The following is a 288358-nucleotide window of genomic DNA, read 5'->3' on the forward strand; positions in this document are numbered from 1 at the left end:
GCTGACATGGCTGGTTGTATGGCTTTAAAGAACTTGTTCTATTCAACATTTTGTCTCATTGATAGAAAATGTTTCCCATGAAACTTTTCATCCCCACAGTAGTTTTTTTTAGCTCAGTTACTCATCTTCGGTGAGTCAGAAACAGGCAACTACAGTCTGCGTAGGTGATAACATGCGGATGTTTTTCAAGGCGTCAAAGCGTTACAGCAGAGCATCAGGATCAGGCAACCAAATGTGATCGGCTCTGTTTTAGTTTTATTTGTGTCACTCCAGTAGAGGGGATCCTCCTTAGCATGTTCATGAGTCTAAAGCTTACAAACAAACACTACTAAATTACGTAATCACTGCAGACACGTTGTGTCCAAAGATCGATTGACCTCAAAATTTGTTGGCTGGAGTTCTTTGTTTCTAATTCCTTCAGAAAACGCGAGTCCACATCTGAGTGCGTTTCTTGCAGCCAAATCTAATTGTTCACAGGATTTTCTGCCTTTGTTTCTTCATAATGCTTCCAGACGTGAGCTTACGCGTTCTCATCGAGGGTGGTATCGACAGGCGGACGACATTCTGCAGGAAGGAAAGTGCACGGATTTTGTCACCATTCAAACGATTGACATATACAGTACATATTATATCATACTGATTATTATTTAATATATATATATTAATGTTTGACTGTGAAGTAGTAATGTGTTTTTGATACCTCAATCCTCCTTTTGCATCAAATCCACCTGGGATGTTTGCTTAAATTGATTCAATTGCCCGACCTCGAACCAGCCGCTGCTGAAGGTTTAGGGTTTATTGAAAGGCTCAAGTCAAAAACAGCTGCCACTCCACCTCCTCGGTTTGTGAAGGAATATGAGTATTAGACATTTTATATATTGACATATTCTACATTCGACAGCCACGTTTTAGTAAGACAAAATTTATCAATATGATTACCTGATCTTATTGATATTAATTAATTTACTAAAACAACTTTAGATGACAGAAATCTAATGTTTAAGAGTCCACGTTTAATTATCTAGCTTTAAGTTATTTTGTTGAACTGCTCGACTGTCACCTTGGATTTAAATAACTTTAAAATGTTTTGGGTGGGCCTGCAGAGAAGTGTGTAAAACTGTGACCCTGCTTCCTGATCCGATCTCTGGGTGGCCATGGATACGCTCCACAAAGAAACTGCATCAGATCCTTTGAAGTGCGATGGATGCCGTCCTAATCAGACCAAAACATCTTCCAGTGATCAACGAAGCCCACATTATTTACTGGGCACCACCTCGACAACCAGCGGCGGAAGGACGACATGCCTGTCGCCATTGTTTTAGCGTGTGTACACACCGACTCCATGTTAACTTTACAGTCACGCCTTTCCCACGGAGAAGTGGCAGTGACTGATAAGGACCATGAGGGCAGCTCAGTTGCATGGTGGTGTGTTACCATAGACCGTCTCAACTTCCCCCAGGGGATCTGCCTAGCGGTAACCGGTTAGGTGGTCTTAAGTTACTGAGAAGATCATGTGAACTGGGACCAGTCCGACTTCTCTGTAAATACGACACCAGTGGTCACAACTTGTGCGTCAACAGGCGGGTCGACGTGGCGCAGAGGTAGAGAGGGTGCGCTGGGAACCACAAGGTTGGCGGTTAGAGACCCGGCGGCTCCATGTCCCATATCGAAGTGTCCCTGAGCAAGACACCTAACCCCTTATTGCTCCCCGGGCAAACATGCAAAAAGCCCCGGATTATAAACGCAATGTAAGGCGCTTTGGATGAAAGCGTCAGCTAAATGACCTGTAATGTCATTTAGCTGACGCATGTTGCCTTCAAGTCAGTGAACGTACTACGAGAAAGAAAACGTTTCAAGTTCATATTGCAATCGGCTCTAAATTCTTTCCCCAGTCGGTGCGAGGACACTGAAAAGAGTTTTCATGAGATTGTGTGTGATTTGTTCCAGGACACGACCCAGTTTAAGAGTTGCTTTTGTTTTAAACAACAACAAGAACACACGTGAGTCCAGCAGGCCTATGCAGCATATCTTCTCCTTTTACTGTATCAAATCTCTTATTTATTTATACTTTTGTTGTTTCAGAAAATCGGAACAATGTATCAAAAAGGTGAGCAGTTGGTAAAGTGAGCTACTAAAGGTAACAAAACCCATGGGTAAAAATCCCATTATAGATCAAAATAATTAGAAATATCAATTATACAATTGAGGAATGATTCGCATCGATGGCCATTGATGTAAATTCACTGAATCAGGGTTATGTATAATGTTTATGTGATACTAGAGAGACCATAGCTGAAACAAGTCATGAGCTATTTACCCAAACAACAATATGTCATATGATGTTTCATCTGATTTCAGCTGACATGAGAAACTTATGAACATGAAATCAAAACGCTGCTCCCGGAAGGTTTATCCCGTTTTCAGGCCCGAACCAGGATTAACCCTAAAATCACGAGGCTTGCCTTTGTGCATGCTTCAACTTGGTGTGAAATATAATGGACACGCCGAGGCTGAGTGGTTTTCGCTGATATTTATCAAAAAATACTGTATATGTCACAAGATACTAATTCCAATGTGCTTTGATGGGCCCTCAAGTGTTCTAGTTATGTAGTTTGTCCTCCTAAGCTAAAATAGTAGTAAAAATACAAAAATACATATTGATCTCTGTAATATAAAAAGCAAATACATGGCAAGAAGATCAATTTGATTTTATGCCAATTCTGCATTGCTAAAAGCTAAAACAGTGTGTTTGATATATCAGTAGCAGCTAATTAGAACTGAACTGCAGCTTAAAAGTATGTATGGCACAAATTAAAACATTTGACCTGATGAAGTTGACCTCATGGTGGTCATTTATGAGATTGTCTGTGTTTGTATAACCGTCCCTCGAGCATGGCTTTAATACAAACAATGCCTTATTTTATAATTCATACCATTATGTTAAAATATGTTGTTTCAGCATGAATAATATGCTTTTTTTAAACATTGAAAACAAACTTCCTCCATCCATTGTCCATTTTCTTTATACCAACAGTATTTTATTATAAGCAAATGATCAAAATAACTGCAGCAGCCCGGAGCTGTTTTCTCCGATAACAAAGAATACTTGAGGCAATTTTTTAAAAGAAAATTGTACTTTGGATTTTTGCTAAATTCAGCAGTCACACAGGGAACAGCTGGGTGCTGCATTTAGTCAGCGTAGGAAAGAGCTGAAAGGAGAGTGAATATTTGACAGAAACATGGCTGGTCACAAATAACACCAATGTTGCCTCTTTGTCGGCTGGATGTGTATATCGGCAACTGTTGGCATTATAGAAATAATGAGCTAGCCCCCTAAAAGGGTTTTTGATTGCCAAAATAGTGGTGTGTGTCCATCTCCAACAAGGACAACGTGTTGGTATAACAGTGGTGATATAAACTGAAACTGAAACTGAACAACATTGAGGAACATTTTATTCAAAAGAGGTAGAAACATGAGACTCAGACTCAGAGATTTGTGATGAATCGCTGCCTGAATGACCAACACAGCAATAATGAGTAAAACTGCCTTCTCAAACTCCACTCTCACATTTTATAGGCTGCCACTCCACTAATCAATTTTCACATTGTGCAGATTATTCTTACTGTGTGACTGGTTTGGAGTGTGACAGCAAGACAGTGGGTGTATTTTCTGCCATTACGTCAGAAGGAAAATAAAGTCCATTTATAGATAGTTCAATAAGTTGAGCTCCCAAATGTGTATATTTGAAAATATATGAAAACAATCATATTTGTTTCAGGGATGAGTTTTATAGAGGCTGCCACAGGTTTTCTAGTTATTTGGATAATGAAACAGATTTCGTGGTCTCCCTGGGGAGGTACAAGGCTGGACCCTCACATCAGTACAGGACTTAACTTCTTCAACTCCGTCCTGCACACGTCCATGTGCATTCCTTTCTCGCTGCATCGCATCCCCCCCGCCTCACAAGTTCCTCTTTACAGCTGTGTATTTACACTCTGCCCGCTAGAACACAATTCTGTTACTACATGTACTAAATGCTACATTTTCCCCTTAAGTCTCTTTGATGCTTGTTATTGTTACTTTTAGTATAAATTGGTTTATACTTCCAAGTATATTGGTTGTTGTTTATGGAACCCTTTTTTACAAATCCAGTAGAAACGTAGCTACATGTATTAGAATTATTTCCGTTACTACAAGCAACACCTTTCCGATTAGACAGAGTTAATTCCTCCACTGTCAATGGATGCTTTAGATAAGTCAGAGAAAGGGAGAACGTTTGTTTTCTGCTGTACTTAGAGCGGGATGTTGGTGTTCTGGAGCTGCATTGTCTCAGCACTATAGCTGTTAACAGGAGCATTCTTGTCCTGGATGCTGATAAAGTCATGTAAAAAATAATATAAATAACCTGGTTGCTCATGTTACGTACAAACATTAAATGTCTAAAAGGATGTTGTAGTCGTAGATAAAATTTCACATCTGTAAGACTTGATTTGAAACCAGATCGCCCTCTGCTGGTTTAAAAGATGTACTGCATAGGACTCGCTTCATATAGTGTATGATTATTGTTACTGCACAAACTTCTGAGGTTAAATTATTATTATTACACAAACCTGTGAGCGCCAAGCAACCGGCATTATAGCTTTGGCATTATTTTATGTCGTTGAATGAAACCGACAATTGTTAAAACAGTTAAAACGTGTGTGTCAAAGTATGTCCCCGGTGGTGAAGGTCGCTTGCAGCACCAGGGCCACGCTGAGAAGAAGCAGGGGAAATTGACTTCGCGCTAGGCAGCTTGGGAAATGAATTTCTTGCACCTCCCCGCTGCGTTTCACGTGATGACAATTGAGAACTACATTTCCCATGACCCTCTGCGCAGTCAGTGTTACATGCTGCTCTCCACGCAGTGTGCTGTAGCCATAAATGTGGTCTTTGAATGACACACAATCAGGGGACGTTCGCATGGCCCTCAGCATAAAGTGGCACGGATTTGAATTAAATCCTACACGCAACATTCAACGTAAGTGTGGACGGCTTTCTATCATTTGCTTGAGTATGTTAGACTTATATAATGACTTTGTGTTCCTTCTTAGCAGCGCTGCTAGCTACAGCTAAGAGCTAGCGTTAACTAGCTAGAGTCGGGCGTCAGAAGCCAAAGTTGGCAGCAGTTGGAATCTGGCCTTAACAAGGCCACCTGCTACTCTGTCGAAAGAGGAAGTCTGCTTCACGACAAATAAGCCGCTTTTCTTCTCCCTCTGGAAAGTTCTTAGCAAACTAAGAACCAAGAGCTTACATGCCCTCCAAAAAATACCAAATGTCTAATGTCAGCTATAGCCTAAAATAGATACACATGTAAAGCTAGCATCAGTTTAACTGTAGACTTCCGGTCAAAACTTTAACAATAAGCCATAATAAATCCCCTTCGTCTTTTTATCTTTGATTGCTTTTATTGTGAAGTCAACATCACAACTTCCGGTCGTGTTGTGTCGCTTTCGCACTGCTCCAGCAGTATTTTTGCTAACGTTAGCCGCTACGAGGTTCGAGTTTTCGTAACGGGAAAGGAAACGTCGTCTTCTCGATTCGTAACGTCACCTTTTACAACGTAGTCTTGGTTAATGTTACAATTCTGAGACCGACATGCTTGTACTATGTTTATGAAACCGCACGTGAAGTCAGATAGAGGGGGTCACTGTGTATTCACGATAACTAACGTTAGGTGGGTTCACCTGTAGTCTGTTCCATAACCTGTGTTATCAATTAATGTAACGCAGATGACGTAACTAAAGCATGACGGAACGTAACTTGGGCAATGGGCTCACACTCTCTTTATCAGCGTAGCATTGCTGCTTCACGGTGACATTGATGGAGTTCACTCTTTCTAGAACAATATTCCTTTAATCTAAAGTATCAAAGGCGTTCATTTATTATAGTGGAAAAGGAAAGAACTGTTGGTCTTGAAAGTATTTAGTCTGCAGAAATGGTCATGGCTCCTAAATAGTCAGGTTTGAATAAAGGAACACGGTTGAACTGTCTTAAGATGTCACTGTCTGCAGAATGAATAGAAAACACACCTTTCGAATGCTGTTCACACAAAGTTGTCTACATGTTAATGGATTACAATGCTCCTGTAGATGTGGTGATTCAGACAACCGTATGCAGGCATTTCTAATATATTTTAAAGGCGGATCTTGATGTTTATGTACATTTTCTAGCAGGAATGTAAACTGCAATTTTTGTTTTCAATGTTATGCAGGTAATGTCACAGTAGGCGTTAAGCGGCACATTTCAGTACTATATTTGGATTCTCATTTTTGGCAAAAAATATCCTGCTTCTCAAATCAATATTTTCTGGTTTTCTTAGTCTTTCATGTTAACCTATAATATTTTACTGTGGAGCCTAGAGCTTGTTGTAATGAACGTGGGTCCTTACTAATTAATAATGGTATGAGTCATTTCTCAATGCACTATTGGACGATTAGTTGATCATTCAAATTGTTGAATGTCCAACTAATTTGGAGGGAGGAACGTTGTTCGCGGCGGCACCAAACGTAAGAATGATCGAGTTAATGGAACGTCGTACTTTGCCTCGTCCCACAGCCTGTGGTTGAAGGTCCCAGCAGCAGAGAAGAGGAGGGGGACAATGCAGCGCATCCTAAACCTCGGGACACTGCGGCGTTTGGCAGCAGCGCGGCCGTCACTGGTGGCCCTCGCCGTCCCAGAACCACCAGCCGCCTTCTGTTGCTGTGTCCTCCGCCTGTCACCGCCAGCCCCCACAGGGCGGAGCCGGCTGTCAACCACAGCCTCCAGCAATGTGGCCCAGCAGCCAAAACACCAGGAACCGCAGTCCGGCGCCGCACCTCCAACCCAGGAGGTCCAGAAAGAGGATGCAGGGTTTGATGCCTTGGAGGTGGACCCCCTGCAGGACAAGTCCATCGGTTTGGTCCAGCGGTTTAAGAGGACCTTCAAACAGTATGGGAAGGTGATGATCCCTGTACATCTCCTGACGTCCTCGGTCTGGTTTGGAACCTTCTATTATGCTGCTATGAAGTGAGTGGTTTTGAGTTGATTGCTTTCCTTTATAGATTAGACTTATTGTTGCTTTGGCTAAAAGCGTCAGCAAAATGCTGACTGCAAATGTTAGATCACTTATCATACTAAAATAGATTTATTGTTTTATAGGACTAACCATATTTTATCCTCTGTGCAATTATAACCCCAACTACCTTGATGTTTGTGTTCTTCTTCCAGAGGCGTGAACGTAGTACCCTTCCTGGAGTTTATAGGTGTGCCAGAGTCATTCGTCAGCCTTTTGAGAAACTCTTCGAGTGGCTACGCTCTGACTGCGTACGCCATGTACAAGGTAATTTAATCCACAATCAACTGGATTCACAGGGTTTTTTTCCAGCATCAAAGTATCGTTTCAATAAAACATTCATACTGGAAATTGTTCTGACCCTTATCTAACTTAGATTAGCATGAGTCTCTCATCCTGCTAAAAGCAGATCAATTGTACCCAACAAGTTATTTGTGAGTGATGGATTCAGGCGCTTTGCTCTGCTGACCAGCAGGTGTTTTTTTTCCATTTTGTTTCTTTACAGATTGCAACCCCTGCTAGATATACAGCGACCCTGGGCGGCACGTCACTATCTGTCCAGTATCTGCGCAAGCACGGCTACTTGTCCACACCGCCGCCGGTCAAAGAATACATCCAGGACAGGATGGAGGAGACAAAGGAGAGGTTTTCAGAGAGAATGGAGGAAACTAAAGAACTCTTCTCCGAGAAAATGGAAGAGACGAAGGACAAGCTCTCTGAGAAACTGCAGGGAACCAAAGACCGAGTCACAGAGGGGAAAGCGTATTTTAGGAAGAAAAAGGAGTAGAGAAATGTGGGGCCTCTGACTAAATTACCTTATTTTGATCTCAACAAGTAATCAGTGTGTTTGAGGCAAGTAAAAGACAGCACTTGTAAGGCTTTTCTGAAAGAAGAGCCGCTTTGTACTACCCTGGTCCTAAAATGTCTCCTTGCACTTCTCAATTGTCCACTGTTGTCAATTTTGTGTTTCAAATTCAGTTGGTAATCGTGCACGTTGGTGGGACAATTACTGAGTGTAGACTAGGCGGCAGCTCGGCAGACTCCTGGCATGGGTTCAAAGAAGATGTATTCTTATTCCTCTTCACGTAAACACGCCAGCTTCAAAGAGTTAAAAAGAATAATGGCAAACTACATGGGGGAGAGCAGCACTAATTCTGCTGCTTGTTGGGAAAATAAAGCTTAAAGCTCATAATCACCTGTGTGAGCCTTTGTGAAATGCTCAATATCATTGCTTCTCTTTTCTAATATAATGACCAGGAAATACCTGTTTTATAATGTATTTTTATCCTAAAGCTCGAGCGAATATATTTCATTATCTGTGTGTACATGTAAGCGCACAGCACCAGTAGGCCACTGCGGACACCAACGTGTCTGGTGCCGGTGTTCTAAATGCACCAAATGCTTGTCACTATTCAAGCAGCTGGCTGGTGAAATCACAACTGAATAAAGTGAAATACTAACCCTCCCTGTTTGTCCTGGCATGCAAAGGTTTGAGTGTTGCAACTCGTGACACAGACCCGTTGTCCCATTTGACAATGAATATAGTCGAGTCTTGTTGAGCTATCGAGGTGTACGTGCTGATATCACAGCCACTGAATATCTTGACAGAGAAGCAGATATGGAGCAGCCCATAACGCAGAAAGACAAATGGGGTTTTGTTAAGTTCTGCCCCCATGTGGCTGAAGAAGTCACTGCAGCCAAGTCAAAGTATTCTCTGAAATGCTGCCTTTAAATACTCAACATCAATTTGGATTATTATTTTAGAGCTCTTTAACGTAAGGTTAGTTATAACTGCATCATACCTAAACTAATTAACCCCCGCTTGACCTTTCCATTCTACCAACACCATAACTGTTAAATAAGTGAAGTTGTGATCATGACATAACGCCCCTGGGCAAAGATGCCACTAAAGCCCCAATAGAAAGGGGCCGTGCCAGGTGACCTCACTTGTGTTGCCTTCTATAATGACTTTCTACATATGCTACATAAAATCTAGAGGGATATCCTTCTTTCCTGTGACGGCCTCAAAGTAAACGTGTGGGTGGTTAGAATGACATCACAATTACTGCACTGGTCTGCACAGAAATCTGATGTGATTCTCCCTTCTACTTTCATGTCATGTGCATGAGGGTCCCCAAATGTTTTACATTAATGTATATTTAGTACAAGACAACAAAAATACCCCAAATGCTGTGCATACTTTTCACTGTGCTAGAGGGTCGAGGTCACGTGCGCCCCGGGGTGCTTCTTAGCTGTCCGGATATGCTAAACGGATCTGAACCTCCTGCTGCCAAACGCACATTATGAATCTTATCTAAATGTAAAAATGCGAGTATTGCTTGGCGGAACATCATGTGTGTGAGTTACAATGTCCTCTGCTGTCCAAACTAATGAACAACTGTTTATGCAGTCAACAGCCCCTTCACACAAACACCTGTCCGTCCTCCCACTGGGAGTAAGACACGGAGGACAGCGTGGAGTCTAAAGACAATCTGTGTTCCTCAGGTGTGAGTCATTGGCTGAACACAACTCAAGTGTCAAGAAGCTTCTGGAAATCCAGAGGTGAAACACATGTCCAGAGGAAAAAAATCGTTGAAAGTCAGAGAGTTTCTCTTCTTGACACTTACAAAAGGCCACTGGAATCATCTTTGGGGCAGCCAGCAGCCAGCGTGCACATTAGAAAGTTGTCACGGTCACATTTGTTGAACTCCTTGAGTTGGACACGTTGGAAACCTGCAGTCTCACTTAGTCCCGATGGACCTCAGCCTCCTGCCAGATGGAAGGGGCACAAACAGGTTTTGTCGGGGGTGGGAGGGGTCGGCCCCGATCTTTTTACCACGCTTCAGAGACCTGGAAGCGAACAAGTCCTGCAGGGACGGCAGATTGCAGCCGATCAGCCTCTCTGCAGAGCGGATGACACGCTGCAGCCTGCCCTTGTCCTTGGCTGTGGCTGCAGCGTACCAGACGGTGATGGAGGAGCAGAGGATGGACTCGATGATGGCCGTGTAGAAGAGCACCGTCATCGTCTTTGGCAGGTTGAAGTTCTTCAGCTGCCTCAGGAAGAACAACCTCTGCTGAGCCTTCTTGGTGGTGGAGCTGATGTTCAGCTCCCACTTGAGGTCCTGGGTGATGATGGAGCCCAGAAAACGGAAGGAACACAGGGTGATGGGGGAGGATGGGGCTCTGTTCTTGGTGAAATCCACAACCATCTCCACAGAGGTCAGGGCGACGGGCCTGTAGTCATTGAGTCCTGTGACCAGCAGGTTCAGGAACAGCTTCTCCCCAGTCCCCCCCCGCAGCTCTACAATGACCCATGACCTTCCAGCCACTGAACATTCTGCACTTCAATTATGCCGTATTTGCACAACTATGCTACATTTGCACTACCTTGTCATTCATATTTACAACCCTGCTGCGTAATGTATATACTGCTCCATGTATATTTCACACTGTACATGTATTTATATATACTCTGCACTTTATCTGCTCTCCTGCCCTTTATGGTTGCATGTTAAACTGCGTTTCGTTGTCTCAGTACCCGTCCTTGGGTCAGCAGCATTACACGGGCCCAGTGCTCGGTCCACCTCTGGAGGTGTACCAAATTCATGTTTTTTAAATTCCTTTTAAACCCTGCTTGAGTTGCTCTAGTTATGAGAAGTACCCTTGCATACGAAAAGTATGTGTATAACATTGCTTAGCCTGGCACTATTTTACTCCTTATAGCGTTTTGAAGAGGTTCACGAGAAGGCGAGCTCCCTCTCGCTCGCTCAGGATGGGAGGTCAGAGGTTAGGGTTACTCTAACCTCTGACCTCCCATCCTTTAGTGAGTTAGTTTTCACCCATATTCACTTATCACATTGGATTCATTCTATCCTTCTGTGCCCACCTGGGGAAAAGTTTTCCCTTGAGAACGGCAGTAGAAATAGTTTTGGATCATAAAACAGTGTCGGCAACACGCTGATGCGGCGACATGTGGCAGCTACATCACCTGGACTCATTGTGTTTAGGATGGAGTTTGTTTCAGTGGTAAAGCCCGTTGGGAGCACTTCTACTTCCCTGTCAACTGCATCAGAGCCGAAACCTCATTACCCAGAGAAGACGGGGGGGGAAAAAAACACCTGAGTCATCACTTTTAAAGTTTTATTCATTACACTGCAGTTTGACTACAGCATAAGTACAAGCATAAAATCTTTGACTACAACAGCACTTAGAGCAACAATTTTTGATTTTTTTTTCTAGTCTTTTCTGTAAAAGTATTGCAATAACAGACCTTAGGCCTAAAACCTATTACATCACAATTGCTTAAATAAAAAGAGGCAAAAGATACACAACAATTTTACCTCTGTGTTTTGGACACACATATCTACATATATTTATATATAGATATGTATTTCAGCACAGAGGGGAGAGGAGTTTTGGATGATACAAAACCCATGATGGAAGCAGTCCTATGGTAACCGTGGAGACGGAGACAATACCAAACTGTTGAGTTGTTATTATTCTCATTACTATCAAAATATGCAACGATAAAAACAGCTACTTGTGGTCAGCAGTTGAGTACAGACTTCTGAGAAGTGGAGAGAGCGCGGCGGGCGGCGGGAGGAGGGGGGGGGGGTCCGAAAAATGAGTCCGAGCCCCAGTTAGTTTCTTCAAGCTAGTGCAGGAAACTAAGACAAAAAATAAAAAGGTCTTTAAGGAGGGCCGAGCGGCGCTGCAGCCAGAGTTACGATATAAGAGACTATTTTCCAAATCAAAACTGCACGACTGCAACATATTTGGTGCTTGAAGAGGAAAACGTACACAGTCTACAGAGAAGAACGAACATGCTCTGTGGTTATCGTAGTTATTCTCCGTACATACTGTAAATAAACGACTGCAGGTTAAACGTGACGTTCGTTTCAATATATTGAGCCACACATAACATTTGTAATGTAGAAAATAAAAATAACAATAATAGTAATAATAAGAGGAAAGTAATATGACAGATTGAACAGATTTTTTTTCTTCTCACACGTCAGCGGTGCTCTTCAACTTTGGCAGATATACAAAATTACTGCTGAATAGTAACTTAAAAAAAAAGGTTGTTAGATCTAAGAGTGCGGACACAAGCTCCTTCCGTATCGGGAAGCTCCGACGGGCCCTCGTGTGCAGTGGTCATGTGATACGCACCCCCCCCCCCCTAGTAGAAAATCAAAGCGGGCCGGCTGAAGTCGTGGCATTGAACAGCAACTGACCAGTGCTTGCTTTTCCCCGCTTTCCTTTAAAAGATTGTGGCGTAGAACTTTACATTTGTTAGTCGGTTGGGCTGAAAAAGAAAAACCACCAGCCGGTATCCAAATGACAGCGAGCGCTGCGAAAAGCTTGTTGTCTGAGGAGGAATTCCCATAAACAAGTGAATAATATCCTTTCACGACCCCTCGCTTAATACAGAGGTTATTTCATTCTTATCACGGACTATTATTGATAGCAAAATATCATAAGTAGTAATTTGTATTTGCGTTGCAACCATATTTTAAGCATACTTTGCAAACCAGGTTCTCATAAAAAAGGAAAAAGACAAAGCAAGTTATTTTTTTTCAACTGTAGGCATTTACAAATTTGATTCTGCCTTCTTAAAATTCTTATATTGTCTATACATTATATTACAATATTCACAACATCTTTTTTGTGTGTGGTTTCTACCCATTGGGCAGGATATGTGCATAATATATTCAAGTTATATACAGCACCTTACAAACAAACAAAGAAAGACAGACTACTGAAAAAAGCACCGTTGGAAGTGAGGCACAACGAAGGTGGGAGCTTTTTTGAGTGCAAGTGTGGGTTCCTATGTCTGCTCCACACCCGGGCAAACTGCTGGTGGAAATGGCTTCCGCCGCCGCCAGCGCCTCCGTCCAGCCCGCCGGAGGCCGCAGTCTCGCTTCAGGCTTTTGCTGACGTGGAAACAGGCACCAACATGTACAGCTGCGCGTGCCGCTGGGATTAAATGGGTGTTTTCCGGACATCTTCAATCTCCGGATCGAATTGGGCCTGTAAACTCAAGGGCGGGAGCGAGAAGCCCCGACGGGCCGCGACCTCCGTCCACCAACTCAGCGGAGAAGCGTTGCCTCGCCGCAGAGGGCCTGCGAGGGATCCCCAGCAGCAGTTTGACTGAGGTGTGGTCTGCTCAAACATGAACATTAGGCACCTTATTTACTCACATAATAGTAACATGCAAAACCTCATTGTAGAAAACATAAAATTCATCTTTATATCCTCAATTTACAAGCTATGACTGCACAGACAGAACGAGGCGACAGGGGGCAGGGAGACCAGAGGAGGAGGAGGAAACGTGGCCTTCGAAAGCAGGTCTGTGCAGTCAAAGGCCAAAGTGTTGGGACAAATGTTTCTGCGTGTGTTTAGTGTGTCGCACAAAGGGAAAACACTAGTTGTCTCAGTACTTGTGCTTCTGACTGCAGAGAGTCGGGTTCTAGCTTCCTAGTTCTGGATGAGTTGGTGGGACGGGATGGGCGGAGGGAGGCGGGGTCATGAGAAGCAGCAGTAGCAACAATATAAGCAGTAGCAGCAACAGCAATAGCAGCAGCGATGTAGTAACACACAGACACACACACACACACACCAACCACCAAAGAGTCGATTCATTTGTCCCTCCTCCATCTCCACAGGTGTAAAGTCCCGTCTGAGCTCTCGAGTGCACGAGGTCTGCTCTTCTACAGGAGCATTTCCAGGCTCACAGTCAAATGAATTCCCCTTAAGGCCTCGTTGATGATGCCTTCGAATGCTCATTAATGTTGCATTAAGGAACTTCACACCGGCTGCAACTGGTGCCAGCAGAGAAGAAGTGGGAATGTCTCTAAAGATCAGGGCCGATCATGAAGAAAGGATTTACAAATAACGGATCAACTCTGGAATGCCATGGCAGATTAGAATAGATGAGTGGGTTATTCGATTTGCTTTCTAGGGCCATCAATCCCCCCAAAAGACTCAAACCAGCTGTGACTGATCCTACTAACAGCTGCAGGTCTGCGTTAGAATGTTGGTTCTCTTAAACTACACATTTCAAATTTTGCCCAATTTGACACAGTCATCTTTTTAATGACTTTTCCTTTTAAGTCTCAAATCAATGTTAACGTGTTTTATGTTTGGATGTTTTTAATGGTTTTATGTAAAGCACTTTGAATTGCCTCGCTGTAGGAATGTGCTGTACAAATAAAATTGCCTTGCCTCACTAACAAGTAGGGTGTCTATCGAAGACGCAAAACAAACAAGTGGACGATGAGTCATGACTTTGTTTGTGTGACTCTGCAGGTTTTTGGTCTTCTTGTGGGGTTTGTTGACAGTCAGAAACGCATGGAAGAGGCAGATCTTCTCACCTCGGCAAACACAAAGCAGACTGCCAAAGATTTAGAACGGGACATTTGATTTTCTCTCTCTTCCATAAGCTGCAAATTTTTGCAGCAATTAACAGTGTCTTTATTTCCTTTGTTTGAGGGACAGATAGCACTAAGACCACTGGACTCTGCACTGCAACAAGAACCATCATGCATCTCTGGACCGGACGAAAGCAGAAGTAATGATGTGAAAATATGGGCGGTGCCAAATAACAAATATGTCCTTCAAAATCTAAGCTCAGAACAAGCAGTTGATTAATGAAACACACACACACACACACACACACACACACACACACACACACACACACACACACTGCTCCAACATTAAGTGCTTTTAACCAGCTCTAACCAACACACACACACACACACACACACACACACACACACACACACACACACACACACACACACACACACACACACACACACACACACACACACACACACACACACACACACACACACACACACACACACACACACACACACACACACACGGGCTCCACTCCAGTCTCCACTTTAAAGGGCTTGGCGGACTCTGCATCACTTCAACGTAACAGAAGAGGTGGAGGTGTGTGTGGGGGGGGTGGGGGGGGGGGCTAATGTCAACAAGCTTGAGATAGGGGTGGGAGGTCGGAAGGGGGCTCTGGTGTTGAATGCAAACCAGATAAGGGAGGACAGAGAAAAGCGCAAGAGCAGAGGAGAAGGCAACAATGAGCAGAGAAAAAGGCTCAATTTTTAAAAATGTTTTTTTTCTTCTACAAAAAAAAGGACCCATCATCCCATAGCCCTTTGACCACAGACACGTTCTCCTTTAGAGCCTGATTGCTGTGCTGGCGGACGCAGACCGGAGTCTTCACTTTGTGTCGTCCCGTTTCATTTTTTGTGTCTGCGCGCGTGTGTGTGTGTGTGTGTGTGTGTGTGTGTTTGTTAGAAACATGGAGACGGAGCGCCGAGCCGCCTTTTTTCTGTTTTGTGTTGGGTTGTCATGGCAGCGGGGGGGGGGGGTTATGTTCAGTGTGGTTGTTGGCAGAATGCACTGTGCATGTCGAGAAGAGCGGTGAGAGGAGAGTGAGGGGGGGGGGGGGGGGGGGGGGGGGGGGGCGTCAAGGTGCTCAGATGTCGGGGAACCGAGTAGAAGAAGTGAAAGGCCGGCTGCGACCGCGCTGCTGGGTGGACACTCGGATATGTTGTTTCGCTTTTATTATTGTAACAGAATTATGTTTTTCTTGGTTAAAAGCAGCTCTCTTTCTTTGTAAGACCTTAGGAACTGCGGTGGCCAGGGAAAAGCCATCTCCAAATCTTAAGATAAGAAAGAAAGAAAGGAAGTGGGAGATATTCTGTCCACCCAGCGGGCGGTCAGCAGGCCGAGTCCTTCCTGGAACGTGAGCAGTACAAGGCCGTCCTCTTACTAAGTCTCACTATGCCTGTGGTGCAAGCAGACAGACGTTTTGTAGGCTGGGTACAAGTATTTCTTGCGGTTTTCAAAAAACGGAAGGACATAAGCTTATAATACTTTTTTTTGTTGTTGTTTTTTTTTGCTCCCAACTGCTTAAAAGACTTTGGAGGCAAAGTTCAGTCAGTCAATCCATTCATGAAAAGGACAAAAGAAAAAAACAGAAAAAAGGACACATCATTATCATCACATCATTTCCCTCTTCTCTTTTACAACAAAAAGATAGTGCAACTTTTAGATAACTTTTCTTTTCTGTGTGTTTTGAATGTTAGAACGAGTCTTCCCCCCCCCCCCCCCCCCACACACACACACTCTGCTTCCTTGTGAACCTTGGCACTAAGATTTGGGTTTGTGAGTCTCTTGTTTTGTCATGTTCTCTGTAAGTCCTTGATTCTCAGTTCTCGCTTTGTGCACAGATCCCGGTCCCAAAAAAAAAAAAAAAAAAAAAAGATTAAAAACTCATGCTTAGTTCCACGGGTACAGAGCCGTCCCCCGATAGGACAAAGGAAAAAGAAGCTCAAACTGTTACATTTGTGCCAGTCGTTTCTTTCTCTCCGTGCAGTGGACACATCCGGCCCCGCTGTTTGAATGCCTCACATCAGGAAGGACACTGAAAGGAAACCAACTCCTAGTTCCTTTTTCCTTGTTTTGTTGGTATTGAATTGTGCATGGGAGTGTGGACAGATGACGTGAGAGAGACAGAGACAGAGACAGAGACCACTGCTTACAGGTGATCTGGGGGGAAGAGGAGAGGCAGCTTTCTGCCCCGACTCTTGTCTTCACACCAGGTCCTCCGGTCGGCCGTCCTTGGCAGGTACTATTGTGCTTTCTGATTGGCTCTGCTGCTGGATCGTCCTGCTCCCCGGCCCCCCCGCCCTCTGGTTATTGCTGTGCTGGTGTAGGTAGAACGCCGAGCCGGGGTAGTGGCCCATCACCTCGCTGTAGGCTGGCGGGGGCCCCTCCATGCGCCCGTGGCTGCTGGAGTTGGTCGCGCTGATGCCCGAGTTACTGCTCGGCGGCCTCGGGCCGCCTCCCACCATCCCCCCCCCTCCTAACCCCACCCCTGACAGGCCGCCGCCTCCCCCCATGTCGATCAAGTCACTGTCGTAGATTGTCCGGTTGGGCGGCGCCCTCACTGACTCGCGGTTGAGCTCCATCTGCTGCTCGGGGTCGCGGAGCTGCAGGGTGCAGGGCCCCTGATAGGGCGGGGGCTCCTCGCCGTCCGACAGCGAGATTGTGGGCGGCAGGTCGATCTGGTGCTGCAGGTAGGGGTAGGTGGGCTGGAAGCGACTGAAGCGGTCGCGCTGCATGAAGGAGGGAGCAGTGAAGCGATCCCTGGCCTGGGGGGCGTACAACACCTGAGGGGAGGGGAGACAGAGAGACACCACGATGTATTCATATAAAACTTGTGTTCAATAGACATCATAACATATTACATTACAAAAACTGTTCAATCTGTACAACTAAAAAATTGTAAATGCACTGTACTTGTTTAGCGCTTTTCTAGTCTTACTCAAAGCGCTTTAACACTACATGACATCATTCACCCATTCACACCCATTCATACACGGATGACAGGAGAACCACACACAGTGACACCTGCCCATCAGTCACTACCATCCACACTGTAGTCGCAGCCACAGGAGCCATGTTGGGGTTAAGTGTCTTGCCCAAGGACACATCGACACCCCACTCACCCACAACAACATTTCTAAACGTCATATAATCAGATATGTAAACCCATACATTTATACACACACACACACACATTTATATGCCTGAAACGAGTGGCTGTTTCAGTGGCTGTTGCCTTTCTATCATCTCGACACGCTGTGCCCTTTCTCTTCTGACCTCCCACAACAACGAGGCCTTTTCGTCTACACAACTGCCGCTCTTTTTCGGCCCATTCTGTGTTGACCCTGAAGATGGTTGTGCGTTGTAGGCGTTGAGTTTGATCACCAATTTGTTTTAACAAGCAATTGAAAAGGTGTACCTACTAAAGTGTCCAATGCGCGCACACGCACTTCAATATAAGGACTTAATTCCAAGGACTGATGATCCTGTTGCAGCTACATCTCTCACCTATGAATCCCCAAATCATTATTAAAGACATGACCATGTAATTACAGTGGGAAGGGAAAAAAGGACCAGACCACATCCAACTTATGGGTTCATCCTCCGGCCTGTCAGATGTTCACCTCAATTAGCTCCACAGACTGATTCATCACAGCTCTACTGTGGCACAAGTCATTATCAGAGCGAGCTCATTTCAATTAGTAACTGTGCCTCTAATACTCAACCCCCACTGACAAGGCAGCGTGGATGAAGAGACTAGACTGGAGGGGAAAAAATGTGTGTGGAGGGGGGGGGGGGGGTAAAGGATCAGGGCAATTGAAATACAGTCAGAGAGAGAGAGAGAAAAGGGCTGTGGAAGATAAAGAGGGGGAAAGATAAAGACAGAAATAAAAAGTATGAAGCCAGACTGACACACGGACAGGCGGAGGGAGGGGGGGGGGAGAAAGGTGCATCGCTGATAGAGGGAGCAGAGGCAGTGGAGCAGGGCAGCTCTCAGACGGCTGTCTAGACAGTGTCAAGGGAGGTGTTGCTGATTAATGACGCACCAAAAACAACCCCTCCCCACCTCTGGCCCCCACCCACCTTCTATCAGCCACCCACACTCATTGGCTGTGTGTCCCTCTGTGTGTGTCGGGGACAGCGTCTCCTCCCCCCTCGCCTCCCCCCTATCCTGGGCTTACAGAAAAGGCTTTTAGCTGGCAGCGTGCTGAACCAAAGGGAATTTGGTGGTTGTTTTGGTGCAAACTGGCCCTTCATGCCCACCCAGACTTCCCACGGACTGGGCCGGAGAACGTCTCATGCGCCGTTATCAATGATACGGTCCATCGTGTTCTTCGAGCGTTTCTGGTTGTCCCAGTGCACTTCCTCCCGCCGGAGGAAGTAAGCTCCCCCATCTGGCGTGCACGCCGCCAAACAAACAGATCCCCGCCATTTGTTTGCGGTTCTGTGCTCGCGGGTCTTTGAGGACACGCCAAATGGGATTCCGTTTGGAGCGCAGCGCCACCTGTACCCGGTGCGACTTACGAGCTCCAATTCCTGGATGATCAAATATTTACAAGCAAGCAAAATGCAAATGTCAGAATCTTTGTCCCAGGATGGGATTCCTGGAACCACGTAACAATTAGACGTGGGCTCAGCCGACTGGGAAACAAAGAGGAGCTGGGAAGAGACCAGTAGAGATCCCTCTCTCTTTTTTATTCATCTGCGTTAGTCTGTACAAAGTAATATAGAAATATGTTTATGGTAACATCAGCATGTAAATCACAGCAGGCTTCAATGACTTTTTGGCCCTGAAATAATTACCTTGATTATTTACGCAGACCGGTCCGTCAGTCTGAATCTGAATATCTTGCCAACTTTACCGAACTATGGAGGAGCCTGCGCATATCTTGTATATCACATTCACTACAACCGCATTATTTTTTTTTTTCAAAAAGTTGATCCGTATTGAAAGTTGGCAAGATATTCACAGATTCTGACCTTTTTCCCAGTATTTTACAAATAGGGACCGGTCTGCGAGCTGGACGCATTGCTCTTAATGTGCCGGTAATGATGGTCCACTACGATTACCAAAGGGGGGCGTTTGTTTTTTGGCGTTTTATCTCATAATTTCGACTTTCTATCCCCTTTCTTTAGTGTGAAAATGGGCTTCTATAGTTGTGCGCGCATCAACCTGATTTGCGCTCTCGAATTTTGACGGTGATTTGCCGCCATATTATGCTGCTGCGACAATCTCACGTTATCTAGATATATTGTGTAAGTGTGGATGTAGCGCTGCTCAGAGTGAACGAGGCTGTGCTGGTGGGGCTTAGATGGGGGAAGAGGAGGAAGGATGGCAGCGGTCTTACCTCGGAGGCACCTTGTCGAGAGCTGCTGTCTGAAGGCCACAGACACCCGTCCTACACACCGAGACAGACGAGACAAAGAAAAGAAAGCGTAAGGATTTAAAGTCTAACATGAGTCATTACTAGCGTTTGAAGACGTGTTACACTCGTGTTGGATTCATTTCACTGATTGAGCTTTACAAAACAAACGTCATCAGCGCTTTCTTTATTTTATGTCTGAGACGTTTCTTTTTTTACGTGTCATCTTTAAACTGAAGACAGAAACTTTCTTCTTTAAAATAAAAAAGAACAACCTAAAGAGTAACAATTTGAGGAGGATACAAAATGCTGAAAAAGGCCGGATCCCCCTGGCTGGGAGCTGGTGCAACAAAAGGCAGCGGACAGCTCTCGTCTTTGGGGGGGAAAAAATTTCGGGATGAAAGACACTATCAAATAATTGCGGTTTCCCTTCGTCTGCATTTGAATGTTTTCTAAAAAAGGGGCACAATGAAGAGAAAAGGAAAAAAGGGGGAGGAGCGGGGGTAACATGCATGGGTCTTAGCCACTTTCTTGTGTTGCATTGGGGGCTTTTCTTTGCCACAAGTGTGCCTCTGTTTGCATAATCCTTGTTTTCATCGGAGCACTGACTGAGACGAGGGTTTGTTAGCACAGTAACGGGAGACTAAGCGATCATCCGCTTTTTCAGATACCGGTTAAATGACTTTGCATCACAGATCGCATTCTGTATCTTTGTGCGATTTGGCAACCTGCGTTTGTACGTGTTTGCGTATGTTTGTTTGAGTGTCAGCACGTCAGTGGGGTGGAGGGGGGGGGGGTTGCAGAGTCGCTGCGGTCTAGACAGCAGTGTTAGTGAATTAAACATCAAGGCCCGACAGAGTCTGGCTCTGAAGAAGTCAATTCAGCAAGTTCACCTGAACGGAAACTGGAACTGGAACAAAGAGTGTGAGGCGGTGGTGGGGTGTTGGGGGGGGGGGCATTCATCCAGTGGCAAAAACAACAAGATACAAGCCAAACCAAACAGTATTTCTATTCAGGTCGTTATCATTAGTCTGCCAGGGACTGACCTGCTGCAGGGCATGCTCGTGCCTGCGGGCCTGGCTCTGACGCGTGATGAAGGACCAGGAGGAGAGCTTGTAGTGGTTGAGCAGGCAGATGATCACCACCACCATCACAGTCATCACCACGATGATGATGACAATCTGAACGAACTCCAGTTCAGCTGCACAAACACACAAAACAAGGGAGCGGGGGTTAGCACCGGACACTGAGAAGAGGAGATGTGGGCACAAGAAAACGGACATGTCAAGAGATCATTGTGAAATTGTTTTGCGAAGCTATTACACGTCCATAATTAGACATTTGATTGGTATTAAAAGGAACTACACTCGCTGGTTTAAATCCAATTTATTGGATCGATCCCAGTTTGTGCTTTTACATGGTGAATCCTCGATGACCACCAATGTTGGTCACGGAGTCCCACAAGGTTCTGTGCTTGGACCGATTTTATTTACCCTCTATATGCTTCCTTTGGGCGACGTTTTCAGCAAAAAACACAGCATAAACTTCCATTGTTATGCAGACGATACTCAACTGTATGTCGATCAAGCCAGAAGAGACCGACCAGCTAGTTAGACTTCAAGAATGTCTTTGAGATATCAAAACTTGGATGACCTGCAACTTCCTGATGAAACTTGATAGGCCCAGAGCGCCTTCGAAGTCAGCTGTCAAGTGATGGAATTGCTCTGGTGTCAAGCAGCATTGTAAAGAATCTTCGAGTTCTCTTCAACCAGTATATGTTTTCATCTACGTATTATATATCGAAAAACAAGAGAACGCAGAAAGATTTGTTCATGCGCTTCTTACTTCTAGACTGGACTACTGTAATTCTTTGTTATCAGGCTGCTCTTGTAAATCTCTTAAGCCTCTCCATTTGATTCAGAATGCTGCAGCACGTGTATTAACAAGAACTAAGAAAAGGGATCATATTACTCCTGTATTAACTTCTCTGCACTGGCTCCCTGTTAAATCAAGAATAGATTTTAAGGTACTTCTCCTCACCTACAAGGCACTTGCTGGTGAGGCACCATCTTATCTTAAAGAGCTTGTAACGCCAGAGCCTTCAGTTATCAAGCTCCTCTTTTGTGGAACTACATTCCACTTTCAGTCCTGGGGGGCAGATTCGGTCAGCTCTTTTAAGATAAAGCTTAAAACTTTCCTCTTTGATAATTCTAATAGTTAGGGCTGGCTCAGGTTAGCCTGGACCAGCCCTTAGTTATGCTTCTATTAGGCCTAGACTGCCGGGGTCTGTCTTTTGTGCTTTCTCGCCTCGCTGGTCTTTGTAGATCGTAGATCCGTCCGGACCCTGGTCCGGACTCCTGCCTGGCCTCACAGACACCTACCACTTCTAAGACCATTGATTTTCCCATTTCTATTGCTGTAAACATTAATGCCCATCACTAACTTGGTTTCTTCACAGAGTATTTGTGCTTTCTCTCCTCACAGGTTTTCATGATTCTATCTGGATCCTGTTCCTTTCTCCTACCGTGGCCCCGCTGACACCTTCTGCTATCATCATCATCATCGTCATCATTATTATTATTATTTTAAATATTAATCATTTTTACGGTCATCGTAAACCAACATGACCTTTTCCTAAAGCCATTGTGCTTTCCCTCCCCACAGGCTTCTGTGGATGGTGGTTCTATGTGATGGTGGTTGTTCCTGCAGTGGTCCTGCCGTACACCTGGCTTACTACTCACAATTATTTGAATAATTTCTGTTATGGGAATTGAATGTGAGAATCTGACGTTCTCACTAAGGTTTCGTCCCTTTTTTCCCCATGGAATGGTTTTCATTTTTTGGGGAGTTTTTCCTGTGTCGATGTGTTTCAGGACAGAGGATGTCGCATGTGTACAGAGTGGAAAGCCCTCTGAGGCAAATTTGTAATTTGCAATTTTGGGTTATACAAAATAAAATGAAAATGAAGTAAAACCAGAGAGGTCGTTTTTTTAACTTGGGAGACAATACCTTTAAATGATTCCAAAAATAAAAGTCAAGATAAGATATTCTTACACGCTTGTCACTCGTCACAGTGGGCATGCACGCAAAGAATATACATGATACGTACACTCGTGCATCTAATTCTCACGCTGAGAGTGACGCTCATTCAAAAATTAAAAAAGGTTTGAAATAATAATAACACATGAGGTCAAACCAGAAATAAACCATTGAGTCACAACATATTGGTCCACAATAACTTCATATAATTTATACAGCTACTTGATGAAATGTAGCCATATAAATGAAATGATTCAGCGTCCAGAATCTTGGCAGATATTAAGACTGAAGATGGCGAAGTTACTGAAGAAGAAGACTTTCCCATACATTGACTGACTGCGCATTAGTGACTGGCTGTGTGAGCGCGTGTCCGCCAGCAGAGGGCGTCACAGGTCAAACTTCCTGTTGCGTGAGCCTGTGGAGTTCTCCAGAGAAGAAGCTTCAGATCACAGAAGAAAAAGATGAGTGCCGAGACTCTGGTGTCTGTTCCAGCATACAGTGGTGTCTTTGTAGACATGCTGAATAACTGAAGTCTTTTTGTTGGACACACACACACACACACACACACACACACACACACAAAAGTGCACCAGCGTCAGCGCTGATGACCTCCCAGATCTGGGCCCTGCTGAGAGGCCACGATCGCTCCCTCAGCCTCACGGGCACGTTGGCCTCTAGTCTTTTGTTTCCTCCGCTTTGTCTTTTGCTCTTTTTTTGCCTTTATTGCCACTTACCCCTCCATCTTTTCCTCCAAGCAAAACCCTCCACCCTCGTCTTTCTCTCCCACATGTACTCTCCAAACTCTTCCAGCTTTTATTAAATCTTGCATTCCTCTCTCGCCCACCATATTTCTGTCTGTGTTTCTTCTATTTCACCATTGTTTCCCACTTCCTCCCCCCCTTCAGTCTGAGACTCTTGTCCAGGTTGTTTCTGAGCAGAACTCTTGAACTTGTCTGGTCTTGGCACCCAGTCTGACCTCTGACTCACATCTTACTCACTGCTGGGACACTCATTTATCGTGTTGATAGAGTCTGTCCTTATGTGTTCAAGCAAGCTCTGTGAGACCAGCGACAGACACAATGCAAACCTCTGCATATTTTGTAATGCAACTCTAAAGACAAGAGGAGCGGCAGGTACCTACAAGAAAAGGATATGTAGGAAAACCCCACCGCAAAGGAAAGAAAAAATAACAAGGAAAAGAGAAAAAGGAAATAAGCAGGACGCACATGTTTTCCCAGCCTGTGTAGTCGTGCCCAGTTTATTCATCAGCAGCAGGGTGGGTAAGGCGGAAACATAAACCCACCCAAACCTGCCTCTGCCCACACCACAGCAGCCACAGGGGGGGTGGGGGGGGTTCGGGTAGGACAGAGAGGAAGACAGCCAGCTCGCACATACCACATGAGAGGGGGGGGATCATACGCCACTGGATGCTGTGAAGCCAGCAAAACCAACCGACCTTAACCACCGAGGAGGGGCTGAGTGCCAAACAACGACTCACGAGCTCCACCACCGTTCCTCTGGAGATGATGAGACGATGAGTGAGGTGGTGGTGCGTTAGGTAAACAACAAATGACTGGAACCCGTCTGATTAATAAAACACCACCAAAAGAAAGAAAAAGTGTCCAGACATTTAAAACAAAGTTTCTTTTACAAGCTGTTCATCACAAGATGACCTACCTAATGTGAAACAGGCAGGAGATCTGCACCAAGCTCGTAGAGCCAAATTCACCTAACAAGCCCGCGAAAGGATGAAGTACACATTTATTTTAGAGGCGAGCGCTCTGAATACCCGACATGACCCTTTACCCACTGGCTTACTTCAGGGCAGGTGAAAAAAACTCATCCCGCTGGTTTCCAATCATTATGTCCATGGAACCATTAAAGCCAAGCAATGCAGTCTCGTGACTCCTTCTCAGTGGTCTTGTGAAGGTAGAACTCAAGTATTGAGTATTAAAAGTTCTGACCCATTTGAGAATCTGGTCGAGAACCTTCACAAATGTTCTTCTCTGTTCTGTAGACCGAGGATCTAAAGTAAATTCCTGAGGAAAATACAGCTACACAATGCTACGGCAATCCAACCGAGCGTTGTCGATATACAAGTATTATCCTCTGGGGACCATAAATGTCTGTACACGTTCCCACTGCAATAGTTGTTGCTATTTCACTCTGGCCAAAGAGACGGATAGAGTTACATGCTGCGAGTGCCGCTAAAGGCAATTAGTGAAAGTCAGAGAGAACAAACCCAATTGTAATTATTTTCTATCTAATGTGGCCTCTCAGCCCGATGATGCTGTTGGCTGTTTGAGCTCCCTGCACTCAGCCCAAAGTGCACTGAGGGAAGCTCTCGTTCAGAGAACAATCTTCTGGGAAAGCTGGTCAACCCGGCCCTTCTGGAAGGCTATCGGATAGATATCACACACGTCGCATTCAAATCAGGCTCCACGCTGACGTTTTTTACTCCTCAAGGAAAATAAAAGCAATCGTGGCTAACGGACAATCCCCAGAACATCGAGGAGGAAGGAAGCCCGGGGAGGAGGAGTTGAGAAGGGAGGAAGGATGTGTGGGAAGGAGGAGAGGCCTATCCTGCCAGTATGCACCTGGTTCCGCCTCTGCACAGGCCAGAGATCCGAGTGTGTGCGTGCGTGCGTGCTGGCAGTCTGCATGACCAGCACTGGTCTGATGTTATTACAACACTAATCCACTTGTCAAAACAATATCAGCCCGGCGTCTGCAGCGCCCCTATTCCGTCGGCAGGCTGAATAATTTTGTGTTGCAAGCCGCCCGCCCCACGGCTTAATTTTTCTGCTGTGGTGAAGAGAGACAGAGAGCGATAGAGAGAGAGAGGAGAGGCCATTGAGTTTGTTTGAACCATGCAAACGTAAGCGGTCAGACCACACTGCTACCCTTTCAAACATCTGTAGACATTTACTGAAGCATCACTTATCTTTTCAGGTTGTCAGAGTTTGCAGCAGCTGCAGCACTTTTTCAAGAAGAAAAAAGGTTTAAATAGATTCGGAGGACCAACTACCTGAGGTCAGTTGTTGTATATCACAAGCTACTGAAAGCTATTTCATCCAGTTTTCTTTCAGGCTAAATAATAAAGTGCACATGTACACACGACGCAGAGTACATGTCTATACGTCTGGTCTGCGCTGCCTTTGTTGGGTTTGAGAGGAGTAGTGTAGGTTGGTCATGGTTGGGACTACGAGGCCTCCGGGTTCTTGTACACTGTGAGCTTTGACTACACAATGGCGCAGACTTTGAATCGGTCCGTGAAGCACAGTATGCATCGGTCGCCTTTATTTACACACAGAAGCTCAGAAGTCTCTTTTGACATATTTTTTTCTTCATTATGTAACCTAACCTCAAAAAATATATTGAAATCCAAATGCATTTCAGAAGAATGGTAAAATAATTGTTGTTGGGACACAAACTGCGTACAATATTAGTATAATAATACACTCAACTTAAACAAGTAAAATAAAGGATTATTGGTATGAATTTGTTAGTAGTGAGACAGACAGACACGGAGTTATGGGAGCCGTGTTCTCTGACCTGCACAGGCAAAAGCCAAACACTGAAAGCAGCATGAAGAGCGTGTGTGCACATAGTGGCACAATGATCCTTGCCATTAATAACGGCAATAACAACAACAACAAACGGTTTCTAGTCATTTGGGTGATTTGTGGTCATATTTCCTCAGAATTCTAGATATGTACCCGCTAACATTAATGCTGGAGAGAAACCTTCTGTGACTAACGAGGGCGTAGATGCTTACCCGGTTTGGCCCTGAAATTAAATTAAGGCTAATGACTATCTATAGAGACTGCTCACACTCAGCTGGGGCCTCCAACATTGTTATCGCTCGATAAACTCAGCGTCGGAGCTCGGATGACCTTGGACACTTCCGTGAGAAAAAACCAGGGCCTGGCTGGTTTTGGATTGCACAAAAGGAGCAGCCAGGAGAATGTGCTCCACGGTTTGGAAGTGGATGCGTGCTGACAGCGGGGCCGGGGGAACGGCTCGCTAGCTGCTTGCTAATTCAGCTTCTCCCTCTCAGAGCAGAGAGGGAAGGAGCTCCGACTATCTCGCAGCCCAGCGGCACGCAGCAGCTGCTTGTGGAAACGCTGACACTGGCCCTGCTCCGGGAGGGGGGGAGGGACCAACCCCCCAAATGACTTTTCTCCCCCTCTGCAGTCATTTCCTGTTTCCCGCAGTCGTAAAAATGAAGAAATAAATGACTGTTCCCGCACCTGTCAATCAAAACTGCACTTTACTGTGAGATGCAGTACTTCCTGTTGAGGAACAGAGGAAGTGTTACAAAAGCGCTGCGTAATAGTCCTGAACTCTCGACCCGCGGGTTTGCTTCTTACGTCTGTATTGGTTGTAAGATAATACAAGTCAAATAAGAGAGACACGGACAGATTCCAAAAAGAGGACGCTTGCTTCACTCTCCCACTCCTGCAGCCCAGAGAGCTCCAGCACTCGCGCACACACACACGCGCGCGCACGCACACCCCTGTCTGCTATTACTGCCGTTGCTATGGTAACCCCTGGGCACAGCGCTGCGATCAGCAGGGCCCGGTAGCAGCCGAGGGCGCCTTTGCAGCGACCTGGCTGGCACACACACACACACACACACACACACACACACACAAAAAAAGTGTGCACGGCAGCGAGAATGCGAGAGCACTCTTAAAAAAAAAAAAAAGACTGGCACACTTTGAGGGAAGCAGAGTGTGTTTGTTAATGAAGGGAAGGAAAGAGTGAGGAGAGATGGAGCAGAGAGAGAAAATGACACTCACACACAGACAGACACACACTCCACCTCCCCCAGGAGACATGCACTGTAACGTCTAGACGGGTGGTATCAGCCTGGCAGCAACAGTCTCTCTCGACTACAGCGAGTGTGTGTGTGTGTGTGTGTGAGACACAGCATGTAGTAGATATCAGCCTAGTTACAGCAGCCCTCCTCTACTAGTCATTCAGTCTATACATGGAAAGAAATGGTGTGTGTGTTGCAGTGAGTAGGATACTAGCACATTAGACAGGTATCTCGAGGTCAGGGGCGACATGGAGACAGTGAGGAGGGAGATACTCAGAGAGAGAGAGAAAGGTGCCAGACATGCTATGGGGGGCTCGTGGGCAACAAGAGAACAAACAATTAAAGCTCTGTCTCTTTTCTCCACTCCTGCTTCCTGTCTCTCATCCATCCATCCATCCCTTCTTCTCTCGCTCACACAGCACAGGGAGGAATGAGGCAGCTCGTCTCTGCTTCACCCCAGAGACTAAATGGGAGGGAAAAAGCAGAACTACTTCTAGCTTGTGCATAGGGACGGGAGACATTCCGCCACGTTTCCATTTCACCACTTGAAACAGGAAAAAGCAGCCAAATGTTGCACGCCAGCGCTTTTTATAGTAGAGCTTCGAAGGATAATCACGGTATATGGCAACTTACTTTTTTTGGCGTGGCAGTTGGCAGCTTTGTTAGCACACTATAGCTCAAAGTTGAACCAAGCAAATGAAAAATGAATATGGATTGACTGGTCTGATCACCTGACCGCTCACATGCCTTGCTACATTGGACTCACATTCACAGAATTTTGCAATGAATTCACTCTTAAGAAAAAAAATGCCTGATATTCCTCTTCTTTCAGATAATTGAAAGGATTACATTCATCTACAATGCAGCAGATTCACAAGCATGTTGGAGAACTACGGACGCCTACAACTAACGTGAAAAACACGTTGGGTTTGTTCCTTCTGGGCCACTGTAGAGAGACGCTGCTCCCGGTGTGGATGTGAAAACACAATTATACTAAGATTTGGGGTTATTAAACCATGATGGAAACATAGTTTTGTGCTCATTCTAAAGCAGTTCTGCTTGTTGCTGATGCGCTTTATCTCGTCCGACTCCCTGCTGCGTCCAGCACGTGCTCACTCGACATGCATCTGCAGTTATGGCCAAATGAATGCTGATTATTGCTGAGGTAGCCCCCCCGTGTTGAGAACTCCTTGATGAGCCCAGCAGATGAATCCCACTTTGGCTAAAAGAAACCCAACTGCTGGCCATATCGTCTCCACCCACACCCCTGCTCTGTGATAACATATCATAAATATCACAATGTAGTCAAATAGCATCAATATTCCACGGATGTAATATTCATGAAGAGCAGTGAAGCACTGAGAGGGGGTAGCGGTGTTTAAAGGGTTCATCGCTCAGATGGCTGCTTCAACATTTCACACACAGTAGTCTCTCAGGTGTGTGTGTGTACATTATCAGAGCCAGACAGACAGGAGAGCGTCTAGACACCTCTAACCCCCCTCCCCCGCAGAGCCCAGACTGAATACACTCTCCCCGAGTAATTGAACCAGACCCAAGGGTCAGCGGGGTCAGGGTTGAAGTGAGTGTGTGTGTTGTTGAACAGGGTCGACCATGGTTAGTGTGAATGAGTGTGGGACTGTGGGGGTTATTGTGCATTCTGTATGGATGTATGAGCCATCCTCAGTCATGAGGGATTCTGTTTGTGTAGCTGCTCTTTGCGGATCAGATTTTTATTTTAAAAGGACATCAGACAGCCTGAGCCACTGTTTCTACACACGCTTGTGGCAAATGAACGCGGGCGAAAGGCGATCAGTCCGAACATAAAACGACAACGACCTGGATCCACAGCCCTGCGATTACCTCTACAAGCAACAAGCAAAGGGCCATAAACGCTGATGGAAACAGCGCCATGACAGCGAAGGTTATAGCTGGTAGTAAATGGGGGTAGTAGGCATCCGACAGCGCTTTGCTACAGACCATAATAACCCCGAGTGGGTTACGAGGGGTGTGCGAGGATGGGCTTTAACCTGGGGGAGCTCTGATAGCGACTGGGAAAGCGTCTCTTACATACGCATCATCATCATCATCATCATCTAGCAGGCACAGGGCAGTGGGCTGTTGTGAGAGGGTTAGTGGTAGGGTGCACACATAAAAACGCCAACAAGCAGATCCACACGGCTTCTCCTTCACAAACCGACGATAGAGTAGATTACCTTTTAGTTTGAGTCAAAAGAGGGAGATCCATTTGTGGGACAGAGCGACGGACTCTTCTTTTACTTCTGGGCAGTTTTCCTACATGAGAATTCTGACCGTTCAACGCTGCGGTTTCTGTAGGCCACAAAGTCCCCAAGTCAGAACCAGTGCTACAGGGAAACCGATGATGTTCTTATTGTCAGCTTACGAAGAAACTAACAAGAAATCAACTCTACCGACAACGACCGCGGAAGTTATTGACGATCCGAACAGCAAAATGAAAACAAGAAAAGAGGCTATGAAAATAATTCTGCACTGCATTTTTCTGCAGGTCAACATCAAAAGCAGGACAGGAAAAGGTAAAAGAAATCATGCTGGAGGGGGCGGGGGGGATAGAAGTAGCACGTAGCGGACCGCAAGAGATTTTGGACACTGAGAGGAGACGGGATGCAAGGATTGGAGCTAGGGGAGGAGGGAAGGAGGGGAGAAGTCGGCGGGGAGACAGAGGTGAAAACAGACAGATGTTAAAAGGCAGACGAACAACAAAGCGTCTCATCTCAGAGAGGAAACAACAAAAACAGCAGTGGACGAAAAAAGAAGATCAAGAGGAGGAATGGAAGGAGGCGGAATCGAGTGGTGTTTCTCTCCCTCCGCCTGTCTGTCTACTTCCTTGCGCATTTAATAAGAACCCCCACCCCCCTCCCCTCCACCCCCACACAAAACCACACACCTCACCCCCACAGGAGAGGTGATGTCACTGGGTGTCTCTATTGTGGGTTTAGGTTTTTAGGCCGCGAACACCTCCCAGACAGAACGTACGCCGAGTAATGCAGCGAAGCTCTATGTGGCCGCAAGACAGCGGGGGGCGGGTGGGGGGACGTGGGACGTGGGTGGGAGAGCTCAGGAAGACATGATGGGATTACAAAAACAGACTGGATAATGACGATGATAATAATAGTTGGCCGCAGAGTCCCAGCGAGGGACTTACTGGTGGTCCCTGTGGACAGAAGCAGCAGCAGAGTCAGACGTTTAATACCGCACGGGTCTTTCTTGGTTCTGGTTCTCCTGGTCCTCCCTTTCCTCCATCATGCCCAGGAATGCGAGGTGGTTTGCCAGGCGGGGCGGGGCGAGGGGTTACGCCCTTGGGCTTTAGGCGTGGAATTGGTCCGGGTAGCGCCGTGGCCAAGCATTCGTAATAACTCATGGAAACAGCCGATCTTCTCTCAGATTGTTTTCCTATGGAGGTCACGTAGAGGATCACGATTAAACTACCACCGGTTCAGAACGAGATACAAATTACAGAATGCCAGAAACGCTCAGAGCGTTTTACAACTCATGGACATTTCAAAAATATATTGAAATAGTCAATGGCAAAAGGTAATTGAAGCCCCTTTTTACACCTCACCAAGAAACAAAGAAAATAATTGGCCTCCCCCTCTGGTGTGTAATTACACCCAGTCTGTTTGTAACAACTAAAATTGAATCTGCTCAGCTGCTTTTTGTTTTTTTCAATCTCTGGTTTCCATTTTGAGAAAAAGGTGCCACCTCAAAGGCAACATATGCTTGCGTAGCATTTTATTCGGCAATGACTCACTATCGAACATCCTCTCTCCCCCTTCTCCTCCTTCCTCTCTCCGTATGTCCATCACTTGAACTCTCCTCTCACTCTGCTCCACAATCCATCCATTGCTTTTTCTTTTATCATTTCTTCATCCTCTCTGCTGTCTCCCACCTTCCCTCCCACTTCCTCCAATTTCTCACATGGAGCCGTGTAAACGCGTCTTCCACATGCGGTCTCAACGCGCCGAGCCAACAGAGCACCCCCGCCCCCAGGATTAGTGACAAGGCCCAGCCCCAATATATAGGCCTAACCAGCCCTAATGTGTGTATATTATATATTATAATTAGGGCTGGGCCTATACACCGGTTAACTGCTCACCGCCGAGGGCGTAGCTACTTGTCTTAAGCGACTTACAAGATGGTCATAACCACAATAAACCACAACTAGCGCTCTTTAACAGGATAAAACACCACGACACAACAGTTTGACACATCAACAATTTGTAACACTGATAATGTATAGTGCTATAGAGAAAAATGAAAGATAAAACGGAAGTTCGGGTGAGAAAATAATAAACTCCCCCCCCCCCCCTTGCTGGAACACTCGCTGTGACCGCGGGCCGAACTTTGGTGCGGTGCTGAGCAACAGCTGCCGACTAAACAGGGGAAACCACAGAATAAGAAAAAAGAGGACGACGGCGAGGGGGGGAGGGGGGTGAAGCAATGCTGGTGGTGTTTGGAAGATGACCAGGATGTTTAAGCTTGCTTCAGGAAGGACAGAGGTATAAATAGACCTGGGGCGGGGGGGTGGAGAGGGTTTAAACTGAGCGGAGGATAGTTAGATATGGAGAGCAGCGAGTGTCTTATGAGAAAATAAAAATAGTCCTCTGGGTTAAAGAGCATCCGGGATGCTGCGGCGGCACAGTACCTCTTTTCCTTTCCCCGCTTCCCTTTCATTGAAGCAGTGAGGTGAAGGACTTCAAATGTTTAGTGCCGGGGTCAGACATTAGGGTCAACGCTTTATTTCAGCATTGTCCGAAAGGGGTCCAACACAGTTGTGTGGAGTGACCTCTCCCATCTTAACTGGGGAAAAATGATGACAATAGATTTTCTGCAAAAAAAAAAAAAAGAGCAGCTTAACAGCTGAAATCTGTCTCCGATGAAAGCATCCAATCCTCACATGAGAAGCAATGTTTGTCGTGACTAAAATGATCGTTCAATATGTAGATAAACGCTCTGGGCATTAACTAATTGATTAATGCTTAGAGCTCTAACTCACTCACACAAGTGTACGAGACATGAAATGCAAAGGATGAGTTATCGACACTGAACAAACAGGCCCATTTATGGATGAATGGAATTACTGTCGTTATTGTCGCCTTAGAGAAAGGCTTCATCAGCACGCCATGTCTAGACTGCTACCCGATTGTGCTGGAGACACAAATCATTGATTGCATTCGCAGTGTATTGTTACAAGGTCATGTGCCGGTTTCCTGTGTTGTCGACAATGCTCGATTTGTGAGAAACTACGAGAAGTGTAACTTCCACTGAATATGTTTTGTTGGGGGGTTTGGACACATTCTCTCATTCAATGAGAAAGTGTGTCCAAACTTCTGACTAAGTAGATCCAAGTAAAATCATTAGGTGTGTGTATATCCTGCACCTCCATGGAAGCTTAACGATCATGGCTAAAAGTTCTAAAAAGGTTACTCAAAGATGTCCTCTTTGCAGAACAACACAGAAATATAAAACTTGTTAAAATTCTTTCATTTATTTACAATAAAATGGCAAACAATGTAATCTATAAATCCAAGAGTTTTTTTGTGACTATATGGTTTTGTAATGCAGACATAATGAGTAAGGGAGTAAATGACTCTACGGTAAAGCAGCCTTTAAAACCAGGTAACCACAGAACGTATGCAGAGGATAACTGGTCTCATACAACAATGTTTATTGACATAAATTCAATACATTGCCTAATTTAGTAGTACTTTTTTGTAGCCTTTCTTCTGTAAAACCTCTCATGTGTCGGACGTTGTGTTAATGTTTAGCTTTGCAGAGGACTTCTCTCGTAGGAACTTGGAAGTTTGCTTTCTAGAGTTGGCACCAAGTCTCGTCTCCCCCGTCGTCAAGTCTTTGTTGCCTTCTCTCCTGCACTCCTCCCCTCCACCTACGCAACCTTCTTACTTCTATTCTCCGTAGAGCGCTCCACTCGGGGAGTTCAGCTCACGGCGAATAGTCACACACACAATATCTGTAGCGCGTCCTTCTCTGGCAGTGGCTTTACCTTTAGGCCAAGAGTCGGGTCCAGATTATTGGGGTTGTACATCTGAGCCCCAATAACTGGACCACCTCGAGAAACGTCTGTCAGTGAGATGTTTTTAAAACACGACACAATTACTCTTGACAGGAGGAAAATCTGGTTGAGGCTCTCGTTAAACAGGAGACGTTTGGTTGAGGCTGATATTCACAGCCATTCAATGCTGTATGGAGCTGCAGTCACACACACACACACACACACACAACGCCAGTTTCTTATGAGGGAGTATAAACTCTTCCCATTAAGAATCCTGTCTCATGAAAATATAATTGCAGTAAATGAGGAGCCCAGAGTGCAGCACAAGTGTTTATGGGAGGAATCCTTATTACAATCGCACACAGAATCAAAAAGCAGCTTCTCTCTTTTTGAAGGATTTGGAATTCACAGGTAAAAGGCATCGCTCACAGGACAATGTCTTGGCGGGCCGGGGGCCCTTTTCACCCTGGCGCAGACCCTTGCAAAGGGAGCTTCGCTCAGGCTAATCCGACTGACAGATGGGGAAGCTCCTAGGTGAGCGATGGCGGGGGCGGAAGTGTTGCGATGGCGGCCTGGATGGCACACGGGTGCCGCGACTGTGACCTATATTAATAATTCACCAGCAGCCGCGGCTGCTTCAGGAGGAAAGATCAGGGACGGGAGGCCGGCAGAGTCTTCCGCTCCATTCCACATTCTACATCGTCGATATAAATATATCTCCATGGTTGGTGAGGAAAGGCTGCATGTGTGGTCATTGTGTGAACTTCAAAAACTGGCCACTTGAAGTCAAGTCAAGTCAAATATTTCCAGTAAGCCAACATAATAGTCTCTTCAGCTTTTATCGTACATTATCTAGCTATTTTTTCCATGACAACCAGACTCAAGCTGCCACAAATGCTTTAAAGTTGTATTATTAGGAGCAAGCTAACATTCTGTAGAGTAATGCATGCGGTTCAAAGTATCGTGTCAGTAAAAAGAAAAGGCTACCAATGGTGTGGCTCTGCTAAATTGACTGTAACCTTGTTGCTCACTGATAGAGCGCAATGGTACATAGACAATAAATCAGCATATTCAGCATTTTTACTATTATTTGGATTGTCATATTTGTTTTACCAATTACTAAAATAACAATCTAATAAAAAATGCACTACTCCATTGAAAGCATAAAAGAATTAGATGCTACCATGGTGACGTCGCCCATTGGTTTGTGGAGTGCAGTTTTCAAGCTTTTTGCAACCTGTAAACGGAAGTTACCATATTTGGAGTGCCAAGGAGTAATGTAGAGACGGCGTATGCCACTGTGGTAACTGCAGCGACCTGTCAATCACAGTAGCCCCGCCCTAAAGCTGCAGCTTCATGGTCTATTTGACTAAATGATGATGATACTCGAAGATCATTAAAACTCTTGTTTACTGAGGGAACAAATCAAGAGACAAGTAGAGACATTTTCTCATTGACTTCTATACAATCTGACTCCTTTTTGCAAACAGAGTCGTCGCCCCCTGCTGGTCACTAGAGACTATATACGTTTTAGGACAATTCCACGTTGGCATCACTTTAAAAAAAAATCCAGCTCGAAGATGCTTTTTCTTGGCTTTTTGTCTGCAATGTTGAGCAGACCGACAAGAACGCCAGCTCATTTAAATTAGGATGCTTGATAGCAGAGATAGCAAGACAATGCCACTCAAACACTTTTCATAACAAGCATTAGATACATCTTGGTTCTCCCAATTAGGCTGAAGGGGGGGGGAGGGAGGAGGAGGAGGAGAGGAAACTGATGAAGAGGAGGAGAGGAGAGCTGCTGTGTTATGGTTGGGGGGTTGGGAGTCAAAGAGATAGACCAGACAGCCTCGATCTCCCTCTGACCCCCTGTCTGAGTCTATGAGGGTGTGTGTGTGTGTGGGCGTGTGTGTCTGTGTGTCCCCCCCAGCCAGACAATACAGCAGGGCCCTGTGCCTGATTGGGGTCAGCTGGTGGCTGCTTAGGGGAGAGGAGATGAGGAGGGGGTAGTAGGTATCAGACACCGCTGTCTGACTTGTGCTGTCTGGGTGGAGAGAGAGCGGAAGGGGGGGGGACATTCTCCTCGTTCTGATTTGCCACATGGCTCCCGACTGAACTGAAATGTAAAAACTTTAGTAGTGAGTCAGCGTTTTTGGCATTTTCAAGTTCCATCTCAATGAAAGTGAATTGTTTTCAATTGGTTTTCGGTTAGATGCCATTAAAACACAGTATGAAAACTCCACCAGTTTTTTCATCTTAAAAAGGGCGTTTGCTAATCACAAGTCGGCCACCACCGGTTCTGAAAAGATAAAATGACTATTACATCCGGCCTATTTTTTACTCTTCTTTGATACAGCATGATGCGTTTAGTAAATAATGGTCCAGTAAAATGGAGCACAAAGAAAAGTATACTTTAGGGCGGGCTTACTTTGATTGACAGGTCATTACCAGAGCCTTTTTTTCTGGGGTCTCGGTGTCACTCCTCGTTAGTCCAGATATTGTCAATTCTGTTCACTGGTTAAAAAAAGAAAATGCAGAACTCCAGTCTTCAACACGTCAGTCCACAAACTGAGGGGTCACAATGACGGCGTCCACTTCTTTTCTACATTCCATGGTCAACACGCTGCCTAGTCCATCATCAGCTTGCTGGCGGTCTTGTATTAGTTCGTAGTAGGGGTGTAACGATTCATCCACTGAATCGATTAATCGATTTATATCGCAAATCGGCATTCCGGAGGACGTATATCGATTACAAATTGATTGAAATGGTACATAATCGATTATATCGATACTTGGAAAGTGCACATTGGATTTGTTTGTTTGTTAGCACTTTAGACACGTTAAACGTTACTCGATTCAGTCTGCCTGTCTGTGACGTCATCAGTACGCAGCGGCAGCCGCGCGAAACTCGGAACAACAACAACAAAACACAGCGTGGAGGAGACGACTGCAAGCGAGACATTTACAAACCAACTTATTGATCCAGCGCGTTGAAACATTTTGGCTTTTGCAAACACGGAGGTGTTCTAATAAGTCGGTCACTGTTTGTAGAATATGTAGAAGCCAAATAAAAAACCACGGAAACGAGACGAATCTTTCCGGCCGTCTACTAAGGCGCCGTGGGATTAAACAACGGCGACAGTCAGGACCTCTAGCAGCGTCACCGCTGCAGCAGCAGCAGGTAACTGCAGCTCTGCAGACACCTCGGGCCTCGCCAGCACCAAACTCAACATCACAGTAACAATTGCCAAGTTTATCTGTAAAGACATGCGACCCTACAATGTGGTACATCAGGGGTTCTGTAAATTGATCCAAACATTGTGTAATTATTGTGTAATGTTTACATTGAAAATGGCAATTGATTCAAATAAAAGGTTAATACATTTGCCATTAATTGTTGTTTGCTTGTTTATAATATCCATAATTAATTTAAACCTGATTTCCTTACAAGAAACAACAGGGATCTTGGAAACTGCCTGCACTGTCCAGTAAAGTTACTGAATCGAATCGTTCTAAATTAACCCAGATCGTCAATGAATTTAATCGGCAACCATGAATCGCGATTCGAAGTTAAAATGAATCGTTACACCCCTAGTTCGTAGCCTTCTGCCAATTTAGGCTTTAGAGATCATAAAAGTGGAGTTGATTTGTGAAAATGATTTGGTTGAACCAAACATACAAGTATCATAAATTTGGGTTTGCTACAGTGCGTAATCTCTGCAATAATAAAAAAAAGTCAATTGAATAATCCCATCATGTCTTTGTAGGAGGGTATCAGCTAACAAAAAACCCGCCATCGCTGGAGCCGCAGCTAATGCAAACGCATATGATGCAAACCCAGAGCAGTTTGGTTGTTCCTGATTTGTTTTTCAAAAATGTAAAACACCAAAGCTTTCTCTGTATCCTTCTCTCCCTCTGGTGTAATCCTTTCCTGCGCTGAGGGTCAAACCCAAAGCGAGGCTTTGTTAGTGCGCAGCCAGCAGCCCGGCTGCCCCCCTTTGAAAGGACAGCGCCATGATGACATGGTGCAGGACACGAGGGACAGCGGCGTGTGCAAAAACAAACTAAATATGAAGAAAACTAGTTAACACGAGTTTAGATTGGCTCTTCATGACACAGGAGGAGTTTTCTATGCTGGAGTAGCCATTTCAAAAAAGGTCTGTACACCTGATCTGCTTCTTTAAAGCACAAAAAAGCATGATTATATCTTTCATTACTGCATTAGGTTTGTTTTTTGGGGCTAGAAAAGGAAAATGGTGAAAAATGACAATCAGTGTTTCTTGCAGCCCAGAAGATGACGTCCTCAAATGTCTTGTTTTGTACTCCGCTCATATTCTGTTTAATGTCACATATGAAAAATATTCACACTTAAGTAGTAAGGATTAGAGAATTTGCTTTTTGTTTTGTTCTTTAAAATAATTACACACTTTTTAACCAATTAAAAGTTGCTGGTCAATTTAAAAGTTCTATTCAAAGCTCTTTTTCCAATCGCACATTGCAAAAAAAAAAAATTGTAATCCTTTTGGGTGCATTTAATCGTATTATCAGGTCAGAAAGGGATCAGAAATCCGGAGCACATCTTTAAAAGAGCGCTCCACTGATTTGTGGTTTTATTGATCAGAAGAGACTTTTCCATTCCACACATTCGTTGTCCTACCCACAATGCAAGTCTCGATGGGAGATATGGGTGTGTTAAGTTAGTGGCGGCTAATGTGGCCTCGAGCTCGTTGCTACAGGTGGAGTTCTAGTAAGCTCACTACTTCCTAACTCCACACTCCCATTTTCTTTTCTTCAAGCCGCCTTCGGCGCGACCGCCGCTGATTCAGTAATCGCTGGAGCCAATTTATCAGGCTTCAAACGGCTCCCTCAAGAGCCACAACAGCTTTTATGCACCTTTCTTTCACTGTGGTACTCCCAGAGTTCCCCTTGTAAATAAAGGCACGTGCCTATGCATGATTTGTAAAAAATCAGAACTGAAATTTACATGGATGCCCAAACAACGTAAACTATTTCCATTTATTTTTAAAGTTGCAGTTAATACATTCGAGCCCTTTGTGATGTATTCTGTATCTGCTGGTTTCTACATCATTTAAGTCAAGGGCATGGATTAAATAATGCACTTGGAATTTACCCTTGCTCGCTAGCTACTCAGCAATAAGGTTACATCTATACTCTTGCAAATTCCAAAATGAAACTTCTGCTTGTGCAAGAGATCATTTCAAAGCCATGCAAACATTTCCTTAGTGCAGTGTATGAAAACGGCAAAAACACCCCCACCACAAACACATGCCACCACCCCTTTGGAAACTTCTCCACGTAATCCTCTTCAAAATCCAAAGAAAATCCAGCAAACCACTTGAAGAGACATGTCATTATTCCACAGTCTGGGTGTTCCTGCGCACATAAACAAACGGATTACCCAAAAATTTGACAAACAGGGGGCGGCACAGCATTTCTGCTTGATTCTTCGCTCTTTTTTTCCCCCCCTTGTTTTGTCTAATACGATGTAAAAACAGCATTTGTACTTCCAAAGCGATAATCGCTGCTTTGTTTCATTTGAGAGGGGTGGGAGAGAGAGAGAGAGAGAGACAGAACGAGAGAGAGAGAGAGACGTGCAGTGAGAGACTTGGGCTCACAAAGGGTAATAAACACGCCAAGCAGTTTGATTTGTCTCAATGCTCGGGAAAGCAAATCTGCAACATGGCACAAAAAAAAGAAGTGCTTGTGTACCGTCTGGAGCCTTGATTGACTGTAATATGTCCCTGTGCATGTCCCCAGACCCGGAGTCATGAGACGCCGCGCAGACAGCGGGGGTTGATTCATTCATTGGGACTCTAAAACGTCTCCTGCAGTCAGACTGGGTGTAAATAGATGTTGACTGCGACAGACCCCTAACAGCTCCCCCCACCCCCGCCATCATACACACACATTGACGGATGGCCTATCTCCAAACACACCAGGACTACAAATCTGCCCTGGTCCCAAGGGCATTTCGGGAACTGAGGGAGGGTGTCTGTGTGTGCACGGGGTTGGGGGTGCAGAATCTAGACACAAAGGGAGCCCCAGCAGCCAGTGACGAGGTTGTGAATGCTGCTGGGGAAGGGAAGGTGAAGATTGACCTTTTTTCCCCCCACTCATTGCTTAGGAATTGGGAAGTGGCCGCTTGAACTTGACCCGGGTCGGCTGGAGCGTGCCGACCCGCTCGGCGGCTACGATTCCCCTCTGAGGTCGCCGGTCCGTCTCCAAAAAACACCCACAGGACGAGAATGTGAACGGTGGTCGAGCTGATTTAAGGCAAACAGTAAATGACCAAATAAAAGACAAAGATACAAAAAAACAAAGCCCATCCCTGCTGTGCTAACATGACAGGGGTGGGAGGTCGACCCCCCCCCTGGACAAGTGTGTGAGGGATCAGTGACACAGAGACAAAGGGTCTAAACCAACACACAGCAAGCGCACACAAATATTCATTGAAATACGAATAGATCACCTCGGGCTGCTTCAAGCAAACAAACTGATGTTATGTTTACATTCAGTGTTGCGCTTACAAAAAGGGGCATTGGGAGTGAAAACTGCAAAAACACGAACGCTACAAACACACACAAAGCCAGGACCGGACTCGCTGTGGTCCAAACCTCCCGAAGGCATCGTGAAACCGGTCTGAAGTCAATAAAATCAGTCACTAAAAGGAGTCTGACGCTTTTTGCCCTTCTTAACAATTTCGGGGAATTACTCAACCAGAATGAGGACCGAACGAGATTCAAAAGTCTGGCAAAAAATGTTAATTAATTAAAACTCCTATATATAATAAATACAACTTTTTCCAAATGAAAGATAACGTTTTCAACGTCATTGACCAAACTTTGACAAAACCCAGAGCACGAGTGGAGATGCTGAGGGTCACAAAAAGTACAATTATATATATACCGTATATATATATATCTTTTTCTATCACTCCGTTTATGCTCATTGTCGTCACATGGCTTAAAAAAGATCTGCATTAAGCAGATTTGCCAAATAGAGCAAGTGGGGTTCTGCCCTTAAATTTGAGATAAGATACAAGGAGGGTATTGGTACAACTTATGGACTAAAAAGCAGTCCTTAATAGTCTGCTGCATTTATTTAATTACTTGGGAAAAAGCAACACCCTCCCCGGGTGACTTTACGACATGGATAGGTTTGCAGTGTTCTCTGTATGTGTGCTGCAGTCACCTGAGCCAGCAGAGTGCGTCTGCAGGTCAACCCCCCCCCCCCCGTGGTGTACAAAAACAGCCTGTGCCCTCTGACTTACATAAAACAAGGAGCTCTTTCTTAACCCCACGCGAGGTTCAGCCCCACTTGCCGTAACCCCCTTGCCTTAGGAGAGGTGGCCGACTAAATAAGGCTCCACCGAAAGACACTAACCAAGTGTGGAAATTCCCTGTGAAACTAATTACACCAGCAGTGATCGCAAAAGAAAAAGAAAATCTGTCTGGAGGGGTGGAAAGATTTCTCTCCCTTTATATAGTGTTTGGTCGTCTTAGCCCCTGCCACAGGGATTTTTATGAGACACTTTTTTTCTAAAACAGGGTTCGTTATTAATATTCATTCATAAAAATAAAAATCCAAACTGAACAACACCTCCACAAACAAGAGTCCCCCCCCAAACAAACAACAAAGAGCTTAGTGAGAGATTGGATTGGCTGTCTGGCGAGAGACTGCAGGGTAAATATTGGCTGAGCCGGCGAGTGGCTGTCTGCATGCGTCTGTGTGCATAGAACTGTGCTGGAGCGCATGCGTGCATGTTTGAGGCGCGTGCGTTTTCCGGGGGAGAGCAGACAAGTAGCCGGCGTCCGCGTTTGGCCTGAGGGAGGTTGACAGATGACCCCCCGCCGCCACCTACACACTAACCGCACTCACACAGGATTACAGATCAGGCCGTTTACATCCGTCTGGCTGGCCGGCCGACTGTTACATACACAGAGACGCAGACAGACGCCCGAGTCTCTGACACGTGCACCCATGCCCGTCCCGAGAGGCGAGCGCACGGCTCCGCGTCAACCCGGGAGCATCAGAAAAACACATCGGAAGACTTTTCCACACAACTGGCTTTAATGTCCTTTCTGGGCAGATCTGACACGAAAGGTGTTGATATTTGTGCCAGTATTACATCTGACCTCTGGTACAGGTTTAGACGGTTACTATGAAAATAAAAGTTTTGATACTTGATAGGGAGGTGACAAGAACTTCTTCAAGGCTTCAACTTAGTTACTTCTGGACCGAGTTGAGGCCAACATTGGGAAAACCACCTTACTGGGAACAGGGACTTGGTGCGATGAACCACAAGGTTAAAAAGAGAGCTAGTTAGCGTTAGCAGGCGCTGTGCCGCACAGTTCTTCTCAGCTACAAGGACGGGGGGAGTAGCTAACGGAGGCTGGTTGCATTGAGGTGCATTACGATGCGTTCCAGATCTGTTCAGTAAAAACGAGTATTAGGCGAAGGCCATTAGAACGTTGTGGTGGTTTCAAATGCAATCCTGTATAATGAAGTTTTTAAGGATACTACGGTTGTACATTCATGGGAGATCGCTAGTACTCAGTGGCATTGTCATTGACAACTATACTTCTGATATCACAGCACCCCCTGAACAATAGAGAACCCAAATCCCCAAAACTGTTACATTTCTAAACACGAGCAACCATGAAAAAACTTTACTTCAGTGCTACAAAGATAACATCTCTTGATTGCAAAAAGAGAAAGCAGAAGGGGCGTTTGCATTAGGAACAAGGGAAATGACCTCACACAGTCCGCTTAGTGTCCCCATTTGTTTAAGAGAAGACGGGGCCGTAAAGAGGAAGAGCCATTACAAGATGAGGACCTGCGTACAGTGTGACCCTCCAGGGAATGAGGCCTTCACACAGAAACGCAACTTCCTCTAACAGCAGACGCTCGATCGAACATCGCTGTGGTTTGAAAGTGCCGACAGAGGACTGGATTGTCAGTGTCGGCTAACTGTAGGTTTCAGCAGAACAATGTGACCAAAATGCAGCAGCCGTGCCGTTTGACCTCGGGACTTTAGAACAGCACACCTACAATAGCAGATAACCAAACGGAATGTGACAGCAAGCCGCAGCCACAGACCAACACTTGTTAGAAGTCTCTCCTCCTTTTAAATTCTACACATGAATCCAAGCCGGTGCAGGGGCTCCATTCGTGGCTGTGACACGCTGTCTGCACCGTGATTCCCGGTGTTATCATGGTCCATTTCGATCCCCCTGCTTGTGTGAATAAAGAGAGCTCACTGCCCGCTCGGTTTAAAAAAAAAAAAAAAAAAGGAAGAGAAAAAAGGAAAGAAAAAAAAGGCAGACTGTAGCTCCTTTCTTCAGCCACAGAAATCATCAAAGCATGAGCTACATTATTCAGCCTTTGCCGAGTCTGCATGACAACACGGCCGACAAACATGAGCTCTTTTCAGAACCAGACGGGCGCTAGAGTAGGACACAGCTATTTCAAACCACTTCTGAATTGAGCTCCCTCCAACGGGTGAGGCGTTCAGATGACAAGGAATACATTGAAAATAGCAGGCCAGCATTATATTTAGCTCCAAACTGACGCATGCATGTTCTTGAATACGGTCCATTATGTACTTTAATACACAAATATTTGACCTGGTTCTCTTTTTCCTGCAGCTCTGCTTGTATGGGGTCTCATGCAGGTCTTTGCAGGATTATCTCATTAGGCTCCCTCTGCTGTATCAGAGTGTCTGTGGATGCACTCGTTCAAGCCTGACTAGGTGTTTTTTTTTTTCCCTGGCTGGCAATACGATGACGCCACAGAAAAAACAAATGGTAGAACACCAGTTCTGCCAGACACACACACACACACACACACACACACACACACACACACACACTTCTTGGTTACAATGTGGCATCAGCAGAAACTGCACTCTGCTGCCAAATCTCCATCTAATATCCCGCGTTCACCTCACACCGCCCAGGCCCGGCCTCGATGGAAATTACACATCACTGTAACCCTGTCTGTGTGTGTGTGTGTGTGTGTGTGTGTGTGTGTGTCTGTGTGTCTGTGTGTCTGTGTGTCCGCAGCTCGTCCATCCATCCGTCAATACGTCTGGCTGCGGCTGACTTCTCTTGATTTCTACAGTTTAACAGAATAGAACTACTGATTGCAACATAATGTGTCACCATAAGGATCCAAGTGTGCAGTGACACACATGTACACGACAACACTGTAGAGCCGTACCAGGAGGCACTGAAGGCAGCCACAGAGCAGGGATGGGGCAGGGTTTATACCCATGTGTGTGTGTGTGTGTGTGTGTGTGTGTGTGTGTGTGTGTGTGTGTGTGTGTGTGTGTGTGTGTGTGTGTGTGTGTGTGTGTGTGTGTGTGCGTGTCTGGGTCGGAGGTTTACATCCCCGTCCCTGCTCATCTGGCTTTTTTCCTAGTTGTGAATCTATGACGGCCCGGGCCGGTCCTTCGCTTATTTGTATTCTGTCTGTCTGCAGATCTGTCCGTCTGTCTCTCACACACACTCCTCTGCATTTCTACCTGTCTGTCTGCTGCTCCCCCTGTGTGTGTGTGTGTCTGTCTCGGTGTCCTCAGCCATAAAGAGAACCATCTGCAGTGGATGTGGTGAGGCAGCAGTGCTCGGGGAGGGGGGATAGGGGTGGAGGGGGGGCTGTTAATGATAGTTTCTCTCTGGGCTCGCTCAGGAGGCAGACAGACATAACATACCATTCAAGCGTTTCCTGTCTGTGCTGACAGGCAAACTATTTAACCCTGTGTGGTGATCCCTCGCAGCATATGCAGGCAGGCCTCAGAGCAGCAACCCCCCCCCCTCCCTCCCCCCCCGACGGGGAGGAAAAGTGAGGCCAGAGCAAACACAGGAGGGGAAGCTCGCAGGCGAAAGAGCTCGCGATTAAAAACTGTATTGCGCTCGGTTACAGACGCTAATGCTACGCGAACATGAGAGTTGTTTTACTGCAACATGACGTTAACTGTTAAGTGCTAATAAGAGCATGGCCGCGTGACGTAATGGCTGCTACAGCGAGACATAAAGTTTGATAACCAGTATAAACTTAAAGTTTGTCCTTGACACATCACATTAAGTCATATCATATTATGAAGACCAGAAAAGACAATGAAAAAACACAAGTAACTCGTGTGAAATCCCCGTTAAGTTCGCATCGGACTGTCGGTCCTCGCAGAGGACAGCTCGGCGTCTGCAGCGAGGTAACGGAACCCGGTCGGGTTCGTCCCTTCTGCCGCCGAACCGCAGCGTGCGCATCGCACGGACTAACGGTCAGACGCACGCGACGCGCTCGCATTTGACTCACATATCTCCATTCCCTGTGGCTGGGAAGCGGTGCAGTTGCAGGAGCAGGTGACATTGGAGTTGCCGGGACCGCCAGGGGCCGTTAGGTTTTGCATGGGGCTGGGCGGACCGGGACACCACTCCGGGATGAGAGCCACCGCCGCCGCCACCGGGGCCCCGGGACCGGGAAAACAACAGAAAACTTCCAGGCAGCGGCAGCGCAGTCCGCCGCGACGAGTAACTCCCCACAGTTTTGCACTTATTGTCCCCACGGTTTTAATCACGCCATGTCTGTCTCGCAGCAGCTCGCGGAGTGAACTAGAAGGAGGTTTTGGGGACCAGCCATTGCCCGCGGCTAACGCATTGTAGAGTTTTTTTTTTTCCTTCCTCCGCCGCTGAGAGCAGCTGTCCTTCCTCTACTGTAGCAGAGCGCGCGCGCGCACACACACTAACACGCTCACAGCGGGGTGACGCCGCGCCCACAAAGTGACAGACTGTCGCTTTGGCCAATCGGAGGGCTTCAGGGGTGGGCTAGACATGGAGGGGGGAGGGAGGGGGCGAAAATATGTGCTGCCTTCAGGAGCGACAGAAATACCACGATTCTCAACTTGAACCTACCAAAATATGATAGATGCGACTCAGAATCGCCTGTACATTACAAATAGAGAGCCTGGACTTACACGCAAACTTGTGTAAGGTCGTGTTTAAGCAAATTATCTGACTAGACTACATTTTCAGTCGATAAAAGGATACGTTTGTATTATGAAAAAAGCAACACAGCCAACATTTCAAACCTTTTTTGTTGTACACCGAAAACAGATCACAAAACCAGACAATAATTTCCATCTATCCTTGAATGAATTTCCTTTTCAGATCTCAGGTAGGGTCTGTCTTTAAATTAGAAAAGGTCCCAGTTTCAATCCTGCTCGGTGGTCGCTGTCTGGTGTCAGCGGGAATGTGAAAATATTCATGGAGGCCCTTGCATGTTTTATTTGCAAAATGCATTTATTGGCTATTGTGCTTCTTGATTATTCATAAATGTTACCAATTATACTGTTGAAAGTGCTGCATCGGTTTAGCAGACTCATAGTTTAGTCTGAAGAATTTGCTTTAAGCACCAACAACGCTGTAGAGCGGTACCAGGAGGAACTGAAGGCAGCCACAGAGTAGGGATGGGGTTTATATCCATGTGTGTGTGTGTGTGTGTGTGTGTGTGTGTGTGTGTGTGTCTGGGATGGAGGGGGGAGATTCCTCACCGGCTGACCTGACTCAGAGAGCTAGCAGACGGCCGGGTCATGGTTGACAATGGCTGTGGGAGAGCAGAGCAGAGGGAGGGAGACGAGGGAGGGGGTGGGGGGGGGGGGGGGGTCGGTCTGGTGTGTTATCCGGGGGAGGGTTGTGGAGAGCGTTTTGAGTTTCACTCCCTTGTTACGGCAGCCGCAGCCAATGGAGACGGGTCTTTGAAGGGGGCTAACCTTGAGGTGACCCCCTGCGCGAGTCTTGTGGTTCGGGGGCACATGTGCAGCAAAGAAGCCCCCTGCGCCCCCACCTTCAGCCAACACATCCACTCTGAGGCTAACCAGCAGAGCCCAATGCACACACACACACACACACACACACACACACACACAGACACACACAGACACGGACACGCTTCAAAGCGCAGGACTGTCGGTAGTCTATAAATAAACTAGACTGTTCCAATCAGAGAGAGAGGCCCTGAAGCATTGACGGGGGCATTCAGGTGGCCCCCTCCATAAGTGCAGGTATTCTTACTTCATCCGTGCACGGGGCAAGGAGACAGTAACGCAGGGGCAAATCTTCAGATCATAAAAGTAAGAGATGTGTTCCCGATCCACAGCAGACCATCTCGTGGTGTCGTGGTGGGGTGGGGGTGGGGGCGGGGGTACCATTTGTGTGCTGAAAACACCAGTAACCAAAGGCAATAAAAAGCGCCTCTGGGAAGGAAAACAAGTCGACGAGAAGAGCACAGACTTCCACCAGATGTTGCGCGTTAGGAGCCGCATCACCAGTTCTACAGTTCTACATTCTACAGTTCTACATTCAATCATGAAAAGGCTTTTTTTGGCCTTGATAGCTTCCACGCTCTCCTCCACGAGCGACACCTTCCGAAAGGTGGAGGAGAGAACGAATAAAAATAGGCGCATGACCCTGACGCAATTTACAAAACGCCTGGCAGCTGTCATCGTTTTTATTGAAGCAACAAATTGAAGGGCCGCCAAAGCGGCAATATCTGTGCGGGAGGGGGGGGGTGTTCTGCCGCCTCGACGTGAGGACATTCTCATGTCCTCTTTCACACACATGCAGCTACACGTCGATTCTCTCCTGCAGCCCACCTCAATCCACTCACAACCCCCCCCCCCCACCAACACAGCACTTGCACACCGACAAACACACACACACACACACACACACACGCAAGCTGTCTGGAGCGTCCATTTAGTTCCCCGGGGAGCACGCAGGGTGACACGGCTAACAGGCCAGACCAGACTAGACAGCCAGCAGACAGATAAATACTAGGCACGGCTGAATACCAAATGCACTCTAGTCTAGCAGCCCCCCCCCTGCTTCTGACTGCAGTCTGCACACTCACACACATACGGGCGCACACACACACACACACACACACACACACACACACACACACACACACGGGCTCACTGCATCCCTCTCGGGAAACGTCTGTCTCATCTTGCATTTGAGGAATACTCAGAATACCTTTAATCACAACCGGTGCGTGTGCCCGTGTCAGGAACTTTGGGATTTCACTGCACCGATATCATCTTCATGTTATGCCCCAAAATAAAAAAATTGATTAAAAATATATATATAAAACAGGTTTCTCTTTTTATTTTGAATGCAGGCAAGAAAGGGAATACCTTCACCATTGTTGCTCGTGACATCCCAACTCCACATGAGATGTTGAGATGTTTCAGATATTTGAAGATATCATTTTGAAGAACATGTTTCCTTCCCAATTTTGCCCCATTTTTTAACACAGTAGACAAATGATTGACAAGGAGATCATTGAAAGTTTACTCATTTACTCACAGCGCCATCTCGTGGCTCAGGGCGGAAGTGCTCAATTCGGTTGATTGTCCCCCCCCCCCCCCCCCCCCAAAACATGGGCAGGAAAGAAGTGTTCCACTTCTCTAGTGTCTCAGTCGATATAATGCTCCTGGAACCAAAGCTGTCTCCCCAGACACACGCTGAAGCTCCGAATCAATTACGACTTGTCTTCGTCAGAAAAGCACAAGGGAACGCGGCATAAGAGAACACCTCCATCAAATGTTGTGGTCTTCCTTTGGTCGGGAAATCTTAATGCAACAGCATACTCACATTTCAATCCAGTTATTCCCAAACACTGGTTCGAGGTCCACGTAGGGTTGCGAGCAATTGTATTTGGCTCGTCAAATGAAGCAGTGGAATTTCTTTCTTAGCACTTTATCTAACATGTAAATCTGCAGTACACCTTTTGGCCACACAAAGGAGTCTGAACATTCATGTTGTTTGGATTGAGCAGCCGAACGTTTGACATTGAATCTAACATGAAAGACTTGGGTACATTGTGTTTGGCGAGTGGGAAAAAGAATATGTTTTTCTATCGTACATTCTAAATGGCTCATTTACATTGTCATGGTAGTACGATGTGTAATGTAGAAATGGAAGTAAAAATGGTCGGGAACGTTGATCTAGGCGAGAATTTGAAGGCCTCAGATACAGCCTGAAGTACTGGAACGCTATGTGCATGTTCTAATGTTCTAGCTAAGGCACACCTGTGGCTAATGCTAACATGGACGTAGTTAAATCTTTACTCGGTATCTGCTCTCGGTATTGACAGATGAGTTCAGCAAGGAAACATCGTAACATCTCTTCATGGGGCTGTATGTTGTTGATGATGATGATGAGAATGATAAGGATGAGGATGACGTCGCAACAAACTGTCCAATGATAGTCATCACAAAATGATTTATTTATGACAATGTTTGATCAGTTCCCTCGTCGTTTGAATCTATATTCCGGTTTGTCTGCTTAGTATCTGCATTTTTTTCATTTAACCACAACTTCTGAAAGATAGTCGTGTTCACAGTAGGAAAGATGACGCATATGTGTTCCTTTTCCTTTATTTATCATTCACTTGTGCTCTACAACTATGCATCACGGCTCATGGTGAACTCCCAGAGCTCACAACAGCAATTGGGTCATTCCATTAAACTTGAGCAAATCCAGATGCACAAATGTTTCATGAAGCAGGACAAGAACCAACCCGCACCACTTTAAGATCCACACTTGGAGTCTAAACTTCAGTAAAATAATTAGTATCCTGCATCTTCATCCAAAAAGACAAATAAAAATAAGGCTCCTGCGGGCTGCAGCCTCCATCGCGGTACTTCTGTGATGAAAGTACGCGGGCATGACGGTGACCCATTTCAACATAACATTTTCAATCAGACAAAAAAACACCTTGTATTTCTGTGTACGTTCGGTATTACTGAATGCCATTCCAAATGGCAGAACAAAAGATGGATATGACTCAGCCTTAATACCAAGGCTGAATGGGATTCATGAACTAACCGCAATGCATCTCGCCAGCTGACAGAGGGGAAGAGGGGGATGGTTGGGGGAGAGAGGTGTGGGGGAGAGAGGTGGGGGGGGGTCCTAGGCATAAACTGTAGCCCGGGCATCTTTAGCTGAGCTTTAAGTAACAAAAAGGCCACTCCGGACTGTCAGATTTCCCAGTAGAGAGTCGCCTTCAATAAAAAAAAGACAAAAAAACGTCTGGCACGCCACATCATATTTGCTGCTTCCTGCCCTTGTCTGGCCGCAGCGCCGTGTCATATCCTGTCCGCACAGGTGCACCAGCTGTCTGGTTCCCCAGCACTGTCATTTCTAGTCACACACAAGCCCCTCGCTTCCACCCTCTGTCATTTAAAACACAACAGAAAACCCTCTCTCACTGCCGCAGGCACCGCTGTAATGACACCGAGAGGCTTGCGGGAAAAGTTGTGAGAGAAAAGGGGGAAAGACAAAGAGAAAGAAAGACGACAGACAGACAGTGCGTGCGTGTGTGTGTTTGTTTCCAAGTCTGGGTTTGAACGAGAGGGAGACGGATGGAATGAGACAGATGAAGAAAGAGATGGACGCAGTCTGAGGTGGAGGATACCTGAATTAATTAATACCAGAATGAATTAATTAATGGAGATACGAGGAGAAGAAAGAGAGAGTGTGAGCAGACAACCGTGAGTCGGGGACGGAGGGACCCAGAGACGCAGGCAGGGAGGAAGAGTAATCAGCAGGTATTGAGCTCTTTTCGCCCCTGCGGTAGGGCCCTGCTGAGCATTGTAATGGGCTGTCTGCCCAGCCGGGCCGATGAGCTCATGTCTGGCTTTAATGACAATCTCCCAGAAGTGGCACGCGGTTTGCGGGGCCGAGCGCAGACGCCACGCTGCCGCTGCGCCGCCACGCAGCAAAAGAGAGAGAGAGAGACAGAGGAGGAGGAGGAGGAGGGTGAAGGTGTGTCGGGCTCCTGTGTGTGTCTGTGTGTGTCATCCACCTCCGTCACAAAAGTGATAAGAGCTCCGGACCAGATGGCAATAATCACACAGCCAGTCAGACACGCAGCGGCCACAACCTATATATGTGTGTATGTCTGTGTGCGTGCATGTGGGTAAAAGTGAGCAAAAAATAGATTAAATAAGGGAGAGCAAGAGTGTGTGTGTGTGTGTGTGTGTGTGTGTGTGTTGTTTTATGTAGCCATAAACAGCAGTGATTACAGAGGGTGGATGTTGCAGGTTTAAGCTTCCCCCTGTTAGGAGTCCACAAACACACACACACACACACACACACACACACACACTCCTACACACTGAAAATCAGAAGATCCATTTGTGGCAGAATACATATGCATACATGCATGCATTCGAGCTCGGTTTGTGTCGTATGCTAATGAGGTATCAACATCTATAAACATGTTAATATGTAAACGCACAGACGGTCAGAATACTCAGCAATGCTTTGCCTGCTTTAAAAAGTAAGCTTATCATTATTATTATTATTACAGTACATGTGTTTGCGTTTACTCAACGCGTGGCTCACTGCAGGCATTTCCCAGCAGCCCTGGCGCTGCGCCCCCCCCCCCCCCCCCCGTCCCCGGTGCAGCTGCCCAGACAGTGATCTCGACACGTTGTGTAAACCGCGGCCGCGCTACACAACTGTGTAGAATCCAATCTGCACATGAAACGAAGACCCGAGGACAACGCGGAGGAAGGAAAGGGAAACAATAAGGGCCTGCAGCGTAGTCACATTAGTGCGTTTTCATTTAGCCGACACTTTTATCCACCGCAACGTACAATAAGTGCGTTCAACCAAGAGGGTACGGAACAACAAGAATCAAGAAAGTACACACATTTCAAAAAAAAAAGCCAAACTACAAAGTAATTGCCAGCGTGATGGAATATGTAAATAAAATAAGGTTTATTAGATAATACTTAATAATACACACAGTGAAAGCGGCTCTGCTCCAGGTCCAACACTTTGATCCGTACTGAACCGTTATTTCTTTTTTATGTGACATTTATGATGCCTGAGTGATGAAGCCTTCTAATCCCCAGACTTGGATGTTTGCACCTTCATACTTATCCTTTGGATTGCCACCACGTTCAGGTCAGACCCTGGAGAATAAAAAACTGACCACTTTAAACTTTAAATTTAGCATCATTACTTTAAAGTTTACATTTGTTGTCCAATACTTATTGTATTGTATTTGAAATACTTTAAAACACTCCCATCAGCCGAAAGAATATTGGTTCTTCAGTCTTCCCCTTTACCCAGTGGAATCTTCCATCTAAACACGCACAGTGTGGAGCAGCGTTACTTATCACCTTCCACTATTGGAAGGAATAATAACTCCCAGCTCTTTTATTTCAACACAATCACTTCGTGGGCGATATGTAGGCGTTTGTTTTTCCAGCGAACTGAAAGCTGAAAACCCCCAAAACAAAATAATTAGCTGTGTTCTGTTATTAGATTTCATACCATTACATCTGTCAAAACACGGCCAAGTTGTATAATGACTAATTTAACAGTGATTGTAGGAAGTAATATGGATTGTTCTGCTTTTACTTTGGTTTGGTGGAATGGGCTGCAGCCTAATGTAGTTTTAGTTTAGTTTATAATAGTCAAATAATGACTATATTAACTGGAGGCTCTGGAAACAACTCGAGCGGCCGTCACTGCTGAGGCGATGTCAGTCTCACATACCCTCTCTTACATACATTCGAGAATGTCGCAGTATAAGTCAGCGACGATAAGGGCAGCAGGTTCACAACAGATGGACCCTCATATGAACGTAGCAGCAATCCAAACACACCTCCTCTCTGCCCGACTGGCCACGTCACACAAAATGCTATTGCTCCCATATTGAGGGGGATATAATGAAAACATTACATTAGGTGAGAGATGCTGTGCTTCGGAGCAAGCAGCAACAGATGGACGGCGGCGGGAACATGTTGCAGCGCCCCAGACCTGCTACCACCCTGGCAGAACTCAGCAACGCGCAGGTTAGCGCGACAGGGCGAGCTGACGCCGCCTACACTAACACAGCTGCTTTCGCTGGACCCCTGCCTGCACCCGTTTGATTTTTGCATGCATATATGTTGTGTTATTGTACCACCTCATAGCTTTGTTAGCCCCCGAGGTTGACTCAGTCCCGCCGTGCCTCTCGTAATCACGGCCGCCCCATAAACAGCTTGCACCGGCGCAGCCAGTGGTCCGTGCAGTCTGCCTCGCTGCCGTCCTACAGCTCAGAAGATGGATCAGGGAGCTAACAGCTTGCAGAAGGCCAGCGAGGGTCTCCGCTCACAGCTCGCACTGCCAGCGGATCCTCCTCCCAGCTTCTCCCAGTCCGACTTCCCTATACAGCAGTAGCAGACTGCAGGGAGTCAACAGATCGCCCCACATGAGCTTGTAACCGCAGAGTTCACCGCTGAGGTGCTAAAGCCGGAGGAAAGGCTGCACGACCGTATGAACGCAGAGTCCCGTCAGCGGCTTATTCACGGTGGATAAAACTGATGGGGGGGAAATATCAGCAGAAGTATTTTCATCCATTTCTGCACATGTGACAGATGCTGCCATCCGATGGGACATAACCTGAGGACTAACAAGAGCAACATCTGATTCCCAGCAGAAATATGTCCTAATGCAGTGGTCCCCAACCTTTTTTACCTCATGGACCGTTTGCATGTCAGACAATATTGCGGTCGAGATGGTCCGGCGGAATAACGGGAGGGGTAGTAGTCGTTGCGGGCGGAACGGCAGACGGGGGGGGGGTGTAGTAGTCGCGCGCTCTGTGTTCGCTGGTGGGCGAAACTGCCGTGCACGCACGGTAAGAGGACAATTGTAAACGTGAAGAAAAACGCCTGGTGACACGTGGGGAATCTGTCAGAAAAATATATATCTATTCTTTCTGTGGTGCGGCCCGGTACGAAATGGCCCACGGACCGGTAGCGGTCCGCGGCCCGGTGGTTGGGGACCACTGTCCTAATGCACATATGCCGGATGATGGTTGGGTTTCCCATATTGAATTTCCATGAATAAACCCTTTGGTGGTGACCAAAGTAGTAAGTAAAGAGGGCAACACCTGAATATTTGAGTTTGGAGAGGGAAGAGAACTCTGTTGTGGTCCTTCGTCCAGATATGTGCTAACTAGTTTGAAGGAAGCCAGAAAACCTTTACCAGTAACACCAGTTACACCTCAAAACACAAACTTCATATTTCCATCTAACTGTGACTGTAACTACGGTTAGATAATTCAACATTTGGAACAACTTGTACTAAGCTTATGAGTTTACAAATGTTAGCGTGAAGGACTGGCTTTAAACTTTAGCATTTTATTGGTCCTGCTCTTGTGCTAACTACATTAGCATAGCTCACTAACGTTAACTGGCACCCTGTGACACCCTGTGACACCCAGGCAGGAGCTACTTCCTCCCAGAGCCATTGGTTTGCTGTCGCGGTGGCGAAGGACTGCCCACGTCATCATTTCATTTTTTCTATCTGCTTTTGCTCCAATCTCTGTCACTTCTTATCTCCTAAGGATCAAATCAGGTGCTCCTCTATTTCACTTGCATGTTTCGTGTGTTCCGTGTTACATGTTCCACTGATATTTCCACAGGCCTTTTTTTGCATCTTTTTCAGGTGTGTGAAAAAAATCAAATACAAATGTACACCCAAAGTGTAAAAAGACCAAACGTAGCTCACAAAAGCAGTAATGTAAACTCTGTCAGGACATTTTCTGAAGCTGTTCCAGATCAGATGCCACCGTGTTCCAGTCAGACAGTCAAAGCATGAAGAGCTGCAGTTGTGACACGCTTTTTGTTGGCCAACCAAGAAAGGGAGCATTGTACTGGTTCCAATTGGATCATTGCAGAAAATACATGAATTTGAGGTACTAAATAATAAAAGTCAGTGTTCAGTTGTACTTAGCTACATCCTCACATGTCCCTTTGGGTTGATGCTTCAAAATGTCCAGTCCACTATGTGACAGCACCAAAGAGCTAATCAGTCAAACTAAGGACGACTTCAGTGAAATCCGTCCTCCCGGATGGTGCAAACTAAAGCTTTTTTATTGTGTTCAAGTTTTTGTTTCTGCTTTACATTTGGAAAAACCTGCAACCTGTTTCAGAGTTTTAAGTACCGGTTTGTACTCCAGGAATGAACCATTAACAAAAAGGGGTTTCAGTTTGGTTTTGTTATCTTGATCACTGACTTTATTTCTCTCTACGGTTTACCACTTGTCAGATTCATAGGCGGTTTGAAAAAAAAGAAAAGAAGCAGCTGTAAAAACAGCAGCAGTGCAAAGTGCACAAAGCACATCTCAAATTCTACATAACATCACATCCAACACATCCAGCTTCTACAGAAACAAATCAAAGGTGTACCAGTTTGTCAGCGTTGTACTGCAGTATATTGTCTCCACATTCACAATGACTGTTTAGAACAAAATATTGTATGATATATCTTATTTAAGTCTATTGGCCCTTTTTTATTAAATAGAGATGGATACTAAGGAGGCAGAAGAACTAGACCAGGACCACAAGTCCTCATTATGTATTCATCCCTGCATCTGACCTGAAGAGCTTTATTTATTTATCCCATTTCATTTAAATAGTCTGGAACTTGCTGAAACCTGTTTTTAATGTCAACCAACTTGACTACACAGCAGAAGAAGTAACCTTAGAAGAAACGTCCAACCCTCATCCTGATGATTTGTAAATGGAGTTTTGTGTTTGACCACTGCGTCATGCACCCGAATACAAAAATTCATTCAAATGAATTAATTAGATAAGAGAGAACTTCTCCTTAACGCAGAACCCTTTTTGGGGAGCAGGAATCACGGCAGAGGGGGTGAATTCAGACTCTCATTCCTCACAGTGAAGATCCAAAACGTTCCCAGGTTCCCAGAGAGGTTCCTCCTGTGAAATCCTTCTTTAGGTTTCCCAAGTTCTCTTGAAGTTGTTGACCAGTTTGTTTTGTTTCACCTTTGATTTAATGCCACACATGCAAAGCAAGTTCAGCAATCAATCACGAAGGGATTGTTTTTGCCGTATTCCTCCTCGCTCTCCTTCAACATCTTCACTGCCCATTTATCTCTCTCTCTCCTTGTCTCTCTCAGCAGGACGGCTCCCCCCCGTCCATAGACCGCTCCTTGTCCCTCCACAGCACATCGAAAACAACCAACCACACACACACTCATTAACCAACAGCCCCATGCTGGTAAAGTAAAAAGCATACCAGCTTACACACAGACCCACACACACACACCTACACACACATACCAGTTTTCACACACACAGAGGCTCCACACATGAGCATTGAGTGGCCACATTAATTAAATGAGCAGTAGGGGTTTCCCTCCCTGCCATATCCACTGTGAGCCATGAGATATTTAATAAACCTGTCAGCGCCAGGACTCCCTGCCTTCACCTAGAGCTAATGAGACACACACAAACACACACACACACACACACACACACACACACACACACACGGAAATCAAGTGAAAGTCAGGTCAATGGGAGCTGGTGTCATGCAACAATCTGAGTCCATCAGCGTGGTTACATGGATTCGAATAACTGACTTAGTCGGACTGAAATCGAATGATCCGTTTCATGTAAACGCAAAGACAGTAGAGGGATGTAGCTTCGCCTCGCTCTCCGTTCGCCATCTTTCTCGTAATGTTGATTTTGTTGTTGTTGGTAGTGGCGGAAATGGCTGTATCACACTTAATGAAAACAGCGCCACCTATCGTATCGGATATGACGTGCTTTCGGCCAATTTTTCGATTTATTCACTGCCATGTATATTGGGATAATAGCACCTCCCCCCGAAACATAGCATAGTCCGACTAAGCAAAGATTCTAATTACACCATCATGTAAACACACTGCATGCTAACAGTCTTAATCCTGAAGCCAATCCAGGTGTCTGCAGTTCCACATGGCCACACAGAGGACTGTGGACGGCCCTCGATAACATGGGAAATTGAAAACCGAAAAAAGGCCTTGGCTTCTTCGCCCAGGTACTAGTGTTTTGTTCATTATTATCCAGTCACTCCAGGTGAAGAGACTCGCTGAGCACTTGGCTTTACCAAAGAAGGAGCTTCGCACAGACAGCAGAGTTGCGTTTCACATTCGGAGCAGAAACCTCATGATTCCACCTTGAAAACACAATTTAAAACACGACTGAAAACACAACACACGACTTTAAGGAGTTCTTAAATGTTGAACTAAATACATTTGAAAAATGAAAGGAAATACAGAGAACTGCTAAATAATGTAACTGGGGGGGTTTGTAAGATGGAAAAATGGTTTGACAACTACGCTATTCTGGCGACAGTTTAGTTGTCAACAACAAGGCGGGACGACAAGCCGACCATCACAGAAAGAAGATGCAGAGAAGGGATGCTTGCTGCACAAATGTACTCATGGGCTGATGGACAATGTGTCACTTTTTTATGTTAAGATGTAGCCCATTTTATGTGAGAAAAATGCACTATAGGAATTTTTTGTTTTGTTTTGTTTTCTCGGGATGTTTTTTACTGCACAAACATCTATTGTACAATAATATGTGAGTCGTCTGCTCCAGTCTTTTATATCATTTACAAATAATGTTTTGTGAACGGCCTTTTTCTACCTTAAACCTTCACACGGACCAGCAGGGGAGACTCCTCTGGTCGTATAGAAGTCTATGAGAAAATGACACTACTTCTCGCATAATTTAATTGTTATTGACAGGCTTCCTCTGTGCTGTTTGGTCTGGCATGTTTTGGTTGAACATTTTGGTAGAAAAATAATATCTTTTCAGTTGTAAGTCAGGACGGCGGCGGCAAAACTGCCAAACGGACGTCACATTAGTTCATTCCACTTCTTACAAACAGTCCATGCTAAAAACTAAATACAAAATAATGCCATATCGGGCAGTAAATATTGATGTAGTGTTGGGCTCAGTCCGGATTTGAACAAAAAGAAGGAATCAAACACGAAGCCTTTCATGCTCGCTTATATGCGCTCCAACTCGGGGGGGATTTGACACAAACATGTGGCCTGAGCCACGCTCTATATTAGAATACAATATTCAAGAGTCTTGAGATGAGTGGAAAGTTAGAAGGGCATATCTGGTAATCCACCAGGAATGCTCTTCCATTGGTCATAGCGGGGCCACGCTGGATGATGTCATGCTGCAGCAGAGGTTCAACTGTTTAGCCGGAGCCCTCTTTGTTCTCAACCCTGCACTGCCGCTGGACTGGCCTCATTTAAATGAACAAGAGGCTGTGTTTGCTCCAGCAGGGCTTATGCACGCACCCTTCGTTATTTTATTTTATTAGGTTGATCTTGGTTTTATTATGCTGGGCCTCACAGTGGGTTTCTGACGTTTCATTGTTGGTGTTCTCTGTCCAGGTCGACCTCATTTTAGACAATTCTTTTTTGCTCCTGTCTGTCCTAAGGTTGCTTTAGGTTTGGTCTTTTAATAATAATTCCAAATGGGAGCCAACGACGCTGGATGCTTTGACTAGGGGTCTGCAATGTGCCTCAGCCACTAAGTGTTAGGATTAGACTATTACTACACATGGGTATGGTTAGGGTAAGTCTCCAGGAAACGAATGTAAGCCAAAGTAACGTCCTCTTAAGTGATGGCAACATCGTGCGTGTTGCGTGTGTGTGTGTGCGTGCATGTGTCTTTTACGCGAGACAAGGTTTTAGTGATGATAGGATTAGATTAGGCTGACAGTAGCAACAAGGCCAGCGTATGTCTGAACCCTCAGCTCTGGGGATTAAGGTACAGAGATTCACACACACACACACACACACACACACACACACACACACACACACACACACACACACACACACACACACACACACACACACACACACACACACACACACACACAAACACACACGCACTCTCACTTGTTTTTGGGATTTATGGATATGCTCCCCACCCACACACCGTCCTTCTAAAGGAACACACACATGAATGCTCTTTGATGCACACACAGCTACAGCAAAACACAATGTGTGACCTGATGTATTCTGTTCATCTGTTTTCCTGCCATCCAGCTAAATCCCATGTCCCCTAACTACCATGTCTCACACAGCTACACACACACACACACACACACACACACACACACACACTCACAAACAAATCAACCGGGCACCTACACGCACACACACACACACACTCCGATTATGGGTCCTGAGGCCCACCCAGAGGTGGCAGGCACCGAACCACACAGTCAGTCTGTCTCCTAAAATTGTTTTCTCTTCAATCAACATAGCGAGGCCAGTTTGTCATGCAAATGCGGCCCTGGCTTACTTCCCTTTGTTGCCTTGACAGATTAGTAAGTGTGTGCGCGGGCGTGTGTGTGTGTGTGTGTGTTTGTGTAGGTGAGTGTGGCGTCTACACAGCACCATTTTTCCGCCTTTGTTTTTCCCTCCTCCAGTAGTGTGGAGAAACATCTTGTACATCTCTTTCTTTATCTGTTGCCATGTATCTATGACACTACCTGTCGCTCCCCCTAAATTTCACGTATGACAAACTGTAGTTCATTGCGGCCATTTTGACCGGCACATGCGACCTTAGCACTTAGCGAGGTCTTTTGGAGAGATTTGGGAAATGCCCAGAAAAACAACGTATAGCCTTAGAAAGCTTGTGCTGCTTGCCTCAATATACTGGATGTTGTTTACTTCAAACTCCACGCTAACCGTACCTCTGCAAACGAGTGAGCAAGTGCAAATTCAGCTACAGTTACATTGGACTGTGATGATTCAATCTGGGTTGAACAATACTACAACATGACTTTTATTAGAAACTTTTATAGGTTCACACTAAATTGGAGTTAGCTAGATTGTGACAATGACCTATAGGATTTTGTGGCTGCAGATTGCAACCAACTGAACACTTCTACGCTCGCCCCTCCTCATCCTCGCCGTAACACGCCGATAGGAGCAGCCCAAGTAAGGGATCAGTTTTGCACTCTGCGGCTCAGGTTATCACAGGTTCACAAGCGTGTTGAAGGAATTTGGTGGTCTTCAGGTGGCATAAATCTTGATATGTGTACGGTTTGTTCATTCCGGGCTACTGAAGAAACAGGGCGGTGAGACATGGCGGGCTCCGTTAAGATGACCCGCTCTAACCCTGAGCACAAACACAGTCATACTTGGTTTCAGGCAATAAAACACTTATAAAAACAAAGTTTTCTATTATATTTCCATTCCTCTATATATTGGATTGGATGGATGGATGGATGGACTTTGGTGAGCATTTTTATGACAAGTCTAAGTATGACAATGTGTAGATGCAGTCAAAAGATACCATGTGAATCAGTGATTAGCTAACATGGTGTTGAACTTAGTTAGTTAGTTAGTTAAGCTGTATTTGAATGCCAATACCCCAAAGCGAAAGTCCACATCCTATTCTACAACATAATAGGATTTGCTTTTAATTAAAGGTTCCTACATCCACATGGAAGTGAAAAAGTATATAATAAACACACTTAAAATAAGGACTTCATGGATGAAGGCCTTAGTGAAGGGTTGTGGCCTCAATGAGAAGTCCAAAACAAATTCAAATTCTATGCTTGTGTTACGATGCCACAGGTCTGATTCTTTATATTGACGGCAAGCTTTTATCTGTTTTCAAAGGCACACTTAAACCGCGAGCGCCGTATCACAACTTTCTTTTTTCTGGGCTTTTTGTAATTCAAGGTCACATTTCAGTCCGCCTCATCCAAGTCTTCCTCTGACCCGTCTAAATGGTGGAAGGTCGTTTCATTTGGGTAAGGATCAAATGTGGTTGAGTTCAAAGCGGAATTTAATCATTTTTATTTTAAGTTTAAATTTAATTAGGTATGAAATGCCACGGCTTTAACATACTGTCCTCCTTTTTTATTTTCCATAGCTGAAAAAAACTGTTAAAATAGATCAAAAGCGACATGATGGCTGTTGAAATCAATGCTGAAATGTTGGTTGAAAATTCAACATTGTCATTTGGTTCTAAAGCTAATGTGTGTGTTTGTGTGTTGTAGCCAAGAAAGGAATGAATGAATGAATTCCTTCATTCCTTCATTGCTCAGCTACAAAGTTGAGTCAGCATTGAAAAGATGACTGCTTAGTCTAGTTTGTAAAATCTTTTTTGTAAATTTTATTATTTTTGCCTCATTTTATTATATTACAGAGCTCAGTGCAGAGAAGGCATAGTGAGTACACCACGGCATCAATTGACAGTAATCGTGTCTCCATTCAATTGTCAAACGTATTTCAGCACATTTCTTTGAATGTGGCCAAAAACAGAAAATGCATCAATTAATTGATGTGTTAGTTCACTTTCATATGAAAACTAAATATAAATCCACAGTTTTACTGTCAGTCTGCCTGAGTATGAATTTGTGAAGTGGGGCCACGTTGATGCCGGTGATCCTGTTGCAGTGAGACGGAGCTGGACGCCTCCGCTCCCTCTTGCCACCAGCTGGTTGGGACGGTGGAGGAAGCTGCTGGCAGGCATCTGGAATGAAACTGTTTTACGGAGGTTGACTCAACCTTTTCAGCTCGGGCTGTTAGCCAGCAGATCAACAGCCCGAGCTGAACTCTGCATGTGACGAGGGCTGAGTCACCCAGCTTCGTCTCCTTGTCCCCTCATTCCTTCCTCTCCTCTACCACTTGATATCCTCTTGTCATCACTTCTTCCTTCTACCCTCCCTCCCATCGCTGGCCCATTTTTCAATGATTACTCATCCTGGGTAGAGTAGCCTCGCCGTTGCTCTGCCCGCAGTGTGTGAGTGTGTGTGTGTGTGTGTTTGTGTTGGCGACGTGTGTGCATATGCACCGCTCACAGATTGGTACGAGGGGGCAGCACGTCACATCGCTGGCATGAATTGAGTGACAAATAAAAGAGTGTATGATTCAATCGGAGCCCAGTCTACGGCGTCGGCGTCGGTGCGCAGCGGTTAGCAGAGGAGGCCCCTCCTGCTGGACATGTTATACATACCTCAGGAGCCATCTGTGTGTGTGTCCGTGCGTGTCATTTCAGTCTGCATGTTCAGGGAGTTTGTGTATGGCTACATTTTAAAAAGTACATGACTTTTAACAATCTCACTTCTCTGCTTCCCTCCCCACCCGAAAAAAACAAGACCAGAGAGGTGTTTGGCTGAATAAAAAGAAGCTATAACATTTTTTTTTTTAAAAGACGGGCCGTGTGCCGGATCAGACAGGCTGAGTGGGAGGAACAATGACCTAGTTTCCAAAAAACACTCTGTGATCTCCACCGGCACCAAAAGCGCATGGAGAACAGATCACGCAATGTACTACTGGTATCAAATCAGGGTGAGCGTGTGTCTCTTTCTGTTTATCTGCATTTTCTGTTTCCTCTACTTAAAAAAAATAATAATCCCATGCTTTCATCTGCTATCTCGTGCTTTCCCCTCCCTGTTATTCACTTTCCACTCTTTCTTGCTCTCTTTCTCTTTTATCCGTCGCAGTCGGCGCTGGGCTGCATGAGGACAAGTCTGTGTGCGTGTGTGTGTGTGTGTGTGTGTGTGTGTGTGTGTGTGTGCAGGGAGTTAGTAGCTGTGGGAGGCCACAGGGTCCCCGACTGGCGTCTGAATCTGAACAGGACACGTCACAACATGCCGCCACCCTCTCTCTTTTTCTTTCTCTCGCTCTGTTCAGGACTGGCATTGACATGGCGTCTTTGTGTGGATAAGCCTAAATGAATATTTTCTTGTTGTTACAAAGCCTATTAGAACAGAATATAATGTAGAATATGTATATTTATTTAATGTATATTTATAAATAATACAACATTTTGTAAATACAAAATATGTGTTGTATTTTGTTACGTTTTCTGGAATATTTTATATTTTATTTATTTTATTTGAGAGGCATTTTGGTGATCCAGATGGATGGTGCATCCACTCTACTCCGTTGATCTCTGTCCACACGGACGTTCCATCATTGTTTTTCGAGATGATCAGCGTCCACATGGCAACCTTTACAAATGTTTATCACATAAACGCATATTCGGCATGTGCGTGACGTAAACAGGAAGAAGATGACATACACGGTCATATGACAGGACTGTGACAAATCAGGGAAGGACACGTCACAAATATTAGGCACTAATTAAGTAGCGGACGGGGGTGTCACTCCCAACTCGCCAGGTGTATGTGCAACATAAACCTACTCCCTTCATAATTAGACCCTCATTTCTAAGAGACAACATTAGAAACTTGATCCGTCCCTGAGGCGTCCATCAGCCAACAGTAGAGGACGAAATGTGTCCGACCCGTCTGCCGTCAATGTTGTTTGGAGAATTTTCCAGTGGACATTACTCTAATGCAGGGGTGGGCTGGTCATGGAGGACGCCGGGGGACAACCCCGTTGGGCCAACGGGGTTAGGTTGCTCCGATCCCGGCCCATCTCATAACCAACCGCCCCCCCTCTCGTATCGCCAGGCTATATTCTGTGCTCACTTAACTCTCACTGACTGAGATTTGACATCCCTACACACACACACACACACACACACACACACACACACACACACACACACACATGACACTAGCCCAGAGTGAAGCATATTCATCTAGCAAACTATTTATATCTTGGAGTGTTACAATAGCCAGTGTCATTTTATTCCATGTGTCCATCGGTAAATTGGTGGATCCAAATTTGATGAAAAGCACATGATAAAATGTCTTTGTGATCATCCAAAATAAAGTGTGTGGGTATTTTTCCAAGCAGGCCACTGACTGGTTGAGACGTGCGATGCAATGAGTGGGTAATGCGCCGTGTATTAAGTGCGCTGGTTTGACAGTAACTCCTTTTTGCCCCCAGTTGGTTGCTGCTTTAATGTTGCACCAGCTCTCATTTCTCAGGGCGGCTTCTGTGCCATGTGACATCAGGGACAGACAGTAATGTACATAATGAAGTATAATACAACTCCTTATATGCTCTTCATCCAATTCAATCTACTGGATTATTGATTTTATTGTCATTTTTTGCCCATACATGTCTATTCAGTACACTGCCATGGTAGACAACACTGTTGTGAGTAACTGGTAATTAATGAACACTGTACTGTATCAATATGATGACTGATGATCTGTCTTATGTCCTGAATGTGCTCAGGAAAATTACTGCCCATGTTGGTTCATATGGCAGTCAATGGTTACCATTATGTTGGGACAGTTTTCCCATTATAAGAACAACTTGAGTCTTAAATTGTATTGGCTTGGCCATCATTCTTATCATTGAATAATAACTCTAGTTCGAGTACATCCCACTCACGGAGCAGCTGTGAGAATTGGTCATTAACAAATGACACTGAATTTTCGGCGTTGGACTTCACCGACCTTCACCAATCTCCTCTTCTTTTCAGATACACATTCTTATAGGTGTCTTTGTGTATAAGACATTTCTTCTTTATCACCAACCCGTCACCAACCCAGCAACTCGCTCCCTGCGAATCCATCAGACATCGCAGTGGGTTGGATGACCGGTACCTGTGATCGGGACCTTTGCGTTCTCAGACACAGACCCTCCCAGTAGTGTCTGGATAAGGTCACACTTATCGTCCATGTGGTCTCGCCATAGGAATCCACTCTCATACAAGCAGTGGTGTTGTAGTATGCATTTAGGCTGGGAGGATTTTTACAGCGGATCCCAATGGAGCCTGAGTGCGACAATGTCACTAAGTAGTGGAGTGCGCTGACCCTCTAACTCTCTAGTCGTTGACCTGCAGCTACAGCCGCGGCTTCTGCCATCTGTCCTTAAAATGTCAAAGCAATCATCCCCTTAGTGTGGACATGTGCTGCAGGTTGTATGTCCTACATGCTTTTTTTTTATCACACCACTAATGCATCTCTTGCCGGTGTTCAAAGTGGGAGAAAAAAAATGGGACTCCGGGTAAAATACAAAAAGGTCACAAATATGTTGATAATTTCTCCTCATGCTTCCTTCCCTGAGAAAGCAAGCAAGACCGGGGCTGGTTTGGCCTTGTTGACCAGACTATTTTTTTCCCTTCTGGTTCCCATAGCGACCAGTGGTACTGCCGTGGTTACGGCCACTGGCACTTCCTCCTGGCTGGCACCCTGAAGACACTTCCTCGGCCTCCCTTTCACTCTGTCTTTCGTTCTCTTCCGACGCTCTTTTTCCATCAGTCCATTTGTTCTCCTTTTCTCCTCTATCGCTCTTCGCAAATGTCGAGCTTGCCTCTAATCTCCTTCTCCCTCCGTCTGAGTTTGTCTTTATCTTTGACAGCCCCACTTCCTCTCTGCAGTACTTATCGCAGCATCTCTCGCTCCTCTCTGATTCAGCATCCCCCCACTACTCTCTCTGCATCCATGCTTCCTCCTCATTCTGCTCTCTTCCTGCCTCTAAGCCTCTCAGCCCTTATCTCCCCCTTTCTCCCTGCCCTTCCTCTGCTCTCTGCATTTCTAACTCTTCCTCCTCTTGTGTTCCACTTCAGTTTGATTCACAATAAAACTGAATTTAGAAAGAGGGGATTGCAAGATTTATTTTCCATACCCCCCCCATTCCTCTGTAATATTTCAAACCACAAGAATGGGCTATTTGCTGCCATTTTTCTCTCGTTGTATCTCAGCAATGACGCTTGAGGCAAATTAGCAGGCCAGGTTGCAATTTTCCTAATACGCATTTGTTGGGCTGAATAGTAGACACTTGGAAGACAAGCAATCAAGTGGTTAAACTCCAGAGGTGTCAAGCAGGTTCCTCCGGTGGTCGGTGGTAGGATCCTTTTTCAGAACGGCACAAGCCGATCTCAGTTGGGTATTTAGCGACATGCAAATCCCATGTAATGTGCGACGTGCAAGTAGCGCAGCGTCTTAAATAAAGTGATGTGTGTCTTCACGCGAGGCTTTAGAAATGAACACAAAGGGATTCTGTATTTGCTCATAAAGCCTGAACAATGCCTCTCTGAATGTCGCCGTATTTCCATCATCCGAACGACAGGTCACATGATCTGAAAGCACCTTCCGAACATATCGTTCTGTAAGCAAGGTTACACATTCATTCTTTGTTACCTTACTTTTATACTTTAAGTAGTTTTGAAACCAGTACTTTTACACTTTTACAAGCTTGAGTTGAAAATCTTTTTAAACCTTAGTATCTATTCTTCTACTTGAGTAATGGATGTGAATACTTTTGACTCCTCTGAAATAAACTCAGTTTATTTCCTATGAACATACTGTTCGCTATGTATTGTCCTTTCATATTTGTTTGTTTGGTCTCATAGCCAACATGCAGCACAAACCCTGTTTCTATGACGGAGATGCAGCTCCAATAATCCAATGTACTGCAATTACAGCAGATTTGTTAGCGGTATAACTCAATTGGAGGCCGAGTTAAGGAGGGGTGGGGGGGTATAATGCTTATAACAGCAGTGTGTATGCTCTGATGAATGACATTTTCCCTGTGTGACCTGTTATCCCGATCAAAGTCGAGCTCCCAACCAGCAGTAAGGACGCTATCACATGGAGTGTCTTTCTTGTGCGTTACAGACGAATAAGTAAGGGAGGGCTGGTGAAAGCAGATAAAGATGTTGTCAGATTAATTTCTTCTCAGGATGCCTCTCAAAGGTCTTGACATTAAAGACTAAAAGAAATATTCACGTGTACCAAGGAGTTCCAAAATTGAGTGTGAAATGGAACACAATCCCAATAAAAACCATGAAAACAAGATGAGGATGATAGTGGCTACATTTCCACCAAATCAAAACCCACACTGACACATCGTGGGTGAGTTTATTTTGCTGTTCTGACGCCCACAACGTTTAAAAAACTAGCGGGTCTTCACTTCTTTGTGTGACAAGCTGATCTGCAGGAATTATTTATGGCAAAAAGACTGCATTAGGACCAGAATTGTTATTTTTATGCGACAGCCTAGGCAGATACATTGTTCTTCATGCACTGGTCATTGTACTTCTAAAATATGTTGTCGATCAGGAAAGACATCAAGACCAGAGAGAGTGTGTGCCATCTAAAGGGGTATAATCACACTGGTCAGCCTCCCTGGTAAAGTCTACCCCGGGGTGCTGGAAAGGAGGGTTCGGCCAATAAGCACATCTCAGATTGAAGAGATACAATGCAGATTTTGGCCCAGTTGTGGAAAAAAACTAACCGGCTCTTCACTTTTGGATCATGGAGGGGTCTGTGACCTCCAACTCTCAGTGGAGCGGTTCACAGCGAGTGTGAGGTGGTTGGGATGAGGATCAGAACCTCTAAATCTGAGACTATAGTTCTCAGAAGGACACCAATGCATTGCCTACTCTGGGTGGGGAATGTGTCCTTACCCCAAGTGAAGGAGGTCTTGTTCACAGTTGAAGGGAAGATGGCGTGTGAGTTGGCCGGAGAATCGGAGCAGCGGGGGCACTATTGCACTCACTTAACCACACCGTTGTTTCAAAAAGAGAGCTGAGCCGGAAGGCAAAGCTCTCTCTGGAAGCCAATCTTTGTTCCCACCTTCCCAACTTTACCTTTTATCATAAAGGATGGATGGGCGCCTCCTTAGGGAGGTTTTCCAGGCACGTCGAGCTGGGAAGAGGACTGGGGAAAGACCCATAACTAAGTAGCGAGGTTCTCCACACTGACCCAAGAATGCCTTGGGAGTCAGAGCTGTTAGTGGTAATGAGTTAATGTGACTTTGGTTTTATTTGCGCGTCCTCAAGTCTGAATGTGGCCTGACATGCTCACAATGTTTAGCAAGAATATTACTTTGGAATATTCACTCTTTTAAGTTCATTGTGCGTATTTTGAACTTCACATTAGTTTATTAGAGAACGCAAGGTAGCTGTTGAAGACACTCACTACAAAAAGCGGGAACAGTCAGACCAGATGCACCCACCTGGGCAGAGCCTTTCATTCTTTTTCTATGAGGAGTGGCAAAGCCCTCACCAAGAGCACAATGGGATAACGGGTGGTGAGAAGCAGACAGAAGCCAAAGTTCAAATAAATGAATAATGATGTGACAGTTGGAACATCGTGGCGTGGCGTACCGGTCATCACACTGTGCTGGCCTGATTAGTAAAGTAAAGTCCCGCCCGACCCATTAAGATAAAAATATGTGCAATGGTCTATGAAAAAATTGGTTTAATTAATTTATGAATTGCCATGTACATATGTAAAAAACATTTAATCGCGATTAAGTGTGATTAACAAATTTCAAAATGTGCGATTAATTTACAGCCCTAATTAATTGATATTCAAGTAACTGTAGTGCTAAAAGTAGATTTAACATTTTTGAATCCTAAAGTATAAAGTTAAATGAAGTGGAAAAACTGGTTGAAAAGTTAGTTTAAGAACTTGACTAGACAAAGTGTACTCAATTTAATGTTACATTAAAGTGTATATTAAAATAGCTGTTTCCTGCGGTATTAATGTTTTGAACATGGCATCCACGGCCTTTTAATACAGTTTTCCCCCTTATTTGATACCTCAAGCAGACGGTTGTCTATGTTGTCATCAATACTGAGCCGCTCATGCATCTGTCTGCACTGTTGGCCGACTCAGAGAACTGGAACAGCAGTTACAGGATGCCTCGAATCCATCGAAACATTCACAGATACGGATCCCACTTCGGGCACCCACACATTCTCAGTGAATATGTGAGAGCATCACACGCCGGACCGGCCCTCACATTGATTCTCCGGTTCAAAATCAGGTGGGAGACAGTGTCTATGTGTGTGTGTGATGAACTCCCTGCTGCCTTTGAATACAGAAGACTTCATGTAGAATGTTTGCTAGAGCTGGTTGAAAGGTTACAAACACACACACAGTCCACTAAACTGAGTAAATATTGGATGTTTTTCTGACTGCAGACAGTGGGTTCTCAACAGGTGAAGGAATCAGGACATGAAAAATTCAGTGGGTTTACTGATCGGGTGTGATAGATGGGTGGAAAATACTGAGTGGGGCGTGTGTGTCTACGTGTTTAAGGGTGTGTGTGCTGTGATGAATGGACATAAGGGCGCACACACACACACACACATATTCCTGGGCCTATTTTTGAAAGATCCATTACACGCGATGCAAGAGCCCCGTATTAGCCAGTACTAATTGCAGGTAGATGTGGAGCAGCGTATTGGCTGCGTGTGAATAAACAACGGCCAAAATTAAATTAAAAAAATATATTTTTTAATACCGCTCATGCCAGCAATAACCTCCACTAAACTGATTCATAACCGCATCAAGGAAGGGGTGGGTGGTGCTGAGTTGGGGGTTGAAAGAGAAAGAGAAAGGTACCCATGTGAATCATATCATTTCTGTCTGGGCTGTATACCATTGGCCGGTGTCTTAGTGCACAATTTAGAATAAGAGTTGGCAATTTCTCCTTGAAACTAAGAGAGCCGGTGTTAAGCTGAATACTAATGGGGGCCCGAGGCGTTGGAAATAACTTTGAAAAGGGCAGCGCAACTCCATCCAAAAGAGAACTACTCGTAGAGGGAGGGAAGAAAGACTGAGAAACCAGAGGGCCGCAGTGTGTGTGTGTGCGTGTGTGTGTCTGTGCAGGATAAAGGGGAGGTGACATTATTATTGGCTTGTCTGCTGAAACTCCCTGCTCCCCCCACAATGAGATTAGAGGAGAGTTTGTCTCATTCTTACTTGGACATCCTGTTCTTTTTAATTAACAATGATGGATGGTATTTGCCAGGAAGAGTGTTTTGTGTGTGTGCGTGATATTTGTGTTTGCATCGGACGCAATTTCCATAAGGTTTAACATTGGCGTCCTCATGCACATCTCTGCATACGGCATTGCTGCTTGAGTGAATGCGCAACCTGACTCCACGGGAAGCCTTAACAGTAGCACAATCACTTTACAGAACATTGCATGTTCTGTAATTGCATTGCATATGATGGTTGGGCTGAAATAAGTATTTAAACTAAGACGAATGTAAGCAACTTAAGTGTGAAAAACGCATATTTATTTTCTTTCTATCTGTTCCGTTTCTCAGCCACGCCCAAAGCTCCAGAGAGTCTGTGGTGTAAGAAAAACAATCAGACTTCTAACTTCAACCATTTAACTTTAACTTTAAAGATGTTTCGTTACCTGTTTAGTAGGGGTGTAACGCTTCATTTTAACAACGATTCGATTGGAATCGCGATTCATGGTTGCCGATTTGATTCATGGACGATCTGGGTTCATTTAGAACGATTCGATTCGATTCGATTCGATTCAGTAACTTGAAATCGATTCAGTAACTTTACTGGCCAGTGCAGGCAAAGTTTCTGAGATCCCTGTTGTTTCTTGTAAGGAAATCAGGTTTAAAATAATTATGGATATTATAAACAAGCAAACAACAATTAATGGCAAATGTATTAACCTTTTATTTGAATCAATTGCCATTTTCAATGTAAACATTACACAATAATTACACAATGTTTGGATCAATTTACAGAACCCCGGATGTTCAACCACATTGTAGGGTCGCATGTCTTTACAGATAAACTTGGCAATTGTTGCTGTGATGTTGAGTTTGGTGCTGGCGAGGCCTGAGGTGTCTGCAGAGCTGGAGTTACCTGCTGCTGCGACCGACTTATTTAGAACACCTCCGTGTTTGCAAAAGCCAAAATGTTTCCACACGCTGGATTGATAAATTGGTTTGTAAATGTCTCGCTCGCAGTCGTCTCCTCCACGCTGTGTTTTGTTGTTGTTCAGAGTTTCGCGCGGCTGCCGCTGCGTACTGATGACGTCACAGACAGGCAGACTGAATCCAGTAACGTTTAACGTGTCTAAAGTGCTGAAAAACAAACAAACACACACACATCCACACAGTTTTTGTGCTTAAATCCAATGTGCAGTTTCCAAGTATCGATACAATCGATTATGTACCATTTCAGTCGATTTGTAATGGATATATGTTGTCCGGAATGCCGATTTGCGGAGCACAGATTGATTCAGTTGGATCGCAGGAATATAAATCGATTAATCGATTCAGTGAATGAATCGTTACACCCCTACTGTTTAGACAAAGCAGACACAGACAATGACATCATTTATTTGGACTAGTGTTTCCGGTTAGCCCATTGTTAGCTCGGTTTTGGTCTCCACCATCTCCTGGAAGCAGCTACTTTCTGTCTGGTGTTGTGGTCTGGACCTCTGTAACTGAGTCATGAGGTAAAAATAACACCAAGATTGCAGTTACTCATATGATCAGCGTCGTGCTTGTGTGTGGTTGTGTGGGCCCTGTGGTTCTAGATTGAAACCTTCCTCTGCACAATGAATCTTTGATTGTGTCAAGAGCTTCAGGAAATGGGATGGGTCCATAGTCCATGCAAAGCGGGATACAGTTAAGCCTTAAGTGGACTGCTTGTAGTACCATTCAGGCCCTGACTATATCTGTTTGTTATGTTCCTTAAACCCGGACTTGATTTCCTAGATTTTTTTGTCTAAGTGTGTAATGGGGACAAAAATTGGTCCAATGTTGAGGGCAAGAGATGCAGACGACAGCCGCTAAACGCTATGCAATGTAATCTCACTGGGGAACGCCTCCCGTTCGATGTGTTAAAACCACTAGGCTGAGTGATAAAAGAAAGATCTTCAAATCTTTAAGGCTGAACATCTAGCTGAACTCTCCAATATGTGCCCAGCGCTCGATAGTGACCAGACGAACTAGATAAAGTAAAAAGGTAAATGTGATGTCCCGAGAGGTCTGGTCCTCAATGGGAGGTACATTCCCACCCGGTGAACTACAACTCCCAGAGTCAGCAAGGCAGCGGGTCCCAGCTGAAGGGAAGCTGGAGGGTCCGCATGAAGAACATCACATAAAGAAAACAGAAGACGGGGAATGTAGGACTCTGGATCTACAACCTTCTGTGTGATTCAGGCTGAGGACCTTTTCAGAAGCCAATCAAATATCACACACCTTCCCCTAGTGATCTGATAGACAGACACACACACACACACACACACACACACACACACACACACACACACACACACACACACACACACACAGCATTCTTAGCACTGAGGGCTCACAATGTGATACAAAAACACGGCAACACTGCGTTGTATCTGTCTTCCCCCTCACACACACACACACACACACACACACACACACACACACACACATAAACACGCACACAAACATTGTCATTGCAGACCCCCCTGGGTCCAAAGAAAGTAGCTTTTGATTTGCATACCACATGCACATTTTTAGCATCGTGAGTGTCTGTCGGGCCTTCCTAGGTGGTGAGGAGGAGAGGAAAAGTGACATTGTGTAGTTGAGTGCTGTCTGTGGGGACGCTCTGTCTCTCTCTCTCTATCTGTGGCAATATGACAGTGGAGGATGCAGATGGAAACGTGACACACACACACGCACAGGCACACACACGGCCTGCTGGCTCACTGACTGACTGCTGGCTGTTCCGCGAGGCCTCCCAGTCTGGAAACCCAGAGGTGTCAGACGGTTATAATTATCACTCTGCCCACCACCCCCCTACACACGCCATCAGTTCGAATGTAGGCCTGTGCACCAGTCTGAAGTAAAATAAAAATAAAAAGCCCTTGTTGCCGTAAAAGAATGTCAGTTTCCAGGTTTCCTAATTTTCGAACTTTTGTTATCGTATTTTTGGGGCAATAAATAACTCATATGTAATTTTAAAGTATAAGGCTTTTAGTTTAATAGTGCATCCATAAAAGAAAATCCACTGTTAGTACTGCAGTCAGTCAGAGCAGGCTGAGGATGCCACCATCATCCGAACAATAACTTCATGCCCGTCCGTGTGTTTTGGTTTGTTTTGTGCTAAAGATTCTCTGCCGCCGTATGAGGATGCTGGTACACAGAATGGCCTCTCGGCTTTTGTACCTCGTTCCTTACAGTCCAGTCATGCAGAGAAGGAATGGTTTCCCAGCCAGCGTGAAGGGGACATTAATGCACGCAACTCATGCCCTCATGGCATCACTAAACACTAACCCCAATGGTGATCCCCTTGGTGGGCCGTGCAGTACATAACCAACTATAAGGCAAGGAATGTCTGGCTGCCTGTGTCCTTGGCATATCTCAGGAACCAATGATCTGATTCACTCAGTGACTCACACTCGGGTGCATCGCTGACGACCCAAGGACGTTCAGTGTTGAAGTCGCTGCGATTTGCACACGCAAAACGTTCAGTTTTAATAAACCAAAAACAAAGCGCCAGTGCTCTGAGAGGTACGAGGGCGGGACGCTCTTGTTCAGATAACAGGGAGCGGAGCAACCGGCCCATTGCAGTCGGGCCGCGCTCTGATCCTTCACTTTACCTTTTCCTTATTCTAATCTACAGTACGGTACATTACATTCCCAGACACCACACGACCCCATAATCCTAACTTTATGTATGTTGCTTCTTCACAGGGCCAGAAAAAGTACACTTGTACGCGTAACCTTGGATGACGGGATAAAGCTGAACCACACATACAGTGTTTTAGCTGCGTATATCTGTGCTGGTGTGCGTGCACACCAACCACCCACCCATCTCTTACAGTAGACAAACGTCAGTATGAATGGCGGGGGTTTTAAATGGGGAACGCCAGACCACCCAGGACTTTCAGTGTCGCCTCTGCCGACCTCCGTGGCTGACAGATGAAGGCTATTCACATCAAGCCTTTAACACCTTCGGCTCCCCCTCGACACCACACACACACACGCTCAATAGTCAATACAAGCTCCGCACAATCCCCTAAGACAAATGGACAGACTTCAAACAGGAACGTACACAGCCTCCTAAAGACGGAGTGGGAGGGCGGCTGAGAAAGGAGAGAAAGACAGTCGGTGGTTTACCAGAGAGATGGAGAGAGAGACCTTACTTCAGCGCTCACTCTCTCTCTCCTCATCCACGGGGTTGGAGGGAATGAAAGGCGTGGGGCGCTGTCGAAAAGCCCCCTGCTTTTAATGGCCCAGCTGCACCATTACCTAGCACACACACTGGGCCCAAATAGACTGAGGGAGGAGGACAGAGAAGTCGATCAAACTAAGTATGAGGAGAAGAGGGGGGCACCCATCATTACCTTGCATACACTGAAAGGAAAGGGAGGTTGAAAAGGGGGGGTGGGAGGGTGAGAGGGGACAGACAAGCAGCTAACTACAGGGCAAGGCGTGTTAGTGAATTACACGCACACACACAAGGCCTCCAGTGAAGTTTTACAGCAGCTCTCTGTCATGAACAGTGATGTAAGGCCCGAGTCGCTGTCAGGTAGGTGTGTGTGTGTGTGTGTGTAGGTGTGTGTGGTTGTGTGTGTGTGTGTTTTGAAGGTAGGAGGCGAATGGTCACACATCTTCTCAGCAGAGCTGTCGTCAGAAGAAGGTGGGTGTGCCGGGACCACAACGTCCATGAGAAAGAAGCGGTGACACACGCACACTAAACAAATAACTGTGCAAATATGGCTGTGTTGATCCTTTGGTGTTACCTTAACTGTCACCATGGGGTTAACTTTTGTAGATATCATGAAACGTATCAAGAACTATTACATGTGTGAGATGTAACTTTTTTTCCACTCTGGTCTCCAGAGGATGAACCCTACTGATTCCAGTGCTGGTAGATATTTCCTATTATTCCTGACTCCACCTTGTGTTAAGTGCTGATTGTGTTAAACAATGGTGGTGAGCATAGTCAATATAATACATGATATCTATTTGGTATACAACTTTAGAGCCATTTTGAGAACTTGTTATGTTGAATCCATAACCTGGTTGTTAAGATCATATGTGGAACAACAGTGCCTTCCAAATTCATTGGCACTCCTGGTGAATGAGCAAAAAAGGAAAGAAAAAAATGTCTTTATCGTTTATCCTCTGGGTTTTTCACTGAAAAGAATCACAAAAATTGTACCTTTTCAGTGAATTAAAATTATGAATGATTTTACACATTTTGTTTTTTCTCGACTGGTCAAACCTGTAGTCCTGTTTCATTGTGGTTTAAATATGAGGTGACATTTCATATGACATTTATTACTATGGTAAAGAGCTGAGAACAGAGTGACGATGAGCGGTTGAGCTGCACAAACCAGAAAATGCATATAAGAAAATCTCTCAGTTGAAAGTAACCATTTCCATTATCAGGGAAACAATTTAAGTTTTAAGCGACAAGAGATGTTACGAATCAGCCTGGAAGAGGATGTGTGTGTACATTGACCCCACGCACCGATGTCAAAAAGCTAAAATGCCACTAATGTCATGACAACCTGTTTGGGATAGTAGCCAGAAAACCTTTGCTGTTAAATTAACAACAAACTGAAGCGCCTACGGTTTGCCAAACGTCAGTAGGACTTTCAATGGGACCATGTTATATGGTCAGATGAGACCAAAATAGAGCTTTTTTGGCAAGAAACATCAAAGGTTGATGTGGCGTAGAAAGAAAGATACCCCTAAAAGCCGATAATTGTAGCAGATATATTTTTGAGAAAACTATTTTTTTCATGATGATCATTTAATGTCCCTTTCAATTATGTTACTTGCTTCTGCCTCTAATTGACCATTTCTGCAATTCGAGATTTTTTAAACCCCTTTTTAATCTTCAAGACCATCAATGTTCTCAAATGTTTGTAAATCTCCTGGCTTCATGTATGTTTTTATTGGTTTTATGTAAAGCACTTTGAATTGCCATGTTGTTGAAATGTGCTATACAAATAAAAGGACTTTGCCTTGAGTTGCATCTTGTTTTGCTCATTTGGCTGTAGACTCTTCTGCAATGAAATAATACCCCTGCTGGTTGCAAACTCAAGATCTGTGTCTCTCGACTGACTTCTGCCACAACAATTGCAGTTAGCGTTTAGCCGAACGGATGCTGCATTTTTTCATAAGCCTTTGAGCATTTCGAGGGGCAAAATCCCTCTCTTTACTGGTACTGTCATATCCGAACACATCATTCTAAGCATGCAACACCCCCAGAATGTTCACGACTCACGGCTAGCTATTCTGATAAAATTCATATATTGCAAAACAAAAAACTTAACTCTCAACACAAGGATCCATAGAAAATGTCCACCGATATGAAATATATACAATTAGAACCAACCTTTAAATATAAACCCATTGGTAAACAAGTGAAATCATGTATCCATACTGACTTTCTAAAACACAGTAAACTCGGATCTCGTCCATTAGTCAATAAACACATACTCATTTATAAATCAAAATCTTCAGTAAAGCTCCACTGCATGAAAAGGGGGATTTTCGGCAGTATGCGGCACTGTAAATTGTCGTGGAATTTCAGGTTTGCGGCAATTTGCGGCAATTTGCGGGCAACGCCGAAAACTGCCATAAATTGTCAGAAATTGACGTGGGCCTCCCTTGGAAATTGTCGGAAATTAGGGAGATTTCCGGGCGTTTACGGGGACGAAAGTCTCTTTTTTCATGCAGTGCTCAACACATCCCTCTTTAAGATAAAATTCATATTATAAGCGTTAATAACTTTCAATTACTTTTCTCAACCCTCATTTCAGGGGTCAGAAGGCCACGGTCACAAACCACCACACACACAAAGAACAAACTGTGTAAACATTTTGCCTCTGTTACTGTGAAGCTCTCCATCGTGGTGAACTTGCATCTGTGAAAAACGCATCGTTGTGTGGCGAAAGGAATGTTAGGACTAACGAGACAGTGGCTTGTTCATCACCTCCTCTCTGGCAGGAATGTCAACGGCGGCACACACGGGCCCCGCCGCCCTGCTGCCGTGAATCCTATTTCATGCTTGCACTTTACTCCCAAGGATCCCCTCTCCGCCCTCTCTCTCCATCATCTCCATCCATCCATCTCTTGTCGGAGCCTCTCAGCGGGGCTCGGCCTGTTGTGTGCGAGGCATACTTGGGCTGTGGCGTCAGTTTGGAAATGAGGCTCGTTTGCATTTAAACACTCTGCTCTCTGGGCACTTGGTAAACTTGATGAGAGGATGAGGGGAGTGGGGAAGGGGATGTGGAGAGAAGAGAGAGAGAGAGGAGTAATTGCAACACTAGGAGAGGGAGGGAGAGAGAGAGAGAGAGGGGGGAGTGAAGGGTGGAGTGTGTGGAGAACACTGGCTAATATAAATTCATTATGTAAATCCGCAGCTCAAACAAATTGACAGGCGGGTATTACACCCGAGAGGAGCTGAATCAAGAGCATGAAAGCATTAGCTCCACTCACCCTTGACCTCCAACCTCGACCTGTTCACCGGAGTGTGCCTGTTATGCATACTAACGACTCAGGTGGGGACGGGGGGCAGCGCAACACGTTTTGTTTTCTTACACTGGTAGCTGGAGACAAAATCCTCCATCCTCCATCGGCGCCGGAATGTAAACTATGCTGAAAGGAAAACAGCAGAGAGGAGTGTTTTCTCGCCGAAGCAGCCCTGCATACCAGATACACAGTGCAGCGCCTGCTGTCTTCCTATATGTGAAAACAATATTGGAATTCCCAACCCTGGAAGCCAGAAAGAAAATGAAAGTCCACAATCACTGACTGAGAGGTTATGAGGCAAAAGTTCTCCCAAAAGAGTGACTTGATCCTTCATTTGTTCCACCGCTTCACCTGTGACGCCTCCGTTTTCTCTCTAACTTTGATTTTCACCTTCCCTAACAACCACACATCCAAATACAAACAGTGTCAAATGTGCATGGATAAATATAAAAAGGAGCTGTGGCTCCAGTGAGGCTACAGCTACAGAAGATGTCACCCATTCAGCACACACCACCGCATGGTGCTTCACATGTAAGAAGGGAAAACAAAAAACAAAAAAACAAAACCGCCAACCACCCGGCGCCAATCTGTTGAGGACTTCTGGGGTGACAAGACATGAAAAATCACACAGAGTTCATTGTTGGCCGCCCATTATTCATGTTTGCATTCAGGGCTCTGAAAAGCTGGATGACAATGATGAGCGTCAACGCATTACACACACATTCATTATGAACGAGGGCAGAAAAAGGTTGCATTTTGAAGTCAAACGTTAGGCTCGCAGTGTTTGCAAGTATTTATGATGCCATGAATTAAGCAGGAGCAGTTCAGTGTTTCAGCACTTTTCATTAAAGCGGCAAAAAATGTGTGTTCTTGAGGTCATCATTACAACGTAAATATTGATTGCACTTTGTAATGGCTGTAGAATAATGACACCTTGGGATCAGCACAAGCCTCGTTACCAGGTCGCAAAAATACATCACCCATTTCATCCACCTCTTTCACAATGAAAGCCTCACAAATTGCGATAAATCACTCAAGAAACTCAACGAAACCACGTTATGCTCAACACAACAGCAAATATTAGCTATCCCAAAGTAGCAGAAACGCCATCATTGGAGCTACTGGAGGAACGCTAATGCTAAGAGTCACGATGATGGGGGTCAAAGACGCCAAGGTGAAGAGAGAAATTTTGATTGATATCCAATGTGGATAAGGATTTCTTATGCGTTCTCCTCTCCACCACACTGTGATGGAGCCGGCCTTCTTAGGCAGTTAACCAGACTGGTAGAACATCTCCAACATCTAAATCAAAGCTCCCTGACAAAGCGCTGATGTTGGTCTTCAGTTAAGTTGGTTGTTGATGGAGACACCCAGGAACTTGTTTGCTATGGATTTTCTTCGGAAAATATGTCGTTACCGCCTCCGCTGGGTAGTTCATTTCAAAACAAATGCCCCATAATAGTAACAGTCAACCAATCGCCATGGGTAAAATCAGTGGCGTACCCCTATTAAGGCCGTGACTGTGAAATGAATGGCATCAAAGCCACATACACTTCTACCTTTCTTAGTTGACAGAGATGTGCATCATGTAGGAGCTGTTATTGGAGTGCACTCCATCTGCTAGACAATTCTACCCCCTCAAACAGTGACCAGTGCGCAACCAAATCAAATAAACCAAACAACATCTTGAATATTAAGCGCTGATGACTGTCCAAAAAGCGATTCAACAATCACTTGAGCCTCCTCTGCCAGATCGCCCTTTCTGACTCAACAGGCAGGCTGTCCTTTGGTGTGGACCATATGGAAGGACGGGAGTTCAAGTTATTGTCGTTAAGTAGTGGTGAGACAGTGGCATTGGCAGCTGCTGCCAGCTTTAATTGGCCTGGCAGACGTACAGCCAGGCACCACTCATGTCTGACCCAAACACTGCCGGGGGAAAAAAACCCAAACATTTAACAGGCTTCAAAGACTACCGGTGGGTTTGGAAGGAGAGGGTGAGAGACAAAGAAAGAGACTCAAAGACGGCGAAAAAACTCAGATGAAAGCAGCAACTACACAGAGAGGGATTGGGAAAGGAGAGTGAAAGGGAAGGGAGGTCCTGATGAACGTGTTTATCCGGAGCTTCACTCGGTGTTTCTAATGCTCAGAGAAAACCCTTCAACCACACAGAAGCAGGCGGCTTCCTGACCACGGGCGGACAACTCCCCTCACCTGAATCCTAATGAGCTGTCTCCCTCCCAGAGGACCTTATTGGCATGGACGGCATACAATACAATGTCACCAAAGCATGTTCAAACTAACAAGTCTAATGAACTATAACTGGAGACCATCTTCTGATCAGACAAGGGGCATAAAGTGTGGGGGGCCTATGGCACTTACCCCTCTTTTCACAGTGGATGTGAGACTCACATAATTAAGTAGCTCATGGGAGGTTGAGGTAAGGAAACAATCTCTGATGATATTTGTATTCATTTGATGGGGGTGAGCAGCTGTGTGTCCCCTGTTCGCATGTCAGATAAGAACAGCCTGTGCTCTCTGCAGCAGTGTGTCTGCGTGCTTGCGACACACTGTAGTGTTCCCTCAGTCTGTCAGTGTTTTTATCGGTGCCCTGCCCGACCCTGAGGTCCAGTAGGTTTCTAGTTTACAGCCTGATTAGAGCTGGAGAGGTTTCCATTTTGTTCTCAGGCCGTCATAATTTAATTGGGTATGATTTTCTGAACCTAAGGTTGAGTTGTAATGATATGAGTGGTGGACCATTCCTTCGAGTAAAGTCCTTTGTGGGTGACACCAGTGGCAGCATAGAGCTTTGTATGAAAAGGAGAGCAGGTCATTCGCTTTAATATTATTCAAGAAACGCAGGGCTCGTTTTGCAATATTCAACAGGTGAGGACGTTGGCGTAATTCAGCTCTCAGTGTTTCCCACACGCCTCACTGACATTTAATGAAATTATTGATTTGAATATTTGGGGTGTGGTTTTAATTGGTGAATCATTGTCAACGTATGTCTAACAACGCAGCAATTAAATATTTCCTATTTTTGAAATTTTATTAATTTATTTTATGTTTGACAAGTTGGTTTCTAATTGTGAAGTTGCCATTGACTACACCCCTGACCCTCTTCTGAAAAATGAGCACTTGGTTCTGTCAGGGTTCAAACCGAGCATCAGATTGGGGCGGAAAGGAGATTTAAGTGACTTTAAACATGGTTGTTGGTGCCACACGGGCTGGTCTGAGAATGTCACAAACTGCTGTACTACTGGGATTTTCCCGCACAACCATCTCTAGGGTTTAAAGAGAATGGTCTGAAAAAGAGCTCATCCAGTGAGCAGTTGTGTGGACGAAAATGCCTTGTTGTTGTGAGAGGTCAGAGGAGAATGGGCACGCAGCAAAATTCCTAGAGTTCATTTTCCGGTGTTAGGCAAAAGTGTTGAAGTGCAGAGTTGAAATCACACTGGATAAAGTTGATTCAACTGTTCAAAGATTTGAGTTTTTAACTCTACATAGTGTATTTAAAACACTTAGTAGAGTTAAATGAACTCTTTAACAGGTTTGAAATGTAACTGTACACCAGTGACACACTTATTACGTAAGTGTATTTAACACTTATCTTATTCCGAGTTAAAGTGTTAACACTTTGTAGAGTGTTGATTCAACACAGACAAGATTGGGACAATATAAACACCGGCTTAGAGTACAATTCAACGCTCTGAAATCTGCTGTGCTGATTACAAAATTACAGATCACAATACAATGATTTTTGACGGATTGCTCAGCTTGTACGTTATTCCCCGCTGTTCATTCTATCATTTGGGTGTATCATGCTCACTACCGTTGGTAAATGGACTGTACTTGTTTAGCGCTTTTCTAGTCGACCACTTTAACACTACATGACATCATTCACTGATGACAGGAGCAACCAAACACAGTGACACCTGCCCCCCAAAAACTAACATTCACACACTGTAGTCGCAGCTAAAGGAGCCATGTTGAGGTTAAGTGTCTTGCCCAAGGACACATCGACATGCAGGTCAGCCAGGCCTGGGATCGAACCGCCAACCCTCTTATTGGAGCTCTCCACTCACCCACAGTCGCCCCCCCCGTTGGTTCTTTTAAATTTGCCAATCTGGTTCAATTTGGCCTTCGGACGACATTCCTTCGGTCATATTTCAACTTTGGTCTAGCACCAAAATATGCAAGCTAATATTTCTCTGTCAGCCGTAAAAAACAATTTCAAGACTGCACATTTAGAAAAGTTCCCATGATTGAAAATGACACATAGAAATCCATAAATACTTCCTAGGCATGTGTGTGGTTTGGAGGTCACTCCCATCACACTCCATCCTTCCACCCATCAATGCCCAAACCCAGCCATTCAATTAGCAGCATCCTGCAGCTACATTCATTTGCTGCCTAATTGACCTCTGAGTCACAGTGGAGAGATCAAGTCGTGGTAATGACAACAGCTGCACGGAGTGAGCATCCACAATGTTGACACCATAATTACACAGGAAGTCGCCCAACATGGGCTTTAGGGGCGAAATGGAATGAAAAAGACGATAAGGAGGAAGCCAGACGGGATGAGAGAATAAGAAATACACAAGGGGAAAAAAGAGGAGGGAAGAGATGAGAAGACAGCTGACCGGAGGCTTGTTCAACCATGAGATTAGGCTTAAGTGATGAAAAGCAGGGAGGAAATAGAGACGGAGACAGTCGGAGAGCCCCGGGTAAGAAGAAAAACGGCATAAAAGACGGATGAAGAAGCCTCCTCAAATGCTTTTAACGCTGGGCAATAGCAGAAAACAAGATAATGTGGTGCGGTGCAGCCAATACTGGGGAAGGAACGACCAGTGGGCTGGATCTAATAACGAGGGTTGATAAATAGTTTCAGCGTACGGCCGAACCCACTGGAGGTTGAAACATCAAATTATCGTGGGTGTCTGGGCGCGTCGGCTATGTGGAGGATCACATCACTCACACACTTGAAAAACACAAAACAAACTAATCTAATCTGGTGGCCATATCAGGAAGCCAGACGATGAGAAGCACTTAACAGCATCTTCAATGATGAAAGAAAAACAAAAGCATTTTGGATGGATAGCATTCCGCTAGGAGTAACCCTAACCCTAACCCTAAGCCTAACCCTGACCCTCGCAATAACACTTGACTGAGACTCCAATATTGAAACACTTTATTTAACCTGTGAGTTACATTTTTAGTTTTTACAGTTTGAATAACTAACAATATAATACCACCTGTTCCCAACATCCCAAACTTTCTGTTGTAGCATTTTTCTTTTTTTGTAGCATTTGCTAATAATAATAACTTCTATTTCTTTGAATGTTTTTCTTCTGATTAGTGCATCTTTCTTCTGTGCTCATATATTTGAATACACAGTGGACAGAGTACTAATGAGAAAAGCTTTTGTCTTTTGACAGAAAGATAACAGAGGTCAGATTGGTATGAAAGGTATGTAGGTCAGTAGAGTAACCATCCTCCTCAATACTTTAAAAAGCACCACTTTTAGCAAATTGCTTTTGTAAAACTCGCGCCAAAAGAGAAAAATGGTAAACGACATTGTATTTTAAGGTTGCTTGCCTACCTTTTTTTTAGTTTTAATGGGCACTGCTGTAGCTGGACTAGGAACACAAAATACTTGCTAATGTAGCTCAGCGTTTGCTCAATGTATGAGGAGGCAATTGTTAACACATTTGCCATTGCTTCATATGGTGACAATAACACCAATTGTTTTAAAGCAACAGTTATAATAGTAATAATGAAACGTCGTCAATCATCAAACGTCATCATATACACAGCAAAGTACGACAGTATACAATGTTTTACTGTTGACAACTGTTGCAAAATGAGTCAATTAAAACCCAGAAAGAAACAAAGACGGCAGAGACAACCTTCCATCTTACGACAAAGGTATGTGCTTTACACAGCGACCACCTTAAATTCTTTTTGAATTCTTCCCCGGGAATGGTGAGAGAAATGACCTGTGCTGCCTCATATTATAGTGTCTAAGGCACTCAGACAGTCTGGAAAGGAGTAGTCAATAATACGCTTTCACAGAGTTAGGAATCTCCAACACAAACAGAATCACTCAGCGAGCCTAGAGGCCTCGCTAGATGCTATTGAAGTGTCGTTGACACCGGACTGGAATCAATGGCTAAGCTGGAGTTGTACATCGATCCAAGCCGTCCTCTGGTCTCCTTCTCTGTCCCCTTTTCACAACTCAGCGGAGCCTAACAAGGGAAGAAAGCCAGGCATGGCTAAAGGGAGAGGAATGTAGCCTTCACTCCTTGATCTCTAAAGGTACACCCTCTGAGAAACACGCAGTCTTCCTCAAATGCTGTTTGTCGGCTCAATGGTCTTTCATAGATCACTTAGACCTCCTCATGACTCTGGAGAGTGACAGATATTGTAGTAGTGCTGCTATAGTGCTTCAGCGCCTGATGGATAAGAGCATGAAAGATAGATAGCAGCAGGTAGAAGATCCTTTCTGATGATGTGTATCCAAGGAAGAGACTCACACAAAGAAACATGAAACCATTATGAGACATACATGAGTATAAACCTACATATATACAACGACAAAGAAAACAACTGCAAAGACACAGAACAAAGTCAACCTAAAAACAAAGTGAATCTATGTTGCAAGTTGATTTTGACCATATGGAGCAGAAATCTATACGTTTTCCTACCAGCAGGTAGTGTATTATCAAAAGAAACAATGCACTAGACGCTCAAGGGGTATCTAGAGCGCCCAGCGCTTCAAATCTCTTGCACCTCACCAATGGAGGCTTTGTCTCGGTGTCCATTTTAGACGACATGTTGTAATTTCTTGATTTGAATTGGGGCTTTTATGGTCTCCTCCAAAATATTTGTGAATGAATACATATACATACGCACTACAGACAGAAACTATGCAAACACTCAATGAGGTCTGAACTAAACGGTGTATGCATCTGTTCAGTGTGATGATGAAAGGTGGCTGCAGAGCGAACACACACACAAGTGACACATTGCAGGATAAATAAAAGCAGTGACAACATTGACATTGGTAAAAGTGTATTGCTGATACCTTTCAAAATAACTTTCATCTCTAATGTGCATCTCAGAATATTTGTGAGCCACAGTGCGCTCAGCAGCAGCATTTCCACAAAACATCAACGCTCCATTTGTTGTGGCTGCTACAAGGTATGCAAGAACATAATGGTTTTGTTATGTCGTATTCATTCCGTCCTTGCTTGGTAATTTACCATAGAGATGAAGGTTTTTGAGACCTCACTCGCTGAAAAATATCACTTTGAACATAGACCACGGCTCTGCATGCAGTGTTCTGACACTGAATTTAAAGCCAAACTGTGTCACTTTAGCTGATTGCTTGCTTTTGTCAGTCAGTGTCAGTTACGGAACAATATCTGTATAAATGAAGCACAGTTAGAAATAGACAGCGGCAGCGGCGCTCACAAAGCTAACAGTGTTCGCCTGAGGGGGAACACAGATATTACTTCACTATATCTTTACGTTGCAAATAGTTGTTCACTGTGGTGTCATTCAGCACATTTAACTTGGGTGCCGTAAGTCACCATGAGCTAATCGTCACACCGGACTACGCGAGGCATAGAAATGTCCCTATATGCTCAAAGGGTGCGCCGACAGAAACGGTTTGGGAACCACTGCTCTACACCCACAACACAGCGGCCATCGGCCTCACGGCGCACGGCGAGGATGACCGGCCGGTCCTCTGGTGTGTTCAGAACAACCTGGAGCTGAACAGGCTCAAAACTGTGGAGATGACAGTGGACTCAAGGAAGAGCCCAGCAACACTCATTACTTCAGATATGTCTATACTCTATACTCGATTCTGATTCTGATTAAGGGTCAATTTAATGTTTTGTGTCTAATATTTTAATGTGCTTCCATTGAATTCAACATGGCCGGCACACATTTCACCAGTGTCTGCAGGAAAAACACAGGTAATTAACAACATTAATCACGACTGCATTGCATTTAGGGAAGCCAGTCTTGCGGCCGTGGAGAAAGGTGTGTGTGTGTGTGTTTTAGGGGTGGGGGGGTAGTTTGTCAGGCTGCAGTGTGTCTAGACAGTATTCATGATCCATCTGTCTGCCACTGCCACGGCAACAGCCAGCGGCTACAACAAGATGGCAAACCCCATTAACACAGAAACATTTTCTGTGTCCCTCTTCCTCTCCCCCCCCCCTCTCTGTGTCCACATCCACGTCTCTGTCTGGCCCTCTCTCACTTCCCAGCTCCCCCTTGTTTCTCTGCTATCCTTCTGCAGCAATGCAGCCTCGCTTTCTAGCAGTCTGCACCTTCTCTTTCTACCGTTTCTCTCTCTCTCTCTCTCTCTCTCTGAGCGGAAGGAGTGCTGAGTGTGCGGAGCGTGAGGTGAATTGTTTGGATGTGTTTTCTATCTGTTATCTTGTGTATTTTTCGGCGTGGTTTCTGGTGTGGTTCGTGGGGTGAATGCGTGTTGGTGTGTACGTGTGACTTTTCTTTCTTTTTATGTGTTTTTGTCTGCGTTTGTAGCCGGTCGGCATGTCGGACCTCACGGGGCTGACGCGGAAGCACGGCGTGAAGCTCGCGCCGGGCTTCGCGTGCTCCGTGGAGGACTGCGGTCTGGCCGTGGGGGGGTTGGTTGGGCACGGGAGTGTGAAGTCCGCCGCGTGGATGAACCGCGTGGTCATTTTTGTAGATAGTGTCGAGAAGGCGCGCGAGGTGGTGGCGAGCGGCGTGGTGGTCCGCGGGGCGCACGTGCCCGTTCTTCCGCTCGCGGTGCCGGCCGTCAGGGTGACGGTGGCGAACGTTCCGCCGTTCGTCCCTGACGGAGTGCTGCTGGAGGAGCTGGCCAAACATGGGAAGGTGGTGTCCCCGCTTAAAAAGCTGTCCTCGGGCTGCAAGTCGCCTTTAATGAGGCACGTGGTGTCTCACAGGAGACAACTCCACATGGTCCTCACCAAACCCCAGGCCCTCGACCTGGTGATTAAGGCGAGGATCGAGGGGTTTGACTACGCCATGTTCGCCACATCGGACGATGGGAGGTGTTTCCGTTGCGGCGGAGAGGGACACCTGGCGAGGGGTTGCCCGGAGAGGAACCCCTCGTCCGCTCCGCTGGATGTGGGGATGTGTGTGAGAGGGGGTGAGGCCGAGCCGGTCGGTCAGGTGGATGAGGGGGTGACAGTAGGGACGGGTGAGGGGGTGAGTGTGGCGATAGGTGAAGCCCAACCGGTCGCTGAGGGGGTAAGTGTGGCAACGGGTGAGGGTCAGCCTGTCGGTCAGGTGGGTGAGGGGGTGACTGTGGGGATGGGTGAGGGGGTGAGTGTGGGATTGGGTGAGGGCCAGCCGGGCGACCAGGTGGGTGAGGGGGAGACTGTGGGATTGGGTGAGAGCCAGCCGGTCGGTCAGGTGGGTGAGGGGGTGACTGTGGGGATGGGTGAGGGGGTGAGTGTGGGATTGGGTGAAGGCCAGCCGGGCGACCAGGTGGATGAGGGGGAGACTGTGGGATTGGGCGAGAGCCAGCCGGTCGGTCAGGTGGGTGAGGGGTCAGAGGGGATGAATGTCGGAGTGGATGGGGGGTTGAATGTAGCCCAGCGGGCAGGTGTGTGTGACCGAGTGAAAGAGGGGATGGGGGCACTTGGTAGTGGGGGAGCTGTTCGAGGTGGAACCTCGGACAGCGAGGAATATATGGAAGAGGGGGGGGTGGACTTTAAGGCCCCCCGCCTGAAGAGGAAGACGAGGGCCAACAGGGGAGGCTCTCGGGCAAAAAGAGGGGGGCGCAGAGGAAAGGTGGGAGGTGTGGAGTCAGGGTCCTCTTCAGGGTGGGCCTCTGAAGACAGCGTCTCCTCAGGGGGGACGGTCACCAGCAGGCACGGGGTGGGGCAGATGAAAGCGTTCCTGCAGACCACCAAGAACCAGAGAGGAGTGGAGCTGGAGGACTACTTCTCCGACTTGGAGAAGTTTGCGCGCTCCGTTCGACATGGCTGCACGAAAAAGGGTGGGGCAGACTACACCCAGCAGGAGGTTTTCCGACTAAGGAAGATCAACCTCAAGATCACCAGGGATGGAGGAAATGGGACTGAGTGAGGCGTCTGACCGGCGGAGGAGGATCCTGAGCAAGAAGACGGGCAAATGAGATGAAATGATTGTAATTGTTTTTTTTATATAAAATAAAGGTTTTTCAAAAATCTCTCTCTGTCTCTGTCTCTGTCTCTCTCTCTCTACGTACCTCCATCACTGCCTCTCAGGCACCACCAGTGCTTTTCCCAAACCACCGTCCGCAGACCCTTACATTTACATTCGCTCTAGACAGCTACATATTTAGGGCTCAGGATTCTGCCCCCAACCCCCGGCTTGTCCCTCCCAAAATAATAACCATGATTAAAAAAAAAGGTTGCTTCTACTGCCTTGTGGAGAGAAAAGAAGGGCGGGCAAAAAAAGAGACGAAAGTGAGTTAAATTTCCAAAGCAACAAAGTTGTGAGTTTGAGAGGTGAACCGCATTCAAGGTAGGGAGGTGAGGGAGTGAATGAGGGAGGGAGAGATGCAGGGGGGAGGAAGGTAACCCGCCAGACACACACACACACACAAGAGCTGAGGATGAAAGTGCTGCTGTAAAAAAGTTTTTCCTCTCCTCCCTAAAGTTGTTGAAAGAGACTGCTGCAGCACATCAAAGTGGCCTGGCAGACAGCCATCGCAGCTCATTGGTGTCCTTCACCCTCTCGCTCCCTTTCCCTCCATCTTCCTCCCCCTCTCTCCCTGTGTTTCCATTGATCGTGACGAGTCGAGGGAACACTCTCATCTCATCCCTGGACAGTAGGCAGGGGGAGGTGGTTGGTGCGGGGGTGGGGGTCCTTATGAAAGCAGCAAAGAGATTCAAACACAAAAAATAAAATGAAATGTATGTTTTGAATATGAAAAAATCCTTTACTGCTCCAATGGGAGACAAACCCTTAGATACGTCCGTGTAAATGTATAAATATGTGAGTAAATGTATAAATTGGCTTTGAATTTACAAACCACAAAATTGTAAATTGTTCAAATTACTCTGCAGGTCTGTTTCTCTATTCACAAGCCCTTATATGGTTGAGAGAAAGATGTGACAGTGGAGAGCATTCATGGTACGAAGTACGGCCTCTGGGATCCAAACACAGTTATTATAACAGTTACTGGGGTGGATATTTCTGCCAGTCTACAGGCAAAAAGACTACAAACATGTCCAATACCAAAGTCCTACTGCCATTCTGCACTCATACGCATGTACATGTATTTCCAGAGATGTCTGATCTCTAGAGTATTGTCAGAAATGAAATGGACAAAAGTCATTTGTACCTGTAGGGATTCATGAGCAGTGAACAAAAAAGAAAACTTTTTTTGAATAATTAATAGTTTCAGTTAGTGAGGCACACGCCGCTCTCACAAAGGCATTTTAATTGTTACATTTGATAAAAATGGAAGCGCATCTGCGTGACCACTGACAGACAGACAGACGTGTGGGACAATGAAACCTGAGGAGGATTTGATTGGCTCCTTTGTTTTGAACGTTAATGATTAATCATTTTGTGCTACCCATCAAAGACTATTATGATGATATTTTTAACGTCGCCTCCGGGTCCCTTCAATGCGACTCCTTTTGAGATCCGCGCTATTAGGTATTGTTTTTTCAGCATACAATAAAGAAGAAAACATGTAACTCCTTCGGTTCATTTGTTGTTGATGGACGGACTTTTTAATTTACATGCCAAAAAAGTTGGATGGTAGAAAAGTCAACGCATTCCGTTGAAAGTCATATTTCACGCACCGCGACCTAGTAAAGCCCCCAGGTCTGCGTCCACATCGTGCACACTCACTGGGGATCGACAAAGCGACCCCTGGGGAGCGCACGGAGCTGAAGGCCGCACAGAGGACAGGAAGGAAGGTCACCGAGGGGACTCACAGTTGAAGATGCCCGGCGGAGGGTGCTGGGTGACCACGGGGCAGTTCTCCTCATCGCTGTTGTCCCCGCAGTTATTCAGCTGGTTGCAGATCAGCGAACCCAGACGCAAACAATTCCCATTGGTGCAGTGGAACTTGCACTCTGCGCAGCCGAGGGAGAGGGAGAGGAAACATTTCTTAGCACAAGCGTTTCAATTGCTGAGAAGAATTTGCTTTCTAAACAAACAAACTTATTCGGGTTTAAAGCATTTTATTGCTTTTAAGGAGTGATCCGCTTCTTTATTCTATAGCTGACAGGCGTAGAATTGTGTCGTGAAAAACTACTTCAACCAACAGTGGAAAGAATACAACATTTTAAAAAGTCACAGTTGTGTAACAGTGCAGACTCCAGAGCGTGCAACAGCCCAATAACTGTTCATCCAAAGGCTCAAAAAACGCTGCCGCTATGTGTAGTTCTCCCTTCGGTCTGCGCCTCAGAATGTGCAAGGTCAAATGATACCGTATGATTTATTTATTTTTTTTCTACCTATGAGCCCTGAGAATACGAAGCAGAGTGAATGCGTTGGGTTCACTCAGAAACAAGGTCACACACAAAAAGTGGTTTCTGGTTCAAAACAACAAATAAATAAACAGCTTTGCAAACAAGCCTTTGATGTGCCTCAGCCCCCAAAACTGTAATGCGCTACTGTCACAGTTATTACCGGAATGCTTCTTTCTCCCTAAATATCAATAAGCACTATCTGGGGAAGAAACAACCCACCTCAAACCTATAAATGTCAAAGGGAATAAATATAACTAAATAATTGTTTTAATTCTGGAGGGAAAAATTGATCAGTTTACCTTTATTTCACAGTGTAGAAAAGGGTCGGGGACGGTTTGACATGCAACTATAGTAAGTATCTAAGAAGCAGACAGTCAACAAGCCATTGGTTTGTGGATGTATTTAAGCCCCAAACATTGACGTTTGTGGAAGTTCTAAAGCAACATGTTGACGGCGTATATTCCATCATGGAATGGAAGCTTTTTTTTTCTCAACCAATGGACTGAAGTTATAATACTTGGAATGCAGAGGAGTGATGTAGAAAGACCAAACTAACCAATCACAGGGTAGCCCCATCCTAGAGCAAACCCTCCTCGGTGGTCTATTTGACTTTGAATGGACCATCCTTTAATGAATGAACATCATGCTGAGACAAATGAGAGATTGAGACTATAAACTCATGCTTACATTGTAACTGAGGGAATACATCAAGAGAGAGTTTGACTTATTTTCTCATAGACTTCTATAACACCAAACCTTTTTTGCAACCAGAGAAGTCCCCTCCTGCTGGTCAGTAGAATGCACATTTTGAGACACTTCTTCATTGGTCTCATAACCGGACTTTGCCGCCTGCATGCAACAGAGAAGTCCCAGGGCTGGAATCAAATGCGGGAATGTGTCGTTGTAAAATAAAAGCCACTTAAATCCGAGTCTGTTGAATGTCTGAATATGCCTTTGAGTGAAAACACAGTTTGCCAAACGTCATTTCCTCCAGGCCTTCCTAAGAAGTGTGTAAGACTGTTAATAAGACTGTTAGTAAGACAGCAGATGTGTTTGTTATAATGTACTTATGGTGCTTCGGCAAGGGTTCAAATGAAACCATGAAAATCATTTTTTGTTATAAATTCATATTGAGGAAGGGAAAAGGTGGCGATCAGAGATCGTCGTGGGATGAAAAGATCAAAATCAATGTAATAAACTGTAGAGATAGTGGTTCTGACTGATTCTGATGCCACGTTTTAAACCCTGGGCTAAAGGTCCATTAACTCCCCTGCAGCTCGTCAATGTCATTGATGTGATTGCAGGCGGTAATTGACAGTGACTCAAGTGAGCACATTTACATTTTCACCGACTCACAGTTTCTCTTTTCTCTGATATGTCAGGTGAGAGTTTGTGGAGAGAGAACTAAAAGGGTAACATTGCCTCTCATCTGGTCTATTTAGTCTGTGAAAAACATCCCCCTCAGTGGTCTGGTGGCTTTTGGAAGCAAAGTCAAAGGGCAAAAAAGAACAAAAGTCCTTGTCTGTGGGTAAAAAAGCTTTACTTGAAATGTTTGAAATATAATATTTTTGGGACGTTTCATGTCTAATGTATGGCTGTTGTTGGCATCCTAAAATGAAAATAATGAAAACATAAAAACATAGTCCGGGTTTTACTTGCACAGCATTTGAACCTGTTGCTGAGTCTTTCTGCTCCCAATTCAATGGAGGTAAATGGAATTTCATTTATTGTTTCCTACAGCATCAACGAGGAATGTTTTTTCTCCGGAAACAATGGCCTTGTTACTCCTAATAAGATACAGAGCTCCCTTCAGTGTTCTTCTTTCTTTTAATAAATAGTCTATAGGGGTGAGGATTATTGGCAGCAACCACATCGTTGTTTCTGGAAGGAGGCATCCTTTGAACTTTGAGTCAGTGTACACCAGTCACATGTAACTACACTTTATTCTAGGTTTATAGTAACACAATTGTTACTATAATTAAAACTCACAACTTTTAACCAATAATAATTGAGTGGAGGAGGCGGCATAATAACCGGCCACACCTTTCAATCCCCTTGCAGCCCTTCACAGCTGGGTCTTGCTTCATTAGCGATGACGTGTTAATGGAACAACGGACTCTACTTGTACAGCACCAATTGTAGTTTTCTGACCAATCAAAATGCTTCAACGCCAGATGACAGTCAGGAACCAAGCAAGGTGCCACCTGCCCACCTGAATTCTAACTATTAGGATGTGCGGCGGCACATTGACCAGCAGGGGGCTCAGGGATCGAACCACCAATGGTGATGTTATATTACGCAAACATGATACAACAAGCATACTGATTTTGATCCAAACCACAATGTTTCTTCGACAGCCGTACTTCACGCCCACTTTCACACATTAACTGCGTTAACACCAACCAGCGACATCGAGATACCAAGCAGAAGGCTGCAACCGGAAAACAACTCGATCAAGAAAGGGGTATTTTCTTTACATAATCTCTCAGTTTTACCAAGTCTAGACTCATATACTTGCAGTGCAAGGTGTTTATTTGCATAAAAACTTTCAGTCAAATGATGTGTTTTTGCCATATGGTAACAAATCTATGACTTAGCTACTGATGGCAATAGAGGCTCGCCAGGCAATTGATGTAAGATGGAAGCAAAAACGAATGCTTCAGGGGAAAAGTAGAACTAGATGCTAATGAATTTCATCAATGTAGTTGGGGAGGCGTGGGACGGGTGTTGTTAGTGCGGTTTCTGGTTGCAGTTCATCCACGCAAACCCAGCAGCTCGTATGTGCTCAAACGCCTCTCAAGGCCCATCCTGAGCGAGTCTTTCCGATGTGCTCTGCTGGCACTGAGCACCTAATGACACTGCACATTTTTCCCTCTTCCTCTCTATAACAAGAACAGCTTGTTCTGCTCTTGTCTAGACAGTGGCGGATGGCTTGGGGGCGGGGGGGCGGGGGCAGGAACAGAGATCCGATTCAAAGAACAGACCAGCATGACCGTTCTTTGGAACGACTCTTCGAAGTGGCAATTAGTGAAGCCTCAGCGACTTGCCCAGCCTCTCCTCTCCTCTCTCATCGCCCTGCCTTTCATTTTAGTTCACCTATTACTCCGATCGCCTCCTCCTTCAGTCTCATCAACTCTGCCAATGCTTCCTCCCCAAGCTTTATCAATATTCTATTAGTCTCCAATCTTTTCTTCATCCCCTCTGCCCGTCCTCCCAGTTTGCTTTTTAGTAACCCATCTTCTGGCCATCCTGTTGTCTCCTCACGCCGCTCGTCTTCTTTTCCCTTCCTCTCTAGCAACACTCCCATCCGGCTGTCACATTGATTCCAAGCGGAACTTTGAATTGTAGGAAAATGCGAGGCAACAGTCGTCTTGTCTTTTCTCCATGTGAGGTGTGCGTCTCTGTGCGTGCTGCAAGCACAGGCTTATTAGCGGGATTTGAAAATGGCAGACAGTGTTGAGATGAACGACCCCTCCGAGGTCTGAAGATCTGATCCTCAGATGAAGAAAAGAGCAGGAGGCAAACCAGGGTGCTCACGAGAACACCGTTCTTCATACAGCACTACTGTATGTGACAGCTCAATAAAGAAATATACAGAGGAAATGCCTGTATTCATCGGAAGTTTGTATTTACCACACTATAATAAATCCTGGCACCTCTCAGACAAATTTATAATCTAGCCTTTTTATTTATTTAGTTTATTTGAATTAATTCAGAATCTGACGTACCTGACTGATTGTTTTAAAACGTTTTCTTGCCTCAAACGTTTTCTGCTCCGAAAATGTCTATGAGGACATTTATTTTCTGTGGGGATGAAGAGGAACCGCTGTGATTGTTCTGTAAAAATCAGTTGATATGTTACTGGTGAAGGAATAAATCAATATAACACACAAAGATTCCCTAAAACAAAATCACTAATAGCACAAAAAAAGCACAATTAAGTGAGAGTCCAGTGTGTGAACACACTCAAAGAAATCATATGGGCTGGCTGTAAAATGGCGCTTGAGAGTGAGAATTGGCTGATGTTAGCTCCTTGCTTTGCTGAGAAAATGTTACCAATGCTTGTGTGCACATTTGTGGACTAATTTGCATATCATATTTTATAACTTGTTGGAGTTATGTTTAGAGTATTTTCAAACAGATCGGTACATATTGTAGCCAAGATGAGCTTTTGACTGCAAGCACCAAAAGCTCATTAATAATAATGATACTAAACAGATATTAATCTGTTCCTGCCCACATAAGAATACAGACTTTTTCCTGAAATCCAGCTTGTTCTGTGTATTTGGTATTTGAAATACTACCTACTGTCAGTGCATCAATTCAAGCTGCCAGTGTATGCTTGGGTATCAACCATTTTAATAAAATATGTGGTTCCCAAATGTTTTATTATCTAATTAAAGGTATTGACAAATTAACGATGTAAGGCTTTGATAAAATGACCCTATTTCTCACTTGATTTATGTATACGAAAGTTTTGTAATGCTTCAAAATGTCTGACACAATGTTCAGCTCTTTGCTCCAACCTCCCATTTTCCTTCTTTTTACAAAAGGTGACAAAAGATGTCCACATCCGCTTCTTGTTTCCATTCCATGCTTTGTACATTATTTAGCTTTAACATAGACAAGCTACTGTTTGCAATACTGTCCCGCAGTTACTTCATGGAGAATACAAGAACAAATGTTAAGGCCCCTTTATCTGACAGAGAGACTCTTCCTCAACAGTCCCGATCACACAACAGTAAATTCACTGAGAACACGGGTGAGTCTCTTCAAAGGAGAGGACACTAGATTTGGTACTAGACACTTTATCCAGATTGCAAATTTAGCAAGAAAGTTGTACGTTGTCTGGACTTGGACCGCGTTTAAAAGAATGTGGAGGGGATCTAATTCTGACCTAGAGGAGAAGATGAATGAAAACACTGTGTGGGTGTACTACAGACGGGATCCAATCTGACAGAGGTGTTACATTCCAGAACTGCGGTCAAGAGCAGCCAGATCTTTTTCTTTCCGGAAGAACTTTGGAGTTAAATCTGTTTCTGAAATGATGGAAAAATATGTCGATACTCCATGTGGTCAGAGACAGGAATAGCTGATCCACCACTTTCTGCAAGCACAGAAAGTGAAACGCTTTAACATTTTACTTCCCCATTTCTGTCCCTTTTCCTCTCACACTGCATCATCTCCGTCATCTCCTCTGACGTCAGTCCGCTGATCCGTCAACCTGTCTGTCTCGACAAAACATGCTCCACAGCAGAAACAAGGAGGAGGAGGAAGAGGAGGTGGAGAGGGTTCAAAAAGCAGAAAAGGACAGATGGCAGCAGCGAGAGGAAGAGAGGGAAGAAAGGGAAGTGGCAGGGAGGAAAAGGAGGCGGGGGGGAAGCTGGTGATAAGACTGTGGGGGATGAGAGCTCTGAGGATGTAGGTGATAATGAGGATATGATAAGGAGTGAGCGTATGAGGAGATATGAAGAGGAAAAGCAGGAAGTCTACAGCAGTCGAGCACCGGCTGCCACGTTGGTACCAAACTGGTCTGACCTCTCTGTCACGACACCAGCAGAGCGTTACCAGACGTGTGATATTGACTTTCAGCCTCCGCTTAACTAGCGTTTCTCATTAAAGGTCTCGAAGACAGAGGGAGGGCTCTTTTTTTAATATTGCTATTTCCTTCTACTTTCAACTCTGTGGCATTGTTAGGTATTTAACAAAATATCAATTTGAACTATAGGGCTGTCAAAAAATGTACTAATTAATCTCACATTTTGATATTGCCGGTGCGGAAACATCCTGCGTGCAAATCAACTGTGATCTCGAGATCAGAGTGGAAACGAAACCCTTTAAAAGATATGTGATTTTGCAATTGCTGTCTTTTGTTGATTTGTAGTTTTTAAACTGATTACACTGCTATATTTTATATTGTGCTATTTGCCGGATATGACATTAAATCACAGCCCACAAGTAGTAAGTTCGGGTGCAGCAATTTGTAGCCCTGCAGGTAGCCGCGTAACATGACATCACATACGTATGTTGCACCTGGTTTCTTCTGGGAAAGGAAAGTAGATTATTTTTGAAAGTTTTGATCGTTTGCAATTTATGTTTCAGTCCGATAATATTTTTGAGTAACTGTAGCCTTTTTGATCCGGAGATGCGTTGATATTAGAGGGCATGTGACTGCGCCCGGTTTTGAATTTATTGAACAGTTGTTCAGTGTTTTCCGTGGTTTGATTTTTGCTGTCGCTCATAGCTCTTAGTCAGAAAGAAAACCAGGAGTTGACATAAAGCGTTAGGAAACACACCAAAAACCGGCAACAAAATTTGAACGAGTGTATTTTTGATTGTCACAAGTAACAACACAATTTGTGTTCATGTTGTAATACGCCGAGGCACTCGGTTAACACAGTTCCACCTGTACGAAGCCAATGGCCATCAGAAGACACATGGATCCCTCCACACTTAATTGTTCATTCTCAGTTAGTCTATTTCACTATCGTGGCAGCTACACTCCCAGTATTGATTTTCAATATGAAGAAAACTGATTATACTGAATCATTTCATCATTCCAAGTGAAGTGTTGACATTAATGTTGGTGTTGACGATGAATATCTATACATTATCCTCCTCTCACCGAGACTTCTCCGATCTGGTATTATCACATGGGACACCCTGGAGTCATTTAACCTTGATTTGAAAAGGATTTTTAGCAGCGGGGCTTCGCTTTCAGTCAAATTCCTTTTTTTTATCACAGAAATTGTTGGTAGCTCAGAGAAGATGAGTTTGAAGGACTTTAAAATCATCCCGTGAAAACATGAACACATATTAGAAGCGGAAGAAACATTTTGTATAATCATACGACAACATTTCCAAATACTGTGATTTGATCTGCAACGCTCACAGCATTTAGCGTGTTGTCCAACATACCGAACACCATCATTATCCTCAACCCTTTGCTACGCCGTTTGACTATATGGAGCTTCAAAATGTGACCAATATTTGAATAGAATGGAATTGTTAATTTCATAAAATTAGTTATTTTGGACACCGCGTTTGTATTGTTTAATTCATTTGGTATCGATGGTAAATGCACTGTACTTGCTTTACTAGTCTCAACGCTCTTTAACACTACACGTCGTTCACAGACTCACAGAACTGGGGATTGAACCACGAACCCACGAGACACAGCTGGTATATAAAGTGTGGCTACTAGCTAACTAGTCCCGAAGTGCAAGACTGCAAGAGAAGAGACAGCAAGGACTACCTAATGCACTCCTAGCACATCCTAAAATAATTAAATGGAACACGTCTTTATCTTAAATATCATTCATTTCACCTTATAAAATGTCAAAATGTCGCAAAAAACGTAACTTATGTTCAAGATCTGGACACCGGCTCCAAGATGGCCTTTACCGGCCTTTACCGTTACTACTCAGTCCATACAAACGTCTTCTACAGTCGGCATTTATGTATTTATTCACAGCAGAGCCACAAAGAATGTGAACAGCTGTCTTTACATTTTCCTTTGGCAGCAACGGATAGTTTGACCCCCGACAAAGAAAACAATGCTAACCACGGCGAAGGTGCTAGTAATCCAAATCGTGACCATTTGTCAGGACCTTTGGCCAACCCCAACCATCCACTTCCCCTCCATCCATGGGTTTCAGTCTTCATACTGCATCACCACACGCCTTCTTTAGGGCATGCAACAGAGTTACGCCCGCCAGTGACATAATTAGGGTGGTTTTCGTGGGGGTTAGGCTGAGTAGGGTTCCTCTTAACCAAATAACACTGTGAAAAGTAATGCATGGATCGTAGTACAAAGAGAGACAAAGTCCAGGATGGGAGGTGATTGGGGTGAATGGGTGCATCTACAAACTTTCAACATCATTACTAATTAATAACTAATAAATATTGCGTGTGCTTGTGCAGGTCCAGTTATAGGAGGACATCATAGGAACCGTTACGTGTGTCAACAATGCTGGCCTCCAATTCCCGCGGGCCTTTGCCATCCACATTCATTCCAGGTTTGTTCCCTTATGGTTGAAATGCACTTATTGTAAGTAGCTTTGGATAAAAGCGACAGCTCAATGACGTGTAATGCAATGTAATGTCAGTTCAGTGGTGAGCGTTGCGATGCTGCTACACGCCGAACATTAGTAAGGTGCTGGGATCTGCATTTTGCCGTGGTAACAGTGTGTGTGTTCACACTGTTGTGTCCTTCCACTCTCTCTCCCTCCCTCTCTGCCCTCTAGCCTGCATCCTTGATATGAGGCGAGTGCGAGCTTTGCAGGGCGGTATAATTAATGTGTTGGGGATTGGTCTGTGAGCCATGAAGGATCGGGGCATCTCTCCGACCTGCTGTCTCTCTGTCTCAGCCTCCTTCTTTCTGTCACCTTTCCTCCCCTCCTTCTACTCGTTTATTTCCAACCATCGTACCATTTGTCTCCTCTCCTCTTACCTTTTCTTTCTCCTCCACTCTTTCTTCTCCTTATTTCTCCTTCCCCCTGTCTACCCGCACCCCTCTTGTCTTCGCCCTTCCCCTCTTTGTCTCCACCAGGATAATTAAGCATGTCGGAGTTGTGCTGACTTGGCACAACTGACACCCATAGTGATCGAGAGAGAGAGGGGGAGAGAGAGAGAGAGAGGGGGAGAGGTTGAGGGGGAGAACCAGTGACACAAAGAGGAAAAAAAGTAGAGAGACCTTCAGACTATGTCTCCTCTCTGCAGTCCAGACAGTGCATCATACTGTTCCTCGTTTGCGTGTTTGTGTATCTGTGTGTGTATTGGTGTGTTTTCTGGGAAGAAAGTGAATGTATGGGTGAATGCCAGCAGGGGGATGCAGATTAGCAAAGTTACACTGTGTTTTAACTCTTTCTGTCTGGCTGGCCCCCCAGCACACACTGGACCCTTTTCCCATTACAAGTATGAAATGTGAGTGTCAGGGTTGGGGGGCGGAAGGCAGGACTCAGACGCAGACTTGCGGGAAACAAAAGACTTTAATAGTCAAAGCTCAAAAAACACAGGAACCGGGGCAAAAGCACACAGACGAGAAACTACGGCGATCCAAGACGAAAGACAATGACGCGACCAGTGACACTGGAGACACACGGCTTAAATACACAAGGGAGGTGCAGGTGATTGGACACAGGTGGAAACTATTAGACGAACACAGGGGATGACGAGACAAGGCAGGAAGTGAAGTTACCCGGGGACACGAGTGGCAGAAAACTACAAAATAAGACAGGAAGTGAACCACACCGTGACAGTACCCCCTGCTCAAGGGCCGACTTCCAGGCGGCTCACACTAGAGCGAAACAAGGGGAGGGGGGGAGGGAAACCCGAGACAATGGTCGGACCACCCGGGAAACTCTGGCGGGCGGCCCGGCGGGCGGGGAGCCTCTGGCGGGCGGCCCGGCGGGCAGCCAGACGAGCGGGGAGCCTCTGGGGGTCGGCCCGGCGGGCGGTCCTTTCGCCGGCTCCGGAACGTCTCAGGAATGGCAGGCTCTGACAAACGGGAAACCTCCGGGGTAGTCGGCGGCGCCGGCTCGGGGACACGGGAAACCTCCGGGGTAGTCGGCGGCGCCGGCTCGGGGACACGGGAAACCTCCGGGGTAGTCGGCGGCGCCGGCTCGGGGACACGGGAAACCTCCGGGGTAGTCGGCGGCGCCGGCTCGGGGACACGGGAAACCTCCGGGGTAGTCGGCGGCTCCGGCTCGGGGACACGGAACACCTCCGCAGTCGGCTTCGGCTCGGGGACACGGAACACCTCCGCAGTCGGCTTCGGCTCGGGGACACGGAACACCTCCGCAGTCGGCTCCGGCTCGGGGACACGGAACACCTCCGCAGTCGGCTCCGGCTCGGGGACACGGAACACCTCCGCAGTCTGCTCCGGCTCGGGGACACGGAACACCTCCGCAGTCGGCGGCGGCTCAGCCCCCCCCATAACCCACCCCGTAGCCCCCCCCTCAAGGGCCGGATCCCAGACGGCCCTCAAATCACCAACGGGAGGGTGGGAGAGGACCATGGGATGGGAGGGAGGGAGCCTGAGTCTCGGAGCGGGGACTGGGGGCGTCGGGGGCATGGAGCGTGGGGCCGGTACTGGCCGGGTCGGGGGCATGGAGCGTGGGGCCGGTACTGGCCGGGGGCATGGAGCGTGGGGCCGGTACTGGTCGGGTCGGGGGCATGGGAGATCGCTGCGGCGGCCCAGCGGGAACGGGAGATCGCTGCGGCGGCCCAGCGGGAACGGGAGATCGCTGCGGCGGCCCAGCGGGAACGGGAGATCGCTGCGGCGGCCCAGCGGGAACGGGAGATCGCTGCGGCGGCCCAGCGGGAACGGGAGATCGCTGCGGCGGCCCAGCGGGAACGGGAGATCGCTGCGGCGGCCCAGCGGGAACGGGAGATCGCTGCGGCGGCCCAGCGGGAACGGGAGATCGCTGCGGCGGCCCAGCGGGAACGGGAGATCGCTGCGGCGGCCCAGCGGGAACGGGAGATCGCTGCGGCGGCCCAGCGGGAACGGGAGATCGCTGCGGCGGCCCAGCGGGAACGGGAGATCGCTGCGGCGGCCCAGCGGGAACGGGAGATCGCTTCTTCCGCTTGCTCCTCCTAGGGTTAAGGAGGTCCCGGAGCTCGAGGCAGGCGAGCTGATAGCTCCTGGGACCAAAAACACAGTTTGTTTTCCGCTCCCAGAAGGGACTCCTTACGTCCAGGTAGTCCGGACCGTAGTCTGGCAGCGGGTCTGCTGAGCCCTTTTTTGGTCGCGTCATTCTGTCAGGGTTGGGGGGCGGAAGGCAGGACTCAGACGCAGACTTGCGGGAAACAAAAGACTTTAATAGCCAAAGCTCAAAAAACACAGGAACCGGGGCAAAAGCACACAGACGAGAAACTACGGCGATCCAAGACGAAAGACAATGACGCGACAAGTGACACTGGAGACACACTGCTTAAATACACAAGGGAGGTGCAGGTGATTGGACACAGGTGGAAACTATTAGACGAACACAGGGGATGACGAGACAAGGCAGGAAGTGAAGTTACCCGGGGACACGAGTGGCAGAAAACTACAAAATAAGACAGGAAGTGAACCACACCGTGACAGTGAGCTTGAAAAAGACACAACAAATATTTAAACTCTTGATTTACATTCATATGTGAGCAGGTTTAAAGGACATGTGACGTCATGATCAAGTCAGAAAGTTAGAGACATGAATGCATTTGTATAATCGTTAAAGTCATGTGATGGATTCAGTCGTGTGATTCATTAATGCGATTGATACATCAATGTGATCAATATAGTCATGTGATGGATTCATTCGTGTGATCAATATATCTGTATATGTCTGTGATGTTATCAATACATTTAGATATTTGATAGTCCGTCAGTCATCTTGAAAGCTGCTTATCCTTCATACAGGGTCGCAGGTGGGCTGGAGTTAATCCACTATCATCTCCTCTGTCTTTAGAGCGTTGAGTTCCAGGTTGTTACATCCAGACTCCCACCTGTAGGCGGACTCGTCCCCACCAGAGATTAGTCCAATGAGGGTGGCGTCATCCGCAAACCTCAGGAGCTTGACGGACTGGTGACTGGAGGTGCAGCTGTTGGTGTACAGGGAGACAAGCAGAGGGGAAAGAACGCAGCCTTGGGGGGAACCGGTGCTGATGGTCCGAGAGGCTGAGACATGTTTCCCCAGCTTCACGTGCTGCTTCCTGTCAGACAGGAAGTCTGTGATCCACTTGCAGGTGGAGTCGGCCACGTGCAGCTGGGAGAGTTTGTCCTGCAGCAGAGACGGGATGATGGTGTTAAAAGCAGAGCTGAAGTCCACAAACAGGATCCTGGCGTAGGTTCCTGGGGAGTCCAGATGCTGGAGGATGGGGGACATGTTGTTTTTCGCGCAAACAATGAACAGAAGGGATCATAGTTGGAATGCAGAGGAAATTAAAGATTGAGAACATAAACTCATGTTTACAATGTTTATGTTTCATTCTCTCACTTTTATACATCCAGTGGAGTGACGGCAAGTTTCTGCATCAGCTTCACTTCAGAACTGAAAGTTCTAAACACTGGTACTGGATCTGTGGTTTATAACGTTTTATCCTCCTGGTATCAGGACTGGGTCAGCATCAGGGCAGGATCATTTCAGTTGAATGGAGGTCAATTCTTACACAAGTCAAACCTTTAATATAATATTTTTTTTCAGCCAGCTCTCACCGATGGCAAACGATCACGCGGGTGCAATCTGTCGCGTCCCCTCTTTGCCTCTGCTCGGAAACCCATTTGGGCAGACCTGATGTTCACCCTGACATTCTATTTCTTATTCTCCAACGGATTGCTTTCAGCTTTCTCAAATCTATCTTGTGGTTTTTGCAGCGGACCAAATCAAATTCCTCGTCTGCTCTTTTCCTCTAACCCACGTATGTTTTTTTTCTTTCTGTCTCACACATAAAGGAGATTCATCATCCAAAACATCCCTTTTTACATATATTCATTCAGTCATTAATTCCAACATACAGCCGATGTGATTAGGAGAGAACAAGTTGAACATCCCTGACAGAGGAGCGTTAAACGCACGGCTCTGCTGGGTTTATGGCCTCTCTCTGCACTTTGAGAAGCCTTGAGCTAATACGTAATAGGTCTTTACATGGATCTACATCCATTTAGATACAAGACGGATGATATCTTTATCGTTATGAAATCACCGGACAGCAATAACGGAGCAGCCCACCCTGTGCACCTTCCCCCATGACAGACTTCAGCGGCTCGCTCGTGATGAAAAAAATACATTTTGAAAAATGGCGTCTGCCTAAGGTACCGCAAGAGCATCGGGTTAATATTCACTGGTTAGTGTCGACTAGCATGACTTAAGCATGTCCTCAGGTTGCCTGCTCACTGTGAGCTTAACGCTCTTCCCCCACACACATGACAAACACAAACTCACACAAAGACATTCCGGTGCGCACACGTGCTTGCACATGCACGCCCACGTGCTAGCTCGCCAACCCAGCGGAGGATGTCGGCAGGCGGCCGGCCCCACAGCCAAAATACGGCCTTAAACTCAGTAACCTCACAAGTCGTGTTAACAACTGAATCAGAGCAGATATGCTGCATCGCCCGCGGCTCGCTGTTCAGCCAAACAACATCAAGCACTGGTTAAACAAGTTAAATGAAATGAAAAATAAACCCTTACTTCTCTCTTTATGTATTCCCTCAGTAAACATTATAAACATGAGTTTATCGTCTCAATATCTAGTTTCTTCTTCTTCAATACAGAATGATGTCCATTGATCAAATGATGGTCCATTTAGACTCAAACGGACCAAAAGGTGGCGCGTGCCTTTGGGCGGGGCTACCCGGTGATTGACAGGCCGCAACTTTGCTTCATTAGTTGCAAAAAAAAAAAAAAAGCAGACGGGAACATCGACGAGCTGAAGGCTTCAAAATGGAAGTCTGCAAGCCAATGCTTGGTGTACATGCACATTCTATGGGTAATAATTCTATGAGTAATAATACTCGCTGCCTGGATAACTGATTAAACTGATAACGTGGGTTTGTGAAAAATATATATATATTTCAAATGTATAAATATATATCGTATATCTCAGAAGCAATAGTCTGGAGTCCTGGCGTCTAGACACAAAGCGCAGCTAAAAAAGATGAGGTACGAATGAGGTGGCCGCTTGGTGGTTCACTGCTTTTTTAGAATTTAATGAGTGGAGATTGAAGCATTTGTGAAGGCTGCTGCACAATGTCAGCAAGCTTCAATAGTACACACACAGGTTGCGACACACACTCACGGGCCAACAACCGGCCGCACAAAAGCGCCGGGACCCACATGTGCGCTCGCACTACAGATGCCAACAACTTGGTCACGGAAAATAACACACACACACACAGATGATGTGCCTATTTAGGTCAGTGTAAACGTGGGCTGGGTGGTTGTCTGACTGACTAGTAAATAATCTGCATAGGGAGTAAATAAAGGAGACAAAATCAGACAGCAGGCAGCCATGCACAGAGAGACAAGGTAAAAACACACACACACACACACATGACGCTCAGACAAGAGCTTATGATACGCACACTTTTGCTTCATGAACCTGAAACATTACTGCATAAACATTTGCATACCTAAACACGCACACACACACGCACTGAAGGAGAAATTAGGCGGGGAGGATGACTCACTGTGTGTCAAATTCAGTGTGCTCACACGCACTTCAACATTCAAAGACACCCGCGCACATGAGCAATTACCTTGTCATACATCTCGCTATTATATCAGACAAATGCAGATACACTAAGTAGATACACAATCTGCACACATCCTGCACAGACAGACAGACAGACAGAGGTCCAGACCACTGGCGCATATCATGAAGCAGCTCTGCTACAGTGCCGAGGAGACGAAGGGTTTAGAAATGGTTTTAAACCCGTTTCCGTTGTCCGTGGACGTCTTCTCTGATCTATCGTCGCATTAAAGGAGCAGATGTCCCCATAGTTGAGATCTACCCATACAAAAGGTGCACCCAGGCGCCTCTGGTTCGGAAGAGTGAAGCTGATGAAGTAGTTTTTTAAAACTTGCATTCTCTATACGGACCAGCAGGGGGCGACTCCTCTGGTTGTATAGAAGTCTATGAGAAGATTACTCTAGTCGTTTCTTAATTTATTCCCTCAGTAAGCATTGTACACATGGGTTTATGGTCTCAATCTCTAGTTTCAAGTCTTCTTCAATACAGCAGGGTGTTTATTTAGTACATGATGGTCCATTCAGAGTCAAATAGACAATAAAGCAGAGTATGCTATAGGGCGGGCCTACCTCTGATTGATAGGCCGCAACCAGAGCCGTACACGAGGTCCCTTTGCTACTCGTCCGCAGTCCAAACAAGGTAACTTCCATTCATTGGTTGCAAAAAGATGAAGATTGCCAAAATTCAAAAAGTTCCACTACTTTACAATAATGGTTGCTGAGTAGAGCTCAGGATAGAACGCCTAGTTACTCCAAAGCTGCTCCGGTTTATCAAGCACACAAAAACCAGCCGATTGGGTCCTGCTGGCTGGACACTTTCACTAATGTGTTTTACTTCTTCGTCTTCTGGTGAATACAAGTTACCAACCTCATCCCCCTGCATCAAGCGTACATGTCTGGATCAATCTGTCCGATGGACACACAATTCGGATATGATCATTTCAACCAATCCCCGATAAGACAGTGAACAAGCCCATGCTTATACTCCAAGACACTAAATGTCCCGGGATAAGTAAACGCATGGTAGTTTCGTGAGTCCAAACATTCATTCCACTTGTTCTCAGTGAATACTTGCAGTTGGAAACTCAACACAGTGACATTTTATGCTCGATAATAATGTGTGTATGATGTCCAAGGAAGGACGACATAGACAGACAGATATCCAGTGTGTCTGAGGCCTGCGCCCAAGGCAGCAGGCAGGCAGAGGGGCAGGAGGTCCTCGTCTAATAACCCAGAGCTGTCAGTCACTTTATGGATGTGCGAGGGCTCAACATTACTGCAGCTCAATACGGATTGGCTGTGGTCGCAGACCACAGTGCGAGACAGGAGAAGGGGGGGGGGGCAGACAGAGTGAGATAAATGGAGTTGGATGGAAAAAGGTGACCACCGAGGGAGAAGCAGGGTGAGAAAAGAGAAGACAGTAGAGGAGGCAGACTGGCGTTGAGACTGACTCTGTGGTATTGTCTCCATGTTTATCCACTGCCTTAAGCGGGGTGTTAGAATATAAGTGAAGAACAGATTACTTTGGTTACAGTTTTTTGTTTTCCTGCTGAGAGGACGTTGCTTCTCGTCTTCCTTTTTTTCTGAAAAAACAGATGGCTGGACGTGATTATTTTTGAATTGGGTTTTCTTTCTCTGAAACCCTGTTACTTCGTGACACACTGCAGATTTGCCACAAAATCCAACCCAGAGCAGCTGCCGCTTGAGTCTTTAAAAGATCTCATCCCTTTTATACACAGTGCTTTTGACATATTATAGTTGTATATTCCGTCGAGCAAGACGGAGGGAGCCAATCGGTAGACGTACTGCTGCCTTGAGTTAAGCTTAGAGTTACACGGCATTCGGGCGACATTATTTATTCAATTCTTGCCCGACTTGGACAAAAAGCTAATTACCGGAAATTCTTGAATTCTACCAATTTGTGTCTCAAAGTTGGCAGACAGACAACAGGTCCGACAGGACAGAGAGGAAGGCCAGACACCCATCGTGTGTGTGTGTGTGTGTGTGTGTGTGTGTGTGTGTGTGTGTGTGTGGTCAGCCTCTGTGGAGCCTCTGTGGGTGAATGAGGTAATCGAGTAGTAGCAAACAAACACGCCAACCTAGACGCCGCTGGTCAATAGCAGTTAACGTAGGTGTTGTTTACCGTGCACACACACAGCCACTGTATTACGTTACACATGTGCTTTGAACAGAGAGGAGGCCGCGCGCTTTGCAGTGATTTCTCCATATCTGCAGTTGCTGACCACACTGGTAATAACAGCAGGTTACAACAGCATCAGACAAGCAGGTGTGTGTCCACATCTGGCTGTGGGTTACTGGCATACCCCTTTAGCAAATGAATCAGGTGTCAATGTGCCAGTCACCATGTGCGGCTCCTCGATAAGCTCTCAGAGGGAGATGTCTGACTTGGAGACGCCGTCCCGTTCGGAGTGAAGGTTCTGTCCGGGCGGAACGCGTCACAGCGGGAACCCTCAACTCGGAGCGGCGCAGAGAGAAGACGACAGGCTGTGAAATTCGACGGGAAAATCCGCAGACATGAGAGAAGGCTTTTAAATATGTCATCAATCACCTTCAAGGGTTGTATGATGCGTATGAATGTGTTTGGTGTTTGTGTGATGGGGAACAAGCAGGGGAAGGCTTTATTCTGGAGGAAGACACTGCACTGGGATCTGCTTTCTGCTTTGATGCTGCATGTTTTATCTCACCGTGTAGACGTAATGATGAGTCCATGTTTGTAGATGTGTGTGTGTGCGTGTGTGCGTGTGTGTGTGTGTGTGTGTGTGTGTGTGTGTGTGTGTGTGTGTCTGCCTACTGTTTTGGTCAATTTAAACTAATTTCAATTGTGAACAAAGTAAGAATACATGTAACAACATAAAGACTATTTCTTTGAGTTAGAATTAAAAACTGCTATGGTTTTTAGCGCCTAACTTAGCCTCAAGCCGCCGGTTAGCCCTATTCTCTCTAACTCCACACTGATTATTTTCTTCTTTGATGTCCCTTGAGGACAAACAACAGAGCTACGATCAGGCCAGGAACATGAGTGCCAACCCTCAATGAACCTGCACTGTTCATATAGACATAGACAAAAAAAGGTCCACCGTTGGGATTGGACTAAACTCCCCTTTCATTCTCATGATGTTATATCACCACCATTTGACCAAGAGTAAACAGATTTCATCTCGTCACCAGGTCCCAGGTCTGTAAGCCCCTCTGTACCTCGCGCTGTTGGAGATTTGCTTGGAGCAGCGGTTCGGCCAATCGAAGGGAAGTTATTTCCCAAAGGAAGAGCTGTATTTGTTCCACAGCCTGCTTTCAACCCCAGTCGCAGTGTAATCACAACCAGCGTGAGTGATTATGTTTTAATGAGTAAAACCGTTGCGCTCAGGTTGACGGAGGTTAATTCTGTGGGCAGCACAGCGCCTGCCATCGCTGTCCTCTCCCCAGTGTGGCTAGATTCCCATTTTAATATGGTACAACATCCCACGTGTAGCCTGAGACAAGTTTTGAAAAGACATTTGAAAATGTATTGTATTCAAAAGATGTAAAAACTGACATTATTAAAACTCTACATATCAAAAAAATTGTTGGCACCGACTAGATGCTGCAGGAAACATCAATTCTGTCCACAATCACATGGCAAAAATTCAAAACGTTGGGTTAAATGCAGTCTGACAGAGAAGGAAGGTTGTAGAAATTCAAAGCCATAATTCAATGTATTTTTCTCAATATTGGTAATAATTTGTGGATAAAAATGTCAAAAAACGTTACATGTTAATACCAATCAAAAATGTGGATACTCTTTCTTATTGAATTCATTGAGGAAATTTTACAAACACCACTGTTTGTAAATTATAGAAGAAAATGTTTTCTTTATGTAATGCTAATGGAATTACATGCACATGAAACTATTCTTTGTTCTACTATTGCCACGATTGTGCTGTTTCCATGGAGTTGGATAAGTTCATTACTGCTGTGAAATAAGGGAAATGTGATAGTTGATTGGCCAGTTTGTGTTCTGGGGCGGGACCTAAAGGTCAATCACAACACAGCGCTCAGTGCATTCTCCGAACACACTGTCTCAGTGCAGCCATCACTGCCGCACTACCTGAACAGAGGGACCAGCCAATAGCAGCTTATTGGTTGCTGAGTGTCTGCAGATAGAAACTCTTGCATTGCCAAACTCCATCTCTGCCCTAAACAACCGTGTCACCATGACTACGCTGAGGGTACACTGAACCTTCTAGGGGCGGATCACGGTCGCAATGGGATACGATCGGACAGACCTTGTGCAAGGCGGCCTGACTCGCATTGAGTTAGGATCCCAGAGTGTCGTGGACACGATTGAGACATTCAATCAAACTCAAAGTCTCAAACACCAAACCCAGATCCCCCTCAAACGGTTCCTCGAGGAAAGCCTAAAAAAATGTCCTGATTTTTCTGTTTCAAAGAGTCGTGTTTACCTTTAAAGGCATTTGTGGCCGGTAGGTCAGTTTCCTGCATACTGGTCCTTCCCGCGTTCTGCCAGACTGCTGCCGATGCTTCAATGGATGCCAACGGATGAACCTCAACCGCTCCAAGCCACGGCCGCTGGGGGGAGGGAGGGTGGCCGAGAGGAAGGGGCGGCGCCTGCCGGTCTCACTGCCATCTTTCTTCATCAACAGTCCATGTGCGAGGAGTGAGAGGCCGCCGTCTGTCGAGCTCTGGACCGCCGCGGTTGTCACTCTAGAGCGGCGAGTACGAGCCAGTGGGGACGGCGGACTCGGGCAGCGGGGTGACGGCGCACTGAAGGAGGGCACAGAAGGGGTTTGCGTGGATTTTGAGTCACTCATCCGGGTTCGGAGAGGACGGACGAAGGTGGAGGAAGTTGCGGCGGGGGTGGATGCTTGATCCCTTTCCTCCCACCTTTGCCGTAAGCATGAATTTTTGGCCCTTACCTGTAATCTATATATCTCTCCGTCTGCCTCTCATGAACTCTGCTCTAATCAACACGCCGTGTCCTCTGACTCTCTGGGCTCTTTCACTGGCGTGGTGGCGGGGGCTTTCCTCTTTCACTCCTCTTGTGTCTTTTGTGCCGGTGCAGTCCCGAGCTCAGCACAAGGCTCCCTGCGGCACCGCAGCTGGAGAGAGAAGGAGAAAAAAAAAAAGGGGGAGAAGCTCAATGAATAAAAGCATGAGATACGCAAAACACCAGGCGAGATGGAGAGATGGTTAGATACAGCCGGGCAAACGCACATGACAGGGCCGGTGGCTGGTCTGCAATGACAAGTGCACAGAAACACAATATCCACACACACACACACAAAAAGCAGAGGACAGCAGGTGGGTGGCTGGCTGGCTGGCATGGCCCCCATTAGTTCCTCTCTCACCCACTAGGTTCATACATGAAAGGGGAAGATTTCTTTTGGTTTTTGTTCCTCAGAGCCAAGTGCTGCCTCCCTGTTTCACAGAGCCACGCGCCACTTCTGAAGTCTGCCTGATAAACAGGGCTGGAGGAGGCGGCGGCTCAGGAACCAACAAAAACTTCATTTACAACCCAAAAGTGCCTTTTTTTTGACTGGGGATCATGAATAGAAGCAGAGCGGAGGGGGATGCGGGGATCGGGGAGGAAGGCAGGTCTTTAATAAAAGCGTTCTCTTTTTGATGTCACAGAGAACCTACGAGATGAAACAAAGGTGTAGGAGACGTAGATCACACAGAGGTATGAAACGTGGCGCAGAGAGAAAGAAACAGAACAAACTAGACAAACATCCTGAAGGAAGAGGAAAATACAACAAACGCTACCAGAAAGAGAACAATGAATTGTAAAGGAGGGGTGGGGGGTTGTTAGGGAAAGTAACAACGGGAGAAGGACGGTAGGAATTTGTTTGTGTAAAACCAGCAGACAGTAAACAAACACACGCCCTGTCTGAGGCTTCGGAGAGGCTCGACAGATCTCAGTCAGCTACTCTTATCTCTGCAGCATTTGCCCATTCTTATCGAGTCTTATCGCATTGAGAACACATGGCATCTCGTACCCTGCCGAACAGAAAAGCAAAGGCAAGAGCTTGGGCTGCCGTGACATACGGCGGAGGGATGTTTACCTCATTGTGTGCCCTACCAATGATTCATCATTTTGCCTGCTCCTGACAAATCCATTGCAGTCTTTGCTAAAGTCTGCCGCGTATGAAATGGATTTGAAATGACTTTTTGGGAGGGAAGGCGAGGAGAGGAGAGAAAATTAACCAAAATTGAAGGCAAGGAAAGAAAAGGGAACAAGAGGAAAGGAGACTGTCATACTTGGACTAATTGATTATAGCAGAATCATCACAGATTAAAGGCTGTATTTCATTTCGAGAGGAATACGTGCAAAGAGAAGTTTGATGATGCAGCAGTTTTTTTGGCGCTATCAGGACCGTCTGTCTTCAAAGAGTCATGACAAGTGATTTTATGCGTAAAAGATTGGATGCTGAGCTGTATAAGAAGAAACACTCATCCTCTGGGTTGTGTTGATGTCAGCGGTGCTGTACTGTTGTGATGTGGGAAATACAACAACCACCAACTTCATTGTCATTCACCAAACTTTCATGAGGAAACAATGGTTGCTTAAGAAGGACTGTTCATCTCCTCCTGGATTGGACATCTTCAAATCCAAAAGGACACGTTGTATACAGACGTCACTGTGAGCAGCTTTAAGCAATACAAAACATTTTCTTTTAATAATGCGTTAATAGAACCCGACCATTCGGGATTTGGGGTTTAAAAAAAGCAATTCCTACGAAAACATCTGAACTGTAGTTTGGACTGTATGTATTTGTATGTATGTAAGGAAAATAAATCCCTTTCCATCCTAGTTGGGAATAAAATAGACAGTTTCTTTGAGTTTGGGACATTCAGAGAGAACATAAATGACAAAAGCCATGGGACTTTAATGTTTTACTTTTATACTCTTTTGTGATAATGCATGTTTTAGATAAAGGAATAAAGTGTGGGGGGGGGGGGGGGGGGGGGGGCATCCAACACATTTAATAACACTAGCTAACTTTAGTCACCAAATATGGAGATACAATTTTGGAGAAGACTATATATTCATGTTTTCCAGGCTTGGACAAATGAAGAAAATATATTATTTATATTATATTTATATTAATACTTGAACATATATGACCATATCAATACATAGTGTAAAGTGAGTACAACGAATGCAATAACCAAGCGGATATGCATATCTCGCATTGATGCAAAAACCCATAGAGAATTGTCCAAAAACGTTTCAAGAAACCGCAGAGCAAAAAGCCACTGCAGAATCAACTCTGACATCTATACACAAATAGAGTCACATCAATTAAAGGAGCCATTATTTCAGCTGTTAGGTACCAAAAGCATTTGAACACCTTGTCAAGGACCTGAAACCACTCGGAACTTCAAAAATAAATAAAATGGGGACAGCCGAAAACCATGATGCAATGGCCAAAAGGCAAACTGAAGGCTTCAAAACCTTTGTCAGTGTGACTCCGTCCACTTCTAATATAGTCTGTGATTACACACCTACGGACCAGCTGCTGGATGACGTAAGCAGCTGATAAAACTATTGATAGTGAAAGTTATCGGGCAAAAGTCACAGAATTGATTAACCTAATTTTCCAACTTAGTAAGTAAAGCACAGCAGAAGCAAGAAGCAGGGATTAAAAAGGATTTTTTTAAACAACGTGTGCATATTTCCAGTTACTGATAACGTCTGTACTGTATCGTGTCCATTAAATCTGAATCACTCTTTTCCGGTGGAGAAAGGAAAACATCATATGCTCTATTCAGGAGTCCCCAAGTACGGACTATATCTGATTCTATTATATGTGTGATATTATTTGCATCACATTCTATTTCCTATGAAATTTTCTGCACTGCACAAACACTCAATGGCTTTCCAGGAAGGACTCTTTCTATGGGCTAAGTCAGTCCAGTCTGACCCGCTGTCTGTTTGCGGGGTCATCTGAGGACCAGAACTACGACAACAAGCATCACCGCTGCTGCTGTCTGTCTGTCTGTCTGTCTGTCTGCCAGGTGACCCGGGGACAGAAAGTCCTCATGACAGGCCGTGTGTTTGGGTCCAGGTGTGTGTTTGACCGCGCTCTGGTTATTTGAGGACACGGTTTACCTGTTAATCTCTGGATTTATCTGCCCGTAAGTCTGAAGAAAGCAACAAGGGCAAAGGTCTGGAAAACACCACGGCATCGAGGCAACGTTTATAAAAGAAGAACAAGGAAAATGAAAAAAGAATTCTGTTGACGTCCTCAGCGATTGAAGAAAAATAGTTTCAGTATAGAGGGACAAAGCTGCAGAAGGCCGCCGCTAAACAAGCTGCAACGTAATCTGTCTTCACTACTGCTGTTTACTACTGACAGAAACAGATTGTTACTCAAACTATCTGAGAACAGTAAACACTGCAGGAAAATAACGCTTTCGGAAATACAGTTAATGTATACAGCAATTTCTTATAAAGCAAAAAGTAAATGGTAGATTAATTTACCAGTATAGAAATATTGAAATACAGCAATTCTATGAGAAAGTGTTGCGCAGTAAGAAAACGCTTCCTTACAGAGTAGGGAGGCCATTCGTCCGGCTTTAGGCCGGACAGTCCGGCTTTTAAATGCCCCGTCCGGCTGCAGGCGGAGCCCAAGCCGGACACTCGTTTGTCCTCCTTTTGAGAAAATAACTAAAAAGGTCGGCCTTTTGACACATTACCTTGTTAGTTTAATACGTATTGGCTAAAAATGTGTGTCAAAATAAGTAATTTCATTGTTTACATTTTCGTGTAGTGACTTATCAACACGTGGCTAATTTTAATATTCAAATGAGCCTGATGCGCCGTCAAATCAGGGCTGACGGGGGGCTAGCGGTCGGCGGCCGGGCTGTGTCTCATTTCACAGTGTAAAAGGACAAACTACTACTGTATCTCACTGCTCATTTTAACAGATAGGACAGCTCTCACCTCACATGCTCAGTCCTGTTCATGTTAATTAGCATAACAAATATTATTAGACCTATGTAATCTGAATTGGAAGGGCACGTTGTCATGAGCCGTATCTTGTATATGTTTTATTAGCTATGTGGTATGTGTATGCACCTTTATGTAATCTGGTGGAAAAACATAGTAAAATTTAAAACCGGATCATACCAAACAAATATCTGCTTGCGTGTCCCCGTGCATGCAAAGTGTCCTCCTTTTTGACGTGAAGGAAATGGCCACCCTCTTAGAGAGACATAACAAACGCCACACTGTGCTGAAAAGCTATGTGGCAACAAGTGATTAGAAGCAGATAGCTGGAGCTTAGCACCTGTATTTCTGAAGACTACGTCCAAGTGCAGATTATCACACACACACACAAAGAACTACATGAGCAACACCTCTAAAACGCCTAGGCATCAAGTCCAAAAGTCCAATAAGTCAGACATATGCACAAAGTAAACGACTAAATAAAGATAATCTTGGCCATTCTGGCCCCGACAAGCTGATGTTGTTCTAGCTGAGAGTGTGTGATGTGCAGGGTAAGCCTCTGCGAATCCTCTCTGCCTGCCTTGAAAAGATGAACTGCAGTAATACGAGAAACACTGCACGGGGCCTCTAGAGACTGAGTTTCAGAAAAGCTACGCTCAAACCTTCATAATTGATTGCTTTACTAGCTTGCTGTTATGAAGCTGTACGTGACCTCTGTGACCTCCCAGGAGTTGTTAAAGTAAGGAGAGTTTCCATCATAGCATTATTAGTGTTGGCGTGTGTTTCTGTGTGTAGTATCTGCCCGTGATTGTAACATATGGGGAAACTCCTGTGCTGGGTCACAGAGGGACATGTGCTTATCAGTGAGACAGCAGTCAGACAAACATGGATTGGGGAACCGACTATTAACGCAGGGGAGCTGGTCACATCTGTTACACCGAAATATATTAAGCATGCTGAGAATGTTATTGCATCATAATTTAAGAATAAGAACTGGTGCTGCCGAGGGAATACAAGGTGCCTCCTGCTGCAAGAGACGTGGGGGGTCTCATCCAATTGTATTGACCTTAAAGAAATATGAAATAAAACTATATGGATCGTCTCTGGATTCAAACGATGAGGGAAACTGTGGGCACGCCGTGTGCAGGAAAGAAAACACAGTAACTGTTGAATAATCACAGGGTGTGATGCCACTCAATTAGCTTGCCAATACTACCTTTTCTTGCGCTTTGAAAGTCAGTTTTATGCCGCGGTATCAGCGGCATAGAGCCACCTTCTAGCCTCTGTACGAGAGACAAAAGACTCTCACTCCTAACCAACCTGGTCCATACCAACCTGTGTCATTACATGAAGGAGAGAGAACTCAGGACATTCACTACACCTACCCCTAAATATCCTGTAGAGACAGTTCATTTTTAAGAGACGATGTACACAATATAAAAGTGTATATTGACACGACGTCCCTGATGAGAATAATAGATAGCCTCACAATTTGACGCTTATGACCACTGATCAGACATCGGCAGGCCACTAGTCGGGGGTGAGAACACTTTCCTTCTCATTTTTGGGAGCATATTGAGTCTGCCGGTAGCCATATGAAAAAAAAATGTTGCACTACCATTGTGCTGGTGGTAGATCATTCCAGTGTGCGTTTTATCAGACACGAAAACGCCGCATGCTGCTTTCAGTTGGATCGGAGAGATCGGGACTGTAGCTGAAGACTTTTTGTATTGGAGGTAAAACCAACAGAGGCGCGACGTACCCAGCAGCTACGAGGACAACCTTGTTGATAGAATATAGTAACAGCACGTTACAAATGATGTGGGCATTTGACCATTTCTTCACTAAAACATTTAACAAAAAATTTACAATTTAGTAAATTGAAAGACTATTTTGTTCTGTAAATCTTTGTCTAGTATTTACGATATATAAGTATCAAATAATATCAGATATTTTTCTTCACATAATTGTTTTCTCTCAATTAAATCAAATTACCCCATGTCTCTCGTTTCTGTAGTTACAATTTGATTTAAGAATTAGATTTTTTTACCTTGAATGTCAATGAAACATCGTCACATTAAGCTGGTCATGTCCTCGTCTGATTTTGGCTCTGTGTTGCGCCGACTGACGGGTGTAATCTGGCTTTGCATCGACTGTCTAGAGGCCGGACACACAGACAGACGCGGTGCCGACAGACGGACAGCACATTCACCACTGGGGTGTGTGTGTGTTTGTTGTACAGGCCGTAACCCAACAGCCAACCTCAAAAACACAATGACTATGAAGAGAAAAGAGCCATCGAGCAGAATTTGCCTCCACTTCCATAAAGAGACGGCTGATCAAAGGGCCCTTCCTCGAGGGCTCTCCAAGTGCCCGCTTTAAACGTCTCCCGGCGAGCTGATTGGCTAGCTGTCCCGACCGACAGACGCAGACAAAGGATGGGGGGAAAAAGTCCGAAGGTATCAAGAGACTAATCTCGTATCAAACAGAGATTGTTTGTAGGCATAAACACTGGGCTCAAACATATATGATGACATTTTAATGAGCAGAACAAACAGGAGATGTGAGAATGGACGTTAAGTGATGGGTCTGGCTGACATCAGACTTTGTTAAACAGTCACAAGCACAGGCCTGCCTTTGGTGATACTGTTAACCACTTCCACATGTCTGGCTGCCATGGAAACACACAACAGGCTTTTGTGTTTTGTCTGTCACGGTAATCTGTGTTATTAGTTTAAATGACAGTGAGAGACAGAGTGAAATCGGTAAAAGAAAAATAATGGCCTACGGTGTTGCTGTAGTTTGACCACACTTGGCCTCAATGGACACTGGACCTTGTGTGAAGCATGAGAATGGTGACCTGAAAGCGAAGGAGGAAATCCCAAAAGTGGGACAGCACTTCTGAGAGCGTCCGGTGGAATCACAGGCATGGTAGACAGCGCCGCACCACAGTGGTTCGCTAACATCACTCCACTTTGGCATATACTATATAAATATAATTAATTGCCATGTTCCGAAAAGGCCCCCTTTAAACGGGCACCGTTCAGTTGTTGGCATCGTGGTGATTCCTCCTCTCTGAAGGAAGTGAAAAGAAATGATTGGGTCACAAGTTCCAAAAACACTGTCATCAAGGACTCAGTTAAGGCAAGTCTTTGTGCAGATTTTGGGAAGTTAATCTGGAAGGAATGTTTCACTTGTTTCCAATGGACTGGACTGCGTGGACTGGGATTAAGGGCTAACAGTCTCTTCTTTTTAACACAACACAATCTTAACTTCATCCATTCATATACAGTGTATGGAAGTATATATAGTCGATTTAGTGAAATAGGAGTGAAATAGACATATGTAGAGTGGAGTGGAATAGGTAATACATTACAGTAAAGTAAAGCAGTAGTGCAATGGTTATTGGTTATGATTAAATTAAAACAGGATCTAGTCAGAGGTGATTCGTTGTATAACCGTATTGCAGTTGGCAGGAATGTTTTCTTGTATCTATCCTTGCGACAGCACAGCTGGATCACCTGTTGGAGAAGGTGCTCCGTGTCCCTGCAGTAGGTGGTGAAGAGGATGGTCCAGGTTACCCGATATGGACAATAGTTTGTTTTTTCAGTGTCTTTCTCTCCACCACCCGTTCTGAATGCTCCTGTTTGCAGCCAATCGTGGGCCTTCTTCACCAGCTACTTGAGTCTGTTGGTGATACCGGCTTCAATGCTGCTCCTCCAGCAGACAATGGCCAAGTACAGAGCACTGTCTGTCTACAACATCTCCAACATCTTGCTGCACACGTTAAATCAATCAAAGATTCCTCAAGAAAAGAGTCAACTCCCCTTCTTGTACACAGCGTTGATGATGGCCTTACAGTTCAGTCTGTTGTCGATGGAGACACCCAGGTACTTGCAGTCCTCCACTATGTCCACATCCTCACCCAGAACCCTAATTGGTTGTGGAGACATCATCTCCCCCTAAAGTCCACCACCATCTCTCTGGTCTTGGCCACGTTTAGAGTCAGGTGATTTCGACCGGCCCATTCCACAAAGTCCTCCACTACTGCCCTGTACTCTCCCGTCTGTCCCTTATACACCCTACCACTGCAGAGTCATCATAGAACCTCTACAGATGGCATGACTCAGAGCTGTACTGGAAGTCAATGGTGTACAAGGTGAATAGGAAGGGAAACAGGACAGTTCCCTGTGGGGCTCGAGTATCACTGACCACCACATCAGCACGCGGCCCTGTCAGACAAACTGTGGTCTGCCTGTGAGGTAGTCAGTGAACCAGGAGACGGTGGACGCCCACCACCCGCACTCACTCAGCAGCAGTGGTTGGATGGTGCCGCATACTCCGGAGAAGTCAAAGAAAGTGATTCTCACAAAGCCAATGGCTTGCTGCAGCAGGTAGATGGTTCTGTCTTTCAATCCCACATAAGGCTGGTAAGCAAATTGCTGAGGGTCCAGAGATGATTTGCCCTCCAGTCAAAGGTGGGCGAAGACCAGCCTCTCCAGCACCTTCCTCACATGGGATGTGAGGGCAACTGGCCGGTACTCAATGAGGCCAGGTGGAGTTGTCTTCTTTGGTACAGGGACCAGGCACGACGTCCTCCACAACACCGGGACTTCCTCCTGCTTCTTGCTCAGGTTGAAGAGATGTTGCGGACATTAGACAGCTGGATGGTGCAGGTCTTCCGTACCTTGGGGCTGATGCCATCAGGTCCTTTAGCTTTGCCTTGTTGGAGTCTCACCAGCAAAAATAACCTTTACTTAACTTGCTTTTCTAAATATTATCTCGTAAATCCGTTCATGTCTGTACATCTGTTCATGTCATATAGATCTTTAAGAACTGATTAGCAGGTAAATCCGGTCATTGATTTCTTTCAAAATGAAAAGCAACAAAGTGACAGATTTTTCGGAGGTTCTGTGATTAAAGGCTTTGGTTCAACTAACATTTCTTCAGCTCCAGACTTTTACTTCGAATAGTTAAAGGCAATTCATCAAGAACAAGAAACCGTTTTACAAAGCTGCATGAGACAGCTGATATTTGATTATATAGCCTTACTTTCATGTGGGAACACGAAAAAAGTGTCAGGGAGATGTAGCCGGCGTTATACACACGCTGATGTTTTCTAAGCCTTTAGGTCACTTACAGTTGACCACAAACCTTTAAACAAAATTCAAAGGAAAATGAAGTGCCAGAAAATATATCTGCAGTGACAAGAAGCAATGAGGAGAGCAATAAATACAGAAGACGGCCAAATACAGTGAAAAGGCTGTCCTTTGAATGAGCTCTTATCAAGATAAAACAATTAGTTCAGTCTTGGATAAAACGGTTCAATAAAACTCTGGTGTCTTTACAGGAAATCTCTGAAAAGAACAGATGCTTTTCCTTCTTCTACAATAAAGACCTGAATACACAAAAAGAAATACAGATGGGCAACAACCTTGTATGCCATTCAAAGAGGAAAGAGATGAATATGTCGCTATATTTGAATAAAGAGACACACACACAAACATGAAAAGATCACACTAAGGAGCACAGCATGTGCAAAATCAGCAGTTAGAGCCAAGAAAAAGAGTCACGCAAAAGAAATCCATCTCGTTCCCTCCGACTGGAGAAAATAAGCAACAAGAAAATCAGACATCACAGTCACACAGGAGGGACCCAGCTCGGTCTGTCTGTTTCCTTCCAGCGCACATACACAATGTGGGTCTAAGTTATGGATTCAACTTGAAGCCTTCACTCACCAGTGGCCGTGACGAATGAATGCCAAAAAGAAAAAAGAAGCAGAATGTTTGCATGCGACTATTATATGGCTAGAGCTTTTATTTTTGAAAGGTAAGAACAGAAGGATTGAATTTGGAAACCGGTGCTTTTGCTAAGAGCAATGGGATTCATATTTATATCTATATATTTATATATAGTCTATAAAGGAGCAACCGTGTTGCACAGAAAGTGGCGGAACAAGAAATGCTATTTGTGAAAAAGAAGTCATGACAAATTCAACATTCAGTTGAAGGTTGGTTTTATCCCAAAATACAGATACATTTATTCGATATCTACAAATCTAGTGTTTTTGGGTGCCAGTTGGAAAGTTTCGGAGATTGCAATTCCTACCTTTTGACTTGAAGAGAGTTGGAGGCTCAGCTTAGTGGACTCATCTACGTGGCTGAGACAGTTTGTGTTTAAGGGTACAATAAGACCAGTGACGTCACTCCGCTTTATATGAGAAAAATCTGCTCTGATCGAAGTATTCCCCATTTAAAGTGACGCCCCCTCCCGACTCACACACACACACACACACACACACACATCGTCTTCAGTTTCCTTGACCCCATTTTGCTCTTCACGCCATTAACTGCACTGGGCCACGATGACATTTCGAAACAGAGTCTTAACAGAGACGCCGGGGTAAATAGGTCGGGCCTAATGGGTCGTTCCATTATGCTCTAAGAGGACATTGGAGGTGACACTCTACATGAAGCAACTTGTTATGAGTCCTTTATCTCCCAGTTCAGTCTCTTAGCAGCAATAAAACTGCAGTGAGACAAGGAGCTGACTAAGGAAACTGAGTCTGATAATAACACAGTCAAAGAACTGCAGCGCCGAGTCCTTCTGGAGTTACCAGCCATGGCACGCCGATCTCATTCTGCATCTATCAGCCAAAGGTCAATGCAACTGTACTTTAGAAAGGGTTCCTTTTTTCTCCCCTTTTTAATGAGCAAGGTTACTCTCCTAATCTGAGGCCTAGGCCCATTAAACATACGACCACTTTTGACCAGATTTTGACATCAGAACCACGCCACCAGGGATAAGACACACTTTCATATTTCCACTTGCTACAAGGAAAACCGATTTACACATTCTATGTCATGTTTTAAAATATCTCAGTGTCTGTCACTGCGTAGTGTGCTCGGCGAATCCTGGATGTGCTAACTTGAAACACAGTGTACTGAGAACAGACTGCGAGCATTGCATCTTGAAGAATGTTTTAAGAAAATCTATGCTCTTGGAGGAACACTGAATGAAGAAAGGCTCTTTCTAGGGTTTATTGGGGTTGAGCTCAACCCCGACATCTCTCTTATGTCCATCAATATTCCATCATCCATCAGTCAGGTTGGTTGGCGTACTCGTAAATATAGTATTATTCTTCCATTCAGTAAAATGTATCTAACCAAAGTACCTCAAAACTCTGGCGAGGCACTACCTGCCTTCCCTCTGCTGAGAATATTCAAAGCAGAAAAGAATCTGATGGGTTTCAAAGCAGTAATGAAGTCTGCCTGGATAGACACATTGAGAATGAGTGAACAGAGAAATTCAACCTTTTTGTAAGGGAGCACATCAATGCAGAGAAAGTGGGACATTAAAAGCTGGACTGTGGAACTTTGGTCTCTCCCCTCTGGCAGTGAGAGTAATTACCATATGGTAGAGGCCATCGTAAGGATGTCGCTCAAACAGTCACCTTGGTATCAAGTTAAATTCTGAAAACGTGACAACTCCCGTTTTTTACAACAGTGCTGTTGGCGACGGGGTCCCAGCTCAAGACTAATGGCATCCTCGGGGGACAACAGAGAGAATGTGAACAAGAAATCTAAATCTGTTGAAATTAAGAGGTAGTAATGTTTTTGCTACCGCTTGGCCACATAACAACTTCATAAAGGAAAATTGCATTGAGATTCAGTATAGAGCATTAAATTGCTCCAGTTCTGCTGAGCCAATGGGGAGGTTTCTCAAAACTTTCTCATTCTCCCAGCAGGGGGTGACTCCTCTGTTTGCAAAAAGAATTCTGATGTATAGAAGTCTTATGAGAAAACTGTTCTGATCTCTGTAGCTGTCAGTTGTCATTTCAGCGCTTTCAGGTGTCATTGGACAACTTGACAATCCAATCAGCAGCAAAACCTGTCGTATCAAAGGTTGGAGCAACCTTTTCTCTTCCTCCACCACCATTGTCTGGACTCCAGGGGGGGATATACCTTATTCTATCCCGGCATCCCAGCCATGTTTTATCCTTCGGCAGGATGGAGCCCAACTTTGCACTATTTTATATTTATGCCTACTAAATTAATCATTGTTAAATTCAAGAAGTCTCTCCTTATTGAAATAGTAAATGATGGTCCATTTAGAGTCAAATAGACCATAAGGTATTGTACAAATGTACTAGAATTGGTATCAATTACTGCTGATCTTTTGGACTAAAACATAGGATCAGAGCAGTAGCTAGATATGGCGGAAAGTTCCAAGAAACTTCCAAAAAGGTTAAAATATGAAAAACATGTGTTCAAAAGAAGGTTTACAGTTTAAAAAAACATTGTATGTATGGGAAGACTTTTTCCGAGAAATTAACAATAAAATCCATGTATAGTTAATCCTGTTAAAAGACCGTAATTGCACCCATCTTTGGCGGAACGTGTACTTTTTGTGTGATTTTGAAGTACATGGTTATCCCTCCTGTGAAGTCACTCTCCACCGCATTCAATTAACACCGACCGACAGTAATCAGGGCAACATTATCCCCCCCTCAAATAATCAGCAACAACTGAATCACATTGTGTTGACATGTGATTGCAGCTTCTCCTCTTTTTGCAGATAGACATTTTGAAAAGGCCACGGATGAGACAATCCTCAAGTCCGAATCCAAAGAGCGGTTATTATCTTGAGGGACAGACCCCTTGTGAAATATCAGCATGCATCAATCAAAGCGAGTACAAAGCCATGTAAGCCTAATTTCTCAAGCAATAATTAAATATTTGTTAAAAGACGTTCAGCTGCAAATTAGCAGCTAACATATAATACTCAGACAAATTTGTTATTCGTGCTTGATGTATTTGAAAGAGGTTTTTACTTCTTTCATAGTGTAATCTAGGCTGACAATACAGACTCATTTGGGTGATTGTTGAACATGACTGTCCTGATTGACTGCAGTTTACTGTTGTCATCTTGTAGATACAATTACACAGCTCAACAACCTGTCCATGGTGATAAGCACACAATTACATAAGTCCAGATTACTTGTCTAGTATTAAAAGCTGTGATAGTACTTTGTGTGTGCATGTGCGTGCCAACTAGGCCATTGTATCCCGAGGCTTTAGTCTGAACTAATCACATGGGCTAATTGTACATGTCTGATCGTTCTGATTCTCTACCGTCATCTGTCAGTCTACCTTCTGGCTCCCCCTGTTGTTTGCCACCAAACTTTTATTTTCTCATACCACCTTTTGTTTTTTAACTTCCTTTACCTTTTTATTTATTTTAAGTTCAACTGGAAATGGTATTCTTGCTTTGAGTGGCTGTATGGAATACAAACTACAGTATAACATTACTATGGCTATTGTGTATTTTTTTAAATTATGACGAAGAATATTTTTTGCTCCATAAACTATTGAACATATCTGCTTCTTTTCAGATTGAAAATGACAACTCACTAAGGACGCAATACAATACAAATAACATTAAATTACCATGTGTAATGAAATGCACTGTCAATGAGTACTGTAGGGTGTGCTCAATTTACAGACGGGACAAATGCTGCTTTCTTTAGAACTGGGATGTTGCCGTTTTCTTAACACTGCCTTAAGTAACATTTCCAACTCAGAAAGTCCAACCAACCCCGACAACTCGGTCCTAAAAATCCAAGATGGCTGCTCAACAGTGTATCAACAGTAAATAAGGGTGTGGTCTTCTACGAGCAATTCTGTCTTATTTGTTTCCCATCAAATCAGTCATAGAAAGTGTGCTGTTCAATTCCGCATGTGGACATTTCGCTCAGCTGTTTAAATGCAAAGAATACTAGCGCTTTTATCAACGGGTATAGGTAACCGAGACTAACAACGACTAAACCACATTGAGTTTTCCAACTCGTTGAACTGGAACACAGTCAACACGCTCCACATTCTGATTCATGAAGTAAATGGACGAGCATTACCGATGGCTGATACTGACGGCTTTCCCTAGCTGGTTAGCTACCGGGGGGGCAAAGTTTAAGATATTGAAAACTTGCCGATTCTTAGTACTTGCACACACATTCTTGATAATAATAAAAATAATACATTTGATTTGTTTTGCGCTCTAAAAGGTTGTCAAGCGATTCAATAATTGATACGCATTATAACAATACAAAGAAGCGAGATCACACCAGTAAGAAACAAAACAAACAACATAGTTAACTAGCATGGCAGGTTAAAAGTAGGGCTACAACTAACGATTATTTTCATAATCGATTAATCAGTCGATTATTTCTTTGATGAATCGGATTAAAAAAACAGCATTCAAAAGCTTTAATTTCCAACCCTTTATTTTAAAACAGAACTGTAGTAAATGTAAATGTATATAGCTAAAAAACAACCAAGTGCTATGAGATGAATTTAAAATGGTATTTGTAAATAAATGCATTAGAGGCTTCTTAGTTGATTTAATGGATCACCATGTGTCTCCCTTTAATGGCATAATATCAACTACCGTATAACCCACAGTATATGCACAAGCGCACAAGACTACCGTATATGACAGCATTAAAAAGTACACACACAAATATATTTGTCAACAATAACCAATATGGAACAAAGCACGGAATATATACTAGACAACAGATAAAATTATCCGCAACTCATTGAGTGACGTAATAATCGCGCAACACAACGAATCAATAATGAAATTCGTTGCCAACGCTTTTATAATCAAATTTGATCGATTTCATCAATTCGTTGTTGCAGCTCTAGTTAAAAGCTGTTTACATTGAGACCAATTTCAGCGCAACTCCCTTTATCATTCCCGTTTATTCTGCAAACCAAACCACAAGCAACCAGTCTGACATGTTCCCTATGTACAATAAGGAGCAAGGAAATAAACAAGAAGGACAGATGAAGTGTAGCCTGGCCTAGGGTTCTGGTTGTACTTTATCACACTGCTGTCACATCATGAATGATGGTTCTATGTGTTACCTATTTCCTTCTGAGGACCCTGGTAATGATACAGCATGCGTGCCTGGAAACAAATACCTCCATGAGAACACACTAATGCACAGGTTGCCCCAGACGTCTGAATCATAAACATCACCTCTTACAAACATAAACCAGTATTGTTTATCTCCCCTGCACACACACATAGACCCACACACAGTATATATATATCAGCAGAGTGTCATTAAACTCTAAACAAACCCCAGCCAGTGTGCCTATAACAAAGGTTCAGAGATGTGTTATTAGCGATAATGTGCTCTGAGAAATTCCCACAGCGATACCATAACTCAAGGCTATGGCATGGCTGGGCGTCGCTATAGATGTTGTGCTGTTGTTTTCAGGCCTTTTCTTCTTTGTGAGATTTGTAGGATATCAAAAACTAATAACCCACTTACTTGAGTTGTGTAATCAATAAAGAAATGCATATTGTGTAACACTGGTGCACAGTTGAATTTTTGAAGGAGTTATGTAATCAATGAAGAAATGAGAACGGTGTAATGCCCGTGTATAACTGTAATTTTAAAACAAATCAATTCAGTAACAATGCATAAATATTATTGTATTAAATGTAATGTGATCAGCTAGTGCATGCATGTAATAGTAATATAACCATCTACATTGACCGAAAGACATTCAAAATCCAAGTAACAACAACGCAGCATTCAGTGTAATACCTCATTACACCACTCCGAAATAGCTAGTCACCTTGAACGCATCTGAACACGTCATGTGCTCAGAGGTATGGACACTGCCTACGCACCCACTCCAACCCAATCACCATAGAAGAACTCTTGACCGTGATTCTGTGGATTGGGGAAGCCTGCGAATCCTCGGCCGAGGTGTTCATTTTGTAGCCCAACGCTTATTCTTTATTCAATTCTTTTGATTAGAACTTTTCAATCCGAGATATCCTTTGTTCGTCCAGAGTTTTTTCATTTTGAATAGAACAGATTTAATGTGGGCAGATTAAAGAAAGTGAGAGGGGAGAGTAGGTTCGTCTCAGCACATGTGGAACATGTTAGTGTGAAAAGGAACTGTTCATATTAAATATCTTAAATAGAATCGACTGATCTATGAGTTAATAAAGTTAACGACAAAAACTTGATTGAAAGAAAAGATGCTTTTTCATTGAGTAAAACAAGAATAAAGTAAAGGTTTACATTTTTTACAACTAAACGTTATCCTCCCACTTTAGCCTTACAGACCCAAATCTGGGTTTACGGTTTCAAACTTTCAGATGTCTGTTCAAATAAGAGGCCTTCATTCTCTCAGACAAACCGTCCTAAAGTTATGAGAAAACAAACAGCACCCAAATCATATTATCGCTTTTAAATCATCGATGCTCCTTACCTTTGCCGTTTTCAACAGAAAAATTATTCCCGGTATTTTTCAAATGATTAATGCTGGGTCGGACACGTGCGTCTCACAAACATCCCCTTCAATCATTTCATGTTCGGGGGGGGGGGGGGCATTCGCACTTCGGCATCAGAGTGGACCGTCACCCCTCTTTCTACACGTTTTCTCTTCTTAGCTGACGCTCTTCCCCACGTGTGTCTGCCTCAATTCCATTGGCTCTGACGTTTACAACGAGGGGCTGGACTTGAAAACATCTAAGCACACTCACAAGTCTCCAACATTTTTCCAGATAAACATTTTAGTTGCTATAATTGGATATGGTCGTTTCTAGTGTGGGTGCTGCAATTCTGAGGAGGCGCCAAAAAAACGCCTCGGAGCTAGAGAGGCATCCAGGCATTGATCCATTTTCCTCTGCTTTTCCGTATCGGGTCACGGTGGCAGCAGGTTGACCCAGACTGCATTCTCACCCGCAACATTTTCTGGGGGATCTATGCGCCAGAACAGTGCAGTGATCCGTGGGCTGCTAAACATCAGGGTTTTATCCACTCTCTGGCATTTCCCCACTGAGCCGGTGAGGCGTCTGCGCCTTATCACCACTCATGTTGTTCCATGATGCTCAATGCACGTCCGCCTTGCTGCTGTCGGAACGTCCTGTTTATCTTCCTTACTGTCACTTTGCCGTGATGCTGATCATGCACCTTGACGTGGCGATGACATGCCTCAACGTTCCAGTTTTTATCATAGATGTCTTCGAAACAACAATATGATATTAACATAACACCAAGGTACTCCAAAAATCACATGACCCCTTATATCAGTCTCCCAGTTGACATTTCCTGTGGAAGTTGGAAACCTTCAGACAAATGAGTCACCGCTAATGTGCGGTTAGTTTCGATGACCAGAGCATCTGCATTGGCATATTCACATGTTAAGTTGAAATTCTCCACTAGTCCCAATTGAAGACCCTTTGGTGTATTTTCATTTGGGATACCAAAGAGTTCTGTTTCCTCGCCTCTATCAGCTTAAACTGAGAGGATAACCAGTAGCAATGAACGGACCAAGGGGGTAGATGAACAAAGAAAATTCCACTTCCTCCCACAGAGGAAGCTGCTGCATCGGAGTCTGTTGGTTTGTTGATAAATAGGGAAAAGTCTCTCATATCTTTTAGATGTGAGTGGAAGTGGATGCTCCCGGCTACCACAAGACACAACAGATACGTATGCAGGACCATTACTCCTTTTGCGTACGTATTCTATGTACATTTACACACGTGTAGAGATAAATATATTGCACACCAAAAGCATGCAACACAGGGGTTTGCATCCGTAAGCTATTGAATAAACAAGCCAATCCCGGCTCAGACACGAGGAACTGCAGCCGGATAACAGATGTGGCTGCAGAGACAAGACAGCGGAATACAGAGGGCCGGCTGAAAATCTCATTAACTGTACATTGCAAAACAGGCAAAAATGTCTCCCGGAGCAATAGCCGCCGGGGCTGCGCTTTTTCATCTCCTCGACAACTTTTGCCCCCAGCGTCACGCAACCGTTTTTATCGACGGCGGCCCTCTCTCCTCCTCTCTCAGGTAAACACATCCTCACACAACATATCCTCAGCGAGCAGGTTAAACGTGTGTGGTGGACACGTATCCTTCTTTGGTTTTACAGCTTTGGATGTTCATTACTCCGGTTGCACTCCCACGGGTCTATGGCTACATGTCCGCTCTGATGCACGTATGAATAAGTGGATCAACACATAAGCAAATGCTTTGCTGTAAGGAAACCCTTATTGCCACATGTCATACTATATGCGGTGAAGTCTGAGATCTCAGAGCGAAGCAGCAATCTTTGTCTGTGCGCCCTTCGCATATCTGGAGCCCTTTCATCGTATCTACTTCACATTTAGTGGGTGTACTCAAGGCACTCAAGGACGCGCAGTGTTGAACCTGGAGAAATTGAGTCAACAGAACTCTCCTTCACTTCCCTGGAGTATTGCCCATACATTTTTTCCTACATGTCTTTTTTAATGCCGTTGACGTAGGACAAAGGTAGAGAGAAAATCTCTCTAACCGTATATGACGGTTAGCGACAGTGTTTAATAGTGCCACCGATGGACAGTACAAAAATATAATGGCTTGTGTGTGTCAGACTTCAGCGCACAGGTAATACAGCATAGACAGCTGTTGTGGAAGTCTGTCAGAAGCAGAACTGTCAATCATCCCCTCTACCCTCCTCATTACTCTGTCTGTCTTCACACACACGTTATCATGCCTGTGGGGGGCTTCATGACTCCTAACCCTTTCTGCACCTTTCCTCCACCGAGATCTCCCCTCCAGCTGACGTCATTCATTTCACTTTACGTCTCTCACTTTATTCGTTTTCCATTCGGACGCCCTCTCTCCATCTCTCTCTCTCTCTCTCTCTCTCTCTCTCTCTCTCTCTGTTTCATGGCTGTCTCCCCCTTGCTGTGGTAGTCTGAGATGGTAGATGATTCATTGCAGATTCCGCTACTCTGCAGATGATTTATCTGCCCACAAAGAAGAAAATGATGGAGATGTGTGTGTGTGTGTGTGTGTGTGTGTGTGTGTGTGTCTGTAAGGGAGTGCAAGCGGCATTAAAGAAAAAGGATTGAAAGATGAAGGAGACGTGGAGGAGAAGAGGGGAGGGGAAACCAACCTGCTGGCATTATACTCTTTCAATGAATAAAAAAAAAAAATGAATTCATCAAGGTGTCCCTGACGTTGCAATAAAATGAAACATTGTTAGGACTTTAAAACACAAACAAGACTTTAATTTCTTCTATCTTTATTTAGTTTCCCCTCTAGTCAGCACATGCACCAAGGTTTAGTATGCCTCTTTCTTAACTTGTGTCGTTGTCACAGCGACCAACTTTATAGCAAAGTGTCACATATCGAACATCTGCTGCAACTATCACACCAGCAGGGCTTGGAAGTCGTTAGGAGGAGAAGGAACAAGGAAAGAAAGATGAGAGAGGAGAAGACAATGAAGAAAAGGAGGGAGGAAGGATGACAAGAGCAAAGAAATAGGGAAATGAGAGGCAGGAAGAAGTGGGAGGACGGGAGAAAGAAGATGAGATAAACAGGGAGGAGAGGAGGAAAATGAGGACGAAAGAAAAAGGAGAAGCAAAGGCCAGACGGTCCAGACATCTCGCGGAAACACCCGAGGAAGGAGACAGCAAAAGGAGGGATGGAAGGAGGGAGCGCTTTGACAAGGCAGCAGAAGCAGGGCCTGATGGATAGGAGGTTGGGATGGAGGTCGGGAGACAACGTTTGATGTTCGGAAGGAGGGAGAGAGCGCTGCTAGGGATGCGGGGGGAGGCAGGGAGAGGATGCTGAGAGAAGCAGCCAGGAGGGAATTTATTGCAATTATTACACTTGATGGACTCAGTGAAGCTGCACTCCGTACACGCTGTCTGGCTCCTGTTTGTGTGTGGAAGCATGCAGCCAAACACACACGGCAATTTAACGTTTATGGGGGAGGGGAGGACACGCAGAGCGAGACGAGGTGGAGAGGGGGTCGGGGGAAACGGAGGAAGGTAGTCTGAGTCCTGTCTGGCTACAACAGGGCCTCCTTCTCAAGCCGCTACTCTTCTCCCACCATTTCCCTCCCAGACAAGAAAGGAAAGCGCAGAGGGGAGTTTTCTGTGAGTAAACCAGGACCTCAACACGCGCTTGTCTCCCTGGTGAAATGTGCCGTAATGCGACACAACGCCGGCGGGTCATCCGCTGTGGGTAACGGCGTCATGGTCGACATCATGGTGAAGGCATCACGGCCGGAGGTTTGTAGATTCAAACTAAAAAGTAAGCGCTGCAAAAATCAGTTGACTGTTACACCATCGACGGACCTAACGTGGCGTCTACCTACCATATGTACCTGCACCACGCAGTACACAGTAGACACAGCCACCAAATGCTTTGGGGATGCCCTCAACACAAGGGCGTCTCCCTGATGTCACCACAGACCACCGGGACCCAGCCCGGCACTACTGGTACAAATCACTGCTTGGTGAGTCTTCCTAAATTGACAACTAATATTCCTGTAATGTTACACATTTTGGGCATGTTTCACGGCTATGGCGGCAAATCACTGTCAAAATTAGAGAGCGCAAATCAGGTTGATGCTTGTGAGCAAATGTCCGTGTAGCGTGGTCCGTGTACCTTTTGATAGGCGCAGCTTTATAGTATAGCATCGTCTGCTTGAACCCAAAAACCCTTCATTTTTTGCTCTCTATTGAAATAGCACCTCAACTATTGGCCCTGATGTTAGCGTAGAGCCCCACTATTATTACGATTCATTTAGTCCACACTGGTGAACAACCAAACACGCTCTTAAACCGTGCACAATAAATCACATACAAATATTTCACAAGTGCTGAAGCCCTTGTGGCAGCCTCTGCTTCACCCCAGAGCCAGCCAGCCAGCCAGCCAGCCAGCCAGAGCCAGCCAGCCAGAGCCAGCCAGAGCCAGCCAGAGCCAGCCAGCCAGAGCCAGCCAGCCAGAGCCAGCCAGCCAGCCAGCCAGCCAGCCAGCCAGCCAGAGCCAGCCAGCCAGAGCCAGCCAGCCAGCCAGCCAGCCAGCCAGAGCCAGCCAGCCAGAGCCAGCCAGAGCCAGCCAGAGCCAGCCAGAGCCAGCCAGCCAGAGCCAGCCAGCCAGCCAGCCAGCCAGCCAGCCAGCCAGCCAGAGCCAGCCAGCCAGAGCCAGCCAGAGCCAGCCAGCCAGAGCCAGCCAGAGCCAGCCAGCCAGAGCCAGCCAGCCAGCCAGCCAGCCAGCCAGCCAGCCAGAGCCAGCCAGCCAGAGCCAGCCAGAGCCAGCCAGCCAGAGCCAGCCAGAGCCAGCCAGCCAGCTAGCCAGCCAGCCAGAGCCAGCCAGCCAGAGCCAGCCAGCCAGCCAGCCAGCCAGCCAGCCAGAGTCAGCCAGCCAGCCAGCCAGCCAGCCAGAGCCAGCCAGCCAGCCAGAGCCAGCCAGCCAGCCAGCCAGCCAGCCAGAGCCAGCCAGCCAGAGCCAGCCAGAGCCAGCCAGCCAGCATGTCCTGGAGCCGCAGTCTCTGTGTGTGTGTGTTGCCTTTTTGTTCTGGCCCGCCAAGGAGGGCTCATAATAAAGGGCGATAGAAGGGGGACAAAATCTTTGAGAGGCCAGGAATAAAATGGGAGCAAAAGAGGGAGTGGAGAGAGGGAGAAAGGAGGGGTGTAATGGAGAGACTGGGTACCTCTTTCACATCTCGCTGTGGGCTCGCCCCGCCGATGATCCTGTCCGCTGAGCATACGTGTGTGTCTGTGTGTGTGTGTGTGTGTGTGTGTGCGCGCGTGCGCGGGTGGCGCCACATCCGACAGGTGCTTGATATTAAATCCTGCTACCTGACACACTGTCGTCTGCCAGACCCACAAAACGTTCACGCAGCGCGTCTTCAGATCAGAGACGCTTCATCCCCGGGTGGGCAGCGTGAAAGATGACTTTGATGATGAGTGTACATTCCCCTGCCTTGAGTTTATTCAGTAGATGTGTGAGTGTGTGTGTGTGTGTGTGTGTGAAAGTGGACTGAAAGTCACCTTCGCGTGTGTCCCCCCTGCTTGTTAATCAGCTATTGATCAGCCAGGACAGCAGAACTCCCTTGATTTTCACAGCGGATCAAAGATTCTTTGGGCAAAACCTACAGGCGCGTGACCAAGGAGAAACCCCGGCCTCTCGGGGTGAATTCAATTAACCCCGAGAGTTGGATGAAACATTCATGACTGCGTTAGCGATCTGAGATCTGGCGTTAGGCAGTGACCATCTGAGGGGATCCTGATCACCTCCTCACCTCCGGTGGCGTGCCCTTTGCCGTCTGCTTTGTCTTTTGGCAGTTTGTGGGCACTTTTCTTGAGAAAAGACAAACCGCCCCACTCCTTTCCCACAGTATGGCACGTGTTCCCTGTCAAGGTACGGACACACCGCTACAGGGTGCATCCAGCACTACTGGTGACACAAGGACCAGTTTTCCCTAGAAGACACATATTTGTCCTCTCACAGTAACGTGCAGCATGGTTTAGCACATTACAGGGCTGATGAAATACATCCGTCAACAACTGCTTTTACCCCTATAATTCAAACTATATTGATTTTTTTCTGTAGAAGTAAAGAACATAATCTATGGCTCCTTGTTGTCTTTGAGTAGTTGGAGTGCGCAAAATCTTCAAGAATTCTTCAAGTCAAGAATTATAACACGGTGAAGATGAATCATGTCCAACTGAGGACCTACGAAAAAATATCAAGTTTACTGTTTTAAGCCTCAATCTTTGATTTGGCGAGTGAGGGAGATGTGAGAATAAAGATGACCCTGGATCTGTTCCTCTTCCCTCCTCACATTATTTTTTCCACACGTCTGTGCTAATCTAAAAGTATTTCCGCGCCGCTGAGGGCCTGAGATTCGATATGCAGCATTAGTTGTTTCTGGCGATTCCTTTTTTCACACTTCTCCCGCCCTTCGGCAAATTGCTACCTCTCCCCTCTTTCTGCTCTCTTCCTCCCAGAGCCTCGTCATGCTTTAATCCTTTGAAGAACTATCACCTCCTGCTTTGATTTAAACAACGCTGCCTGACCTTTGACCCCTTGTTGTCTACGTCTCTACCTCCCACCCCTTTTCTATCCCCCTTCTTTCATGTTTCATCTCTGATTTGAAAAAACAAATCAATTACATAAAGGGCCTTGTGTGTTTGACTTTGCGAGCAGCTGGTCTGTTTGTGTGTCTATTGAGTGGCTTTTGTCATGTTTATTACGGGACAGTTATGGAATATAACAGAGTACACTGAACATCTGCAAAGCTGCAGCGATAACCAACTCCCACCGTTGACCACCTGGCTGACTTGCCGGACCAAAGGCCCCCCAGGGGGGAGAGGGAGAAGAGCTCAGATGGAAGCTGAGCTAACCAAGCTAGGTCCTGGGGCAAGCGTGTTTTGTTTTGTTTGTCATGTGTTGCTATCATTTCATTTAGTTTTGCATAGTTTTGTGTTGCTTAACAATTCATAATCCTTGAATCCCAGATATTTTAAATACTAGTGGTCACGGCTTTGATTGATCTTCACCGATCTACATCACGGGATCCTTTTTCTGTCTGAGTTCAGTCAGTGTCCTTCCGGAGCGGACGTGCCTCACCTCTGCAGTCAAAGACCCCTGGACGCCTTCCTCTTCCTCCGCTTCAGTAATGAGCGGCTGAACCCTCGGCTCTGTCAAGGTGGCTCCTGGACTGGATAAATCACATATTAAAGAAAAACGATTAGGGGGGAGGAATGCTTCAGAGATGTCTAGCGTCTCTGCAGATCTGTTCCCCCCGAAGGGCAGGAATGCATCATATTCATGAAAGATAACCAAGAGGGGAGAAGGCTTGCTATCAGGCGTTTCCCCGAGTCGCGTACGCCTTCGACAGGTTCAAGTGTAGATCTGATAGGGCCGGGCCGGGAAGCCAGAGAGACGCCTTCGCAAATCAATGTGGTCACGAAAGGCTCGCAGCGCGGAGACGGGCCTCCATACAGTAATCGTGTGTTTGGAAGCGGTAGTGAAATGAGCAGGTTTCCACCGCCCCGCTGTTATCAGAGGATTCAGGCAGCCAGATGCACGAATGTGGCTTGGGTTGGGAAACAGACACAACGAGTTGTGTGTGTTTGTGCCTGTGTGTGTGCCCTGAAAACACTATGAAGAAAAGTTTGGTTTCAGAATTGACGAGCTGTTCTGCTTCAAATGTCCCGCCGTACAAAACAGATTGTGCATTTTGTCTGATCTTTTAAGAGCACAATATTATATTAATATTTTGAATGGGGGCGTAGGGTTGAAACCTCCAGATCCTGCATACAACCAGGATGTGCAAAAGGTTTGAACGGAAAGTTAAAACGATGGCGTTAATATATATAATATGTTTTGTATTTCAAAAAGATCTCTTGATTTATTCCCTCAGTTCATGTCTTCTTTAAAACAGCATTTATCTTTATTCAGTAAAGGCTGGTCCATTTAGAGTCACAGACCATAGAGCAGGCTACCTTGTGATTGACACGTCGCTACTGTAGCTGAGCGTTGTCGTGCTTTGTCTTAGAACTTTAACCCTTTCACATGTGTTGATATTTCATTAGGAATAATTGTAAAAATCAGCATTCGGTTGTATTTAGCTTCACCCTCTCGTCACTAAGACCAGTACTTCTATACAGGCTCAGTCCCTGGTTTTAGAAGTAGGTACGTGGAAAGAACACGCAAACTCCACACAGAATGGCTGCTAGGTGGTTTGGAACTCAGGACCTTCTTGCTGTGAGGCGAGAGCGATAACCACCACACCACCCTTGTGATTCATATTTTATTTCATTTTGCTGTGTCTGCATGTGCCGGGTCCACTGTACATCTGTTGATTCTCGATTACCATTTGGCGCTTTTCTGCAAACGGTGCAATTTCCCAGTGGATATGATTCATAATTTCTTTCATATCTCATCTACATGCTACGCCACGTTTCCCTTCAAATCTCCAATAGCAATTTGTTTTCAATTGCAGCCGCAATTCATTGAACAAAGAAGCTCACAACAAAGAAGGGATTCATACTAAGGTACGCCGATATTGATATGATCCTGAATTCTACTATGCCATGTATTAGTTATTTTTTCTCTCTACAGATCAGCGTGGTTGACATGCACTGTCCCCGGGTTCGCTCTGACAAGAGGAGGACGGGGAGACGGCGCCTGAAGGGGATTCGGCATTCCGGAGAATGAAGCTAAAATAAACTATGCTGGTTGGGGATTGAGGAACTATTTAATTTCTGCGGTTCTCAAGAGATGAACACACAGTTTCACGTTTTTGCGTGTTAACCACCATGAGAAGAGCTGATGAATGGCCTTTTTCACAGCATGTCCCACAAGAATGTGCGAGAACAATAAAAACAACGCAAACCACTGATGATGTATGCGAGAACGACCTTGGCTCGTCCAGAACAAATCTTTAACGCGAACCTCTTGAAAAGAATAATCTATAGGGTTGATTTAATCTCTGCGAAGGGGACCGATTGTTAATGCTTAAAGGGACAATGTGAGAAAAGTCACACATTTGTGAGATTGTAAAGTCATTGATCTATAAGGAAAACGTATAAACCATGGTATTACCCATGATTCTCCCATCACACCTCGCTCCAACAGTGCTGCCAGTCCTGATCCAAAAGATCTCATTATTTCAGCACCGGCTCACTGCAGACATATCGGTATCGGTGTATGTCAGTGTAAGTCAGCCAATGAAGAGGCTTGCATTGCCAAACTCATCTCCACATGGCTGTGCCCGCACTTAAGGATGGTCCGGCTGCACCCATTAGGTTAGAGCTTGTTTGTTTCTCTATTTAAACGGATCACAATGGGTGGCGCTCAGCACAGGAAGCAGTGGTGTGCCCATGTAATGTACACAGCCAATGACAGGTTATTAAAAACCTCTGGAGACCAGCCTCTGTTTTGGCCTTTGCTCCGAAAATGACACACCCATTGATAAAAAGTGTAATAACTCTGCTCGCGTGTCCAAAGGGCCAGCGGAGACTCGCCAATAATGAACAAGAAATTGCAGCTCAGAACTGCTAAACTAGATTTGAGGTCATCGAACAGTTTGTCCACCAGAAATCCCAAACAAGCAGGTGTTTAAGTTGAAAGAGTGTGGGATAATTCTGAGAACAGGAGGTACAAAGCCGACCTGCAGCGTACTGAACTGAGTTACAAGTCAGCTGGTAGCAGAAACAGATGACATCACATTTACTGCTTCTGTCCACTATGTTTGTCAAATTGTTGTAAAAGGCCCCCCAAAAAGGAGAAATGATCCCCAATCAACCAATGGGCGGATAATATCACAGTCGTCCCACCTACTCAGAAAACTGGTTTGAGTTTGTGACTCACAAATAGGAGCTAAATCCACTGGTCAATCTATTTTTTCAATAATTTATCATCAACTCATACACATTATGTGAACAATAAAGGGTGTTTAGGGACAAAGAAATATCAGTGTAGCTCAATTAAGTGTTCATTGGATCTGGATCAGCAATTCTGTTATTAATGGTGCTCTATAATAATGAAAGAAAGTTGATTGATGACATGGTGCAATCGATTGATTTAAAATATCCATTGATTAAAAATACACACAAACTATTTTCATTCAGCGTGTCAAATGACAGACTTATTATTCACTAATGATTTCTTTGAAACATCGATGGACAGCCAGTAAAACAGGCTGTGCGTTGCGAGGCCATCAAGTGTCTCCTGTGTTCGTGCAGACAGCAGCGAGCGGAGCTGCCTGCACTGATAACACCAACCATCTGTTGGACGCCGACGCCAACGACTCTGTCTCCTCACACACCTCCTCCTCTCTGCGGCTTTTCCCCTCTGAATGCCTTCTTCGTTCTCTCTACTGCCCCCTCTATATCTAATGAGGCTTCTCTCCATGTGTGGCACCTTCATTCCTTCCTTCTTTTAATAATCATTTTTCTCCCTTTCCTCTCTCTATGTTCCAGGCCGGAAAGAAGATTGAGGTTGTGTTTTGGCAAAGAAAGACCTACTGGTGTGAAAAGTAATGACAATGCCAGAGTGTCTTACACTTGATTTTGTAGTTTCCGCCCCTTTGCAAAGTATTCCTAAACACAGGGGAAAACGTCATGGGGTCAAGGAAAGATGGTTGGGAGAATTTATGAGGATTTAGGAAAAGAAAACTGGGGTGTATTGGGAAATTTGACTCCACTTCCACTAAGCTCCGTAGTTCTGCTGGGGGAAGATGCATGTTAATGGCGTCAGTCAGGCGGAGAAGCTACAAGTTCCCTGAAAATGGAGCACAAAGAAGCATCTTAGATTCATGCAGTCCATGCGTTCCAACATTGCTCTGTCATGCAGACCACATAAAACAAGTGTTACTTCATTAACATGGTTGCTGTATAAATGAGTTATGCCAACAGTGACTTGCATTATCTGCATTTCATGATCATGATCGTTATTTCAAATCACAAATAATTTGTATTGTAATTATAATTGGAATTGTCGTCTTCCCTTTCGTTAAGGATGGTCCAGTGGTTTCTATGCTAAAGTAGCATAGAAAAGTAGGGAAGCATTAAAGCACAAACAGTTCTCATCATGGGGGCAACTTACACTACGTCCGGGTCATTTCACACAGGAACCTTCCAAATTTGACAATTCAAACCCAGCCTCCCTCTTCGCAGCAGAACTGGAGCACCTCATTCAAAGTACATATACACAATGCATTGTGGGGCAGTTGAGTGGCTCACGTCTGATACCCGGAAATTCTTACTGTTGAAGAACAACTGGTTAAAAAATATAACTGGAAAAAAGTTGTCGATTAAAGCCTAGTTTATGCTTCTGACTGAGACTAAGAAGAGATGATAGACATTGGTTGATTATGGAAAACCTCAAGACTGTCGACTTTGCACAAATTCACAAACCTAAACTACATGAGTGTGGGATCCTGTTTTGCTTACTATGCACACCTGACAGCACCGTCCCAATCCCACAATGAACATATTGTGCGATATAGTTTGCAGTTATGTTCGATGGAACGCATAGTGTTTGTGTGTGTAAGACTAGGAACAATTCTCAGGGTTTGATTACAGACTGATAGTAACTCCTGTCAACTCGTCAGCAGACAACAGAGGCAAGAGTGTGTGTGTGTGTGTGTGTGTGTGTGTAAGTGTCTGTTCGATAAGAGAAATAAGAGATCTAAAAGACTTTCTCCGTCCCTTTGCCTGTATGTTGGGTATATCTTGTTGTTTACAGTCAGTGTGGTGTCTTCTGTCTGACCTTATGCAGCACAATTATATAGGTTACCAACACAATAACCTAATTTTTAAGTATATATATGCTTTTGGTATTTTAAGGCATCTCTTGAAAGAAAACCAGCAACCAGGCTATTTGCACACTAATCTTGTCTGTGAGCATGAGCATTGTTGGCGTGTGCTCTTTATGTGAAAATAAACCATTGTTAGGATTAATGTAAAGTTAAGAAAAAATTTTAATAAAAATACTGGCCAAGGTTAGGTAGTAATACATTTAGTATCTGACAAGCAGTAACAAACATTATTCTTAATTAAATAAAATTATTAAAAAAAACAAAAAATGACTGACGGGAAATTACCTGGATAATAAGACTAATGCAAAAGCTAATGTATTACTGTCATAAAAGGAGACGTCAACGTCTGATGAAAGTGGGCCTGCAAAGACAGCTGGTTCGATCCAAAGAGAAGGTTATCTGTTCCGTCAGACCCAAAGATGGACGACTCCTGTGTTGCGTGCAGCTTTATGCGGCTGTGTTTAGACACAACGGTTCTGTGAGCCAAATGCTAACGTAAGGACACTAACGTGACTCACAGTGACAGAGCTGCCAACTCTCACTGTTTCGGCGTGTGACACACACTTTTGCATGTTTTCACACGCACTCAGCCCACACATCCAATATCTCCCAAAAAAACGGACCTCGAGCCGCGTTCGTTCCTCTTCAACCTCCCCGACGGTAGGTGGCGCCCCCCCTGTCGGCCGTATGGTCACCCCCGACCAAATCTCACTCCAAGGTTTTTGGAAAAGTATAAGTATATATATATACATACACACATGTTGTTAATAAATCAGCCGCTCCACAAGTCTCCATCCAAACAAAAAATAATTTCAACTCTTCTGCAATCAGTACACCTGTATTTCTTATTCATAAAACACATGAGGAAATAAAATATTGTATTTTATAAATTCATGATCTTACCCTTTGTCTCTAATTTGTTATTCATAATATCTTTGTTATTAAAACTCAATTCAAAATTGATCATTTCTGGCATGTTAGATCTGCAGAAAACAGAGGTTTGCTTTTTGTTGTTTTTTCTACCTCAGACAACATGAAGACAAGAATCAGAATCAGATCATTGCATATCCAGATGTGTCTGAATGCATTATGTTTTCTCTCATCTGCGGCACAACAAAGAGACTTCATACACTCGCTCAGTGAAATGCACAGGTTTCTGCTACATCTGTTCTTACTCTTGTTAAAGGAGCTGGGAGACGTAGCTACGAGGTAGAACAGTGGATCAAAGTGACTTACGGTAAATGATGATATTTATAACAAGATTGAGTGGGTGTTTATTCTAACCCTCCAGGATTGACAGTATCTGTTCCTGTAATAATTAAGTGTTGATTAAAACTGCTGATTGAGGAAAGGTAAAGGGTTCAGTTTCAACTTTTAATAATTAAGTCTATTTGTTTTGGAATTTTAGCATTTAAGATTTGATTTGCTTTTCTGACATATTACCAGCCTTTTGCTGTGTTCACACCAAATGTGAAGCCGACAAAATTTAATGCAAAGAGGCAACTGGTCACGAGTAGACAGAAAACCACAAAAGCGTTAAACAATGTCCGGTTTTAAGTTCATACGGTTTGCTCTTCCACTGTAACACAAAAGCCCTGGATGATCAGCAGCCTACAAAAATGGAAAGTTAAATGCCCTGAATTCAGAAAAACACCAAAAGATTAATTTGTTTTATTTATTAATCCAAAAGAATATGTGCACGCACACATGTGTGTACATGCACACAAACACACCACGTCTGCTCTTAAATGATCAGCCTCAGAATACGAGTACATTTGCCGGCAGGTCATGGCGATCGGGCTTATCAAGTTAAAGGAAATCTTATCAGTGTAGCTGTGAAAATGAACTGGCGTTGCTTTGTGCAGCCGCAGCATATTTCGGGAAATGCGGAAGCCTGTAATCTGGTTGTGCACAGGAGGGGACGATATGGATTTATCTTCAAAACGTCCCTATGACTGAGAAGGAGTGGAACCAGGTGTGCAGCTCTGGATGCAGTTGCGTCAGTATAAGAACTAAACAGTTGAGTGTTTCAGGCGGACATACAAATAACAGATTTGCAAAAATTTGTAAAAAAAACAGTTTTCACTTTGTCATTATGGGAAGTTGTGTGTAGAATGTTGAGGAAAATAATGAATTTAAACCACCATTTAAAGACTGGAAATGAAAAGTGGCATTATGAAATAAAAGTACCATTAAATAATTAAATGTATTTAATATTTATGTATTTATTGCATTATGAAATAAGAGTACCATGAAATAATTAAATGTATTTAATATTTATGTATTTATTGCCTCATTTATTTATTTCATGATGTATTTCAAATGCATATTTCATGTATTTACGTATTTATTCATTTATTTAATTTTGACTAAAACGGCATTCCATAGTAACATAACAAAATATGGAAAAAGTGAAGCGCTGTGAATACTTTCCGGATGCACTGTATAATAATAATAATAACTCATTTGTAAAGCACCTTTCAAAGCAGGGTTAAAAGTTCTTAAAAATACAACCCCAACGAGGGTTTAGGGGAGGACGAGGACAGACGACGATCACCGGCAGGAGATACCGGCCCAACCGATCATGGCGCTGGGCCAGATGATCGGCGATCGGCGAGCCATCCAGCGCGACCAGCGGAGGCTAACCGGAGGGGTGCAGGCCGTAATGGAGATGGACACGCAGTCATCCTCCCTCTGTGGAGACTTACTATAAGTTCAACCCGCCCCCCTCACCTATGTGTGAGATGAGATGAGAGCGATGAGGTGGGAGAGATGTGAAAGATGTGAGACATGTAAGAGATGAGATGTCAGGGATGTGAGATGTGAGAGGTGAGAGATGTGAGACACACTGTGCTGTCATCTTGCCAAAGACACACCTACAACACACACACGCACACACTTTCTCACACACATACACTAGCTAATGCATTGAAGGTCAGATTTCTCATCAGCGTCCTGTCTGAATGTGTAGACCACAGTGAAAACCGCACAGCATGGACACACGGTCCTGTCTGTACCGCTGGAGGGGCCGATGTTGCTATGAGTAGGGAACACAACATTTACAACATTACACTGATAACATCCACTTGGAGTCAAATTTTGCACTTGGAGAAAGTTGCATTTTGTCGTAGAAATGTTGCCATATAAGACTTTAGTAAGTAGAAAGAATAATAGCCTAAGATTCTTGGGAGTGTCTCTCGGTGAAGTTACGCTGACAGGAGGTCGTACCAGGATGAACTCACAGCAACGACGGTCTTCGCTCGTTCTTCCTCTACTTTGTGCTTGATCGGATAGGCCAATGCTATATTTGTGCATCTAGCTAAGCTAGATAGATAGCCAAAGGTAAGCAACGTGTTGTGTGAGATGAGAGGTGCAGTTCACTGAGCGCACTCATACAAAAGTAAATCCATCCATCAAATCGCTTATCCTGCACACAGGGTCGCGGGGGGGCTGGAGTCTACCCCAGGTAACATCAGGCGAGAGATGGGGTAAACCCTGGATTGATCGCCAGCCAATCGCAGGGCTAACCTTAACCCTAACCCTAAGTAAATCCGATTTTCATAATCTACCACAAACAGACAAGTCATATAAATGTCACGGCACGATGATACATGTATTTGTTTCTTGCCATTGATTTCAGGGCATGCATTTTCTTTTGAGGATAACTTAAAAGAAAGCAGAGGTCCTCTACGTTACAGCTGGCCCTTCAAGTCACACATGGCAGGTCATAGTTCGGGGCTTTGTGAATGTGAAGGAAGATACAGGCTTCCCTTCAGAAGACAGGGATGTGTAATTTACCAAATACAACAAAAATAGTTCCAACTCTACCGAAGTCACCCGTCAAAAGCTCTAAATACTATCTTTATTTTGTCGTGCTCATCTTCCGATGCTATTTGCAAAAAACACTGAAGCATAAAATATTGTATATTGATTTTAGTGCTGGAGTGAAGGTAAACAAGTGACAATTATAGCATCCATCCTATATCTTTGAAAATATTCCACCACTTTTTAACACATAATAATTACCTAATTAAATAATTTACCTGATTTTTACATGTTTCAGCATGAACTTCTCATCCTTCACTGGCGATGTTGTAGTTTGACTTTCTCCACAAATCCAACTGCTTTCATATGGCTGTAAAAGAAAATAGAATAAATTGCAGACACAAAGAAAACAGGGGGGCCCTTCCACCTGGTTTCACCAGCGCTAACATGGCCGCTCTCTGTGGTGCACGCTGGAATGCCGTGGAAGTCCATTTGAGCGCATCACTTGGCGTGGGACTGTGCGTCCGGCCGGGCTCAACTAGACACTGCTCTGTTTCTAATTGGCAGGCAGCAGCCTTTCAAAACTCTAAATCTTTGTTTAATCACTTTTCAAAAGGTATATAAAGACACTATTTTGGTAATGCATTTGTACTTTTGGTGAATAACGGGCACGGGACGAGAGTAGACGCACGCCGGCTAGACACAGATATTATACCCGCAAGCTGGGGGAAAAGTTTCCTCTTCATGTCATGTCTAGGCAGAATAATGACAGAGGCAGGCAAAGTGACAGAGTGAGAAACGGACAGAGACGGAGCGAGAGATAATGAGAAGTTAAAAAAAGGCGAGCGAGACAGCGGCAAAGGGAGCGCGAAGCAGGGAAGGAAGAGCAGAGCTGGGCTCCAGCACGCAGCAGAGGACTTTCTGCTTGATCACAACCAAACTTCTAAAACGTCTAAACTCTTCAAGCCTACAGGTTGAAAAGGATGTTCTTCCAATGATGCCGAAACCATTTATATTGAGACATTTGATTGGCTACAGACAGGCCCATGTTGCAAAAAACGCATTTGTCGATCTGCTCAGACGAGTCTAAAAACCCACACACAAGCAATGCGCAAAAAAAATACAAATATGAATATAAATTGTAATTTATTTAAGTGTGCATTGAAATGTATTTGTAAATCCCTCTGTGTGTGTTTGTAAATCGAATAGATTTGTGAGTTGCTCTGTGCGCATTTGTGAATCTTTCTGTGTGCATTTGCAATTATTGAGACTGATCTGACCCCATACACATATGCTGCTGCTGCACCAATATGACATGCACTAGATTGTGCACCATTCAGTGTATTTGTCTTTCCTTCTCTGCACCTGCCAGACAGAAATATCATCGACCACTGCAACATTTGAAATGGCATCCTATTTGTATTCAGTATAAATTAATTTTTGTTTACCTGTTACATTTTGTTGTGCGATAATACATACAATGATGATCTGTCTCTTCCACGCAGTCACATGCATCGATCATTAAATAAACACTGGTTTCAGATCAGTGCTCGGGTTCAAGTGAGCGGTGTTGGTACTGAGATCTGTGCGTCTCTAATGTCCTAATCTATGAAATGTTGACACGTTGCATTATCGTAAGCAAGTGGCAATGCAATAGCAGCTTTCAGAAGAGATGTCCAACGAGGTATTATTAGCCACTACTTTCAGTTTAGCAACCTCTTCACACTCGTCTCTTTACTAAATGAAGAGCATGCTCTAGTGAAGAACACTTGAAACTAGAGATTAAGACCATATACTCATGTTTACCATAAATACTGAGGGAATAAATCAAGTTTAAAAAACTTCTGCATTGGCTTCACTCGGCAGGTCGCCCCCGGGATTCTGGTGCTCGGAAGAATTGAAACCATACAGGAACGCCGCAGTCAACACATCAGAAACGTAAGAGAATTTATCCAGGAAATAAGCAAGAATTTATGGATTACAATTCAATCAAATCTGAGACTTCATTCACTGCCGTTGAGGAAGTGGACGCTGCCTCGTGACCAATGGACAGATGAGTCGGACAAACACAGAGAGAGGTCCGTTTGGACCTCCGGTGGATGTTGATGTGATAGCTTTGCCCTCACCAAACAGTTTTGGCATCTCAAACAATTACGTTACCTGCGGCCTCCCTGATAGCATTCACTGCTTAACGTAGTTTAGAGTCTCCCAGATCATTCTCTTTTTTTAAGTTTTGCAGAAGATGGACGCCCATTGATTTAACATGACGTGGTGATATTCACCAAAAGAGGGGAAGAAAGGTGCATTTTACTCCCAGACAAAAGCCAGCTTACACCTTGTACGCACAATTTCACTCAGCCTACACACACTACAACGTTACACTCCTATTTCCATGAACAGACCACAACAGGATTGGGAAAGTGAAGCAGTAGTGTTGTGCTATGGCAGGGAGATAAGGGTGAGACAGAGAGGGAGGGAGAGAGGACCTGCATTGCAGCACAGCTGACTGTGTTACTGTGTTACAACTTCAATGAGTTTCTTTTTGCCGAGGCGATCCGGATCTTAGAGAGAGATCTAAAACCCTCCCACCCCCAGGAAGGAGGACGCTCGCTCACACACGCTACTGCCCCCCTTACCCACCGCTCTATCTCGTGGTCAATTATGTCTCCCCCTACGCTCTTTAAGCATTAGGGGGGGGTCATGATAACTGGTAAAACACTGTTACAGACAGCTGGAAGATTTGTCTAAAAAACTGCATGTGAGATTTTATACATGAGGATACAATGAGACAATGAGACAATGAGACGGCGCAATGCTGCATGTCTCCAGCATGAGGTAGAACCACAAGGCCTGTAGAAACATTATCGCTGAGAGCTTCTTCATCAAGCTCCTCCCATTTCTAAAATGGTCAAATCATAACTAATCTCTGAGAATCCAGAGCAACTTAAATGTATGGCGTTATATTTGTGCCACAATCCTGAGCGCGTAATTTTAAGTTTTGAGCACAGAGAACTATATTTTAGCAAAGAAAAACATTCCGTGCGCGCAGTTTACTCAGGTGCCCTCTCCACAAACTGGTTTTCTGCGCGCAGGCAGCGGTTGCTGCGCTCGCTCCACCTCTTCACGCTGCGCTCGCTCGACGGTTCACTCACGCGCTCGCTCGAACTGCAGCAGCGTTACATTTGTGCCACAAAACCAACCAATCAGAGAATTAAAGAAGGTCAATTGTGATTGGCTGTTGGTCTCCAATCACAACGCTTCCTAAAGAAGACAAAAACGAGTGATATTAGAAGTCCGACTAGCCACCATCAGACATGACCGAAGCAAATGATGAGAACAGCAAGTGTTTTAATCCAGGCCATTAGCATTTAGCACAAATACTGCAAACTTCAACAACTCGCTGAGCTTCCGCGATGCTGTAGGTAGTTCTACTAGCGTTGTGATTGGAGACCAACAGCCAATCACAATGGACCTTCTTTAATTCTCTGATTGGTTGGTTTTGTGGCACAAATGTAACGCTGCTGCAGTTCGAGCGAGCGCGTGAGTGAACCGTCGAGCGAGCGCAGCGTGAAGAGGTGGAGCGAGCGCAGCAACCGCTGCCTGCGCGCAGAAAACCAGTTTGTGGCGAGGGCACCTCAGTAAACTGCGCGCACGGAATGTTTTTCTTTGCTAAAATATAGTTCTCTGTGCTCAAAACTTAAAATTACGCGCTCAGGATTGTGGCACAAATATAACGCCATATAAATGCTGCATTGCTGAGAGACGGGGAGGGAGGGCGGGAGGCAGACGGAGGGGGGGAGTTGGAGAGAAGGGCAAAGCTGTCGGGGCACTGATGCATCCAGCAAGCCAGAACTGACAAGACAGACAGAGGGACAGACAGCGGGACAGACAGAGAGACAGACAGACAGCCTATGGCTGTCAGTCAGCGCCACTGCTGCAGAGTGGTGCAGTGCTCCCCCTCCCGACTCCCTTTCTCTCTCTCCCCCCTTAACATCTGTCCTTCCTGTATAGCCGTCCGTCCTTTCCATCCAACTCTCTTTCTCCCCTCGTACCCTCTAAAAAAAACCCTCCTGTCCTTCACTCCTCCATATTCATATCCTTTTTGTTTGCTACCTCATCTCCGGCTCCTCTCATCTCCCCACATTTGCACCTCCTCTATTCCTTAGATCTGCTTTCATCTTGTCTGAGATTTCTTTTTCTTCCCTTTTGCTATTCTGTCTTTGTCATCTTCCGCGCTACTGTCCAAACTCCTCGTCTCCCCCTTTTGGGTTCCAACGCCGTTATATTTAGCCGCCTGTCTCATTTTTTCCTTCCCTCAATGACTGAATGTCATTTTACTTTTGCATAAAGTTGCGAGGTGGGAGGAGCTCTTTTGGGAGCACCTGGCTCCAGGACACAAACGTTTCATTCATCTTATCCATAGATTTGGGGTGACTTGTAGCTGGATAACTTCCAAGGCTTAGAGAAGACTATAACCTTCCTCAAATTAATATGTTTATTTTAATCTAATATGATTGGTTTGTGACCCCGGTTTTAGTATTAGTATTTCCCATGCCCACCCAACAGACATGTCTCGCAGTTGCAAATAGCTACTCAGAATTGAGAAAATACACTTTGTGACTTTATGTGGGTCCCATCCATTCTCCACCTAGAGCCGCTGCAACTAATGAATGTTCTCGCCCCGGACAATCTCTTTATTCTTTTTTGATCATTAGTTTAATCATTTGATCTATAAAAAAGACATAAAGTTGTTTAAAATGTGTATCAGAGATTTGAAGAGCCCAGTGTTACGTATTTAGTGAAGCTAGATCAGTGCACTCAGCAGAATGCAGATGTTGGCCAGGTGTGTACGCTCTCATTTAAAGCCATGCCGCTGTCCTTGTCCCCAGCTCGTCACTGATAAAGTGAGCAGAGAAAGTCCTCCTCCTCAATGTCATTCTTCCTTTTTCCCCTGTATTTGTTGAACTCCTCCTCTCAAAGCTCATCTCCTCTCTTCCCCACAGTACCTTCCTCTGATCTCTCTCCATCACTCATTCCTCATTTATTCTGCTCAAAAAAACTTGTTCTTAAAATGCTCACCTTGTCCCCCCCCCCCTTCTGCATCTCCTGTTCTTTTATTTATCCCCGCACGTCCTCCCCTCGTCTTCAGAGAGCCGCTCTCATCTCGCCTGCTGAAACCCTCTCTCCTCTCCCGGGGCAGAGATCAACCACAGCCCATTTCACACATGACAGAGAGCGCTGCATGCCAGTGATGTATGTACGCCGCTCGAGGTGGCGCTGCTGATGGGCAGCACTGGAGATTAAGGTAGTGAGCAGGGAGCTCTCTGTGTGCCTCGTTGACGGCCAACCGAGCCGACTGGGGTCCGTCTGAATTTCAATTCGTTCCTCTAAATCAACGCGTTGAGATTCCGCGTATACGTTCAGAAATATTCTCAAGCAAATGAAAAAAAAAAAAAAAAGGAGGGGATTCTCCTTTCGATTTGGACTGAAACACCAAAGGGAGCTATCGATTTGCTCACTCATCCCAGGCCACCAGGAGAGAGGAAATAAGGAGTCATAGAGATGCAAGAGAGAAAGTGAAAGGGTAACATTCCGTCCCTTTACAGCAGTTTGCATGTGTATGTTAGATCATACATGGCTCAACGGATCGGTTCTGCTACAGGTGTAAAAAGACACCTTTGAATCTCTGTAGTGGGAGCGAGTTCAGATGGTTGTGTTTATGTGTGTGTGTGTGGGAGACTAGATAGATAAGATAGATTAAGAGAAGATTGTGTTTTTTTGAGCGCAGATACTGTGGAAACCAGGATGGTTTCGTTCCCTGTGGCTGTGGTCCCCTCACAGCGGAGGAGTCGTCAAACCCAAGCTCATCTGAATCCTACTGAGGACATTTGGGACCGATGGCGGTATTGGACTTGTCCATCGAGAAGACATGAGACATTTAGATTACGCTTCATGGAGCCCGGATCCTTCAACCAAACTGTCTTTTGGGCTTGAAGTCGCGATAATGAAGTAGATGTAGTCAAATTCTTCAGCTCTGTCTGAAGAAAGTGTGTCAGGGGATGTGGGTGGGAGGCAGGACTCAGACGCAGAGTTCAAAAGGAAAAGGGACTTTAATAGTCAACAGCAAAAACAAAAGGGCAAGGGGCAAAACGGGAGACAGGAACCGCAAACGACGAGAGACACGGACATGCGTGGCAAATGACAATGACGCGACAAGTGACACAGGAGACACACGGCTTAAATACACAAGGGAGGTGCAGGTGATTGGACACAGGTGGAAACTATTAAGACGATCACAGGGGATGACGGGACAAGGCAGGAAGTGAAGTTACCCGGGGACACGAGTGGCAGAAAACTACAAAATATAACATGAAGTGAACCACACCGTGACAGTACCCCCCCCTCAAGGGCCGACTTCCAGGCGGCTCACACTAGAGCAAAACAAGGGGTGGGGGGGAGGGAAACCCGAGACGTTGGTCAAACCACCCGGGAAACTCTGGCGGGCGGCCCGGCGGGCGGCCAGGCGACCGGGGAGCCTCCGGTGGTCGGCCCGGCGGACAGGCACACTGCCGGGGAGCCTCCGATGGTCGGCCCGGCGGACGGCCATTTGGCCGGCTCCGGAACGTCTCTGGAATTGGAGGCACGGGGACACGGGAAACCTCCGGAGGGGTCGGCGGCGGCTCGGGGACACGGGAAACCTCCGGGGTAGTCGGCGGCGGCTCGGGGACACGGGAAACCTCCGGGGTAGTCGGCGGCGGCTCGGGGACACGGGAAACCTCCGGGGTAGTCGGCGGCGGCTCGGGGACACGGGAAACCTCCGGGGTAGTCGGCGGCGGCTCGGGGACACGGGAAACCTCCGGGGTAGTCGGCGGCGGCTCGGGGACACGGGAAACCTCCGGGGTAGTCGGCGGCGGCTCGGGGACACGGGAAACCTCCGGGGTAGTCGGCGGCGGCTCGGGGACACGGGAAACCTCCGGGGTAGTCGGCGGCGGCTCGGGGACACGGGAAACCTCCGGGGTAGTCGGCGGCGGCTCGGGGACACGGAACACCTCCGTAGTCGGCTCCGGCTCGGGGACACGGAACACCTCCGTAGTCGGCTCCAGCTCGAGGACACGGAACACCTCCGTAGTCGGCTCCAGCTCGGGAACACGGAACACCTCCGCAGTCGGCGGCGGCTCAGCCCCCCCCATAACCCACCCCATGGCCCCCCCCTCAAGGGCTGGATCCCAGACGGCCCTCAAATCACCAACGGGAGGGTGGGTGAGGACCATGGGACGGGAGGGAGGGAGCCTGAGTCTCGGAGCGGGGACTGGGGGCGTCGGGGCCATGAGTCTCGGAGCGGGGACTGGCCGCGTCGGGGTCGGGGCCGAGAGTCTCGGAGCGGGGACTGGCCGCGTCGGGGTCGGGGCCGAGAGTCTCGGAGCGGGGACTGGCCGCGTCGGGGTCATGGAATGTGGGGCCGGTACTGGTCGGGTCGGGGGCATGGAACGTGGGGCCGGTACTGGTCGGGGGCATGGAACGTGGGGCCGGTACTGGTCGGGGGCATGGAACGTGGGGCCGGTACTGGTCGGGGGCATGGAACGTGGGGCCGGTACTGGTCGGGGGCATGGAACGTGGGGCCGGTACTGGTCGGGTCGGGGGCATGGAACGTGGGGCCGGCACTGGTCGGGTCGGGGGCATGGAACGCGGGGCCGGCACTGGTCGGGTCGGGGGCATGGATCGCGGCACTGGTACCGGGGGCATGGATCGGGGCACTGGTACCGGGGGCATGGATCGGGGCACTGGTACCGGGGGCATGGATCGGGGCACTGGCTCGGGGGTCGGGGGCATGGATCGTGGCACTGGCTCGGGGGTCGGGGGCATGGATCGTGGCGCTGGCTCGGGGGTCGGGGGCATGGATCGGGGCGCTGGCTCGGGGGTCGGGGGCATGGATCGGGGCGTCGGATCAGGGGTCATGGGCTTGGGTCGGGAGGCCGGGACGGGAATCTGCTGCGGCCCAGCGCTGGACGTTGTGCGCTGCGACCCAGCAGGGTCGGGATGTTGCTGCGGCCCAGCGCTGGACACTGTGCGCTGCGACCGAGCAGGGTCGGGATGTTGCTGCGGCCCAGCGCTGGACACTGTGCGCCGAGACCGAGCAGGGTCGGAACGTCGTCGCGGCCCAGCGCTGGACACTGTGCGCTGCGGCCGAGCGTGGGGACCGTAGGTAGCCTGGAGCCGGACCGCAAGGTCCATCACCCGCTCCCAGGAAGAATCGCCGCCGGACGACCACGAAATGGCCTCCTCTTCTGGGGACCATGTGGTGGGCGGTGGATGGTGACCCAGATGCCTACTGAGGGCTCCAGATGGGGAGACGGAGTAGTACAAGTACCCAGCTGGAACCCCCGGGAGGACCGTTCCCCCACTACGGGCAGCCCGCTGGAGACTCCGTGGACCGCCCATTGCCAGACGGGTTTCCCTGAACTCGTCCAGGGGAAAAAACTCTGCTGAGTCCTTTCTAGGTCGCGTCATTCTGTCAGGGGATGTGGGTGGGAGGCAGGACTCAGACGCAGAGTTCAAAAGGAAAAGGGACTTTAATAGTCAACAGCAAAAACAAAAGGGCAAGGGGCAAAACGGGAGACAGGAACCGCAATCGACGAGAGACACGGACATGCGTGGCAAATGACAATGACGCGACAAGTGACACAGGAGACACACGGCTTAAATACACAAGGGAGGTGCAGGTGATTGGACACAGGTGGAAACTATTAAGACGATCACAGGGGATGACGGGACAAGGCAGGAAGTGAAGTTACCCGGGGACACGAGTGGCAGAAAACTACAAAATATAACATGAAGTGAACCACACCGTGACAAAGTGGCTCTCAAACATGGCTGAGAAGTTTATATGGTAAAAGTTTGTCAGGCAGGGCAATGGTAACTGGGGGGGGGCAGATTACTGTTGGAAACTCTGAGGCAAAATTCAATAAATGTTTGAATAGCTATCGCTGCAGCTAAAACCGCAACATAGAAAAACAGAAAACAGGAAATGCTGTTTGTAGACGGATCTTTTGATTCCTCGAGTTTGTCATTTCTGTCACAGCCCATCTTTTGATTTTTGCAACCTGTCAATCACCGAAAGACCATAGAGAAGAAAAAAGAAAAGAAAAGCTAAATAAGGTCCCTGTGTCTGGTGTAAAGTTAAAATCAGACAGTCTGTATCAGGCAACGTGACTACCACAACAAAGCACAAAAAAAGGTACGAAAATATAACAAGTTTTATCTGTCCCTTAAGGCTTTACAAGCACTATGGGCGATTGAGTGGTTTGCACAGATTTAGTTAATTGTATTCCTTTTTTTTCACAAAAAAAAGAAAAGTGAGATAATATGTACTTTTTTGTATTTATATAATAATGCAATTAATTCAAAACAAAGAATGTATGACCTATTTGGGGCGGCGGGAGGCCTTCGATGTTCCAGTATGATCAAAGGGGGGGGATGGAAAAAAAGGGAACCACCGGGCTAATGAACATCATGCTGTATTGGAGACTTGAAACCAAAGATTGAGAATGTTTACAGAGGGAATAAATCAGAGAGAAATAATTTTCTCATAGACTGCTATTCAACCAGAGGAGTCAGACCCCTGATGGTCCTTAGAGAGGGTACAGCTCTAAGCCACTTCCGCCTCGGCTTCACACGTGAGAACCGAATGTTTCTGCCTGGTACATAGACACCTTGTGCTGCTTCCCAGAGTGGTCATTGTAGAACTCATATGAGACGCACCACTGGGCAGATGATCATCTTTGCTTTGAACCGCACCCAACGATGCAGTTGGACGGCATCGCTCTGGAAGCCAGCATGGGCTTCAGGCACAGATTGAAATACACCAGCAAAACAGACAGGCCGGTCTTTGCTCAGAAGATACTGAGGGTGTGATCACAGCAGTAGGTTCATTGGCTCATTACCAGGACAACCAGGGATCGTAAACAACAACACCGAGGCTCAGAAATAACATGTTTACTGTGGTCATACCACATTTAACACCAATGTAATGGCTGAAATGTACACCCTGCACTTACAGGTTTCTTTGAATGATAGATAAAACGTTTTCATAACAATGGTGTGTCTGGGCTTTGTGGTATAACGAAACCCTCCGGGGCCCCTATTACCAGCAAAACGAGCAGGTGAGTGATCAAACCATTACAGCAGGGTGCATTTTGTTTATCGTGTTTCCTCTCCCATTCCACTTGGATGGTAATCCAACAAAATCAGTGTCCACCGGCGCACAGAGGAGCCTTGGCAATGCGAGGAGGCGCTCCAGGGAGAACAGGAGGAGCCGAGGTAAGAGGACGGAGCGGGGCCCGGGTATCTCCAGCAGCACAGTTACTCTTGGTGAAGACCCAGCGAGCCGCCATCTGTCCCGGGGCTGGGGGAGGCCGGGCCAGGAGACGAGCCCCCCTGACAGCATGTTACCGCCATATGCTGCTGGAGCATGAACACAGGCACAAACTGGGCATGGTTGAGACTGGCGTGAGGCGGAGCGGTCCTCTGGTCTGCCCCGTACTGAGCTGACCTATTATGGGGTGGTGTGACTGGCAGGGTGGAGGAGGGCTTTGGAGAGGCAGGTAATAAACAACCCAAAGGTCAATGTTCCCGTACCAAACCTGCTGAATTGGCTTTTGTAATGAAAAAATAAAAAAGTAACACACAGCAACCCGTGCCGAAGGCGTCACAGTGCCGAATCTAACTTGAATTGCATTATTAATAAGCAATATTGTAGTGCTCATCAATAAGAGTTGCCTGCTTGCTACCCGCGGCTAATAAATTGCCATGATGTGCAACAGAATCTGGCGACTGGTAAAGTGAAGTGGTCAAGATGAAGTAAACACAGTGGGCTTGATGATGACAGTAGCTACCATCCAACACAATGACCATGGACTGCGCTTACGAGCCGTTGGACAGTCTGGACGAGAATCCGGGTTAGTTTTCCAAAATTAAGATTAAACATGACAATTCACTTGTCATTTCAAACAAAAACAGAACCAAATACATAATGACCCTGGCTGAGATTCAGCTGGTCCGGAGAGACACTCACACAGGAGGGACTTTGGAGGGAGGTAGACACAGGGAGGAGACTGGCAGGTAACCAGACTGCAGGTCATGCGATCGGCTCACATCCCTCCCAGTAGGAGACAGGAACCATTTAATGTCTCCTGTTTGCAAACATTAAATGTCCTGTTTTGATGATTTTACACCGGTGTCGAGTATTCATTTTTCTAACACTCTCTCTCTCCCACTTACAACATGAATCTGTATGTAATTTGCATCAACATCCATCTTCTGCCTAACTAATTCTCTGTACACTGTCCGTAAGACAAATATCTCTCTTCCATTTTTAACCCAGACCTGTTTTGGTCGTTGTTTAGGGGGTGGCTAGTGGTCCACAGCAGAATACCACATATACGTGGTGTGATCTTAGCAGTTGTATGTAAACTTGTTCTAGTGAAGACTTTAGATACGGATTACAAATAATGAGTTCATTAAATTAAATTGTGATAGCGTATAAGGGCTTAAAACATTATGATTGAAACATATGACGGCCATTCTCCTGCTCCATTATGTCTACCATGTACATTTTGATATGATTTGATTTGTCGACTGCCGCTTTTGGCAATAATGGTTAAAAACCCACTAAAGTAGCACAATTAGACAGTAGTGATTGGATGGGAGCACTTCTGTTGTGGAAACGGCTCATAAACTGAATATAGTTCAGAGAGCCATAGATTCTCTGGATGCTGTTTGCACGGTTTCATAAGGTACAGCTTATCCAAGAGGTCACAACAGTAACCTCTGGTTTGAAACAACGCTATCACCATTTTTAAATTACATCACATATGAACACAGCCATGTGCAGCCATGTGATTAACAAAGCTTTACATTAAATCATGGCTGCATGTTACCCAACATGTATCACGTTATACTGATGGCCCAGCCGGCGAGCAGTGACCCACGTGGCTAGGTGCATCCAGGCGAGGGCGATGCTATTGGATGGGCGGTACCACCCCCATCCACACAGGGAACTCCTCCCCCTCCCCAGGTGTCACTGGTTGTCCCTCACAGGTGCAGTGAATCACGCAGGCAATATGTGTATATATGTATGTATATCGTCTGTAACAATGTATCACAATTTACATAATAATTCTTGAATGCAGATAGACAGAGAGCTAGACAGACTGATAAGAGAGACTGCAAAAACAAAGACAGAAGATCACTTCACACGTGTGTGTGTGTGTGTGTGTGTGTGAGAGAGGGATATTTCCAAAGCGCGTTGTATGCGCAGACAGAGAGGTACACACATGGATCCGCACAGCGGATTGGCTATTATAGTTGGTGGGATTTGATGGTGCACATGTCGCCGAGGAGCACACACCCCTCTGGGGCCACTGAGCTCATTCTAGCCTCTCTCACAGATTTATGGCATTTCCATCACCTCGTGTGTCTGAATTGGCTTGTGCGCACCTCTTTGTGTGTGTGTGCCGTGTTCAACTTGACGCCCCAACAAGTTCTGTCACAGCTGGCCAGGTGCCAACCCCAGAACGGTTGGCAAGACAAGACTGCAGTGCTCTGCACAAACCAGTGGCATCTCTCTCTCACACACACACACACACACACACACACACACACACACACCAGCTCAATGCAGAGGTGATGAGGTTCCTGCCAAAGAATAGATGGTTCTCCAGCATTATTTTCAGGTCTGAGCTAAAACAGTGAGTGAGTCACTCACTGGAGGCATTCAAACCTTCGTATCTGAACAATAATGAATATGTACAAATGCATTACAGGGAAACTTCTAATGATTTGTGTTTGCAAAAGGGTGGCAGGAGAAGGTTGAGTGAAATCCTTTGTGTACGCATTGATTCATCGTTAGCCTAGCTTAGCATAAATACCCCAACCACTCTAAATCTCATTAATGAATGAAAGAAATCAAATGTAATGTGTTTAGCTTGGGGTTTGTAGTTGTTAGAGGGAGTAACAGCCCTCGTGGCCGTGTGTCTGTGTCACATATCTGTGCAGCCTTCTCACCGGTAAAACAGTTGAGCCGCTGCCCCGACATTCATTGCCTGGACAGAGCACTGTTCAGCAATCACAGCTGTTAATCAGGAATCAGGAAACATTTATTGCCATAATATGTCAGACATACAAGGAATTTGACTTGGTGTTGGTGCGGAACAGCACATAAAAAATAATGCTATGGCTTCGTAGTATAAGGCTATGGGTTAGTTTAAAATAATGGAATAAAAGTTAAAGTTAAAAATATTCAACAATTATATAATAAATAATTATAATTAATTAATTATTAATAATAATAAAAAAATAAAGTGACGTGTGGAATGTCAGTCAGTCAGTGGGGAACGGGGTTCTGTTGATGAGCCCGACTGCCGACGGGAGGAAACTGTTGGTGATGCAGGAGATCTTAGTCCTGACCTCAGTCTCCTATCAACATAGAAGAAGCAATGCTGCGAGGCTCGGGCCACAGAATACACCCGTCCCAGGGCCCTGTTCCTCGTACGTGGCTAACTGAGTTAGCCGGATAATTTTCAGGATGAGATGACGTAGATCAGGCTTTTCGGTTCCCCGAAGCAGGTTTGTCTAAATCACCGTAGCAACACCTTGAAAAACTACTCCTGAGTCTGATATGTAGAGTGAACATTTAACATTTAGATCTACATTTAACATTTACATGTATATTTAACATTTACATTTACATTTAACATTTACATTTACATTTAAGATTTACATTTACATTTAGATATAACATTTAGATTTACATATTACATTTAGATTTACATTAAACATTCAGATTATTTAACAACTTTGTGTTACTGCCAAACATTATCCTTGGAAAGGTTATTGCATGAATTTACATGAATTTCTCTCTAAATGTTTGAAAAAGTGACTATGAATATGAATATATGAATTTGAATATTGTCATGGATTTTTGTTCATATGATTATGCTAAATGTAGCAAAACTGCGCAGGATTTTAGAACTTGCGACAAATGGCGCCCCATAGATACTCGGACATTTGATTAACTTAGTTGAACCACGTACAAGGAACAGGGTCCAGAAGTGCTGGAACATCGTTGCAGATGATTCGGATATTTTTCTGCTGTATATTTACCACAGAGCTGTATGCTAAGCTATGCTGCGCACCTCAGAGCAGAGCTCTGTACTTAACATAATTGATTTTGTTCCGCTCATCCCACTATTGTAAAAAAAGATATCATTGTTGCAGACAAGCAGGAACGACCATCTCGTGAGAAAAACACCTGGATGTTTAGCTACTAAATGTTCCACTGTGGTCAACGGCTAACTGTCTGTGTGCAGTGGGGGTCCCGGGCCGGCAGCACACAGCGGGCTTCTAGAACTTTTTGGATGAAAACAGCTACTTGGACTGTACCGTAGTGGAATCGTCTCAATGTTTACATTACATCATAGTCTGTAGGGCTGTCAACGAATATTCCATATTCGAATATATATTTGAATTGTTAAAACAACCATTCGAATGTAAAAAAAAGAAAAAAACTGTGGCACGCGCCTGACTACTGACTATATATTGCATGAATAAAATAGGCTACAACAGCTTCATGCACCGCTTTGATTATTTCCGTTTCATGCCAAGGAAGAGTTCCTTCCGTGTTTACAGCACAGCTCGCTCGCAGCATCCAGTGTTGGTTCTGTAAAACTTTCAGTTACAATCACTGAATGACGCCTGCTATATTTGGGACAAGAATCGTGACCTTAAATTGCTTGGAAAAAACTCTTGATCAGGAGTCAGCAATTCTTTTGTCGTTCATTTAACACGCAGAGAGCGCGACGGTGCAGGAGAGAGAGAGCGAGAGATCTGCGGTCTTGGCCATTAGTTGATTAACTTATTTTTTTGTAGATAATATATTGTTAAATATGTTTAAACGTAAATAAATTACCTATACAAGTAGTTATGTCCCGTTGTATTCATTTGTCCAGTTAATGACGCGGCTAATGCGCCACCGAATTCGAATATATGTGTTTTTTTTAAGTGAACTTTCAAACGTCATTTTTGAGCAATTTTGACAGCCTAATAGTCTGACCCACTATTTCCTGCCTAAAGGATATTAGAATTATCTTATTTATCTTGTTTCCACAACAAAGTGCTTAAGTGACTCAGCAACTTGGAAGCTTGTGTCTGCTCGCAGGAAGTCTACAGCTGTAGGGGCCTCCATGAGTGGACCAGCTGATGAGGCAAAAGAACAATTCAACCAACACCACCAAAAGGCACCACCAGCCGCCACTCAAGTCAAGCACGAAGACACCCCTGGACTCTTTGATAGGTCCAGAAAGGAGGTGGGGTGTCGTGGGGAGGGTGGAGAGGGGTTGTTCCTTGGTATTCACAAAGACTCTCTGCGATTAGAGCTGTGATTCACAGCCCAGGAAAGCTCCTTGAAGGTCTCGGCAGCGACTAGGACGCTGTGCCTCATCCACGCCGACACACACACCAACCCGTAACCCCGGACTACGCCACAGCGGTTGCGTTATCTCACTTTAGCACACACCGTCCTACGTCGGCCTACACTAACCCACGGCTGACTCATTTACACACCGACATTAGACCAACAGGCTGCATTCTGTGCAGCTGCCTGGTAACGGTTCTTAATAGAAAAAATAGATATATACTTTCAGTCACGAGATATTAATTGAATTCACTGGTAGTCTGTGAATTCTAATGAACTGGTGGAAACATGCTGTTACCAATCAGTTGAACTGCAACTAGACAAGTTTTATGATGAGTCGTATTTTATTAAGCAGTGGCATGTATGGCAGACACGGCAACACCACGCCAACATCAGAGCAAGAAGAAAGAGCATTTTTAAAGGTGCTGCACTAAGAGGTTTTTCTTTTTAGTTGTAGCCGATTCTCTGTGATGGATGTTAGGTCTCCACATGCTAAAAGGAAAAAAAAAAAAAAGTGCACTTGGCAGTATGCTGTCAGCTTGGTGGCCCGTGTATATCTATATCTACATTTTAAAACCAGGTTCAAAAGGTGAAGCCGTGAAGAATTCAAAAGGTGAAGAATTGTGCAGTGTCTTGCACTTACATTGACTGTACTGACCACCAGGGGGCGACTCCTCTGGTTGTATTAAAGTCTGGCAGACAATGACTACTTTTCTCTCAAAGTATTCCCTCTGTAAACATTGTATACATGAGTTTATGGTCTCAACTCTAGTTTCAAGTCTTCTTCAGTACAGCATTATGTAAATTTACCAAGTTATGGTCCTAATAACTGGTCCCTTTACACAGCAAGGTAGTATGCTTTAGGGGGGAGATGCAGCCCACTTCGACCGAACGCGGACCTGACCGTTAAGGTTGACGGGGGGGGCGGGGCGGCGGCGAACGGTACGGTCGACGGGGGGGAGTACGCCAATGTCGGTACCCCCTGACAGCCCCCTGGGCTGCACCGGACACCCTGGCGAGCCGGAGTTTGAGTATTTATATGGTATATATATCTATATGGTATCTTCCATTCATTGGCTGAAAAAAAAAGCCATCATGGCGATCGCAGTATTCCAAGATGGTGGCAAAATCACAAGACTCTTCACACATCTTTTACATAGAGGCAGAGGGGCTGAATCTGATTAAATAAAAGCTCTCTTTAAAACACGCTGCACCGGAAGCAGCAGAGCAACACAGGAGCTAAAGGAGGAACTAAAAAATAAGCTATAAAAAATGAAAATGTATTTTTATAAAAATAAAAAATATTTATAGACAAATGAATTTATGATTGTGTTTGGGCCAGCAGAGGAGGCTTAGCTGGGAGCTACGTGCACAGGACGGGCTGGTCATAGAGAGATCTTGAGGTGCTTGAGCCTGGATGGTGGACGAGAGATGTCCTGAAGCTTGCAGGCTGCAGGAGGAGCCCGGCAGGGGGTATGGAGGGCTTTGTGAGGGGGGAGACGGGATATTACCGAAAGCAGCTTGTGAGAGGATTGACCCGCTCGGCTCCTTGTGCCTCGGTGTTCGGCCGTTGTCCAATGTTACATTTATTAAAAACACGGCGGTGAGGGACACGTTACAGAATGATAACTAGCAGATTTTGTCTCATGATTTAGAAATGTCCTCAGGGGTAAGAGGACGTCATGTGCTAATTTACATTTGTGTGGCATCAGCAGACCTGATTTCAGAGCTTCTGCATGTCACCCGAAGTCTAAGAACTTCCAAGCAAGAATTAAATATAATCAAAACATGTCTAAGCCTCACATTTGGGGAGTCAGAGCCGGCATTAAACACTATTCAAGTGCCTACTTATGTGAATAGTAAATGTCTGAATACATAAATCACCCAATGGTCTTGTACGAAGTGCTGCCGGAGGCACAGAGTGAACACACACGGCCTGCAGACTCATTTAGTTGCGGCACAGTTGGAAACCAGGTTAGATTATACGTTAGCACAGGTTTGGTGATCGCAAGCAATCAGTCAGGGAACTGCGAAATCACCTCTTTCACTTTCCTTCAAGGCGAGCGACCTGTGGTTGTGAAAGGAAAAGTTGAAATGAAAAGTTCTGGCAAAAAGAAAAAGCTTTTCTCCTTGAATGAGTCTCACAAAGCGGACAATTCCAATAGAAGGAAAAACTGCCGGTAAATAGTTCAATGACATTGGATGAAGATAGAAGTGCTGGGTATCTTTTCTATTCCTTCCTTCCCCAGAAGATTGTGTTAAGTTGGTTCATGAAAAAAACACCAAACTAGCACGATGTTTTGCACCACTGAAACAAAAGGTCCTTGACACCAAAGCGGCTCTGCTCTTTTCCCTTAGCTTCTTCCCTCGCGGCCGTCACGGCCAACTCCACGGCGAGTAGTCGCAAAACGAGGCGCAAAATGTTCGTTAACGACCTTTTTTCCATGACTAAGACGAGACTAAAACGTGACGAAAACGATCTTAAAAAATAAAAACTATGACTACATCTATTCAAACTTTTGTTAACGAGACACGACAAAAATGTTGGTGGTTGACGAAGTCACAATACTTTCCCCTCCCCTAAATTCGCACGCAGCCGACAGACAGGCAAAGTACGGCGAATATTAACGCGTCATGATGACGTCATCCACGAACCCAGAACGCGCGCAGCGGTGCAGCGGTGGTTCTTGTGGACCGACTACGGACCGCGACGACTATTTTAGCTTCGGCGAGTTTGAATGTGGCTTCGTTAGTTTAGCTCAGCTGTCTCGGGTTAGCTGACTGTTAGCAGGCTGAAGCCGCGCTGCTTCACAGAAACATGAAGACGCGTTTAAAGACTGTCGGACCTTTCTGCTCTGTTCTCTGGCGACGGCAGGCAGCGTTTCCTCGGCAGGATGAGACGCTCCGTCACAAACGCGTCTAACGTAATAAACTCATTGCAGGTTCTGAAGCCTCACGCATTTCTACTGTGGTTCACGCGCCACATCGTGAGAAGACGCTGTTAAACCGTCTCGGCCACCGTACGCTCGTTACTAAGCAACATAGAGGCGCGCGCACACGTGACAGGTGGATCCTTTTGGTAGAAGTGCGCAGTGCAGGTGAAGGACGTGGCGGCAAAGAGCAGGTGGAGGAAAACCCGCAGGACACAAGAGAGAAGAACTGGTCATGAAAGCAACAAATAAACGAAGAGACAAAGAGAAAGAAAACACTGTTGAATGAAAAGTGGGGGTCCAGTTTAGAATGGCTGGTTTATGATGCAGCCAAGAAAATAATGTATTGCAACGGTTGTAGGACGTTAAGGTCTTTTTTGTTGGGACAGTGGAAACAATAAAGGACCATAAAGTGTCAAAAGCATTGCAAGTAAACAAAAGACAAAGACAACAAAGTGTTGCGTTTAGATCCCTGGTCCTCATGAAGTTGTTACACCTTTGCCAATTTGTTAAATTGCCTTGCAAATAAATGCTTTGCTATTTGTTAAAATCCAAATCCTTTCACGTAATGGTTTTTCACATGTCATTTATATTCGCTCACACAAACACTTCAACCATTTGTTCTTGGCCCGGTTCCTCCGTCACATTTTACAACCCATTGTGGCCCGCGAGTCAAAAAGTTTGCCGACCCCTGCTATAGACCTGTCCTAGGAGGGACATCTGATGGACAACTAAGTACTGCAAGCTAGACTATTATGCAGCTGTAGACACAACACAGGGGGTCCTGGGCCTGAGAAGGGAAGAAAAGGAGTTTAATGTGGCTGTTTAATGTGACTAAAACTAATTACATTTTAGTCTAGTTTTCGTCGACAAAAACTAGACTAAAACTAAGAAGGATTAAGCTGCCAAAATTAACAGTTCCAAAAATGGATTAAATTCATTATTTTCCTCAACATTCTACACACAACAACCCATAATGACAAAGTGAAAGTTTTTTTTGCACATTTTGCAAATCTGTTAAAAACAACGAACAAAATCATAACATGTACATAAGTATTCACAGCCTTTTCTCAATACTTTGATGAAGCAGCAATTACAGCCTCAAGTCTTCTTGGGTGTGATTCCACAAGCGTGGCACACCTATTTCTGGGCAGTTTCTCCCATTCTTCTTTGCAGAACCTCTCAAGTTCCATCAGGTTGGATGGGGAGCGTCGGTGCACAGCCATTTTCAGAAGCCACTCCTTTGTTATCTTGGCTGTGTGCTTCGGGTCGTTGTCCTGTTGGAAGTTGAACCGTCACCCCAGTCTGTTAGGGTTTCGGAAAGCTCTCGAGGGAGGCCTCACTCCTTTGTTCTCGTCCCGGCCGGAAACGAGGACACGAATGAGTCAATTCGTTTAAATTCAAAAATCAAAAGGTATTTAATAACTAAACAACGTTATAAGGAATGCAATTACAAAGTGAAATACTAAGCGAACAGTGGAATATTTCGCGAAATAGAGAATCCTCTGAGCAAGTCTAAAGTTACTTTTCAAGGCGGCTGCAGGTCAGATTCTCCAGTCCTTTTCCCCGCTTTGGTCCTTTGAAAACTCTTGAGGTGTGTTTTCTTTGGTGCATTTGAATGTCATTGGCTACTTCTCCAAAGGGCCACCTCCTGGACTGTCCCTTCCACGTCGAGGTGTGAAGCTGCAGCTGTAACCTGAAACCTCTCTGTCCTATCTGTCCCTCACATTCCAATGCACTCAATGTAGATTCAGTTGGCTTTATGCCCCAATGAGTGAATTTAACAAAGCATACATTGTTTAAGTCTTCATCTTATAACTAGTACACTAATTACAACAACCCATCATTAATGATCACCGTTCATCACACTTCATCATAAGATTAAAGACAGTTCTTGTGGTTCAATTCTCAAGACATTTGCCTCAGTCGGCTGCCTCGCATTAAGTTGTTCATTTACTACCTGACAGGAGAAAAAACTCCCAAAAAACCCTCTTTGGGGATAAAAGTGGGAGAAATCCATAAAAGAACGGCAATTGGCATCCGTCCCCAGGTTTTAACATCACATTGTGACAGAATGTTAATGTGTACAGTGTTTATATGATTTAAATGACTATGAATTGTGTTTGATTGAAATTGCATTCACTTCATCCAACATGTTAATGTAATAACTAATATCTAATAACACACAAACTATAATTCTAACACTAAACATTATTACACGTACTATAATTTCCTGACTAGGGGTGCACTTCTGGCTTGAATCCCTAACAAGGCCAAAGAGTTCAATCTTTGTTTCATCAGACCAGAGAATTTTGTTTCTCATGGTCTGAGAGTCCTTCAGGCGGGCTGTCATGTGCTTTTTACTGAGGAGTGGCTTCCGTCTGGCCACCAAACAGGCCTGACTTGTGGAGTGCTGCAGAGATGGTTGTCCTTCTGGAAGGTTCTCCTCTCTTCATAGAACAACGCTGGACTCTGACAGAGTGACCATCGGGTTCCTGGTCACCTCCCTGACTAAGGCCCTTCTCCCCCGATCGCTCAGTCTGGCTGGGCGACCAACTCTAGGAAGAGTCCTGGTGGTTCCAAACTTCTTCCACTTCCGGATGATGGAGGCCACTGTGCTCATTGGGACTTTCAATGCTGCAGAAATCTTTCTGTACCCTTCGCCAGATCTGTGCCTGGATACAATTCTGTCTCGGGGGTCTACAGATAATTCCTTGGACTTCATGGCTTGGTTTATGCTCTGATTTCCACTGTCAACTGTGATACCTTATACAGACAGGTGTGTGCTTTTCTCAATCATGTCCAATCAGCTGAATTTAGCACAGGTGGACTCCAATCAAGTTGTAGAAACATCTCAAGGACGATCAGTGGAAACAGGAGGCACCTGAGCTCAATTTGGAGTGTCATGGCAAAGGCTGTGAATACTAATGTACATGTTATGTTTTCGTTCTTTATTTTTAACAGATTTGTAAAAATTTTGCAAAAAAGTTTTCACGTTGTCATTATGGGTTGTTGTGTGTAGAATGTTGAGGAAAATAATGAATTTAATCCATTTTGGAAAAAGTGAAGTGCTGTGAATACTCCGGATGCACTGTAAGTGTTTTAATTAAAGGACTTGTGGGGAGACAGACATTGAAACCGGCAGCACGACATCAGCATCAAAGCGACTTGATGCGACTTCAAAGGATAATACACTTGTTGAATATTTATTTGTAAGATCTACATGCGTGGTCTCCACTACGGAAAAGTGGGTACAAGGTAGTGTAACCATGTCGATAACACCATAAGAGACAGTATTTCGTGAGGCTGAAAATCATGGGGGTCAAAATATTTTCAGGTTAGGGGAGTCGGGGGGGGCGCGGACGTTACGGCCAGACGGGGAGGGGGGCAACTCTTCAGTCCCAGCGCAACTCGAATAAGGACAAATACGCGTCAGGTCAGGGCATTAAAAACCCGGACGTCTGGTCACCGTAATACAAGCGGATAATTTCATAGACGTCGGGCTGAGAACAGGCTGCTCTCTGCGGCGTGAGATGAGCTGACCGCCCGGTGCTGGAGGAGTCAGGCGGTCCCGTTAACTAGACCTCACATCTCCAACATCATCGGAGCAACTTGTTACGAAGGCTGAATGTTGATAAACCGACCGCAGAAATGTTGCCTAAACAACTATCTTCCAGTCTGAAAAAGTCCTAAAATGACATTCCGTCACTTAAATATGGTAGTATTTATAAACGTGGACCTAAATAAAGACAGCGAGTCCGGACTTAAAAGCATATTAAGGAAGGACGTGGAATTGGCGCTGTTCGCTGTTCAAAACCCGCCTTCTTTGCTTCCGGCTTACGCTGTAACTGAGATGCCTTCCGTATGCTAGTGAGATTTCACTCACACACACCAGTGAGATGCTCTTACGCACACTAGTGAGATGGGCATGAGTGTTTCATTAGTACGCGTAAGAATGTCTCAGTAGTGTGCGCGAGAGCATTTCAATTGCTATTGAAATTCTATTACATCGTATTACATTCCGTCACGGAGTGACGGAATGTAATACGATTGAAATGCTCTCGCGCAACGTAAGAGTGTTTCATTAGTACGCGTAAAGCCAAGTTTATGCTTCAGCGACGCAAGGAAACGCAGACGCAAGAGCCCCTTGCGTGTCCCTTGCGTGCCTTTTCACACCTCCTTGCTTGCGTCGACGCATTTTTCTGGGCTTGCGTCGAAAGGGTTAGGGTTTAGAGCAACGCAAGCCTCCTGCAGCACACAAGGCTGCGATTGGTCCGCTAACTACATCCTTTACGGAGTCTCACATTTCTGTTTTCATAGCCCGATACCGCCATTATTAAAACGAAGAATGTTTACAAGAGAACGAATCAGATTGAAGAACTTTTGTGGCAAAAGAAATATGACCGCTTATACAACCCGTCATTGGCGGTCATGGAGGGAGACGTCGGTTTGCCGGTCGAGGGGTGAACAAAGTTTTGGAGGAAAATACGGAACAAATGTGTCCACGATGAAAAGCAGCAGTCTATGATAGATAAATAAACAAACCAACAACTTCCACACACAAAGATGTGACTCTCTAAGTTGTCTCAAAAACACGTTACTCCACCTGTTGTTCTGGAGGTGAATTGCTCTGCAACACACGCAAGCCTATTTGAACCATGAATTGAAACGAGTGCGGTGCGTAAAGACGCAGACGCAGGAGCATGCGCCAGCCTTTAGAGTGTCTCAGTTTCATTAGTATGCGTAAGAGTGTCTCAGTAGTTAAGTCCTAAGCGGCCCCTCATACAATCACCAATGCTCTTCAGCCAACAAATGACGGATCACACACATCCCCTGTGTAGTGACAGATTTTCTTTGGCCAATCAGCAGGGTGAGGGAGAAGATCCTGTTCCTCACTCGCTCACACACAAGTCTTTTGTTTTTCTTGTTTTCTGGGTGAAATGCCTGTTTATAAGTTATATAATTTATAAAACACAACTTCATCTATATTTGGTTCTTGATCTCGCTGTGCATCCTGGTAGCGGTAAAAACCGTGCGATCACCCATGCATCATTACCCGCACTAATTGCACCTGTGCCCCCATATGTAGACTGTGTCACACTGCCACCCGTGGCCAACCCGAGATTGGCTCCCAACACCAAGTGGTACACAAACATCCTGAATGGCTCCTACACCCTGCTTGACGAACATGTTGAGGCTGATATTAAATCTTTCAACTGGAGAGATAATAAGGCTACAACTCTTTTGCCCGTGCCACAATAATAATTTCAGACCTATCTGCCCAACTTTGATCATCTGCAATCGTTGAAATTGTATATGTGTGTATATATATAATATAGCCACAATATTACACTGACAGACAGGTTCCTTCATATTTGCACATCTCTATATATATATCTATATGTGTGCAAATATGTATGTACATATGTACACATACATATGTTGTGTCAGAATATATGTTAATAAAAATAATTAAATAAACATTTTTAAAATTTTAATTTTACTCTTCCATATTTTGGACATTACATTGAAAACATTCAATCTGCTATCCAACAACTAGATGATGTAATGTAAATAATGTCGGTATCCCATAGCAACGATGACATATGTGTATCCCAGCGACGATGACATATCTGTATCCCATAGCAACAGAAAGATCAAAAGGAACGATGACATCATGGAACGTGTCATTACAAGGGTTCCACTGCTTCCACTCACTCACTCACTCACTCACTCACTCACTCACTCACAGCTTAGCAGACATCAGTCCGGTTTGAAGACCACTCTGACAGTTTGAATTGAAGGTGTACTGAGCAGAAAGCAACAGATAAAAGAAAAGTATGTCCAACGTCCAGAAAAAACAGATAATGGTGGAGAAAAGGGATTTAAATTCCAAGGAGGTTGATCCTCCTGTGAATTTCTATCTCCGTTCGCTGGAGGAACAAGTAAGAGCTGAGCTGGACAGCAATGCAATGCTCACCCAAACTCAATGTGAGGGGAGAGTTCTCCTTCAGATTGACGAGGACAGATTGCAACAGTTCCTTGATCTTCTCCCTGAAAAAAAGACTGGAGAAGTGCAAAAGGAGATATGCCAAAAAACGCAGCTAAAAGCCAGCCGGCCCAAGCTGCAAAAGACCCAGGGTGATGTCGAGGGACAGACACCCAAGACCAAGATCCAGTGTGTAGACTTGAAAATGAAGGGAGAAAAACAGCTTCTGCCTAATTTTGAAGAGACTATCTCTAAGGAGAACTTGGAATTGAAGGGTCAACTGGAATGGATGTTGAAGGTCAGTGCTGAAATGAAGCTGGCTAAAACTAACACAGAGATTGAATTGGAAAGTCAACTGGAAATTGAGAGGGCTCAAACAGAGAAGCTTCGCATTGAATTGACAAAGTTGGCAGAAGCTCTTAAAAACCAGGAGGGGTCAGCAGCGGCCCTGAAAGCAGCACAGGACGAACTCCAAGCTGAGCGGATGATGGGAGAAAAACAGGCCCTTCAAAATGACGTGGAGGCTATGATGTTGAAGGTCCGTGCTGAATTGAAGCTGGCTAAAACTAACGTGGAGTTTGAATTGGAAAGTCAACTGGAAATTGAGAGGGCTCAAACAAAGAAGCAACAAATTGAAATATCAACGTTGGCAGAAGCTCTTAAAAACAAAGAGGAGGCAGTAAAGCAAGTAAAGGAATTATTCCAGGCTTTCCAAGAGGACACGATGAGCAAACAGAGAGCGGAAAGAGACAAGATGGCTGCAGCCCTGAAAGCATCACAGGACCTTCTCAAGAGTGAGGAGATGACGACCAACCAAGGTGAAATGCAACAATTCAAGGCCTCAAGCCAAGCTAAACTGGACGAACAAAGGGATGCTATCATTAAGCTCAAGGCCGCTCTGGAAAAGTCTGAGCAGGACCTGAAGGCCGGTCATCTCCAGTGGCAACAGGAAAAGGTTTCCCTCAAAGAACACTGTGTCCACTTATCTCATTCTGAGGGCCAACACATGGGCACGCAGACCCATGCAGTTGATCAAGAGATGGACGAACAGAGAGAGGAGACAATCAGGATCTTAGCCACCCTGAAAGCAACACAGGACGAGCTCCAAGCTGAGCGGATGAAGGGAGAAAAACAGGCCCTTCAAAATGACATGGAGGCTATGATGTTGAAGGTCCGTGCTGAATTGAAGCTGGCTAAAACTAACGTGGAGTTGGAATTGGAAAGTCAACTGGAAATTGAGAGGGCTCAAACAAAGAAGCAACAAATTGAAATATCAACGTTGGCAGAAGCTCTTAAAAACCAGCAGGAGGCAGTAAAGCAAGTAAAGGAATTATTCCAGGCTTTCCAACAGGACACGATGAGCAAACAGAGAGCGGAAAGAGACAAGATGGCTGCAGCCCTGAAAGCATCACAGGACCTTCTCAAGAGTGAGGAGATGACGACCAACCAAGGTGAAATGCAACAATTCAAGGCCTCAAGCCAAGCTAAACTGGACGAACAGAGGGATGCTATCATTAAGCTCAAGGCCGCTCTGGAAAAGTCTGAGCAGGACCTGAAGGCCGGTCATCTCCAGTGGCAACAGGAAAAGGTTTCCCTCAAAGAACACTGTGTCCACTTATCTCATTCTGAGGGCCAACACATGGGCACGCAGACCCATGCAGTTGATCAAGAGATGGACGAACAGAGAGAGGAGACAATCAGGATCTTAGCCACCCTGAAAGCAACACAGGACGAGCTCCAAGCTGAGCGGATGAAGGGAGAAAAACAGGCCCTTGAAAATGACATGGACGCTATGATGTTGAAGGTCCGTGCTGAATTGAAGCTGGCTAAAACTAACGTGGAGTTGGAATTGGAAAGTCAACTGGAAATTGAGAGGGCTCAAACAAAGAAGCAACAAATTGAAATATCAACGTTGGCAGAAGCTCTTAAAAACCAGCAGGAGGCAGTAAAGCAAGTAAAGGAATTATTCCAGGCTTTCCAACAGGACACGATGAGCAAACAGAGAGCGGAAAGAGACAAGATGGCTGCAGCCCTGAAAGCATCACAGGACCTTCTCAAGAGTGAGGAGATGACGACCAACCAAGGTGAAATGCAACAATTCAAGGCCTCAAGCCAAGCTAAACTGGACGAACAGACTCAAATCAACGAAAGCACCAAGGCTGCTCTCCTTAAGAGTGAGCATTGCCTGCATAATGCACGTCTTGAGTGGCAAAAGGAGAGGTCTTCCCTGACAGAAGTCCGTGACGTTCTTCAAGCCCAGGTGAAGACAGAGACAGAGGCCAAGCAGACGCTGGAGAGAATCATATCAGCCCATCAAGGCCAGCTAGAAGAACAGAAAGCTAAGTCCAACGAGACCTTGTTAGCTATGAAAGTTATCAATGTTCGGTTAGAAACCCAGCGTCAGGAAAATTCCTTCCTCACCGCACAGCTGCAGACGCAAGACACAGTCAGCAAAAGCCGTACTATTGAGTGGGAGCAGGAGAGGTATCACCTCACAGCCAGGCTGAATAAAACATCCACGGACCTTGAACATGCCCTGCTGAGGAACGTCACTCTTTTTCAAACAATGGAGAAGGAGGCTGCGGAGACGTTTGAAAGAAACCAGGCATCCCAAGAACAGCTGATCTCAACAATTCGTAAAGACAAAGATGACTCGTTAGAAAGGCAGCGCCTCAGCTTTCAGGACATGATATCACACCTTGAAACTTCCAACAGAAACTGTGTTACCAAGCAAGAGACGCAGGAGGAGGACCACAAAAACCTCCTAGCTTCTCTGATCAAGAAGTTTGAGGATGACCGAGAGAGTAAACGTCTCGAATGGAACCAGGAGAGGTCCAACCTCCTTAAGATCTCAAAACAATCCATGGCAAGGGAGGAGGAGTACCAGGAGAACAACATCTCCTTAAGGTCTCATGGGGAAGCCCTTCAATGTCAGATCAACAAGCCAAAGAAAAAGTGGTACAAGCTATTCTAAGGCCCGGCTACAGATCAAGACCAATGACCCCCACACACAGACACCAAAACGCATTGCTGTGAGGGCAGTCAACTCCTAAAGTGCACTAAAACGCACAAAAAAAAAGAAGAAAATACATAAACACACACACAAACACACACACATAGACAACAAATACATAAACACACACAACAAATACATAAATACACACACATAGACAAAAAATACATAAACACACACACACCAAAAATACATAAACACACACACAGACAAAAAATACATAAACGCACACACACAGACAACAAATACATAAACACACACACACAGACAATAAATACATAAACACACACACAGACAACAAATACATAAACACACACACACAGACAACAAATACATAAACACACACACAGACAACAAATACATAAACACACACACACACACAGACAATAAATACATAAACACACACACACAGACAACAAATACATAAACACACACACAGACAATAAATACATAAACACACACACACAGACAACAAATACATAAACACACACACACACACACACACAGACAACAAATACATAAACACACACACACAGACAATAAATATATAAACACACACACACACAGACAACAAATACATAAACACACACAGACAATAAATACATAAACACAAACACACAGACAATAAATACATAAACACAAACACACAGACAACAAATACATAAACACACACACACAGACAACAAATACATAAACACACACACACAGACAACAAATACATAAACACATAAACAAAAAATACATAAATACACACACATAGACAACAAATACATAAACACACACACATAGACAACAAATACATAAACACACAGACTAAAAATACATAAATACACACACATAGACAAAAATGACATAAACACATGAAGACACACACATAGATCTTCTCCGGGCACCATCACCTTATCGAGGTGGAGAAGTTTGCGTGTCCCAATGAACCTGAGGGCTGTGTTGCCTGGAGCCTGGTGCTCCTGTTAGGGTTACCCATGGCAAAGTGACCTCAGGCGAGGGGCCAGACGAAGAATGGTCCAAAAAGAGAACAAGTTACGTGGCCCAGAGGGCAAGCAAGGCCGCAGCAGGCTCGGCAGCGGGCGCCTGGTGGCCGGGCTTATGCCGACGGAGTGACGCGGCCCCCCTCTACCCTCCCTCCCATGGCCACACCCACCACAGGTGGTGATAGGTTGGGGTGCGCTGCTGCATGGGTGGCGGTGAGAGGGGGGGGTCTAGACGGACCACACCTGGGCGGCAGATACTGGTGCTGGGGACCTGGAATGGCCCCCTTCTTGTGGGAAAGGAGCTAGAGCTCGTGCAGGAGGTGGAGCGCTGTCAATTACATATGGTGGGACTGAACTCCACTCAGCTCCAGCTAATTAAAAGTTATTTAAAAAAAGGGATAGATAACAATTACAGCTGTATCACACTACTCAGCCTCCCGGATAAAGTCTACTCCAAGGTGCTGGAAAGGAGGGTCCGGCCGATAGTCGAACCAAGGATTGAAGAGGAACAATGCGGTTTTCGTCCTGGTCGTGGAACAACGGACCAGCTCTTTACTCTTTCCAGGATCATGGAGGGGGCTTGGGAGTATGCTCAGTCTACATGTGTTTTGTGGACTTGGAGATGGCGTACGACCGGGTCCCACGAGAGAAACTGTGGGAGGTGCTGCGGGAGTCCTTGCTCGGGGCCATCCAATCATTGTACGCCCAAAGCGAGAGCTGTCTTCGGGTGCTCGGCAGTAAGTCGAAGGCGTTTCCGGTGGGGGTTGGCCTTCGCCAGGGCTGTGCCTTGTCACCAATCTTGTTTGTGGTTTTCATGGACAGGATATCGAGGTGTAGTCAGGAGGAGGGTCTACAGTTCGCGGGGCTGCGGATCTCATCGCTGCTTTTTGCAGATGATGTGGTCCTGATGGGATCTTCTGTCTGTGACTTCCAACTCTCACTGGAGCGTTTCCCAGTCGAGTGTGAAGCGGTCGGGATGAGGATTAAGCACCTCTAAATCTGAGGCCATGGTTCTCAGCAGGAAACCGATGGATTGCCTACTCCAGGTAGGGAATGTGTCCTTACCCCAAGTGAAGGAGTCACGGGTACAAGCGGCCGAAATGGGTTTCCTCAGGAGAGTGGCTGGCGTCTCCCTTAGAGATAGGGTGAGAAGCTCAGCCATTTGTGAGGAGCTCGGAGTAGAGCCGCTGCTCCTTTGCGTCAAAAGGAGCCAGTTGAGGTGGTTTGGGGATCTGGTGAGGATGCCCCCTGGGCGCCTCCCTAGGAGGGTGTTCCAGGCACGGCCAGCTGGGAAGAGGCCCCGGGGAAGACCCAGGACTAGGTGGAGAGATTATATCTCTGCACTGGCCTGGGAACGCCTTGGGATCCCCCAGTCAGAGATGGTAGATGTGGCCCGGGAAAGGGAAGTTTGGGGTCACCTGCTGGAGCCGTTGCCCCCGCAACCTGACCCCGGATAGGCTGCTGAAGTTGGATGGATGGATGGATCGGCCAATCGCTGTCGTGGGCTGCACACAAAAGAGGCACACTCTGGTCTTTCAATGAGGGGAGCCGTCTCATTTCTAATGACGACTTTTCATGTCTAGAAACACTAGGTTTAGTGGTTGTTGCCACCCCCTGTATGTTTTGTAAACTGCTGTTTGTAGAGAACTCAGTCAGCCTTTTCTTTTGTCGTGTTTTCAGAAGTCAGATTTAGTTAGGCCTCGTTTTGGTTTGTTAATTTGGATTATTTGGCACAACTATATTGTTCCTACCTCCAGCACATTTGTGAATCTTCAGTTGTCCGTTAATAAACAGTTAATTTATGAACATCACTTTGACTCTGTTTAATTTGGTTGTTGTTAAAGTTATTGTCTCACTTTGTGGACGTAACAAATGGGGGCTCGTCCGGGATCTGAATTCCCATGAACAACTCAACCGAATTGATGATGAGTGACTGTGGTAGTGGGTAATCTGTGAAAAAATGGCATTCAGTCTACAGGATTTTGTGAATGGTCCTAATGTGGAGCAACTTGAGAGATGTTGTAAAGACGACTTACTTAGCATTGCGGCACACCTCAACATTGTAGTGTCCAAAAATAGTCTAAAAAAATAAATAAATGCAACATTGAGAAATTTGCTGAATTACCGTATTTTCCGCACTCCAAGGCGCACTTAAAAGCCTCTAATTTCCTCAAAAAACAACAGTGCCTTACAATCCGGAGCGCCTTATATATATGGATCAATAAAGTTGAAGTTAAAAATAAAGTTGCGGCCGGATCGGCGCCGAACTGGAGCTCCGGGTTGTTTCTTTTGTTATTGACACGAAGTATAGGCGCACCCGAACCACTCGGCTACACGTGGATGGCGAGGGGGGGCGACCCTGAAAGCACCGTCTCCACCTCCCCACATCCTCCCGCGATGTCAAACGTTTGACTGCAGGATCTTATGCGCCTTATCACGGTGCGCTTTGTAGTGCAGAAAATACGGTAAATGTTTTAGTTGTTCCGTGAACGCGCAGCAACTGAACGAGAAGCTCAGAATCAACCTTGTTGTGGCAGACTCTCTGGAAAAAAGTCATATTGTGTCTTTCTGTGAATTTAGTTCAAGTGCCTGCAGCCAAACAAGAGTGAGAGGGGGGGAGTTTCTTGAACTGGAGCAACAACCGCATGCTGCAGAAGCGTTGAGGCTGTCTCATCTTGTCCTGTCCTTGGACTAAACAACTCTGTGTATGCCAAGGCATCAGATCGCTCTCTTTTTACGTAAAACGTCACCTCTTCTGCCTGTGACGAAGGCAGCCACGTCATGGGAGGGTCACAAAGTCTGGGAGGAAACATCAAATCAAGGATCCAGATTCATATTCGGCTGTGTGAACATATGAATCATATCACAAAATCCATTTATCAAGCAGTCTTTGTCCCCACTTAAAAACACAAGTGCCGCTCCGCCTCGATTTGAGGCACACTGTCTTAGTCTTTCAGCCCATGAGCCGGATTTAATCATCCACGTCTCACCCTGGGACCCGCGGCTCATTAAAGTGCTCTCGTGTCACCGGAATCAGGTCGTCTCCTGCTTTTAACAATCTCTGCGGCAGACAGGCCCCGTCTCCTGCTGAATGCCCTGCGAGTTCAGCCGGAGTTCACTCCACCTTTATTATTAGTCGTTTTTTTTTTTAGGTTGTTAGCCTATGGCTCCGCAGAGGCCGGTCACACACCGCATCAATAATGCAAAGACCACAGTCTGCTAACATCTCAGCCTTTAGCGAAGAGGTCTGCCCGACAACACGACGCTGAAACAAAGGCCGGCTGGAGACGGCTCGTACCGACACCCCCGGAACACGCTACTGATAAAATACACGCACGGTCTAACACACGGTCATGCATGTACACGCACAAGCGTGTTTGTTTAACTGCCTGTGCAGCTTTCTCTCTGTGCAGGAACTGAACTGAATAATGAAATCACTACTTAGGCTTTGTGGTTTAATGAAGCTATGCAAACAAGGGGGAACTTCATTAGAAAGATCCGAGGTTTAAAGTCGTGAAAGTCGCTTAGAGAGTAAAACACCATCAATTCGCTGTTTTCAGCAATTTCATTCTGGTCGTTTCGAGAGCTTCTTAACAACTTAATCAAGGAATTCACGCTGCAGTTGAAAGACTGCGCCTAATCAGTGTGGGAACCGCGCCGAAGTTCGCCAAATGCCGGGGACTTTGTCTTCTCGACAGCCGGAGGGCAGTGAGATCTGGCGAGTGGGTTTTTCCCAGAGAAGCAAAAGGCGAGATGAATGAGGGGAGTGGAGCGAGTCCTGGTGGGAAGACAACTGTGTTTTATTCATGATAACCATCCCGAAGACAGCGACAGCAAACAAGTTCTCCCTCATGAATGATGGAGCCACGCGCCCCACTTCCTCCCACCGATGGCCGGAGCATGCGTATCAGTGCGCGTGATTACAAGAAAACAAACAGAGATGAGATGATATGAATCAATTACACAATCACAATTATTGGTTTATTTGAGAGGCTGCATGTGGTACGTCTGGTATAATGTAGCTCACCCCGAGGGCCAGTCTGCATATTACTGAGGACAATCAAATGTGTTAATGCCCCAGACTGATTCAAAGGAGAAACCGTGTAGCAGAACTCTTATGAAAGAGCAGTCAGGAGTTTCATTAGCCCCAAGGAAAGCATTACACCTTCTGATTTGGTTCTATTTATTGGTGTTTTGAGACTTTTAGACTCAAACTGAATATCAGAATGAAGCCAACATGTGTGTAACTATTTTGGGTCTTGGATGTCGCGCTGCGCCCTTCCCTCAGTGGTCCCTCCTCTCCCGAGCCTTTGGCTGCAGATGGTTATCGATTGACTACCATGTTCATTTGACATGCACGGTGGATCACAGACATCGCTCGGTGTTGTCTGCACTAGCAGGAAGCAGTTGTTGTTGAAGGGCCTAGTTAGCCACGTTACCCACTGGTGGGCTGTGAAGGTACTGCAGGTGGGCCGCGAGAGGTCATATACAATAAATAAATAAATAAATAAAAATGTAATTTTCAATTTTGAAAAGTTTGAAAATAATATAAAATTATTTATGATTTAAATTGTATATATTGTGCAGGGAAGTAGGGAGTTTGACGACATTTTCTTTCTTTTTGTCTCCTGCTTTTGTTAGATAGGAAGTTATGGAAGAACGGTGTATATTTTTTGTTTGATTGGGTTAGTTAGTTTCCTTTTAAAAGTAAGGTGTTTTGTTTTACAAAAATACCAAAAAAGTTGGATAGTGGTCTCGCTCTTTCCTGCTAAGACCTGGTCGTAACATTAGGGTTGCAATTTCTGTATTTTACTTAAAACGTTTGATAAGATACAAAATGCACATATTTTTCTCAGTTTAAGTATTATTTGAACAATTCTAGCGGCACATTAGTTATGTGAAACATGAATTGATGAAGCACAAACAATTTAAACGAACAGATTAATAAAACTAAGGCTCTCGCTGGAAACGGCTGCTCTGTTTGTGCGCCGCCAAACAAAACACTGTCAAATAGGGCGCCCTCTTGTAGTATTAAAGTAAATATACATAAGCTCCGGAGAAAATGGTGTACAAAACATACTTTGTCGGTTAATACATTTTTAATCGGTTAAATTATTAATTTAATCATCCCTAGTTTATGTTTTGATCAGAGTTGTGATTAAAGGTTTGGGTGGGCCGCAAAAGATTTTCAGATTTCAAATTGGGCCGCGGCATTCTTGAGTTTGGGAACCGCTGGCGTAGACATTATGCTCTCCGGCAGCACAGGGACCGAGAGGGGTTACTGATCTGTGATGTTGTAAACTTTGATTTCTAATGGTTTATTTCTAAAGGGAAGGTATATAGCAGAACCTAAAGCCTTTTAACTCTGAAAAATAACCACTCGAAATTCATCCATTCAAGTTCATTGAGTAAAAGAGAGTATCAAGCACTATCTTTCATTAGTCAAGAGTAGTATAATACGAATGTTCTATTTTCTGTAACCAAGCAACCGATACTTAACAGGCCTTGTGTACGGGAATAGTCTGGTCATATTTCCTTTCCAGGCTTGCTAGTATCCTTTCCCTTTGCGACGTTGCCGTAGATAGTTAGTGTTTTTAATAAAAATGTGGAGTGGAAGTAGCCTGAGAGCACTCGGAGAAGGACACAACACAATAAGGCTCCTTTGGGCATAAAAAGGGAACAAACTAAATCCATCTGCCATATGGAACAGCTTGATGACATCACATGTTTGAAACGTACTGGGTTTCATGGGAATGACATATTGGGACTCTTCATTACCAGGGACATGACCAAAGTGTGTACGTGTTACCATGAGTAGTGATGCACTGTTCCACGCGCCGTGCAGGTGTTTCAAGGGTCCTTAAGGAGACACTCAACATAAACGTATGGACAGTGTGGATACTGAGAACCTGCTTTTCATTCTGCTGTCAGCACATCTTTAAACCTGCAGCAACGCACAGTAAACGTTACCTGTGTTTAATGTGTTTTACTGCTGTGAACTCGTCCCAACTCCAACATTACTCACAGTACTTTTAGTTTGGGACCAAATATAAAGTGTTAGACATGTCATGTTCCAGCGTTTGGCATTTAGTCCAGTGAGAACTGGGAACATGTTCTTTTTTATTCTGTTGCTGCTTGAGGGTAGACTAAAATAAAAGCATTGCATTTATTAACAAGAATAACTTGGACATTTCTTAAAGTAAAGTAAAAAGTACTTTTTACCATTGGCATTAACTAGCATCTTCTTAAAAGCCCATTATGTTTGCTATTTATAGGGCTGCAAATGGCAGCATTGTGACTTTGTACAGCTCATGAAAGCGCCGAGGTGGGAGAACAAGCTGCTCGCTGTCACAGAATGAGCGAGATTAAGTCTCTGGGCCGACTTTTGCAGCACAGAAGAACACATCATGTTTTGGCAAATAACTTCTTTGATCAACTTATCACGGTGTGCCAACTGGGGTTTCAAAATAAGGCCGCGGCGTTCCTCCGAGGGTCCCCGCGTAGAGCCCTTTGATCTGCCGTTTGAGCGCCGGATGCATTCAGCCGGAACCCAAACAAGCAGCCCGAGAAGAAATGGAAAAAACAAAATCTAAATGATCGTGAAGTTGGAAAGGAAACATTAAGAAACGTTTTGCTTTCTCTGACTGCAGCGTGAAAAATCTTCTGGTGCTTTTCAAACGGAATGTTTTTCTTCTTCTTGTTCTTTTAATGGATTGCCAAATGACTAATAAAGAAATTTTCGGAACAAGCTGTTCCCCCCAAAGACACTTTTCAAGTTAACGCAGAGCGGATTAGATTGGGAAACCGAGCTGCTAGCGTAAACATAATGAACTTTTTGGTGATTAATTATACAGCAGCGCAAACGATCAATTTCGGACGATTACACGAAGGAAACGGCTCCGAGGTGAAAAGCCAGCGGAGCCCAATGTGAGTGAGGCATTCTGGGTCACGTCACACTCGACCCTGCGAAGTCACGTACGCAACTCCACACAATGTACTTGTTCATACAGAGACACACACCATCCCGCATGCACAACCCAGACAAAGACACACACACAAGCTGCAGCCAGTTGTTGATAATACAGCCTCATTTGTCTCCCAGCGTACGCGGCAATAACACGCAGGGTTGTGTCGGTGGAGCGATGACGCAAGACGGGCAAAGACGAGTGCCAGCCTGCACCAGTGTGTGTCTGTGTGTGTCTGTGTGTGTGTGTGTGAGAGAGAGAGAGAGAGAGATGGAGTTGATGGCTCAGCCAGATGGAAGTATGCGTGTGTGCGTTCAGAAGTTGTGTGTGTCAAGAGTTCAGGTTGAGGATGAGCCGTCGGCTGCAGACGAGCCCAGTCAAGCCCCCCCCCCCCTCCCCCTGCTCTCCCCCCCTCTGTCTCACACACGCTCTCCCTGCTCTCCCCCCCTCTGTCTCACACACGCTCTCCCTGCTCTCCCCCCCTCTGTCTCACACACGCTCTCCCTGCTCTCCCCCCTCTGTCTCACACACGCTCTCCCTGCTCTCCCCCCCTCTGTCTCACACACGCTCTCCCTGCTCTCCCCCCTCTGTCTCACACACGCTCTCCCTGCTCTCCCCCCTCTGTCTCACACTCACTCGGCCTCGGGAGGTGAGAAGCCGCTAATTGGCAACGGGTGAAACGCGCACACAGACGGCCGGCGGAGTGTTACAGTGACCCTCTCGCACACACTGGAAGGAGAGGCAGAAACTGACACGCTAAGGGACAGATGGACGTGGACGTCTGTCTTCCAGAGGAACCACGTAGCCTAATAATATACGCGCACTGCTCACTGACTTTCTATTCAACTTTGGGGTCTGGTTATAATTGGGGGACGCGCTGCCTTTTGATGGTTTGTGTATTAATAGACTCCTCCGTCGTGGCTTAGTGACATCAGAGCTTAAAGAGTTTGCTCTTTGGTCTTAACTAAAGTTAAACTAGACAAGAGACAGCACACACGAGCTCCACAGGATTAGTTCATGCACAAAAAAGAACTCTTCTGTTTACTATTTCCTGTGTGTGCATTTATCTTGCATATGGCATTCAAGATGTTTTGCCTATATACCTTTTTGTTTTGTTATATAATCACTTTGCGCGTTCTCTACTTGCCCAAAGTCAGTTTTGACTTGCCCCTATAGGCGGTTTTAGGTTTCCTTTTGATCCATGCTCAACAGTAGACGTGGTGTCTCTTCACAAACCCTAATTCTCTATCTTCTGAACACGTTTCTGTAAGTAGGTAGACACATAAAACAAAAGCTTTAATAAGCTTGTAAGGACAGGACACTGATACTGCAGAACTAAACTTGCTGTGGTGTCACCTGACCGATGACAGAGATGTGATGAACCGTTGATACAGCGGTCAGGTCACTGCACAAGGAAAGAAAACCGCCAACCATGTTGACTATTGTTACGGTTTTGGGAGTATTGTTAGTGTGTGCGTTATACTGAAATAATAGTGAGTGACAACAGTGAAGAAAACCGAGCTTTTGAGGCTATACGTGTATGATAGAAATTAGGATTAGCACTAGCAATTAGCATAAGAGATTAACAAATTGCCGTCTTGGATTACGGCCGTTTCCATGTTGAATGAATAGAAGTTACAGTATTTGGAATTGATTAGATTACTGTAGAGACGGCGCATGTGGCTCGGGTTGCAGCCACAGCAATCTGTCAATCACAGTAGCCACGCCCCAAAGCATTTTCTGATTTATGGTCTATTTGATTTTAAATGCACCATCATTAACTCAATGAACATAATGCTGCATCGAAGAAGACTTATAACTGAAGATTGAGACACAATTGTTCATTGTTCACAATGTTTACTGAGGGAATAAATGAAGAGAGAAGTCATTTTTTCAGACTTCTAAAAAATATTTTTGCCTCAGGAGAAGTCACCCCCCGCTAGTAAGAGAATGCAAGTTTAAGACACACATTTGCGTGACACACATTTTCGGATAAACACGATCTTAACAAACTTCTACAAAAATAGTTTAGTTCTTGGTCCCCATTATAGATTTGACAATAACGTGTGTGTGTTGATCTGTGTGGATGGTTCATTGCAAGTCAAACCTCTGGAAATCTCCGTCAAAACACAACATTATATAAGGACATTTTTTGGAATACTGGCACAACTGTCAGAAGGAACTTGTGTGGCTAAAGTCCCTCTTTAGTGCTACTAGCAGTTAAAACCTCCACAGGGTATTGGTGGATTAGAAAGATCCATATAGAAGAAGTTATGCTCTCTACAGCTAATCTAAACTATTTCAATTTTTAGAACTCTATGTATTTTATCATTATTTTGCAAGTAAGTGAGCTTTATGAAATTATTAGACAGAAATTCAAGCATGAAGTTTTTTTTATTGTAACTAATAATCAAGCGGAGTAGCGCAAAAGGCCCATCTCTAACTTGTATCAAACTTATATGTATAAATAATATTAATATAACTAATATCAAATGATCCAGTGATTGGAGCAGAGGGCTGGGCCTGTCCCGTACCAGCAGAAACAGTGCACCGAAAAGCATCAACATATAGATGATTGGCTCGCAAAGCAAAGTTAATGTGTTATTTGCTCTGAGACACCTAAACAAGTGCAGCCATTACTATCATCATCATCATCATCATCATCATCAACAGCCGCCCTCTCGTTGCACGCAACCCAACGAGCTTTCACCATCACAGCTCACCACGCCGGCGTTTCAGCAGCCCGACAGAGGAAACAGCACACGCTGTGGACGCTACACTAAGACACAAACAAGGCACTAATATACAGGCAAATAAAACACAATTCTCCCTCACCACACTCACACCGAACAATCACATTTTTTAAAAAGAGCCAGTATTGAAATTGATGTAAAAACAATGAGTGGGACTAGTGCTTTGCCACCATTCAGATTAATAGTCAGGTTTCAACTTTGGTTGCATGGCAACGCAAAGACTTGGTGGATGCTAAGTCCAACCAGGTCAACGATGAGGACGGGGTTAGGGTTAGCCTCCTCCTCCTCTTCCTCCTCCTCCTCCTCCTCCTCTCCAGATGATGATCACTCCCTAGAGTGAGTAGAGGGGCAATAGTAGAGTTTTTTTATTTGTATTTACCCAGCATGGTAAAATGATGTCTCCTCCACCCCCTGACATAGTTTAACACCACCCTGATCTGCACCACTTCGCCGCAGGTGATGCCAATTGGTGACACCTCGTCGTCATATATACCACGTGCCTCATTTGCATAAAGGTAACCCCCGGGCCTTAAGAAGTGAGTGGCAGTCAGAGGTAACGTCAACTGCTCGGTGTGACACACAGCCTCCCAGTTAGCTTGTTTATCACCTCCTAACAGGACAACACATCAGACAGAATGGACACTCTGGCGTCTGTCTCCTACTCGGGGGGCGGGGGGGCAGCGGTACCCGCCGGGGAGAGGAGGGACGGGGCGCCGTGGCCCCGGCGGACGGACGGGACTCGGGGCTAGCCCGCTTGCTGCTAACTTAGCCCACGTTAGCTTAGCTCTGCGTTTCTGGCGCAGCTTGAAAAGAAGACCAACTCCTGAAGAACAACTTCAACCGGCCGACCCAAAGCCCCCCCCCCCCCCCGGCAGAAAGCCCCTACTAGCGTCTACCCACATCAGCTAGCAAAAGCACATCACCCCCCAGCCGCCCACGTCTACAGTAATATGCATTTAAAATACATGTACAGGGATACCTGTGGCGGGGAAAGAGTCGTCCGAGGCAGCGCCTACCTGTCACTGACGCGTCTGCCCGCGGTCGTGTCGCTAGACGTCCAGTCCCACTGCTGTAGTGGTTCCCAGTCTGGGGAGGCGAAATAAACGCCGAGCCTCGCTGCTGCACGGCGCCGGCTGAGCGGGCCGCTTTGGCGACACCTGCAGGCCTCGTTGCTCACGGCAGCGGGACGCCTCAGGTCAGCGTTGCTGCTCTTATCGTGGATTCAAAGGCATTTCGAATCCAGTTTTGCAGATCAGATAAATCATGAAAATGAAGGCGTTTCAGGGAAATTTAGAGCCGTGCCAGACCACAAATGAAAGGCATATAGACACATAGTGAATAGAACCTTAAACTGAATGTATTGGTCAGTGATGTGGGGATGGACTTCATGACAGCCCGGGCAGCAGCAGTGTCATGAACACTTCTGTTAGACTGCATGTCATGTGCACCCCCCCCCCCGTGCACCCCCTTCCATCGGTCTGTAGTGGCCCTCTGAGCGCTTTACCGGAGCACGACTGCTGACTAAGGGCGATCACATTTTTGCAGCGCAGGCCCCAAAACTCTGGAACTGCTGATGTCAGGTCTGTTTAACATACCACTACTTTCAAATCTATTCTTAAACATAGTCTTCTCCAACAAGGTGTTTTATTACTTTTTTGCAATTCATGATTTTTATTCATATCATCTATTGGAATATTTTTATTTTTTGTCTTGTGAGCCCATTTGTAACGTTGATAATCATTAAATTATTAAAGCCAGTCGAATCAATTTATTACAAAACTTTATTTAAATGTGTACATACAATATATTACATTATATTCTATTCAAAGCAATGTGCAAAGTTGTTATCCAAGTTATCGGGTTGACACCACATATCACAACGGGGTCCACTAGTGTTTTTTCACTTCCAACAGGTTAACAAAACATCCTCGATGAAGTTTACTGCATCTCCCCCCGTCCCCCCATGTTATTACTGTTCTAAAACTAATTATGGATGTGAATCCAATACGACCCCATCCACCCCAAGCAATTTTGGCCATTTGCCCCAGAGCCAAAAGAGGAAGCAAGGGGGTAATTTTCTGTGGCTGGAACGGTGATTAACAGCGCTCTGCCATGGTAACCATACTGAGCGGGCCTGGTGAGCTGCCGAACAAAAGCCCACCAGAGGGAGACTCTTTTAGCCTGTAATAACAATCATTAACCATCCCGACGTAGCCGCACAGATGCAGACAAAATGGAGCACATCTGGACCGCTGGCCCCGGAGGTGGAGGGAAGTCGTCACGAGGCGCCGCCAACAAAGGGTCACTGTGCAGGGGGCCTCCACAAGATGAAGAGCCATTACCATGGAAACCACAATGGTGCTGAAGATGAGGGAAAGGTTCTAAAATGTAGAAAAACCTAAAGGGCTTGTGGAAGGGAAGACACCCGATCTGGACTAAAAAGGACAGAAATCCTTAGCTCTGAGAAATGTCACGGCATAAAAGTGTTTTTATTTGTCTTCTACAGGCCAGCTGAGGACACCTGGGCCACCTCCAGATGCAGCCGGGTTGGTCATCTCCAGTCCATCAACCACTCATCAGATCTACAGATGAGACGAGGAGGACGGATTTGAGTCTTTATTTGATCCACAGAAGTTGCAGTTATGGACAGGGTGGGGTCTCAAGGCAATGCCTCAGCGGTCAGCTGGATAACCAGAGTTCCACTTGTTTCTGACTGGACGAGCAGCAGGCCAGTGTGTCTGCCTGCTGAACTGGGCTTGAACTGGACGGGGAGCTTCAGGTAGTGCTGAGACCTAAAAAGGATTTCGAGATGAATGTTGAGCTTGATTATGCAACATAGACACCAGAAACATGCATGTTCACATGGAAAGGAAATAGTTGGGCTTGAGTCAATGAGGCGGTGCTGGACCGGGTGACCTATAGCACGCTTTGAAAATTTTGAATTGCCCCATCATCATTTCCCCCCTTCTCTGCCTCTGATTGGTTAACAGGTTGGGAATATACGGCAGACAATGTACCCAACTAGGAGCATCCAGGGTCCAGCTGAGCTCACCGGTCTTGTTCTCTACATTTTAACTTCAAATGAAAGGTTTCTGCAAACTTACTGCCCCTTTGGCAACCTGGTCTTGATTAAATTTAAATGTTCAAGTTGATGTCCATGTGTAACTAAAGGGATTGATTAGCAAGAAAATGTAAAAAAAAAAAAAAAAAAAAAAAAGAAATGGCTTAAAAACAAAACAAAAAATGTTGAACTCCAGTCCACATGCATGTATTAAATAGACATTGTGCAGGGTGGTTTGTGGAAACGAGAGTACATGACAAGATCCACAACATGCCAGGGGACTCACAACCCGCCTGCTGTAGAGCCGCTCAGGGGAGTATTTGGTCTAGGAAGTTGATATTTTTAGTTATTCCGATCTCAATAACATGAACACGCATGCTGTGCCCATTCCAAACATCCCTCATCTGCAATCACAACTAGTAACTGGTGGCCAGGCGACCCCCCCAAAGGCCCGAGTTAGGGCAAAAAAACAGCAGTAATCTCCAGTGTGTCCCTCACAGAGTACGTCTCACACTATTAGACAGATACTTGAGAGAAATTGGTGTAGAGCACCGAAAATCCCACAAATTGAGGCAGAAAAACAAAAGGAGGCACGAGTTATCTTCCCAATGCAGCACTCCGCTACAAGCGTGTGGAAAGAGAGAGTGTCTGAGGGAGTGAACTCACCTCAGGGAATATTTGGAATGCTTGATGTGGAAGGGCTCCGCAGGGTTTACAAATTTCAGCTGCAAGTCAATTAAAGATGCCACACATCAAATACCAAATCCATGCAAAGCCTAATGACAAATGTTAGGGGTTATTATATTCATCATTTAGTACAAAAATAACAAACAGTCGTGCAATCTGCACTGGCAACATTGAATATAATGAAAAAAGAGCAAGGGTCATTTGCTGTAACTCAGCGTATTATTATGTGGAATAGAAAGTGCTTCATGTGTATACAGCTCTTAAGTCAAACATTTATTTCCCGGAGAATAAGTGCGTCTCACCTCATGTGTGTCGGACGAGTTGTTGCGGATGTTCACCTTCAGCGTGCTGGATTGACCCGTCCGCGTGGCCGGGAAGGTGTACAGGTCCTGAGGAGCGTACACACCCCTCCGCACAGCAGTCTCCTCCTGGCTGGGTTACGAAACGTGGATCAACAGAAAGATGGACGAGCGTCTGAAGCCCAATCCACTATAAATACCACATACGGAACATGAAACTCTTCAAAGAATGTCCAATATAAAATAAGGACAAGTGCTATACCCCCTCCTCCCCCTCCCCCGCCATAGAGCGTGAAAGGGGCCATGTCGGTTTTGCAACCGATAAACAAAATATACTATATTTGGAAGGAGAGGAGTGACGTAAAGGCTCTGTTTGCAGCACTGACCTGTCAATCACAGCAGCCCACCCCTCCCTCCTAAAGCCTACTTTGTGTATTTGACTAAATGGACAATAATTTAATAAATGAACACCACGTTGTACTCATGTTCACTGAGGGGATGACTCATGTGACCCTGGTCTCACCTGGTCTTGCCTAGCGAGGCATCGGCTCTCTTCCTGGTCTTGACCGTGGCCTCGGTCTTCACCAGGGAGCAGTCTCCTTCCTGTGGTCCTACCTCTGGTCCACACTTCACTCCCTTTGGACAGAGACAAAGCTTTAAGATCCCGGCTTTTAAGTAAAAAATAAAATAAAAAACCATCTGCATTTCACTTCCAAACTTGCCGGTTGGTAAAATGTAACGGAGGAGACATGTGTGCCGACACCTTTCAGGGCTATCATGCATAACCGCTGATTGGGGGATGCATCCCTAGCACATCCTCTGCTAATACTCTGTAGACACCCTAAACTAAATGTGGAACACAGCACACCCAGTTCAGTTCCCCACCAGACTGACAGGTGCGTGTATAAATCAAAGCCTGCAAAACGTAGCAGTTAACACCACCACGGGGTTCTGCACTCACTTTTTAAAACAAAGCATTGAAGAAATACGACGACAACAAAGGCACCACTTAACCTGCTTCATGTGAAGCCATCTATCCGCCCTCCCCCACTCGCCGTGTGTGTGTGTGTGTGCGCTCTTAAGTTAACTGGGTCTGTCATAACACTTCACATTAAAGCGAAGCCTGCGGGCCCCCGCTCGAGGGGGAAGATTGGGGAGGGGCTCCTCATCGTCCCACTTCTCATTTTTGATTCTGTCAAGAACACTACAAAAGACACAGTCAAGGCGCTACGCTGAAACGTGTGCTGCTGGTTTGGTACTAAAAACAAGTTGAGTAGTCACTAAAAAGTGGATGGTTGATGGTTTAATACGCTCAAGAAATGTTTGTGTAGCAGAGATTTGGAACTCTTCTGCTTCACACTGCAAATCTACCAGGAAGGTAGACATGGTTCAAGTTGGTAGGTTTCGTAGTGGAGTTCTCGGAGGTTCGTCACAAGAATCAACAGATCAGTTTGGGTGGTCCCAAAGGGGAACTCGAGACGTGATATCCATCCTTGGCCTCAACGACACCCACCAAACCGCATTGATATCTTGCAGGCTGCTACCTTGGTTAGCCGGTTTGTTTGTGTCATTGTGCGACTTCGCCGCTTTTTAAAAACGGATATGTTGCAACTAACCACAGGTACGCAGTGACACAAATAAACAGCGTTTGACCGACCATGCCGATGCTCTGTTAGGTACATCTACGGTTTTTGTTAACGGTTAGAAGAAGAAGAAAACGTAGCTAGCGGCTAAGAGTTCCTAGAGAGCTCCTCAAAAACAAACAAAAAATTGAGCATGCAGTTGGATTAAATTAGATTGTCTGGGTGGCTAGAAAAGGTTTTTGCTTCAGTCCCCGGCCACAGCAGTACATCGCTCTGGTTGCCTGCCAGAACTCTGTTTTCTGGGTGCATACAGACAGTCGTTCACTGTGGATAACGCAACCACACTTCACAAAATACAAACTACCCATTGAAAAAAATAGATCATCGTAAAACAACCCAAGTACACAAAAGTAGCAGTATTTTGACCTGAATGAAACATAACATGTGTTGTCTGACATCTTTTGCCCAGTCAGAAAGACGTTCGCTCTCTGCAGGGTTGGATTCCCTCTGAACTAATAAAAGGAGTCCTCACAGTGCCACACAGCTGGAAGCGGATCCGGTCTTTCTGCTGGGGTTCAGACACGGGGTGGCACTCCAGGTCCCAAAACTGGGCATAGTCCCCTCTGTCCCGGGGAAGAAACATAAAAGGCACCTGGAAGAGCAAAAGAATCATTAGAGAAAATGACCACTATCCATTTAACGGTAGGAAGGATTGTTACAGACCCCTAAAATAGTTTTACTGCCGCAATATATAGAAACTACAACTCAGAAGATGTTTGAAAAGAATAGAGTTGTGAAATTGCACCACAATAATAGATTTTTTTTTCTAAATAAAAAAAAATAATAAAAAAAAATAAAAAAGTATATAAGGATATGGCTACATTCTAAAGAGATGTGAGTTGGGAACAGTCTCTAGCACAGCGACTGCCACACCTAAATGAAAAGGGGCCATTAATCACTCTACAGCAGCTTATACCGCTGTCTATGTGAACGACATAAGTGGACAGTGACTATATCAACCCACATTGTTACCTAGCAACGCCAGTCTACGTATTACAAGTTTATATGCAATCACTTTGTTATTTGATTTGTAATTAAAACCAAAAGTATTAAAAAGGTCAAATGTACTCAAGGATAAGTATTAAACAAAAGGTTAAAAATGTCACTAGTATTTGAAAACCTAGATTAATATTTCAGAAGTACTAAAGCCTGATACGTGTGAAGTGGCCTACACTAAATAATATATCATATTTTATTAGGCTTATTCACAGAATAGAACAGTCACTATAAAATACATTTACCACAAGGATTCATTTGTCAATTAACAGTAATAAACCAACAATGAATTAATATCATGGTCATCATGGTAAATAAAGTATATACACACACTAGTATGTGTGCTTTTACAGTTCAATATCTAGAACAAAAACTAATTTATTTTAACCCAGATGCTCTGAAAATGACAAGATTCAATGATGTTTCATTGAATATGGTTTCTATGTGGACCTGGTGTGTAAACTGTGTAGATCTGTTAGTCTTGACTTAGTCAATGGAGCACGGGCTAATGTTCCCTTGCCCCCCCATCTAAGAATGAGCATTCCTACCTGCATCTTCTCGTCAGGTCCCAGAGTGCCTGAGATCCTGCAGCATCTGAAGGCGGTGTAAGTGGCCCGATAGACGTCTCCAGTGGTGTCAACGCCCTGAGGGGAGAGAAGGGGCGACAGCTTGGTCCGAGTCACTGACATCACGGCTCAACAGATATTAAAAAACGACAACAAGCGAAGCTACCAAATAAACCCGTTAAAAAGGGAGCCAAGAAAGAACAGCTTACCTGAACGCACTATGTTAAAAACTAAATTCAAAAGAATTTCGAAAAACCTTTAGAAGGTTGATACGTTTTATTTATATTTTAATTAAATAGAAAAAGAATGACAGAAGAAAGATAATAGAAAAACAAAAAAAAGTACCTTGACATATGGAGGAGCAAATGATGACAGGTACCACCTGACTTCACCGTCTCTGTTCTGGACCTCCAGCTGGGCCTCTAAAGTAGAGGAGCACAGTGTTTGTCTAGCACAGGATGTGACACACACACACTTTACAATGATAGTTATTTCTATATATAAATATTAGGGGTGTAAGGATTCGTCCACTGAATCGATCAAGCGATTTATATTCTTGCGATCCAACTGAATCGATCTGTGCTCCGCAAATCGGCATTCCGGACGACATATATCGATTAAAATGGTACATAAATTGATTGTATCGATACTTGGAAACTGCACATTGGATTAAAGTACAAAAACGGTATGGATGTGTGTTTGTTTGTTTGTTTGTTTGTTAGCACGTTAGACACGTTAAACGTTACTCGATTCAGTCTGCCTGTCTGTGACGTCATCAGTACGCAGCGGCCGCCGCGCGAAACTCGGAACAACAACAAAACACAGCGTGGAGGAGACGACTGCGAGCGAGACATTTACAAACCAACTTATCGATCCAGCGTGTGGAAACGTTTTGGCTTTTGCAAACACGGAGGTGTTCTAAATAAGTCGGTCGCTGTTTGTAGAATATGTAGAAGCCAAATAAAAACCACAGAAACACAACGAATCTTTCCGGCCGTCTACTAAGGCGCCATGGGATTAAACAACGGCGACAGTCAGGACCTCTAGCAGCGTCACCGCTGCAGCAGCAGCAGGTAACTGCAGCTCTGCAGACGCCTCAGGCCTCACCAGCACCAAACTCAACATCACAGTAACAATTACCAAGTTTATCTGTAAAGACATGCGACCCTACAATGTGGTACATCAGGGGTTCTGTAAATTGATCCAAACACTGTGTAATTATTGTGTAATGTTTACATTGAAAATGGCAATTGATTCAAATAAAAGGTTAATACATTTTCCATTAATTGTTGTTTGCTTGTTTATAATATCCATAATTAATTTAAACCTGATTTCCTTACAAGAAACAACAGGGATCTCAGAAACTTTGCCTGCACTGTCCAGTAAAGTTACTGAATCGATTTCAAGTCACTGAATCGAATCGTTCTAAATGAACCCAGATCATCCATGAATCGAATCGGCAACCATGAATCGCGTTTCGAATCGAATCGTTGTTAAAATGAATTGTTACACCCCTAATAAATATCCTTTCTTGCCATGGAATGCCTTTTTTCATTTATTTGGAGAGGTAGTCCTCAGAATCACAATTAAACCTCAAGTTAGAAAAGGTGGCAAACCCTTTGCTATATAAAGTGGGACATAAAACTACAACAATCTGAGGCTTTATGCTTCTAGATCAAAATTACAAAGACATAACCAGAGACACTTCTGTCCTCCGCTCAGCGCGCACCCCCCGCCCCCCCCCCCTCATACCTGAGGTTTCCCCTGAGGGCGTGGTGGGGAACATGATGGTCTTGTTGCCGATCTCCACCAGGGCTTGAGGTGCCAGTGGGGTCTGTGGCGGCAGCGAGGTCCTGGCAGCGAGCCGGGCCACAGGCAGCACTGGCGTGGCAGCCTGAGGGGCCAGCGCTGACAGGGTGGTGTCTGCCGGGGCTGCAGACACATCCAGAGCCAGGTCCCTGCGAATCTGGACCTTAATCAGCTGAACCAGTAAGAAAGAAAATTATAATAAGTTCAATGGTGTGGCTGTGAGAGCTTCTGAATACAAAGTCTACGCATTAGTGACCGTAGTAAACAGGCTCAAAGCAGCGAGCTGGAAGCAGAAAAACAGCAATTTTACTGCAGGACAAGGGCACTGCCGGTCTACCAGTGTTTACGTAACTTCAAGATACTCAGTTACTAGTTCAATTGTGTGAAAGGCTTTTGTTTGGATCTATAAAAGAAAAATATTCATCGAAGAAAATGAAACCATAAAGATGGTCTGACTTCACGTTATTCTGCAACTTGGAGAATATGAGCGCACTCTTTAACACAACACACAAGCCACTTCCAGGCCACAAGGAAAAGGTAACTTTGGTTTTCTCAGGGGGAAAATGCTTTTGTCAGTAATATTGTGGCTTTGAAGAAAACAAAGACTGATAGAACTTCAGTTTGCTCATTGGTAAGGGTAAAGCAGTGAAATGATTCCACGTGTAAACACAGAAGCACATCGTTTCTCCAAACTGAGGGTGTGCTGACTAATCTACTGTAGCCAATACACCGGCTACGGTTCCTCATACAACCTCAGTTTGGAAAAGCTGAGTGCCCAAAGTGTCCCATACCTTCTGTTGACTGTCACACTGGACATAAATCTGTCCGCTCCACGGCAACAGGGTGGATTTAGTTGCCAGTGACGGGTTGGGGCTGATCAAAATCTGCAGGTGGCACCTTGTTTAACAGGACACAAGTGGACTCTTTAAAATCATATACACCCACACACACACAGTCATATATGGCCAATTACAGCTACAAAAAAAATAAATAAAAAGGGATACCAAGCTGAAACCATACGATGAAAAGACTGCCTACAATTAGTTTGTTTTTGTGGCGTAAATGGGCTTCCATACTCTTTGAATGAGGATGACATTAGACTGGACTTCTTCCAACTGTCCATTTAGCGTAGCTATGACGACAATAGAGTGATGCACTGCCACAAACCAATTACTCCAACAGTTCTGGGATGACATATACAGACTGGTAAATAAACCCTAGCAGCAGCCCGTGTATTCTTACTGGGGCTCGATGAGGCCATGCTGAGGGGTGATGGTGAGGCAGTGAGCGGGCCAGGACAAATCGAAGCTCAGCTCTCTGGATGTGTTGTTCCGGATCTGAACCTGACTGGTGGTGGCTGTGCCGTCTAGAAACAAAAAGGAAGACGATTGTTCTTCTTTTTTTATTGCTAGAGGCGGTGTCATTCACTTAAGGGCCAGTGGATACTCACCATGTGTAGAGAATTCAAAGCAAAGGTGATCGAATTGCACACAATATGCTTTAGAAATGTAGATTCTACTCACTGATAGTGGGAGCTGAAAGGACAAGTTGTTCTGGGTGGATGGTCCAGGACTCAGACTGCCTGTGTAATGGCTCTGCAGCCTGAAGGAAAAGGGAAAAAAAAAGGCATTCTGCATTGAAAAGTATTTTCTTTGTTTACATCAAATGCAGTGGAACAAATGTTTTCATCTCATCCAGTAGAACTAGCATCTCATTACTCAACACAAACCATTAAAGGCCATTACAGAGGGGCTTGTGGTACCTTTAAGGAGGGCTCAGCCGCTCTCAGTGCTGGACCTTGGGGACCTTTTACCGGCAGCACGTCCAGAGACACATTGTTGTTTGTCAAGTTGCTGGAAATGACACAACAATGTCAGATTGTACATTCTTACATGATGCATTTTATTTCATCTATTCACTATGAAGAATGTTTACGGACCTAGTCGGACAGATTTCTACTTAAATCAATGCGCATATTTAACGCAACTTGTTTTTTTGGCCTTGTCTGGTATGCTTTTAAAAGTAAGCGTCTGTTGGGTCGTAGAAGGGAGTCGGACGGTACCCGTGTGCCGCTGACCGGAGTCTGGAGGAGGGCAGCAGCTCAGTGAGGTCACTCTGCTCACACTCTGGGTTCTTCCTGCTTCCCATCAGAGACACCACCACCTTGCTCATATTCCCATAAAAAAGGTGCGCTTCATTGGGCCGCTGCGGCAGGTCGTAGCCTACAGAAGAGGTGAAGAATTAGAGTTCAGCTCTCCAGTACCTTTAAAATAAATGGTTCAACAACATCAGTGTTTGGAGGACTAAATATAGAAGCTTTGAAGAACTCCCTGCAGGGTACAAATCCCTCTTCAATAAATAACAGGAAAACCTTTTTTACTCTAAGACCAAGAATATATTTTTTTTACCCTCTGTGACGTTTTCCTCTTCCAGGAACGTCTCATTGAAGTTGATGTTTTTCAGCAGGCTGTTTTCAGACAGAGCCTTCCGCACGGCCTCTGGTTTGATTTGAAGCAATCTGAAAAGAAGCACGGGATTTATTAACTAAAATAAATTGGTGCCTTTAAAGATTTGCTAATAAATGAATATCTAGTCTGGCATACAAACCATCTAAAAAGGCAGGTGTATCACACAAATACCAATCTGTGCCTTACAAGACTTACCATATGATACATGATGTTATTGTGGAAATTACAAATTACAAGATTTGCTGGTCTGATTAATGTCAATAGAATAGGTTTACTTTTTAAAAGGTTAAATGTAAACCTAGACATTGGAAAAAAGCCAGGATAAAGTTTGTTTAATTATGTTGACACACCGTAGCCTAAAAAGGGTTTTACAGAGGGACATTTCAATATTTCAAAGTGGTAAAATCCACAACTTAATGTGTGACTTGTGGATCTTCTTACCACACGTTTGAATGAAGACACATTTTGGATGCTAAATAGCCCAAAATCATGAAATTGAACAGCATATAAAAAACAGGTTTATGTCTGCCGTGTCTCTGCTTTACATTCACTGCACACAACAGTGGGGAACAGAGCAAACTGCCCTTTTTGGAAATTGTATAGATGCCGATTTAGGGGTTTAATTATCAGCTATGATTGCCTAATAATTCCAACAGAACACTACAACTTTAATAGCAAAAAGTCTCACCTTCTATACTGCTGCCTGGAGACCTCGTCTCCACAAAACAGACAGACCGTAGCCAGCAGGGCGTCGGCCGACTGACACAGGGTCTGTTCTCTGTGGGTGGACTTCATTAGCACAGTGATCACCTGGAAACACACACAGAATGTTAGTGACAAGCACCATAAGAACAAGGGGTAACTGAAGAAAAAGTACCAACTACTAGACTGAATGAAGGGGGCAGTGTTTATTCAATTGTTCCTTCATCAGCCCAACTGCTCTCCTACCTCTTGTGTTCTTTCCTTCAGTACAAACTGTGACGGGGCCAGGCTGATGACAGAGGGCTCCATGACCGATCGGGTCTGCACGTTGGAGAAGGCCACGGCTTTGATGTACGCTGCTCTGGAGCCCGTGTTCCTCACACACAGGCACGCCTTGCTGACGCGCCCGGCGGCGACGTCGTTCAGCGTCGCCACGTAGCCGTCCGCCTGTTTCCTCTGATCCTCCAGGATGATGTTGCTAGTCCCGCCATAGCCCGACAGTGGAATCTGAGGGCGGCAAAATACAGGAGGCCTTTGCAACTTAAGCCCATTCATTTCGATAGAAATTGAATACAAAGTAAATAGCAAGTCAGGTAAAGAAAAAAAAAGAATGAAGTGTTGGAATTTCTAAGAGAGCAGACTACAAGAGCAGTTGCATCCTCACAGTAAATTTGACCCCGGGCTGAGAGGGCCGCACTCCAGACTGTTTGATCTCCAGCTTGGCCAGCATGCACGCCACCCTGGTGGGAGCGAAGAGCAGGTGGACGGCAACGTCCTCTCTGGGGCGGATGGACAGCTCCCCGTGTCGGGTCAGACGCTCTTCAACACTGAACATGCTCTGCAGCTGAGGGACAAAATGAATACAATTTGCATCGTCACAAAAGGGCTTATTTACATTTGTTTTACTCTATGGTACATCAATAACAAAGGTTTGTTGTTTTTTTCAACAACCAATGAAAAGAAGTGTCATATTTAGAACACAGAGAAAAAAAAAGTAGAGACGCTGTATACGGCTTTGGTAGCCCCAGCAACGTGTCAATCACAGTAATCCCGCCCAAAGCATACCCTGCTTTATGGCTTGAATGGACCATCAGAACACTTGAAACTCCAGATCGTAAAAAAACACATTTATGTTTACTGAGGGAATAAATCGGGAGAGGTCGTGTCATTTCTTGCTGTCACTAAGGTGCTTCCGCATTGACTCCAAGCCAGAGAAAAGGAGAAGGCGCATTTGTGCCCAAGTTGTTATCTAGTGTTGAAAAAAAAAAAAAAAAAAAGATTGAAAGTAGGGAGACCTCTGTAGGCCTCTTCCACTCTACATGTATCTGTGGAGTGAAAAACAAAGAGTCCTAATATAGAACCCCCCTCCTCCCCCAATCACAAATCTCGCTGAACAACAAAGCACCAGGCTCTGTAGGCATAAAGCTAAACTCTGCATGGGATTCCCAGCATGGTGTCAAAGCAGAAAAATACACTGTGACCAGGAGGAATAGAAATGTTCCCCCCCCCATTCACAACCTACCTGAAAACAGTCCTGGTCTTGACCACGAATCAGCAGCCGCAGCTGCTGTGTGGCGGTGCTCGAGTTGTTCCGTAGAACCAGCTTCTGTTGGCTGGAAAATAATAGCAACGGTTGGTTATTTGCTCAAAGTTGGTTTGCCAGAGTATGGTGTCAAACATGATGCCTTTGACATTTTGATGTGCGATTTGAGTCTTTATGGAAATGTCCTGAGTTTAAGACACCCTCATCCAGTTAAACCGTGAAAGAATGCATCCATTCTATGAGGGATTGAGCCTTCTTACGGCTGCCTGTACTTAACTTCAACGAGAACAAACAAAGATCCCCTTGTCATGAATAATATTATACAAGCCGTAATAGAAGGCCCATTGGGCCTCAGGTTTTTTGTATTGATTACTTTCCAATGAATAATTGATAACTTGAAAAGCCTGCCACCAAGAAGAAGTGAAATAGATGAGGAACAGAAAAGGGGCTTACACAGCTCGTCCCAGGGTGACCCCTCCCCAGGCCACGAACTGCTTGTTGGAGAGAATTGGCGGAACGTCACTGGCCAGTCCGGGACCGAAGACCGCAGCAAGGGGAATGGCAGGTTTCCCAGAGTCCTCGGGGAGCACTTCTCCTCTCAGGGTTACCTCATACTGAGGACCCGATGGCAGCACCAAGATGGTGAGAAGGCTGCAACACAACAGAGTCCACACCAGTGATTTATTGAGTGGAGCGCTCCACTGGATATGTGACAGGGTTTGAGGGAATATGTTCAACAATTCATCAAAGCACACAATAGAATTCTTTTAGTTTGAATCGATTGGTTTTGGGGGGGAAACCGCAAAACGGACAGACAAGTTATTTTTCATAAAGTATGAACTAGGAGACTCAATCTGACAAAAATAAGGTTCAAATCTCTTGAGTTTGGTGTTTTGCCAGTCACCATCTTGGGGAAATGTTGAAGTTATAAGACAAAATGATTGGACTCTAAATGGACCATCATTTACTGCGTGAACATCATGCTTTACGGCCCTTCAGCATTGGCTACACTTTTCATAATGGGAGTTGGGCTCCTGGTTATGTTCTGTGGTCGCAGTGACATTGAATCAGTTTATCCTGAATGTCTCAATTATTGGACTTCTGTGCGGCTTGTTGCTTCAATCCAAATACCTTTCTCGACACTTCCTGCTGCCCTGTGCTTTGAAGGACACCACGATGCTCTGCTCCTGTCCCACCCGCAGAGACAGTTCATCAGGCGTCACAGAGAAACAGTCTTCAGCATCACTGCCCTTTAAGACGGGAAGGAACGACATACAATGAGAGGGACCATAAGCGAGAAGAGTGCAAGCCTATGGACAAGACGCAAAACGAGGAGGAAAAGATGCTACATAAAAAATAGAGGTGGGCATAAATTGATTTTTTACAAATCATGAGGTAGTTACACAACCACCATGGTTCAGGGGAGGTGAATGGAATCTAATTCATCATGCAAACGTCTTTAATCTCGTTTTAGGTTTTAAAAAGGAATCCATCACATTTTTCGACTTTCTAAAAGTGAAGTTTGATGAAAGTTTATATTGTCTTTGTCTCCTTAGTTGGTTTTCAAGAAAACAATAATGGAAATAGCAGAGATTTCGTTTTTGGCCACATCGTCCAGCACTAAGAGAGAGAACAATAAAAACTGGAGGGAAAAATGACTGCATTCCAACTATATCTGCCACAGTCTGAGCCCCAAATGTCAAGAGGCTTAACCAAATCTAATAAGAAAACAAAAGGTCAAAATTACCTTGAGCTTCAGCTGCACGTCAATGTTTCCTGCGTTCTTTAACGGCAGAGTCTGTTGACTGGATTTACCCGCTGGCGCGGAAAGGCTGACAGTCTAGACAAAAAAAAGAAAAGAAGCATGATGATTTACCTCGAACTTCATGATAAGTACAATTCAAGATCTGCATCCCATCAGGTTAACCTTTTACCAAACATCCACATATCCACTGTGTGTGATTTTACAGATTACATTTTTTTTTTTTTTTTTTTAGTTAAAGTGGTACCGCGACCCGATCCCTGACAAGCAGATGAATCGCTGAACATACATTGTGCTGGTAGTCTTTAAGTTACATTTGATGATTAATGCAAAAAGAAAAAAAACGCTGGAGAAGAAAACTGTCTCCCAAATATAGACACTTACTTGTCACATGGCATAAATAATGAATGCATTTGTGTGCAGTCTGAAAACAAAACAAGGAAAGCCATATGGTTGTTTGACTACCTGCAGGTCTTTAGGAGCATGGACTCTTGCTGTTCCAGACCTGGCCCTGAGGGGAACACTCCTGATCACATGACTAGGACCAGGAGAGTCCACTTCAATGTCCACCCGAGCACTGTACTCGTCAGCTGGACCAAGCTCCCCTGACAAGTAGAAAGGCGGCTTGGGGTTAGCAGGAAATGACTGACTGGGTTCAAACGCAGTCCTTGCTGAACAGCACAAAACGATTGCGTAGTCGTAGGTGGAAGTGGTGCAAATGTATTGTGCTTCTCCCAAAGCAACATTACAGTAATAGGAAACACTTAAAAACAAACTCTCTCTAAATGGCTTTCTCCCTTCGCCAACCACGGCCCACACTTCAAACAAAAAAACAGCGGGTTGGATTCATGGAGGGAGATCTCCACAAACGCCGGTCGAGAGGTGCACAATGTTGGAGGAAAATACGGGACAAATGTGTCCGCGATGAAAAGCAGCAGTGTCGATGCACGAGACAATAAAGTCTATGATGAATAAATAAACAAACCAATGACTTCCACAAACAAAGACGTGACTCTCTAGGTCGTCTTCAACAAAAACACGTTACTCCGCCTGTTGTTGGAGGTGAATTGCTCTAAAGACTTTTAGAACCATGAATTGAAACGAGTGCGTCGACGCAACGACGCAGAAGCATGCGCCAGCCTTAAGCCCCTCCCATCAGGCTAATTGAGGACCTCCCGCTCTCGCCTGCAGACAATCACTCCGTCAGACTGTTACAGGAAATTCTTTACCACAGCAGAAAAAAAGTTAGAGGATGCATTGAGTTGCAGAGTGAGACAGGCCAATTGCCCACAGGCGTTGCTGCACAGCGTTTCCTTACGCGCTCTATAGCCAAAAGGATGCAAGTCTTCAAGGGATAAAAGACAAAAAGTACCTTTCCCACCACGAATACTTGTGTATTACACTTACATTCGCTCTTAACCGTTTATAGTAATACCCGTTTTTAGCACCTTGGAAATTGCCCGTACAGCACACACTTTTATATTGAGTGACATTTTAAATAGTTAACAACGCCCACTTACTCTAGTGTAAATCTATTGTTGATAGGAGGTTGCTTACCTGAAGAAACAACGTACTTCTGAGGTGCATTGAAGTGAACCCAGACCATGAAGCTTTGGGGGTTCTGAAAATAAAAATGATTGATAAATACAATTTATCACATTACTGATGAAACCAGTTTCACTACTTAATGAGAGCGTGTGTGTGTGTGTGTGTGTCTGTTACCCACGTCTTAATGTTCTACCAATCCAAAACACATTTCAAAATACCACAATCCCCTCAGCAAGCTTTAGAACCATACAACATGAAAAAATATTCTAAGCGACCCGAGGTGTAAGGACCTTTGGCATTGCTAACCTCTCCGTAGCTGGCATGCATCACGTGATTCATCACCGATGGAGAGGACACAGGCGTCATGTGTCCAGCCTGCAGCGCCGCCTCGGATGTTATGGAAACAGGCTGCGTGGAGAAGGCGAAGCATCCCCAAGCTGTAGCGTTCTGGAGAAATGAGGCCAAATGTGAACCATTCAGATGCTTCTCATTCAGCACAGTGCCGGGGATGTGCTGCGATGCATAGCAAAACCATTTCATTTCCCCAGAGTCAAGATTTATGTTGGATGAAGAAACAATCTAATCCAGTGTTTAGATAACCTAGATTAGATTTACGTTGGAATATGTGGAGATTAGAGATGCACCTATTGAGGGTGACTCTCATATTTCCGTGACAGGAGACAAAGCTGCAATTTGTCACAACTGAAAGTCTCAAATAGGACTGAGTGATGAAGACATTACGTTGTACTACAATACAAACAAGAGAAGATGTTTTCACAGTTCACAAAATGCAGGTAATTCTGATTGGTTCTACTTCCCAACACTAGCTGTAAGTGGCTTAAAACATACATGTATACGTTTACTAATTTTTAATGAAGGCAGATGTATTTCCCAGGACAAAAGAATTCTATGAATATTAGTGCTTAGAAAGATGATTGAAATCGGGGGGTTGAACAAGGCAAAGACTGCGTCTCTAGTGGAACTGTTGACCTACCGCGCTGATGACCAGCCGGATGGGCACCGTGGCACGAGTCCTGCTGAGCAGTTTGAGAGGGAGGGATTTGGCGCTGCCTCCAGGAAGGTCTCCAAAATCCAGACAGCCAGATTCTACCTGGGTATCAAAAGAGAGTTGAGATCCTGCCTTAGGTAGAAGGCAGCATGTTGACAAGTCATCCATGGGCCGTTGACCAGTGGACCTCACCTCTAGAGCAGGATTCTCTGCTATTGCAAACAGCACCACCCTTTTAGCGAATATGTTGGCCCTGGCAGCGACCTCCGTCTCTGCAGACGCCGGCCAGGAGCAAACGCTGAAGACACACTGGTACACGCCCGCCTGTGGAGGGATGAACAACACCTTCTGCTCCTCTGTACTCTTGGGCGCAATTATCGTCTTGTTCTTCACTATAAGCCACTGGTACGGCAGGCTGTCCACCTGGAGGGGTTGGCATTAAGGACAAATGTGCGTTTGTCAGATACTTGGATAAAAAACACTGGGAGAAAAAAAACTCCGCGTACGCTTTGATTAATCACCACTCTTTTTGCTCACCTTCTCTCCATCGATGGCCAGGCTGGTGACAGTGATAGACACCTGCTGCCATCTCTCGGAGGGGTTGAAGAGACTGAGGGAGGTCTGCGAGGCGATGCCAACACAGCAGGCGTGGGGGAACCGCAGCTCCTCTGGCACCACCACTTGGCCTGAGGACGACAGTGGAACAGTGGGAGCTTTATCGCCTAGAAGACGCAAAGATTTCATTTGTAAATACGATGATAAATTAGTTGTGTAAATTCTTTGACTTGCATAAGAAAACGATTCTTTTTTTTTTTTTTTTAAACTGCTCAGATGTATGACAAACAATATTAGAAGCAGGGAATTAAAATGGGAAATGGAAGAAAGCGCTTGTATAAACACCATATCCACGGCTACCTCTCAGCTCCTCAAGGCCACCTGCCACAAGTGGCTCTGCACCATATTGACCGTAAGGTTTCCCCATCATGTTCAAGTCCTGCTGGCCCTGGTGGGGTCTGGGGAGGTGATGGGACGGAGCAGACCCAGAAATCCCCAGCTGACCTGATGCGGGATGGACGTGCCTCCCTGTGGGGTCACTGTTCGGTATGCCTGAAGGAAAAAAAAAAAAAAATCTGCATTATTTTACAGTTTAGCAACATATTCAGCATCTATATTGATGAAAGTTGGGAGAAAAGACATGCCTGTGGAGGCTACAGTGAAGAGTCCATTTCCTGTTGCTCCCACGTGGTAGCCACCAGAATGTAATGGACCGTCAGGTCCCAAATACTGCTGAGCCATCTGGGAGTTGAAGAAGGGGCGTCCGGCGAGGAGGGACTGCATATCCGCTTGGTGAGGAAGGTCAATCCTTGGACATTGGGGCTTAAAACTGGGGATGGGCACATAGTGAAGTCCTTCTGACGAGTAGGCCGGAGGCACGCCCAGCCCGCCGGGATACACCGCTGAGGACGCCGAGCCAGCGGCTCCCCATTGCTGCGAGCTCTGCTGGATGTTCACGTTACTGCAGTAGCCAGAGTCCACTTTAGTGAGCTGCCTGGCGTTGGACTCGGAGAGGTTCTTGTGGTGGAGCTCCACGGGTCGGTCCTCGCGGCAGTGGTAGTTGCATTCACTCTGGCTGCGCGTGCAGCTCAGGCTGGACGCAGTGCGGGCGAGCTCCGGGCTTTTACACGGCTTTGCCGGTAGCGGGTCCAGACTTTTAGAATGCTGTGGTTGCACTTGGTCCAGGCTTTTTGACCGGCTGATAATGTCAAGGTCGGACTGAGCATCCGGTCCAACGGGTGGAGTCGGACTGAATCTGATGATGGTGGTGCTCAGTGCCATGGTGCAGTTAGTCTGTGGACGGGAACAAGGAGAACAACCCATGACGCCACATACCACGACCATGATAGATAAAATAAACTGTTGTTCCAATAAGGCTTTCATCCTTTTAGGTCAGAGTGCACATGTACTCCTGGAAAATACATGTTTAACATTCCTGCAAGGTTCACATTACTGCCAAACTTCAGCGTTTGATATGTATCTTGCCTCAGAGCTCCAGACTTCTACAGTGTCGCCCCCATGACAGTGACCTGACTTTAAAACATTGATATTAAATAAGAACAGATCTTCGCGTCATCGGTAGCAAATTATTAAAGAAGGAAGTATCGATACACGCTGAGGTACGGGTGGAGAAGGTGGAATGATAAGAGAACATGAGTAGACGACTATTTTGTGACAAAAGATATCCAATAAGAGTTTTGATTGAAGTAGTTGTGTTAGTGGAAAAAAAAAAAGAAAGAATATACGATACCCATGCTGCAACAACAACGGAACTCTGTGCCGACACGGCGGGTATTAGGTACGAGTTTGACCTTATCATATCGTACCGGTTGCCTGTCAGGCGCAGGTAGGAGAGTGCCGTCATTCATTGAGATGTAGGTCAGCCGACTGAGACCCGGACTGGAGCAGGTCGACTCAGGTGAGAGGTCAACACCTGGACGGTTGTTTGCCGGACCACCGCTGGTCCCCATACTAGTTAGACGAGACCAAATGGGGAAAAGTGTCATGAACAGGGACTCCAAATGCCAACAAACTTTGCAATCGCAGCAGATTAAGGACAGTTATGCTCTGGTATCATAAAAGTCATAATTTCTCCCATTTGGTTAAAGTTGAAACAGAAGCCACAAACATTCAACCTGTTTTTTTATTGGATACATATTATATATTGTGTGATGCAGTACCTATCAGCACAGGGAATGGAGGTCTGACTTGGAGAGGAGTGAGTGAGCGGGGAGGTGGACGGTCTGAAGTTGGGCTGCGTCTCATCCACACCGGGATCAGAGAAACCCTTCGGCAGTTCTGAGGAATAAAGTTATTATTAACATAGACACACATCAAAGGCTGTGCGTTGTCAACGCTATAATATGACATACTGCGATGCCGTAAGTTTACTTAACACGGAGTTACCCAATGTCGAAAAACAAGACAACTGTTGCATGTGTGCCGTTTGAATCACACGCCCGGTGACTTCTGCCCTTTACTCACCCGAGTCCACCGGTGAGAAGACACTCCGTTTCTCCAGAGAGCCACGAGGTGGAGGAGCAGCCGTGATATTCCTGGCTGGAGCTGGTTTCTTCTCTGGAGAGTGACTGTATCGGTCCTGCTGGCCTGCACTCCTTCCCCTGTGTGGCGGGGAAGAGGAGCCCTTAAAACAAGGCAGGCTCGCCTTACCATTCTTCGAGCCTGGTGGGGTTTTAGGCAGCCCAGATGAGACGGCAGGTCCATTATCATTCTTCCGTGATGTTTCTGAGTAAGACTTTGTATTTTTGGACGCTTCTGGGTTCAGTTCTCCTGGTTTTACACCTTTTTCAGTGAGGGTCCTGCCTGCGGAAGCACATGTGTTCTTGCGCGCTGTCATTTTGTCTGCAGGAGGCGGCGCAGTGGAGGTCTGCCCTGAGCCCACAGACCTTCCGGCAGAGCTGAAAGATGTACTAGGGCGAGGAATAGAGCTTCTTCTCGAGTGACCCTTATAACCTGGAGATAAAGAGGAGCTTGCGTCCACAGTCTCCCCTCCTCTGTGCTCGGGTTCTGCTCTCGAGGGCGTCTGTAGAGTCACCCTTTCTGCCTGCTGAGCTGAGCTCCCCTGCTCCTCGGGACGTCCTGCCTCAGGGTTCCGGTGACAGCTGCTGAGGTCGTTGGCCCAGCCGGTGAGGTCAAAGGTAGTCTGCGCCATCGAGGCGTCGCTGCTGCCCGACACGTCGGCCCTTTTCAGGTATTTCTCAATGTCAAAGGCACTTAGCTCTCCCACACAGGTGGTCCTCTGCAGTGTGTCCAGCATGCCGCTCTGTTCTGGCTCAGAGAGGATCTGTGTAGAGCGGAAAAAATATATATTTTGTTGAAAAATGTTCATTTTTGTGGAAGGAAGGATTTAGAAAATTGTTTTCCAGTTTGTTCTGGACATGAAAATTTAAAATATTTATATTGTTAAAATATAATTTTCATTTTTATAATAAGTGTGATTTTTTTTATTAACGACCTGGGAACGTAACTCTGGTAATGACCAAATAAAAGTAATATTTGAAGGTGAAGAAAACGGAAGGTAAGCCGTACGTGTTCAGCAGAATGCGGTTCCTTTGTGCTGTTGACGGCAGGTCCAACCGACTCGGGCCGGTTCCTCGCCCTGCTCCGCTTGGTCAGCTCCACGATCATGGCAGCCAGCTGCGATGGGTCGGTGCTGATGGAGGCGTCGGCAATAGCTGAGGCGATGGTGCTGATACTTAGCATCAGGCTGCTGCTGTTATTGTTTGGGGACACGCAGCTCTGGTTGTCAGGACTTGAATCCGAACCCGAGGCGTCACTGTGGTCAGGCAGTGCAGGTCTACTAGCGTGGTCCTAAAAAGGAGAAGGGATTTCATGTCAGAAAGCCATACATGTGAAACATCAACATGTTCAAAAAGAAAAAAAGGCTTGTACCTGCTGTCCACATGGTTCTGGATCTTTAACCACTTTCGATGACACCCTTTCACCGGGTGCCTCAAGAGTTTTGTCCAGATCCTCTGCAAGGAGATGAACACGAGTAACAGCAGTCGTTTCAATAAATTAATGTAATACAGTCACAACTACTGCACGAGCCAAGGAAGTGACTCTTGAGCCTGCGTGATACTGTGAACACACCTGGGTTGAGGGTTTTGTCTGTGTCACTGCGTTCCATGGGGTCAATGTGAGGAGAATTGTCACTAGCCGAGAACTCTGAGGGGTGAATGAGTGGAAACGGCTCCCTCTTCTCTGGAGAGGTGATGATGTAGCCGAAGGACGGCTAGAGGGTCAAAGACAGAGCTATTAATACATGAAACAGTCTGACAAACGTTAAAAAAAATCTGGTTTAAACGTGCCATAATTATTCTCAGGTCACCAAACAAGAAAAATGAATAAATAAAAATGTACTCACTCGTTTCACCCAATCATCAGCGGTGCTGCCGAGACAGCCCAGGGCTTCAGATCGCTGTTCAAAAAACTGCCCTAAAGTCAGTCGCAAGTAGCTGTGGTCCCCCTGCTTAAACTCTGAGGAGACCTGGGAGGCCCTCATAAGGATGTGGCTGTTGGTGGGGGCCTTCCAAGAGGAGTCGCTTTGGAAGGTGCTGTTGCTGCCGGCTGGTTCAATCTGCTCCTCCTGCGAGAACAGCAATACTGTCAATCAACCATAAAAAGCTGTGCTTCACAAAAAACTTCTATAGGAGTTTGTTAGTGACACAACACCAGATTGTTGGGTACCTGCATGAATTGGTGCTCCTTCTCAAATTCCTCTTGATCCTTAACTAACTTTTCCATAGCGTCACCTGCAAAAAATGAAAAGCTGAAAGTTGAAGCCTTCTGGGACAAACAGCAACACTACTTCAGAGCGATAGCACAGTAAATAGAGCGGTGGCCTGTATACGTACTGGCAGGAACAAAGTCCTCAGCCTTAAACTGGGAAACATTGTCTGAGGTCTTCCCGTCAAGCTCTTTCTCAAAGGAGGAGTAGTAAGCGAGGTCGGTCACCCACTGCCCTTCTTCATTCTGGTACACCACACTATGAGGGCCATTGGCCCCTGAAGAGAAAAGAAAAGCGGTTAGCATTCATGAAGGAAGTGATGGATGAGCTCCTTTTTCTATCATATACAAGGTTTGGTCGTATTGGAGTTCCCTTTTACTAGTAATAATAGTTTTGTACATCTGCAGTTTACTTTCTTCCCCTAAAAAAATAAATAATAATCTGAATGTTGCTGCATTAGGCTCGTATATCAGCTAGAAGTACCTAGACCTAAAAAGGGGGTCACAGAAAGAGCCCACCTTGTTGAAACTCCGTCTCCAGGTTTTCTGGACAGTGGTTCCAGGCGTCCTCAGAATCCTCCGGGTCCAGGTGGATGCTCTGGGAGAAATACTTCGGTTCCAGTGAGGTGGACAGGGGATTGTTGCCGTCCTCACTGGTGCTGTCTGAGGCCTCTGCAGCCGTCAATTCACCACAAGGCCCGCCTCTTAGGCCCAAGGAAGGCCGGGAGCCATCAGGCTCATCTACTTCATCGTCATCAATGCATTCTGGCATTTTCACCTGAGGGTGGGTTTGTTGACAAAAGTATAAAAGCTTGTATAAAAATGACAGTTTGGATACTTGTCTCTGACATCTCAATGTATTTTAAAAACATGTTTAAATGTGCAATGTGACATGTTGACAGTATTGAACCTGAGAGAGGTGGAAGCTCCCCTGGGTGCCTTGAAGGTGCGAAAAAGTTAGATTTGTCAAGTCTTGAGGTTTCCTAAGTCCAGCTCCACCCGTGCTCTCCATAGCATCCTGCCATTCAAATCAGAACCACAATGAATATGAATTGGTATTAAGACTTTTCAGCTTTAACACATAGTTCTATTGTGGAGTGCTTGTGTTAAATCAATAGTTAACCCTACATCTCTCTCACTGACCTCATGCAAATATCAAAAACAATTCAAAAGTAATAAAAATAAAGAATTCCCATATGATGAAATCACAAAAGGCCAGATTAAAAATGACCCATAAGCGGGCTTGTTTGAGGTTCCGGTGCATCTGTACTCACCAGTGCCTCCTGTCGGTCCAGGACCATGCTCCAGTTGACCGGGGGAAGCCTCGGAGGTCCCATTGATGAAGAACTGGCCTCTCCTATTCCTACAGGACCCACACGGTCACCCATCTGTAGAACATTGGGTCATTAACTGCTCAGGTGAAACAGTCAAAAACTATGGATGGAACTGTGGGGTATGTGAGGCGTATAATAAGATTTTTTTAAATGATTTAAAGTGTGTAAGAAGTATCTGATAACGTTAACAACACCGGTGTTTCTTGGAATTCAAACGAGCAACCCTCTCTGCTCCAGAAGTGAGCCTCATTCTTACCTCCGTATGTCTGGACGGGCCACTTCTTCCATGTCCCGCCAGATTCAGCTCATCAGTCTCATGCTCATCCCAACCAGCAGCGCTGCTACCCACGATCCCCAGACCCCGCAGGACATCATACGCGGTCTGGGCGATGCTTGTCGGGAGGGGGATGGTCGAAACTCCTCCGTCATTTCCGCTCTCCTCGCTCCCGCTGCTCCCATCCCCACCGTCCCCTGGAATTACGCCATGACAGAAGGAATGCCGATCACAGACACAAACCGTTCCCTAAAAGCAGCTCTCCATTTAATACATAAAGAAAGCAGGATAACCAGGCAAAAAACCAAAAAGAAAGGAGTGGTGGTGAAGGACAGTATTTTACCTGTGACTGGAGGGTTGATGACTTGTCCCTCAGCAGATCTCCTGTGTTCGATTCCAGACTGAGATGGACCGCCGCGGCCGCTGGAAGCCTCGTCATCAGAACTACCACCCTCTAAGCCCGGCCTGAAACTGGGACGGTTACTCTCTCCGACCTGTGCACACATGTGGGAGGAAACAGAAGTTGCATCAAGCTAAACTCTGTGCTAAAGCACATCTTGACCCGAAATGAGTGAGCTGCAGTATGTAGGATTTTTAACAATAATTAGTCTGAGAATATTGTTTTTCAGTTTCTGACCAGTTGTCTGGAGGTGCTGGGCAGCAGCCGCGTCCTGGTGTTACTGCTGCTCCTTGTGATGGACTCCAGCTCATCCTCGGTGTCCTCATCGCTGGCAGGGCACGAGTCCATCCCTGTAGCAGCCAGACGCACATCCGGCATCTGGAAGTCATCCTAAAAAGATTAAAGTGAGAGGTAAGAAAGAAATGGAGGCCTCTTTTTGGAAGGGAAAATATTACATACCTACACTACACTATAAACAGCACAGTAAAGGTGCAAATGTGCTCACCGGATTGTAGTCATCCAGAAACTGGTGTCTGTAAGGGTCTGGTTCTGTGGAACTTGGGTTTGACATGACAGTGAGGCCGGCCAGTCCCTATGGACAAAGAAATATCTATTAGTGGGAACGTGGATGATCAATCAAGCCAAGGCCTGTTGAATTTTTGCCTGTCATGTATAAGATGAAGAGTTCCAAAGACGACTTACAGTTGCAGGAATCTCTTGGCCCTCCACTTTGCCTCTCTGCATGGCAGGAGGCACCAGATTATTGAAATACTGCTCCAGCTCATCGTCGGGCAAGCTGTTTGAGTCAATGTCGTCATCATCATCTGGAAATGAAGCACACGTTCATTTAATGACTCAAGCTTTGACAATATGTCTGCAATCCATTGTTAAAATTTAATTTAAAAATCATTTATTTTCAAATCCAGGACAGATGAACCTGTGATGTCGCTGTTCATGCTGTCCATGGACATGAGCTTCTCGTTCACCAGGAAGCTTGAATTGGTACTGAAACGGTCACTGTCCTCTCCATCGCTCTGCACGCGGTCCTCCTCGGCCGTGGCTGGTAAGGGCTGAGCCTTTGCGAACGGCCCGGGAAAAGGGAACGGATTCCCAGTGGCCTGATCATTATGTTGTAGAAGTAAATCAGCATTCATACACTAGAATCATTGATTGAAATCCAAACTGCCAGCCACTATTTGAAAGTCTTTTGTCTCCTATGTGGAGCCCAGGTGGAGATAGACTATTATAAAACAAATTATAAAAAAAGACATTGCACTGAAAATTAAGCAGTGTAAAGGGTTTTCAATTATATGGCTTGAACCTCAAAATGGGCCTCGTGGCTTTCTCCTTCTGTTATGCACATGAAAAAAGACATGACCCAGTTTTGTGACTATGAATTACTGCAAAAAAGAGCAAATCACAGATGAAATAAGTCTGGTCAAGTGCTACCAAAATGTGTACCTGTGCATCTGTTGAATCTTTATATCCATAATGAGCAAACGTCAGAAGCCCTGAAGACAAATCTGTCAGAAGAGACAGAACAACGTACATATCATTAAAAAAACACATCTTCTTTGTTTACCAGAAAGCACAAACATATGTAGAAATACAGTACCAGTCAAAAGTCTCATTGAATGAGAAGATGTGTCCAAACATTTGACTGGTACTGTGGTATTGCACGCCCGTGGGGAATAAGGGGAACCAAACTATGATAAGCTTTCCAAACGGAAAGGAGAAGGACTGATCGTGAGGCTGGGCCGTAATGGTACATTCTTATGCCCATTGAACTTTTCACAGTTGACACCATAAACATTCTAAAACGGACTCCTTTGTATTTCCTGTGATTGTGTTTGTGAATGCTGAAGTTGAAGCTGGAAGTAAACCTGGAACAAAGCTCTTGCCCAACAACAGATCAGCAATAAAAAGAATAAAGAATGATCAGTGCGTAAACATTTACCGGTCCCAAGTTCCGTGGGCCGGCCTTGGACCGATCCCAACTCAGCCGGGAGTCCCAGCATGGCGCCTCGGGTTTGAGATGTGCTTTCATCCAAATTAATCTTCACCAGCATGTCTGAAAGACGGTGGGCTGCAATGAAGTCATCTGCATTGTCCCTGTAATGCAGGCGGGGACGTAAATCATTAGGATAACAAATTACAAGGAAAAGTATTAATAAATATAGTTTTAGACATTATGAATGTTCATCCCTCTGTAGTTCCAAACAAACAAAACAAACAAACACAACATATATAATTATGGATTATTACTTTCAGCATGATTCACTTTATTTTTATTTCAACAGTCGTTAGAACATAACTGTAAAAGTACAATAGATAAATGAACATTGGGAAACACATGCATTAGATTTCATAACATGGCTCAGGTTTTCTTTCTACAATTCTATGAACTAGAACACACAAGCTTTTTCTTTTTCACTGACAACATTGCAGAGCATGTATCTGCAGTGTGAAATACATGCATGTATATACTCACAAGTCATCTTTGAAGCTGAGGGCAAACTTGGCCTGTTCTCGTACAGATGACTGCAAGTCGGCCTCAACACGATCTTCTCTGTAAAGCAAGAGCACATGCGGATACAAAGCAACAGATTGGTAACATGCTAAACATCTCCACATCATAGTTGGTAACATGCTAAACATCTCCACATCATAGTTAGTGACATGAAAACAGATCACTGACTCACTGTGTAGTGCTATATTTGTTGATCATGTCCGTTATGGAGTTGTCAGTGTTTTGTCATTATGTATTCCTATACCTTCTATTTCCAGCCTATAAATAGCCCCGCTGACCCCCCTTAGCATTTGAACGCCTCAATTAGTAAAACAACAACCTTCCAAAACAGCAATGTGACTCATTTCAGCATCCATTCCCACACTAGACAAAACCGATTGTGTGATGAGTCAGAGATCGATGCATGCATCTGTCCCGAGCGTCAGCGTGCTCCCACCTGTCACAGCCGGGTTTAATTTTAGCCACTGTGGAGGCCGCCACTGGCAGTCCCGGGCCAGAACCCAACGTCACGTTGCCCAGCGTGGCGCGGCCGCCGGTGCTGTCCAGCGACCTGCAGAGGAAACTCGGGAAGGCTTCATCCTCCAGCTTGTAGAAACTCTCCGCCATGCTTAGGAAAGGAGCGGGGTCACAGCCAGGTGGGGCTGGGCTCGTTTAGGGGGAAGACCATCTGTTGGGTTTTTAAAAAGGACATGAAAAAGGTTGGAAGCTGCTTTGGGAGCTCGGAGCAGATCCGAGACCATCGGAGCACAGAGCGCTGCGGGGACGGGACCGTCCACACGACATGTCTGCACCGAGCGGTTTAGCGCGAATATTGTTCTGGAATATTTCCGTGTATGTTGTTTCAACGGGTGTAAAGTTTGGCCTCGAAAAAAGGGTAGAAAACAGTTAGCTAGAAAGCGGTTAACGTTAACTAGTGAACTTAACGTTAGTTTCGCTAGGTTAGCATACTTAGCTCGATAGTCTTAGTTGAGGTTTTTTTTTCCAAAATCATCAACAGGCTCTTAATGTGAGCGAACTAACGTCATCTTTATTTACCATGTTAACAAGTGTTGAAACACTCGTTGCAGGCGACACGGGTAGGTTCGCTGGATGTGTTTGCTACTCTCGCCTCAAAGCCGCGGTCCATTTCTGCTTTATTTAGTTACCGATGGCGCTAACAAATCATAACGTTTACGTTAGTTGGACTTCAACTCACGTCCGACGCTCCAGAACAGTTCTCACCTCACTCGAGTTATGCCTCCAAAAGCTAGTGCGAACACGCTGCCGGGCGTATTCAAGTCCCAAAAGAAACTTCTCAAACACTGAAATATGTCATTATTTCTTAAAAGGAGACCCAACAAACAAACCGGTCAACTGTTTGCAGCGCCCAGGAACCACAGGAAGCCCGCGTTAGCGTCCATGTCGCGTAGGCGGGACTTAACCACATCAAACCACTGTGATTGGACAAACAACCAAGGAGGAGGGGGCTGTATTTTCTGATAGGATGGGACGCCCGTCATTCCGTAGGACCTTTAGACACTTGGGTCGTTTTGGGCATCGGCCCATTCATAGTTTGTCCTTATCAGACGAATGAAAGAAAGAGGGTGGAGTTACTTCATTTTAGACTTTAGCCATAACGTAATGGCAATAAGGAATACAAAAACATACTATAAACTGTAAACAATTATAAAATCTACCATTAGGTTGAAACATTTGAAAATTAGTTTGTGTATCATTCAGAGGGACATAACCAAGGCGTACAGTATTTTATTTACCGGCTGTGTCTGAGTTTGTTGGATCAAGTGTTCCTCAAAGGCAGCTGCAAAGAGTCTTAGTTAGCAGACAGCTGCCTCTCGAGGATTCCAGGTTTGTAGCCATCAATACGAGTGAGCCATGGAATGAGATGTTGTACTTCCAGTCAAAACAAATAACACAGCACGCATTTTCCTTAATTCATAGTGAAGCTGCGACAAGGAATCCTCAGCTCTCAGCAACTCAAAAGCCCTGGAAATGGTATCAGTTTATTTCCACAGAGACACTTCAGAAGGGCCAATCATACCTACAAACAGAACTGAATGTTCCAGATTGTTTCAGTTTCATGAAAAGACCACATCCGACTCACGAGTATTATTCATAAAGTATCAAAAATAATGTGGAACTCAGCGTAAAAAAAGTACAGTGGATCAATTGCTACCAAAAGAAAAGCTATTTTCCCACTATTGAGCTGTCTTGCATGCTAGTCACGCATTCATGAATGAATGCTGCCTTTTCCTCTGCGTGGAAGGAAAAAAAGCCCAAAATAACTATTTTCATATCTTGTGATGTTTATTCAGACTCAGAAGACCAACTTGTGTGACCGCCGAGCAGTAACACTTCCTCTGCCGGCACCGAAAGTCAGAGGTCATTTACCTTTTAATTGCAGATTCCATATAATTAAAGAAATCAGAATACAAAAGTGGATCTGGGTAATATTTAGTCGATTGTTCACATATCAACATTGAAACGTTTATCAAGACGGCTTCACTGGCCGCTTCTTGCGAAGTTCACAAAAACACCATGAAGGAAAAAATAAACACTTAGAAAAAACGAATCTTTATTCAAAATCAATGGCACTCGTGGGGTTCCCGCCCACCTCCCTTAAGCAAACTCCCTTGTTATTTGAGCTACATCACAGCCCTTCGGCCTCTGGCAGAGGCAGCAGTGCTCTGGAGTAGAGTCTGTGAGGAAGAGGCTGAGTGGGCTCAGCATCACAATGCTCTATGAGGGAGGAGGGGGGCAGCAGGTGACCGTACCTGGTCCCCGCTCTGGGAGGATCCAGAGGCGGAAAGAAATACCTGAAGCAACACAAAAAAAAAAAAAAGAATGGATGGAGACGCAGACGAGAAACACACAGACAGGGAGGAGATGAGGACGATGGAATGGGGAGGGTGGGGACACATCAGAAAGAAGTAGACATGAGAGATTCAGAGAGGATGCAAGTGTGCTTGAAATAAAAAAAAGAGGGGAGAATGGCAGACAATAGTGACATGGATTTATTCTATAAAAAGGTGGATTTGCATTGTTACCTAACAGACATTATGAGAGTCAAAACAAAGGGTGAAGGTGAGAGAAAAAAAAGAAAAGAACCGCGCGGTTTCAATTCCGTCACAGAGCCTCGACCAGGAAGCACTCAGATAACGTGACGTGTTGTCAAACACATGAGCACGAGGGAAAGTGGCAGCTGCTGCAGAAGAGACATTAGTAATACGCAGGATGCTGGTTTGTCTTTGGAGAGGTCAGCTGCCGCAGGGGGGGGGCAAAGGGAGCGGCCTTGCCAATCCTGCATGCAACAAGCAGTACAATACACATTATTCCTCACAAACGGAACAGGAGAAAATCTTTAAGCAGTCATTTAGAAAACACTCTAATCTGGGTTTAGGAAGCTTAGAGAGGACTTGAGTGTTAGGTTGAAAACTGCAAGGCTGTTAAATACAGAGGATTTGTAAAAATTAAGAGTTGTTAAAGTTGTCCATAAATACAGCCACATATCGACTATGATTAGCTCTAATACTTGAGAACATTTCATATACGCATCAAATATTCATTAATTGTAACTCTGCCAGATAGAGACAGAAAGTCACCAGTCATACCGGAGGAGCTTTCTTACGAATTCAAAGTGTCATTTGTAAAAAAACAGCGTTATCTCTTCAAGTTACATCATCTGGCTAAATGTAAGTGGCTGTATTCATATCTGTGTTCACACTCCTTGTTATTTGGGTTGGTTAATGGGCTTCATTCAAGCAGTCTCTTTGCTTAGCAAAGAGTTTGGCATTTCTTGCTTAAGGATGCATTCAAATCGAAAAGTGAACTGATGAGAAGAATTACTGCGGTCACAATCTAATGATTTACAAAACAATGTTACCCAACACCAGAACGTTTATGCTGCATATTCCCAAACATCAGTTCAAATAATCATCACATATCAAATTCATATAAAAGCGTTTTATTTTATTTTTTTCCATTCGATGAAGATGGTTAGCGCTAACACTGACAATGCAAAGAGGAAACTCTTCTCGTATGCATATGGACAAGTCAAGAGAAAATCGCTTAATAGAAAAAACAAAAACAAAAACTCCAGAGCACATCCAACTCCACAGGCTGGGAAGCCAAGCTCTTTGCATGAGCTCATCATTTGGTCAGTGAGCGGCTACAGTCCTGGTCAGTGTGAGGCACGATAAGCTGTCAGTTGTGACCGGCTCGGCTCGGGCTGGGTGAGTGGCGGCGGACACACCACACCACCTACCTTCCTGCAGACATCCCGTTCAGTGTGCTCTGGGACGTCTGGACCGAGGAGCCCACAACGGTGCTCATGGCGGTGGGCTGACCGGAGGAGCCGGTGAGCGGGCTGCCGTCTCCCTTCAGGATGCCCGTGCACTTCCAGTTGTCCATGTAGTTGGCTGCGGGAGGTAAAAGTAAAAATGTATTACCGGCCAAAGTCACCATGAGCCTGCGAGAGTTCACCTCAACCTGCATTGTAAACATGTCGCCCAGGAAAAGAAAAACCGAAAAGACCGATGAGCCGCCGGCGACCTGAGCGAACATCAGCTTATTACCTTTCCAGAGGCGCACACAGCCGTCATCGCCGGAGGAGGCTAGCAGGGTGCTGGTGATGTTCCAGCTCACACGCCACACCTGGGAGTTATGGTTGTCAAACTGAGCCACAATCTGCACCTCCAACTTGGTGGGTCCCGTGGAGGTGCTCTCCTTCCTGTCCGATGGATCACAAAACGAATTCACTCAGTGGCCGGTTGTCATTTGGAAACTCTTCACAAAACATCGGCGGCATGCAGAAGTGCTTCTGGTAAAGCGAGCACGCATGTGGAATTAGTCACCTCATAGGAACAAGCTTAAAGATTCGGACGTCTTTTGTAGCAATGGCGAGCACGTGGAATGATCTCCCCAGGTTTGGGGCAAATGCAATGTCGTGGACGGCGTCGGTGACCGTCATCAGAGTCTCGGCTTTAGAGTATTTCCTTAACGACATTGATTGAGACAACATCTTAACAATCATCGACTCCTTAGGGGGGATGTTTTGCTCATAAAAAGGACAACACATCTGGAGTACATACCTCGTGTTTTCATTATACTCGTAGATCTGAACTTTACCCCCGTACGTCACGTTGCTGTCGTCGCTCCCCACAGCGAACATTGGCGGGTGGGCTCGAGAGCTGAGTGGTAGAGTGGAATCACACAGGTTAGGTGTCAATAAGGTCACAGTTCATGAGACAAATGATGCCATTGAATGACCAACTCCAGAAACACACAGCAGCACTTTGTCATACTTTCATTCCACAAGTTGGGTTAGAAATCTGTAAGAAATCTACTTCCCCAAAGCCATTTTTACCTGCACCATACACTCTTTTTAATGTATTAACAGTTATTCAAAAGCAACAACGACCAAAGTTCGTTGTAACGTTGAATTAACAAAGTAGTAGCAAATCTGGAGCTTTGCATCACCCACAGCCTCCAACTCCACCAAACTAAACCTGCAATTCAGAGGGGATAGATAGTCTTTACTTGAGTCCTTTCTTCTCGCGAATGCCCAATCGGTACTGATTTTACCTACAAAGTGAGATACATTACAGCTACGACTGGAAACAAAGAGCCATAAACCTTCTACTCCCCCTCCGTACCCACACACAAAGTAAGACTGCGATCTAACCTCGAGGGGTTCCAAGAGATGCAGCTGCAGCTGAGCTTGCAGGAAATCTCGTGCTGCAGGGACCACTGACTCAGGTTCATCACATCAGGGGCCTCGTAGATCCTCACCACGCCGTCCGCGGAGCAGGTGGTCAGCATCAGGCCCATGTGTTTAGGGGCGAACTTCACGTCAGTCACTGAGGTTCTGCTGTCCACTAGCGTGGTTCTCTTTATCTAAAAACGGAACAATGTTGGAATTGTTGGGTCAGATGGAATGGTTGACCCGGCCCGACAGTAACCGTTGCTCTTGGCTACTTTAAGCATGCAAAATAGGGACAACAAAGGGCAAAAAATGAGAGCTCACAATATGTGTTTCAATAAAAACTAATGGTATCTTTGTAACCGGTTCTTGCATGACTGTGTGATTTTAAATACTTGAAAAAGTAATAGTATTTTTATGCGTTTCTTCATGTAATTAAGAACATAGATAAAAGTAAACTGTTATGTTCATGTAAAATGAACTTTCAAGTAAAATAAACTGTTCTAGTCAACTAATAAAAGTACAGAGTTTGATGAGCGCCTGGTTGTGAGCGAGCACTGACCCAGTGGCTTAGTCCCCTCTGCTTGTCGTTGGACTCCCCTACAATCTCTTCCCACACAGCGGCTGTCCTGTCGAAAGAGCAGGAGGCCAGAACCTGCCCGAATTCTGGATGAGCCCAGGTCACTCTCCACACCGATCCGCTGTGTGTCTGCCCAGAGGAGAACACTGCTTTTATCAACTCCATAAAGCACAACACTAGTCTTAGTTCGATTTCAAGATATAACGTTATCTAATGTTATATAAAAACACACACAAGAGAGACAGAGCAGGACATCCATCGTCATGCTGCTTTGCATACACGCTAGCTAATAAACTCAGATTTTACCAGGACAGTCTCCAGTGGTTCAAATGAATCAACTTACCTTCCAGCTGGCCGTGCAATGCCACTCTCCATTCTCGCTTTTATCCCAAACCTGAGAGAGAACGTGAGATACAGTGTAGGGAAATACTGCTGCGATGCTGGGACATTCAGTGGCATTCCTAAGGTTTACGATTATTGGTAACAATGGTAACTAAATAAATAGAGGGCAGTTGCAACGTTACTTAAAATGCACGGGAATGCGAGTTGACTGTACGTTGTTTACATTAGCTACACAGCTGTTACAGAATTAACGTCAGCTAAAGTAAAACTAGCGTTGCCGCAGCGTGTGTGCTGGAGTCAAACTAGTTACATTTAATAAAGTGAAGTTGCATGCGACAGTAAGACTCAACAACAGATTAAGCATGTCAACGTATGTCAGCAAGTGGTGGAAAAAGGGACAGTAAAACGAGCTAAGGCTGTTGATAACAGTAGGCAGTAGCAGCTAAAGCTAGCATTAGCAAGCTGACTACAACGTCACATTACAACAATGCAACGTTACCTTGACACTTTGGTCACTGGAGCAGGTTGCCATTCTGCGGCCGTGGAAATCATACGACACATCGTGGATTAGATCTTTATGATCTGCTGCGATACTACGTGCTACAAACATGATTAAAACTGACTAGCAGCAAAGTAGCTTGCTGCCTAGCAGGCCTGTCATGTGTCTCAACGTTTACGTGCGCGCGCGTGTGTCTGTGTAGCGTTTGGCGGGTCTTCGTCTTGTGCGCATGTGTGAGTGTATGACGCAACTCCACCACGTGGGGGCGCAGTCAAACCAGTTTTAGATTATTCACATGGGTTCATCGTGAGTTACTTATGATGATATAAGATCGAGCAGTGTCTAACTGAATGGAAACTAGCTAATTCCGGAAAATTCTGAAAATTGCAAAGCTGACGGCGAACAACGATTATTAGGATTCTGATTCAAATTATTTCACTCCAATAATTTACACTTGAGCTCCACTTTCAGGTAAACTGCCCTTCGCCGTTCGCTGGGGTTGCCAGGTTTAGTGTATTTCTTTTTACCTATACTTGTATTCACTCAGTGAACTTTAAGGTTTGTGTCAGAAATATTTTTAAAAGTTAATTTGGCATCGTGTTGTCTTTTATTTGTCATTCTAATCATGCCTTTTGTATAATGTGAACAAATCTGGGTTGAAATAACTAGCTTTCTGTCTTTATTTCTTTCGTTAGTAATACCTTACTGTAAGGGTGTGTATTGACACGTGTGTCAATATGTAAAATAAAATAAAACATAATATGTTTAATACAGCAATATGGTTTTACGTCTTTTTATTTTGGTACGGTGACAAAAAAACAACTGGCAACCCAAATCATCGTCAACTGCACGAGCAGCAGACTCCCCGCAGGGATCCCAGCGTTACACACACTGCTGTTTAGATGGCTGACAGAAAGGAGTAACTTCGTAAACTGTGCTGCAAACACTCTGAGATCATCTACAAAGTGTCCCAGGGCCCGAGATACGACACAATGGAGGAAGAATTTGAAGATATCGATTCATCCGGGGGATGGCAAAACCTTTTCAATGTAAGTCGGGACCCTGGGCCTCTCGTGTTTCTATGACAATCGGTTGCTAACCTGATGTGACTTGGCTAGCTAATTGGATAGCTCAACCGTTAGACTCTTTCCACAGTGTTTGGTTTACTTTTAGCCCTCTAATCGACTCAGTCACTTGGGGAAACTTCTAGACTTCACCGCATAATGCAGAGGTTATGTGTGGAGCCGTGCACGTATGGAGGGTGAATGAGAAACTAGCAGTCCGCGCTAGTAGTCCCGGACTTCCGTAGCTAGAACGCTTGTAACGTTAGCAGGAAAGCGTGCAGCTTAGTGGAGCTCGGCGAGCTAACGGCTAGCTAATGCTCAGTGACGCTAGCAGACGTCAGCTGCAGCTTCTGAGAACTCATCGGGACTTCCAGAGAAAAGCGCATGTGTCTCACCACCAGCTGTCTCAGAGAGCCCGGCGTTTTTATTATGTCTCTTCCGGTGGTTGAACTTTGGCTACGGCTGTGTAATAATGTGCTACTAACCAGAGGACGTGTAGCCGTTGGAGAGGTTTCGTAGTTGACAGTTAAAACGCTGCTCTGGTTGGAAGTTACAGAGAGAGAGAGTTAGTAAACAATCACTAGATTAAAGACGATTATCAATTAGAAAGCTAATGCTAGATCAACTCCCGGGACTTGTAAATGGAAAATATATTTTGATGGAGTGCGAATGAAATCAAAGGTCTCAAACTACTATCATGAGAAGTAGAATTGCTTTTCTCAAGTTTGCTGAAACTATTCCGGATTCTCAGAAAATGTAATTATTTGTAAAATATCTACTGTATAAGAGTAACACCTTGACATAAGTGAGCGTGCTGTATCTACAGTGTATGTTAATTCCCCAGAATTAAAATGTATTGTTTGAAAAGCTCACAGCTCATGTTATTTCTCATATAGTAGGTCATTTCAAATGCTATTGTCTACAACTGTGCGATTACATGATATATTTTATTCAGGTTGAAATATATCATAACTTATTATAACAGCTATCTATCTTCTCTGATGGGTATTGTACCCAGGATTATTTCATACATTACATCAGTGGTTTGGATTAATCGCAACATGCATATTGTACTAAAGACCTTTTCCTCATGTTTGCTCTACCACTGACTTCCGCTTCAATCAGGCAGTCAGTGTATGTCATACATGTGCACCGCTTTGCTTCACACCGGTCTGATACTCCTCACTTCCCACTTCCTTTTTTCATTTGGTCTCTTGCAGGAGATCCGTAACCAAGCCAGTGAATTTCCCTACAAAGTGGCAAAACTTCCAGCGAACCGGAATTTGAACCGCTACAGAGACGTCAGCCCATGTGAGTCATGAGGCCGACTAGGTTGCTAATGAGAATTTCCCCCCCTGCGAGGGTGAGCCGAGCATATTTTCTGATTTGTAATTGCCTCGTTGTTGTTTCCACCCTGTTTCAGACGACCACAGTCGGGTTAAACTCGAAAACTCTGAAAATGACTACATCAACGCTAGTTCAGTGATGGTGAAAGAAGCCCAGCGAGCTTACATCCTCTGTCAGGTAACTCAGGCTGCATAAGGACACATTCAGTAAACCTGTGGATACATTTAAGAATATTATGCAGCTTTTCAAACAGATTTTTTTGTGAGCTTTTGACAATGAAAGGATTTATTTTCTTCTGTAAATGTCTTTCTTTTGCGTCTGCAGGGGCCTTTGAGGAACACCTGCGGTCACTTCTGGCTGATGATTTGGGAACAGTGTTCGAAAGCTATTATAATGCTCAACAGAGTCATTGAAAAGGGATCTGTGAGTAGATTTCAGCACCTGCTGCTCTTTGATGTTGTTGTTTCCAAGTGTGAGATCTGGATGGATCGTATTCGCTGTAGATCTTCCTGCTCCAGAGCACTTTGCATCCATTGTCTATGATAACTTGACTTTGTCTTCCATAAGTCTACCACAAAGACGTTTTGCTGTATTAAAAGTTTGCATGTAAAATTTGTTTTGTTAAACAGAAATACAGAGAAAGCCTGTTCAACACAGCTTCCAGCCAACGGAGCAATACAAGTTCCCTCAATGTTTAAATGGTTTCATCAGGGTTATTATGCTTCGTGGGAACTACTTATTTATTACTTGTGGTAAACAGGCTGCCAAGCCAAGTATTTCAGCACTATTGACTGTAATGACCGTGCAGGGAAGTTACGTGATCTCCAGTGTTATTCGTACACATTCCTTTACAACGGTAGTGAAGAAATAAAGTCCGATCAAAGTGCTTTCATCCCGCAAGACTTCATCCTTCTCAAGCCCGGAGAGAGCAAATGGCTTCCTTATCCTTCATTCTTTTGTGTCAACAGGAGAAGTGTGCACAGTACTGGCCCACCTCAGAGGAGCTGCAGATGTCCTTCACAGACACGGGGTTCGTGGTCCGGCTGCTTTCAGAGGAGGACCGGTCCTACTACACAATCCGAGTGCTGCAACTGCAGAACACAGTGGTGAGCACCAGAGGCAAACTAGTCCATAAGAACTACTGTTTTAATGCAGAGAAGTTTAATTTTAGTGCAGTATTTGCCGGAGGCTCCGTGGTTCTGGTATTGCAGCGGGTAACCGTATTAAAGAAAATATTATTATTATTTTTATAGACAGCTACCCGCTGATGTTCACTTAATCCGTCTCAGTTCGCGTGGTCCCAACTGATCCCACGAGTACAGGAGGAAACGTTTGTGAATTGGAACACACCGGGTCTCAGCTGTGCTTCCGCACAGTTTTCCTCCTCTCTCGCCTTTGAAAAGCTCCAGTGTGGCAGGAAAACGATGGGAGTTTGATGATTTGTGGGAGCCTTACTGGGCCCACCTCTGCATGGGGTCCAGCTGATCGACAAGTGCTGGGGAATGTGTTTCTAAGTGACCAATCAGCCGCGAGACATGCAGGACACCGGTCTCCACAATGCTCTAAAACCTGACCCGACATCCCGTTCCGCTGCAGATGGGGGAGTCCAGGGAGATCTACCACTTTCACTACACCACGTGGCCTGACTTCGGCGTGCCCGAATCCCCGGCCTCCTTCCTCAACTTCCTCTTCAAGGTCCGGGAGTCGGGCTCGCTAGGGCCGGAGCACGGGCCCTCTGTGGTGCACTGCAGCGCCGGCATAGGACGCTCGGGGACCTTTGCCCTGGTGGACACCTGCCTGGTGTTGGTGAGGACCGACGCTCGTTCATATTCAAGTGTTTATACGTGTACCCCCCCGGCCCCCTCTAAGCTGTAAACCTATGGGAAACACTGTTCTGACTGCACTCAGCGAGGCTGTACAGGCAGAGGTTGTTGCATGTTAGTGGGGTTATACTCGATAAACGCAGGGAGGTTTTTGTGTATCAGCACTGGAACTTAACACCTGAGATTCATGTCCTCAAGAATTTTAGAACTAGAACAGTATAACTTTGGGTGTGAATGGAGGAAGTGCAGCGAGATAGACTGTACTCACATCCTTCTACTGAAGTAAAAGCAGTAGGATAATGTCCTATTGTAAGTAATGGTCCTGTTTTCAACCCCCCCACTAGAGCCTCTCCTCTCTGAATCTGTATTCTCACCACGTCCATGTGTTTGGCAGATGGCGAGGAGGAAGAACCAGTCGTCAGTGTCCATACAGAAGGTCCTGCTGGACATGAGGGAATACCGCATGGGCCTTATTCAGACCCCTGACCAGCTCCGCTTCTCCTACATGGCCGTCATCGAGGGAGTCAAGCTCATCCCCACGGTGAGCTCTGCAGCTCGTTTAGAATCACAAGCTTTAAAAACTCTTCTGGAGCGGAAGCAGGAAGATTGGACCTCTGGGGTATACATATTATTATATTTGGACATGTTGCTCAAATTGTCGGCCCAACTTTATTTTCTTTTGAGGAGGAGAAAAGTCCCTGTAGTAAGGCCGGGCTGACTAGCTGACTTCCTGTAGAGCAGTACGGAGCAGCCCGTACCTCCCCTCCTCTCTTATAGACCAAATGTCACATGGATCAAACACTAAAAACAGACGTTTGTTTTTAATTGTGCTCCAAAATCTGCATTTACTCATTTTAAACTGTAGTTTTGTTAAACTCTCATTGGAAACTATTATTAGATCAAGTGAATTCTTGTGGTTACAACTGCGCCGAACAGAGGGCGTCGCCGCTGTGTTACTCTTTTGTCTAGTTTTTCCCCTTAAAAGCATTTATCATAATGCGGCTGAGCAATGTGTACAGTACGTGGTTTGCTCTTTGCTCTACCTGCTCCTGTTGATAGAAACAAAGCAGACAGCTTGACACTGCAACAACGACGCTGTCCCTTCCTGAGCGAACCACCACATCGCAGTGTGTGTTCTTACCATTTGCAATGTTGTTGCAGTGCAGTCTGGCTCTTCCATGAAGCAACAACACACTTAGTTCAGTTTAGCTCTTCCTAAGCTTCTGGTCTGGTATTTCAAATTGTATGGACACCAAGTTGGATTTGGTTGTCTGGAGATTTCCCGATCACTGGTGAGGCGTTATTGAATCTTGGCTAGTCCAAAATATTCTTTCAGCGTCCTCCTCTCCTTCACAACTCTATGTGCGTCTCTGTGTCCCCAGGACATGCAGAAAGTGGCGTCCGGAGACAATGTGGAGGAGGAGCTAGATCTGCCCCTTCCACCACCACCACCACCACCACCTCGCCCACAAACTCCACCCCGACCGCACCTCAACGACAGCATGCCCAACGGTCAGCCAGGAACCCGTCCGGAAATGCCGGGCGCCTCAGAGGAGCCGGACGACCCGCAGCAGGACGTGGCCGAGGAGTCGGGGCAGTAAGTGGCGAGCTCCTTGTCAGCTCATCAAATGTCCCCTTTCTGACTTGTGACAGAATCCTTCTGTAATAATTAAACCCAGTGTCACTTACCCGCTGACCTAACTCTTATTTCAGAGTCCGAAAGCGGCAGCGCGGGGAGCGGATCGCCTGCACCTCGCAGAAGGTCCAGCAGATGAAACAGAGACTCAGCCACTCGGAGAGGAAACGAGACTCGTGGCTGTACTGGAAACCCATCCTGCTCAACGTCGGCGCCGGGGCGGCCGTGGCTGTCGGCCTGCTGGTGTGCTGGATATTCTTCCAGTGAACACACAAAAACAGACTCCTAATTTGCACCAGTACCTGGGGTTAGGGACCTCCCTAAGTAGATGTAGATGCATAGCTGAGGGTATTTATTTCTTAAGGTCAGAAATTGTGGGAGCGCTAAATCAAAAAAAACGATTGTGTGTGTATATTTTTCATGTTAAGATCTTAACAAACAAACAAAAATTAGTAACATCTCAGGATATTGGTGCCAGCACGACGATTTCATTTCCTTCTTGCCACTCGATGAATGTACTGTATCATAGAGAACCGCTTTGAGAGGAACCTTACGAAAAGGTTCAGTGCTAAGCAAGAGAAAAAAAGAAGAATTCTGCCGCGTGTCGTTTGTTCCTTATTTGTAACGGTGAGGTGCATGTCGGTCATCCGTAGACACCTAAACATTTCAAATAAGTTGTCTTGTTCAGACCCCAGAGCTTAGAGCCAAATAGTTGTGGTTTTTCTGTGCATATCCTGCACACATTTAGAGGTTTTTCACTTGTTCTTCCACTCACATTTAGCAGGGCATCCTGATACAACCAGATCTATATTTTTGTGTTACTGGATACTTTATTGAGAACGGCCCTGCTGATGTTCCTAACCTCTTTTTTTTCTTCTTCTTTTATCTGAGCACCTTTTTCATAAGCTTTGAGTGTCGCGTTCAACATAAAAGTTGGTCACTGCTTGGTGCGTGTGTTTACCCACTGGATGGGTTTATGTGTGTACTTTTTTATTTCTTTAGGAAAACCAAAGCAAAGGTATCCATAACAGCCAGGGAAGCTGTTAAGTTAATGAAATATTGTCGTGGAATGTATTTTCTGTTGGAATCGCTTGGATATAACTGACACAAACCTTACCTGTGGCTTGTAATTTGAACACAAAGAATTGGTGAAGAATTGGTTGTGAATTGACTGGGACCAATCTAAAGCTATAACCGTGCAACTGAGAAGTCGGAGCAGAGCACCGGGGGATAGCAGTGAGGAGGTGTGTGCGTCCGCTGGTGGAGATAGCTTTAAATGTGCCTTGACGTGAATTAAATGGAAGGAGGAAGCGAAGAAGAAGAAAAGGGCTGTGCTCTCAAGATTCCCCACCCCGATCAGATAAAGGTGTTTGAGATCAGTTGTTTCCCGCTTAACATTGACCGGTTTGTAGTAGCGATGTATCCAGAGGTGATGCTACACCAAATGTGTCAAGCATGAATGGACCCGTTGCGATGAAGTGGGGGATTTTTTCAGTGGCTGCTGTTGGACGTGGCTTTGACTCATTTGACCCAGAAGAGAAACGTTTGACCGTAACATTCCATTCATTGTTGTTTTTCCACATGAAGATTTCAGGGGAGTTTTTGGACCCTGCTGAAAGCCGCAGACAGAATATGACGGAGCATACAAAAATGAAATACTTCCTCAAATAAAGCATTCATCTTTTTTTCTTTTTTTTTTTGATTATAATTTTTTTTTAACCAAACCCTTGTTGTCTGCTTGTGTTCTTTATTTTATCTCTTGTGTCAGTGGACGCAGCTTCACTCCCCTTCGCTCCACTGCTGGGCTCCAGTTGTAATTTCAACCATGAGCTAAATCAATGCAGCCAGACTGCAGCTCCCACCGCGGTTTCCAGGAATTGATTCAATATTTCAAGAAGAGGCCTTGCTCATATTGACTACTGTAGTAATTTAATTTTCTATCGTCAGCGGGATGAAATTGGCGTACGGGGAGAAGAAGTCCTGTATTGGTTGTGTTAGTTGTCCACGATATTTGATTTTGAGTACTTCTAATGATAATAATCCTAAAAATGCTAATATTATAAAATCTGAATTATACTCAAAATACAAACTGGTGATAAAATGTAATATGAAGTAATAGGTTCATAGACCAAACTGGGCTGCTTCCATTTGAACTACAAAGAGGTCCTCTACTGATGCACACGTGACAACAGGGTAATTAATACGATGCCTGAATAAAACGTCATGTTGCTCCCAACGAGATAGAATAAAACTAAATCAGACGTCCCTTCAAATGAAAAAGGACATGTTGTGATATTTCACTCGACATACGTGGTTTGCTGTAGGGCAGACTGGTTGACGTGAAGCATATTGACCACAGGCCGCAGTCAGGCATCAGTTTAGCCGCGTTGCCGCTTGCTTTTCCGCCACAGTTCAAACTGGCAGTCGCGTTTGTTATGAGTGGTTGTCATCCACCGACACATACATTGGATTAATGTCGTGATACACCCGGCAAATATGTTTACAAGGATCTTGTATTGCTCAAACCCAAGTGTAACGTCGGATAGTAACTTTAAGTTACCTTTTTACTAACGTAGTTAGCTGTTGTTAGCTCGAAAGAGCTAACGCTCGTCAACTCACTGTGATGTCTCTGCCCCCAGAGAAAGCTTCCGAGCTGAAACAAATCATTCACAACCATCTGCTCAAGGTGAGCTTCACTTCTCTTTATGTTATGAAACAATGGGCCTTTGTGTGCGGTACTTCTTGAGACCCGCTTTTATAATTACACGTAACGTCATGTGAGACTTGTACACTTGTACACCTTCTAGCAAAATGTCTTCGTGCTCATTGAATATTGTGTCAACATTATATATATTGTAAGTTCTTGCATTACGTAAATAGATCTTTTATTAAGTTTGGCTGCAGCATAGCATGGCATTATTTAACAACATTTGATTGATATTTTCTAGCTGCCCCCCCTGCAAGCCACCCTGTTAGCAGATGAGTAGAGATGCACACATACATGTATGGGCAATACTGCCTGCATGTAACAGATCAGGTCCCCAACCACGGGCCACAGAGAGTGACAATTGACCTGTTATTGTGAAAATGACATACGCTTCTCCCTCTTGACACTTTTTAAATTGATTTTATAACACGACACCGGGTTTGGGACCCGTCCTGACTGGTTATCAGCACCTGTATCACGATGGGACCAATATTCCTTTTGTTTACTTTACATGCATGTGTGACCACAATCTCCGCTCTCACAAGATCCCGAATGAAAACCTTGCACCAGTACCGTCTTACAAGTTTACCGATAATATTAATCATATTTGTCGTGGCGGTGGGGAACCGTCTTTCTTAACAAGGTATTTTGATAAATTGCGGAGCTCTCAGGCATCTGCTTGTCACTGCTGCTGAGGAAAACGTGTACGTGAACGGGAGGTTTATCTGGTCTCCTTTGTCTAAAAGATGGACATCCACGGAAAGATCCGAGAGGTTCTGGCCGCGACTGTGAGGGAGGAGCAGGGCCCGGCAGGGCGACCCCTGTCTGAGACGGATTTCCTGCAGGCTCTGCAGCGCAGGGGCATCATTGAGGATGTGATGAAGGGCCTACACCTTACCCAGGTTGGGCAAAACTCAATGGACAATTAGTCACTCAGTTGCATATTCAACAATTACGCACACAGATTTATTGGATTCTAAACCAAAAGTAAATAATCCTTGCAATCCGTTTTTTTAGATAGTGACATATTAATTTAAACCCGATTGCAGATAACAATTTCTCAACTGTAGAAATCGTTATGAGTTCAATCACCAGCTGACTGAGCTATTTTTGTCATGTTGGTCTGCTTTGGTAGGAAGTCCCAACAGATTCCGAAAGAGGATCCCGTCCTAAGGCTGCTCCTCACCTTGATAACAACAATATCACTCTGCTTGAAAAAAGTAAGAAACGTATTAAGCCAACACACTAGCACGGCCCATTTCCTTTCTCTCAAGTTGTGCATCTTAATGTTGAAGACTTTTCATTCTCTCAGCCGTTATTGACCCGTCCAGGAGGCACTTGTATGTCCAAGTGCTTGGTGGTAAGGCCTTCCTGGAGCATTTCCAGGAACCAGAGCCTTTACCCGGTCAAGTGTGCTCCACATTGACGCTCTACCTGCACTTCCGCAACCAGAGGTTCCGTTCAAAGCCGGTGCCCTGCGCCTGCGAACCTGACCTGAAGGAGGGATTCCTCCTGGAGGTCCAAAGAGATGGAACCGGTACGTCAGTCCGCCTGGCATCTTGTGGTGCTGCGTAATTTGTCAGTGATACAACCTTTTTTTTGGGGAGCTTAGGTGAGGGCAGTAAAATGGCCGACGCCACCGCCATGCTGTCTCTGTGTGACCCGGTTCACATAGTGCTGATCAGGACGGACACCTCCGGTGAGACGGCGCTGGTCTCGTCCTACTTCCTGGACTGGAGGGCGGTCCTCGGCTCGCCCAACGGGAAGACCTGCTTTGCTGTGGAGCTGATGGGCGTTGGTGAGGAACGGTTACTGCAGTGAATGCTGAATTACTAATGTGCTTTAAAAGAAGAAAAAATGATTGTCTCTATGTTAAGGAGTGCGAATGATTCAGATCACTGCTGGAGAATAATACTTTATTGGCTGATTCATAATCCAGAGTCAAATGTTAAAAGAACATTACTTCGAAACAAAGAATCTCTCTTGGATTGGACGAGATGAAATTGCGACGTCATCCTGGCCAAAACAATTGATCAAATTTGCTTAAAATTCATTCTGCACTTAAACACACCGGCATCACTTAACCTTGCATTTAGGTTTGTTGCATCAAAGATGGGTCACAACTTTCTTTACAATCAATAATAAAAAATGGTAATCATAATCCCTAAGTTCTCCTTTGTGTAACGATTATACGATGAATGTGTTTCTAAATAGGTTTATTCACAGAGTGAGTAAGTCGGTGGTGTTTGGCCTGCTCCTTGTCACCAATTCTATTTGTGGTATAAGCACCTCTAAATCTGAGGCTGTGGTTCTCAGCAGGAAACCGATGGATTGCTACCCGAATTAGTGAAGGAGTTCAAATATCTCAGGGTCTTGTTTGCGAGTGAGGGGAAGATGGTGCGGAGTAGAGCTGCTGCTCCTTTGCCTGGAGAGGAGCCAGTGGAGGTGGTTTGGTCATCTGGTAAGGAAGCCCCCTGGGCGCCTCCTTAGGGAGGTGTTCCAGGCACGACCAGCTGGGAAGAGGCTCCGGGGAAGACCCATGACTAAGTAGAGAGATTATATATCTACACTGGCCCAGGAACACCTTGGCATCCCCCAGTCAAAGGGGAAATTTGGGGCTTGCTAGAACAAAAAAAATATTTTACAAAAATTGTGCAACACTAACAGTTGTATCTGTTTCGCAGCAGTAAATCTGTCTGCATATGGTTGTAATATATGTAGCTACTTACCATTTATGTAACCTGTGTGTCTCCAGGAAGTGAATGCAAAGTGCCAGCTGGTGTTCTGACCATCAGTCTAGAGCTCTACCCTCCTCTCACTGAGGCTCTGAGCGCCGCCGTCATCAGCACACAGGTCAGCAGCCCGGAATCTCTGCCACTGCGTTCTATTCGCCCGCCTCTGTGTTCTTGAAACAAACGCATGCAATAAGGACTCATCGATGCTGAGCCTCGATCTTCTGCAGCGCCGATGTGGAGCCAGCATTGTAAGAGAGACAAGGGAAGCCCTGCATGTAGTGACCGACGTTACTGTGTAAATCTCATTCAGCAATCACTGGAGAGGCAGAGGACGGCGGAGAAGGAGAGGCTCTTCTTGGTTTATGCCAAACAGTGGTGGAGGGAGTTTCTGGAGATCCGCCCATCAAACCAATCCAAAATGGTCAAGATCTTTGCGCAGGTTGGTGCAAATAGAACCGCGGTGTGACGCGATTTTGCGTGGTTTGAAGGACATTCGTGTCTCGACTTATTTATTCTTGCAGATAAGAACAGACTTGCAGATATGTGCAGACGCTGTTCCTCAGACCAACCTAATGGATTGGTTTTCCTGCTTTAGTGTGTAGTGGTGTGGGGGGAGGATTGCTCATATTCTTAACCAGTTTAAGGATTATTGAATCCTGAAGTTCTCAAATTCATATCTGCACTAATTCCTCCCTGTGTGTGTTTTTCTCCGCAGGACGAGAACGGCATCAACAGGCCGACTTGTTCTTACGTGCGTGTCCTGCGAGCCGGCCGACTTCTGGAGAGCCCACGACAGGCGGCCCGCTTCGTCAGCCTGCTGGCCCACGAGAAGGCCCCCGTAGTGGGGGGAGGAGGCAAGCAGGAGCAGTGGTGCACGTTAATGGCGTTCCTGTGTAGGGGGAAGGTAAGGAGAAGAGAATGCACCGACTGCTGCTGGATCTGGATGGTCAATGACAACACAAAAGTTCCCATTAAAGCAGGGGTAGGATTTATTTTTGTCCTTTTGCAAAATAACCAGAGCGCCAGCTGTTGAGGATATAAACAAGTGTAGATGTTTGTATTTGTACCCCAAGGATATGGGAATTGTTTAGCAATAGGCTAAACTATCGCAACCTTTTCTCTCCATGTCTCTTCCAGCTAAGCCTTCTGCTAAAGGCTTAACCTTAGCAGTTCACAGAAGGCTAAACTACTAGCAATGTCCAAAACAACACGGGAAACATCACACTCATCACTGAAAAGACTCCCAGTTCCAACTTTCAAATCAAAGGTTTAGAATAGTGTAAAAAGAACCATAATCATGAACGCATGATACAGATCTGCAATGCATGAATGCAATGTAACACACCCCCATCTAACCTCTGCCTGCCCCCGCTAGCTATTATAAAAGCGATTTGTTCCAAGAGTCAGAAAGCGTCACATCAAACTCGGCCCAGCTGCGTTTACATTGACTCCGTTTCTGAGCACAGCCGACGCTGTCATTTCTGAGAAAGAGGGATTTGGGCCGAGTCGACTGACTGATGCCTTTTCATCTCCGCGAGATAGCAGGGAATTTCCCAGACCCACCACAGGATAAATGTTCCCCGCCTCTTCTCGGTGAGCGGCTGGCAGGACAGACACAACGCAACTCTGGCAAAGTGGCCCGTGGCAGCTGTGATTTACGAGTTTCATTCCGGGGGAAAATTAATTTAGCCTCATCAGTCCCCAGCCTGCTCCGAGGCTGCCGTCCATATTAGCACTTCTGGGGAACATCTATCATTGGGACTTGTCAGTAGCCCAGCCAGCATGCGGCGTGCAGCAGCAGCACAAACCCGGCCTCTTTACCGGAAAAGCTGTGCGGGTGGAAGGAGAGTTGCTTACTGCCACAAGCCATCTCCAGCAGACTCTTCATGTCTGCGTTCAACACTTGAAAGGCAAACAGAGCCGAGCAAAGCGGATATTGTATTTCTCTTTAAACAGACTCCTAATTCATCATGCAGTGACATTATGGATTAGACAAGCAGATGGGATGAGGATGCTTGAAATCTGTGTAAATACAGTGGTTTGTAATATGGAAATATGGAAAATAAGGTTTTAGTAAGCATTTGCCATATCAAATCTGAATATCTCATGAACAAATCCTAAAATAAAAAATAAATAAAATACATTTAGGTTAATGCTCGACTACGCCGTTGCACATTTTGCAAGCTGTGCAGCTCTGAACCCAATTGACTTAAAACACAGTCGGTAATGTAGTTGCACATTTCAAACTGGTTTCCAGGGGGACTGCGAGGACCACGCCGCCCTGCTGTGCAGCCTCCTGCTGGGCTTCGGCCTGGATGCGTACGTGTGCGTGGGCACCAAAGCCAAGGGGACGCCGCACGCCTGGGTGCTGACCCGCGGCGCCGACGGGAGCATCACCTTCTGGGAGAGTCTGACGGCACACAGGTCCTCCTTCCTTTACGTCGATGTTCACAGCTGCTTTCTCTGCTCCTCCTCATATTCACATGTCGACGCGACACGTACTACGTACACTGTGTGGGGGATCATGTGAACTGCATTGCATTTATTCTTATTCATTTCACACATTTCAAACATTCTCTTGGCTGGAATGTTTTGTCCAGTAAATGTTCTTTTGTCCTTTACTCACTGATCCTCTCATGAAGATAGAGTTGGTTTTCTGTTACTTATCAGTAGTGACATCCACTTGGTACTTAGCAAGCGGTGTCATCCACGAGCTTTTTTATATCCTAAAATATTTTAGTGGAAATTTGACATGCCTGTTCAAAACACACTTTTACTGTGACACTTTTTTCATTTGAATCCTTCTTTATGTTTTTCTGACTCGGCATTGTGTCTGAAGACAAACAGCTGCTCGTGGATTAAAAAGTGCTTGTTTTACCCACTGAGAGGCTCTGGTTGTGATCATACGTGTCAATACGGAAAGAGGCTTGTCAGGACTTACCGAAATATCCCAAGATTGTGGGAAAGTGCTTAATCCGATGAGAACAGAAAGCCTAGTGTTGTCTAAAAGATTTTCATCGTCATGGTTGAACGTTTGGGTGATTTGAACGAGGATGAGCGTCCGTATTTCTGTATTTTATCGTGCTGCACTAGTTTTTGCTGTTGAGTTGTACTGATAATGGCAATTTAATCACTGGTAAATGAATAAATTTGAGCCACAGTATCGCAGGATGATGATGATGATAATAATGATCTTCTATCTGTTTTGTTAATCTGTTGATCAGCCTCCATGTCCCATTCGTATGCTCAGATACCTGCACCGGGCCATAGACCCGGACGCCCCGCCGCTGGCCCCCCAGCCCAAACCTTCGTCCCCCTACCGCACCGTGGGCTGCGTCTTCAACCACCTGACCTTCCTGGCCAACTGCCAGCCGTCCGACGCCGTGGAGCTTTGTGTCTTTGACCTGCAGGTAGGAGAACGCCGTCGCTCACATCTTATATGTCCATTGTTTTTTATTGATTATTCGCATGATGGTTATTACAGACGTTTCCTCTGCCAGCTAACGGTCAGCGACCGGGTTTGGTGAAGTGAGTCTTGTGATATTGACGCTGCAAACACTGCCAGAGAGATCTAGTGAGTGGTAAACGGATTGTATTTGTACTGCGCTTTTCAAGTCTTCTGACCACTCGAAGCGCGTCCTCATTCAGCCACTCATACACTGACGACAGGCGCAACCACACCCGGTGCCACCTGCCTCCAGTAACTAACATCCACACACCGTAGTCACAGCTAAGGGAGTTACAAGGACACGCTGACATGCGGATTAGCAGAGCTGGGGATCGTACTGCCAATCCTCTGATTGAAGGACGACTCTCCGCTCACCCACAGTCGCCCAAATTGGAATGGACAGCGTGAGTCAGACAGCCTGGAGCAGTGAGTGGTTTCCAGGGAAATTAAATCTGCACCAGTTCCATTCATCAGCAGCTGGTGGTCCTGTCGTGTTCGCCTGAAGGCAGGCAGCGGCTACACTGAAATGGTTCTTTTTCTAGTCTAGATAAGAGCTTTTTTTCCTCCAGAATCAGTCTCGGTGGAAGGCAATGAGTGAAGAAGCTCTGAAGACCGTTTGCGCCCCGGGCTCCACCACATCTCTGCCCCCGCTGCCTCCTCTCTGTGCCCCATCTCTGGATCCAGCTGCTGCCAGCAACCAGCTGGAGCTGGAGATGCGCTTGCTGGTCTCTGAGCACAGGAAGGTAAGACTCCGAGCTGGACGGGATGAGGACATTTAATGCCTGTGTGTTTCATGTGTGAGTGACCGAGAAGTGTCCCCACTCCAGGACCTGGAACTGGCGACGGTGTGGGACGACCACCTGTCCTATCTGCTGTCCTCTGCGCTGTCGGCCTACGAGCTGGAGCGCTGCACCGGCGTCTCGTGCGGCAACGAGGAGTTCCAGGACGCCGTGAGGAGGGCGGTGCCAGACGGACACACCTTCAAAGGCTTCCCCATCCACTTCTTGCACCGCAACGCTCGCAGGGCCTTTGCTACCTGCCTCAGGTGAGCCGGTGGTGGGGGTGGGGGGGGGGAGAATCCCTCAATCTGATTGGTCAACCCCATTCAGTGGGAAGGCTGTGGAAACATTTGGGGAGATTGTGTAAAGTAGCCCGCTCGAGGCCCAGCACTGCAAACAGCCGCTTTGCCCCGTGAGACACTTGTTTGCACTATACTTGACTTAAGGCAGCAAATCCCCACCAGCTGCAGCGCATTGCAGCAGATCCTCAACTAAGAGCTCAAGAGGGAGACGTAAATCTCCTTATAGGAGCAACATTCCACGTCTCCGTTACAAATCCTGCCCGTGTTGGACGCACAGTGCTGCGGCTTCCCAGACAGAGTCCAGTGTGGACTCTGGCCCTGCAGATGTTCCTGCTCGTTATAAAGTCAAGGGATTATCAAAGGAGGGAATAAATGGCAAACAAAGGTAAAATATCAATCAAGGGCTTATTTGCTCGGGCTGTATTCTGCGTATTGTGTGCATGTTGAAACAAACCTTGGACCATCGTAAGCAAGTTGATTAATCCTTTGAATTGGTTCACAAACACAATCTCCTTTGATGTTAATTTGCCAAATACGTGTGGCGTGTTAGCTGACTGAACATCTTAGCACTAAAAGGTTCTAACTAGAACAACTTGGGCTTCTTAGGAAAGGGACAAGTGTTTATTTAGAACCCAGTCTGGGGGGCCGTTGCCACGTCGCTACAGTAGCCCAGGAGAGACAAACCAAACACTGCAGGGCTTTTAACAGGTCCAGGATATCCAGTATTCCCTTTAAGATTAAAAGTATAGTTTTATTAAAAACACATTTTAATACTTCCTATTCCATGCCTTTGATCTCTTGTCACTTTTTGTGCAGGTCTGTGTTCTGTGAGGAGATAGTGTGTTGCCGTGGCGACCATGTGAGGCTCGCGGTACGCGTCCGTGTGTTCGCTTACCCAGAGAACGCATGTGCAGTGTGGCTCATGTTTGCATGTAAATACCGCTCTGTACTCTGAGCGCCAGTCACACACCCCACAAAGTCCACCGCCGATGCTGCACCGGGACCTCGGACAGGATGGAGGCCAAGGGCCCGCGACCTGGGCCCGCGACCTGGGCCCGCGACCTGGGCCCGCGACCTGGGCCCGCGACCTGGGCCCCCGGGGAGACTGAATTGACAGGAACTTGCATACATTTATAGACTCTTCATTTTACACATAATTGTACCTATATATTTTTGTAAATAAACAGAACTAATTTTATAACTACTGTGTACTTTTTAAATTTTAGCCTAAACCAAGAAAAAAAAAGTACAGAGAAAAAAATGGAAGCTCTATTAAGATCATCTGAGGAGAATCCTTCCAGGACCAACCATATGTGTGTCCAGAATAACCAACATATTAGGATAGGAATAGGACATTTATTTGACAAAATCGCTGCATTGAATGGGAATATCCAGAAAATTCTTGGATTAGATGGTTTCGACCTGGCTCAGGTGATAAAGAATGTGAACATTTAACAAATGACAGGGTCCTGTTACATAATTAAAATATGGGTAGTGGAAATTGAGTAAGTAGTGTGTTCTTTCCATGAGCGGAACACGTGGGTGTACAAAAGCAAAGCCACATCTGAAGCAACATAACCAAACCTGGTGGGGGGAGGGGCTACACCAGGTGAAGCAGACAGTTCAATAACATGCCAGCATTTTAACATTGTAGCCCTGGGTATATGTTGCAAAGATTTTGGAATAAAAACATTAAAAGAATACAGAAGATCCTATTGTTGTATCAAAGCGCGGCACAAAGTTTGTTGTTGTTGAGCTACAGTAATCCCTTAATGGTAGAAAAAATGTACGTTAAAACAGCTATAACTGCCGTGGGAGCAAGTGGTCCACACTCCTGTAATCATATCTTTACATATCGAAAAGTTTCCATATTAATGCTGAGTGCTGAATACGGCTCCTTTTTATGCTCTGAATATTGTATATTGCAGACTTACGAAGTTTTCTATGAAGCTAAAACGAAGCCATTGTCAGATCCTTTTCATGTAGAACGCAAACACGCCACTAGATGGCAGGTTCAGACAGACTATGGCGCAGGTGGCCTTCTGCTCCATCCTCAGCTGCAGGGTGCAAACAGTCGACGCGTAAGCCGGCAGACACACACACACACACACACACACGCACACTGCGAGGATAGAAATGTATTTTATTATACATTTGAAGATGTGTTTTGCCTTTCACATTGTTCCTGCTCGGACTCCTAATTCAAGGCCGACTGGGAGGTTGCAGAGAGGGAAGTGACAGCCGCCTGGTTGATTGACTTATTGCGCTGTTAGGGGAAGTCCTGCCCTGATTGAAGTGTTTCATTAATTGACACACAGGGGCTAGATTTCGTTTTCTGGAGCGTGCATATTGTTTCTTAAGGTTGTGAGGGAATTGTTGACACATCAGCCCCAAACTTTTTGACAAGAAGCCTGTGAGGATGGCCAATTAACTCCTTTTTCCTCTTCTTCTTCTTCTTTCCGGGAGCTAATTTACAATTCTGCGTTTGCCCCAGAGTTGTTGAACACGAGGATCAGGAGGGAGGCTGAAAGAGCAAAATGGAGAGCTAATGAATAATTCCTCCAATTTTTATTTTTTTTCCCGAATGCCACTCACACACGCACTTCCATTTCACTCATTACTGCACATATATATATATATATATATATATATACATACCACAGGACGACCGCGCAGCACAGGAAGTGTTTGATGCTGGGAACTCAGGTTATTTTTTCAGCCCATATTAAACCACAGCGCTCGGCTGTAATTCAGTAATAGGTCCTGTGGGACTCTGCATGAAACCGCAGGAGAGGGTGCTGGCTTTTACATAATGTGACAAAACCATCATTCAGACCGTGCGTCCCAACACTGCCGATAACAGTTTGCATTCAGGTGACAGATTCAAACACTGTCCTGTGTGTAATATTTATTTGACAGCTTTGTCTATTGGTGTTGGTAGATTTCCCCTAAATTCACCAAATGCAACCAGTCGATAATGCCTCATTTTCATTATTAAAATGTGTATTTCAGATATCTTCTCATTCAAAAACCTGAGGAAGTTTCATGGTCGTGTCAAGTAGTTAAATTTAAAAAACCTAAAAATTCTGAATTCGCTGAAGGCCGTTTTCTCCAACGGAGTTTGTTCTCAGACTCTGATCCAGAAGCCTCCTCATCAGGGGCTCTCACATAAAGCAAACTTTACTGTTTAAATCCTCTCTATATTCTGAAGGATTTTACTGGTGGGGGGGGTTCAGATTTCAATCATAGCCTGATTTATTTAACATTTATTACTAAAAACATGGGGACACTTATATTTTTCATGGCTGGTGACCGTATCTTTTAATAGGTTACATTATATTATTTATGGAGACGAAAAGTCTCCTTTAATTAAATCATTTTACTGTGATATGTTGACAAGATGAAACCAGAATGTTGAACCTGGCTTCATTCAATCTACAGATTCCTATTCTGGGAATAAATGCAAATGAACTGATATTTAGATCACACAGCATTTGCAAATTTCAACATAAAATCTCAGCAAACATGTTAATATTTGTCTGAATGTAAGTAATCATCTATTAGTTAAAATATTCACAGTATTCACCTGCAGTGTATCGCCTTAAATATTTGCGTGTGTGTGGGTCTGTGTGCGTCACACATAAAGAGGAATACATTTTTTAGTATCAGCTTCACAGTGTTGTGGGAATTAGTGGTGAAGTGGAGGTTGCAGGTGGAAGGTCTGATTGGGAATCCGTTTGAGTTATCGTGAGCGCACGTTGTTTTTCACACATGCCGCGGAGCCGTGTTCCTCCTCTGAGGTGGCATCAGCTGCTAATGAGGATCCGCAGACGAACCCCCTTGCAGTTCACAGGTGATGCCAATAACTTCAACATCAGACGGCAGTGATGGTGTTGATTGGGAGGAATCTATACTGTAGCTCAGAGCCAACTGTGGCCTGTTTGTTTCATCATGCTTCGCAGTCCAGGACAGAGTTCATTGAGAAATAATTTCCTGGGCTACCACACTGAAGTTCTTACCAAATATGTGAGTGAAGAGCAAATGCTGTTTTAGCTGCCTGAGGTTCCAAGATACCTTGAAGGTGCTGGTTTGGTTTCTAACAATTAATAATAATTTTAAGCTTCTAACTGGTTATTGAAGTATCCACTACAGATGCAAGTGTCCAGTCTCCTCGAGGCTCGGCCCTCTTGGTCTGCAGAACCAACTCATTACTCGGCTGTCACAGCGTGAACCTCTCACAGTGTGTAGGCCTCTGGGCTCTGTTAGAGTGTGTCAAGTAAATGAGAAGACTAATGGCGCATCTCCTTATCAGTGGTGTTTTTCAATTGTGGTAATGCATCTACTGAGGAGGCACGAAGGTATCAATTCATTACAGCGCTTTAGCCTTTACAACAAAAGAAAGCAGGGATTGTCATTGTTACAGCAGGTGTGTGTGTGTGTGTCGCCATCTTGACACACACAGGTGGTGTTTAATTTAACATATTTAAACATTGGATTGGATTGATGTGACAAAAATTGTTAAGGGGCGCATATTCCTTGTTTTACCTCCAGATATGGTGATGATGACACCCACGCACACAATGCTCACACATAACTGACTAGGAGCTAATTGTAGTCATTAGAGTGCACATGTATCCATGGCTGTGATCAATTACTATACACTATATGTATGTGAGGAGGTGGTTGGCAGGAACATATTAGGAAATATCACATAACGCTCCCGACAACCACGTCCATGTCTCACTGTTATTCTTTATTCTCTACTATTTCTATTTTTGAAATGTAAAGAAATCCTTCAGGGGGGGGGGCGGGAGAGGAAGACAGCGTCGGGCATTGGAGGGGAAATGTGTTGCATGGCCCGGAGCCTAACGGGTAATAAAGTCATTAATTCAGCTGATTAAGTTGGCCTTTGGGTTAAAGAAAAATCATATCCGTCTCCCTTTGAGATTGTGACTGGGGGAGGCACAGGAGAGGGAGAAGCCAGCTAATTAGTGCTGCAAAAAAACAGCAGAGGGGGGAGGGAGATGGGAGACGGAGCGAGAGACAGAAAAGCAAAAGAAAATGTTTGTGTGTGTGTGTTTGATGGGAGGGTGGAGGTGTGGGGGCCGGTTGGTGGTGCAGGGAGGTGTTTCGACTGAACTGCTAATGAGGCGTGTTTGGGGTGACGGAGTGACATGCTCATCAAAAACGCTGCTTTCCCTCAAAGGGTTTGCCCGGTTACCTTTGAGCCCGGCACCGAAACGTAATGATGAAAAAAGAGAGAGAGAGGGAGAGAGAGAGAGAGAGATATATATTAGAGTGAACTGTCAGTCTGCACCACAGTTTAATGAGCTAGTTGTTGGATGCAAGCGAATACGGCAAGAAGGAATAGAGCAACAGGACACGCAGCGTCTTCGCCCCCCGGCCGCCCCGTCCTCCCCCGAGCGAGGACGCTAGCTGGTTGACGTGAGTGTAAACAGGGCAGCGCTTGCTCCACCCTCCGTACTGGTATACTGGAAGCACCGTCTATCTCCAAAGACATTTCACACACCGATGGCACGGCCTTCAAGAGCTATTCGGGATTACAGGACAGTCGCCCCAAAAATAATGGTTGCACAGAATGAAAAACCCTAAATACAGCAAATGAATCAACACATGAATACGTAGTGCGTGCTGAAAAGTCAGACATTGAACATCAATGAAATAAAGGCGTTCATGGAGAAATAAACATGACGAGAATATGACCCCGGTGTTTTGATTACTTTGCTGTTTATGGACCTAAAAAGGTAACACACGCATGAACATTTTGTTCATGCGTGTGTTACCTTTTTGTGTTACCTTTTGTGTTACCACCATTGTATTGCATTTAAATCCAGTAATTAGTTGTAGTTTTCTGTGCTGCTATTGTATCTTTATCATATAGAGGCCCCTCATGGGGTTCTGCTTCCCCCCCGCCAGCCTGAAAGAAACCCATTGGCTCTCCTCTCACAAGGGAGACGCTGACTCCTGCACGACTTCCATCCAGCTCCGGGTTGTTTTGCATCGAGTGCCTTGGAGCAGCGGGGAGACGAGGTTGCACTGTGAGGCCTTTAACGCGGCGCTGCAATGCAACGCAAGACGGGAAGCAATTCTACCGTGGAACACATTTGAAATAATGAGATTATTGCATGTCTTTTTATCTCTGCCGGAATCATTTAGGAAATTACTGCTGATTTTTTTAAGCATACATGAATATTTCTGATTAAGACTTTTTTGTAATGCACAAACTCAGACTTCTATATCCCAATTCAGGGACCGTCTAGACTTTTACACTTGAAATAGACAAAATCTCTATATTGTTTGTTGGAATGTGCAGCATTCTGAGATCTCAGGCTGATTATGCACAGCGGCAGAACGGGCACCCAGGGGTGTCCCCTGCTGCTGAATCAATCAGCAGGTCAATCAGGCATGGACGTAGTAGCTGCCATGAAATGCAGTAATCAAGGTTCAGTCCCTTCACTTTTGGGTGTGGTTTCAGAAAGTGAAAAACATCTGTTTAAGCGACTGAAACCTGCAGCGCGGTTGTAACTATGATGGTGGCAAAGGGAGGAGGTCAGGGACAACGGAGGTTCCACAAAATGCACACGGCACTCAGGTGGCATAATGAGGTCATAAGAAACTGTGTGGCTAAAGTACAGCTACAAAATGTTATAATTAAGTTATACTCATTAAGTTTTGACCATAATTTCATCCCAGAATAAAGTCATGTATTCTATTTTATCTTTCGATCAAGATTCTTTACCTCCTTCCTCCACATTTTCCACTGTCATTTTCTGATGTTCAAGTGGCAAATACATTATATTATATTGGTTTCTACAAGGGGCTTAGCTGCCCGTCCTCTAAGGTAATAAGTGGGTGGATTTTATACATATGCACAAAAAATAAAAAGTCTAAATCCAAATTCAGAAAATGAATAAATATTCGTGTTTTTATGTTCAGGACTGAAGCTGTTTGTAAGCTTCAACTAAGTGAAAGCAGAAAATGGTTTAAATAGATTTAAAATGAAAAATAAAATTTTAAATATTTTGTCCATTTTATGTACTTTTTTGTAGTGAGACTCGGGAAATCTCTATTATCTATAAAATAATGATCATTCCCTAACCGTAACAACGTGCATGTTTTTGCAACCACGACGACGGAGCTCTCATCGCCAAACAAGTATTTGTTTGTGTCTGAGATTAACCAGACCTCAAACTCAATGTTGTGCCATCACATCTACAGACTTGGAGTGTTTCCATCATTATATCAAAACTCAACCTTGTCGGGAAAGGGAAGTGGGGCGCGATTTAGTGACATCACCTTAATGTTCTCACTGAGGATCAGGTCACTCCAGCGCACACCGCCAAGTTCCTTCAGCAGGAGGACACCGACGGACTTCCAGGGCCAGCATCCTGTCCACTGCCTGGCTGCATCTGGTCCCGTGGCAAACACAGAGAGACTCCTTTGTCAGGGTCCACAAAGGCAGAGAAGGAGAGAGGGAGAAAGGGGGAATCTGTTGGCCTTCCTTTTTAAACCAATTCAAAAAGACTCTCTCCTCTGGAGTCCATTTAGAATAGCAGAGTGTCTTCTTCAGGCACAGAGAGGGACAAACAAATGGGCTCTGTGGCGGCTGCCAAATAACCTTGGCTGCTGCTATTGAAAATGGTGGTGAATCAAAGGACAGCGGAGAGAGGGAGAATTGGAGGGGGAAAGAAAGCAGCAGAGGGGAGCGAAAAAAGAAAGAAACGGGCCGAAAGAAAAGACGAGAATAAAAGAAAAGGAAATAGAAGATAAAAGCAGGAAAGCTGTATTAAGGACAGTCGTACTGTTTTATGATAATAGCAACATCAAGTGAATGAAGGTGAGGGGTCAAACACTGCTTCATGAAACTTTGAGTTGTATGTTTTTAGTATGTATAGATATATATCTAGGAGGATCAAGCCCTTAAAAGAAGTTCCAACAGACGTCAGAGGAGCATCAGAGGAGCATCCGCTGATTTGAGCCTGTAATGGAACCTATAAAAGCATTTGCCTGCAGAATAAAGCAGGTCGACGGGAGAAGAGAGGGATGTGGTGGAAATGGATGGAGGGGAAATAAGCAGAAAGAGACAAAAGGTAAAAAAAAAAAAAAGCTGGGATTGTTGAGGAAAGTGAATGTTAAAAGTGTTTCCGCCTTCTTCTCTACTTCCCCACCCGGAGGCAGCGGAGAAGAAATCACATGAAAAACAACCTTAGTGGATGAAAAGCTTTTCAAATGAGCCTGTTGGCAAAGTTGTTTTGCTTTGGCAACATCCACCTCAGTCTCCCTGGAAGAGTTTACTACGGCAATTAGAGCTTTATATTTTCATGGAAGTTTTAATGCCATTTCAAAGGATAAACTAATTAACAGTCAGCTTTGGCGTTTTTACACCAATTTCACACACCTTCAGTGACAGTAATTACTTCAGGGTTATACAAAATATGTTCAGACAACAATATCTTGTTATATTTAAAGAAAATTCTATTTTAGTATTCTTGTGTGCGTTCGTGCCAGATGTTTTATCTATGCATTTATTTGTGTGTGTGTGTGTGTGTGTGTGTGTGTGTGTGTGGTTGGTTGGTGGGCAGAAACACAGATCTCAGCTTCCACCAGCTGAGAGAAAAGAAATCTGATCCCTTTTTTTATTTATCTTGTTGTTTTGTTCAAACATACGGATGACACACTGTCATTGAGCATTTATTGCATAAGATCTAGCAAAAAATGAAGGAAAATAATACGTAAAGTGAAAACAATAAAACTGCAGCATAACGGGCGCAGCGTATAAGCGTATAAACATTTTGTTTTGCACAGAACCTTCATGGCTTACTGTTGTGTGTATGCTGGCTAATTGTGATTCATATCAAGATTGGTGTCGATTCTCTCACGTAACTAGAAAATATGTTGCTCCATTGATTGAATTTGCCCCGTTGACCCAACAGCATTGTGAGAACATTTCACATTACCAATGGGGGACATCCTTACTGGTTAAGGAAGCGTACATTTATTACAATATCTGTAGATCTCACATAAATAAATTGTCTTACAGCAAATATTCTACTGCAATAAATAAAAACAATTCAGCATCGAAACAGGTCAAACTATATCAAACATCTTGGAGCCTAGTTATTATCAAATAATCTGATTCCTTGTCAAAAAGCCAAACCTTTATCCATCATTGAGGTCATCGATGTTCTTTCTCTTGGTCCTGTTGTTTGGAGACAGTTAATAGGACTTTTTTTCTGATCATCCCAGAAGAATCCAATTACAGCCCTGTTTGGAGATCAGCCAGATTACAGTGTATCTGAGAAAAACAATCAGAGCCTATCTGATTCCCAGCTTTAGCAAGAGACACGTCCCTGTAATGAAGTCTCTCTTCCTTCCTTTATCTCCTTATACCTCCATCTTTGTCTTTCAGTTTCTGTCTCTGCTCTTTTTCACTTACCTTTTTGTCTCACTCCTTTTCCTTACAATTGCTTTCCTTCCTCTTCTCTTTCCACATCTTATTCTTTTCCTTTCTCCTCTGCTCACATTTCATCCTTTACCCCCCCGCACACACACACACACAACACCATCACATCCCTCTTCCTTTTCCTTCCATCACATAGTTTGGCCCACTGGGGATTACTGCAGCAGGCCTGAAGGTGGTGCACAGACACAGAGAGCTGAGAGGTTTTTTTTTTTACCTTAATAATGAAAATATCACAGCAGACCCAGTGGGTGGCGATGACCTTTCGGAGAGCGCTACATTTCTGCCTCGCTTGCTCGCTCTTTCGGAAAAAGAAAAAACGCACCGGGCCACCTATCCTTCCCACCCCCTTCCTCCGCCCCTGGGCCGCGTGGCTCAGCAACGGCAACGGGCGGAGAGCTCGTAGATCCAGACCACTGTGTAAATAATGCATCACCGACCGAAGAAGCAGTGGTGTGCAAAGAATGCCGATGATGGAGAAGAAGGAGAGTCGACGGCAAGGATAGGAAGCTTATTATAGGCGATGACAACATGTCATAGATGCTAATAAAGTCTCAGTAACATGAATCTCAGCTGTTAGTCAATCTACTGTTCATCTAAACGCTTCCCAGTATGAGACATGCTGCGGCAGCTTGAGGTACACATCGTGATATCACATCAGTCCTGACCGCTGCTCCATAAACGATGAACAAAATGTATTATTGGCCCCATTATGATGAAATGTCAGCGTGTCTCTGTGCAGTATGCTGAAGGAAGCATTGCAGCTTGTCCTGTCCGCTTCCCTTGCAAGTTCACATGTGTTACTGGGGTGGCAGGAGATAGATATTTGTATATGTTCTCTAGATCCATTCTAGTCACTTGTAATTTTTTGGTATTGCACACAAATGAAACAACAATCAGAAAGACTTTTTAGATTTCTGATGTCCTTACTCAAGAAGTTGGCCATCACGGTGTTGTCAAGGCAGGAAATTAAGCTTTTAAAAAAAATGACATAGTGATCAGTGCATTTAAAATAAAAGAGAGGCACAATAAATTAAACTGAGTGTAAATAAAATATATAGAAATAATCTTTAAAAAACTATTGCAATAACAAAGATCTAAAATAAGGAAACACTACTTACTACTGCTTATACTCCGTATTGAATCTCATACGTATTACTTTCTAGATGTCATCTTTTCAAATCCTTAACATTTCTTAAAATGTAAGAAAAACTAAAGAAATGTTTAATGAACGAGTCCAAACCCAATTATCAAATATAAATATTTACAATAGCAAAATAATAAACCAAGCTAATATTCAAGCATGTTTGAGAACGTGAAGCTGATGATTAATTTTGTCATTTCATTTTAGCTCTTCACAAAACAATAACTTTAATTTCCTTCTGACATATTTAAGAGTCAAAATGAATAAAACTATTGTACTATAATCTCACCGCTTCCATTACTACAACCATTGAACTTCCTTGATTTCAGTCACGCTAATAAAGCCCCAATCTATTTAAATTCAATTTCTCATAATCCTGTCACAAGCAATCTGTTTCTGGCCAACCTCAGTGACCCACAGAGAACTGTGGACAAATTGACGCCGCGGCTCTTCTCTGCTGATCGATGTGTTGTATTGTTGATGTGCGGTAAAAGGTCAGAGGTGGATGATTAACGTCAATGAGAGCTGATGGAGACGGAAAAAACAACCCACGCTTTTCAATTCTTCGGTTTGGCAAATGTAGCAAACTGTCCATTTGACATTTGTGTTTATTATTTCTTAAATTTTAAGCATAAAAAAAAACTGCATAGCAAATCATATTGTGTGACGCCAGCTTCATCCCTGCATCCTCCATTACTGTATAATGATATTCATGAGCTGGGTCCACCACATGGCTGTGCGAGTGTTGTGCGAGTGTTGTGTGTGTGTGTGTGTGTGTGTTTCATGCTATAGATCCAGAAAGCGTGTCCTCTGGGCCATTTCACTGAGGCCTTAATGACTGATGCCCAAGCTAATCCCCCCGGAGGAACACGCGCTGGCCTCTCCTTTGGGGGCGAAAAAGGCTCTGATGAGGCCTTTGAAGGAATGTCACACCGGTGTCGCACTGTGCGTCGCCTCTGGCTCACCCTCGGCCAGCACACACACACACACACACACACACACACACACACACACACACACACACACGACCTGCCCTACAGTCATATAGACAATGCACACAAATATAGAGGTGAATATCTCTCTGTATTTGCATCTATACACTTAGCATCTCATAGAACACATGCAACCACACACGCACACACACACACACACACAGTGGGGCCCCTCACAGTAGGGGCCGCAGTAATAGGCACCCTGCCATCTGGAGACCCTGTCCAGGGGGCCGTAAACAATAGAGCCCACTCAATATGGCATCATCAGTGTACGGGAATATGTGTGTGTGTGTGTGTGTGTGTGTGTGTGTGTGTGTGTGTGTGTGTGTTGTTAATACAAAAAAAAACATCACCGGATCTTCACCACCTAAACCAATGTTTTCTCACCCCCTGCATCCGCCCCGAGGCTGTAAGGTGCTGCTGTTCTTAATACATTCTGAATAATGTAGAGACTCACTTATTCAGTACATAGAAAGAGCCGGACAACATGTGTGTGTGTGTGTGTGTGTGTGTGTGTATGTGTGTGTGTGTGTGTGTGTGTGTGTGTGTGTGTGTGTGTGTGTGTGTGTGTGTGTGTGTGTGGAATACGTATATCATGGCATCGTTGAACCTTTTAAGACGGTCACATTTTCTGCAGCTTTCTGTTTCTGCCAGTTGATACGGCTTCGCTGCAACCATGGTAGCCAGTAATTGGGACCAACTGCAGGGGACCGTAGCTGAGGCGACGCAGACGCAATCAGTCCTGCACGAAGGGAAGAAACACCCCAGTCAATTGTCGCTGTGTGGATATTTAGTGAGCTGCTTATGGCTTATGACATTTTAACGTGATGATTTTCTGATCAAACGTCTCATTTTCTCGCGTACAAAAAAAAACAACAACCAAAAAATAGTAGTGTCCTGCTGTAATAGCAGAATCAAGAGCGGGATCTTTCACTGATTTTCTTTCAGGGTGCAGAATACTAATAACCATTTATCCTTTGTCCCCGTTTCATATATGAAAAATAATTGTCATAACCAAATCTCGCCCCCCTTAACCGCCCGCCCCTCCCCCCAGGCCTTTTATGAAAATCAGATCTAGAAAGCGCCTAATTAGGCGTGATTCACGGTAAAGGAAGGGGAAAAGAGAGGAATGTGAATAAATTGAGACTAGGAGGAGGAGAGCGCCGAGCGACAGACTGGTGATTAATGTGAAGGCTGTGATGCACGTCGACGAGGAGACAAATGAAAGGAAGCGCAGACCTTCTTTCTTTGAGGAGGGAAACGAGGACGCGGTCCAACATTTCCCTCTCAAATCTCGACAAATCCCGTACACGCGGTGCCCGTGTTTTCCTGACCTTTTTGGGTTTGTGACCCGAATAGAACAGGCTACCTGTGGTTAAATATGTCCGTGTTGTCCACATTGTTTCTAGCCACTTGATTTATCTGAATTATCCTGAGAGGACTGAACATGTAGAATGATAACAGTACAAAGGCAAAGACTACAGAGAACTAAAGAGAATGATTTTGTGAAATATTAATTATTCCTTTTATTCATAGTTAATCTAATTGTCACCACTTTAAGATCTAAATTTGGAACCTTCCTTCCAAACTGCAAGATGTAATTTGCAGCTAACAGCATCCTGCAAACCAGGAACCAGAATCACCCCACGTTGCTTTATGTTGTCTAATTTATTCACATTTACTTCCCGATGTAAAGAAACATCCGGAGCGTGAGGGAATGGCTAATGGCCTCGCTAACGGACTAAGTTGCACGTCAGGAGCAGCACTCGTGGTTAAGCGTGTGAGTGATTTCCAGCCGGGGTTGGCGGTGGCCCCGTCTGGGTCCGGATCAGAAGTCATCCAGTAACCGAGCTGCTGGTTCCGCTGGCTGGCTGCAGCTCCTTCAACGATCAGCGCCGCTGCTCCCGTTTGGCCGCAGTGCTAATTGATGGGAAAAAAATGCAGGAGTCTTCTCCCCTCGGCACTAATGAGAGTCTCTCTCTCTCTTTGATTCACATCGTTATAAAGGCAGTGGTGCCCAAACTATTCGATAGGGAATCGAAGCTGGAGATGCAGCCTTTTGAGACATTTCAATATTGTATTGTTTGTCATTTGGAAATGAAAGATGTACTGATTGCTGTTCTGCCTCATGTTGTAACATTATATTCCAAGGACTGGGAACCGATACCATTCTGTGGGCTTTCCACGTTCACACACTCCTTTTATTTTGCTTTAGTCATCTGTAGATCTAAATCTTTTCATTTGTAGCTTTAATGATGAATTAATATGATCCATAATTATGTAATAATATATAATAATTTCCTTCCTTCACCAGAGCTTGAACACATCATAACGTAACTCAATGCAAGCTTTTTTCCTGGCTATTAGCTGCTAGCGTTACTCGCTTTCCTGGTGTTGATTCAAACACGGAATGGTTGTTTACAATGTGACATAATCAGATATCGATGATCTGATTGTTTTTGGGATGATCAGAAGTGTAAAAGAATATTTCATTCTGATGGTCAACGTCTAACTGTGTAATTGGCCCTGAGCCATCAGGGGGATCCATGTTTTAAATAACTTTTCAAACATTTCAGCAGCTTTATCAAACTAATTGATTAGACAACATTAATTTAGGATGGTTGGAATCATCAGATGGTATCACGGAGGGCTGGGCGGAGAACCCAGGGATGATGAAGCAAGACCAGGATGGAGCCAAGAGTTAAAAGTATTTTTCAAGACTTCTCGCCAACACTTTACTTCAACCCTGCATTGATGATTAATAAGTGCTTTATAACACACTGTTCTATTGCTGTAAGGCTGGAGGCGGATAAATAATTATTATTGCAATAAAATAAAAAAGTTTATCAGATGCCATGAAAAAAGTGTCATCTGTTTTAGTCTGGGTCATATTTGACGTTTCATTGTCCCTGCTACATCCTGTCAGTTTACGTCCTCAAATGTCCATCTCTGTCCACAATTTTCCGTCTTGTCATAAATTCTATGAATTGGAATTGACCGTAACTGACTCTCTTTCATCCAAACAAAGCCGTCCACGGCAACTCACTTCGTCTGCTCTTCCTCAACGCTTTGGGGGTCACACATTCACCGCTGTCTTTCCCGCGTACCCACAATGCCTCAGTTTGCCCTGATCACCAGCAGACTGGCGCGTTTGTTAGAGGCGCGGCTCCTCCGCCGCCGCCAACTCCGGGGAGTGATCGGCGTTCCTTTTTCTAGGTCACTGGTTATGCGATGCGCCGAGCCACTGGGAGCCACTTCTGCTCCTGTTCTCCCTCGGCTGGAGCAGGAGCCAGCCGCTTCTCCAATTAAAGCGCCATCCAACCGGCAACACCCATCCGCCATCGGATCTGGAGCAGTCATCTCGCATTCAGACGTCTTGCCTCACACTCTGTACCCAGAGTCCCCGAAGATGCTGGGGAGAGACAAGGAAAGATTGTTTCCTGATTGCCGGCAAGAGGAAAAAGGGGGAAGCTTTTTGAAATATTTAGCAGCTAAGCGGCCTCGCTGGAACGGGGAGGTTTTGTTTTGTTTTATATTTGATGGCGGTAAACTTGGGAGGTACACAGGTCTTCCATTTAAATCATAGACATGTCACAGTCGATGAGAGTTCACCGCATGACTCCGCTGCAGGACTTTCTCAAGGCCGCTGCAGCTTATTTATGCAGCAAGTTACTGTTAGATTCAAAGAATCAAACTTTGATAAACTGTAGCTCAGGAAGTATTTGATCTTAGCTATTTGTTGGTCAGACCACAGATCATAAAGCCCACTAAACATGTCTGTGATAATGCTCAACAAGACGTAACGCTGTTGCTCATTTTTCCAGTGGTATGACTATTTAACGGAGGTTGTGCCCTCGCTGGAGGTCGGCTCCAGAAATCGTGTATAACTGGACAGAGTCGTCTTGACGTCACTCATTGGATTTAGGAGTGCCGTCGAACTACGTCCTTGTTTTCCATCATCAAAGCTACAGCTTTTCGCTCCACTGTAAGTAGCCATTTCAAAACTACACAAAGTAATTTAATCCATTGCTAGATTAAATTAAATGATTAGTTTATTAATTTTGCAGCTATGCTAAATTTGTAACACTGTTTTCACGGAGGGAAGGATTTTAGGAATACTTACACTAAGTCTGGATACTAAATTCTATTTGGGTCCAAACGTGTAATTGCTATCATTTGATTATGGAAAAAGGCTATAAAACAGCTGGTCGAGTAAGGCGCCTACCGGTAACCGTGGCGACGGCTGTTCCCCGCTGCAGATAAAGAGTGTGTTGCAGACTGCACTTATTTATTCATTCCCACCTCCAAACCGTGAGCCTTGAACTGCTGTACATTGACACACAGTAAGTTTTTAGACGTAGAACATGACATTATTTATTATTAGATGTTTCTGTCTGCAAACGTCTGTTATAAAAGGGTATCGCAGGAACCAAGCATCTGGTAGCATTTGGGAACCACTGATCACCCGTAAAAGCGAAGTTGTGGAACAAGAGAGTCTCCAGTGTAACGTCGGGGAGTCGGTCTCCATCCCGCTGTACTCACCTCCACTCACCTGCACAAACAGATGTCTCTCCTACACACCATTTGGACCGGGACACTTCTTTTCTTTAAATCACCTAATTGTTATTCATTTTGAAAAGGCTTCAGATGTTGGCTCAGCTTGGATTCCCTCAAACTACCCACACTCCAATAAGTCCCCTCTACAGTTTGACAAAGCCTCGGGACTTTCTGCTGTTAGTAGCAAACTTGGTTCCTTTGAACTCACACACAGTGTTTGTTTGCATGATTAGCACACCTCAGTGTTACTCGAATCGAAATGCCTTTGGGTTGTCGGACTGCCTATGGGTATTTATGAATATTAAGTCCCCTTCTCTTCAACACATGTAGCTGTTTTTACAATATATTTGAGCCCAGAAAATTATATTAAATTATAAATTAATTAATTAAATTAATTATCTGTCGGATACATTACAAAAACACAAAAATGTTTTATAGAAATATATATATTTACAATTTGATATGTATTATTACGTATTATGCTGCTTCCACTTGGTTTCCAAAATGAGATTTCAGAGACAAATATTGTATTTCTTGGAGACAAATGCATGAGAAATTTCCAACCAACACGAGACATGGTCCCTTGCAGTCAGCACTAAACAAGTGTTAAACAGTCTTTCGTTGTCCAGATGTCCAAGTTAAAACGGTTGTTGATCACTTGTGTCACCTTTTGGCCGACTGAGAGTCGTCACGTGTCGGGAGCCAATAAATTACTAAATCACAGCAACCTCAAGAGGTCCTTTTGCATACGGTCATAGATGAGCAAAGAAAATATTGGGCGGGTCCACTATGATGCAAGATTGGCAGCGGACAGACATAGAGATGCACACACACAAACATCCAAAAACATAATCTCCTGGTGGAAATAATAATTATGCAATAAAATATAAACAGTAAAACACTAAACATATTATACAATATATATATATACTGTATATGACTCTTTTTTATGTTATTTGTTATCAAAAGGTATCTCAACATGACGTCATGACATGTGGGCCAGTGATCCAGAGGAATAACCCACACACAGCATATAGTGAACCCATAAATACATTTAAACAGCATTGCAGAAGTATTCCTGCATAGCAGCATGGTAAAGCTGCACGGCAAACAGCCCTGAATACACGTCTCCCCTTTTAGAAAAGCTGCACGGCCGTGGCGGCAGCCGAGATGAAGGACCATCGGGGGAATTAATCCCTCCCTCCATCCAACCATCCAACCATCCAACGCTATTGGGGGGGAAGGCTGCAACCACCAAGAGCCTGCTAGAGGCAGGGGCTTCTCATCTAAATATTAATAATGCCTCTGTGGTGCACCCACATATAAAAAGAAAGAGGGGACAAGACAGGGTTGGAAGGGCAGAATATAATTAAAAAGCTCGCTAATAACCTCAGCATTCTGTTATCATCCTGATGCGACGGCCTTGGCCATGGAGGCTTGGAGCACGTCCATAAAGGAGGAAAATTTACCCAGGAGTGCCTGCCGTTCACCCGCTGTATGGGCTGGAATTGAAAGCAATCTTGTATTTACAAACACTTGTACACATAGCAAGCATGGAATTGTCTGAGGTAGGTGAAAATAAAATTATTCTGTCCCTAAAACTAGATAATGTGTTTTTCCATTTGTGAGCCACGCATTATGTTAATATGATACGCCCGTATCTGTCATTTACTTGGAGTGTTTGCCTTTGTACTCTGCAGCCTTTGTATACGTGTGTGTGTGTATCAGGTAGAGTGTGTGACTGGGCTCAGGCGTGCACGTGCAAGTAGGTGACAGCATGTGAGCGACTGTGCGCTCCGTGTTGGCTGCTTACACTGGTTTTCTGTCTTGTTTTTGGGGCCACCGATAATTCCACCATTTACTAACTGGAAAATAGCTAATTAAAACCCACTTCAGCTAACAGGCTGTCTGGGACAACGCTAATGTCGCTGTGTGCTAATGCCTGCTTGCCATTTCCGCTCCCTTACAACATAATCGGTGACCCCCCCTCACCCCCATGCGATGCTCTGGAGGGGATGCTGCACTGCAAGTACGTACAGGAGTCCGTCGTCACAGCGTCTCCATCGTGCTATAACCTCGTACATCACTGAGCCGCGTGTGTAACGCCACTTATTGGGCCTCGCGAGTCTTGTACGATCACTCCCTGTTGTTGAAATGGTCCCGCTCAGAGAAATCCCACGATGACCCGTCGACGGAAAGCTGCGGCACACAAAACCTACTAACAACACGTGATCCAAAATGAAATCACATATTTTGGAGCCAGAATAATGTTCAGTTAGCAGTGAGCATCAGTTTACATAACATTTAAGTGGCTATCTATATAGATCAAGGCAAGTCACATTTTTTTTTCCTAGTAAAATGAACATGAAAAGCTTTATGTTGAGTTAAAGCTTGTCGTTAAATATTAGATATTCTTTTCTATTCGTTTCTAAAGGTTTTTTCTTTGACGGCAGGATTAGAGTGAATCCTAATTCTCCCTAATTCCAAAAGGTTTTCTTCTGCCTTATATAAAGGTTGGAGGACTGTATTACTCTACACTATTAAATGACACTAATAAGGGAGTGAGAGATGTGAGAAGGAATTGTCAACGTATTGCTGTCATTTCACATGTGTATTGACGTTGAACATTGTCTGCGTAGACAACACTGGGAAACTGTGGGAGAAACACATGGTATCTCACATATTTCCTTAGAAGAATAGAGTATTTTCATTTCCGTATCCACACTTCGTGGATTCCAGTTTGATTTAGCTCAGCAGATGAAAGTCCTCATTAAGGAAAAATTCCTACATAGACATTCAGGAATGCAACCGCTCAGAGAATAGATAATTAGTTTGAAAAGTCAGGTATTGTTTTCTCCCTGTTACTGCTGCTCGGGCCCCCAGAGGCTGCGAGAGGAAATGCACTGCTCTTGTTAATTAAAGCTGTCAATCAGTTTCTTTTTTGTTGTTGTTGTTGTTTTTCTTTCTCTCGCTGGATCCGTTCGTGTCAGCCCGATCAAAGCTGTAATCAAAAAAAAAAACAAGAACCCATTTTCTTCAAGCAAACAACAGGAGTTGTCATGTCTTTTTAATGCAAGACTCTTTAACGCAAACTTTTGCCGTGTTCAAAGTTATTTTTCTTTCTTATTTCTGCTCCTTCTTTTTTCCCGCATCTTCATCTTTTATTCATCTCCTTTCTGTCACTGGAAAACACAATGGTTTCATAACACAGTGCTTGCAGCACAGAGGAATATTGTTTTCTTTACTTGAGCCCAGATGAAGTTCTCTCTGTGATTCACGAGACAACACACCTACGAGACGACCGCTTCATTCAAATGGTTTGGATATAACAGAGCAAGGTGTAATGCGAACATTTACTCTGGTTCTGACCATTGTTTCTTATGACATGATGAGATTGTCGTTCCACCTTGAATGCCGGTGGTTAAAGTCCCGTCTCCCCTTTTTGATGCTCACTAGATTCTCCTTCAGCATGCAAGTGAAAGCAGACCAACCCACTCAAGCAAGCAGTGTTAAAGGTATTAGCACACAGAAATAAAAATGTGCTCTAGAGGAACGCGACTAATATGAGTCAACAGAGCAGGAAAGAAGCAGGAGAAAACGTTTAGAAAAGTGTGAACCGAATACAGATGAAGACGGCAAAGCGCCCTCGGCTGTGCAAACACACACGAGCTGCGCAGACACGGACGGTTTTGTGCGTTGGAATGCACAGCATATCCAGATACTGCACAACCCTCTGTTGGGGTGTTTTTTGTCTGTGTACGGATGTGAGTATGTAGATGTTGCTTATGGTTTATATAGTCATGCTTTGTGTTCCTTTTGGGCGGCAGCAGCAGATCAGAGGTGGCATGTGGAGATGTATTTACACTTGGATAGAAACAGGTTTTAATACATATCAGATGAACTGAACTACAGTATATTCTTGGGGAAAATAAATTACAATATGGACAAAATGCTCCAGGAACACAGACCATGAAAACCCCTTCATATCCACATTACAAGGATAGATATGTTCATCAGTTAAATTAGAGAAGGCTCATTTGAAAGTGCATCAAGGGTAAAAGGGGGGAAGTGCTGTTGTGTCTCTGTTGTGTCTCAGAGTTCCCAGGAGTCCGTCTGTCTGTCTGTCTCACTGTCTGTCTGATGTTCTACAGAGAGAGCGAGTCCGGGCCTCAGAGAGCCCCAGAGAGCAGCTTGACATGTCCGTTCGATTAGAGAGGGATAGCAACTCAGCATGCGTGTGTCTGTGTGTGTCTGTGTGTGTGTGTGTGTGTGTGTGTGTTCTCCGTGCATCCAATCAGCGTCATTGTGCCGAAGCAGCGTTTACTAATCACCAACAGTATAAAGCCTGGATTCTTACATGCGTTATCCTCCCATCTCCTAAATATCAAAGAGCTGTGTTGGGTCAGCTGATTGGAGCGTTGTTTAATAAGTGTTATTCGAGAAGAAGAAACCTGGTAAAGAACGTTGAGCACAGCGTGTTCACCCTGCTGCTCTCTGGCAAGCGATACAGAAGCATCACCTGCTGGACCGGCAGACTCCAGAGCAGCTTCTTCCCTCAGAACGTGAGACTCAACTCATCCTCCACCCTTCATGTAACATCGTTTATGGGATTATTAAAAGGACAACAACTGGATGTCGTTGTGTAACTTTGTGTTGTGGACTGAGAAACAAATTAACCTTGAAACTCGATCTTTGTCCTTTTTTGAGAATTTTGAATGCCCCCCCCCCCCCCCAACACTCCAAGCCTTCATTAAGACAAACAACAAGCAGTCGGGTTAACGGAGGAGATCGTATCACCTTCAGTCAGTCAGCATCTTCTATATAGTGTGAAAAGCTGCACAGCTGACTGACGAACAAACGGCTTCCAATCGTCTTCTCCTCCATTTGATCAGCCGGCCGTTATTTACATTAATGGGTTTTATGTTAGGGTGCCTTTTAACGACTCGCTATAGACAATTGAAAAGCAACCCAAAGACCATAGATTATATCAGGACTTTTTTTAATCAAGAAGGAAAATATGGTGCGATTTGCAGGGATCTCGCCGGACAACGAGGACATCTGGTTTGGAAATGTATGAAACAGTGCGCTGATTCAAACAGCTCTTTTAAAATTCAGTGTCAAGAGGGAATGGACAGTACGTGCACCTTTTGTCACTTGCACTGTGTGTCAAACGGCTACACCTCAGGTATTCTTGCTCTTTGCTCGATGAGTGTGAGCGTTTGCAGCGATAAGGCTTGAGAAATGACGGCGATGAGAGAAATGCCAACTCAGGCTTCTGTCTGCGAGTGTCTAGATTGTTCGGTGAGACTCTTTTCTAACAGTCTGCCAATGAATGGATGCCAATTATCACGCCTAACAATGTTTCTCAACAATACTTTAACGACGCGCCGTTTGTCGACAAAAAGCCACTAAGCTCTCAGGAGTTAATTGGTTTTTAAAAAGCAATATAAAATCCCATCGCAATAATCAGTTCTCGTGGACTTTCTTCTCTCCTCCCATCAAACAAAAGCCGCTAATTGTTTTAGGACCGACTGTGAGCGCTTCACGTGAGATCACCTTGAGGCGGAGTCATAATATGCACAGCTTGTGTGTTTGGCGGGGGAGAGGTGAGAGATGGACTCGTGCGTTTGTCTGTTTTTTTGTTTTGTCACAGTCAAAGTTTGAGGGTGATAACAGCTGTGTTTCTAAGAGAAAGTGAGTTCCTGATAAAAGGACTGCATGGGAATTATTCAGGCACAAAGGACGGTGAGACATATTGTCCCCTTTTTCAGAATAAAGCTCAATTAGAAAAGTTCAATAGACGCTCATCTTGACACTAAAACAAAAAAAATGGTGTACTGCTTTGAAGCCAATGGCCTGAATTAATCCAGAATTGTCACAATAATCTGCTCTCATAAGAACCATGTGTTAACATGTGTTAATACGGGCAGCAGCTCGTAGTAGAGATATCTACAGGAGACCATTTAAATCAATAACCGCTCCATGAATGTGGACGATGAAAGATCACCAGCATTTGCAAGTCTTTAAATAGTGAACAAAAATACAACAAAAATAAGCTCATATCCATTCCTAGATGTGTTTATGCAATGACAAAGATATGATATAAGGTAATAATGGTTTGTTTTCATTGTGTGTCCACTGATCGACACAACATTCGGGCCTTCCGTTCAAGTGTGGATATCAACCTTTCTGCTCCGAGCCTTTATGTTTGAGCTGTAAATGAACTTGTCCTGAGTCCGTGTTTAGGTTACGAGGGGCTGGCTATGATCTGTAGTGGAGGACATTTATTCATTACTTATTCTGCATACATAGCAAATTTGTGCAATTAATTCCAATGTGTGTGCATTTTGCTCTCCTCTTCTGTTTAATTGTCTGAAAACAAAAACAAACACTGTTTCAACACGTACACAAAAAAAGAAGATACACAACCCCCTTTTTGGCCACTTTCTCCTTGCAATCATTTCCGTAAAGCCTCTACCAGCAGCATCGCACAAGACAGCGGGTTCAATTATATCTGAGCATTTATCAATATTACAAAACGGACAAATTCCTGATCTGAAAGCGTCAGCTGGCTGACCTCCTTGTTCTGGCACACAGACCCAGCCGGTGTTAATGCTCATTTCCCCTTCGGGGTTGGAGGAGGCAGCGGCGGCGATTGTGTCTCCTGACATGTGACATGGGGGTGGGGGTGGGGGGTTAAGGGGATACAATAGCCCCATCATGTAAGGGAGTCACGGAGACTGACGGGGAAATAGAAAGGAGAGAAGTGGCTTGGCTTCAATGCTCGGCACGTAGCCTACTTTATATCTCAGAGCCCGATCCTTTTTCTCTTCTTGTCCTCTGTCCTTCAACAACAACAGTCCAATTACATTGCTGATGATAATAGAAGACCTTGCACAAAGCCACAAATGCTTGCAGGGCAGGAAGGTAGCTTTGCTTTATTGATGTCTGTGATTTGAATAATTTCTGCAGTACAGTACGAGATTTTCATTTATCATTTCTCTTTCACATCAAAGAAAAATAATTGCATATGAGCCGATAATAACCCACAGTTTTTATACTGCAATAAAATAACTGACATACTAAAATCTGTATTGCCATTAGACCATACTGACCCTGCACCCCCCCCCCCTTCCCATTCTGAACAACACAGCAAGATACATATTTCTCAGCCTGTGGTCCTTGAAATCAATTCGTGGGATATGAGTGGAATTAGCGCCGGATCAGACTGAATTCAGCCTGATGAAAAGAAGCCTCGTGCCGCCCGCTGCGTGCGGGAGCAGCGAGCAGGGAAACAATGGAAAAAATGCACAATGCTCTGAACAGTGGGATCCCTGCTCCCTCTCCACCTGGGACTCGGTGAGGAGGATCCCCTCTGACCACAGCCCAATTAAATCCTGCACGCAAACACACACACACACACACCTCCACGTGGAGTGACCCGCTTCCATCATGAATATGGATGTGTTGGAGGAATGCAAATACACCGTGGCCAGCTGCAGACAGACAAGCAGACAGACAGTCAGCAGCACAACAAAGAGGTGGAAGGGAACAAAGGAGCAGCTCAGATGCCTTCACTTCCAGCTCTGTCACAGCCACAAACCCTTAATAGCACTGGAATATGTGCACATCTGATACTGTTTATCTGTTGATGCAGTATTGTTATGTTTCAGTTGGCATTTTTATACACGTTCATCTGTTTCTCCCACAACAATATCAAAAAATCACCAGAGCGATAAACTCAAAACTCGCTCAAAGTCTCCTGCCGGTGCCTCCGGAGGCCGAGGGGACGCTGAGGACGAATCGCGACTGTGAATGAATGATTCGGGTACGTTTTGCTAAATAGCAGTCAAACAGTCAGTCAGAGGCGTGTATAGACGGCATAAATATTAGATGAAGTGGGGGCTGCTGATCCCAGCGTAGGACCACACTGAGAACAGCTGTTAGAGAGAGCAAGGAGCATTCAGGTCTTCAAAATGGACTTTTGTGCTGATACTGTACATCGTTTAAAAAAGCCAGCGGAGCTTGTTATTGCGACATAAAACAGCCTTATTAAAACTGAATAATTGGTGAATTCCAGATGACATCCTTCAGGCAGCGCAACAGATTTTCGACAGGGCCTCACCAGAATAAGCAATAAAACGGACGACCTCATAGATAGTGACATTTAATGCAGGAGAAGTGCCAAGCCAGACGAGGCGTACAGGGGTCTGCTTGTAAATAATTAATCTTTGCTCTTCATGTCTTCTTGTCAGTACAGACGAGGGGCTTGTATCCTGGCAACGAGCCACGGTTCCCACATGCTGCAGGGAGAGAGAGGCCCTCGGGGGGGAGACAATTTTCAACCTGCCTGCAGCAACCATGCACACACACACACACGCACACACACCCGCACACACACACAAATACAACTACCCGCAGCAGTCTGCTACACAGAGGCATGCATGTGTACACTGGAAACGATACTCACTAGATGTTTGCACATTTACATACTTAATGTGCACACACATGCGTGCAAATGTTGTGCATTTACTCCACACACACACGGCTCATAATTGTGTGGCCATGCAGCCAGACAGCATAAGGCCAGACTTACCGGTACACACAAAAACATATGCAAGGATTCATGCAGGCATTCTGTATAGACACAGTAGCCACAAGACAGACGGAGGCTCTCGTTGCACACGCACACACATCCCTCCTGAGAAGGCCTGTGAGGGACGCTCTGATTGGCTCCCTCCATATCCAGGCGACTTCACTGAAGGTCCCGGGTTGCAATCCTCTTTATTTAACGATGCCAAAGGACATGACAGGTGCGTGTGGGAATTTAAATAAAGTATGTCCTACTTTTGGGTCTTAGCGCGGGATTGAGCAGCAGATTCAAACACTCCTGAATTATTTATACTATAACTAAAAACACACATATGCTTGTTGTTTCTACAAAGTGACTACGGTCACTTCCCAAAGAAAAAAATATTAAAACCATTAATCCACATTTAAATACTTTTTACAACTCCAATCTTACATTTTTCAAATTCCATTCCCCGAGGGTTTGCTCATTGCTAACAAATCACAACACTGGACCTAATTCAAATAATTCTTTATGTTCTATTTTAGACTTTAAATTGGGACATTTTATGTTTATGACATTCAATTTCACAAACATTAATATTTTATGTTTATATTTAATGTTACTAACCTAATGAAATCTCCTGAACCTAACCAAAGCGCTATATGCGGCTGACAACGCATATTTAATATTGGTTTAAATATTATCTTTAGCTATATACTCCACTTTTCTTTCCAGCTGAAACACCAATTGTGTTTGTTGAAACAGACAATGTAGTCCCATCAATAAGGGCCAAATCACAAAGGAGGCACAGAAACCTCTTATGTTATTTCATTTGGAGAACTTGCTAGCTTGTCATTATGAGCAAACCCGTTTTCGATTTTGCACACAAACACCTTCTTACACACACACGTAGATTAACCAACACAAAAGGGTTACCTGCGCTACGACACACGTGGCGTATGCGGCCATTTGGTAGCCACACGTCGTCTCGGATCAGGTATTAGCTTTCTCTCTTCCCACACAAATGGTTGTTTGTTGTTGTTTAGATAGTAGGCTTGTAATTGTATTGTAGTTGTTGTTAATTTCAGACAGCAGTGGCTTGATCCCTATCGGCAGAGGTTAATAAACTCTGTTATACCTCAAAGAGCAGTTTGCTGATGGCTTTGTCCATGTGTACCATGATAATATGTAGCCTGGGCTGGAGCCTCAGAACCTTCCCTGTATGCTCTTATTGTGTGATCAATTATGAGACTCAATTTATAGTTTGGTTTTTGGTCCCTAATCCGCGGTAGAACTTTATTTATTGTTATGTTGTTAATGATCTTATTGATATTAATAATGCTTTTGATGACAGTCATTTACCTTTCATACTTGGTGATATGCTCCTAAACTGTGCACCACAATGTTAACCCATGTCAGCAATGAAAAGAAAATATTCTGTTAAAATAACGTTAGCTTTGTAACATGTTATGTAGCCCACATGAGTTTAAATATTTCTTTAGGTTTAGGTTTGTGGATGAACATTCTGGGTTTCGACCCGTCCACCTTTTTCATACACGCGCTACGACTGAAGCTTTGCGTGTCTGACCTGTCAAAGGATTACGATAGGAGTACTTTGTGAGATCATGCAAGCTGTTACGTGATCATTTGTCGCGATATATATATATATATATATATATATAGGGGCAGCCAATAGAAAAGGCTTCTTCTATATAGGCCTTTGCATCTAATGCACACAACCAGTCAGACCTCAAAGTCTTTCACGGGCACATGATGACATTCCATCAAAACATGGTTCCAGCCTCTGCAATACTCAAACACAGCTAATTATCAGAGATTCTTTCTGGCTTTAATGTGAATAATCACCACCCAGGCCAGCGTATTTGGACACTCCTGCCATAACGAGCCTGGCAATTGGGTACATTAGCACATAGCGGCTAAAAGCATGTGACACCCATTTTTCATCTGATTTGCCGGGAGTGTGTTCAGCTGCCATACGGAGTACTAGCTCAGTGATTTTATGAAAGAGATTCTAAATAAACCACGCAGTTAAGTATATATTAATGATTTCAGGGAGAGTTTGTGACGAATCATCCGCCTTTTTGTTGCTTTCTCCCCGGCCGCGTTGGAAACTAAACTAAAGCTCTCCTGCTCGCTGTTTTATTCAATACCACACCCCCCCAAAAAAAGAGAAAAGAAACGTATAACACACAAGGCCACCACTGGAAAAATGAAAACCCCAGAAACCTTGTTTTTGCAGATTGATTGTGGAGATGTATTTGGCTAATGGAATTACATGTGTGCTGCTCTCTCTCTCTCTCTCTTAGCCAGTGTGGTGCGTGCGTGTGTGTGTGTGTGTGCGTGTGTGTGTATTTGTGTGCGTGTGTGCATGCCTTCAGGCTGGTGTAGAGCTGACGAAGGCCTTCCCTCTCTGGTGGGTCAGGCTAATTATTATTCTAATGGCCTCTCAGTCAGATGCAAATAGCTCTAATGGCAAAGCTAGAGGTGGGGGAGGGAGGTGAGGGAAGGAAGGAGAGAGGAGAGATGGAAGTGCACAAAATTAGATTTGCATTTTTGTTGTAGAGAAATATGCAAGTGTATTTTGTGAGGGGGGGTTTATGTAGAGTGTGTGCATGATTTCTATACTTGAGTGGTTTATGTTTCCCTTCATTTAAATTGTTCACTCCGGTAGCGTGTGCAGCTCATTGAAAAACAAATATGGTTCTAAACCTGTGCACATTTGGGATTAGCGGTTTCGAAGTCTTGGCCTTGGTCTTTGTTTCTGTTATTGTAAAGATTTTGAAAATAAAACAGTGAGGATTTTTTACTCAAATACAGTTTTGAGAGACTTAAACAAATAATTATCTTTCAAATGTTGCTGTTTTGTTAACATGTACATATATGTAATTGTTCTTTATAGGTCTTGTGTAACCATTGGTAGTGTTTGACTGCGTTTCTTAGAATGCTGCAATTCTATTGATTCAAATGACTCAATAATAACCTTTTCTTAAGGAAAGATCCAATGCTTATTTGTATTTCTCCTCCTTCAGTAACACACGTGTTGAGCTCCTGCCTGTTAATGATTTCTATCTCTCACAAACACATCTGGGCACGCAGCAGCAGTGGTGTAATTGTTGGTAGGTGGAGGAGCGATGTGGGGAAACGACCTTGCCAGGCTATTAAAGCGGAGACAGACGACGTCTCCTCAGCAGAGCGAACCAAGGCTGCTCAGAGACAAACAGACAGAGACAGCGTAGCGCGATGTTTCCATTGCCCTCCGATTCCCCTGTCGTCCCTGAGGTGAGTGAACTTTATAGATCTCCAGGGCTCTCTAGTTTGGCAGAACAATGCAACAAACAGGATAAATGAGCGATGAACATGTAGACTGAAAACCAAACACACAAGTTCTGGAGCCAATTGTGGACACAGTGATTGAATAAAGGTTTTTGAAATTGATTTGTTCGCATGCGGTTGCATAAAAAGGGACTATTCTCTTTGTTGATCGGGCAAAGTTTGGAAAAAAACGGGTCCTCAGGTGATCATGTGTGAAGAAAGCAGTCAGCAACCTGCAGAGGGAAGCCTTAAATCATGCGTTCTCTGACCATCAGAGGTCGAACCCTCTGGTTACAAAAATGAGTCAAATGACTCTACTCTGTTGATTCAATCCCTCCGTAAATACATCCACCAAATCAGCAAAAATTACCCAAAAATCTAAGATGGCGATGACAAAGGGCCGAACACGCCCTATGGGTCAAAGGAAAATCCCAAAACCTACACTACACATAAACATAAATCTATTCATCTATTCAACTGACTTTGGAGTCAATTTGAGTCTTTCACCCAGAAATAGTCCTGTTTTGATAAAAGATAAACAGTTTCCGACTAATAGTGAGAGCTCACTCCAAAAAAAGGAATTGAATTGTATTCACTGAAATAGGAAGCTAATGTTTAAATGTGTCAAAGTGATTTAAACCCTATTCTCTGTGGGCAATGATGCCAGTGAATTGATGGTAGATCAACTCTGCACCTGCATGTTGTCTTTTCATGGTTTTGCCCTCCTTCAAAAAAAGAAACATGACTAATTTATTCTAAGATTGAATTCAAACGCGACGCAGGCAGGATTATGAAAATGCTCAGTGGTGCAGCCTTCAGAGACTCTCTGAAGTAAGTGCCCCATTTTCACCTCTGTGCCAAAAATGTGATTCCCAGCAGATTCCCCGTAACCATGGTGAGGCGGAGGACGGGATGCAGCATTCCTTTAGGAAGCGGGATGGGAAGCTTTCGCCACAGAGAGGCAATTGTTTATTCAAGTTTATGCCCTTGGAAAGAGGAAGCGAGAGAGTTGGAGGAGCAGCTTTAAAGAGTTTGGGATTGGATGGCGGCGCGGGTGTGCGGCCGAGGTGAGCAAGAAGGTTACCTGAATATCAGAGCAGACAATTCTTGGTTTCACATCCAGTCCTCTGGCAGCTTGCCACCCTTAAGTTAAAGAAGAATATCCCCCTCTGCCAGCTCCGCCATGGAACCTCTCTGTGGCAGAACTCAAGTCCCCAGGCTGTGACAGCTGTGGGCCCCGAAGTGGCGTTTCCCAGAGAGCCGGCCAAACATTCCGCCCCGCTTTGTGGACTCACAATGGGCACAATAAGTTCGCCAACAGCACAGCATCAGCCGGCGAGGGGACGAGGAGAAGTGCTGGCTTGTTTTCCCAGAGTGTCAATTATCCGGCCAGCTATACAGCTTCTTCTTCTCTTTTCCTTTCCTCTCTTCACTTTTAATTTTTTGTGCTCTGGCAGCGACGCCTCCCTTTTGAGAGACATTATACGGCTTGAAATACAACACTTTTCCACTTCCAGGCTTGCCCACGCTTTGTGGAGCGGCTTAATTTCCCATCTACTCTCGGCTTTAAGTGCAGCTCAATTGATCTGGAGAGCGGCGTTAAGGCTTGCGCGGAGAGTTGAAAGAATGCTGCAGAACGAGCGTCGTCAAAGACTATGGCGCCGCAGCGACGGGCGGAGAGACATTTCAAACCGCTTCACGCTTCTCCGCTGCTTTGACAGGAAGGCAGCCAGCAGCACCCCCGGCTTCAGATCACAATGCAAAACATATCTTCTCACATTCTTACTGACTTTGAAACACACATCCATCCTATCAGCCAGGATGCGCTGCACTGAAGTGACGAGGCCTTCGCTCCCACACCTCATTAATACATGAAAGCCTTGTCGTCCTTATCGCCGCCGCTCTCTGTTAAGACGACCCCGCTCGGATGACCCTCACGTCCGCATTCAGACATTTAGCCCTCGCCATAAAAGAAGAACAACATCAACATGGCTTCATACCTGCAGCATGCTAATTTTTCTGCGGGTAACGGAGCTCTTTTAGAAAGCACGAAGCAGAGCGAGAGGCAATTTATTAGTCTAATTTAAAATGTCTGTCAGCCGAACGCTATGGGAGGCGATAACTGGCTGCAGGATGACAGCGCTGCGAATGGAGGGTGTCGGCATACAAAGTGGATACACACAGACGCTGTTTATTATGCTGGGGTTAAGACAGTGACCTGTGTGTGTGGGGGGGGGGTGACTCATCATACAGATGTAAAAACACACACATTGATGGATTGATAACTGGAGACTCGTTTATTATCCGTGGGGGCAACCTGATCTCATACACATTAGTGTGTGTTTGCGTGTGTTTGTGAGTGTGTGTAACACCGCAATACCCCAGTTTCGCATTTCTAATATCCACCGCTAATTTCTGTTCACGGCAGGCTGACTTTTGAACTGATTCTAGTCAGAAGTGAGGAGTGAGAGGCTGTCTCTGCTGGGTCGGGGCGCACAGGGGGATTGCAGTGGATTTTGTAAATAAATAAGATGAAATTCTGCCATAGACTTTTATTCAACATTTATACCTGCAGAACACTTCAAAGCCACATGAAAGATCCTAAAAATAAGACTGTTATCTTCCCCAAATGATTTATTCGGATGGATTGGATATTGAATACGTGTAACTGTCTTAAATAATGAATGCATAAAACTCAGTTGTGATTTATTCAATTTAATTGCTGAATTGAGTAAAACATTCCAGAAAGGTTCATTTACGCATGAATTTGCGTTTCTTAGAATTTATAAATGTCACGATCGGACAATGGCCCTCAACCCAAACGCACCACTCATAGACAAAGTTCCAAAAGAAACAAAGTTTATTAACAAACGGGCAAGCGCCACTGAAATAAAAATCCCTCATGGTCGAGGAAAACACTACGTACTAAACCCAAGAACACAAACATGATAAAGTTATCGATGCATACAAACACTGGTTCCTTGACGTGAGACAAGACAAACTGGCACAGGAAAAGGACAACGGGAGACACACACACACACACACACACACACACACACACACACACACACACACACACACACACAGTAGGGGCACAGGTGGAAACGATCAGGGGCGGGCAGACAATCAGACCAGCACACAGGGGGAAGGGGCAAGTTGCCTGAAACGAGAGGGAGGTTAATTTTCAAAATAAAACAGGAAATCACAGGACATGAAACAACTTGACTGACACCGTTTCCTGGATATGAGAATAAATGGTTTATTGTGAATGTGGTTGCAATGGTGAGTCATTTAAAACGTGGTAGTAGTCCCCGTCTCTCCAGGGAGGAAACCAAGTTCTAGCTGCTTGGACAGAGATACAGAAAGGAGGAAAACTTGTCAAATGTATTTGGTTCCAAAATATTTATGATATATATTTAAGGATCAAAGCAAAGCCAGAGCTGTGGTGCTCTGCAGTAAGTCGGAGGCGTTTCCGGTGGGGGTTAACCTTCGCCAGGCCTGCGCTTTGTCACCAATCCTGTTTGTGGTTTTTGTCACTGGGGGGGGGGGCTCTTGAGAAGGACTCGGTGCAGAGTGGAGGTTCAGCTGACGCTTTTATTGTCCAACAAAAAACACAGGGAAGTCCCTGGGAACCAAAAAACTTCTCCGAAGAGAGATGAACGGGGAAAAGCTCTGGAAAAACTAAGCTGAATAGTTAACAAAAGTAAAACCAAAATCTCTCTTACGGAGGAAATAACCAAACAATCAATGAAAAAAGGCTCTAAACTAAATCGAAGAGCTGTGGAGCCATGAACGGCAAAAGGAAAACTAAGAACTCCACAAGGTGGCTCGGTACAAACAAAAACTGTGACCTGGGCTTGAATCCTTCCTGGGGCGGGTGTGCAAGGCGAAAGGACATGACACACTGGCACAGGACAAGGGGAGACGCAGACTATAAGTACACATGAGGGAAGTGTGGGAACAGGTGGACACCATCAGGAATCAGGGAAGACAATCAGACTGGTGACACATGAGGAGGGGCAAGGAACGTGAAACGAGAGGAGGGTTCATTTCCAAAATAAAAGTCACAAAACAAACATGGAGACAGGACAAAAACCCAACTGGACATACAAGTGTGACCGTTTTCAGGATATGGAGGCGTAGTCGTGGAGAGGAGGGTCTACAGTTACGCGGGGCTGCGGATTTCATCGCTGCTTCTTGCAGATGATGTGGTCCTGATGGCATCTTCTGTCTGTGGATAAGCGGTTGAAGTTGGATGGATAGATGGATGATCAAATTCCATCCGTATTTGGCAACAGACAGAAACATTTGCAAACGATCTTTCTTTTGTGAATTTGGCCAAATTAGAGCACAGTTTCATCCCTTTATCTTTCACCTTTCTCTACAAACACAAAAACAATTGTTCTACTTTTAGGTGTGAAAACCCGAATAAAACGAAAAAAGAAATTTCCAATAGAAACAGGCAGCTTTGAACTAATGGAAATTCTGTTCGTATTGGTTTACCACACTAACAATGCCTTATATTGTGAACAATTGTTATTTGTTCAGACAACCTTACCAGGCTGGGTTAGGAAAATGATCATTGCTTGTGTAAATAAATACATATATTAATGAAGAATAATAATGTCACATCCAGGTGTGTTGTCCAGGTATTGAAGCGCTCCAACTGCCATTCAACTAACATTTTATACGCACAACGCGGAAATATAAGTTTGAGGCCCTGACGACAGTTCTGTGTGTCTGCTACCAGCCTGTCCCCCCCATCCCCCTCCTCCCAGTGCTCTGCCTTTTTAAACTCGCTCAAGGATGTATCAATGCCAATGGTTGCCCTGCACGGGCATCTGTGTGGGTTATCTGGCCAGGAGTGTGTACGTGACAGTGAGTGTGCGGTAGTGCACTACAAGCCTGTGTGTGGAGCTTTGCGGCTGGTGGGTGGCAGGGCCGAGCAGGACCAGCTGGCCGGCTGTACAGGGCACCGCGGTGCCCTCTGACCCTCCCCCGGCCTGGCGGGGGATCCGGGCCAACGGTGGCACGGCCATAAATCCACGGACACAGAGCATGTGGCGGCATTCAGGAGGCAGACACGTCACCTGCTGCCTGCCAGCACGCCGCCTCCCTCGCTGCCTTCCTCCATCGCAGCGCCTTTGCACTCTGTCAAGAGCAAATTGTTCCCATGGAAATAGAGAGAAACTGTGCTTTTGTTGAAACAGGAGAGGTAAAAAACAATGGAGTTCATATTGTTGGAGTCGTGTGCCGTTCGCTGGCAATTTTCTACACACTTGGGGTTTGTGCACATATTTCGATCGAACGCTCTAATGTTCCACCCTGGAAGACTTTACCATCTTTTACCCCCTACAGTGACACCCCAATGACAGAAGGAAAAAGTAATGAGAGACTGGCAACCAATCCATATGAATAATATGGATTAAAAAAAGAATTGAAAAGGAGAAACAGAGGAACAAATGAGCAAACAACCCCATGAGGCCCATTTCTATTTGTCAAATGTGTCACATAGGAAAGCAAGTCTCTGCTGATTGGATTTTGATGAAACTTGGCATAATGATGCTTTTCACAACAGTTTTGCAACACTTTCTAAATCATCCTCGTTTCTGACACCACTGATTGGATTTTGATAAAAACCTGCGGGACCGACGCCTTTCCCCATTCTATGCCAGTAAGATGAAGCAGATCACCGTGGGCACACCCCCATAAACACACATACTAACGGGAAAAAGCAGATTAACGCTAAAGCAAAAACTTTTAATTCCCAAATGTCAGCGATCCTGCTCATTACATGACATTTCAGAGAGCCCTGAAATTACTTGCCTAATTCTGGTATTTGGAAGAGTAAACAAACACAACGCTGTGTAATTAAAGACTTAATTAACTCAAGTGCTTGACTGGAGGGGACAGAGAGACCAGAGAGCCTGTCCTCCTCTCTATTGATTACCAATCAGTACACGGGGGCAGCGAAGTACACGGTTAAAAGATGTTCGCTCCTGGAATTAAATACAGCATTTCGAACATTTAGGAGAAAGCACTTGGTCCATGTCCAATACTGTAGATTGTGTTAATATTTAACAAAGTCAGCCGTGAAGCACAATGTTTTAGAATATTAAACCACCAACTTTCACCAACTCCAAGTTTAAAGAAAGTAGTAGAAATACGGTGGTAGACGCAAAACAACAAATGGCCCATTCTAGAAACAGCATGTGGTTGGTCGACCAACTGCTGAAGCCCCGCCCCCACCACTGTACAGGATGAAACGTGCAGGTCTCACAAACCAATGGTGCGTGGACTGCTGTCTCCTGCCTATTCCATTTAAAGGTCAGCTGAGCCATTCATGTTGTTAGTTAACGCTGTGTGTATTTTACACATTAAAGCCCAATTTGTAAACTGTGTGCATGGAATAAATGTAACCATATAGCAGTTATATTTCAACACGTCCTCACACATACATTCTTGTATTTCCATCTTTGTGATGACACTCATTGACATAATGCATTCCTAGTCTGCATAGCTTGACCATAACCAGGACTAAATGCCTAACCTTCACTGTTACTCAGTGGTTCTCTCTGTTCCAGAAAGAAAAGCTTTCAATTTGAAAATATTAACTTGATTGTCAACAGCATTGCTGAGTACGTTTACACAACAACTGTTATAACATCAACCGGGACCTAATTCCAGAAACAAGAAGCTTAAAACCAAGTCTGAACCCTCAAACAGCGCTTTGAAGAAGAAATGAGGACTGACCAAATCGTTCTTGCATCCCAAAAACGCTCGGGCTGGTCCTCAAAAAGATAGATCTACAAGTACTCGCAGAAACTCACATAGTCATGTAGTCTAGACTCCAGATGTTGGCAGAACATAACCCAGCACAGGCCTGCCCACTCACCCACCTACACACACACAGTGTGAATGCAACAAGCCTGTCTTCACAAGGCAGCATCCCGGCCAGATGTTACTAAGTGTTGATAGACCATCCCCACTGTTGGAGACCAGTGTGTGTGTGTGTGTGGGAGTGTTTTTATTTGTCTATGTGTGTTTGTGCACACATTATTTGTGCCACAGCATTCGAGTGTGCACATTTGGCTAGTGGAAATGTGTTTTCCTGCATGTGTGTGTGTGTGGCATTCATGAAGCAGAGCCTCGGAGCAGCTTGAGAACAGTAGCGCCACGCAGCAGGAGCCGGTGCAGACAGGGACGCTCTGTTTGACGAGGTGCTAAATGTTTGTTGTTCTTTTTGAATGTCTAATTTGTTGCCATAACATATGCTCGTCTTCAGCTGCTGAGTGATGATGATGAATGCCAGACCGCAGAAGACTGTGCTGCGTCGTTACGAAAGCTCCAAACTGCAAACGTTCTCGACTTGTAGCGGCGACACAGCAGGAGCCGATGAACTCGCCGACAGGGGCTGATTGATAGACGGCGGCTTCGACGCCAAGAAGTACATGTGTGATTGTTTTCACTGCACGTGCAAAGTAGTGGCACATCGAACAGCCAGCGTCTCCATTCATCACGCACAGCGGTCGTCATCGGTCTGTCTTGTAAAGGTTTTTTGTGGTGAGGTGTCTTACTTTGCATAGTAAATGGAGAATTAAAAAATAGAAAAAGGATCCTTGAAAGAGATAAGAGGAAAACCAGGACTTAAATTAAAACTGGACGAGGGGCATGACGTGGCCGGGGGAAGCTCAGGAGAGAGGAGCGAGGTGATTAGTCAGGAAAACAGACAGGGGGCTGATTGGCTGGGAAGATAACGAGGCAGATTCAGAGCAGGTGTGGAGATGAGCAGGGGAGCAAGGGGAGAAGAACGCAACAAAATGGAGAAACCCAAAAGTCTGAGAGCCGCCGGAGTCGCAGCAGAGCCAGGCAGCGACATGTCGCTCGCTTCATTGTTTAACTGTCTAATTGCAGTCCCTCGTTCTCGGTGTTGCAGAATGTTACAGTCTGGAGGCATCTGCGTTATCTTATTGTCAAGACCCCAAATTAAATGCTAAGACTGTTGCGGCTCTATTAGCGTCGTGGTTCTTCAAGTCCTATATTACACATTACTGTATTTTACAGCTTTCATAATGCACTGACTGAAGAAAAAACAAGATCATGCCAACACTACTACTACTAATACTACATTGTGTTGTTCTTATCTACGTCTCTAGAAACGCAGACAAAACTGATATTCCTTCAAAACAAATAACAACTTGACACAATTAAAAGCATATCTGAGAAAGCTTCCAATAACGTGAACCAACTGTAACTTTCAGATCTGATGGAATACAGCTCAACTGACCCCGAATACGACGCACACTGACAATGACTGATGACCGGTGTCAACAAGAAACATGAAGGATCACACCTGCATCCGCAGCCATGTTGACCTAACAACACACAGCCAGTCACACACACACACACCCACACGCACACACCAGCAGGAGGTGTTGCTGTCTGGGCTCTACCACAGTCCATCTGTTGTCCAGTCAGAAGGTGAACCTGAGGGGGGAGGAGGGAAAAGGGTGAGGTGGCGGAAGTGAACCTCCGGGGGAAACGCCCAGTATCGCGCATGTCCAACAGCGGGCGTGGGGTGGTGGGGGTGGGTGGAGTGTTGGTTGCGACGGCTGAGAAGAGATCCTTGCACTGAGACCAGTACGTTTCTAAGCCAAGCCTAGCTAAACCCCCCCCCTGCCCCTGACTTAGTTCCTACTCTGACCTAGTTCCTACTTCCCTGAGCAGGTGGCCTCCGCCTCGATATGTGCTAATAGGGCTCCACCCTGTTCCCATTTTTCAATATGTAGATCAGAATTGTGGTCGTCTGACCATCGGTGTGCACACGCTGACCATGTGACCCAGTTGAGAGCGAGCACCCTGTGTGAGTGTTAATCAGAGCAATGAACATTATTTTCATTCATGCTTTCATAAACTACACCAAGCAGATGTTTAAGCGGCCCGTCCTTCTGATTTTCGCTCTGTCACCATCTTCCCCATTGTGAATAGGGGGGTGGGGGGCTGGTTCAACTACTTGGTCTATTAAGAAGCTTTAGAGGATCACAACAGTAATTGATTGGACATTAAGCTTGCATTCACTACACAATGCTGAACATCCCAAAAGTCTGTGAAGAATGGGCAGGCCCCAACCCATTCGTCATGACTGGTGTCGCTTCAGTGATAGGAGTTGCATGATGTATCCTCTTACAACAGCTTGTAGGTTACTTTCTGAAATGTAATCCTGGTTGGTTGTTTTGGTACGAATATCCAGTAACAAGGAAAATGCATCCGTGTCAGCCCGACGATACGACCAAGGTGGTTCAGGAAAAGATAGTAGTTTGAAGTAAGTATGGAGGGGTGTTACCTGAGGATGTAAGTAGACGTATGCTGCAGTTTTGGTTGAAATAACTTAAGTAGTTACATATAAACAAACAATCCAATGTGGACATCTTTACCCATACGTTAATGGCATACATGAAGATTAATGAGAAGACCCACTGCACAGATGAGAATCAATAGTGTCTACATTCAAAGTCCTGCTCGCTCTATTGACTTCCACCTTTATTTAATCCATCATGGTCTTCTCTCCCCCTCAACCCGTCCTCGATGTCCACCTCACTTTTGCTCCATCCACCTTCTCACTCAGACCTCCATCCTCTCGTCGTCCTTTCTCCCTCCAGGCTCTCTGGGCTGTCGACACACCTCCCCTCCTTGTCTCCTTCCCATTAACTTTGGAGCAGATGGCAGGGCCCGCTCTCTCTGTGTGAGCTTGACTGACAGGGGCTGGCCATCAACCTCTGCAGAAGACCAGTCATATGCCGCTCTGCCCCGTCTCCCTTCCCTCCATCGCCCTGTCCTTTAACTCTCCTTTTCCACGTTCTCCTCCAAACCTCCTCCCATTTATATTCTTGTTTTACCTTTCCTCTACCTTACTCCCCTCCCTCTGGTACCGGTATCTCCTCGTAGTATTAATAGTAGAGATGTTATCAACTCCTTGGTACTTCAGTACTGAGTATCGGTCAGTGCTCATTTGGTCCACATTTGCACGGATGGATCCACTTTTTAGTTTACTGTTCAAACATAAATACACAGGCAAGAATAACACCACCATTGGTCATGGCTAAACCGTCACAACAAAACCTCAATGTCCATTATGTTAAAAGGGACATAATGCTTTAGAAGGGAGCATTTTCTTATCGATTGTTTGTATTTGACATATACAAAAACATTGAAATAAAGTGTGCCTTATTCTTGGAAGGGAGGAGTTACAGGCGGATGAAGAGCTGGGTAGCTGCATGTGCACGTACGTGTTAAACTAAAACAATGTGTTCATTTTGACCTGAAACATCTCCTTTACCACAAAACTGAACCATGTAAAACACTGCAAAGGGGATTTACAAGTATGTAGATCTGTTTATATGGAATCATTGGTCAGGAAAATCTGAGCATCAATGTGAACATAGTTTGCAAATACACACACTGTGACTGGGCTGGTTGTCTGGCAACCTTTATTTTGTAGCTTTGAATTTTGGTTGGAATTATATGTGGAAATAAATAACCAGCATGTCTACAATGGAACGCAAGATTGTATTTTGTGGTGTATTCGGCCTAATTTGACAACGGGGTGATTGATGTGGTTGGTAATGATCATAAATGCTGTACTAGCCCCATAAAATAAACAGTTTATAATATACTTTTTCACATTTGTTTAGGGGTTCTGTGCTTCGAAGCGCATATGTGTAGACAACATGTCCATAAAAAAAACATCTTAGGTCAGTTTCAGGAAATATCTGGAAACCAGTCAAACCAGGACAACCTGACATCAACACTTTCATGGCCGAAGCCTCTAAATGAAGTTAACATGATGTATAATAAAAACAACATGAACATGTTCATCGCTTTCTATCTCATTCTCTCTCTCTTTTGGCCATTTTCCAATCCAATCCCATCCCTTCTCAAGAAAGTGCTAACATGTACAAACTCTGCTGTTAGAAAATGAGGAAGGGCGGGTCATGTGTGTGTGTGTGTCTGTGTGTGTGTGAGAAAGACACAGGGAACAAAGGATTGTGTTTCAGTTGCTTCTAGCACAGTTACTCTTGCTGTGCTTCTGACCCAAGAGAGCAAGAAAGAGAAACATCCTCCCGATTATTTCACCCTGTAAACTCTCTTCTCCTGTCTCCTCTTCTCCTCCCGTGTACTCCCTGTGTTTTGGCGTGACAGCTGTGGTGAGCAGGGGGGAGTCTTCAGCTGCCAATGACAGACCAGACCCTCCCCATCACCACCAAAAGCCCAGCTAAGAGTTTCGGCTCAATGTCAAATGTAACGCATCAGAATAACATCCTGCCACGGTTTTATCCCTGAGAATCTATACGGAAAAGCACCTCCCGTTTCTGTCAAGGTCCTTGAAAAATAAAAGCAGAAGGAGGAACTTGACGGCGCTCCTTTTGTAAAACACTGCTCTCCATCGTTGTGTTTGATTGCTTAGGCGGATTGATTTTCCTCCCCTCCCCAGGGAAGGAGAACATCTCTGTCCCTCCGAAGACAGTAAACGGGACACACGAATGTAGTGGCAGGATTCAATTCAATTCCTTTTATTTTGCACAGCCCAAAATCGCAAATTACAAATTTGCCTCAGAGGGCTTTACAGTCTGTACACATGCGACATCCTCTGTCGCAAAAAACACACAAAAAAAAAAAAAAAAAAAAAAAAAAAACCCTTCCATGGGGAAAAAAGGGAAAAGGGAAGAAACCATAGGGAGAACGTCAGAGGAGGATCCCTCTCCCGGGATGGAATACAACGGATGTCATGTGTACAGAATGAACAATGCAAAAGACGTAATATACATTCAATTCCTATAACAGGAATGATTCAAATAATTGCGAGCAGTAAGCCAGGTACACCTGGCCACGGTAGGAGAAAGGAACAGGGTCCAGATAGAACCATGAAAACCTGTGAGGTGAGAAAGCACAAATACTCCGTTGAAGAAACAAAGTTAGTGATGCACGTTAATGTTTACAGCAATAGAAATGGGAAAATCAATGGTGTTAGAATTGGTAGGTGTCTGCGGGGCCAGGCAGAGGCCAGCCCTGACTATAAGCGATATCAAAGACGAAAGTTTTAAGCTTTATCTTAAATGAAGATATGGATGGATAAGGATGAGGATCCATCTTCATTGCACCGCAGAGAAACAGCAGTTTCAGGTCAGTGCCATTGATTTCTCCTCTCTCGCTCATCCCCCTTTCAGCAACTCCCTCGTTCAACACAACCTGACTGGCTTTAATCAGCCTCTTGCTGTCTTATGTTTCACTCTTTCTCTGCCTCCCTCTTTTTGATCTGTGGCTCTAGTGGGACAGTACTCATTGTCTCCTAACCTTCACATTCCCGGGATGCTTAGTTAAGAAACAGCACAGATGGGACACCTTGATGACTAAGCTCAAAATTTTCCAGCGGAAATAAAAGATGTTCTTAACATCTGGGCATGGGTCCAGAATAGTGCATTAGTCTTGGACACCTGGTGTTCATTTTCTATGGGTGAATAGATATATATAATGTGATCTCGATGGGGATAAAATATAACCTGGACGGGGAAAATGCAGAACGCGCTGCCTCGAGATGGCAGTCCACGAAGCAATTGGTGACCTCACGGTTACCATGTCCACCTCTTGCCTAATGGACACTGCCTCACGTGGAGATTATGTATGTAAATTGGAGCTGAGATACAGTGGATGTGGTAACATCTTCCTTGCTTCATTGAATCTCTCCTCTTTTACTGATAACGCTGTGCAGTCTGTGCATGTGCTGGATTACACCATAGAGACTGTAGACAGTTTATTCAGTGTGTGTGTGTGTGTGTGAAGGCCCGCTCCCTACGCGTTAGTGTATGTGCGTTGACCTGGACTGTGGAGACCTTTGGGCAGCTTATTCACAGCCGACGGATAGCAGCAGAATTCTTATCTAGCCTACCTTCTCTGATAGTGTATTGACGAGCCAATGTGCCTCAGATTGGTGGATTCAGGAACAAAGGCTCTGATGAGTAAAGTGCAGAGGACTGCAGGGGATTTAAAACATAAAAAAAAAAAAGAAACTAGTTCACCTCCGTGCATATGTTTTGTCAATTGCTGTGAAATATTCAAAGCTTTGCTGAATTCTATGAGACGGTTACCACAACATGACGGAGAGAAGACAATGCAGAGCTGCTGTTCTTGGGTCTCCTAGAGACCTGCAAAATAAAGACTGTTAAAACGCCACGCTGTTTCCTCGTCTTTCCACGTTCCCCCAAGGAACGCGCGTTACAAAAGTGAATTCAACAGCTACACAATAAAGGTTTTAAGTCTGGGTGTGTGTACTAACATCTGTCAACTAAGGCTGTGTTGGCAGCTGTGTTAATATGTTAATAACGGAGTCTTGAAGAGAACGGAGGTTTTGAATATTGCAAATTGCTGTGCAGAAAGGGATGGGGTTCATAGTTAATAATAATAATTTGCCTTTATTTTCTTGAGCTGTAGCAAACTGAATAATAAAAATGGTCACTCTTTATATTTAAGGGAATAAAGAAACGTCTATCCAGATAAAGGATGTAGCCCACTGTATTGTTGCGAATCGTCCGTGTTGAAGAAACTGATTTCTGAAAGTATTGCGTTGGTTTTGAGTAAAAAGTGGTGAAAGTAATTCAATTAATTTTCTCTATCATTGAAATGGCCCATTGAACAAATATAAAATGTAGTGAAATGTTATTTTTTCTCTCCAGATACTACAATGTTCCTTACTAACTACCATAGACTGCATCTAAGAAGTGGACGTAGTCACTGTGGGGGACCCACTTGTTTATGGTTTTGAAGCGTTTTGGTTTTTGCCGTGCCAGCAAAGTTGAGTTAAGTAAAACTGAATGTTGAAAAATACATATGTAAGCTACTAAAGAAAAGAAGGTAAACATGAATGGTTCTAAACATGGTTGCTAGTGTGACTGTAGACTTGAATAGAGGCTGGTTGAGATGCTAAATGGCTTTGTCTCATTAGGTTATGGTCTTTAGTCAAAATGTATGAAAAGGAATTTGGATGCATTCACAGTTAGTTGTTAGATGATGACAAGATAAATGAGAAAATAATTATTATTCTAGATGATGCGATTTTATTTTATTGCTTTATTGCTATTTTATATGTTTAAAACGGGTTATTTGATAATGTATTTATAAAAAGGTCTATTACATACTGTCTATCTACAAGTTCATAATCAACAAATGCACATTCATTGATTCTGAAACTGTATTTCTTATTCCCAACATCACAATTTGTTGTGTTGGCTGGTGGCTACGGGAAAAAAGAAAATATAAAAGAGTTACCATTTCTCTTCTGACAAATCCAATAGAAATTACAGAAAAACGAATCATCATATTGATATGCAAGTCGTGTTTGAGTTTGAAAAAGTCTTTGGATTGAAACATTGGTCTATTAAAAGTTACTCTCCTCCATCCAGCTCGGTAGTTCTGCTTGATGGAGTTGAAAACTTTCTCTCTCGACCTTGGTCTCCTCTCAGATTCGATGGGAGTCTCAACGACGTGTGCGTGGGTGTATTCTGCATGTGTGCGTGTGATCCCTCTCTCTGGCTGTTTGTGTGTGCAGATGCTCGTGTGTGTTCTTTACTTTGGCACATATATACACATATCTATATCTATATCTAGATATACATGTCCGTCCAAACACATGCACATGAACGCCTGTGTGAGTTTAGTGCAATACATTCTCAGACGTCTTATGATTAATTTATGTCTTACCTGCCTTTTTACTGAATTACTCGGTGGGCCCTCAGGGGTTTGTGGTGCACGCAATGCTGCAAATACCAGCTCAAATGAAAAAATGCAAATGATCAGGCTGGATACAGCACCAAATCCATAGGGAGCCCTTACACACACACACACATACACACACATGAACACATGAACACACAAGAATACTACCAGGCAAACTAACTCCAGCTCCTATTCTCTCTCTCTCTCTCTCTCTCTCTCTCTCTCTCTCTCTCTCTATCCATCTATTCCTTCTCTCCTTCTCGCTTTGGGGAGAGGAAGCCGGATGAATATCAGCAGGGGTCAGAGAAATGCTTGCAGTGAATAACAGAGGCATTATAAACAGAAGCCTTCACTCAAATTATGAGTGCGGCAGTTTCAAACACACACAAACAGACACACACAAGCTCAGGAACGCGCACACTCCCAGCCACACAAAGGAATCCAATCAATCAGCAAAGTTCCCTTATCTCCCGCGTATGAAAATGGAACTTCCGAAATTAGCTCATTTATTTTGGACAATTAGGGTTATTGAAGTGTGACAGTGAAAATTTAGTGTTCACTGAGGCGCACACCCGGCAACAATAGCAGGGAGCCAATCGAGTGCGAGAGGCATTTAGGGCTGTAGTATTTACTTATCAATGTAACTGGCGCTCTGTGTTGATCTCATTAAAAGCCCTGTGTTGCTTTCTGTGGACAGGACGGAGACCGAGAGAAGAGACACGAGCACCCGTGACATTATAGCCTGATCAAAAAACACAAAATTGGGAAAGAGGGAGCACGCAGAGTTATGAAAATCTGGTCCTACCTGTGAAATAAAGGAGCTGTGGCGCTTCTTGGAAGTCATTATATTGAGGCAAAAAGGGTTCCCCGCTGCTGGCTTTCTTTGCTCTGATAACACTCACACCGCCGTGAACAAACTCTAATACTGCCGTGTAGAGAAGTCATTGGTGGCAGATATCTGGGGTTCGTAGTCCCTGCAATGTAAAAAATACATTTTCCTTGCTTTGACACTCATATTTCTTTCAAAAGGTATAACAAAACCTGTTTTTTTTACAGGAACCTTTTCATGGCTATTCGAATTACTCTTTTCAGTAATACATTCACTAGCCCAAAAGTTAGTTTTATTTTTAATCATCATGAAAAAATGTTTGCATTGTTCATTTCTGCTCCATTTTTGCATTTGGTCAGAGACAACACATCAAATTGATTGTGAGATTATATCAAGATGTGTAAAAATCATTACGTATGCTTCAGACAAAATAAAGATGGCACACTGCACAAATGAAAGTTTAATATTGGCCTTTAATAAAAACTACTTATGATTATCCCTTTGGAATTATACTATTATGGATCCTCTGCCAGATCATAGCACAATATGTTAACATTATCTCTGTGAAGGACACATTTTTAGAGAGATCTCCAGAATTTGGGTTTCTGAATAATTTTGCGCCAAACTGTGCCATTCACATTTTTCTTGACTAAGTTGTCCAATTCTTGCAAAATGAATTGCGCAATTCAGTTGGGTGTTATCGAGTTGTGTTGTAACAGACCCACATTTGGGTGTGTGGGCGACAGCAGTGGTATTACAGATGGGTCTACAGTATATTGATAAATTCCCATATTACACTAGTGAAAAAAACAGACTGCTGTTGCCTCTCTCAAAACTAAATACACATCCAAGCTCAACATTGAAAATGAATTGAAAAGTCTGCAACCTTGTTATGAAAAGGTTTGTAGTGAAAAGTAGTCTCATTGCAGCCACTACAATATGTTTTCTCAGAATGAAATGGCTCCCACATATCTGCATTCATTCAGTTTTGTTTTGCACAGGTTGCACATTACTGTTGTTTTAAAAATATATGCGGTGTAAAACTCTTTAATATTTTACACACACACGCACAATAACAATTTTTGTGCAAAACAAAAGCAATGTTTTGCACAAAAAAGCACAAAAAATAACTTAAATTGCATGGTTCTGACAAGATAGATCTGTTCTCTCTGATGGAACAGAAAAGATGGTTTACTTGAAGGTGATTGCATTTTATTTATTCCATGATTTGAAAAGTATAGATGGAGGAGTCCTCCAATGACAGAAGAGGTTTGAATGCTGCATTTGTCACGACCATAGAGGACAGATGCAACTTTTTAAGGCTATACTTTACGTTATGACATTATGTTATTACACTACATCACTTTGTTTCATGCACTGTTCATTTGTGTGGCTATGATATTATTTTAATACCCACTGTGATATGTTTTAACCAATGTTAACCCTCTGGCTTTGTGTGTTGGGCCTCTACAAGGCTGATTTGAAACCTGTTTAGTAAACTTATTTTTGGTTTAGACACATTCAACACTGGTTTGTAGAATGTGTTTCCTTTCTCTGACCGTCTCTGTTCCCAACATGAAGGGACAGGATTAATACGCAGGCTGCAGTTTGATTTTTCACACCAAGTTTCTTTACTTCATCACATTTAGAGGTAGAGTAACGATGATGCATCATTGTTCTTCCATCCTGAACACCGTACGAATTTACAATGTTGATTCATCTCCTTTACAAAGTAAGCTGAAGGCTTAAGACGTGGTGACAGAGTAGTGCAGAGAAGAATGATCATTCAGCTTCTCTGCTACGAATTCCAACAACTTTGCTCCGAAGTGTCAAAGTGGCTGTTGACAGAGACAAACCAGGGCGGCACATCTATGCGGACGTTTCACCCGTCAAACAGCACTGCACACACTGCTAATAACAACACCTTATCAATATGCAACACTCTAACAGCTTCCTAAGAGGTCCAAGATTACATTTCCTAAATGAACTACCGCCTTTTGCTTCATTTTCTTTCCAAAGTCTGCATAATTCATCCCTGTCTGTGGCAGTTGATGTTAATCAGGCCTGTTCTGAAGAGAAGGGGGGTTGTGGATAATCTGAATACAATCCCTCCGCCTCAGACGTTAATCTTCGGGGATACAAATAAGGAAACGGTGACAGGGGCCATCTATAAAGGGATACATATTTAAGATGCAGTTTTAATAAGTAATACTCGCTACATAAAAGCACTGTTTGGTTTGGCCTCCCAGTTGTCATTACATATTCAGATGCTGGTGTGTTGTTCGTGTGTTGTTCGTTTTTTTTTTATGTGCCATCAGCATCTCTTCAATATTAACACCTCCACAGATGGAATTCTGATTGCCTGGCTAAATGTGTGTATCCCCTGCTCCTAAATTATTTTTGCGATTATCATTATTAATGGATTTTCTGTTTGCAGTCAATTTACATCGCACTCTTTGAGCGGTGTCTGCGTCTCTGCGACATCGCTTCCCCTCCCGCCTTCATGTTCTAGTTCTCTCACTTCTTATGCTCCCCGTCTGAGGGGCCTCGGCGCCGCGTGGATGCAGGATTTATTGGATCTCGCTGCCAAAAATGGGAGTCATGATATAAACCACCCACTAATGCATTCTATATGTAAATAGAGGGTGACTGCATCACCAATACTTCATTACTCAGAGTGTACGCCGTGTGTGTATCAAAATGTAGATATTGGTCCGGAGATCTCTGGCTGCAGAGCGACTGTCAGTTTGGCCATTTTCGGCTGTCCTATTATTAGTTTTCTTAGTCAGACGAGTGGTTGGAAAGAACATCCAAAATACATTTGGCTTTGTCTTTAATTAAGTGTACTAGTGATGAACAAGATCACAGGGTTGAGTGGGTTAGTGATTTTCATACGTGGCAATCTACTTGTTTATAATTCTGATTGTAGAATGCTGCTTGATGGAAGGGTAAAACAATTACAGATCCGTCGGAGATCTGGGACATGTCATAATTTAATGATAACCTTGTTGATGTTTACACAGCACACTGATTAACAAGACTATTTCAAAAGTGGCACTTTGTATCAAGCAGGTTGCCGATCCTTGTGTGGACGGATACATCAGATTGGATCCCTACAGCGCAATGCGCCGCACTGAGGGGCCCTGCGTAGCATGCCGCTACAACAGAGAACCCTTTCCTCCGCCGCAACACACACACACACACACACACAGTCCTTACAGCAGCACGGGCGAGCAAGGCTTGCAGCCAAATCAGGCTTGGCACGGGGCCTAATGATGCCCGGCATGCGTCTGCTCTCGACAACGACGGGGTAACACCTGCCAACTTTTTACCAAGGTGTAAATGTCTCTATTAGCGAGCGGCTGGTCCCGCGTGTGCAGCGCTCAGATCAGAGGAGGGACCGCAGGCGGAGCTTGCTGTTCAGAACCTGATAATCACTGGGTCCAGTGGGCCTGTTCTCTCTTTTTCTACTCTTGAATGCAATCTTTCCAGATTACAGAGGCGGCGTGAACGAGCAGGTGTGCATGTGAAAGCGGAGCTGGAAATTTCAGCTGGTTGCCAACTCAGATCCGCTTCTTCCAAATAAGAAGAGGATCTATGAAAGTCCTTTTGCAGTAAAACATCGGTGCAGCTGTGACAGTAGAAATTTTAGTTGTAGCAAATGGTCACACTTCTATTTGTGTCAGATAGAAATCTGACGTGTCCATGGTCAAATATTGCGCTAGTGAGTACCTCCCATTGCCAAATTCAATTGTGAAGCAGAAACTATCGTGTTGTGCTTGTGGAAGAGAAAGAGTTACATGTATGGACCAGGGTGTGTAGATGTGTCTTGCACCACGTTTACTAAGGAAACTGTTGTGGATTTTGAGAAGGTGGAGCTGTTGTGCTGATTTTGTGGGAGAGAGAGAAAAAAAAATCCTAAAACTTTTTTTCTTTGCGACGTCATAATGTGTGTGAATATTTTCTAGAGATAAAAATTCTACTTTCACAGGTTCTTGGTGTTTTGCTCCTCACAAAGGACCACGCTTGTGGGAAAAGGCCCATCATGCGTCCTCTCCTGAACTCTCAGTCTAAACTCCACTTTGCACTCCCTTTCCTTGGGCCCGGCCTGGAAAGACAACCCACTGGATGTAATATTGATGGGATCTGGATGGGAAATGGCTTTTCATCTAAACAAATAAATATCCCACTGGTTTATAGTGCGGCCGTATTTGTTTGATTAAGTTTTTCTGCAGCGAACTGAACTGGCCCTTGCTGTGATATCCCTCCCCCCCAAGTTCCCACTGCCGAAAGGAAATTGATTTTTTTGCAACAATCTGGGTTCCGTTTGTATTTTTTACTCAAAAAGTCTGAAAGCCAGATGTCATACAGTCTCTTGTGTGCTGAATGGAACGCCCAAATATTGAATATTTTTGCAATATTGAACTTAAAACCGAATTCCCAACCAATGGGAAGCCAGTGCGAATTAGTGAAAGGGCCCTGTTATTATTGCTGTGTGTCCAGGCAAGGTTTATTTTCCTGCAATGATAATCCCTACTTTGTTTTTACAGCAATTTTGCATTCTTATTCATACCGCCTCCTCCCATATCAAACCCACAGGACACATTGTAGGACAGAGTCGGGAACATTGTGCACACTGCAGATACCAGGTTATTGGATATGAATTAACATAATCTGAATGGGAAACAGAAGGTATTTGCATATTTCGGCAACGCTATTGTTACGTTTCATTATGGATCTTTGGGACGTATATTCCTCTGAGAGATAAATATGGATGCCACATGTGCGCACACTTCAATAATAGCATTTGTAACGCCATAGGATTAAGCGAGGCCGCTCATGCTCAAGCGCCTTTAGAATAATGCCTAATATGGGTATCACAGATCTAATGAGGGGTTGGGTTACTCCTTATTGGTTCACTATGGTTAAGTGAATCCCTATCCAGCAGCCAGTTGGGGTTTCTGCAGCTCCCTAGTGTGAATGTAAAGAACTAGTACAGCAGGTAGTGGAAAAGATTCCCACTAATTATGTTATTTTTACTTCTTAAAGGCTTGTTTTCCTAAAATAATTAAATGTGACGCTTTGTCACTTATTTGGGAACTCACAGATTACGTTTTAGTTTGACGCAACATTAACAAAGTGCAACAAAGAGCAAAGTCAAACATGTAGGTGGATGGGTGGGTCAACACAGGACTTTCACCCAGGAGACTGTTGTCTATGTCCAGCTTTAATATTTTCTGACATATGTCAGTTAAATAACTATAACTAACTAAGTATTGAGTATTAACAATAAATTCTTGTATTTTAAGGTGCAAGGAAGAGGTTCTTAATTAAAAAGAGACACCGATGTCAACTATCCAGAAATGTATGTGTGTAAAATGTCCTGTTGACAATTGTATTTGTATTTGTAGCATTGTGTGAGGCGACATGAAGATAGATGAGAAGTATCTAATAGATTTTAACATCTGTAATGTTTTTACAATGTGGATGAGCAATTTACCTGCCAGTGACCCAACAAGCATTTTCCATTCGTGTCCTTCATACTAATATTATCGATGAAAACTCCTCCCATCCTTAATTAAGGTAACATTACTCCTCCTGAGCTTCTGAAAAAGTTACCCATGTGCAGTGTGATGACCTTTGAGGGTCGCAGATGGAGCTCCTGTCAGTCAGCTCGTAGACTGGTGCTGAGTCCGGGGCAGTTAGGGTGGGGTCAGGATGAGATGAACAGGTGTGGGTGGAGGGAGGGCCCGGCATGACTCCTGTAACCTTGGTTAAACACTGAGTGTGTGTAAGTGCATATAATGTGCATGTAAACGCAAACAAACAGTTTGTGCAGATAGATACTGTATGCTTGAAAATGGCAGTGACATATTGAAAGGTTTGGGACCTGGAGAAGGATATGTACAGTGTGTGTGCGTTTGTGTCCTACGGTGTAATCTTATTTATATGTGGTGCATTGTGAGAGGTGGAAATAAGCTCAGTGTATCTAGCGCTGGGTTACATCCACTGTAACACAGCTGTGTTTCACTCAAAAAAGATTACACTGACGCCTGGGAGAGGGAACTGGTCTGTTGTTACAAGCTGGGAAGTATTGGCGAAAGCAAGACAAGCACATTTTACCACAAGAACCACGCACAAGCTCACACTCACATCCCCAAAAGAAAAGCCCATTGGACTAGACTTACACTGGAATATCTGAAGTAAACAGATTCGATACAGAACTAGAATTTGTGTTGGCGTCCTTAGAATAACAGATACCTGCAGCGGACCAAAAACTTGTAAGTAATATATATATATTATATATAACTATTATATTATGGTTGTCAGTAGATTAAAAAATAAAAAAATTAATCGCACACTTTGAAATCAATTAATCTCGATTAATGACGATTAATGAATGTTGTTGTGGTTGTTGTTACAATGTTGTTTTTAATGAATGTTTGTTTTTCTTGTAAAGACTAAAGCTTAAAAATAATGAGTAATCACTTTAAAAGTATTTTAGACACTGTTGGTAATGTTATTTTAAACACAAAACTACACACATTTGATCATCTGAATTCCACCTGGTGGAAGATGTTGAACTAGCGACTCTTTCTTCCACTTTGCTCTCAACTCTCCATAATTTAACGGCTGTGTTTGAAATGCCAACCACCTCCCCACATTTAGCCAGAACGTTTTCAAAACACGGTCTTTTAGGGACACAGTGCCGCACAGGATAACGTTATTGCGTAGTGCAAGTAGCATAGCAGCTATCCTAGCCCAGCAGCTAGCTTAACATAGCAGTACTTTAAGTAGTCTGTTTGCCACTCTCGCCCCTTCTGTTTTACACGTGGAGTAATTTCTCTGCACAGTTGTCCACTGTATGTCGTGCCTCTGTTTTATTTTACTTCCAATGCAAAAAGCGTTCTCCATCTTGATGTAACTGACTGCAGCTAGCGGCTGTTTCGTTTCCGCAGTCAACGACAAACCGCAATAAAACAAACGTACTTATTTTAACTACGTTAAAATATTTTGTTGCATTAATATCGGCCACATTAATCGCATAGATTAATGCGTTTATGTTGACCCTAACATATATACAGGAAGTGTCAGGAATACATTTTTAGAATACGTACTAGCAGTTGGTGTAGTTCTAGTAGTTACAAGGATTACCTCATAATTCTTAGTCACCTTGTGAAAGAGTCTACAGATATGCTAAGAGCTGTGTGACTACAGGCTAAACAGTGTTTTCCTAAAATGCTATGAAACAAACCTACAAGGCTCATAGTGACATGTGGATGTTGAGCAGGTATGATGGAACCTTGTTCTCCATCTGAGTGGTGTAAGTAGATTTGGATCTAAGTATTCATTTCAAGTATTTGTGCAAATTCAAACATACAGCAAGATAACTTTACAAGACACTTTGTCAAAGAAAACTAATTTTACTGTTATTGGATATTTGATTCTTAAGCCAAAAAAAATTGGACATGGACGTCTCTTTCCTAATACAAGTCCATGCAAAAAAACGTGTCTTTGGGCCCGATGGAAACAACAGTGGAGTGACCCTTTAAAGCTATTCCTCAGGTTCCTTCAGTTTTGCACAATAATGCATATCATGGCAGCAGCTTAAACCCATTATCGATATCTGGAAAACCTCATGTGTTAGTAAAATGCAGGCAGATAATTGAGTCTTTCCTAGATAATAAAACTATTTAGTTTTAGACCAGGTCCTTAGCACAACATCTATCACTTTCCTATGTCAACCACTGTTTGGAGCTGGTTTACTTTTCAGCTACATGCAATAGCAGCAGTTGATCCGCATGTCAACAGAGTGAGGCCTTTCCTCTGTACCCAATGTGACTAAAGAGCCCGTGTCGTGAGTTAATGTTAAAGCAGTGTGTGACTTCACCTTCAGCAAACACCATTGTTTTCAAGGGACCGATTGACACAGAGGAGACATTCTTAGTTGTGACTGACCAAACATTTTGTAATTTTTTTTTAACAATCATTAAATATCGCTCACATGTCTTTTGTTCTTTGTGCAAACAACCTTATGGTAAACATGCAGCAGGCAATGGGAAAATGATGAAAAAGTCACACTTTCTTATCAGAATGTGACTTTGTTTCTCACTGTGCTCTCTCTCTCTTTCCAACTCTCCCTCCCTTGTGAACAAACAAAAGGCGTTACTCACTGTAACATTGCTAAATACACACATTCCAACACCACACCTGCACCGGAATGAAGAATGGAGCACCGTGTACAGGGAATACACACACACATACACACACACATATACACACACACACATACGCAAACAAACGATGAACGTTGTTCAAAGGCGACGCTTGTCCTCGGAGCCAAACGTATTAGCCACTTTCCTAGAGCAGGGTATCTTATTGTTCACAAGCGTCCTTTCCAAGCTCAAAGTTTTCTTGGTGCTTTTTAATGTGTATCTGAAATGATGAAATGAAGACGTAATAATGTAATTAGAAGATGATATTGGACTAACTTGTCTACAGTGACAATTACTTTGCTTAAAAAAAAACCGTCAACTCAAAACCCTGTGCAGAAGGGATCACAAAAAATAGTTTTGAAAGGAAATTCCCAGAAATATTAAGTAAGCAGTGACTGGAGCCCGTAAATTGTCTCTGCAGTGGAAGCCAAGAAGCCTGCTGGGCCTATCGGAAAACAGCCCACTCTTTGATAAATACACACCGGCGCAGGACAAATATTTCCTCGTTAGGAATTCCAAATCCCTCCAGAAACAATATTGGCCTCGATAAATCATTTAGCGAGGCCGGCCGGCATTGCTGATACTGCCGAATCAGCAAAGCAGAGCCAAATCTTTATATGACCATCAATTATTAACACACGCTAACGTTATTAGCATATTAGCACTAACGTTATTAGCATATTCCTCTCGGCTGCAGGGAGGTGGATGGATGGAAGGATGATAGTAGAGCAGACAGACAGACAGAGATATGTAGATAGATGGATAGATATTTCCTCTACGGCTCATCTCCTGCCCCGCTCTCTAATCTCGGAGTCTAACTAAGTAGGAGCTGGATAGAATCTGACAGATGGATTATGAGGTGATTATTTATGGAGACTTTTTAATTAAAAGAAAAACTGCTTATTAGGAATCCTCTCTTCCCTCATTAATAGCGGGCAGAGGAAGAGTCTGTGTTGTTGGAAGTCGGTTGGGGAACACTAATGAGAAGGTGGGTGGGGGTTTAGGGAAGTAGAAGAGATGTGTGGTTGGGGGTGGGCGTAATTTGGAGGTGCATTGGGTGCTCTTAGTCAATGCTAATGGTTCGAACTGAGGGGACACAGCCAACACCCCCAGCAAAGCATCTCAACGTGGAAGATCCCAGGCAACAACCAAAATGGAAATAATATTGCTTGTTTAGGAAAATATTGTGGTTTGGGTTAGAATACTGAAAATGTTCTTGGTCAGGTTTGGGAAAACAAGTTGTTGTCGGTTGAAACAAAGACTGATTGGTTAAGTTTAGGCAAAAGCTAATGGGTATGAGATTATGGTTCGGTATAGAATAAGTACTGTTGTGTTCAAAAATGAAGAAACTCCCGACGGACAAAGGGCATCGCAGATCAAAAGGTTCAAATCAAATGTATTTAATAAAGGATATGGTGTTGTGGTAAAAAAGAACATCTCAGCTGAGGAGCTGCTGGTCTCAGCAACCAACAGGCCCCAGGTCAGTCCTTTTGACCATCCATAGTGCCCGTCTGTCGCCTCCACCAGCAAACTCCAGAACAATGGTTCCTACAGGTACAGGTACAGGTGTATTCTGGTGTACACTATATGCATTTTATTAATTTTATGAACCGGGTCGTCAGTTTATTTCTAATATCCTACAGTGCCTAATTTTGTGATGTTGTCTTCCAATCGGTCGAAACTTCAGCTCCTCCAGTACCCATGTTGAAGTGTCCTTGTGCTAAACGCCAAATTGCTCTGAAATAATGTAAATCAGTTTTTTGTGATAGGCTTTGCCATCACTGCATGGTTGTGTGTGGATGGGTAGATAATGGCAGGTAGTTTAATCATTCGCACATTACGTTTATTCAAAAAACCTTTTGCAGTTGCAGCAGTTTAGTTGTACAGTATACATATTGTACATTATAGTTGTACACATATATGTTTTATACTGCGTACCATGTCAGAATGTTTTAACTACACAACTGTGTAGTGGGTCGACGTGGTGCAGGGAGAGAGGGTCCGCCGGGAACCGCGAGGCGGTTCAAGCCCCGGCTGCCCCCTGTCGAAGTGTCCCTGAGCAAGGCACCTAACCCCTAATTGCTCCCCGAGCAAAAATGTAAAAAGCCATGGTTTAAAAATGCAATGTAAGTTGCTTTGGATAAAAGCGTCAGCTAAATGACCTGTAATGTAATGTGTGTAGTATTTTAAGATGTGCAATACAGATAAGCTGGATTTAAAATTAGTTGAAAAAAAAAAGATCTGACATGTATCATTTGTAGCATCATCATCATCATCATCATCATCATCATCACCATCATCAGTTATATTGAGGTGAATGAGTCAGAGAAAGCAGCACTGTCTGTGGAGAAAGCTCTCGTGTGGATCACACCAGGAAAGGGAAAATATTATACTTTGAAAAATGACAAACCACTGGAGCGTGATAGCACGCATTGATAAACACCAATTACCGCTTCCTCCCACGGCCCCTGCAGAGACTCCGCTCAGTGCACATCTACGTCGCCGTGTCTACGCAAGTATTCACCAGCAGCCTCACCGATCCAAACTCAGCTGACCGAGGGCAGCTTGGTGCCGCCGATGGCCGGCGTGCGTCCACCTGTCCCCTCAGGTAAACCCGCTGTTTTGAATGAGGGATTTGACTTTCAATGCAACTGTTTGTGGGCTGAGTATTCCTCATCGGGTCACATAAGCTCTGGAAAACATCAGTGGTGTAGTCTATATTTTTGTAGTGAGTATACTGTGATTTTACTCTCCCAGCGTTATACATGCCTGTCCCACAGCCGGGGAGGGGGCGATGATGTTGTTACATATGATGGCGCTTTTGTTAGTGGGTACACGGCGTATACCTGCGCATCACGTAGACTACACCACTGACTAAAATACCCTGAGGGGGGTTGAGGTCAGGCCACACACACACACGAACCAGTGGCGAGCCCTGCTACTGGAACTCTCATATTGTCTCAGTCCAACAATGCAGCAGCTGGCACAAACAGGGAGCTATTTAACAGCCACCAATTGATGCTTTGCTACCAGGTGCTACTGTGTGCCTTTCCCATCCTCATTTTATGCATCAGCAGAATTTCGTTTGCCTTTATTTTCACGGCTCGAATGCTGAAAAAAAAACGGGGTGGAAGGGCTTCCATGAACCCAGATAAATACACCCGGTCCCCAAAACAGGGAGCAGCATGAAAGACACAATATTTTACTTTCACACGCAGCAAAGTATCCTGCTAACACACTGTACACAGAGACACACTTCTTTTTCTGTAAGTGTGTATTTGCATGCATGCATGCAGACACCGCTGGGCGTGAGAGTATGCGTCGAGTGCGCGTTTCCCAACGTGTCTCAGTATCAGTGCATGTTTGCTGGCACCAGAAATAACACACTTTCATGGGACCTTTTAAATAGACACCATCTGTCTCTATCAGGGAAGGCTTTGGGGAAACTAACGCAGACGCTCAGAAGCTTTTTTGTCCGCTGCCAGCCGAAATGAAGCATCGGTACTCTGGAAGGAGGGGAAAAGAACGCTGAAAGACAGAGGAAAAGATGGAAAGCAGAGGGAATGAAATGTGACTGCGGACTACATTTCCATGGAGATTGTGATTCAGTTCGATATATTTACTGTGCTGGGAGGTGCAGCGGCCGATGGGACACAAAGCTTTTCTCACATGAATATGACTTTGTGATATGGTCCCAATGCAAACACATTCGGAACGCAGACACACACATACACAGATTTTGACAAAGAGTAGCACCTGGGCAAACTCCAGCGTCCGCCAGGGCGCACATTAGGAGCTTTTCATTCATTGTAATGGCTGCCTTCTCCACGGCATTTTCCAAGCCAGCACTATTGTTCTTTTAGCACACACCCGACTGGACTATAGCGACAACTGATGCACCTGCACAGTGTGCGTCGTGTGTATTGCTGGTACATGGTTGCACCCGCATATCTTTGTTCATTAATCAGCCTGTCTGTCCTCCCGTCCTGTCACTTCTGCACTACGTGTCTGACAGCTGTCAGGCCAGCTTTCCCTGTCCCTCTCGCTCCGTGTCTGAGACAGACGTGATGTGATGGCACAGCGTCTGATAGCCCCGCGGATCCTTCACGCTTTAACTGGGCCTGACGGCGGATGAGCCTCTAAACTGCCGGCTACAATAAGGGACACGTCCGAGAGAATCGGTTTGACCCTTCGGGGTCATCTTGCAGATTAAGCCTGTCGGAGGCAGAACAACCTATTCACACCTCAATAACACAAGCACACACCAACACATACAAAGGGATTTGATTACAGCACATGAGGATGCGTGCATTGGGATCTTCACATGGAAGCCTCACGGGAAAGGGATGATTTGTTTTGTGCGATATAAAACGACCCTAACCCTCTGTAAATATATATGTGTGCGTGTGTGTGTGTGTGTAGCAGCTTTGCGTGCCTCCCGAGGTGGAAGTAGACATCATGCACACACACGAACCAGGAGAAGACACCCTTAGGGTTTTCTCTCCTGCCTTAAGTCTCCCTAATCCCAGAAAAAGACTAGCAACAGTTTGACGTAATCCTTTTTTGCATTTCAACCCTCCTTGCTCCCAAATGCCTCCTCTGCTGCGGCTTTGCCATCAATGTGCGCGCGATATCTTCATGTAATTAGGGCCGCGCACTAGAGACAGATTAGTGATTTACGTGGTCATTAGATTGCGTAACGGCTCATACTCCACAGTGAAGTAGTGAAAACATTTGGGCTGACTGTTTAATTCAAAACCATGTGATGTACACACTACAATCCCTGTTATGGGGAATGAGGTGCTGTGACATATCAATATCAGTGCTAAGTAACAGCAGCAAAAGGGACATGTGCACGTGTCCTTCATACAGCAGTTTAAGGACGTTTGTGATGACTGCCCACTGTATAATACCGGGATGGGACTGGAGGACTTTAATGTAAAAGCTCTGAAGAGCGTTTTCAGCGGTTTGCAGCATGTGGCGAACCGCCTAAATAAAAAAAATAGGATGGTATCAGAAGTGTTGTCAGGCCAAAAAGTGGCTGTAGCACACTTGTTACTGGGGTAGAAACAAGGAAATGAGTTTGTGTACAACTTGTGTAGGTATAGTTTGGACTATTTGAAGTAAAGTTTTTATGAAGAACTTTTCCGTTAGACTGTCATCTAATGTAACTAAACACGGCAGCTGTGATAGTTGTGATAGTAACCTATTCAAGCCCATTCCTAAACATCCTAAGTGTCCCTTTAATAAAAAATGTCAGGCAAAAATGCAGCACTACTGCATGGTAGTTTTTTCCTGCAATGTAATTTCTTATTGTGGAACAAAGGAATCCACACTACACATTGAGGGGGTTTATTTGAATACTTTCTCTATGGCGTCTGTAGATCTCTTCTAAATTCACCAAGAATTAAGATGAGACGAAGCCTCATTCATATTCAAAGCAGAAAAGAGTCATTTGAAAGTAAATAATATATGCTCGGGTTCTGACTACAATTGCGATTGTTCCTACAGTTGTGTTCTTTTTTACACGTCCTCTTTTGCGACACTCTCCTCAAACACCTTCAATGGCAGCGATGTCATAGCACATCACATGTCCTGTCATCACAGATGCCTCTTCTGACTACCGGTGAAAAGAGCATTTTCACAACATTGGAAACGTGTGTGTGTGTGTGTGTGTGTGTGTGTGTATTGTCTGGTTTGCCAGGTTTTTTAGCTGCCCCATCCACAGAGCACAGCTGTTGCAGCTGATCCTGATTAACACAAGAGAGGCAAACAGACAAATAGCAGATATTCTGGTAATCTTGCCTCTTCTCTTATTTGCTCTACTGCTATACATCTTTTATTCAATTAGGACCCCGACAAGAAATGAACCAGCTACGCAGTATGAATAGGTAAATAAATCAGTGTGAGCTGCTAACCTCCTGCTTTTGGAATGTTGATCAGACAAAAGAAGTGTTACCTTGGATGTGTTGGTCATTGACATAATGACAATATGGAAAATAATCATTAGTACTGAGTCTACAGTGTTGATATGCAGCATTATACACTAAAGGCATTTTTCATCCAATCCTTGATTTTTACCCTTGGTCTCATTGTTTATTTTCACACAACAAGACATGTATTCATCTAAAATCCTGTTGCCAGGTAATGATAGGGTATGTATTTTCTAAGTCTGAAATGTTTTAGAATATTTTCCATTATATTTGATGAACAAACATACACAGCATAGCCAGAATATGACATACTATGCTCTTTGTGATTGGTAAACAACATTCCTAAACCGTGAGCACCTCCAATCATTGTTGGTGTGTCTGCGTTGTCTTGGTATCTCTGCGTTTCCTTCACTACTTTAAATTGAAAGTAGATTGACTCCTGTCCCTGGAATTGTGAAAGTTACTTCATTCATCCCCTATAGGGGAATTATTTTGTATTTTATCCGAAACACTGAATTATCCTCTCGTTACTTCCATTCTCAAGTTACACCATTTCCATAACTATTTGAAGACAAGCGCTGACTTAATTGTCACATGACTTCTTTGCTTGCTAAATGCACGTCCTGTAGCTTGTGCCCCTGGAGACTTGTAGGAAAATGCATGATCTTTTCATGACGCGTAAAGTAGCCACAACATGCTGGTGTATGCAGTTATCCTGTTGTCATAATGCATACGGCAGCATGTTGTGTGCAGTCAATATTTCACTACCACAGAAACCCTTTTGTTCCTCCAGCATTACAACTGCTGGACATCTGGGTTAAACTAGACTGAGTGGAGCGGCTTGGGCAACAGGCAGCATGTGAGGTAAAAAACAGAGCGCATTTTTCCAGATCTGCACTCATAAATCAAACAAAAACCCACACAAGGATACAGGCAGGGAACAAACACGCACACTCACACTCCCTTTCCATACAGTGAGCCCGTCTGCGGGTGGGAAGGTGATTACTCACCGCAAAACACTGGTTGGACAGCAGCGAAAGGAGGGCGTTTAACTGTTAAATTTAACGCCGGCTCCACAGG

General features: G+C 44.9%; 7 protein-coding genes and 1 long non-coding RNA gene across 18 annotated transcripts; 3 read left to right on the forward strand and 5 right to left on the reverse strand.

Moving 5' to 3' along the window:
- Positions 1-4755: 4755 nt before the first annotated feature.
- LOC120810953 (protein FAM210A) lies at positions 4756-8283 on the forward strand. Of its 2 annotated transcripts, none has more exons than XM_040165988.2 (4): positions 4756-5018; positions 6596-7045; positions 7247-7358; positions 7597-8283. In XM_040165988.2, the coding sequence occupies exons 2-4, from the start codon at positions 6639-6641 to the stop codon at positions 7876-7878; spliced, it is 801 nt and encodes a 266-aa protein (XP_040021922.2). In that variant the 5' UTR covers positions 4756-5018; positions 6596-6638; the 3' UTR covers positions 7879-8283. The 2 variants fall into 2 exon arrangements, with proteins under 2 accessions (XP_040021922.2, XP_040021921.2); XM_040165987.2 differs by lacking the exon at positions 4756-5018 and adding an exon at positions 5437-5714.
- Positions 8221-11328, reverse strand: LOC144389796 (uncharacterized). The gene has a single exon (XM_078095590.1). The coding sequence runs from the start codon at positions 10298-10300 to the stop codon at positions 9833-9835; it is 468 nt and encodes a 155-aa protein (XP_077951716.1). The 5' UTR covers positions 10301-11328; the 3' UTR covers positions 8221-9832.
- A 4872-nt stretch (positions 11329-16200) lies between these two features.
- LOC120810460 (low-density lipoprotein receptor class A domain-containing protein 4) lies at positions 16201-179699 on the reverse strand. 3 transcript variants are annotated; one of them, XM_040164988.2, is made up of 9 exons: positions 179577-179699; positions 140728-140819; positions 131986-132076; positions 108500-108682; positions 108026-108347; positions 88792-88932; positions 20926-21080; positions 19865-19915; positions 16201-17299 (listed from the first exon to the last, which is right to left on the reverse strand). In XM_040164988.2, exons 5-9 carry the CDS (start codon positions 108063-108065, stop codon positions 16721-16723), a joined length of 966 nt encoding a protein of 321 aa, XP_040020922.2. In that variant the 5' UTR covers positions 108066-108347; positions 108500-108682; positions 131986-132076; positions 140728-140819; positions 179577-179699; the 3' UTR covers positions 16201-16720. The 3 variants fall into 3 exon arrangements, with proteins under 3 accessions (XP_040020922.2, XP_077951713.1, XP_077951714.1); XM_078095587.1 differs by having other exon boundaries at positions 179540-179600; XM_078095588.1 differs by lacking the exons at positions 88792-88932; positions 108026-108347; positions 108500-108682; ... (1 more) ...; positions 140728-140819; positions 179577-179699 and adding an exon at positions 45127-45552.
- A 624-nt stretch (positions 179700-180323) lies between these two features.
- cep192 (centrosomal protein 192) lies at positions 180324-207921 on the reverse strand. Of its 7 annotated transcripts, none has more exons than XM_078095597.1 (52): positions 207717-207921; positions 206933-207162; positions 206457-206538; positions 205923-206077; positions 205427-205488; positions 204903-205041; positions 204668-204789; positions 204471-204557; positions 204203-204355; positions 203909-204059; positions 203548-203762; positions 203232-203345; positions 202868-202975; positions 202477-202735; positions 202086-202235; positions 201919-201983; positions 201596-201817; positions 201322-201463; positions 201121-201203; positions 200758-201039; positions 199693-200512; positions 199389-199506; positions 199035-199179; positions 197853-198501; positions 197569-197760; positions 197191-197339; positions 196846-197076; positions 196639-196755; positions 195951-196091; positions 195654-195717; positions 194562-194701; positions 194082-194174; positions 193466-193584; positions 192788-192985; positions 192314-192404; positions 191456-191635; positions 191038-191298; positions 190778-190899; positions 190030-190139; positions 189684-189843; positions 189384-189474; positions 189145-189223; positions 188864-188987; positions 188413-188518; positions 187565-187793; positions 186158-186234; positions 185795-185890; positions 184723-184842; positions 183131-183243; positions 182611-182740; positions 182288-182346; positions 180324-181352 (listed from the first exon to the last, which is right to left on the reverse strand). In XM_078095597.1, the coding sequence occupies exons 2-52, from the start codon at positions 207099-207101 to the stop codon at positions 181220-181222; spliced, it is 8217 nt and encodes a 2738-aa protein (XP_077951723.1). In that variant the 5' UTR covers positions 207102-207162; positions 207717-207921; the 3' UTR covers positions 180324-181219. The 7 variants fall into 7 exon arrangements, with proteins under 7 accessions (XP_077951723.1, XP_077951722.1, XP_077951721.1 ...); XM_078095596.1 differs by having other exon boundaries at positions 197554-197760; XM_078095595.1 differs by having other exon boundaries at positions 204903-205083.
- Positions 207922-208780: 859 nt separating this feature from the next.
- seh1l (SEH1-like (S. cerevisiae)) lies at positions 208781-214378 on the reverse strand. 2 transcript variants are annotated; one of them, XM_040164253.2, is made up of 9 exons: positions 213615-214378; positions 213117-213167; positions 212756-212902; positions 212176-212387; positions 211583-211681; positions 211346-211486; positions 211067-211221; positions 210757-210910; positions 208781-209308 (listed from the first exon to the last, which is right to left on the reverse strand). In XM_040164253.2, the coding sequence occupies exons 1-9, from the start codon at positions 213723-213725 to the stop codon at positions 209143-209145; spliced, it is 1236 nt and encodes a 411-aa protein (XP_040020187.1). In that variant the 5' UTR covers positions 213726-214378; the 3' UTR covers positions 208781-209142. The 2 variants fall into 2 exon arrangements, with proteins under 2 accessions (XP_040020187.1, XP_040020189.1); XM_040164255.2 differs by having other exon boundaries at positions 208781-209793.
- Positions 214379-214394: 16 nt separating this feature from the next.
- On the forward strand, positions 214395-221208 carry ptpn2a (protein tyrosine phosphatase non-receptor type 2a). Its single transcript, XM_040164252.2, has 9 exons — positions 214395-214663; positions 215899-215989; positions 216102-216202; positions 216350-216448; positions 216994-217131; positions 217622-217831; positions 218243-218389; positions 219231-219445; positions 219562-221208. The coding sequence occupies exons 1-9, from the start codon at positions 214607-214609 to the stop codon at positions 219749-219751; spliced, it is 1248 nt and encodes a 415-aa protein (XP_040020186.2). The 5' UTR covers positions 214395-214606; the 3' UTR covers positions 219752-221208.
- Positions 221209-221866: 658 nt separating this feature from the next.
- On the forward strand, positions 221867-230656 carry cep76 (centrosomal protein 76). The gene is made up of 13 exons (XM_040164250.2): positions 221867-222170; positions 222938-223093; positions 223327-223411; positions 223504-223728; positions 223804-223989; positions 224947-225044; positions 225237-225365; positions 225642-225830; positions 227184-227350; positions 228177-228336; positions 228944-229117; positions 229202-229419; positions 230272-230656. The coding sequence occupies exons 1-13, from the start codon at positions 222108-222110 to the stop codon at positions 230408-230410; spliced, it is 1989 nt and encodes a 662-aa protein (XP_040020184.2). The 5' UTR covers positions 221867-222107; the 3' UTR covers positions 230411-230656.
- Positions 230657-231581: 925 nt separating this feature from the next.
- On the reverse strand, positions 231582-239027 carry LOC120810043 (uncharacterized). The gene is made up of 4 exons (XR_013453946.1): positions 238913-239027; positions 238634-238740; positions 236773-236885; positions 231582-231979 (listed from the first exon to the last, which is right to left on the reverse strand). It is a non-coding gene; the product is annotated as an uncharacterized LOC120810043 (long non-coding RNA).
- Positions 239028-288358: the final 49331 nt, after the last annotated feature.

This window comes from Gasterosteus aculeatus, chromosome 20 (genome assembly GCF_964276395.1).
Source record: "Gasterosteus aculeatus chromosome 20, fGasAcu3.hap1.1, whole genome shotgun sequence".
In the NCBI taxonomy this organism is placed as follows: domain Eukaryota; kingdom Metazoa; phylum Chordata; class Actinopteri; order Perciformes; family Gasterosteidae; genus Gasterosteus; species Gasterosteus aculeatus.

Excerpts from the sequence above, each read along its gene's own strand:
- LOC120810953 (XM_040165987.2), top strand. The coding sequence starts at position 5,647 with ATGTTTATGAAACCGCACGTGAAGTCAGATAGAGGGGGTCACTGTGTA. Across the intron at positions 5,715-6,595 it reads TTCACGATAACTAACGTTAG|CCTGTGGTTGAAGGTCCCAG; the intron begins GTGGGTTCACCT and ends CTCGTCCCACAG. Across the intron at positions 7,359-7,596 it reads CTGCGTACGCCATGTACAAG|ATTGCAACCCCTGCTAGATA; the intron begins GTAATTTAATCC and ends GTTTCTTTACAG.
- LOC144389796 (XM_078095590.1), bottom strand. The coding sequence starts at position 10,300 with ATGGTTGTGGATTTCACCAAGAACAGAGCCCCATCCTCCCCCATCACC.
- LOC120810460 (XM_040164988.2), bottom strand. The coding sequence starts at position 108,065 with ATGCAGGAAACTGACCTACCGGCCACAAATGCCTTTAAAG. Across the intron at positions 88,933-108,025 it reads GGCCACAAATGCCTTTAAAG|AGTGCAAGTTCCACTGCACC; the intron begins GTAAACACGACT and ends TCGGCTGCGCAG. Across the intron at positions 21,081-88,791 it reads TCCGCCGGGCATCTTCAACT|CTGAACTGGAGTTCGTTCAG; the intron begins GTGAGTCCCCTC and ends GTGTTTGTGCAG.
- cep192 (XM_078095591.1), bottom strand. The coding sequence starts at position 207,101 with ATGGCGGAGAGTTTCTACAAGCTGGAGGATGAAGCCTTCCCGAGTTTC. Across the intron at positions 197,077-197,190 it reads TGGCCATCGATGGAGAGAAG|GTGGACAGCCTGCCGTACCA; the intron begins GTGAGCAAAAAG and ends CAACCCCTCCAG. Across the intron at positions 184,843-185,794 it reads GACCTGACGAGAAGATGCAG|GTGCCTTTTATGTTTCTTCC; the intron begins GTAGGAATGCTC and ends TTGCTCTTCCAG.
- seh1l (XM_040164253.2), bottom strand. The coding sequence starts at position 213,725 with ATGTTTGTAGCACGTAGTATCGCAGCAGATCATAAAGATCTAATCCAC. Across the intron at positions 212,388-212,755 it reads AGAGGGGACTAAGCCACTGG|ATAAAGAGAACCACGCTAGT; the intron begins GTCAGTGCTCGC and ends TTCCGTTTTTAG. Across the intron at positions 210,911-211,066 it reads CTGTGTGCGCCTCTGGAAAG|CCAACTACATGGACAACTGG; the intron begins GTAATAAGCTGA and ends TACCTCCCGCAG.
- ptpn2a (XM_040164252.2), top strand. The coding sequence starts at position 214,607 with ATGGAGGAAGAATTTGAAGATATCGATTCATCCGGGGGATGGCAAAAC. Across the intron at positions 218,390-219,230 it reads GAGTCAAGCTCATCCCCACG|GACATGCAGAAAGTGGCGTC; the intron begins GTGAGCTCTGCA and ends CTGTGTCCCCAG. Across the intron at positions 219,446-219,561 it reads GTGGCCGAGGAGTCGGGGCA|AGTCCGAAAGCGGCAGCGCG; the intron begins GTAAGTGGCGAG and ends CTCTTATTTCAG.
- cep76 (XM_040164250.2), top strand. The coding sequence starts at position 222,108 with ATGTCTCTGCCCCCAGAGAAAGCTTCCGAGCTGAAACAAATCATTCAC. Across the intron at positions 223,412-223,503 it reads TATCACTCTGCTTGAAAAAA|CCGTTATTGACCCGTCCAGG; the intron begins GTAAGAAACGTA and ends TCATTCTCTCAG. Across the intron at positions 228,337-228,943 it reads TTTGTGTCTTTGACCTGCAG|AATCAGTCTCGGTGGAAGGC; the intron begins GTAGGAGAACGC and ends TTTTTCCTCCAG.